This window comes from Dama dama, chromosome 20 (assembly GCF_033118175.1).
Source record: "Dama dama isolate Ldn47 chromosome 20, ASM3311817v1, whole genome shotgun sequence".
Classification (NCBI taxonomy): Eukaryota; Metazoa; Chordata; class Mammalia; order Artiodactyla; family Cervidae; genus Dama; species Dama dama.
The window spans coordinates 27,769,790-28,058,147 of NC_083700.1; the positions used below are offsets into that span (position 1 = coordinate 27,769,790).

General features: G+C 44.3%; 2 protein-coding genes, 3 long non-coding RNA genes and 1 other non-coding gene across 8 annotated transcripts; 1 reads left to right on the top strand and 5 right to left on the bottom strand.

The window, feature by feature from the left end:
* Window positions 1–11,507: 11,507 nt before the first annotated feature.
* On the bottom strand, window positions 11,508–28,449 carry LOC133040857 (uncharacterized). Its single transcript, XR_009689049.1, has 3 exons — window positions 28,405–28,449; window positions 21,199–21,274; window positions 11,508–11,645 (listed from the first exon to the last, which is right to left on the bottom strand). It is a non-coding gene; the product is annotated as an uncharacterized LOC133040857 (long non-coding RNA).
* Window positions 28,450–50,476: 22,027 nt separating this feature from the next.
* Window positions 50,477–100,177, bottom strand: LOC133040856 (uncharacterized). Of its 3 annotated transcripts, none has more exons than XR_009689048.1 (8): window positions 99,775–100,177; window positions 97,446–97,484; window positions 96,088–96,188; window positions 90,473–90,553; window positions 86,698–86,849; window positions 75,532–75,631; window positions 72,768–72,864; window positions 50,477–51,799 (listed from the first exon to the last, which is right to left on the bottom strand). It is a non-coding gene; the product is annotated as an uncharacterized LOC133040856 (long non-coding RNA). The 3 variants fall into 3 exon arrangements; XR_009689046.1 differs by having other exon boundaries at window positions 97,307–97,484; XR_009689047.1 differs by lacking the exon at window positions 50,477–51,799 and adding an exon at window positions 68,436–68,975 and having other exon boundaries at window positions 97,307–97,484.
* An 18,117-nt stretch (window positions 100,178–118,294) lies between these two features.
* On the bottom strand, window positions 118,295–149,865 carry ATP1A1 (ATPase Na+/K+ transporting subunit alpha 1). The gene is made up of 23 exons (XM_061121068.1): window positions 149,567–149,865; window positions 138,380–138,484; window positions 137,739–137,798; window positions 135,589–135,792; window positions 134,847–134,960; window positions 134,323–134,457; window positions 134,094–134,211; window positions 133,375–133,643; window positions 132,660–132,858; window positions 132,296–132,405; window positions 130,231–130,365; window positions 129,362–129,554; window positions 127,404–127,579; window positions 126,272–126,408; window positions 124,881–125,031; window positions 124,105–124,273; window positions 123,836–123,990; window positions 123,349–123,472; window positions 122,090–122,235; window positions 121,834–121,964; window positions 121,243–121,344; window positions 119,065–119,156; window positions 118,295–118,658 (listed from the first exon to the last, which is right to left on the bottom strand). The coding sequence occupies exons 1-23, from the start codon at window positions 149,576–149,578 to the stop codon at window positions 118,630–118,632; spliced, it is 3,066 nt and encodes a 1,021-aa protein (XP_060977051.1). The 5' UTR covers window positions 149,579–149,865; the 3' UTR covers window positions 118,295–118,629.
* Window positions 149,866–150,077: 212 nt separating this feature from the next.
* Window positions 150,078–159,104, top strand: LOC133040178 (uncharacterized). The gene is made up of 3 exons (XR_009688914.1): window positions 150,078–150,196; window positions 157,556–157,721; window positions 158,444–159,104. It is a non-coding gene; the product is annotated as an uncharacterized LOC133040178 (long non-coding RNA).
* Window positions 159,105–172,393: 13,289 nt separating this feature from the next.
* TRNAC-ACA (transfer RNA cysteine (anticodon ACA)) lies at window positions 172,394–172,466 on the bottom strand. Its single transcript has one exon. It is a non-coding gene; the product is annotated as a tRNA-Cys (tRNA).
* A 2,799-nt stretch (window positions 172,467–175,265) lies between these two features.
* LOC133041719 (uncharacterized) lies at window positions 175,266–175,949 on the bottom strand (the record flags this gene model as incomplete). Its single annotated transcript, XM_061122701.1, has 1 exon — window positions 175,266–175,949. A coding segment is annotated over exon 1 (684 nt), but the record flags the coding sequence as incomplete, so codon positions are not given.
* Window positions 175,950–288,358: the final 112,409 nt, after the last annotated feature.

A 288,358-nucleotide genomic window follows, 5' to 3' on the forward strand; every position in this document is an offset into this window, starting at 1 on the left:
CTCTGCCCCTGCATGTGACGGAGGGACCCAGCTGCAGTCCAATTCCACTGCACCAGCTCTGTTGGGAGCCAGGCCGGGCATGCCTCCAAAGCCATAACAATTTTCAGGGTGCAATTTTTCATCACAGTCCAAAGGGGCCCACAGAGGCCCCAGAGCAGAGGATGATAAGGTGGAATAGAAATGTGCCTTCGTGATTTGGGTCCAACTTTCTGCTGTGTCACTAGCTAGCTCTGTGTATCAGAGCAAGTCATTTAAGTTCTCTCTGTTTCAACTGCAGAAAGTCATTAGTAATTCTTCCCCTCCCTCTTCCTCTGGCCACCACTTTCCTTCAGCAAATATGAATTAGGCACCTAGGCACTAGGGATTTAGAAATGAATAGAAAAATAAAATATCTCCATGATGGCATCCTTGAACTCATCATCTGAGGAGTATGTTAAGTCAGTACATGTGGAATTCCATCCCTGAGGAAGGAGTGCTCTGCAGGAGAGGGTCATGATACTCAAGAGTAAAGTAATGCTAAAAATTCTCCAAGCCAGGCTTCAGCAATACGTGAACTGTGAACTTCCAGATGTTCAAGCTGGTTTTAGAAAAGGCAGAGGAACCAGAGATCAAATTGCCAACATCCACTGGATCATCAAAGAAGCAAGAGAGTTCCAGAAAAGCATATATTTCTGCTTTATTGACTATGCCAAAGCCTTTGACTGTGTGGATCACAATAAACTTTGGAAAATTCTGAAAGAGATGGGAATACCAGACCACCTGACCCGCCTCTTGAGAAACCTGATGCCGGTCAGGAAGCAACAGTTAGAACTGGACATGGAACAACAGACTGGTTCCAAATAGGAAAAGGAGTACGTCAAGGCTGTATATTGTCACCCTGCTGTTTAACTTCTATGCAGATTACATCATGAGAAACGCTGGGCTGGAAGAAGCACAAGCTGGAATCAAGATTGCCGGGAGAAATATCAATAACCTCAGATATGCAGATGACACCACTCTTATGGCAGAAAGTGAAGAGGAACTGAAGAGCCTCTTGATGAAATTGAAAGAAGAGAGTGAAAAAGTTGGCTTAAAGCTCAACATTCAGAAAACTAAGATCATGGCATCTGGTCCCATCCCTTCATGGGAAATAGACGGGGAAACAGTGGAAACAGTGGCTGACTTTATTTTGGGGGGCTCCAAAGTCACTGCAGATGGTGATTGCAGCCATGAAATTAAAAGACGCTTACTCCTTGGAAGGAAAGTTATGACCAACCTAGATAGCATATTAAAAAGCAGAGACATTACTTTGCCAACAAAGGTCCGTCTAGTCAAGGCTATGATTTTTCTAGTGGTCATGTATGGATGTGAGAGTTGGACTGTGAAGAAAGCTGAGCGCCGAAAAATTGATGCTTTTGAACTGTGGTGTTGGAGAAGACTCTTGAGAGTCCCTTGAACTGCAAGGACATCCAACCAGTCCATCCTAAAGGAGATCAGTCCTGGGTGTTCATTGGAAGGACTGATGCTGAAGCTGAAACTCCGATACTTTGGCCACCTCATGCGAAGAGTTGACTCACTGGAAAAGACCCTGATGCTGGGAGGGATTGGGGGCAGGAGGAGAAGGGGACGACAGAGGATGAGATGGCTGGATGGCATCACCAACGCGATGGACATGAGTTTGAGTAAACTCCGGGAGTTGGTGATGGACAGGGAGGCTTGGCATGCTGCGATTCATGGGATCACAAAGAGTCGGACACGAGTCAGTGACTGAACTGAACTGAACTGAAGAGGTAATAGGGAGCAGTGAGGACTGTGGCAAATTAGAGAATCCTTTTAGGGGGCACCAGCTCCCTAGTTTCCACCACTGGCTTCAACACTTAGAACCAGTGTTATCTGACTTTTCTAGAAATACTGGGGATCCTAATTTATAATTGTGGTGTTTAATTCCAATTAAAAAAAACACCCTCACAGACAATGGCAACAGCCAAAACTAACAACTTAATGAGACACACTAACCAGGTCCTGGAGTGAAGCTGGACTGAAGGAAAGGCAAACAAAGCTTCACAAAGGCCAACTGTTCTCAGGAGTCAGACACACCCCATGGATAAGACTCCAAAGGCACAGGAAAGGTCACAAAGGCCTGAAGGAAGCACTCAAATGGCAGCATCGTGAGAGTATGCACACACCAGCCTTCCTTAGGGAGGGTTTGGAGTAGGACAACAATCATTTAGTTTCACGTGAGTGTGTGTACTGGGACGATTACTCCAAGATGACACCAGCCCTTTACACTCCCAGCCCAGGAAGTGAGCTCCCGGGAACCTGAGGACATTTCTGAAATGACTCTTAGGGGCAGCAATACCACCAGTGTCCACTGGAGGTCTCTCTCACACCAGTGATGGTGTTGCTGTCTTTGGTTCTGCAGGAAATGGCAGTCCTGGGAGCCCTCTCCAGAACTCCATGCAAGGCCCTCTCCAGAACTCCGTGGGAGGATTGCTGTGGCTCCCTGCTTTCCACAGTGATGTGACTACCTGTTAACTATTTACAGAGGCCAAATGTGGATTTGAAAGGACTGCTTTCCTACCAGCTAGTCAGCCGGTAGCCTTCTCTGTGCACAGACAGCCCTTGAAGATATTCTCTGCACAATGAGGACTTTTTCTTTTAATTAATTGTGGCACTCGGGGTCTTTCCTTGCAGTGCACGGGCTCTCTAGTTGTGTAAAGGGCCTCCGGAGCACAGAGGTTCAGTAGTCACAGTATTTGCAGGCTTAGTTGCTCCCAGGCTTAGGCTCTGGGAACTAAATGGGATCTTAGTTCCCAGAGCAGGGATCCATCCTGTGTTCCCTGCATTTCAAGGCAGACTCTTAACCACTGGACCACCAGGAAGCCCCTGCTCATTTCACAAGACTCTTAGAAGTGCCTGTGCTGGTCAGCCCAGCTGCTTTCAATGCCTGGTATCTCTCTCTGAGGCTGCACCGGGGACCTGCTTACTGCCTCCTTCCCTGATGGAGCTGATCAAGAGGTAGACTCCAGGCTTCAGAGATTGCTCTTTCCAGAGCAGCTTTGTCTGGTCCAAAATCCCCATTAGCAGTGTGACTTTGGGTAAGCCTTAACCTTTCCAGTTCTCGGTTTCCTCATCTGTAAAATGGAACAATTACTAATCTCAAAAAATGTTTCCAGTAAGAAGTAGGAATGTGTGTGAAGTACTTTAAAAGCTGGAATACCTGTGAGTCATTTATATTAGCACTTTGAAGCAGGTCTTGGTAAATGTCTTCTATAAAAGGCCAGATAGTAACTATTTTAGGCTTTGTCAGCCTTTTGGTCTCATTGTATGCATGCATGCTCAGTTGTGTCCGACTCTTTGTGACCCTATGGACTATAGCCTGCCTGGCTCCTATGTCCATGGGATTCTCCAGGCAAGAATACTGGAGTGGGTTGCCATTGCCTTCTCCAGAGGATCTTCCCAACCCAGAGATTGAACCCATATCTCCTGCATTGGCAGGAGGATTCTTTATCACTGAGTCACCAAGAAAGTTATAGTCTGTTGCAACTGCCCGATTCTGCTATTACAGTCTGAAAGCAGACACCTAGACCAGTGTGGCTGTGTTCCTGTACAATCTCATGTCACAAAAACAGGTGGGGGCTGCATTTGGCTCAAGGGCTGTACCTTGCCCAGATTTACAGTCTGTATTTTGTGAGGCCTGTGAACTAAGAATGGTTTTTATATTTCTAAAGGGTTTTAGGGGGAAAAAAGCAGAGGCAACAGAGACCAGACTGTAGGTGTCTCAGAAAGACTAAAGTATTTGCCACCTGGCTCTTTGTAGGAGTTGACAGAGCTGAGCTCTTTAGTGTCCCGGGCTTCTCCTAGCCCAGGAGACAGCAGCTTCGTCCCTGGGGGTGGTGGGACCTGGCTGGTGCATCACAAGAAGACAGGCAGGAGCCAGGTTCTGGGGCTTTGAGTTACCCTCATGAGGGAAGCTCTGGGGCTGGAGGCGGGAGAGGAAACGAGGCCTCCTAGTTCTCTTTTCCGACGTCTGTTTCGGATGGGCTTTACGAAAGCAGATCAGCAAAGATTCCAGCAGAAGATGACCAAGTGAAGGGGCTTTCACTTCCTGAATCGTCTCTAGCGTGTGAGGCTGCGCTGTGGTCCAGGACTGCTGAGTGTCTGTGAACGGGAGCTCTGAGTCATGGGACGGCCTGGGATTGCCCCAAACTGGGGAGGTGGGCCCCTGACACAGAGACCAGACGAGGGGCCCCCTCAGGCCTGAGACCTGCCTCCAGAGCCTCAGTGCTGCTCCTCTGCTTTAGAGTCAGTCACTCAAAGGAGCGGAGGCGACAGGTACCAGGCCCAGAGAGGGCCCCTAAGGAAAAGAGACAGGGAGGAAAGCAGTGGTGTCAGTGAGACCTCGGCGCAGGGCAGCAGGGCCTTCTCTGGGGCCGGCCTGGGAGGCTGGGGCCTTGGAGGTGTGTGTGTCTGTGTGTGCGCTGGGCAGAGCAGAGAGGAGCGTGTATCACAGCTGCTGCTGGTTATGTTTTCACTCCTCTCTCCCCTCAGCTCTCCCACTAACTCCAAGACAAGATGCTGTTACCTGGCACCACTGAGTTCCCCGTTCACCAGCAGGAGCCAGTGGTTCCTCCTAGTCTCCTTGTGGCTCCAAGAACAGACCTGGTGCCAATCAGACTCCAGAGGGTCCCCTAAAGAATGGTCCTGGAGAAGACTTCATTTATTGCTTATTTTGTGACTAAAACTGATAGTGACTGCAGAAAATTCAGAAAATATAGACATGCATAAATGAGAAAATGTACAGAATGATTTTAGACTGAAAACCAACCTGATTATTTCAGGAAACAGTTTTATTTAATGGAGCACCTGGACCATAAAGAAGGCTGAGCGCCAAAGAATTGAAGCTTTGAAACTGTGGTGCTGGAGAAGATTCTTGAGAGTCCCTTGAAGAGCAATTAGATCAAACCAGTCAATCCTAAAGGAAATCATTCCTGAATATTCATTGGAAGGACTGATGCTGAAGCTTCAGTACTTTGTCCACCTGATGCAAAGAACCGACTCATTAGAAAAGACCCTGATGCTGGGAAAGATTGAAGGTAGGAGGAGAATGGGATGACAGAGGATGAGATGGTTGGATGGCATCATCAACACAATGGACATGAGTTTGAGTGAACTCTGGGAGATGGTGAAGGACAGGGAAGCCTGGCATGCTGTGGTCCATGGGGTTGCAAAGAGTCGGACGTGACTGAGAGACTAAACAACAACAAGCTATGTGCCAGGCACTGTTGTCAGTGCTGGGGATACAGTGTGAACAAAACAAAGTCCCTTTCCTCCTGGAGCTTATGTCCTGGTAGAAGAGACACTCTGCAGAGCAAAGGAAGGGACTGGAGGTTGACGGAATGGGGCACCATTTATGGTATGTGGTGGTCAGGAAAAGAGGAAGCAGTGAGGCAGACATCTGGGGGGAGAGTGTTTCAGGAAGAAGGAACAGAGTGTGGTTAGAGCCTGCCTGTATGTTCAGCGCACAAAGGCAACAGTGTAGCTGGCGCAGATGAGCAAGGGGGCAGCCAGGCAAGGATGTGTGGGGACCTGTGGGCCATGGTGAGGACACTTTATTGATTATGCCAAAGCCTTTGACTGTGTGGATCACAATAAACTTTGGAAAATTCTGAAAAAGATGGGAATAGCAGACTATCTGATCTCTCTCTTGAGAAACCCGTATGCAGGTCAGGAAGCAACAGTTAGAACTGGATATGGAACAACAGACTGGTTCCAAATAGGAAAAGGAGTACGTCAAGGCTGTATATTGTCACCCTGCTTATTTAACTTCTATGCAGAGTACATCATGAGAAACGCTGGGCTGGAAAAAGCACGAGCTGGAATCAAGATTGCCGGGAGAAATATCAATAACCTCAGATATGCAGATGACACCACCCTTACGGCAGAAAGTGAAGAGGAACTGAAGAGCCTCCTGATGAAAGTGAAAGAGGAGACTAAAAAAGCTGACTTAAAGCTCAACATTCAGAAAACTAAGATCATGGCATCTGGTCCCATCACTTCATGGGAAATAGATGGGGAAACAGTAGAAACAGTGTCAGACATTATTTTGGGGGGGCTCCAAAATCACTGCAGATGGTGATTGCAGCCATGAAATTAAAAGATGCTTACTCCTTGGAAGGAAAGTTATGACCAACCTAGATAGCATATTAAAAAGCAGAGACATTACTTTGCCAACAAAGGTCCATCTAGTCAAGGCTATGGTTTTTCCAGTAGCCATGTATAGATGTGAGAGTTGGACGGTGAAGAAAGCTGAGCACCAAAGAATTGATGTTTTGAACTGTGGTGTTGGAGAGTCCCTTGGACCGCAAGAAGATCCAACCAGTCCATCCTAAAAGAGATCAGTCTTGGGTGTTCATTGGAAGGACTGATGTTGAAGCTGAAACTCCAATACTTTGGCCACCTCATGCAAAGAGTTGACTCACTGGAAAAGACCCTGATGCTGGGAGGGCTTGGGGGCAGGATGAGAAGGGGACGACAGAGGATGAGATGGCTGGATGGCATCACTGACTCAATGGATATGGGTTTGGGTGAACTCTGGGAGTTGGTGATAGACAGGGAGGCCTGGCGTGCTGTGGTTCATGGGGTCGCAAAGAGTTGGACATGACTGTGCGACTGAACTGAACTGAAACGGAAATCCAATGTAGACTCTTGAATGAAAGAGCAACCTGACCAGCATTATGTTTAGAAAGAATTATTCCAGACACTGGGTGGAAAATAGATAGGGACTGGGACTGGGGGTTGCTGAGGGTGGGAACTGGAAAGCCAGATAGGTGATTGCCATAGTGTAGAGAGGACTTCTCTGGTGGTCCAGTGGATAAGAATCCACCTGCCAATGCAAAGGACACGGGTTTGATTCCTGGCTTGGGAAGATTGCACATGCATAGAGCAACTAAGCCTGTGTGCCACCACAGCTGAGCCCGAGTGCTGCAACTACTGAAGCCTGTGCGCCTACAGCCCTTGCTCTGCAGGGGCTTAATGGAAGCTTGTGCACTGCGACTAGTGAGTAGCCCCCACTTCTTGCAACTAGAAAAAGCCCACTCAAGGCAACAACCATAAATAAATCAATAATTTTTTTTAAAAATAAATAAAATGTATCCACCCATTCAGAGATGCTTGGGGTGTTTCCATTCTGGGTCATTAAAAAAAAAAAAATTAGCACTGAGAGGGCAAGTTTTCCTTCACCATCTTAGGGAACCTGGCTGGGTCTGAAAGTCAAACTGACAGAGACAGATCAATGAAAGACAAGCATATGCATTTTATCAGTATTTTACATGAACATGAATGTCTTCACAGGAGAATGAAGACCTGAAGTGACCAGAAAAAGAAGCTTCTAGGCCTTTTAGATAAAGAAACAATACATTTGTGAAGAGTTGACCAGCCAAGGGGATAAACAGTGAAGCACTAACAGGGTTTGTTTATACTGCCTTCTGGGCCCTAAACGTCCTGTCTCTGGTGATAAGGACGCCTTCCTTCCTCCTGGTACAAGGAGGGTCCTTTCAATGGGAGATTTATCTCCTGCTTTCAGGAGGACAAAAGAGGGTCAGGGTGTCTTTTGCACTGGCTGTTGATTAAATCCTAATTCAAAATGACCTATAAGTCACAGTGGCATATTTTGGGTGACACATTCTGCTCCTCTTTAGAGGTAACACAAAGCTGTACGAGGGGAAGAGGCTGAAGAGGGGGAGGTAGAGGGGGGCCTGAAGCCCCTCCCCACAGGCTTCTGCTCTTTCCTCCTGGTGGTCTCTGAGGCTCCACGGTGGAACCCCAGGGCACAGTTTGCAAATCACTGCACTGGAAGGTCTCTAAGGGCCCTGCCATCTCAGGGCTCCTGCGGTCTTGTGCAAGTTGGGTCTCTACCATCCAGGCTTCTGAAAGTGTGAACTTGAAAACTGGATGTGGTCAGCCCTGTGCAGGGACCATAAGGATGAGTAAAACAGTGTCTGCTCCAAGAAACCCACCAGCTGGGATGGGAGCTAGGAAGTCACACCAATGACCAAGGACACTGTAAAGGGCCAGTGGCCCCAGTCCTTGCCTTTCTTCCTTGTGCCCCTGGGCCAGTGGTTCCCAAGCTGGCTGGTCTTGAGGTTGCCTGGGGAACTTTGTATACAGACTCCCAAGGGCTCCTATAGAGCTTCTAATTCACGTGGTCCAGGTGGGGCTGGGAGTCTGTTATGTTAAAAAACTCCCTGGGGGAAACCGAGTTACTGCTGGGTTTCAGAAGTTTGGGAACCCCCTGCCCCAGTCTCCTTAGCTGGCTCCCCACACTTGAGTTAACTCTTGGACATCTTACCTCAGAACATCTCTGGGGCTTCCCAGGTGGCGCAGTGATGCAGGAGATGCAGGAGACACGAGTTCGATATCTCGGTCAGGAAGATCCCCTGGAAGAGGAAATGGCAACCCACTCCAATATTCTTGCCTGGAAAACTCCATGGACAGAGGAAGCTGGTGGCCTACAGTCCATGGGGTAGCAAAGACACGACTTAGCAACTGAGCGCACATGCAGAACATCTTTCCTGGGCTGAGCTACTGATCTGTGAAACCACTTACTGGCCTGAAATACCCCCATAACACAACCAGCACTGAAGAGAATATTCTTATTGAGCATCACAAGTCTCACTGGGGGGAAATGGTACAGGTGGGGTACAGCATGCTGAACGGGGGGGGGACCCTAAAACTCATTCCAGAACCTGAAGATAATTAGACACTGCCAAACAGAAACAGAGAAGAAGGGGAGGGTGGGGAGGGGAAGGAGAGAATGCATCGCACCTGAATGAACGGTCATTTTCTCTAAAATTATCCAGAAGAAAAAAATGTATCAGCAAAACCCAACCAAGAACCATCAATGAAAAAGATTTCTCTGAGTCAGACTTCTTTCCTGGAAGCTGTAAACTTTATCCTCCAGCAGCCATTAATCTAATATGAAGCTCCTTAAGCTTCCTAATTGTTCTTTTTCAGCATCAGCTGCTTTCCTATTAACCTTTCAATCTTTCCCATAATGCAGTTACTCCAACTCCAGCCAGACTTGGTCCAGGCACTCCAGTGGCCCAGGCCTCTCCTCCTGGCTGGGTGCCCCAGCTTTCCACTTCTCTGTGCTCTTTTCTTTCTTTCCTTCTTCCTTTCTTTCTCTTTCCTTCTTCCTTTCTTTCTCTCTTTTCTCTTTCTTTCTTTCCTCACTTTTCCTTTCTTTTTCTCTTTCTTTCTCCCTCTCTGTCACTCCCTCCCCTCCTGTGAAGCAGCATCTGGAGAAGTGTCTGACTCCTGGATCCAGGCTGACAGAGCCTAAGGAACCTATTTTGCAAACAGGGCCTGGTGCGCTGGCTCCTCTATTATTTCAGAGGAGGCTGTCAGTGGGAGACCGTAGCCACCCGGCCTGTCAGGGCTGATCAGCCTCAGGCTATTTCTGTGGCTCTTGGTATTCGAGCTTTGTTTTTCCTTTCTCCCAGAAAGAAATTATTTCTTTGGAAAAGGACCAAGCACCTCACCCAGATGCTCAAGGGACATTTGGAAACTGGCAGTCTTGGGTTCCCCCTTGTGTCCCTCGAGGGGTGGAGGCCACCTCTCGAGGCTCTAAAGCCAGCCTGTGGTCCGTCTCCGGAGCGGCCAACTCAGGAATAGCCCTCCGTGGTCTCTGCACCACCTGAGTTCCGGCCTCTCCTTCGAGCAGTGACTTGGTTTCGGAGCGTGCCCTAGACTCCTTCAGTAACGGTAGTAAGCGTGCGGTGAGGCTGGGCAAGGTCTTTTGTCCCATGGGCGATGCCTCTGGGGCACTTCCTCATCTCTTACAGTCAGGGCAGAGCCAGAGGGAACCTCAGTGTCACGACCCACACCCTCATCCCATGGGGAACAGAGGCCTTCTCTCAAGCTGGGGCTGCAGAGGGGCTGCGACTCGTGCGGGGGTTTCTCTGCACCCACCGGGAAGGGCAAGGGCAAGCCTCCCCACGGGCCCTGGGGTGACAAGCCTGGGGTCAAAGGAGTATCCCCGACTAAGACCCATGGGCCAATGCCAGCTCTTCTGCAGCCCCACTGCCAGAGGGATCCAGGTTCGGTGTTTGTTCTGGGCTTTCACCTGCTGAGGACACCTTGCCAGCACGTTCTCAGGCCTCAGGGGACCCGCCCCCGCAACAAGGGAAACAGCCCTGAGGGTGGGGGAAAGGCAGGCCCCTCCCACATCCGGGTCTTCTCTCCCGCGTGCCCACGCAGAGCCCACCCCCTGCACCCACGCCCGAGCCGCTTCTCTGGTGTGATGGGGCCTGCGAGGGCCAGCACCTCTTTTCATGAGCGGGCTCAGCCATGGTGTGAGTGCTGGGAGAGCCACGCTTTCACTGCTGGGCGCAGGGTGCCCTCCCTAGCAGCTGCAGCCTGCATGCCCGGCGTTCTTCCAGAGAGTTTCTGGAAAGTGGCGTCCGTCCAGCTCCAAGGTTGATTTGCACCTGGAGGCCCGCTGACTTCTGCCCCTTTCTTAGCAGAGGGCGACGTGTCTGCCAGGTTACTCCCATCACAGTAAACTGGAGGGCAGGTTCCGGGAAAAGGAGGTTGGACCCCCAAATCCAACGTTGCTTTCTTCACCCTGTGATCCAGCACAGCTCTGTTCACCTACAACCACACCCAGCAAGAAGGGGCTTCGCCGGCCCTGTGCTCCCAGGCGCTGGATAAAGGGACGTTGCCCGTGTGACAAAGGGATAACCCCAAATCTACACTTAGGTTTGTAAGCTTCAGTTCAGTTCAGTTCAGTCGCTCAGTCGTGTCCGACTCTTTGCGACCCCATGAATCGCAGCATGCCAGGCCTCCCTGTCCATCATCAACTCCCAGAGTCTACCCAAACCCATGTCCATCGAGTCGGTGATGCCATCCAACCATCTCATCCTTTATCCTTCCCTTCTCCTCCTGCCCCCGGTCCCTCCCAGCATCAGGGTCTTTTCCAGTGAGTCAACTCTTCGCATGAGGTGGCCAAAGCATTGGAGTTTCAGCTTCAGCATCAGTCCTTCCTATGAATACCCAGGACTGATCTTTAGGATGGACTGGTTGGATCTCCTTGCAGTCCAAGGGACTCTCAAGAGTCTGCTTCAACACCCCCACCTAAAGAGTGCTCTGGAAGGGTTCCAGGCTCTCCAAGGCATGAGGAGCTACCATTAGGCTGGGCGGTCATGCGTAGCTGTTCATAGGAAACTGTAGAAGAGGGTCTCTGGCCACGTTCAACCTAAGCCAGTCCAGGACCTCTGGGGTGAACGTTTCCCTGCACTTGTCCCAGGTGACAGGCAAATGAGACGAAAGAAAAACTTGAAACAGGAAACTGACTTAATACCCACAAAAATAAAAGAGTTCTAAATAACAAAGTACTGCTTTTTCATTCTTTATCAGCTGAGGGTATTTCAGGCAACTGAAGCTTTAGAGTTTTTCCCTTTCATTCGTTTGTCAAAAGTTCAAAATGATATCCAGAGCTATAAAATTTGTCTATTGCTCCGGGCTTGTAGATCCTCAAGAAGTAAGACTGAGTAGGTTTAATCAGACACACTTGGAGGCTGAGTCTGTCTTCTTTCTGGGAGTCATCTATCAAGGATTTGTGGTCAGCAGAGCTTCCCTGGTGGCTAAGACAGTAAAGAATCCGCCTGCAATGCAAGAGACCTGGGTTCAGTCCCTGAGTGAGGAAGATCTCCTGGAGAAGGGAAGGGCTACCCACCCCAATATTCTTGCCTGGAGAATTCCATGGCTGGAGGAGCCTGATGGGCTACAATCCAAGGGGTCACAAAGAGTCGGACACAACTTAGTGGCTAACACTTGCACTGTGTGTGTGTGTGTGTGTGTGTGTGTGTGTGTGTGTGATCAGCAGAGCCTGGCCTGGGGTCTGTGGGAGGGGGCACACAACTGGCCCAGGTGTGATCTGATGGGGCCCAGAATATCATTGGGAAGAGAAAGTATAGGAGCTTGATAAGAAGGAGGCAAAAAAAAATAGCACAGTGAGAAACTAAGCAAGTGATTCCATTCAGATAAATTAAATGCAAACTCACTACAATTGAGAGGTTTAGATTGAAGAAGGGCTTTTCAGGTGTGGTTAACCACAGAGTGAGGAAGCGAGCTCTAAGCTGGACTTGGAGGCAGAAGAGAGAAGGTAGGGGAAGATTTTCAAATCTGGGTGGAGTGGTTAGTGGTGGGGGCTATGGCGGGGTGCAGGTGTGGGGGGCGGGGTGCAGGTGTGGGGGGCAACGTATGGATAAGTGAAGTCACACACACAGTGTTTTGGGAGGAAAAGGAGCAGAAGGACAAGCGTGACCTAGAAAAGTCAGTCACTAGTCTAACAGGCCATGCCCGGAATTCTGTTACACCTTATCCCTCCTCCACCCCCTGTGTGCAGGGCTCTGCTTCTCTGCAGGCAAGCCTGTGCCCCGGGTGGTATGATAGTTTCCATAGCAACCAATTGTTCTGTCACAGAGATGGGATTCTGACTCCAGGTGGGTTCTGAACAGAACTAACAGATGAAACCACTAAGTCACAGAGATCTAGTTTTCCAGTAAGTGCCCCTGCTAATAAAGGAGAGAAAATGTACCAACTACAAGATAAATGGAACAGAGACAAGCAAATGCTACATTTTACAAAGGCATCGGCTGTTTGCTGCAAACAAGAACTCCCTAATAGGTTCAACATGAGTGATGCTGGCAGGGGTGGGGGAAGCCAGAACAGCCTCCAACGGGCTGCGGATGAAGGGTGTGGCAGGGTGGGAGATGCACAACGCCAGGTCTGAGAGGCAGAGAGGAACGCCTCAAATGTGTCATCTGAACCTTGCACATGTTGTGATTGTGAATCCTGCATGACTGAACAGGATGCCAGCATCCCTGCCTGCCTGTGTGCATTCTTCCTCAGAGGATTCATCAATGCTAGCTAGAGTTAGCCATCCAAGAACAGCCCTCACTATTTAGAAATCACTGGGAGAAGAGTCAGGTCTGAATTACAAGGTCTTTTAGAAGCAAAGCAAGCATATTACTACTCTGAAGGCATGACTCAGGCAGTGCCTTTGTGGTGGAATCAGAGTCGGGTCCAGTCTGATCTGTGACTCACAGATGACCCTGGGCAAGTCACTGCCGTGTCTGGGTCCTCATCTTGTAGACTTAGGGCCCTCCAGATACAGCTCCTCTGCTAGTCCATACTTCCAAGTCTACCTCAGAGACCTCCAGGCAGGGGCTGAACCGTGAATGTCATTTTATTTCTTTATTTATTTTTGACCATGCTGGGTCTTCAGTGCTGTTTGGGCTTTTCTCTAGTTGCAGAGACCGGGGGCTTTTCATTGAGGTTGCCTCCCCTGTTGAGGAGCACGAGCTCTAGGGTGTGCAGCTTCAATAGTTGTGGCTTGAGGGCTCAATAGTTGTGTTTCCTGGGTTCTAGGTTATAAGCTCAATAGTAGTGGCACACAGATGCCTAGCTGCTCCGCGGTTTGTGGGATCTTCCCAGACCAGGGATTGAACCCGTGTCTCCTGCACTGGCAGGCGGATTCTCTAACGCTGAGCCACCAGGGAAGGCTCTAAATTGTGAATGTAGATTGATCACCTGCATTGAGAACAGAACCAACACCATGAACTCAATTGCCATTCATTTCCACCTTCAGTTAACAGCGATTGACAACTGTCTATATAGCGATCACAGGGCCAGTTATCAGGAACCAAGGTAACAGGTGGTGGCACCTTTGGGGTCCTCCCAGCTGAGTGAGGGAGACAGACAGGTGGCATGCTCAGAGCTAGGGGTAGGTCTGGCCCCCGGGTGTGGGTGGGCAGTCCAGGGGCCAGGATAGGGCATGCGGTGGGCCACAATGCTCTCTGTGCCTGCAGCCTGGCTGGGAGGAGAGGCAGGAGGAAAGAAGGAGGGGAGGAAGCAAGTTGTGTGGAGGGGTGGTGCTGACTCTGAAGACCCAGGGACCTGGGGGTGGGAGGAGGGGTGAGAGATGGGAGCAGACAGGCCACGTGGGTGTTGGTGCTGGAGATAAACAGGTGCTCAGAGAGGAAGGATGGTTAAGTTAAGGGGAAAGGAATCAGGCAGGATCCCAGGAAGAAAGAAATGAGATCTGGGCTTTGTGCTGGCAGATCTGTCCCTAGAGGAGATTTGAGGCGTTGGTGGTGACCAGTATGGTTAGCCCTCATCATAGAGTCCTGGGAAGGTGCTTGGTGTGAGCACCCAGACTTGGAAAAGGGCCAAAGGAACAGGCAAGGCTGCCAGAATGCCTGGACCACTTTGCCGAGCCCCAGGGCCCAGTGGGCAGGGTTCCCCACACCACCCCGTGTCCCCTGCCCAGGACTGGCAGGTGGCTGAAGGCATGGGTTTAGTGCAGGACAATGGCTGTCTCCTCTGAGACCTCCAGAAGGTTGGGGAGAGGATTATAGACTGTGATGCAAAGGTGAGTCTTGGCTAAAGAGCCAGAGATAGTAGCCCTTGTCTGTGTTTTCTGTACTTCTTTACCTAAGAGAATCACAGAGACTTCCATGTTGTTGTTCAGTTGCTCAGTTTTGTCCTACTCTTTGCAACCCCATGGACTGCCTGTCCCTCACCACCTCACCATCTCCCAGATTTTGCCCAAGTTTATGTCTGTTGAATCAGGGATGCCATCCAACCATCTTATCCTCTTGACGCCTTCTCCTCCAATACTTTGGCCACTTGATGCGAACAGTCGACTCACTGGAAAAAAGACCCTGATTGGGAAAGATTGAAGGCAACAAGGAGGAGACTCCCATAGCCTCTCCTAAAAATTAACCAGGTAATCATTCAGTACCTGTTATTATTTGTTATGCTAAGCCTTCTCAGGGCTCTACAAGGCTGTTCCCCACACACTTGAGTTTACAGCACAACTGGGAGTTTACGAATGCACTTGCAAGCTTCAGTGAGCTGAACTGCAGTCCCTATGAAGGTTGAGCTTGGAGCACAGGCTGAGAGGGTCAGAGGGCAAGAGAGAATAGGGGAGAGATCTCTTGAAATTATGTGCTTAGGAACCATTCATGGGGAAAGGGCATTTGCAAGGGTCTTCAAAGGTGAAGATATGGAGCGAAAGAGGTCAGAATAAAACTGAGTTTGGAAGCAAGTGGAGAGACAAAGCTTCCAGAAGCATCTGGTCAGTGGCCAGTACCACTGGCCTTGCCTTAGAGGAGGTGTCAACGAAAACAATAGATGATCGATAATGAGAACAGAGAAGAGTTTTATTTGAGCCAAACTGAGGACTAGCCCAGAAGCCTGTTCTCCAGATTATTCTGAGAAACTGCTCTGGAGAAGCAGGGTTTTCAGAACAGTTTTATATCTTGTCAGAACAGAGAACATTAAACAAATTGGGGACACATGTCTTCAAGTTTTCAGAAAAACAGACTAGCATGTACGCACGCAGCACATACAGTATGGCCTTGGCACCTGGGAAAGGAATCTTATCATCAAAGGAAGAGGCGTATTTAATCTTTATTTCTAACATTGACATTCCTTACTTCTGGCCAGGGTGCCCTTTTCTTTAATGATTAAAGCGGAATTACCACATATGTTTGATAGGCCACAAACAAGCTATTGTAGTTAGCATAAAGTTCAAGTTAACTCATGTATAAGCCAGAATGACTTCCCTATATCTCAATATGTGAACATTTCTTTTATCGGAAGGCTGGACAGCAGTGTGGGAAGGACCCCCATTTCTGGCATTGGAAATACCGTTTAATGTCAACCTAGACCCAGGTTTGATTCCTCAGTCTGCCACTTGATAGCTGGCTGGGCCTGGCCAAACTCAAATTCCATGCTCCTAAATTTCCTGTCTGTAAAAAGTGAAAGGCAAAAATGTTTCTCTCAATGTGGGAATGGAACTAAATGTGACTACAGGCAAGGCACCCAAGCTTTTAGCAGGCCTGCAGGATCACTGATCCCTTCCTTTCCTGGCCGGCTGAGAAGCTGCATTTGAGACCGAAGAGGAGAAACATTGCAGAAATCCTCTGAATGCCCTTGTGGAAGTAAATACACAGACTGATCAGTGGGGGAAAATATGTTCTCTTGCAGCCTGTGGGGTGAGTTGACCATGCACACTTGTCTCCGGATATTTGACTTCCTGAGGCTTCCCTGAACAATACCATCTCTGTCTTGGCACCGCTGACCAGCAGTCCCATGAGAACCAGGTTCTCATCACATGTCCTTTTCCTGGAGTGAGTCACTAGAGAATTGGGCTGTAGTCATAACCTTCACCGGCTAAGAGAGGTTAAGTGGGTTGGAGGGAACAAAAATACAGACTAGTTTGGTGCTTCATGTTCCCTTCCATCAACATTTTGCCCCAGGCCTTAACCTTGCAACTCAAAAAAGTTGCATGGTATAATGAATGAGAAACTGACTGACCCCCTTGTGATCCATACACAAAAGGCTTTTCAATAGTCCGTGGTCACAAGGCTTATCTATTGCACTAAAATCTAGCCAGTTAGAAGCTGGAGTCAGGATGGGTGCTCCTGGTAAGACATCTCAGAAAGTTGGAAAAGCCATGAAAACTTTTTAGATTGGAGTATAGTTGACTTACAATGTTGTATTAGTTTCTCCTGTACAGAAAAATGACCTAGTTACGTCTACATATTTTATTCATATTCTTTTCCATTATGGTTTATTACAAGATATGACATTCCCTGTGCTACATAGTAGGACCTTGTTGTTTATCTATTTTACATATAGTGGTTTGTAAGGAAAAGCTGTTTTGATACCTTTCTAAGGAAAAAAGGTGACATTGAACAGAAGCGGGGGAAATCTAAATAGCAGATGGAACACGTAAAATTTAAACTTTGAAAATTGACTGCATGTCTTCCTTCTTGGGTTGTGTAGCATAAAGTAATTTTGAATGGCCAGCATAAAAATAAACACACAATCTCCATGTAACCCCTATGACCTCATATTTCCCCAAACTTGATGTTTCCTTGGGAATGAATGGTGCCTTTAACCTAGACAGCTCGTGCAGTGGGGCAGAAAATAGTAGCCAGGAAGCTGGGACTGTCTAAGTACTGCCTGACACTATGACCGTGTGATCTCGGGCAAGCCACCTTGCTGCTCTGGGACTGGGGTTCCTCACTGGGAAATGACAGGTTTGTCTGGATAATTGAAAGTTTCCTGTCAATGCCTCACCCCCACCCCCACCCCCACCACCCCGCGCAAAAAGCTTTGGTGTTCATGACTACGCACACTTGATCCTTAAAAAAAAATAGGAGAGATAACAGGCATCCTTACCAGTCCCACTCCATTCCCTCAGGCAACCCCTCAAACACAAGCCCAGAAGGTGCTCCTCTTTTGTGGAAGGTCTGTACCTACATTTGTAAATGCCAATGCAGTCTGAATGTTTGCCCCCCGAGTGGTGTGAATGGTCACCCTGGCTTTCTGACTTCCAGCAGGATCATAGGTCATTGTGTGAGCTGTTCATGTTCACACCCAGACCCCATGTGCTCTGCTTCCATGGAGCACTAGTCCTCCTCTGCAAATCCCATCTACAAACATTTATTGTGACTCACCGACATGGCAGGTCCTAGAGCCAGACGCCAGCAAGCATGGCCCTCAGCCCTGTTGGAGGCTCACACTGGTAGGGAATGCAGAAATGCTTTCAATCCAAGCCTGATAGACGCAGGAAATCCTGTGACAAAGCTTGGGAGGGTGGGAGTAGCTCTCGCTTGGGTAAGGCTGCCTGGAAGAAGCAGGCTTTGACCTGAGCTTTGTGAGACAGGTAAGATCTAGATAGTTTGAGTGAGAAGGGAAAAGATGCCAACAGAGGGAACAGCAGAGCCAAGACAGGGAGGCAAGAGGCTCAGTCATAGCCTGGGAGGGGTGAGCTGCCCTTTCCTGTGGAGCTTCACATGTGTGAGGGAGAATGGTTTAGAAATTCAGGCCAAGGCCTAGTCATAGGAAACCTTCAAGATTCTAAGAAATTTGGGGCAGGATCTGGGAAGCCTTGGACATTCTTGAGCAGGAATGTGTCATGCTGGGACCTGTGCTTTACAGGAAGAGTGATGTGTTGGCTGCAGGGTTTGAAGGAGAGCGACAGAGCAGGCAGAAAGAACGATGAGGGATTATTACAGTCACCCAGATTGGTGATCATGGAGGCCTGACGTGCAGTGGGAAGACCAGGACAGGCAAGGAGGGGGAAACTTTGGAAAAGAGCTGTCGAGGTAATAGAGTGGGGGTCCATGTCTGGTGGGATGTGGGGTTTGTGCCTCATGCTGAAGCAGAGAGAACATTCAGGAGGGAATACAGCCACCTGCCCAGCCTGGATTTAGGGTAGCTTATCCTGGGAGTTGTTGTCTAGAGGTACCCTGAGGTTAAGAAGTGAGCAGGTCTGGAGAAACTGATCTACAGTGGTAAAGTCTGTAGGTCACCCCCGCCCAAATATCTGTTCTTCCTTTCCTAAAAATGTTACTGTTGTTTATTTTGGTTATTTTATTTATGTTGTTTATATTGATTATTGTTTAATCACCAAGCCATGCCTGACTCTTTGGCGACCTCATGGACTATAGCCCGCTGGGCGCCTCTCTCCATGGGATTTTTCATGCAAGAACACTGGAGTGGGTTGCCATTTCTTTCTCCAGGGGGTCTTGCTGACCCAGAAATCGAACCCACGTCTCCTGCAGTGGCAGGTGGGGTCTTCACCACTGAGCCACCCGAGAATGGAACCCCTAGTTTTTAGTTAGACACGTGTCTCCTATCCCTGCTTTGAGTCAAGACCCTTTCCACTTTTCTTCCATCTAGGTGTGGTCACATGACTACATCTGACCAGTTGATTTGTAATCAGAAATGTCAGACTTCTGGTTTCCTGCAGGCTAGAAGGCAATACAACTTAAGAGGATTCAGGTCACATAGGTTAAAATCATATTTGAACCCTGCCCGTTCTGAACTTACATACTGGATGGCCAGGAACCCATTTACAGAAAATCTTCACTTGGCTAGTGTCCATTGTTTGCATCTTAAATGTTTTTACATTCAGGATGTTACCTTATCCCTTTAGTTTTACATTCTAGGGGATACCTTGTCCTCTGTTCTAACTGCAGGGACAAGTGCAGATGCATAGCCCCAAGTGGGGCTGATGTCAAAATTCAGCTGCTGGGGAGGATGGAGGATCCCAACCCTGTAAAGGACGCCTAGAGGTGAAACTGGTTTTAGTAAGGAGATGGCAAGATCAGTTCCAAGCCTGCTGAGTTGTGATTCTAATCAATGACTGATAATATTTAATATGTTTTGAGTGCTCACTCTGTGCCTGGCAAGGTTCTAAGCATTTAACTGCATCACCTCACATGTTGGGGCATGTTGACAAATACCATGTGAGGAAGCTGCTAATATTACCCTCATTCGAGATAGACTGGGAGCTAAGAGGTGAAGCCATTTGCTAAGTGTCTTCCAGTTCCCCAGTAGCAGCGCTGTCACTCAACTCCAAGTGTTTCTGTAATCATGAAGTAGTTGTTCTTGTGTGCCCGCTGAGTCGCTTCAGTTGTGTCTGACTATTTGCGACTTTGTGGACCATAGCGCGCCAGACTCCTCTGTCTATGGGATTCTCCAGACAAGAATAATGGATAGCCTCCAACTAAAAAAAAAAAAGGAATGAATGTAATAAGTAAGCAGGCTAATAATAATGTATACTAAAAATAAATACTCAGCACAAATCTTAAAAAAAAAAAAAGAATAATGGAGTGGGTTGCCATGCCTTCCTCCAGGGGATCTTCCCAACCCAGGGATCAAACTTGCTTCTCTTATGTCTCCTGCATTCGCAGGTTCTTTACCACCAGCACCACCTGGGAAGTCCCATAGTTCTTAGGGAGTTGTTTTCTTTTTTTTTTTTTAATGTCTTCCCCACAACCTCCTTCTTAGAATATATCTCTTTTCTCTGATACTGATTCCATACTTGGTATGGAATTTTATCTGAGAAAATTCCTGCTAGCAGGCTGATACATTCCCTTTCCCAGTTGACAGTATTTGAAGCTGAAACTCCAATACTTTGGCCACCTGATGTGAAGAGCTGACTCATTGGAAAAGACCCTGATGCTTGGAAAGATTGAAGGCAGGAGAAGGGGACAACAGAGGATGAGATGGTTGGATGGCATCACCGACTTGATAGACATGGGTTTGGGTGAACTCTGGGAGTTGGTGATGGACAGGGAGGCCTGGTGTGCTGCGGTTCATGGGGTCACAAAGAGTCGGACACGACTGAGCGACTGAACTGAATCGAAGCTTGACAGGCGCTTTGCAGGGGCATGTTGACAAATCCACTAGAGTGGGGTGGGGGTGGGAGATTTGTAGCATTTGCCAATTTTCATGGTGTAAATGTTCCCACCAGAACTGATTCAAGCTGCTATGGCAGCTTGTACAATTTCCGGATATTTAATTGTGGATTCTGGTGCAGCCTGCTCCAGCACACCTTTGGGGCCCAGAGGACTGTACTGTATAGCTAAAAGAGCATCCATCCTAGCTGAGAATTCTCGGAATCTACAGCCAGGCCGAGAGTGTAGACACTGGGGGGCTTCCAGGGCTCTTCCAGGTATACTTTGAGGGGGTCCTTGGCTGCTTCTCCCTAGAGGTCTGGCCCTGGGCACTCTGGGGGGTCTTACTGTGGCCCGTGGGCTCAGCAGTCCCTTGGCTCATCCGTCACTCCTCCTCTAGAGGTGTCAGCTCACCTCCTGAAAAACAGCCCCATGTGACCAGCAGGTGGCAGCATTCTCACATTCTCACAATACTCCGTGCCCAAGCAAAATGAGGAGCCTTTGTTCTGAATTCAGAGGTGGTGTCACCAAGAGAAAGGCCCAAAGGGGCAAGCTAATTGCCTGTCCTTAGCTGACCTTTGACTACAGAGCCAGTGGACAGGCTCCCACAGCTTGACATAATGAAAGTAATCTTCGAAAATGACAGAGACTGCCCAGTCTCAACACCACTGCCTGCCCATCCTAGGGGCTTAGGTTTGGCATCATGGAAGCAGGCACTGGGGTTCTTTCAGGAAGGGAGCTAAGGGCCAAGAAGAGGTTTCCAGTTCTTCCTTAGAACTGCTGCTGCCCCAAAGCCACACTGTGCTATGGCTTGTCTACTTGACTCTACTAGATGGTTAACTCCTGCTAAGGTGACCAGCTATCCCAATTTGCCTGGGACTGTCCTAGGTTCAATACTGGACGTCTCATGTCCTGGGAAGCCCTGGTCCTGGCAAACATGACAGTTGACCACCTGAACTCCTGGGCCCTGTCTTTGCCTGACACACAGTAGTTACTTCTTGTAGTGGTTGCCGCTGCGGATGAGGGTCCTGAAAGAGAAGGGCAATGTGGAAGTTGAGTGGGATCATGGAAAAGGAAGTGTTAGTAGCTCAGTCGTGTCTGCCTCTTTGTGACCCCCTGAACTGTAGCCCGCCAGTCTCCTCTGTCCATGGGATTCTCCAGGCAAGAATACTGGAGTGGGTTGCCATGCCCTCCTCCAGGGAATCCTCCTGGCCTAGGGTTCAAACCTGGGTCTCTCCAGGTTTTGCAGAGTCTCCCTGGGTATGCAGGCAGATTCTTTACCATCTGAGCCACTAAGGACACTGACCAAATCCAACAAACAAAATTTGATTTCATTTTATTAAAAAAGAACTTACTCCCTTTGCTTTTTATCAAAGGAGAGGGTTGGAATGCATGAGGGGGAAACTCCAGAACAGTCCCTTTCTTCTTCTCTCTCCCTCCCTCCCAGTTACCTCCTTCCTTCTCCTCCTCACTGCAGCACATCTTGCATCTGGCACCTGATACAGGGCCCTCCCAGAGTCCACAGCAGAGAACTCTGTGTTCCAGGGAAGGGTGGGGCCGCTGCAGGGGAGGGCGGCAGGGGCAGTGAAGCGGGCAGGCCAGAGGAGGGGTGAGGCAGGCAGAGGTTCTTACGCCCTAGAAATGGAGGAGCAACGAAAGTGGCCCAAAAGAGCCTGAGGTTCCCTGGAGCCCTCAGCTGGTCTCCTCAGCTCCAGGCAGGTCCTCCTATGGCTCAGGCCCCACTGTGATGTGGCTTATCTCCTTTGTCTCCGCTGAACCCTCTAGACAGTTCACTTCTACTCCAAGGGGCTAACTCAGGGGAGTCAGTCTCTGCAAACACAACATGCACTATGGCTTGAATCAGTGCAATCACTATGGCTGAATCACTTTGCTTAAACCAGTTAAAAGATGTGCAAATTCTTGGGTCCATTCGCAAACAACTTCTTTCAAAAATCCAACCAGCCACAGCACTTAACCCAGGACCAAAAACGAGATCAAACCAGTCAATCCAAAAGGATATCAACCCTGAATGTTCCTTGGAAGGACTGATGCTGAAGCGCCAATACTTTGGCCACTTGATGCAAAGAGCTGACTCATTGGAAAAGATTCTGATGAAGAGAAAAACTGAAGGCAAAAGAAAAAGGGGGAGGCAGAGGATGAGATGGTTTGACAGCATCACCAACTCAGTGAATGTGAATTTGAGCAAACTCTGGGAGAGAGTGAAGGACAGGCAAGCCTGGCATACTGCAGTCTATGGATGGGGTCACAAAGAGTCGGATATAACTTAGCAACTGAACAACAACATTGACAACAAACAAAGTACCCACTGCGTATTTCCAGATTCACTGATTCATGACAAGCATCAAGAAGACTGCTGATGTCTGCATCAAGGAATCTGATTAAGCTTGAACATATTCATTGGCCACTGATACGAATAGCATTATAACATCAAAGAAATTTAAAATATCTCAATATTGTTTTTAATCTTTGTCAATCTGATAGGTAGAAATTTTACAAACATATACTCCTTCTGGGAGCGTAATTCATAATAACCACAAGATAGAAACAAACCAAATGTCCATAATAGATAAATGGATAAACAAATTGTGATCTATAAATACAGTGTAATACTATCCAGCCATAAAAAGAAATACAGTACTGAAACGTGCTAAAAAATTTTTGCAAATCCTTCTTCCCTGGTCTGGACATTGGGATAAAGTAGAAACCACTCACAGTGGCCTGCCAGTTCTGCACAGATTGTTCCTTGTCAGTTCTCCAACCTTATCTTGTCCTGCTTTCCCCAGCACTCACGGTGGAGTCACCCTGGCCATCCACCAGTTCCCTAGAAATACCACACTCTGTCCTGAGTTATAGTCTTCATTCAGGCTGTTCCCATTGCCTAGATAAGAATAGCAGGTAGAGGCTTCCCTGGTGGTTCAGTGGTAAAGAATCTGCCTGCCAATGCAGGAGACATGCATTTGATCCCTGGTCTGGGAAGATCCCACATGCCATGGAGCAACTAAGCCCATGCATCACAACTACTGAGCCTGGGCCCTAGAGCCCAGGAGCTGCAACTATTGAAGCCAGGTCACCCTACAGCCCGTGCTTCACAACGAGAGAAGCTGCCACCATGAGATGCCCTCACACTGCAGAGAGTAGCCCCTGCTTGCAATAACTTGAGAAAAGCCCACACAGCAATGAAGACCCAGCATAGCCAAAAATACGTAAATAACTAAAAATTAAAAAAAAAAAAAGAATAGCAGATGGGATCTGGCTTAGAAGGAGTGGTCCTAGAAGCACTGTGAGAGGGTGAAATTGCAACTTTAATGGGAAGGATGAGAAGGGAACCTGTCATCAAACTGGGGAGCAAGGAGAGACTGCACTTTCAACATGACAGGTATTAGCTCTTCTGTCAACTTGGTGCTAAGAAATATAAATTTCTCATAGGCTTTTTGTTTTAAAATTTCTGAACAGCCCACTACTCCTGACGTCAAAATCTATTGATATTGATTGGTTGATATTTATATTCCCACGGTGGAGCCTGACTCCACCGTGACAAATTAATGCAGCATAGCCCTGTTTTAGATAAAAATTGATCTTACAGGTGAAATCCTGCCACCTCCTGTTTCCCAGCCAGACTTTGGATTTACTGGGGCCTAAATTAACCCTAGGAGCTCAATAGGGACTCTACAGACTTGATAAGTATTATTAATAGACATAATCTTTCTCCTTTAAAGAACAAAGAGCAGGAGTTTGAGTTATTTTCAGCCACAAGATAAAGGTGAATGGATATGGGCTTTATTGAAGAAATGCTGGGTTTATGACATGGAGTTGACCAGGTAAACTAAATCCTAGATAGAGTGCACAGCAACTCTGGTTATTAAGGCATGGATATCTCCAGGTCTCCAGTGCTTTGGGGGGATGGTGAAAGCCTTTGCTGGTGTCAAAGAAGAGCCTTCACTTCATCTCCAGGCTAGAGGAGTCTTAACTGTTCCATAGAGGCCATAGCAGCTGAACCCAATGGAAGGCACATGATGATTGCCCGAAAGGGCTGTAGGCACAGAGGAGATGCCCATGCCAACTCCTCACTGGTGTGTTATCGAGCCATGAAATGATCCCCATGGAAATGGGTGTGCCTATCTACGAAGCAGTCACCCTTGGGGTCCTGGGGATGGGCTGATCCCTTGGATCTGTATGGCCTTTGTTCCTTTCAAAGAGCCCGTGTCTGTAACTGCTTCCTTTCCAGGCTAGCTCCAGCCATGTTCCCCTTATCCTCCTCGGAGGAAGAAGCTGAGCATTTGGGAAGAGGTCTAGGGTCTGGGGTCTCAAGGCAGCTTCAAGGATGTAGGGTCATGGTTGCTCTCTGCTTTCATCTATTATCTAAAACTGTAGAGTTTCCAGGTTGCCCTGGGTGAGGAGTCAAATGTTAGGAAGTGAAGGAACTCTACAGGAAGGAGGAAAGGCTCCTCCACCCCACTTTGGTTCCCCTACACACTCCCACCTCCCGCCCTGGGCGATCTTATCCTGCTCCTTCCTGTCTGTGCCTGCAGAGTCCCCCGGATGGCCTCAGCCCCACCAGCACCCCACCCTGGCTGCCCTTTTCACCTCCCCTGCCACTTGCTTTCCTGTAAGAAACTCCACCCTGCCCAGAACACGGAGTTCAGTCCAGAGTTTGGGAGGCTGGGTGTGAGAGTGGAGGGCAGTCAGAGCTGGAAGCGAGGAGGAGAAAGAAGGAACTGTTTGATTTCTCCCTTGGGCGCTGTCGCTCCCACCTGTTGTCAGAGAGCCAAGGGGACAGGGTTTTTAATGAAATGACATCTTGTTGGCCATGTTTGGCGATCCTTTGTAACCACCTCCCCTTCACCTGACCTGGCCCCTGTGCTTTGATACCACCAGTGGGTGCCAGGCACGGGGGCTAGGGATTTATGCTATATTGGACTTGGCCATCAAGGAAACAGCTAACAGTTACCATGGGTATACTACAGCAGGTGGCAGAAATATGAAAGCTCCCGTCTGAGATTTGGAAACATGGTAGTTTTAGACAATGGGTCCCTTCCTCCCTAGAGGAGCCCCAGCTGCCTCTTCCCATGATGCCACCCAGGCATGTAGGGTGGTGATGGGATGTTGAGACCATGACTCCTTTTTTGATCAATGGGCTTCTCATCATGTAATCCTGCCTGTCCCCACAGGTAAAGGTCAGAAGGCCAGACAGCTTGCCATGCAAGACCTTTTCTTTCTTTCCTTCTAAAAATATTTGTTTATTTGTTTAGCTGCACCGAGTCTTAGTTGTAGCACTCAGAATCTTCCATCTTCGTTGTGGCATGTGGAATTTTTAGTTGTGGCATGTGGAATTTTTACTTGCGGCATGTGGAATCTATTCTTAGTTCCCTGACCAGGGATAGAACCTGAGCCCCCTGCATTGGGAGCACGAAGTCTTAGCCACTGGACCCCCAGGGAAGTCCCAGGACCTCTTTCCTTAAGGAAACATGGTCTGGGGCCCACGTGAAGCCCTGGGTGGGTAGGTAGGGACTCAGGACCCACTGGTGAGTCCCTGGGCCAGCTACTCTGTAAGTGGTTGTGTTGGAGTCAAGTCCATTTACCAATGGTTTTAATGTGGACAAAGAACTGAATAGATAAATCAATATTAGGTATAAAAACATATTCCAAAATGCAATTGTAAAATGCAGTTGTGAATTAGGTAATTCTTTCCTCTGCTGGAAATGTAAGCCAGGTTTCCTCTGGTATGCAAGCCAGGGTTTGTAGTGGAGCTTTGTACTGTTTTCCAATGACAGAGATACTTTAACCATTACAGGGCATCAAGAACCTGATTCTCTCTCCTCTGCCTTTAGGAAAGCTACTACATGTGACGGTCCACAGGATAGTACGTGGCGTTCTGTAAACTTGAACTACCTGGCCCGTGATATGATTGATAAGAGCAGATGCAAGGACAGGAAAGAGAATTCAGAGACCTGTTGTAACTGACAGGTGATTTCGCTAAAGGCGAGGGTGTTTACACAGAGCCAGCTCATGATTATACAGAATATGAAATTATTATAATACATCCCGATAAAAACAATCAGCAGGAGAGGAAAAAGCCTGGCTTGGCAGGACTGATTTACATTGCAAATATCTTTCCCTTTGGCAGTTTAGCCACCGTCCCTCAGCCTATCTGTGAGCTGGCCTCAAGGACTTGAGGCACAAGCATGCACAGGATGGACACCAGTTCTTGTGGGAGCATCTGGATGGCCTGGAGTGGGGGAGGGGACCAGTGAGTGTAGTCTCCTGGGGTTTGCCTCAGCTGTGGGCTTGAGGGTGGGAGGAACTGGGTCATATCCTTGCAGAGCCAGGTGAAGGCTTGGCAGAAAGGAAGCACATGACTGATGCTACTGTCCCCTTCTCAAACCTGTTTCCAGAAGGCCACCCATTGCAGAGGGGTGCTGAGACATATGACACATTTGCAGCTGCTGAAACCATTAGTTAGATGCAGGGCTGGGATTTTTTTTTTAATTTTTTTTTTAGTTTTTAAATTTATTTTTAATTGAAGGATAATTGCTTTACAATATTGTGTTGGTTTCTGCCATACATCAACATGAGTCAACCATCGGTCTACACGTGTCCCCTCCATCTTGAACCTCCCTCCCACCTTCCACCCCATCCCACCCCTTTAGGTTGTTACTGAGCCCCTGGTTTGAGTTCCCTGAGTCCTACAACAAATTACCACTGGCTGTCTATTTTTACACATGGTAGTGTATGTTTTCATGCTTCTGCTGCTGCTAAGTCGCTTCAGTCGTGTCCGACTCTGTGCGACCCCACAGACGGCAGCCCACTAGGCTCCGCCGTCCCTGGGATTCCCCAGGTAAGAACCCTGGAGTGGGTTGCCATTTCCTTCTCCAGTGCATGAAAGTGAAAAGTGAAAGTGAAGTCGCTCAGTCATGTCTGACTCTTAGCGACCCATGGACTACAGCCTACCAGGCTCCTCCGTCCATCGGATTTTTCCAGGCAAGAGTACTGGAGTGGGTTGCCATTGCCTTCTCCATAAGTTTCCATACTGCTGTCTTAATTTATCCTATTTATTTTGGCCATGCTGGGTCATTACTGCTGCATGTGGACTTTCTCTAATTGAGGTGAGTGGAGGCAGCTCTCTAGTTGTGGTTTGTGTGGGCTTCTCATTGCAGTGGCTTCTCTTGTCGTGGCTCACGGGCTCTGGAGCACAGGTTCAGTAGTTGTGGCACACAGGCTTAGTTGCCCTGTGGCATGTGGGATCTTAGTCCCCCAAGCAAAATTATTAGTCACTCAGTCATGTTGGATTCTTTGTGACCCCGTGGACTATAGCCCGCCAGGCTCCACTGTCCATGGGATTCTCCAGGCAAGAAGACCGGAGTGGGTAGCCATTCCCTTCTTCAAGGGATCTTCTCAGCAGGGATCAAACCCAGGTCTCCTGCATTGCAGGCAGATTCTTCACTGTCTGAGCCACCAGGAAAGCCCTTAGTTCCCCAAACAGGGATCAACCCACGTCCCCTACATTGGTAGGTGGAATCTATATCACTGGACCATCAGGGAAGTCCAGGGCTGTTTTGTTTTGCTCTTTTATGAAGGTTAGGTGTTTGGTGAGCCCCCGGGCCCTAGTTGCACAGCTTCTCTTTCTGCATATTTTTCTGGGGAGAAAACACATCCCCTAGTTGTCAAGCTGCCATGACTTCCCATAACACAATGTAAGCAGAACATTCTGTTCACAGCCACTCCCAGGAGATCACTCGTTTTGAACTGACTCAACCCAGGTTTCTACCAGTACGGCCCAGGGCAGGAGGACTGCTACCACTGCCCCCCACCGCACCAAAGTTCTTAGGCCTGTTTGATCCAATGTAACCCATGGAATAAAACCCCATCAGCCCCCTTCCCCCTTTCTCCCAGCCCTCCCCTCTTCTTCTCTTTCTTCCTTTTTTCTTCTCCAATTTTGCCTTCTCTCTTCCCTTCTCACTTTCTTCCTCCCTAACCACCCCTCCCCCATGCTCACTCCCACATCCCTTTCCTGTTCACCTCTCTTGTGATATTGACTTGACATATTAATCATTACAACAGCAGCTAAGAATTCCATCATGCTTCATTAATCCCGAGGAAAATACCATGTTAGCTGATGAGCCCTCTAGGGTACACTCACACATTCTTCCCAGGGTCCAGAGCACTGGAAATTTCTCACTTTCTCCTTGTCACTGAACAGGAGGCCACTGTGGGAGGTCACAGTGAGCCAAGGTGGGGGATTGGCAAGGCAAGGGTGGGAATGGGGGTGGGTTCCAGTCCATGAAGGCATTGGTCACTCATCATGGACTCTGGCAGGCCTCGGGCTGTTCAAGGACTCCTGTAGTGGAGGGTGAGTTGTAAAATCCCATCAGGGTGGCCAAGGCCAGAACAGTGTGACTTTAATAGGGTTAAAGTTTGCCCTTTTTACAGCTTTTTTTATGATAAGGTTCTTAGTCACATGAAGGGGAAAGAACTAGAGTGGATCTGTCCAAACTTAGCTGGTCAGACCTTAGGTGTGGTCATGCATGGCCTCCTGCCAGATGCCCCAGGGTGTCCTTGGTCATGCTGTGGGTCCTGCTTTCCAGCTAAAAGTTCTGCCCTGCATGTCAGAAAGCCCGTTCACCCAGCTCTAGCCATTCACCCAACTCTACTCTAGGAAAAGTGGATCCAGGCAGCGATTTCAGACTGTGAAGTATCCTCAAGACAAGCAGACTTATTCAAGAGAAGCAAAGGACTCATCCCCTAGCCAAAGGTGTTGCCTGATCTTGTGCTGTCATCCAGCCATCACCCATAGTAGCCGCAGGGGAGACAATTCCATTCCCAAAACACAGTTGGGTTTGGATGCCTTGGTTAATATCCTCCAGCTTCCCTGGTGGCTCAGACGATAAAGAATCAGCCTGCAAGGCGGGATATGCAGGTTTGATCTCCAAGGAAGATCCCCTGGAGAAGGGAATGGCAACCTACTCCATTATTCTTGCCTAGACAATTCCATGGACAGAGGAGCTTGGTAGGTTATAGTCCCTGGGGTCACAGAGAGTCAGACACGACTGAGCAACTAACACGTTCACTTTCCAGCCTAGAATGTGCTGTTGTCCTTCTCTATCTGTCCATCCTTCAAATGGCCCCTCCTTTGGGAGAACTTCTCAAACTCTAGCCTCGTTTTCTGACCTCAGGAAGAATTCATCTCTCTCCCCCACCTTCAAAGAGCTTAGGCCGTACTTCTCAGCAGCATCTGCCCCAGTGTAAGGTATTCCTTGAAACACGCCTTTGGCCCCACTGGACTGTGAGTGGTCCATGCAGGACTCACCTGGGCCTTGTTTAATTTGAGTAAGCAAGCTGGTACCAAGTAGATGTCCATAACATTTAATGAAGGTATGATTTAGCAGAAGACCCTGCCCTTTTTCTATGTAAACAGCCTAAACGCCATGTCTTCTATGTATGGATCCTCTTTGCTCACAACGAATGTTAAAAAGTGTAATTTATTTTTTTTATTTTAAAAACTGAAGTGTAGTTGATTTACAATGTTACATTGTTTCTGGTGTACTGCAAAGTGATTCAGTTGATATGTCTTTGATTCTTTTACATTGCAATTTATTACAAGATATTGAATACAGTTCCCTGTGCTATATAGTAAGTCCTTTTTGATTATCTATTTTAAATATAGTCGTTTGTATCTGCTAATCCCAAACTCCTAATTTATTCCTCCTCCACCTTCCCCTTTGGTAACCATAAATTTGTTTTCTATGTCTAAGAGTCTGTTTCTGTTTTGTGAATAAGTTCATTTGTATCATTATTTTTAGATTCCACGTATGAATGATATCATATGATATTTATCTTTCTCTGTCTGACTTCACTTAGTATGAAAATCTCTAGGTCCATCCAGGTTGCCGCAAATGGCATTATTTCATTCTTTTTTATGGCTGAGTGGTATTTCACTGTATATATGTGCCACATCTTCTTTATCCATTCATCTGTTGACAGACACTTAGATTGCTTCCGTGTCTTAGCTATTGTAGACAGTGCTGCTATAAACATTAGAGGACATGTAACTTTTCGAATTAGAGTTTCCTCCAGGTATATGCCCAGGAGTAGGACTGCTGGAAAAGTATAGTTTCTAAATTGGTGACTAGTTTGTTGAAGGCTGGGGCTCCCTGGTGGCTCAGACAGTAAAGCGTCTGCCTGCAGTGCGGGAGACCTGGGTTTGATCCCCCAGGTTGGAAAGATCCCCTGGAGAAGGCAATGGCAACCCACTCCAGTCCTCTTGCCTAGAAAACTCCACGGATGGAGGAGCCTGGTGGGCTACAGTTCATGGGGTCGCAAAGAGTCGGACATGACTGAGCGACTTCACTTTGTTGAAGGTGGAATTTGCATCAGTCCTTGAATCCATAGCATCTGCCATAATAAGTTCGTTAGTGTAAATTTGCATCAGATGGTCCTGTCTGTGTCTGTTATGCCATAATGTTGAATCACTTGCAAACACATTTCCTCAGGGTAGACAAGTCAGATTAAGCATGGTGAGTATGTACCTACTCTGTGTCCGAGCTGACAGTAGGCCCCACAGAAATGCACAGTGAGAGGTCCCTCCCTATCGGGAATAAATTCTAGGTGCTGTGGAGATGTGGCCAGGTGTTAAACGCATGTGAGTTCCTTATGTGCCTGCCAGCTGTGAGCTTCTGTGTGGGGCCGCTGAGAGGAAGTCACAGCACGTTCCCTGGAGAAGCTCCTGGCTCCGCTGGGGAGCCGAGCCATCCACAGTGGATGCGCTCCCAACACACCCAAGGCTTGACTAGGTGTGCACAGGCCCCCAGCTGCAGCCGCTAGTGTCATAGTGTGCAGATCCCCTGGGGACTTGCAGTCTGTGAGAGCGGGAGAGGGGGAACCAGTGTAGGGAAGTGGAGGCCAGCAGGAAGGAGGAGCTGGCCCATTCCTGATGCTCGGAGTCAGTGGACTTCAATGCCGCTTTGTTTTTGGAGTACCGCTGGAAGTTTTCTTTCAGGCCTGAGATGGATATGAACCATTAAGGCTGCTGTGAGTGGAGTGGATTCTGCAGTGAGGCCCTGGGAGCACTCTTTCAGGGCTCCTTAGATGAGGGGTACCCAGGCCTAGGGTGGACTTCTTGGGGTGACTTTGGACCAGAGTGGACCCTACTTAAGGCATATTCGTGCCTCAGGACCAGCCAGAATGATGCTTAACCGCACAACTGGGAGACGGAGCAGTGGGTGACACCTCCAGGGTGGCTGGTGCTGAGGGTGGGAAAGAATCACCCACACGTCAGTTCACACTCAGCGCCCCCAGCCTCAGCGCTTTAGTCCCCAGCACGAAAGCTTGTTATATGGTGGCCAGGGAGCAGGTGGTGTGGGGGCTCAGTGCAACATCTGGGAACTGCCCTTCCACAGTTGTTCCACTTGGCTTTCTCATGCATGAAACCTGAGATATTGGAGAATAGTCTGGTGAGGGGGCTTGGCCTCCCTGGGGGCCTTGGAGGGGCTGTGGATGGTCTCCTGTGTTTGCCTTGGAGCCTGGACAAAGGTGGGCTTCCCTGGTGTCAGATAAAGAATCTGCCTGCAATGCAGGAGACCTGGGTTCAATCCCTAGGTCGGGAAGATCCCCTGGAGAGGAGCTTGGCAACCCATTCCAGTATTCTTGCCTGGAGAATTCCATAGACAGAGGAGCCTGGCGGGCTACAGTCCATGGGACTGCAAAGAGTTGGACACCACTGAGTGACTAACACACTCAACATGCTGGATGAAGATGGTGATCGGGAAGGGTCCAAGGACACACGGCACCCACGTGGAGAGGGATCAGGCTGATATTCCTACAAAACACGCTAGGGATCAGGCTGACATTCCTACAAAATGTGCTCTCTGGATCCCAAGCCCTCCAGAGGGGGCAGGAGATATCCCTGAACACACCCCTCCTGGCCTTGTGTGCCCTTGGCTGCACTGGAGAGGCAGGTCGCCTTTGCCCCCGCCACTCCCCGCTCGTGAATGAGGCTCGTGACTCACATCTGCTCGGCCAGGCAGCCGCAGTTAGGGGAGTCTCATTCAAATGCCAGGCAGACGCAAATAGCACGCTCTGCTCGCCTATGAATAGCCTGCCCAGCTGTTCTGCAGGAGGCCAAGCCTCGTTCTCATCCAAAGTACATTTGTTCTTATTTATGAGCTGCATCAGACGCCATCGGAGGCCTACCTTTGGCCCTTCAAGGCCAGCTCCGTGCATGTTCTTTGTTCCCTCAAGTCTCACCAAGTGAAATATTAACTGCTGGTGGGACAGAGGGCCTGGGAGCCTCTGACGGCAGGGTTGATGCAGAAGGATACCTGGAGGGAGGGTTGTTCACTGACCTGGAATTTTCCATTCCTCTGAAGCTCACATGATCGGGGCAGTGTTTTCTGCAAGCCACAGAGCGAAGGTGGGTGCCAAGTGGCCGGTGCTTAGGCACTGGATGGTGGGTGACCACAGCTGTTTATAGCATCATGGTCACTGGTCAGACTGATCTTGCCCATGCAGGGGGTCATGGAAAGGATCAGACCCAAGAGCTGGGAGACCCAGGGTTCAGCCTTGGCTCTGCCTCTGGGACAGCTTGGGGAGTCTTGTGGGAGAGGCTAGTCGTCTCAGGGCTTCTTTTCCCTTGGATGTAAAAAGAGAGATTGGAAAGAAGCACAAAATCTCCTTTCTGACTCAGATATTTTCTGCCCTGGATGCTGAGACCCGTGAACTCCACTTAGAGTAACATATTCCATATGTAATTTTCATAACATCTTATGGACAAACTCGAACGTACTTTTTGGCCAACTCAGTATTTCTTTCTCATCTTTGAGAATGTACTAGGTCAGCCCTCCACTCCCTTTGCTTCTCTCTCCTTTCCCTTCTCTCTATCTGCCTCACTGCTGTACCTTCCCTTTATCTCACTTCCCTTATCCTTACCTTAGAGCTGAGGACATCACCTTGGAAGCTGAAACACAATCACATGTCCTCTGTGGACCCAAGTCAAGTGGACCCATGTTTCACTTTCCAGCTTTACTTCCGGGCTTCCCTGGTGGTTCAGACAGTAAAGAATCTGCCTGCAATGAAGGAGACCTGGGTTCCTAGCTATGTGACCTTGGCCAAATGATTTGTCTGGGTGTTAATTCCCCATCTATCAAAAGGGAATTGTATTAGGGTTTGGGAAAGAGTTATACACAATATCTCATGCACGAAGCCTCCTTAAATACAAGCCGTTATATGATTGGAACTTAAAAGCTGGTATACACAAATAACTCATTCTTTAGTCTCTATTTCTGCTAATAGGGATACTCTCCTCCTATTTCTGGGCTTTGAACTTGATGTCACCTTGACCTTTCTTCTGGCTTGTTCTCTGCAATTAGTATCTCTGGAAGCCTTCCTTACAGCATCCCTGGGCTTGGCAGCTGTGAGGAGAAGACCTGAAGATCCAGAGCTAAGCAAGAGGCTCAGCCTTCTGTGGAGATGGTGCTATCTTTGGGAATCACTGGAAGATTTCCTCATGCAAGTGCTATTCTGGGGGGAATTAGTTCAAGTCTTGGTTGATTAGTCAGAATTCCCTGGAAATGGGTGTGGGCTTCACTAGTGGAGGTCAAATGGATCAGACTACACTCTCTTTGGATTTGCTATTGACCTCCTTACTGTCCAGAATCTGGCCTGGTGCAGATTTACATTCCCTGGGCCCTGAAGGTTGTCATGGGCCCTGTCACACCATGTCAAGTCGTGTCTTTTAGAGTGACATGAACTTGCAACGTGTAGGGAAGGTGGGCACTTCCAGATAGCTCACATAATGCTATGGGGAAATATTTTAAAATTGCTTCCTTTGAAAGAGCTTCCCCAGCTCTGCGGGCAGGTAGAAGAATGCAAACTGGATTTCAGCACCCACTTACCTCCCACCCCCCCACCCCGGCCCTGGCCAAGAGCCTTTATGGAGGGCCCAACCTACTCAACCATAAGGGCAGACCTGACACTCAATGATTAGATTTCAAGTTCCAGGAAGGTATGGTCCCTTATCTCTTTCATCAGTGAAGCCTGAATACTTAGCCAAAGCCTGGGCACAGTGAAGATGCTCACTAAATATTGTTGAGTGTTGAATGAATGAAGGTAAGGTGACCTCTTGCTAGGGATTGTTGGTGCAACTGATGCCAACAGGGTGGGGTAGTTAAATGCAGGTGCTTTGGAATCAGATAAAACTGAGTTTGGATTTTGCTCCACCTCTTAATAGATGCATGGTTATAACTTCTCTGAGTTTCAGTTTCCCCATCTTTGAAATAAGCATGTCACACCTGTCCAAGTAGTGTGGTGGTGAGGGTTTGCCAAGATGACATATGTAAAGTACCTACATCAGTGTCTGACAAGAGGTTACGTTTTAATTGAGGCTGCCGGGAGAGCACTGGGGATGGGCATTCCCCAGGGCCCCCCAAATCTGAACGACTTTATGGCTGCCAGAGCCTGGAGCCTATCCAGTCATTCTCAGTGGGGATCTCAGATACGGATTGAGGTGGCTTGCGGTCACAATGATTGCTCACTCCTGGCACCTATCCCCACACACTTACTGAGGCTTCAAAACCCATTAGGCTCTCAAACATTCAGTACTTCAGTTTCCCAGAAAAAGCATGACTTATGTTGGCTAGATTACAAATATCTTCTACAGTTTACTGTTTCCCATTATGGTACCCCTAACTGCTCTTGCACTTGGTCTTGGAGATTGGCCACCATCATTTAGTTGATCTCATGCTATCTGCAAAGGCAAGGAAAATAATGGTCTCTCTATAGGACTTTGCCCTCCCACGAGCTCAGGGACCACAAACCTTGCCTGCTGGTGCGGAAAAGCAACCGCCCTGGCTTCTGAGGATGTTCAGCTGAGAAATACAATACAGACACATATTCACTGATGCAGCGTCTGTGCTTTTAGAGTCCACAGCACCGTCTGAAAGAGTGCGTCAATACATTTCACCCTTTAGCAGGGTTGCAAGTGGTAATTTGTACAAGGTTCTGCAAAGATACTGGAGAAAAGTTGGTGAATAAATTCAGATTAGAGGGAAAATGCAAGAAAGACTTTTTTTTATTCTTTTACTAGTGACTGCATGTGTCTATGGAGACCTGAAGAGTGTCTTGAATGTATTAAGCCAAAAGTCTGAAATTTAAAAATGTCACTGTTGGCCCATTCACACCAATTGATCTGGGACTGAAGTGACTTTTCAAGGGGGGTGGGGTGTGATGGGGTCGAGGGCTGTAAAGGGGGAGTCCATGGATTAATGGAATGAACACAGGCATGCTCAGTCACTCAGCCGTGTCCTACCCTTTGCGACCCGTGGACTGCAGCCCACCAGGCTCCTCTGTCCATGGGATTTCTCAAGCAAGAATACTGAGTGGGTTGCCATTTCTTTATCCAGGGGATTTTCCTGACACAGGGATAGAACTCACATCTCCTGCAGCTCCTGCATTTGGGAGGTGGCTTCCTTGCCACTGAGTCACCTGGACTTCTCATTGAACACAGGACTGCGGGTCAAAAACCTTATAAACCTTATTTATAAAAACTTATAAATCTGTCCCTGATTGGTCATACCTTTGGTTGATGTGACATCACCTGCCAGTGCCTCCGTTTGTCTGTTCTTTGCGAGCAACACAGGCGTGTGTGGCCATTGTCAGAGTTTATGGTTTGAGTGTATGCCCAGCCGTGGTGGGTGGGAAGCCACAAGAGATGGGACCATCTGAGCCCTGCAGTCAGCCAGGGCAGGCAGTCCATATTCTCGTTCTACAGCCTCTTTTCAGGGTTCAGGGTCCTTTTGAGGGAGGAAAACAGAAGAGAGAACTGTGGGGGAATTGGGGCCTACTCCAACACATGGCAGAGTTGTGTTGATGATTCAGCCAATGAGCATGTCTTTCGCTGCCCAGACAGGATTTCACAGGTGTTCAAGAGCTTCTTTCCTCATCACAAGGCAGTTGTGAATGAAGGGGAGAGGGGAGGAAGATAGAGCAGACTGCAGAGAGCGCACAGCCCAAGTGTGGATGTTGGGGTGAGAGGGTGTTGAGGAGAGAAAGAGAGAGACTGGGGGAGAAGCAGAGGTGAGAGGTACTGGAGGGGAAGGGAAGGAAAAGTGGAAGGGGAGGAGGACCAAGGAAGCAGAGTGAGCCTTAAGGATCAGCAGTTACTCAGCCTAGATCATAGCTGATGTCAAGCTCCTGCAGAGGAACTCTGAGTATCCCCTGAAACACAGGTCCTGGAAGACAGATCCCTGGGGCCTCTGGCAATAGGAGTAGTTACAGAATTCATGGGGGTAGCCAAAAAAAAAAAAAAAAAAAAAAGCCTCAGGAAACAAAATAAATGGCATCCCAATGCAATTTTTAAATAGACTCTGTTTTTTTAGATCAACTTTAGGTTCACAGCACAACTGAACAGAAGGTATAGAGATTTCTCCTATACGTCATGACCTCACTCATGCATAGCTTCCCCCGTAATTAATACCCCCACCAGAGTGGTATGCTTGCAATAACTGATGAGCCTACACTGAAACATCATCATCATCTAAAGTCTATGGTTTCCATTAGGGTTCGCTCTTGGTATTGTACGCTCTGTAGGTTTTGACTAATACGTAATGACATGTATCCACCATTATAGAATCATAATGAGTCGTTTCTTTGCCCTAGAAATCTGCTTCACACTCCAGGATGTCTGGCTCTAGGTGAAGGATCACACCATCGTGATTATCTGGGTTGTGAAGATCTTTTGTGTCTTCTTGCCGCCTCTTCTTAATATCTTCTGCTTCTGTTAGGTCCACCCCACTCTGTCCTGTATTGTGCCCATCTATTATTGGATATAACCAGTGTCCAGTAAATACTTTGCAGTAACTAAGGCCTATTGATTGATAGCCTGGGACAACTGAACACATGGCCCAGGCTTTATTCAAGAACTGAGATCTCCCTTTCATCTTCTCTCTCTGGCCAGGGGCGTCCATGTGGGCTGAACCCTTGAGGTATAAGAGGTGTATTTTTCACCATGTCCTGAATTGCCACTGCCTTTTATTTTAACTTTCAAAATACAACTTTGAGGAATTAAGAACTGTTACATAATTGTGGGGGCTTCCCAGGTGGCTTAGAGCTAACGAATTCACCTGCAGACCCAGGAGATGCAGGTTCAATCCCTGGGAGGGACGATCCCCTGAAAGAGGAAATGGCCACCCACTCCAGTATTCTTGCCTGGAGAATCCCATGGACAGAGGTGCCTGGCAGGCTACAGTCCATGGGGTCACAGAGAATAGGACATGACTGAGCAACTGAGCATGCATATAATTGTGGACAATATCAATACAATGATTAAGAAGCAGCTTAAAAATATGCTACTTGAATATATCCTTCCCATTTCAAACAGCTATACTGAGTAACAGGTACCTTAGTGAAGCAGTCATATAATTATTCATTAGTCAGCAAAGTTTCAAGAGTATAGATCTGATAACATAAAAATTGTGGCCTTAAGGTAGAGGGTCATGAAAGAGTAGATTCATCATTTTAAGTCCTGGGTGCTCTGTTTACCTTTTATAAATCCCTGACCAATTTTCTTATTCTCTCTGGGCATTTTCTCATCTGTAAAATAGAAATAGTGTGATGCCTGACCTGCTTACCACACCAGAGCTATTGTGAAGATCAAATGAAATCATAGAAGTGAAATATTTTTCAAGTCATATAGTGCTGCACAAATATAATAACTATTATTAACTGGAGTCACAGTCATATAAAAAATGAGATATGAATAGTAATTACATAGGATGCAGAATTGCTAGATTTCTAGGATTATGGGCATAGCAGTGAAAGTCCCCCTTCATTATCCTATGTCCTTCAACCCAGAAACTGAAGAGCATAGAAATGGGAGAAACTCCTAGGACTTAAATAGGTAAAAGCTATCTCTAATGGATATGCTTAGCCATATGTAGTTGTAAACCAAAATGATGTATGTGACTGAACAGTCTGGGAATACTCAAACAGAAATCAAGGTGATCTTGCTGTAATTTAAGGAAGATAGGCCTGAATATGATTACAAATCAGAAAGTGGGAAACTAATGGCTTATATGTCAAGTTACTGTATCAACTATGATGTGACACTGCTTCCAAGAAGGGGGTGTCTACAGGGAACCCACATCAGAATTACTTGGAGACTGTGTAAGGGTAGATGTGGGTTTGTTAAAATGCACTTTCCAGGATCCTACATCCCAGAACCATGAATCAGAATCACTGGCAGTGAGGTCAGGAAATCTACCTTTCAGATATACCCCAGGTTCCAGAACAGCTATTTTGTAGAGTCTGTTTGATAACCATCCACTTAGAGGCATCTCCTCATCTTAAGGCAAAAGCAACTTTGGAAAGATTTCAAAAGAGGAAACAAATGATATAGGGAAACTAGAACTTGTTTATAAAGGAAAATTAAAGATATATAGCATTGAACTAGATGAAGTCATGACTATGACTCCTTATAAATATTTTAAAGGAACAAATTCAAGTGGTAGAATCTAAATGTTTTATTCAGATACTAGATGGCGTAAGTAGGAGTAACGGAATGACATAGACAAAAGCACTTGGGCCAGACATCAAGGAAACCATCCGATAGTGTAAAAAAAACTGTTATAGAATCATTTCACATGGTTAAGTCAACCACAGTATCAGTCCATTCAGTGGAAAAAAACAGTTGGGCAGCATTTGAAAAAACAACCAAGAGAATGCTTACATTCTCTCTCTCTTCTTTTTAAATGGTTGTTTTGATGTCTGAAGCTTTGTTATTCCTAAGTCACAGGAATCAAGATGATTCTTAATAAATGAAAATATGACTCGTCAAAAATGTTTGGGACAGGAAGTGCCTACTGGTTCTGGCTGAGACTAGAAGGAGGGAAAGTAGAAAGTTAGAATAAAACTGCCTCGAGCTAGCATCTGCATCTTGTCTTAGACCCCCTGCTGAAAATGGTATGAGCGTCAAAGAAACTGATTTTATGCTAGGCTCTGTCTCACTTAATCTGCATAACTTGGTCAGGCAGGTGTTATTATTCTCATTTCATGGATAAGGTAAGTCAGGCTTAAAGAGTGTGATTAACTAGGAAATCAAAGCCTGGAATTTGAACTCTCATCTGTATGACTCCAAAGTCCATGCCTTTTCTCCTCCAGCAGTTTTTGGGTACAAAACACTATAATCCTCCCTAGTATTTCTTTCTGTACCTAAAGGTGACAAAATAAGCTAAAGAAGAATGACGCCTATAGACGATCAGACTCTCTTCAAGCAACCTTGATATTGGGAAGCTCTGTGAGAAATTACTGTACTTGTCTCATTTCAGATCCAGCCATCGTCCATAAAACTTGATGATTTTGAATACTGGTAAAATCAGAGTTGGGCTTCCCTGGTGGCTCAGTGGTAAAGAACCTGCCTGCCAATGCAGTAGAGGTGGGTTTGATCCCTGGTCAGGAAGATCCCCTGGAGAAGGAAATGGCAACCCACTCCAGTATTCTTGCCTGGAAAATCCCATGGACAGAGGAGCCTGGTGGGCTGCAGTCCATGAGATCAAAAAAGAGTCGGACACAACTTAGCGACTAAACAATAGCAAAACTCAGAGTTAATGGGGCAGCTAGTGGAAGGGAATGCCATTTGGGCTATCGTTCAAGCCAAGATCTCAGAAACAGAAGCAATAATGACAGAAATGTGTCCTTCCCTTGACCATCCCCCTCTTTCCTCATCTTCCTCTTCTAACTCCACTTTCAACACCAGCACCAGAACCACTACCATCACCATCACTTGTTCATGATGAAAAGTTAATGTCACCTATTTAATGTTCATGAACTTTATTCCCCATCACTCAACCCAAGGAAACCAAATCAGTGTTCTTTACTGGATACTTCTCCCTTTCACACCAGCCACACTTTGGGAGCATGAAGCAGATTCACTACACCAACAGAAAAATGAGACCAACCACAGTTCCTTACTCCCACCTCTGCAAAAGAACAAGTCATGTACCAAATCGTTATGGCTTCAGAATCCCTGTAAACAGATATAAAGGGAGCTCAGCTTTCTTCGTGCGCTCTTAGGCAGCCCTGAAGCTGCAGAATCACTGGGTTAAAGAGTGTCTGGTAAGCCACAGACATTATGGAGCCGATCTGTCTCCACACATCTGGCCCTGAGTGGGAGCTCAGAGATGTGGGCTAAGAGGGCGCCTCAGAACCTACCTTGCACGTAAACACATGACAAATATAGTTCTGCAGCAAAGGCTTTAGCCCCACTGGGACATCTCCAACTCGAGAACCTGCTGACATAAACAAGGGGAGAAGCTTGGTAGCAAGTCAGAAAGCTTGTTGTTGGAAGCTGCAGCCTGGCTTGGGCAACCATGATTCTCCACAGCTCCCTAATTGTGCCCTTGTCGGGATGGCCTGGGAAGCCCTTGAGGGGCCCCTGGGGCTTGTAACCAGCTCTGCTTAGGTCAGAGCTCCAGGTAAATAAGCCCCCTTGGGCCTGCAGATGTGTAAACAGCTCTGCACTGACATTCAAACATAAATAAACTCAGTATTCAAGCACCACCAGATCTCAGATCCAGGAGTGCAGAAGAGGGGCTGGGCCTCCATTTGTGCTCAAGGAGAGGGCCTAGAGATAGGTTGCGAAATGTTGGGTGATTTATTAGTGAGCCAAGGATGAATGATATGAAAAGAGAGGAGTCCAGTGGGGAGATGGGCGTGGAAGCAGTTCTGACATGGGGACATGGCTTAGAAAGGGAATGTATTGTCTACCGGGGTTGCTCCAGTAAAGACAAGTTTTGCTGACAAAGTAGAAAGAGCGTGAAAGAGAAAGAGATTGGAGAGGGAGAGAGAAGACAAGAGGGAAAGGGTAAGTAAGCTTCAGTAAAGAGCCAAGTGAGCCCGTCAAAGTGCCTTTCAAGGAACTTACTGTTGTAAGGGGCAAAGGGAAAAGGTTGTTCTTTGCCTGAGTCAAATTACAATAAGAAACTAAGTAGAATTAGGGTGTAATCCCCAAATACTGGGGTGTTCTGATCAATAACACAATAAAAGGTTGAAGGTGAAATCTGATGAGGAAGGCACATACTGAAAAAAATTCGGCTGTCACCGAGTCTATGTCTCCACATCTTGACATTTTAGGTAACTAACCAAGTCAGCAGAGGAAGTAGTTTAAATATGACTGATGGAAATTTCTCTATACACTGTGTCAGCTTTGTGTCTTGACTTCCCATTCTGGCATGGTTGGTGTGACACTTGTTCCTATGTCTTCCCCCAAGTGTCTCTGATGCCTTCAGTCCTGCAAGAAATTACACTAAGTCCTGTTCTTCCCACATTGTGGTTGCCCTCAAAGGGAGAGATTCTTCCTTCCTAAGTGGGATCCCCAGCTAGGATCCCTCATGTTGCTCAAAGAGATACTGACTTCTGAATGTGACCCTGCAAAATGTCTCTTTTTCCAGCTCAGCAGACTTCCTGCCCATCATTCTATTTTCTGTTCTCACTAGTCAAGCTTCTAAGCAGAAAGGAGTAACAAGCCTTCCTGGTTTCATTCAAAAACATGTAAGAGTGTGTCTGAGGACAGAATGAGACATGAGAGAAGCATGTAAAGAGCTCATAGTTCTTTAATTTCCCGCCAGCCTCATAAAAAGGTTGTGTATTTTCTGATTTTAACAGTTTCCAATTATCTGTTATTGTGCAAAGGAGGCACATTAGTGAGGTTGACAGTAAAGTGAGTTTCAAAATTTCCAAAACTATTTTTCACTAACTTCACATAAGACTGTAGCTGGGTTCCCACAGGAAAAGGAAATCCTCCAATAATCAGAGGTGAAAACTCTTCAGGTGAAGAGGTTAAGAAAGTGCCACTTCTGTGACAAACAGATTAATGTGTTATTCTAGCAGATTGTGCCTGCCTGGAATCTGGGGATGTGGGACGGAATGATACAAAGAAGAGAGTACAGGATGTGGAGTTAAGCAGGTTTGGAGCTCAGCTCTGTCTCTTGTGTAACATTACCTGTAACATTAATTTTAAATTAAGACAAATTTGGACTTTGCTGGTAGCCCAGTGGAAAAGAATACATCTGCCAATGCAGGGGACATGGGTTCGATCCCTGGTCCAGGAAGATTCCACATGCTGTGGGGCAATTAAGCCCATGGACCACAGCTAGTGAGCCCGTGCTCTGGAGCCCTCTAGCCGCAACCACTGAGCCGACGTGCTGCAACTACTGAAGCCAGCACCCCGGAGCCTGTTTTCTGTAACAAGAGAAGCCACTGCAATGGAGTAGCCCCAGCTTACCACAACTAGAGAAAGCCCACATGCACCAACAAAGACCCAGTGCAACCAAAAATAAATTTTTAATTAAATTAAAATTAAATTCTCTGTGCTTTAGTTTTCATACCCATGAAAAGGGGTATAACCCTGTTATGTAGGGTTAGTATGAGGCTGAAATGAGATAATGTTGCAAAGTACTTGGTATATAGTAGGTACGCATAAATGATGCTTAGTCTTACCTAACAACTCTCTTTCCTTTGGAGATAAGAACTAACTCGTTTTGTGCAGTACTGTGCTGTATGCTGCTTCCTAGCTACAGACCCTACATATCATGACAGCTACTATTGACTAAATACATAAAATGTGACAGTCAGGTACCTAATAACTCCACCGATGATACTTAACAACAACTCTGCCCAGTAAATGTGCATCTCCCAATTGTATAGATGAAGATGCAAGGGCCCAGATACTCAGATGACACTTTCATGGCACCTGAGCCATGCCAGGATGTGGCTCGTTTGTCTCTCAGCTACTCTTCTGGGTCATGGAGGTTTCTTGCATAACATAGATTTACAGTGGCCAAATTGAGCAAAAAATACAGGATGCCCAGTTAAATTTGAATTTCAGATAAACAACAATTTTAGTATAGATATGTCCCATGCAATATTTGAGACATAGTTACACTGGAAAGAAAATTTGTTGCCCTCTGGCCACCCTACTGAAATTCCACATTCTCCTTCTCCTGTTAGGAACAACCACACCTGGAAACACTGGTCGGTGCCAGACTACTTCTGAACAATGGTACCTCCCCTACATTCTACACTGCCGGCATGTTCTCTTCCTCCAAGTCACCGAGGTGGATTTAAAATACCATCTGTGCATTTTCCTTAGAAATGAGGCTTTCTGCCTTTCTTTCTGCTAAGACCTGTAGCTGTTTTCTTTGCTGCTGCCACTCAGAACCCCCAATTCCACCATGCTCAGATTAGCAAATATTTAATATGTTCAATTTTAAAACAGTTCCAATTCTCTTTTAATTAGATATTTAACTTAATTGGCTGCTAGTCAGTGATCTCAGAATATTTGTTTTCAGCTTGGTGAGAATGGCAGAGGGACCATTTTTACGTGTAATACCTGGCTGGTTGTCCTCATTTTCGGTGATGCCTTTCCTCTTATTGTTCCTTCTTAATGCCACAAATATTGCCTCCTCAGCAAGTAAAATATCAGGCCTAATTAGGAGATATTCTGATGAATCCCCTTCCATGTTGAAAACACCCAGAGAAATACTGAAGATAGGAGAACAGAGGGTAATTCAGGGCAGGGAATTCAGGAAATCGGATGCCCATTATAGAACCATCAAACTTGGATTTAACAATCGGGAAGCAGGTTCCTGAACTGCCTTGGGGATGTGGTAGGCTGGGGAGGAGTGTCGGGCTGGCCCTTTGGGTGTGTCAGGGGAAGGGAATATGAAGTGCTTGAGACCAGTGCCCATGAACTCACTTCCAAATAGTATCTATGATTCAGATTTGTGCCTCAGCAAAGTTAGAAATTATTATCTGGTATGGCTTTTTGCACAAACCAGCTCTTATGAAATATGAATGCCAAAGGTCAGGCCCTCAGAATCACTTTGTGTAGTTTTGTATCCCTGACTTAACTAGAACTGGCCCTTTACCAAGTGACCTCTCTGTCATAGTCCAATGTTACACAGTAAAAAAGTAGAACAGCTGAGGCTATGCTGAGGTAATATATTAATCCTACTACCTTTTGCCAAGCATGTATTATATGCCAGGAGCTCTCCATTCAACTCTGCATAGTGGATAGGGCACAACTTCCTGGGTTTGAACCCTGATTCTGCAACTTACCAGTTGGATGACCTTGGAAAAGTTACTTTATCTTTTTGTGACTCAGTGTCCTCATCTATAAAACAAGGGTGGCACATAGGAAGTACTAAGTGTCTGGAATACATATTCTTTGGCATCTGTGGGACCAGGAGGTAAATGGAAGCCTCATTTCTCTGAGAAGAGCCTGGAAGGGAAGGAGTATGTCAACCAAAGAAAAACACACACCCTAAAAGGTGCAAATTAAGTTTTATTGGGAATCTTCCTTAGGACTATAGCCCAGGAGGCAGCCTCTTGGATTGCTCTGAGGCACTGCTCTGAAGAGGTAAGGAAGGAGCCAGGATATACAGGAGTTTTTGCTGAAAACAAAACCATGTGGTTTAACATGAAAAGATTATTGCTAATCACAGAAAATGACATCTCAAGGTAATGATTTTAGCACTTTGAGTGGGAAGATGCCAGAGTCTGAATTCATTGAAATTATTCCTTAGATGTACATCTTAACTATCTAGGGCCAGTATCCAGAGCACAGAATATTTCCTGTTTTTCTCCATTCTGAATTCCCTTCATGCTATACTAAAAGGGGAGGGTAGCTGCAGTGGCCGATGGCTTGATGGTGGGGCAGCATTTGTTGTCTACTGGAATGGCAGGCCACATTCCCTTTCCACAAGTGTGACACAGAGGCAGGGAGCAGCCCAGGGGGGTGACGTCACTGACATCATGAACATCTCACCGCAGAGCTGAGAATCCAGATTAGCTCTGATCTGAGAGCCTCTTGGGTCTGCAGGTCCAGGACTCTGCTCTGAGGATGGGTCAGGAAGTCCATCCCTCCAGAACTGGCTTCTGCAGGCTCTGATGCTCCCTCTCTACCCTGTTGGGTGGGGACCTATTACTGAACCAAACTTGGATTCGCTTCACAGTATGTGGCAAAGCCAATTTACTGATAACATGTTGTGGCAAAGTCAAGTACAGTTTCTTATACTGCAGTTGCCAAGCAAGAATAGGCAGTTCATGCTCAAAAGACCTAAACTTGCTGACGGCTTTCAGGGAAGGGCTTTTAAAGGCAACATTTGCCGTGAGAGTTGCAGGCGGCATGACTTTCTTCTGATTGGTTGGTAGTAAGATAACAGAGTGATAGTTTAGGAATCTTAACCACTAACCTTCTGCTTCCAAGGAGTCTGGTATCTCCTTGTGCTTGTGGTCAGCATGCAGTCAGCATCCTCTATCTGGGTGAAGTGGAGGTCTTAGCTCCTGATGAGCAACTCAAAGACCTGTGTCAGATTATTCTGTATATCCCTTGAGGATGAACTAGAACTCTGTTTCCTTGCTGAACTATTTTCTTGATTGCTTTCCCTGTGTTTCTACATTCCCTCACTTTCCTAATTAGTAACTGCTTGGATCTACTCTTTGGAACTCAGGGAAGGTCTAGGAGACTAAAGCCCTTTTCTACAAACAAGAAATGGGGAAGATTGAGGGGCTTTTGTACCTGGGAAGGCCCTATAGGGTCCTGCTTGGTTTCAATCTCCCCCCTTTCTTTGATACTCCTTAATCTTGAGGGGAACTGGGAGCAGGACAAGAAAAAGAATAAAGTTTGGGATAGGTTAATCATAAATTCAGCAGGGGAATTCAGCTTTATGGGGATTCAGTTTCAGCCCCAGTGTTCTAACATCTCAGCACACAGGTCTCATGAGTGTGGACCCCTCATCTGCCTTCTTTGGGGAGGGACATCAGGGGAGTTTAGCTATCAGGATGGGATGCTGTCCTTCATTGCTGGGGGCCGGAGTGGGGACTGCTATGGGCTGAACTGAGAAATTTTAAGTCCAAAAGACTAGGATTGGGCAATTAGCCAAATCAAAGGGACCAAGAACAGATAAAAGATCCTGGGTACAAAATCAAGAATCTGAGAACCAGGAGATGAGAACAAACACCAAGGGGGCTGAGAGTTAAGAGAAGGTGCCTTTCTTGGCTGGTGTGGTCCGTGGATGATTCAGCTGAGCTCTCAGCAAAGAGTTGAAAGCCAGGGGTCTCCTGAGGCCAGTCCCTCAGTTCCCACACTGTACCCTGCCATCCATGGAGCCCAGTCGGGAAAGAAAGAGATATTACTACCTAGCCTTTCCAGACTCCCCTGGTGGCTTAGTGGTAAAGAATCCATCTGCAACCCCTGGTTGGAAAGATCGCCTGAAAGTGGGCATGGCAACCCACTCCAGTATTCTTGCCTGGAGAATCCCATGGACAGAAGAACCTGACAGGCTACTGTCCATACGACTGCAGAGTCAGGCACAACTGAAGTGACTGAGCATGCATCTAGGCTTTTAACATCCTGACATTAACTTCTTGAATCCTCAAGTCAGTTGTCAGCCATGTTCCAGATGTAGCAATGATGGTTTCTTTTTAGCGATGCACTGAAAATCATAATTAATCAATTCTTCTTGGGTGGTGGGGAAACACCTCATGCAACAGTGTGATGGTCTGGAGTCAGGATGAAGAGTAGGACCAGTGGAAGGTAGCGTCCATTGGCCACCTTTTTTTCAGCTTCAGACTGATTGCAAGTGCCTGGGAGAGACTCCTGACTGGCTGAATTAAGATGGGCAGATCTGAACAAGTGTCTTGACTGCTCCTTACAGTTTATCTTGTTTTGTTTTTACAATGAAACATGGCCCTCACAATTTAAAAATAGCATGGGCCTGATTCAATAGTTGAATCAGTGACAAAATGTGGACATAAAACTAGTCTTTTGAGTTTTCCAAGCAGGAGGCATATTTTGGAGTGTACTTGCCCCATTTCTGATGGATCTCACCCACCTGCTTCTGTGCTGCATTGGGAATTTGCCACTTCCTTCTATGCCCCTGGGCTTTCCAAGCCTTAAAAAAAAAAAAAATCTCAATTTGCTGCAGACTGGGCCAGAGGTGGAGGTGCCTGCCAAGGATGTCTCAGGGTTGTCTGTGACCGCCCCCCCAACTGCCCCCTACCCCCTGCCACCACCATGGGCTGCAAACTAGTCCCAGAACTGTTTTTTGTTTTGTTTCTTTGTTTGATTTTGGCCAAGCCATGGGGCATGTGGGATCTTAGTTCCCCAACTAGGGATCGAACCCCTGCCCCTTGCAGTGGAGGTGTGGGGTCTTAACCACTGGACCTCCAGGGAAGTCTCAGCACTGTTCTTTATTCTCTCTGGAGCACAGAGGGTGACCTCCAGGGCCGTCTGGGTGTCAGGCTGTTCCTGGGAAGGGATGAGGTGACAGAGGGTTGGGATTCCACTGGCCCTGCCCCAGCTGAATGCCATCAACTCAAGTGCCCAAGCGGAACAGACGGGAGCCCAGCATATGACTTGCAGCTGCGAGGCATTTGTTGTGGAAACAGAATCGCAGATGGCCGTGTGGCCCTTCCTGCTGAGTTGTTCTCTTCACACAGTTTTCACAGGGGTGAGGGTAAGAGTAACCTGTGCTATAAATAAGCTAATAAGTTCCTGGCAGCTGCTGTCCAGCTTTCTGCCTTTGTCTGGGAGTGTGGACATACTGGCTGAGATGAATGAGGAATGGCAGGGTCTCCCTGGAGGGAAGGATTGAGGTCCTTTTCTTCCAGCCCTGGGGTCTGGAGGCCCTCTCCCCTCCTCCCTTGATGCATGGAGGCACATCTGGCCTTACCCATTTTACTGGCCTTACCCATTCTCCCTAGTCACTTATTATCATTCAGATTATTAATATTGATATTGTCATGAATCATCTCCCAACTCAGAGGTAGATCACAAAGGTTTACTGACTCCTGGCAGCCCGGGACAGTTCCGGGTTTAGAAACACTCTTGCCAGCTAAATGTCTCCACTCAGGGCCCTTCCCAACCTGCCATCATGTCACCCTGAGATGCTCCCTCTTCTTTGACTTGTCTGCATTCAGAAAACTCTGGAGGGAGTCAGTGGGCCACACTGCTGGGCAGTGCCTGAAGAAACAGCAGGTCGGGGGAGAAGTTAGTATTAAGAGAGACCTCAACTACAGGCCCCATGGAAAAGAACTCAGCAGTATCCGACAAAATTCTAGATGCACTGACCCCTCAGCCCAGCAATCCCACTTCTAGGATGCTATCCCAAAGATACGTTGGTGAAAAATTTAAGATGATACTCAAGGCCATTCATTGACTCATTATTAAGAGAGTAAAAGACTGAAAATGAACCAAATGTCTGTTGATACAGAATAAACCATGGTGTGTCCTCTAAATGGAGAATTATGCAGCTGTGAAAAGGAATGAATATGATTCAGTGTACTGTTGTTGTGCAGTCCATCTCCGGGATACAATGTTAATTCAAGCTAGAAAAAAATATGCAGCATTTTCTCTTTCATCTAAGGAAAAGAGGGTATGGATATTTACACATATCTGCTTGTTTCTTTTTAACTAATGGAGGAGAGAACGGACAGGGAAGAGGAACTGAATCAGGAGTGGATTGATAGAAAACATAATAATGCTTAAACTTCAGAATTCCTTGCAAGTACAGACATTTTTAAGACCCTAAGAGAAGCACTAGCAACTGCTTACTCCTTCTCTTGAAAAGGCATAAAAATGTACATACAATTCCTTCTTCAGACAAGCTATTGTGCCTCAGATATAGGAAATGACCAAAAGTGCTTGAATGTATGCACAGAATAGAATGTGCTGATGGTAAATCAGCCCCACCATGTATCACTTTTGATCCTAGTTCTAATGGCTTGGAGAAACCAACAACCCACGTCCTCTTCCACATACCCTCTACCCAACTTTCAAATATTTGAACATAGAACTTTCTCTTTTCTGATAGTCTCAATGAGTCTTCCTCATGATAAGTCATTGGGATCTCCTTTCAATCCTGATATTTTCCTCTGAACAAGTTTCAGTTTTTCTCCAACTGGTAAGAAAGGCACACACCAAAATGGCACCATAACTTCAGAACAGTCTTCAGAATCCAAACACATAAAGATGTTATCTGAGAAAGCTAACCTTTGAGTTTATGGCCATAAAAGTTCATTTCAATGTACCTATTGCTCTCATTGGAAGGAAAGTTATGACCAACCTGGATAGCATATTAAAAAGCAGAGACATTACTTTGCCAACAAAGGTCCGTCTGGTCAAGGCTGTGGTTTTTCCAGTGGTCATGTATGGATGTGAGAGTTGGACTGTGAAGAAAGCTGAGCACCAAAAAATTGATGCTTTTGAACTATGGTGTTGGAGAAGACTCTTGAGAGTCCCTTGGACTGCAAGGAGATCCAACCAGTCCATCCTAAAGGAGATCAGTCCTGGGTGTTCATTGGAAGGACTGATGCTGAAGCTGAAACTCCAGTACTTTGTCCATCTCATGCGAAGAGTTGACTCACTGGAAAAGACCCTGATGGTGGGAGGGATTGGGGCAGGAGGAGAAGGGGATGGCAGAGGATGAGATGGCTGGATGGCATCACTGACTTGATGGACATGAGTTTTGAGTAAACTCTGGGAGTTGATGATAGACAGGGAGGCCTGGCGTGCTGCGATTCATGGGGTCGCAAAGAGTCGGACACGACTGAGTGACTGAACTGACTGACTGACTGATTGCTCTCACTCATCCATTCATTTGTTCATTCCTCTATTCATTTATTCGATAACATTTAAAAGTGAATAAAGTCTATCCCCCTGTAACTTTGGAAAACAAAAAGTTAGAGCAGCCAAATGACTGTCCTCTTGCACCCCATTTTCCTGTGACACCATTATACATATTCCAATGGCCAAACTGTGAGTCCTTCAGCAGGGCAAGAATATTAACTACCTGAGCAACTACATCCCAGTCATTATAATAAATATTTAACAAAGGGCATATCATCAACCATACAACAAGCCTCCAGGATAATTGTTGATACCACTACTTCATAAATAAGAACTTGAAGCTCAAAGGTTAACTGACAGGCCCAAGGTTACACAGCAAGAGGAGGGTCAAGTCCCAGGTTTTCAGTGAGTCCTTGGGATGGACCGACAAGGGAGGATCCTTGGCTTTGTGGAGGAAATAATTTAAGAGTGAGCCATAGTAAAGTGAAAGTATTAATAATTTATTGAGAGATATAGATTCCATAGAAAGATTGCAGTCCATCTCAGAGGCTGAGAGCAGCCCAAAATAGGGGGTAGTTTTTATGGGCTGGGTAATTTTATAAGCTAATGAGTGGTAATTTTATAAGCTAATTATTCCAACTATTTTGGGGAAGGGGAGGGCATTTCCAGGAATTGGGCCACTGCCTACTTTTTGGCCTTTAATGGTTGTCCTGGGAAGTGTCCTGTGGGTGTGCTATTTAGCATATGCTAATGTATTACAGTAAGCATATAGTGAGTCTCAGGATCTACTGCAAGTTGAATCTTCTGCCATCTTGGGTCTGATCAGTTCTAATCAGTTTGTCGTATTCTCAAGGGCTATGTCATTTTTTTAATGGTTGTGCCCTGACCCCTTCCCTCTAGTCTCAATAGGAGTGGGGCGGGGGGAGATATGGGTTAATTTTGGAAAGAGTGGATAGGGGTTTAGAAAATCTGGAACTTGGGGCTCTGTGCAGGGTGGAGGTAACTTACACAACCAGAGTAGCGTGTGGGTTTAGGGCACTTGCCAGCATGAGGGTCAAATGTGGGACCACCAGGGGTGTGTCTGTATATTGAGGTTGAGTGGGAGGGAAAGAGGCTGAAGACAACCTTAACCACTTTGCTCAAAACCAGGCTGTATTTTGTGAGCTGTAAACAAGGATTATTTGTTTTGACCTAAATAACCAGTCTCAGGGACTCCAAGACTCTGTTTTTGTTTTTGTGTTTTTATATCATTTAAGAACCTATTTTATTTGTTTGATTGAGCATGGGTATGAAATAAAATGCTAGATCTAAAATACTGCACTCTAACTAGTGGAGTAGTCCCAGAAGCATGGCTCTTGATGACCCTTGGGGCAGCCTTACTGGAACCATTTACCACAGATTGGGACTCGAACCCATGTGCTGGGACTCAAACCCAGCTGTTTGGGACTTGAACCCCTGTGGCTGACTCAAACCCAGCCAAAACCCACAGTACAGCAAGTAAGCAATCGCACAGACCTATGCAGGTCCAAAGAACTCTGCAGGCTGAGTTTCCAGAAACCAGCTCTCTTCCAAGGTTATTATCCTTGATAGTGGGTGGGCTACACAAGCAACACTGACATAATCCATGGGTTCAAGTCTCAAGAGAAAGCAGCAGAAACAAGAGGGGTCCTGTGGCATTGCAGCATAAGACTCGGACAGTGGAATTTCCATCTCCACCAATCTGTTTACCCACTTGTAAAATGGGGAAGTTTTACAGGTTAAAATGAGATGAGGGTAAGTATTCAGCCTGGATAGTAACTGGTCCATAAATGTGGCTGCTAGAATCATAATTACTCTTCTTTAGATTACTGTCCATGCAGCACTGGTCTATTTCATCCATAATGCTTTGTTTTTTCTCAACTCTCCTCCAGCAAAGCTTCTAGGGAGAGAGAGAAGAAGGGAGACACTTTAGGGTTCATCCTTTATGGCCTATGAAACTATAACACTGGTTCAGAATTAGCCATCCTCCTGCCCTTATCTTCAGAACCAACCTTCAAAGAAGATCTAGCTCCAGATCTGAAACCTGTCTCTGCCTCTAGCTTTATGACCAGTAATCTCTTTGGACAGATTACTCCCCTCTCTGACTCTTTCCTTCTTTATCTGTGCAATTCCTATCTGATAGGAGTGTTTTGAGGATTACATTTCTATCTGGCCAGAAGAAAGTGAAAGTCGCTCAGTTGTGTCTGACTCTTTGCAACCCCATGGACTTAGTTCATGGAATTCTCCAGACCAGAATACTGGAGTGGGTAGCCTTTCCCTTCTCCAGGGGATCTTCCCAACCCAGGGATAGAATCCATGTCTCCCAAATTGCAGGTGGATTCTTTACCAGCTGAGCCACAAGGGAAGCCCAAGAATACTGGAGTGGGTAGTCTATCCCTTCTCCAGTGGATCTGCCCAACCAAGGAATCGAACCAGGGTCTCCTGCATTGCAGGCAGATTCTTTACCGAGTTATGAGGGAAGCCCAATCTAGCCAGAGCATGTGCTCAATAAGCAGAATTAGTAATTAGCAGCATAATTAGAATTAAGGCTCATTTTAGGGAGCTAGAAATCTTAAGAGATAAGGAATATTATAAAGAGCAATATTGCACAGGAACCTGGAATGTTAGGTCCATGAATCAAGGCAAATTGAAAGTGGTCAAACAGGAGATGGCAAGAGTCAACGTTGACATTCTAGGAATCAGCTAACTAAAATGGACTGGAATGGGTGAATTTAACTCAGATGACCATTATATCTAGTACTGTGAGCAGGAATCCCTTAGAAGAAATGGAGTAACCATCATGGTCAACAAAAGAGTCTGAAATGCAGTACTTGGATGCAATCTCAAAAATGACAGAATAATCTCTGTTCATTTCCAAGGCAAACAATTCAATATCATGGTAATCCAAGTCTATGCCCCAACCAGTAATGCTGAAGAAGCTGAACAGTTCTATGAAGACCTACAAGACCTTTTAGAACTAACACCCAAAAAAGATGTCCTTTTCATTATAGGGGACTGGAATGCAAAAGTAGGAAGTCAAGAAACACCTGGAGTAACAGGCAAATTTGGCCTTGGAGTACAGAATGAAGCACAGCAAATGCTAATAGAGTTTTGCCAAGAGAATGCACAGGTCATAGCAAAAACGCTCTTCCAACAACACAAGAGAAGACTGTACACATGGACATCACCAGATGGTCGACACCAAAATCAGATTGATTATATTCTTTGCAGCCAAAGATGGAGAAGCTCTCTACAGTCAGCAAAAACAAGACCGGGAGCTGACTGTGACTCAGATCGTGAACTCCTTATTGCCAAATTCAGACTTAAATCGAAGAAAGTAGGGAAAACCACTAGACCATTCAGGTATGACCTAAATAAAATCCCTTATGATTATACAGTGGAAGTGAGAAATGTATTTAAGGGACTAGATCTGATAGACAGAGTGCCTGGTGAACTATGGATGGAGGTTCGTGACATTGTACAGAAGACAGGGATCAAGGCCATCCCCATGGAAAAGAAATGCAAAAAAGCAAAATGGCTGTCTGAGGAGGCTTTACAAATAGCTGTGAAAAGAAGAGAAGTGAAAAGCAAAGGAGAAAAGGAAAGATATTCCCATTTGAATGCAGAGTTCCAAAGAATAGCCAGGAGAGATAAGAAAGCCTTCCTCAGTGATCAATGCAAAGAAATAGGGGAAAACAACAGAATGGGAAAGACTAGAGATCTCTTCAAGAAAATTAGAGATACCAAGGGAACATTTCATGCAAAGATGGGCTCAATAAAGGACAGAAAAGGTAGGGACCTAACAGAAGCAGAAGATATTAAGAAGAGGTGGCAAGAATACACAGAAGAACTATATGAAAAAGATATTCATGACCCAGATAATCACAATGGTGTGATCACTCACCTAGAGCCAGACATCCTGGAATGTGACGTCAAGTGGGCCTTAGAAAGCATCACTACAAACAAAGCTAGTGGAGGTGATGGAATTCCAGTTGAGCTATTTCAAATCCTAAAAGATGATGCTGTGAAAGTGCTGCACTCAATATGCCAGCAAATTTGGAGAACTCAGCAGTGGCCACGGGACTAGAAAAGGTCAGTTTTCATCCCAATCCCAAAGAAAGGCAATGCCAAAGAATGCTCAAACTACTGCACAATTGCTCTCATCTCACACACTAGTAAAGTAATGCTCAAAATTCTCCAAGCCAGGCTTCAGCAATATGTGAACCATGAACTTCCAGATGTTCAAGCTGGTTTTAGAAAAGGCAGAGGAACCAGAGATTGAACTGCCAACATCTGCTGGATCATCGAAAAAGCAAGAGAGTTCCAGAAAACCATCTATTTCTGCTTTATTGACTATGCCAAAGCCTTTGACTGTGTGGATCACAACGAACTCTGGAAAACTTTTCAAGAAATGGGAATACCAGACCACCTGACCTGCCTCTTGAGAAACCTATATGCAGGTCAGGAAGCAGCAGTTAGAACTGGACATGGAACAACAGACTGGTTCCAAAAAGGAAAAGGAGTACATCAAGGCTGTATATTGTCACCCTGCTTATTTAACTTCTATGCAGAGTACATCATGGGAAACGCTTGGCTGGAAGAAGCACAAGCTGGAATCAAGATTGCCGGGAGAAATATCAATAACCTCAGATATGAAGATGACACCACCCTTATGGCAGAAAGTGAAGAGGAACTAAAAAGCCTCTTGATGAAAGTAAAAGAGGAGAGTGAAAAAGTTGGCTTAAAGCTCAACATTCAGAAAACTAAGATCATGGCATCTGGTCCCATCACTTCATGGGAAATAGATGGGGAAACAGTGGAAACAGTGTCTTTATTTTTATTTTAGACTTTATTTTTTTGAGCTCCAAAATCACTGCAGATGGTGATTGCAGCCATGAAATTAAAAGACGCTTACTCCTTGGAAGGAAAGTTATGACCAACCGAGACAGCGTATTAAAAAGCAGAGACATTACTTTGCCAACAAAGGTCCGTCTAGTCAAGGCTATGGTCTTTCTAGTGGTCATATATGGATGTGAGAGTTGGACTGTGAAGAAAGCTGAGCACCAAAGAATTGATGTTTTGAACCGTGGTGTTGGAGAAGACTCTTGAGAGTCCCTTGGACTGCAAGGCGATCCAACCATTCCATCCTAAAGGAGATCAGTCCTGGGTGTTCATTGGAAGGACTGATGTTGAAGCTGAAACTCCAATACTTTGGCCATCTCACAGGAAGAGCTGACTCATTGGAAAAGACGCTGATGCTTGGAGGGATTGGGGGCAGGAGGAGAAGGGGACAACAGAGGATGAGATGGCTGGATGGCATCACCAACTCAATGAATTTGAGTTTGAGTAAACTCCGGGAGTTGGTGGTGGACAGGGAGGCCTGGCGTGCTGCGATTCATGGGGTCACAAAGAGTTGGACACAACTGAGTGACTGAACTGAACTGAACTGAAGAAATACTCAGCACTCAAAAGGAGAAGAAAGAAAAGAAAAGCAGATTTCTTAATGTGTGCTAACCCTATTGTAGATCTGTAGTTGTCGGCCCGCAAATTCACTGAATCTAAGTCTTCCTTAGACTGATTTCAGGGCTTCCCTGGTGGCTCAGAGATTAAAGCATCTGCCTGCACTGTGGGAGACCTGGGTTCGATCCCTGGGTCGGGAAGATCCCCAGGAGAAGGAAATGGCAACCCACTATAAATCTTCTAGAAAAGAATTTCATGGTGTTTGAGTCTCTGGCCCATCTTGTCAGAGAAGATATAAATACCCCCATTTTAAAAAACTTTTTATTGGGATATGGTTGATTAGCAATGTTGTGATAGTTCCAGGTGAACTGCAAAAGGGCGCAGCCACACATATAAATGTATTCATTCCCCCTCACACTCCCCCCCTACCCCGATCCAGGCCACCACACAAGACTGAAGACCGTCTCGTGCACTATATGCAGTAGGTCCTTGCTGATTCTCCATTCCAAACACAATAGTGTGTACATGCCATTCCCAAACTCTCTATCCTTATCCCTTCCCCTGGCAACCCCAAGTCCGTTCTCTAAGTCAGTGAGTCTCTCTCTGCCTTGTAGTTAACTTTTTGTTTTGTATTGGGGTGTAGCTGATTCAGGACTTCCCTGATGGTGCAGACAGTAAAGAACCTGCCTGCAACGCGGGAGACCCAGTTTCAATCCCTGGATCGGAAAGATCCCCTGGAGAAGGGAATGGCTACCCACTCCAGTATTCTTGCCTGGAGAATTCCATGGATAGAGGAGACTGGTGGGCTACAGTCCAGGGGATTGCAAACAGTCAGACATGACTGAGTGACTAACACGCACACACAGCTGCTTTAACAATTTTATGATAGTTTTAGGTAAACAGCAAATGAACTCAGCCATACATATACATGTAACACCTCCATTTTAAAGACTGAGAAACTGACATTCATGAAGGTGAAGTGATTTCTGTAAGGCCTCATGTCCAGTTATCTAGAGAGTCAGGACCCTGATCCAGGTCCTGCATTGCCAACCCCAGGCCTTGCTCGGTCACTCACAGCTCTCTATTCACGCTGTCTCCTGGACCACTCCAGAGCTCCCCGACCCAAGGCATCCCCCAGCTGTTGAGATCACATCTTCCAAAGGCTCCTCTTTGGTTCCACTCTGCCCTCAGACTAACACTTTGGAAACCTCAAAGTTGACAAGTCCCAAACCTTGTGATTAGGAAAAATTAGAATCCTGCTAGGATTTTCTTGTACTAAGTCCTCAAGTTCTTCTATTCATACAAGAGGGAAATTGTCCGCTCCTGGGCACTATCTCTTGACAAAATTCCTGATGCCAATACACATCTCCTTCCTTTAACTTTTGCCCTGTGGTCTCTCTCTCTCTATTCTATTCTATTTTATAGGCAGAGCAAAACAATCTCCCAAATTGACAAGATCTCTATCTAATAAATGAGGGGAATGATTCATCACAACAGGGTTCAGAAGTGAACTGATTTTTCTGCAAGCTGAGACTCCTAAGATCCACTTAGGGAGTTATTAACTGAGCCTGTAAGTTACTGGCTTTGTAAACTGGTGTGACATGTTGGCAATACTGGAGAATCAATGCTGGCCCGAATTCAGTGGAGAAATGCAGAGCCAAGAGTGCTGGGAGGGGCTGGCCACCTAATTTCCTGGGCCCTTTGCAGAGCCTCAGGTGAGGGTCTGCAGTGGGCATGGAGCGCAGATGTGAAGTGGGGCATAGGACACTGACTTGAAGACCATTGGGAACCCAGCAGTGCACCTCTGTTCATTGTTAATCACATGCATCAGACTTCACGTACCCATGTATTATTGATTGTCTCCTTTCTGCTGGGCAACTGCTCTCCCTCTGAGCTCCCACAGCACTTTACTTGCAGCTCATCTAAAGCACCTATTTCATTCTTCCTGGTATTACGGTCAGCTTTTTATAAACTTTCACTAAGTTTTAAGTTTTTTGAGATCAGAGACTTTTGTCTTACTCATCTCTGGCCTTCGAGTCTTGGGGCTTCGTATGCATTTGCTGAATCAATGAATTAAGGAATTGATGAACCAGTCAGTTGCTTAGTGAATATTTATGGACCATATACTATAATAGGGTATTGGCAGAATAATCCCGTTTCTGGACTGGAAGCTCCGCAGCAGAGTCCACTTTATAAAGAGACTGTCCTTTGTTACTTGACTATTCCTTAAAGTAGTTGAAGCTTGTAGGCATAACTAGGAAACTGGCTGATGCAAAGTGACTATAATCTGGTAGGTGGGATTAAGTGCCTATGGTATGGTTGAAATGATAAGAGCCTACTTTTCTTTTAGCTAAATGTTTTTGAAAGTTTGGGGAGTCATTTGTGCATGGGAAGCCCCATCCTTGTTCATTCTCATTTAGAAACCAGATGATCCCCAGCTGGCCCCATGAGAGATGGCCAGTGTGTGAGGGGCTGAAGCTTGAAACAACTCTCTATCTGGAACGGGCTGCCTAGGTTGAATCAATCTTTGGTAAAGAATCCACCTGCAATGCAGGAGATGCTAGAGATGCAGGTTCAATCCCTGAGTTGGGAAGATTCCCTGGAGGAGGAAACGGCAACCCACTCCAGTATTCTTGCCTGGAAAATTCCATGAACAGAGGAGCCTGGTGGGTTACAGTCCATGGGGTTGCAAAGAGTTGGACATGACTGAGCACGCAAGCAATAAATGGTTGCCTATCAACAGCCAAAGTAGCTTGTTAAAGGCTAAAGTCCACTGCACAGATGAGTCTTTTTAAAGAATTGTGAAAATATATAGAACATAAAGTTTACCATAGTAACCATTTTTAGGTGCACAGCTCAGTGGCATTAAGCACATTTACATCATCGTGCAACATCCCCACCATCATCTCCAGAACTTTCTCACCTTCCCAAACTCAACTCTGTTCCCACGAAACACTGACTCCCATTCCCTTCCCCAGCCTCTGGCTTCCTTGGGTGGGAATTTTAGGCTATTGGAATGAACCCCCATATACACTTTTCACCTTCAGCTTGTACCACATCCTGGATGGAGTGATAGAAAACCATATCCCTTAATTCACCCTTTCTTTGCATATCCTCCCTCTCTTTCCTAACAAATCTTGGGAGAATGAAAATAGAATTTAACTATACTTGTTGATTACTGAAGTCAGAGCCTTCATGTATAGGACCCTTTGCTAGAAAATTAGTTCTGAAGCAGAAGTTTAAAATAACTATCATTACCATAAAACTCACGGAAGAGAACATAGACAAAATATTCTCAGACAATAAATTGTAGCAGTAGTTTCTTAGATAAGTCTCCAAAGACAGAAGAAATAAAAGCAAAAAAAGGGACCTAATGAAACTGAAAAGCTTTAAAAAAATTATTTATTTAGTTATTTGGCTGCATCCCAGGTCTTAATTGTGACATGTGGGATCTAGTTCCCTGACAAGGAATTGAACCTAGGCCGCCTGCATTGGGAGTGTGAGGTCTTAGCTGCTGGACCACCAGGGAAATCACAAAATAGTCCCCTGTTTTGTTTTGTTTTTAAACCACACCGCGCAGCATGCAGGATCTTAGTTCCCCAACCAGGGTTTAAACCTACCCCCACTGCAGTGAAAGTCCCGAGTCTTAACCACTGGACCACCAGGAAAATTCCTAAGAGCTTTTCACAGCAAAGGAAGTCATTAGAAAAACAATGACAACCTGCAGAATGGGAGAATATATTTGCAAACGATTTGACTGACAAGGGCTTAATTTTCAAAATATATAAACACCTCATACAGCTTAATATAAAAAAATAAATAAATAAACAATAAAAAAACTGGGCAAAAGACCTAAATAGACATTTCTTCAATGAAGACACACAGGTGGGCAACAGGCACATAAGGAGAAGCTCAGTACCACTGATTATTAAAGAAATGCAAATCAAGCCACAGTGAGGTTTCACCTCACACCAGTCAGTTCAGTTCAATCCGGTCACTCACTCGTGTTCGACTCTTTGAGACCCCATGGACTGCAGTATACCAGGCCTCCCTGTCCATCACCAACTCCCGGAATTTACTCTAACTCATGTCCATCAAGTCAGTGATGCCATCCAACCATCTCATCCTCTGTCATCCCCTTCTCCTCCCACCTTCAATCATTCCCAGCATCGGGGTATTTTCCAATGAGTCAGTTCTTCGCATCAGGTGGCCAAAGTATTGGAGTTTCAGCTTTAATATTAGTCCTTCCAATGAATATTAAGGACTGATTACCTTTAGGATGGACTGGTTGGATCTCCTTGCAGTCCAAGGGACTCTCAAGAGTCTTCTCCAACACCACAGTTCAAAAGCATCAATTCTTTGGCACTCAGCTTTCTTTATAGTCCAACTCTCACATCCATACGTAACTACTGGAAAAACCATAGCTTTGACTAGATGGATCTTTGTTGGCAAAGTAATGTCTCTGGTTTTTAATATGCTGTCTAGGTTGGTCATAACTTTCCTTCCAAGGAGCAAATGTCTTTTAATGTCATGGTTGCAGTCACCATCTGCAGTGATTTTGGAGACTAAAAAAATAAAGCCTGTCACTGATTCCACTGTTTCCCCATCTATTTTCCCTGAAGTGATGGGACCAGATGCCATGATCTTAGTTTTCTGAATGTTGAGCTTTAAGCCAACTTTTTCACTCTCCTCTTTCACTTTCATCAAGAGGCTCTTTAGTTCTTCACTTTATGCCATAAGGGTGGTATTATGTGCATATGTGAGGTTATTGATATTTCTCCCGGCAATCTTGATTCCAGCTTGTGCTTCATCCAGCCCAGCATTGCTCATGATGTACTCTGCATAGAAGTTACATAAGCAGAGTGACAATATACAGCCTTGACATACTCCTTTCCCTATTTGGAACCAATCTGTTGTTCCATGTCCAGTTCTAACTGCTGCTTCCTGACCTGCATACAGATTTCTCAAGAGGCAGGTCAGGTGGTCTAGTATTCCTATCTCTTGAAGAATTTTCCACAGTTCATTGTGGTCCACACAGTCAAAGGCTTTGGCATAGTCAATAAAGCAGAAGTAGATGTTTCTTAGAACTCTCTTGTTTTGTCGAGGATCCAATGGATGTTGACAATTTGATCTCTGGTTCCTCTGCCTTTTCTAAATCCAACTTGAACATCTGGAAGTTCACAGTTCACTTACTGTTGAAACCTAGCTTGGAGAACTTTGAGCACTACTTTGCTAGCATGTGAGATGAGTGCAATTGTGTGGTAGTTTGAGCATTCTTTGGCATTGCCTTTCTTTGGGATTGGAATGAAAACTGACCTTTTCCAGTCCTATGGCCACCAGTCAGAATGGTCATCATTAAAAAGCCTACAAATAAGAAAAAAAGTCTACAAATAATAAATGCTGAAGAGAGTGTGAAGAAAAGGGAACTCTCCTACACTGTTGGTGGGAATATAAACTGCTGCAATTATTAACGGACAACAGTATGGAGGTTCCTTAAAAAACTAAAATAGAGCTACAATCCCACTCCTGGACATATATTCAGAAAAGAAGAGAACTCTGATTTTAAAAGATATATGTATCCCCAATGTTCATTGTTGTTGTTCAGTCACTAAATCATGTCCAACTTAGAGAGCCCGCCAGGATCCTCTGTCCGTGGGATTTCCCAGAGACGAATACTGGAGTGGGTTGCCATTTCCTTCTCCAGGGGATCTTCCCTACCCAGGGATTGAACCTGGGTCTCCTGCATTGGTGATTAAATGGCAGAACCAAGATTCCATCCTAAGCCTATCAGACAAAAAGCCTCTCATTATAACCACTGTGTTACTGGGTGCTGTATCAATGGCCTTGAACTTCCAAGGATGAGCATATTCTACTTCCCTGGATGCTTAAGAGACAAACAGGCCAACTTCACAGGAATGTACTTTAGCCTTCATGCCATCAGATAGTCTTACTTGATGGCACTACGAGTTCACCTGTAGTTCCTTGGACACTCCCCATAAATACCCTGTAATGGTTAATTCAGAGGGAGGCTCAGAGCATCCTTTGTTGAGACTGTTTTATAAAATTAGGTGCTGGGTGTTATTTTTTTCTTTTTCTTTCTTTGATGGACTGAAGACCCTTAGCTACAAATGGCCTTTCAAAACTCACTTTATCCATTCACTACCAATGGTATTATGTGCTGACAGAGGTATGTGTCTTCTTGCCCATCTGGCTTTGCCTGAGCACCTGCGTTATAGATGTTGGCAGAGAACTACACAAATTCTGCCTGAAGGGACATCAGGCAGGTGTGGGCCCTCAGGGATGTCCGCTTAATGAGACCGGAGCTTCAATTAAGCTTTAAGGAATAGGTCTTCCTATATAGGAAAGGGGTCCTGCAACCTCAGGGTTGAGTCTGTTTAAAACCAGTGAGGCAGGATGCTCCAGATGTGGAAATACAGTCCCCTGAAGGAGGTGAGCGGTCTTGGAGTGCTCTTACTAGAAAGTCCTCTGACCTCCACCTGTGCACACTCCCACCAGCTTGATCAGTGGTGGTTGACATTCCTTTAAGGTAAAAGGTTTAAAATGCAATGGCTCCTTGAAAAGGCAGATTCCTCTTCACACCATGACTACTTCTCACATGTGTGTGGAACTCCACAGTGTGTAAATCATTTGCATTAGCCTATGTCATTGTGAATGCTCACAGCGATCTGTGCTCATGTCTCAGTTCTTATAAAAAGAGCAAGAGAGGGCCTTCCCTGATGGCTCAGTGATAAAGAATCTGCCTGCCAGTGCAGGAAATGTGGGTTCAATCCCTGATCTGGAAAGATCCCACATGTCTTGGAGCAGCTAAGCCCATGTACCACAACTACTGAGCCCAACTACTGAAGCCCACACGCTCTAGAGCCCATGCTCCACAACACGTGAAGCCATTGCAATGAGAAGCCTGCACGCTGCAAGTAGAGAGTAACCCCCACTCGCCACAACTAGAGAAAATCCTGCACAGCAATGAAGATCCAGCACAGCTAAACATAAATAAATAAAATTATTTTTAAGAAGAAGAGAGAGAGCAAGAGAATTAGAGTGACTTGTCCAAAGACAGTAGGTGACCGTAAGAGAACTGAGACCCAGATTTGATGGCTTTAAGTCCAGAACTCTTTCACTGTAGTGGAACTGCTTCTGACTATACACTGAGATATAAGTGGCCATTATCCCCAAAGCTAAAACTGCTAGTCGGAAGAGATATCCCCAGCCTTAGAACCTAGGTGTCTGCAAGTAGCGGATCTCCTGAAAGGATGCAGGGGAGGAGTAGGGGTAGAGAGGATGCAGGAAGGATAGGAGTATCCTAGGAGAACTCTGCCATCTTTACTTCCCTGCCAAGGAATGAGTCTGCTGTAAGCTCTGCAGTGGCCACAGACCTCCCCCTGGTCCTAAAAGCCTTTTAAAAAAATGTTGTTGTTGTTTTATGACTTGCCTGGGGTGTTTTCTCCAGCTAAGCAATAATGGAAGACAGTGACCAAATGCTAATTGGGTGATCCCATGGGAACTCTTCTGGGTGGTGATGTTTACAGGGGACAAGGTCAGAAGAGCTGCTACTGGCTGGGGGGCACTGGGAGTGCAGAGTGAGCCTCAGGGGCTGTGGAGTCTGGAGCCCCTGATGTGGGATATAGTCAGTTTTTCTCAGGCACAAGAAGCATGTGAGAATCGTTTACATTTCTTGGTCTGGTTGCTTAAAAGATTAATTGCAAAACACTATGTATTCTCAGCAGGAAAAAAGGGTAGAAAGAGTAACTGCCACTACACTGACGCTCACTTTCTCTTCATTCATCCATGGACGTTTCTCCATATAGCTCTGAGCTGGATGAGAGCACTGGGAAGGTGCGGGGTATTCTCCCATCTTGTCCTCAAGTAGCTCATAGTCTAGGTAGGGAGACAGATACGGCAATAAAGCAATGGTATCAGAGGGCTAAACACCAAAAAAGCAGGTTGAACCAGGCAGAGTGGCAACAGGAAAGGATGTTTTGACTCTAAGGGAGGATATCCACAAGGGCTTCGTGGAGGAAGTGTCATGTGAGTGGAGTTCTCATGTGAGTTTCAACATAAAAAAGCTGCACAAGTCACTACTGTAAAATTTGATGCATTTTCAGAAATTGGAATAAACCTGTGGAAGTAGCACCCAGATCAAGAAACACACAACATCCCAGAAGGCCTACTCTTGTCCCCTCACATTTGCTACCCACTGCCCCTAGCCCCCAAGAAGTAGCCAGTTTCCTGGCCCTGAAGCATAGATTTGTTTTGCCTATTTTAAGCTTTATATAAATGGAGCCATTCTATATGAACTCCTTGATGGCTGAGATGAAGTTGAAAGGATAAATAGGAATTATCAGCGGGTAGGGTAGAGAAGTGCATTGAGAGAAGAAGGGGTAGAATGCTCAAAGCAGAGATGGAATAACGTCATATATGAGAACTGTCAGCTTTCAGCTGTGCTGGATGGAGCATAACATTCAAGAGGGGGAGGAGACCTGAAAGGATACTAAAGAGGACGGCGGGGAGAGAAGGTTGTCATGGAAAACCTTCCACATCACGCAAAGGCATTGGGTTTATTTGTTTTTTAATAAGAAAGATTTCAAATATGGAGTTTTTATTTGTTCTGAGCAATGTGTGATTTCAGAGTTTATTTTTCTTTTAATATGTATTTATTTGGCTGCATTGGGTCTTAGTTGCGGCACATGGGGCCTTTAGTTACAGCATGGAAACTCTTAATTTGCAACATGTGGGACTAGTTCCCTGACCAGGGAATGAACCTGGGCCCCCTGCACTGGGAGTGAGGAGTCTTAGCCATTGGAGCACCACGGAAGTCCAGACATTGGGTTTTTAGCCTGGAAACCTAGGGTTCCCAAATTTGACTGATCATCAAGGTCATTTGGGCAACTTTCAAGGCACACAGATCCTAGGACCCACCATCAGAGATTTGATTTTTTTTTTTTTTTTTTTTTTGAGATTTGATTTTTTTAACGTTCTTCCCAAAGTGTTCTCATAATTAGCTGAGTTTGGAAATCACTTTACAGAGATTGGGAAGCCACTGAAGGATTTTAAGCAAGAGAATGGGAGGATCCAGCTGGAGTTTGAAAGATGATATAGGTTATTTAATGAGGAGGCTGTGGGGTAGACAGCCAGCTTGGACTGGGATGCAGTGCAGGGTTTGGAGTTGAGAGGACAATCTTGAGAGATAATTGTAGTTCAGCTGCTAAGTTGTTTTTGACTCTTTTATGACCCCATGGACTAAAGCCCGCCAGGCTCCTCTGTCCATGGGATTTCCCAGGCAAGAATACTGGAGTGGGTTGCCATTTTCTTCTCCAGGGGATCCTCTCAACCCTGGGATCAAACCCACATCTCCTGCATTGGCAGGAGGATTTTTTGCCTCTGAGCTACCAGGGAAACCCTGAGAGATAATGAGGAGGTAGAATGAACCAAATGTCTTGATCAATTGGCCATGGAAGGTGGTGGAGTGGGAGGACCCAAGAAAGATACCCAGGTTCCTGGCTTGTGCATGAGCAAACTTAGTAGGCAGAAAAAGTAACATCATATTTTTGTTTAATTCACTTATCCATAATAACTGCACCCCAATTTCTCAACATATCTTTGTTAAATTTGTTTATTTGGCAAATGTTTTCTAAATGTCAAATATATGTATGACACTGTTCCAATCACTGAGTCATATGTAAAAGACAGAATCAAAAAGATCCAAAATATTGAGAACAGTTAGTGTTTGAGAAAAAATATTGGCCTTTTTTTCCTTTTCAATTTACTAAATATATTCCAGGCAACAGTCATATGTCAAGTTAGATCTGAGAGGAGCACATATGAGTCAGTGATGTGGTGTGGAGGGGGGAAAGGACTAGAACCTTCCAGAGGTGGGTGATAGTGGTTATTTCAACCTTGTGTTAAAGCTTACAATACTGTTCTACTCCTTATAACAACTATGTTTACTGCATTTATTTTCTACATTTGTACAGATGAGAAAATTAATAATTCACCCTCAGTTGCACAGTGAATAAGCAATAACGCTAAGATTCAAACAGGAACATGTGTCTCACTGCAAATCAAACTGTAGGGAGAAAAATTTCCCTTGTTTTCACATGAGGAAACTGAGGCTGTGATTGGTTTGGTTTTTGGCCCAAGTTGAATAGCAAACTAATGGCAAAGCCCAGCTGAGCAGACATAGGTCTTGATCTGCAGCCCTGGCCTGTGACCACATGCAGTTCAACCACTGCAGGAAGCTCAGCCCCTCCTGAGCATGACCCAGGGTTCTGTAATCCGCCTCTGAATGTTGTATGGATGGGAGCAGGCCGAAGGTCAGGTTTAGGATCTGGCTGAGTTTTGGGTGGTGCTTTGCTGGAGAGTCATCTGCAAGCCAGGGAGAGGACAGAGTGGGTCCTGCCTGTCCTTTCTAAAAGGTTTGCCAAAATATAACCAGAGGCACAGCCTTGACCCCGGGTTTGGGGTAACCCTCTCATGAGCTGAGTTAGACTGGGGCCAGTCTAGAAATGGAGTCCACAGTTAGCACACATTTCTTTGGCCACTTCTTTAGGAAAGCAAGCGAGCTTTGCTTCGAGTTGGGAGGAAGGGAAAAAAAATCAAAGAACAACTCAGCACCCGCGTTACACTCAGAGGAAACTGCAGCCTGTTCTTCTGCAGCCTGCAGTTTGCTCCTTCCTACAGCCCTCAGAGCCCTTCCTCAGAAAGAAGTATTGTAAGTGGAGCTCTAGGACACCAAGTTTCCTGAGGAACTTATTACAGGGGTTGTTGGAACAAGTGCTAAGGAGCAAGAGACTGAATTATCCAAAACTCAGGGATTGTGGTCAGGCAGGATGGCAGGCACACAGGGCAATTTTTAATAGTCAGGGATGACATCCTGTTTTCAAAAGGGCCAGGACTCTTTATCCAAACATACCGGCTAGGGGCACCCTTACAGAGGAGCAGGAGGGAATGATGGCCTCACATGCCCCCTCCCAGGGTGCCCTTTCATGCCTCTGCCCACTTCCAGGCAAGGTCTCCTGCTGGTCACCATCACAGCAGGTCACTGAGGACACACTCCCCCCCCCCCCCCATCCTCCACTCCCACTGGCTCCTGGAAAAATGACTTCTCTCAGAGTACTCTGAACACACAGGATGCTTCAAGGGGACTTATCCTAAAGAAAATCCTATGAAATGATAATAGGATGGATGGATGTCAGGACAAACATCTACATCATCTGAACTGGACAAACACGACATTGAGCCATGGGAGTGGGGCAGCAATAACTTCCACTTTAAAATGGTTTTTGCCAAGCTCGGGGCTCTGTGATGACTTAGAGGGGTGGAATGGGAGTGAGGGATTGGAGGGAATCTCAAGAGGGACGGTATATAAGAATGCATGTGGCTGATTCACGTTGTTGTACGGCAGAAACTAACACAGCATTGTAAAGAAATGATATTCCAATTTTTAAAATTTTGAAATAAATAAAATGGTCATTGTCAAAAATGACACAGGAAAGCAAAAAGAGTGGAGGGAGAAAGAAGTAAATCCAACTAGGATCTGGCTTGTTGGCATGTTGTCTCCCTTCTCTGTACAAATCCAGGTATATATTATATAAAAGTGTTCAACATCAGGCTAATAGGAGTTTCTGAAAGAGAGAAAATTAAATCAGGGGAGAGGAGATGAAGAACATTTCTGCAAGCTAAAACACATGTCTTCAGAATGAAAGAGGCCTTGGAATGTCTGCTACAATGAATGCATAAAATCCCAGACCAATGTACTATATTGTTAAATTTCTGAACAGAAGACAAAAAAGAAGTTCCTGTATTCTTCTGGAGAGAAAAAGAGGACCATGCAAAAGATCAAGAATCAGAAAGTTATCAGACATCTCAACAGCTAGAAACTAGAATAAAATGAAGAAATGCATCAAAACATTGGAGGGAAAATTATTTTTGATCTAGGTTTCTATATCCAGCTAAACTATTAATCAAATATGAGAATGGAGTAATTCATTTTGGGACATGAATGGATTTAAAAATAACTTCACACTTTTTTTTTTTAAAGGTACTGGAGCATGCACTCTAGAAAAATAAAGAGTAAATTAAAAAGAAAAAAACTTGGTATCTAAGAACCTAGGTTATAAAGGAAGACTTAGAAAAACAGACATATTTCAGCCCTGGAGAGCACTTAGTCCAGTTGGAAAAGAACACAGAGGACTTTCCTTAAGAAATACCCAGGAAAAACAGGGAAATAGATGTGTTTGAGCATATGAAAACTATTGATGGGAATTTGGTATAATTTTTAGAGAATTTAATTAAATGAAACAAAATGGAAATAGACCAACAATTTTTTTTAAAGGCAATTAACTCCAGGGGGAAATTTTTTAACAAGAAATGTGAAAATAACCACACAGCATAGGCGTCTACTATATTCCAGTCTTAATTCTGAAAGAACATGAGTCCATGAACAATTTCTGTTTTATTCATCATTGTATTTTCAGTAGAAAATGCCTGGCACCCAAGGGAACTAAATAAATATTATTTGAATGAATGCAGAAAAGAGCTAGGTTCTAGGAAAAAGCAAAATGAAGCAGACATAGTCCCTGTTATCTAGGAGATCACAATGTGAAAACAAGTACTCATCAAGTGTTTAAGCCCAGTGTCCTACTTTATTGGATTTTGTGAGTTATGAAGAGAATGAGGCATGGGAAGAGACTCCAGTTACTTGGAACATGAACTTTAAGTAGGCTGTGACTTCTGTTGGTGGTAGAAAATGTCCTAATGTGGCCAATGCTACATGTTTGAGCCTCAGGAGAAGTACTTTGCAGGCAGAAAGCTATGGTGTGACAGCTGATTGTATTAGATTGCCTTATTCCTCTCTTCTTTCTCTCTCTTTGCTTTAGTTTTATAATATTAAAAGGTTATTATTGTATTCAGGATACATAAAGAATACTCATATTCAACAGGAAAAAAAGAAAAACAAAAAGGCCAGTGGGGAAAAATGGGCAAAAGACTTGAATAGACAATTCACTGAAGCAAATATGTTGATAGCAATTAAGTGCAGGAAAAAGTAACAAGTGTCATTAGCTATTAGGGAAATGTAAAGTAAACCACAATGAGATATAATCATTAGAATGGCTAAAATAAAAATAATAAAAACACCAACTGTGAGTAAGGATATGGAGTAACAGGAACTGTCATATACTACTGGTGAGAATGCAAAATGGCACAGCCATTCTGGAAAACAGGATAGCAATTTCCTATAAAGTTCAACATAGAATTTAGCAATTCTATTTCTGGGTATTCACCATAGAAAAATGAAAACTTGCGTTCATGCAGAAATCTGTGCATGAATATTTATAGCAACTCTATAAGCCCCCGAACTAGAAAAAAGCAAAATGCCTTTCAAAAGATTAATGTATAGACAAAATGGTACATGTAATAGCATACTCAGCAGTTAAAGAGAGGGAAAGAAAACAAGTTATTGATAGACGCAACAGCAGGTATCAATAGATGAATCCCAAAAACCTTCTGCTGAGTAAAGAAGCCAGTCTCAGAGGCTACATAGCAAAGTCTGTTTCTGGGAAGATGGCGTACTTCTTCTTATTCTTCTGAGAAGTAGCCTGGAAATTATATATAAAAGAAACACAAAAAGATTCTCTGAGAGTTGAGAGAAGGGATTTTTTCCCCATGTTAGATCTAAGCATGAGTGCTGGAGAAGCTGCACCCTAGGCATGCCAGTGGATACAAACCAAAAAAAAAAAAAAGCTCTAAGAAAAGTCTGCTGTCTCTAGCCAAATGATCATGGAAAGGGCAACCTTGTAAGAGAGAAAACTTTTAGGAATTAACTGTTCTACTTCAGACACCATGGCAAAAACTATAGCTCCCACAACAGCAAATGTCAGATGTAGAGCCTAAACTTTGATATCCAAGGGTTTGTAACAAGGTGCCCCTCCTGCTTCCCAGTGGGGTAGTGTTAGGACTCTCGGAGAGACAGGACTTTCATCACCGTCCAGTGGTAAAAGGCCACCTGCCCCCAAGGGACTTGTGGTGGCTATGTGGGGGAGCAGTAATGAAGCAATCTGAACTCTTCCGACCAAGAAGGCATCAGTGGAGGCATAGTGAGGTGCTGGAGCTCCCACCTCTGCCCAGCATTAATGAGGAACCCCTGCCCTCAAGTGTCAGCAGAGACCAAGCAGGGAATCAGGTCTTCTATACCCACTTAGCTATAAAGATGTAGTCCTCTTACCCTCTGTTTCCATGCTGGAACAGTGTCAGAGAAAGCCAGTTAAAACAGAAAGCTTCAATAAGACCCAGAGTTTCATAGCTCTACACTCCAAATGTCCATGTTTCAATAGAAAAATCACTCATTATACCAAGATCCATGGGGATTTCACACTGAATGAAGAGAGACAATAGATGCCAACACCAAGGTGACAGAACTTTTGAATTATATATCAAAGATTTTAAACCAGCTCTCATAAAAATTTATTAACATGCTTGAAACAAAGGAAAACATAAACAGTCTCAGTAAGAAATAGAAGGTATAAAGAGCCAAATGAAAATTTTAGGGCTGAAAACTACAATAACTAAAATAAAAAGCTCAACAAGAAAATGGAAGAGAAAAGGAAAGGATCAGTGAGCTTGAAGATTGAACAACAACAAATTTGTGTAATTTCTGTTGTTCTGATACTCTGTCATGTCTGACTCTTTGTGGCCCCATGGACTGCAGCTCACCAGGCTTCCCTGTCCTTCACCATCTCCCAATGTTTGCTTAAACTCATGTCCATTGAGTCAGTGATACCATCCAACCATCTCATCCTCTGTCATTCCCTTCTCCTTCAACCTTCAATCTTTCCTAGCATCAGGGTCTTTTCCAGAGTCCATTCTTCGCATCAGGTGGCCAAAGTATTGGAGTTTCAGCTTCAGCATCAGTCCCTCCAAAGAATATTCAGGATTGATTTCCTTTAGGATTGACTGGTTTGATCTCCTTGCAGTCCAAAGTACTCCCAAGAGTCTTCTCCAACACAATTCAAAAGCATCAATTCTTCAGCACTCAGCTTTCTTCATGGTCCAACTCTCACATCCATACATGACTATTGGAAAAACCATAGCTTTGACTATACAGACCTTTGTCAACAAAGTAATGTTTCTGCTTTTTAATACCCAAATTAGCATCATTCCAAATAACAAAAGGTAAAATACACTGAGAAAAAATAAACAGAATCTTGACACTAGTCAGACTACAATAAAGGATTGAACATTTGTACTACAAGAGTCCCAATGGGAGAGGAAAAAAAGAATAAGTCTGAGAAAATACCAGACATGAAACAACAGACTGGTTCCAAATTGGGGAAGGAGTACAACAAGGCTGATATTGTCACCCTGCTTATTTAACTTAAATGCAGAGTACATCATGCAAAATGTCAGGCTGGATGAAGCACAAGCTGGAATCAAGATTGCTGGGAGAAATATCGATAACCTCAGATATGTAGATGGTACCACACTTCTGGCAGAAAGCGAAGAGGAACTGAAGAGCCTCTTAATGAAAGTGAAAGAGGAGAGTGAAAAAGCTACTTAAAACTCAATATTCAAAAAACTAAGATCATGGCATCTGGCCCCATCACTTCATGGCAAATAGATGGGGAAACAATGGAAACAATGACAGACTTTCTTTTCTTGGGCTCTAAAATCACTGCAGATGGTGACTGCAGCCAGGAAATTAAAAGATGCTTGTTCCTTGGAAGAAAGGCTATGACAAACCTAGATAGCATATTAAAAAGCTGAGACATTACTTTACCAACAAAGATCCATCTAGTCAAATCTATGGTTTTTCCAGTAGTCTTGTATGGATGTGCAAGTTGGACCATAAAGAAGGCTGAGTGCTGAAGAATTGATGCTTTTGAACTGTGGTGTTGGAGAAGACTCTTGAGAGTCCCTTGGATTGCAAGGAGATCAAACCAGTCAATCCTAAAGGAAATCAGTCCTGAATATACAATGGAAGGACTGATACTGAAGCTGAAGCTCCAGATCTTTGGCAACCTGATGCAAAGAACTGACTCATTGGAAAAAAACCCTAATGCTGGGAAAGATTGATGGCAGAAGGAAAAGGGGATGACAGAGGATGAGATGGTTGGATGGCATCACAGACTCGATGAACATGAGTTTGAGCAAGCTCCAGGAGTTGGAGATGGACAGGGAAGCCTGGTGTGCTGCAGTCCATAGGGTTGCAGAGTCAGACATGACTGAGCGACTGAACTGAACTGAGAAAGTACTCAAAGAACTGACTGAAAATCCCCCAAACTTGGCAAAATATAAAACCCCACAGATTCAAGAAAGTAAGTAAATACTAAACAGGATAAAACCAAAATCACACTAGGACATAAAACTTCAAAAACCTAAAAACAGGAAAAAAAAATCTTAAAAGCACAGAGAGAAACAATCTTTTACCTCTAGGGGGAGAAGAGTTCAAATGATAGAGGATTTCTTATTAGAAACCATGGATCGAAACATGTATATTATCAAGTGTGAAACAGATCGCCAGTCCAGGTTGGATGCATGAGACAAGTGCTCAGGGCTGGTGCACTGGGATGACCCAGAGGGGTGGGATGGGGAGAGAGGTGGGAGGGGAGTTCAGGATGGGGAACACATGTAAATCCATGGCTGATTCATGTCAATGTATGGCAAAAACCACTACAATATTGTAAAGTAATTAGCCTCCAACTAATAAAAATAAATGAAAAATTTAAAAAAATAAAATTAAAAAATAATGAAACCTTAAATAAAGCTTACTCATGAAGCCAATAGTGATAAATAGGACTAGTCTGTCAAGAGACAAAACAATATACTAAAATCTATTTAAATGATATAATGGAATTTCTCTACATGGATCAGGAATTTTTGAAATATTGGACATTTTTTAAAATAAAAGAGTGGGAATCATTTCATCCAATAAAGATTAAAAAAAAGAAAAAGAAACCATGGCGGTCAGAATGAAGTGGCACAGTTTCTCAAGTGCTGGAAGATGTTAACCCAGAATATTCCTTGAATACTGTATCCAAGGAAAATATCCTTCAGGAATGGAGGGAACATGAAGATATTTTCATATGAAGTAAAACTAAGGTAATTCGTCACCAGCAGGCCTATCCTAAAAGAATGGCTAAAGGAGGTTCTTTAATAGAAGGAAACAATGAACAAAGGAATCTTGGAATATCAGGAAGAGGAAAAAAGCATGGTAAGCAATAATATGAGGGCAAAGACTCCTCTTTAGTCTTCTAAATTAGGTTATATGATTGAAGCACAAATTATAACACTTCTGATGTGGTTCTAAGTAAGTAGAGAAAATATCTAAGAAAAGTATAATTAAAGAAGGGAGGGTAAACAGATAAAAAAGGGAGTAAGGTTTTTACACTTACTTGAATTGGTAAAATTATGGCACCAGTAGACTGTGGTCTCTTAGGTTTCCTTCATTGGCGGGAGGGTTCTTTACCACTAGCACCACCTGGGAAGCCCCTAAGCACAAGAAGATACACTTGAAGACAAGATAGGTAAATAAAAATGGAAACCTAAAAAATGGTTTAGTAACCCATAGGACTGCAGGAAAAAGAAAACATAGAAATGAAAATCAGAGAGAAAAAACAGGCAACAAAAAATAAAATGGAAGACTTAAGTCCTAACATTAGTATTTACATTAAATGTAAATAGATCGACTACATCAATTAAAAGGCAGATTAGCAGAGTGAAGTAAAAAAAAAAAATCAACTACATAATGTCCATAAGACACTCACTTCAAATATAATGTAAACAGGTTGAAAGCAAAATGATGTGAAAATATTTATCATACAAACATTAAGTAATATGTAGGAGAGACTATATCAATATAGGGTAAAGTAGACTTCAGAGCAAATAAAATTACCAGAATCAGAGATGGACATTATGTTATAATTAGATTTAATTAGATTAGATATAATTATAATTACATTATAGATTAGATATACATTATAGATTATAGATTATAATATATATATAATTATATATAAATATATAAAAATATAATATAATATATATATGTTATAGATTATGTTAGATTAGATATAATTATAATTACATTATAATAAGAGGGTCAGTCTACCAAGGAGATGTGGAAATCCTAAATGGGTGTGCACCAAACAATGTGGATGCAAATTACGCAGGAACTAATAGCACTGAAAGGAGAAACGGACAAACCCATAATTATAGTTGGAGATTTCAGCACCCTTCTAACAATTGATAGAACAACTAGATATGAAATCAGAAAGGATAGAGAACTCAGCAACACCATCAAAAAACAGAACCTAATCACTGTTTATATAATACTCCACCCAATAATAGCAAAATATGTTTACTTTTCAAGTGTCCATTAAACAAAGATATCAGTAGATCTTATCCTGGTCCATAAAATAAATTTCAACACACTAAAAAGAATTGAAAAAAATACAGAATGAAAAATACAGAAAAAATACAGAAGTGAAAAAAATACACAAGGAACTCAAACTGGTAATCAGTGACAGAAAGAAAACAGGAAAATGCCCCAAAGTTGAAAACTAATTAACACAGTTCTAAATAATCCATAAATCAAAGAGAAACTCTCAAGGGAGATTTTTTAAACTATTTGAAACTAAATGTAATTAAAATATAGCACAGTAAAACAGAAACAGACTCACAGATACTGAGAACAGACTGGTGGTTACCAGTGGGGAGAGATGAGGTGGGATTAGGGATTGAGAGGTACAAAGTACTGTCATAAAATGAATGGAGAAGGTGAGATGAATTGAGAGAGTAGCGTCAGAACATAGACCTATACATTACCATAAGTAAAGTAGATACTGAGGGGGAATTTGCTACATGATGCCGGGAGCTTAACCTGTGCTCTGTAACAACTACAGGGGTGGGAGAAGGTTCAAGAGGGAGGGGACATATATATACTTATGGCCAATTCATGCTGATATATGGCAGTAGTCAACACAATATTGTAAAGCAATTATCCTCCAATTAAAAATAAATTAAAAAAAAATAAAAGGATCACTAAAAAAATGAATAGGCTACAGGGAGGTATTATACAGCACAATACAACCACTATTTTGTGGTGATGTTAAATGAGGTATAATCTTTAAAAATGCTGAGTTGCTGTTATATACCTAAAACAAAGATGATGCTGTAAATCAACTATAGTTTAGTTTTTTTAAAGCAGTGTTTACAGGGAAATTTATAACACTAATACATACATTAGAAAAGAGGGAAAGTCTCAAATCAATCATCTAAGCTTCGTGTGCTAAGTGTGTGTGTGCTAAGCTATGTGTGCTAAGTCACTTGATGTGTCCAACTCTTTTTGACCCTATGGACTATAGCCCACCAGGCTCCTCTGTCTAAGGGATTCTCCAGGCAAGAATAATGAAGTGCATTTTCATGTCTTTCTCCAGGGGATCTTCCCAACCCAGGGATTGAACCTGTGTTCAATCATGTTCTTTACCACCAGTGCCACCTGGGAAGGCCCCATCTAAGCTGAAGATGTGCTTAGCTTTTTCTAGATTTGGAAGATGTTTGGTGTAGTGCAGGGGGAAGGGCACAAAATTTGGAGTCAATCTGTTATTGGATCTTGGCTCCACTATTTCCTAAGTGTGTGGTATTGCTGATCCTCATTATTTCTGTCTGTAAAATGAGGAAACTACCCACATCATAGAGTATTTAGAGGATTTAGTTGAACAACAGAAACTACAGTTGTTGCAGGAGGGCTGTAAATCCAGAAGGATGCCAAGCTGTTGTTTTTTTTTTTTTTTTATCTATGCCCAAGTGTTTTTTGATAGAAAAAATAAATTCTACATGGAACATTTTAAAATGCATTTAAACACTATTGTAACCAACACAAATATATAATTTAAACTTAGTTTTATGCTTTCACACATTTTCAAGTATGAAGAGTCTTTATATTGGAAGTCAGTAAGACAATGTCTGGCATCTGAAGCAGCAGCTCAGGGCTTGGCCACTATTGTTGGCAGTAGCAGGAATAATAGTATGAAGTGATAATGGTAGTAGTTGCAGTCATTGTCACTCTCCTAACAGTATTTCACTTGCATTGTTTTATTTGATTCTTCACAGTGGTCTGAGAGGTACCCAGGGCAGAGATCATAAGCCTCATTTTACCTGAAGGGTTAGAGAGGGTGACTTCTTTTCCAAGATCTTGCAGTTTGAAGTTGCCATACTCGGGAATAGAACCCAGGTCTTTCGACTCTGAAAGCATGACCTAGAGAAACAGGGAAGGCAGCTGTCTTAGTCTGCAAGAGTTGCTATAACAAAACATAACACGTATTTATTTCTCACAGTTCTGGACACTCTAAGTCCAGGAACAAGGTGCTTGCAGCTTTAGTACCTGGGATGTTGTTTAGTCTGAACCCACAAGGATCCTCTGTCCATGGGATTTCCCAGGCAAGAATACTGCAGAGGGTTGCCATTTCCGTCTTCGGGGGGTCTTTTCAACCCAGGAATTGAACCTGCATCTCCTGCATTGTGGGCAAATTCTTTACTGCTGAGTCACCAGGGAAGGCCTAAGTGTCTGTAAAGGGGCTCTTTCCCTGACTTTCAGATGACCACTTTCTTACTGTGTCCTCACATAGTAGAGAGAGAAAGAGAGCTCTGGTCTCCATGTCTTCTTACAAGGGCACTAATTCCCTAATGGGGGACTCACCCTCATGACCTCATTTAAATCTAATCACTGCCCAAAGGTCCCATCTCAAATACCATCACAGAGGAAATTTTAGGACTTTAACATAAAAGTTTAGGGGAGATACAAACCTTCAGTCCATAGCAGTAGCCATATTGGTGTTTCTGGGATGTATTCCACATCCAGAGAGCATGCGCTTACAGGTGGCTGCTCCCTCGTAGACTTACAGCGTAGCTAAGCAGGACAAGCAACATCCTGGGGTGCTTTCTGTTCCCTGCGTTTGGCTTGGGTAAGTAAAGCCACTGGCTTTGGAAAGCAGTCAGGCAGGACTGGGAGTCCTGCTAAGAGTCACGTGTGTTCTCAGGAAGAGCCCCTCCCCCTCAGGCATCTCCGGCAGATGGTCCAGGCCCTGAGGCGGGGCTGCTGTAACCACCAATTTCCCAGGGCAACATTGCCCTGTTCCCAGGAAGGACACTGCTCGGGAGCGGGGTGGGGTGGGGGTGGGGGCTCTGGGCCTGAGTGTGGCTGCATCTCTGACTCCATCATGCTCAGTCCTGTCCAACTTTGTGACCCCCAAGTACTGTATTAATAGCCCTCCAGGCTCCTCTGTCCATGAGATTCTCCAGACAAGAGGATTGCAGTGGGTTGCCATTTCCTCCTCCAGGAGATCTTCCCGACCCAGAGACTGAGCCTGAGTCTCCTTCATCGCCTGCATTGCAGGTGGATTCTTTACCACTGAGCCGCCTGGGAAGCCCTGACTCTGTCCCCTCACCCTGAACACCTGGGGCTGGACTTGCTCTGGGGCCCATCCAGCTCTTGCGCTCTGAGATTCCCAGGCCTGAGGTCAGAGGCCTGCAGCTGCACAGGGAGGCCTGTAAGCAGACCCGGCGCAGGGCTGGGGTCGGCCACCCACTCTGTGCTGGAGACGACACAGAGAAGGTGCAGCCTGGGCACAGAGGGGGTCGTGGAGGGAACGCCTTCTCATTTGATCCACAGCTGATTAAGCCTCTGAAAACTCGCTCCGGGGACATGTCCGTGAAGGACGTCACGGAGGTGGGGGAAGAATGTGCCCTGTTGTCTGGGCCCAGGACACAAAGGCCTATCTGTGTGCACGTGGGCACCCCCGATCCAGGCTGGATCAGCTGCTCTTGTTTCCTCCTTCGCCATCACAATACAACTACAGAGCTACAGTCTGCCCTTCTTGCCCCCCACCCCAGGAGGGCCCGGCAATGGGATTTCTGCCCACTGGGTGCCTGCCGAGCACAGCCAGGGACACCAGTCTCCCGGCCCAGTTGGCTCCTGGCAAGTCTAGAATGTCAACAGCCTGCTTCACCCTGCCCTCATTTACTGCCCTCTCTCATCTTCTCTTTCTCTCACCCTCCCCAGCACACGTGTGAGTGGCAGATCCAGAGCGATCTGGACCCAACTGATCGCCAGGGAGCCAAGCCTGGATGCTTGAGAGAAAACCAGCTGGGCTGCGGCCAGCCGTGGCACTGGGGAATGCTTTCCTTGGGCAGCAGAGTGGCAGCTGCCCTGGTCCCCAACCCTGAGCCCTAGCAAACTAGACTGGGAGCATTCTCGCTCAGATGGAGCCCCTGGCAATGCCCAGGGAAGAGCTGGTGTAGCTTCAGAGTCAGAAGCCTGGACTGTGAACATGGGTTCCAGTGTTCTGGTTTGCACCAGCATAGGCAAGGCCCTGAACCCCTATGAGTCTTAATTTCCTCATTTATGTAGAATGAGGACCATAGTTCTTACCCTGTGGGCTGTCGAGAACATTCTATGGGTTTCAGGCAGCACTTAGCATGGAGTGGACATATTCATGAGCACTGAAACCCATACATACACTCACACATCCCAGCCACTCAAGGTCATGCATTCGCTCAATATGTATCAAGTGTCTTGTATCAGTGGTAAAGAATCTGTCTGCCAACACAGGAAACTCGGGTTTGATCCCCGAGTCAGGAAGATCCCCTGGAGAAGGAAATGGCAACCCACTCCAGTATTTTTATCTGGGAAATCCCATGGATGGAGGAACCTGGTGGGCTACAGTTCAGGGGATCACAAAAGAGTTGGACACAGCTTGGTGACCAAACAAGAAAATGTGCCAGACACTGTGCTAGGCAATTAGGGAACTAAAGGGACAAAAATCTCTGTCCTGGTAAGAATGCAATTTCTTATGGGGGGAGAACAGACAAGAAGCAATAAGGGTAATAATTAAGGAAAGTCTGCAGTTTACTAGGTGATAAGGGAGATGGGGAAGGAACAGAAGGGAGTAAGGAATCAGAAGGTATGGGTGGAGAGAAGGTTTCTGTTTTTAGCAAGTGGTGAGGAAAACCCACGCTGAGAAGGCGATGTTTATGTAAAGACTTGAAGGACGAGAGGAAGGAAGCCAGGCAGATTTCTGCAGGAAGAACTTTCTAGGCAGAGAGGACAGCTTTACAGGCCCCTGAGGTAGAGGGGCACCCGTGAATCTGCAGAGCAGGAGGCCGGTTGCGCTAGGGGGAGAGTAAGAAGAGGCAAGCATTCAGGGGGACAGTTGTATGAGCCTTTGTGTTAGTTTTCAAGGGTCATCATGCCAAAGTACCACAAGCTGAGTGGCTTCATCAACAGAAATGTATCGAGTTCTGGAAGCCGGAAGCCTGAGAGGTAGGGGTCAGCAGGGCCAAGCTCCCTCTGAAGGAGACAGAGAAGGATGCTCCAGGCCTCCCTGCTGGATTCTGGTGGTTCCCTGGCTTGTGGTAGCATCACTCCCATCTTCTTGCGGCTTTCTGCCTGTTCACGCACGTGTGTCTGGATGCCCTCTTTTCATAATGACTTCATTTTAACTTGATGACCTCTAGAAAGACCCTGTCTCCAAATCGGACCACATTCTGAGGTCCTAGGGGCTAGGACTTCAACATATCTTAAAAAAAATTATACTTATTTGTTTCACTGCATTAGGTCTTAGTTGCGGCTCACAGGATCTTTGCTCTTTACCGCAGCATGTGGTATTGTCAAATTGCAGCACGTGAGATCTAGTTTCCTGACCAGGGATCAAACCCAGGCCCCCTGCAGTGGAAGCATGGAGTTTTATCCATTGGACCACCAGAAAGTCCCAGCATATCCTTTTTGAGAGACACATATTACCAGTACCAGCCTTTCAGCCCACTGTAAAGACCTTAGCTCTTTCCTCTGAGTGATTGAAGGCCATTTGAGGGTCTTAAGTCAAGAAGGCAGGACATGCTATGACTCACATGTTACAGGGATGACCGGTTTCTCCAGGGGTTCTCTCTCTCTCTCTCTCTCTCTTTCTCTCTCATGTATAGCAGGCTGACTGCCCCATGTCCCTCCTGCCTCACAATCCTGGCTGCTGCTTCCACCCCCACCACAGGTCAAAGCCCTCCCAGCCCAAGTTCACTGGGTGCATATGGAGGAAGCAGCACCCGGGAGGAACCTGGCCCCTCCTGTGGGGCATCCTTCTTGCCCCTTTGCCGCCTGGTCATTCCCCATCACAGGGTTTCCTGAAGCTCTGTTAGTCTGTCAGTCGAGGAAAACCCTCAAGGGGGCTACAGTGCAGTGGGGAAATGTCTGAACTATTCACTAAGTACAATTTTTCCTCCAGAGTAGAGAACAATCCCCAAGAAGGGGATTGGGCTGGTCTGCACCCCTTCTGCTCACTTCACTGTGCCAGGGTCCCCTCTCTTCTCCTGGATTGAGGCCTTGAGTCCACCCTTCACCCAAGCACTGGGTGACTGACCTCACACGGTATCCTGCTAAGGAGTTAAACACAACATTCATCTTCACAGGCTGGAGCCTGAAGTTGGGGAGCTTGAACACACACACACACACACACATACACACACACTGATTTCCTCAGAAGGAACAAGAACCCTCGGGGAAAATACACCCACAGAAGGAAGAGGTGTCTTTCCCTTACTGCCATACAATCAGCAAGTCCTTTATTGTCCACAGTGGAGCTGGCACTTCACACAAGCCAGCCCATCCCTGTCAGGGGGAATCACAGGCATTGGCCTATTAATGAGTCCTTCCTTGTTCTTCTGTGTGAGTTTCTGGAGGCAACCCTGTCTTTTTCCCTCTGAGGTTGACATGTCCTGTCGGGCTGCCAGCTCCTGAGGATGGAGCCTCAGAGAGCAAAAGGCAGGAAAGCAGAGCCCAGCCCCAGGCTGGAGGCACCCCAGGCCCACCCATTGCCCCTGGGGCTTCAGTCACCTGGAGTTTGAGGGTGGGGAAGGAAGGTGTGGGACCAGTCAAGGTTCTTGCTTTATTTTCCCAGATCTCATTTAGTGGTTTTGGGAAAGGGCTAGCTTTCAAGATTCTGAGTTCATCCATTCAGGTGGTCCGATTCTTCTCATCCTTCTGAAGACTGGTCCCAGGACTCTGAAAACCCCCTTTACTGTCCTTCCATGGGTCTGTTGCTAGTATTCTCCTACCAGTAGGTACCCCTCCCAGCTGGAGTGCTCAGGGCCATATCAGAAAACAACACCATCTATATGGGCCTCCCTTGTGTGGGTCAAGCCACACAGGCCTTCTGAAATCATTCTCTGTTTTTCTGACTTGGCAGTATCCAACGAGTGGCTATTTCAGGGGTGTTCAGGGCCACTGTATTTATTAGTCAGGTCCTCTGAGAAGCAGACGGCAAGACGGGATTAAGTTGCAAGGATTATAGAAGGGATTGTAGTAAGGGATTGTACAAGGATTGTAGTAGCCTTTGTGAAATAAACAGATAGGAAGTCAGATAAGGCTGGAGGGCCATCAGACTCTGCATGCCTGACCCCCAGTGAAGGAGAGAGAGAAAGAAGATTGAGTGGAAAAGTCCTAGACAACCCCACACTAAGGACATTTCAACAAAGCCATCATTGAGTCCTCGGGCCAAGGTCGGCTTTCAGAGGAGTCTGGGTGCTCCAGGATTGGGTATCCCTTGTGGGTATCCAATGTGATCAGTCACTGCAGGGATCTGCACAGGATCTGGTGTAGATGTAGCTGGTTTTTTTTGTTTTTTTGACTGCACCAGGTCTTAGTTGCAGCACGCAGGATCTTTAGTTGTGCCCTGTGGGATCTAATACCCTGACCAGGGATCGAACCTGGGACCCCTGCATTGGGAGTGTGGAGTCTTAGCCACTGGACCACCAGGGCTTGATTTCAAATGTAGAACTGGGACCCTTGGCTAATTATGCTCTTATAGTTGGAAGTCTGCAAGCCACATTCTTAGGTCCATAGACATAGCCTCTTCAGATCTCTGCATGGCCCTTACTGTTTGGAAATGGCCAGGTCCCTCCCAGGAGCTTCACATGAGGTGTGTGTGAGTATCAAACTCAGAGGTTTCACAGAGACCAAACACATAGCACAGATGACTCTCAAAGGGCAGCCCATTGACTATTTACAGCAGAATCATCAGGAAGGTTTAAGGCACAGATCTCTGGGCTCCACTCAAACCTACCCAAATGCATCTCTGAGGGGTGGCTTAGGAGTTGGCATTTAACCAACAACACATGCCAACACATACATGTGATTCTTGTGCCTTATAAATTTTGAAAATCACTTCTGATGTGAAAAACTCAAACTTTGTGTACCAGTAGTGAATTGAATTTGGAGATAGAGTTTGGGGTGTGGTAGAAGAGAATAGCTTTGTTACCTTGCCAGGCAAAGGGGGACACAGCAGGCTCCTGCCCTTGAAAACTTTGTGTCCCACCCAGGAGGATTTGGTAAGGAGTTTTATAGCAATGGTTCAAGGGCTGGGTTGCTGATAAGATTAGGGTGTGTGCAGGGCCTGTACTTCTTTAATCTGATTTCAGGTAATCTCTTAATGAGTGGCTCTTCAGTTCAGTTTATTTCAGTCACTCAGTGTGTCGGACTCTTTGCGACCCCATGAACCACAGCACACCAGGCCTCCCTGTCCACCATCAACTCCCAGAGTTTACCCAAAGCCATGTCCATTCAGTTGGGGTTTCCATCCAACCATCTCATCCTCTGTCGTCCCCTTCTCCTCCTGCCCTCAATCTTTCCCAGCCTCAGGGTCTTTTCAAATGAGTCAGCTCTTCGCATGAGGTGGCCAAAGTATTGGAGTTTCAGCTTCAACATCAGTCCTTCCAATGAACACCCAGGACTGATCTCCTTTAGGATGGACTGATTGGATCCCCTTGCAGTCCAAGGGACTCTCAAGAGTCTTCTCCAACACCATAGTTCAAAAGCATCAATTCTTCAGCGCTCAGCTTTCTTTATAATCCAACTCTCACATCCATACATGTCTACTGGAAAAACCATAGCCTTGACTAGACGGACCTTTGTTGACAAAGTAATGTCTCTGCTTTTTAATATGCTGTCTAGGTTGGTCATAACTTTCCTTCCAAGGAGTAAACGTCTTTTAATTTCATGGCTGCAATCACCATCTGCAGTGACTTTGGAGCCCCAAAAATAAAGTCAGCCACTGTTTCCACTGTTTCCCCATCTATTTGCCATGAAGTGATGGGACCAGATGCCATGATCTTAGTTTTCTGAATGTTGAGCTTTAAGCCAATTTTTTTCACTCTCCTCTTTCACTTTCATCAAGAGGCTTTTTAGTTCCTCCTCACTTTCTGCCATAAGGGTGGTGTCATCTGCATATCTGAGGTTATCGATATTTCTCCTTACAGTCTTGATTCCAGCTTGTGCTTCCTCCAGTCCAGCATTTCTCATGATGAACTCTGCATATAAGTTAAATAAGCAGGGTGACAATATACAGCCTTGACGTACTCCTTTTCCTATTTGGAACCAGTCTGTTGTTCCATGTCCAGTTCTAATTGTTGCTTCCTGACCTTCATACAGGTTTCTCAAGAGGCAGGTCAGGTGGTCTGGTATTCCCATTTCTTGAAGAATTTTCCACAGTTTATTGTGATCCACACAGTCAAAGGCTTTGGCATAGTCAATAAACCAGAAATAGATGTTTTTCTGGAAAAATCTGGTCTTGGGCAGTCTTCTCTTATGTCTTCCATTTATTGGGGGTTTTAGTTCTGCCTGCAATGCAGGAGACCTGGATTTGATCCCTGGGTCAAGAAGATCCCTTGGAGAAGGGAATGGTTATCCACTCCTGTATTCTTGCCTGGGAAATCCAAAGGACAGAGGAGCCTGGTGGGCTACAGTGCTTGGGGTGGAAAAGAATGACTAACACTTTCACTTTCACTTTAGTGCTATAAAGAGCTCAAAAGATATTGTTATGATATATCCCTTGAGGTAGAATCAATACCTTGCCCCAAAGCTATCATTTCAAAGCTGCCCCTCCCTTGTCTCTGCATCCCCTCCCTTCCTTGATTAGCAGCTGTTTGAATCTGCCCTTTGGGACTCAGGAAAGGTCATGGAGACTAGAGTCTGTTCCCTACAAATAAGGAACAGGGGACATGGAAAAGCTTCCACGCCCAGGAGCCCCACAGGGTCCTGCTTGATTTCATTTCCTTATGCCATGAGTAGGTGACTGACTCCAGGTCCCCCATTTCTTGGTCAGTTCCAATTTTAAACGCTGAGCATTAATTCTCTGAGAATGCACCTATGTCTCAGTGTGTGGGTTAGAAGCAATGCATGAGGACCACAGACTTCTGAGCTGATGGGAGCACTGGGAGACCTGTGCTTCTGGCCTAGCCAAGCACATATACCTGGACATTACCTTTCCCCAAACATCGTACCAGGTATAGGATTTCTTTGGGCTCTAATCTTAGGACTTTCAGTTTCTTGCTTTCTCTCTATATATATTGCATAGCACTACCTCTTTTCAATCCTGGGATAGTCTCACTATAGGGATTTTGGGATTCCAAATCTCCCAGAAGATCTCTTCTAATTTCTCTGTGGGAAGGCGTGCTTTTTATCCTTCCTTTTATCACTCTTAACACACACTGCCTGCCAGGGTCCATGGGCTGGGCTTCCATGAGCTTTCCCCACCTGTCACCTGCCCTTCTTTTCTTCCATCAGCACCAGCTAGTTACTCAAGCCTCAGAGATTTCTTATCTTATCTATGCTTTATCTGCAGCACTCTTGGAGGGTCAAAGTGCATCTTGCAGACCCTGTGAGCACCTGGGAACACTCAGGCCTCCGTTACTTCCTTACCTCTGCCCTCTTCATCCTTAGACACCCTTTCTTGCCTTTGAGGTCATTCAGCATAGATGCTTGACCCTGCCCAGTTCCCAGCTTATCCCAACTCACTCATTCTTGGGGGATGAGTATTTGTAGAAGGATAAGGTGGTCCGCTCAGTTGGGTAAAGAATTCGCCTGCAATGCAGGAGATGCAGGAGACACAGGTTCAATCCCTGGACTCGATCCCTGGGTTGGTTTGATCCCACAGGAGGAGGAAATGGATACTGGGTCTCAAAGAGTCGGACACAGCTGAGCACTCATCACTCACAATCTCTAAAAACCAGTCCAATAATACCCAGTGCTGGTGATGGTACTGAAAATCCGATCACGTTGTGGCTGGCTGTGGTAGATACTGTTATAATTTCTTAGGAATATACTTTGTCAATACACATGAAGTTTGAAGAGATCATACCCTTTATACACTTTGATTTTATTTATATCCTTTGATTTGGTGATCTAACTTTTGGGAATTTAGCTAAAGAAAATAAACTTCAATAGGAAAACACTTCACATAAAGGAAAATGTACAACACAGGCATTTATAATATGGAAGAATTGAAAATAATAACTCATATTTATTAAGTACTTATTATGTACTGTCTGCCTGATAAGTCACTTCAGACATGTTTGACTCTTTGCAACCCTATGGACTGTAGCCCTCCAGACTCCTCTTTCCATAGGACTCTCCAGGTAAGAATACTGGAGTGGGTTGCCATGCCCTCCTCCAGGGGATCTTCCCCACCTAGGGACTGAACCCTGTTCTCCTGAATTGCAGGCAAATTCTTTACTGTCTGAGCTACCAGGGAAGCCCTATTTTGTACTAGGCACCATTAAATTCTTTATATTTATTATTTTTTCAAATCTTCACCATATCTCTATAATATAGGAACAATTATGATCTCATAAGAACTACAACTACCTCCATATAACTTCTGTAATTTCCTCCAGATACCTGGTAAATGAGAGGTGTTCTGTAGTTTGGACCACTGCCCGAGGCTGCCCTGTCGCTAGGGTCATTGTCTTATCTTTGGACACAGCCATTTACTGCCCCTCCTTCTTATCAGTAATTAGAATACAAGAGAGTAAGTGTCATCGCAGAGCCAGTTAATTATATGAATCACTACAAAGCAAGTTCTCCCTCTCCTCCTTATAAAGTTGGATTTATGAATCCGACAAGACTTAAATGAATTGGCTTAGCTTCATAAATGTGGAGGGGGAGCACCATTTTAGATCTAGCTGCTCATTTAAACCATTAAGGTCTTCTGGATCCTTATCCAGAAGTATAATTTAGTATAATAACTCTCTCAGATTTTGTTTTTTGTTTGTTTTTTAACTACAGATCCTCTGACACATGCTCTAAGTCTTCATTCTAGATGTTGATTAGCTTAGGGCCAGGAGAGCAGTGCCTAGAGACCCTCTCTCTGTTAGGATAATCATGCCAAAACTCTTCTGCTCCCATCTTTTTATTTATTTATTTGCTCCCATCATTTTAAAAAAAACTTAAATTACTTATAAACTCCTTATATATAAAGCCACAAACTGAGCCTTTATCAGCCATTAGCTCCAAAACATGATCTGAGTGCTGGGTTGGTTTTTTGGCAAACCCTCTATTTCCTCACCTTGAATAACAGTGATCATTCCCACATCATAGCATTAGAGAATAGGTGACCATGCCTCCTGCAATACTTGGCAGGTAGATGACTCTCAATACACATTCACTCAAGCCAGCTTCTCTTCTTTTCATTTAATCAACAGGTTGGCCTGTATGGTGATTTCTGGCTTTGAGTTATTCAATAACATTTTGGGGGGCGGGGTAGAGATAGGAAAATGATCTTTATTAGTGTATGTACTTCAAAGACAAGGAGTGTTTTACAATTCAAGTTAATAGTCCTTTTTAGGAGTAATTACTGCCCATGGGGACTTAAGACATGCTAAAATCACAATCTTTTTAGTAGTTACACTTTTTGAAAGAAAGGAGTGGGTCATTTCCTAAAGGAAGATGCTGTTGTACTCATGTAGGTAAATTCTTCTTCCAGTGGTCCTCCTCCTTTCCTGTCTTTTCGCCACTGACACCCCTGACTTGTCATGCTTATTGTGGGTAGAGTATCGAGCTGCCCTTGAAGTGGTTAGAGGGACAGGGACAAAGCAGAATCCCTAGTGACAGTGTCCTAAGGGGATGCTAGAATCACTCATTTATTCAACAAAGACCTTGGAAGTCTAGACACTCTTCTTTGTCTTAGGGATCTATCCGTGAACAAGACCAAATATACCCCTTTACTCATTAGAAGCCTAGCTTCTAGTGGGGAGAGGCTGACAACAAACACATGATAAAGAGGACAATTTCAGAGGCTCAAAAAAATGTCATGAAGAGGAGAAATGAGGCTTTGATGGATTAAACATTAATAACATGCCCAAGGTCATGCATTAGTGGGGGACAAAGCCACGATGCAACATCATCCCTGCCCCAAAATTCATGTTTCCTGACATTCTGCTCCCCAGGCTGTCCTGCATAACTCGTCCTCCCATCACAACTGAATGAGGATTAGAGCTCACCTCTGTACAGCACTTTATCCTCTTCCAAACTATTTCCAGCATGTCACCTCATTTCACCTTGGGACATTATTATTTCCAGCTTCTCCTCCGAGGCCTGCCACGAATGCAGAGGAAAATGGCAGATCCTCCAGCAGTGGAGCCAATTAAGCTTCCTGCAAATATAGAACAGTGAAATTCCCATGACATGGAGGACCATGAAAAGCATTGAGTTGGCCATGTGTAGCGTAAACCGTGGTGGACTGGAATTTAAATAGGAAAAGACCTTTCCTTTCTCCTCCTGTGACTCACAGAAATTGGATCTTATGCAGTCTCCTCTATGTTGAACAAAGGTGCAAGTGGGAAGCTTGGGTGTTCTCAGGTGCTGCGGGAACAGGAGGCATTGGCAGCCACACTCTGGTTTTCCCCTCATCTCCAGGGAATTATCCCTTGGGCTCAACAGAACAGAAACGTATTCCTTCAAGCTCCTGGTCTTAGCGATTGAAGTCAGCACGTGACCGTTCACAAGGCACATTGACATACTTGATCTTGTTTGATGCACCCCACTGAGTGGGTTCTAATATTCTTCTTAATTCCAGACTGAGGAAACTGAGGGCCAGAGAAAGGAGGGCCAGAGAAGACAACTGACTCGATGTGTTTCTGTGGGTTTGCAGGGGAGGTGGGCTTTAAGTCTTCTGATGTAAGGTCTCCTTGCTCCATGGTGCAGCCACTCACTTTGGTGAAGGCTTTGGAAGGAACTCTTTCTAAAATGCATTACAGGGACTTCCCTGGTGGTCCAGTGGTTAGGAATCCACCTTAGAAGTTTAGGAATCCCACCTTAGAAGGGGACACAGGTTTAATCCCTGCTCAGGGAACTAAGATCCCATATACCACAGAGCAACAAAGGTCCATGGGCCACAACTACTGAGCTTGTGCCCTAGAGCCTACGCTCCACAGCAAGAGAAGCTAGAGTGCTGTCCGAAGACCCAGTACGGCCAAATAAATACATAAATAATGTGTTACATACTTGCCTGCCTTTTGAAGCAGGGGATGCTAGGAGTAGGAGTGTGTGCTGTGGTGTGACATTTTCTTGATGAATAGAGTTACCTTGGTGAACCCATGCCTTTCTGCTCCACCCAGCAATATGCCTGTTGTATCAGTTTTTCTTACTCTGCCTTTCTATGTCACTGGGTCTGCTCATTGCAGTCCTTGTCTTCTCTTTGTTCTTTGAAGCTTCCAATCAGAAGTCAAGGTTTTTACAAATTGTTGTAAACAAATCCAACACAAGTATAAGTTGATACAACCCTCCTCGGGGGCAATTACCAACCCTCCTCGGGGGCAATTACGCAATGAATTAAAGAAACTTTTAAAATGTTCATAAGTTTCGGTCCTTTCTAGGCATGTATCTGAAGAAAATATTCAGGAATGTGCAAAAATATTTCCGTACAAGATTATTTATCGTTTAGCTGTTGTTCAGTCACTAAGTTGTGTCCGACTCTTTGCGACCCCATGAACTGCAGCACACCAGGCTTCCCTGTCCTTCACTATCTCCCAGAGTTTGCTCAAATTCATGTCCATTAAGTCAGTGATGACATCCAACTATCCTATCCTCTGTTGCCTTGTTCTCCTCCTGCCCTCAATCTTTCCTTACATCGGGGTCTTTTCCAATGTTCTTTGCATCATGTGGCCACAGTATTGGAGCTTCAGCATCAGTCCTTCCAGTGAATATTCAGGGTTGATTTCCTTTAGGATTGCCTGGTTTGATCTCCTTGCTGTCCAAGGGACTCTCAAGAATCTTCTTATCATGACATCATTTATTAATTTACAAATTGAAATTTGTCAATAGAAGGAACAATTGGGTATTGATTGAATAAAATATATTAAGTCCATGTGATAGAATATTATACATACAAGCCATTGAAATTGCAAAAATTTATCTCATGGCATTTTGATGTATTCTTAGTAAGTTTAGTTCGGTTCAGTCGCTCAGTCATATCCAACTCTGCGACCCCATGGACTGCAGCACACCCGGTTTCCCTGTCCATCACCAACTCCCAGAGCTCATATCCATCGAGTTGGTGATACCATCCAACGATTTCATTCTCTGTTGTTCCCTTCTCCTCCTGTCTTCAATCTTTCCCAGCATCAGCGTCTTTTCCAATGAGTCAGTTCTTCACATCAGGTGGCCAAAGTATCCGAGTTTCAGCTTCAGCATCAGTCCTTCCAATGAATATTCAGGGTTGATTTCCTTTAGGATTGACTGGTTTGATCTCCTTGCACAATATGTTAAGCAGGTTATAAAACAATATGTACATTATGATGACAATCTTTAAAAAAGTAATAAACGTAAATAGAAAAATAGCAGGAGGTTACATAGTAACATTTCGCAGGAGTTACTTCTGAGTGTAGGCTATAGACAGTTTTTATTTCTTTGGGTGTGATTTTCTTATTTTCTGCATTGAACATGCGTTGTTTTCATTCTTTTACTTTTTAACTTTTTTTTTTTGTTTTGGCCTTGCTGTGTAACACGTAGGATCTTAGTTCCCCCACCAGAGATTAAACCCTTGCCCCTGCAGTAGAAGTGCAGAATCTTAGAGCAAGTGTTGTTTTTAAAATAAAACATTTACATACTATTTCTGCCTGGAATATTAGCTACATGTTAAATATCCAGGGAGGCTCTGAGTTAGGGCCAGGCTTGTGGATATGATGTTAGCTATGAATATGATTTCATGAGGCGGAGAAAATATTTCTGCTGATTTCTGAGTCATGGACTGTGTCCTGAAGATTTCAAGAAAGCTGTTATGGAAAAAGAAATTTCATTTTCATTTTAAGTGTTTTCATTTGCATTTAAGTATTTTCATTTTACTGTGGAGAAGAGACCCCATCAAAGCATAAGACAAGAGGGAAAAAGGAGGGCGGGCATACATGTCTGTGAGTCCAGCAGTGATGAGGCAAGTTGCTGCCTGCAGGCAGCTGGGCCTTGAAGAGCAGTCAAGAAGCCAAGAGGAGATGGGAAGGGGTGAGCAGACTGCCTGGGTGGAAAGAGGTGATTGCTTCAGCTTCTCTCCTAGATACTCAAGCCGCCCGCTGTGACTCTGCTCAGACCAGCGCACCCTGGTGTGGCTGTCTTGGCTCGGAGACCATCTGTGATGAGCCTGACCTGGGTGGGCGTAGGGCACCCCCCTGGAGAGCATGGCTCGGCCTAGCACCAGCTGGGAGGGCACCTGCCCACCTGCCCACCTGCCCACTGCCCTTCACGAAGCTGGGTTTTGGCTGCCGAAGCAGTTGGCTCTGTGCTTGTACTGTTGGCTGAGGGCAGGAGCGTGGGTGGTGCCGGAGGTATGTGCGGAGGCAGAGGCTCAGATGCGGAGGCATCTGACTTCAGGAGGAGAGTTCCAGATCCCCGTGTGGCTCTTTATTATTCACAATACACTCAGATTAGGAGCAACACGCTCTTCGGAATAAGTGCATACGGGATGCATGCGCCCCAGGCCACCTCTCCGTTCCTGCCCCTCAGATACGCTTACATTGAGGCCTTCAGGCCTGTACTCCTTGCCAAGCATTGCATAGATGGGTGAGTCAGCAGAACGCAACCCCTCTTTCCTCCTGCCCCACCCCCCTGCCCTGTTCTGCAGCCCAGAGCCATCCCTGTGAAGCCCCATCTTGTCTGATGGGCTCCTGGCTGTTCCTTCTCCTGGACTGAATCAGCCAGACTGTGGGGTTTTCACTGCCCTGAGGTTCTAGAGAGTCAAGATAAAAGCCTTTGCTTTCTGAGTGAGTTGGGGAGGTGCACGCTTACCTTGCCCACACACTCCAGGTTTCTCAGTTTCCCAAGAAGGGCTGGGGCAGGCGAGCTGATGGACCTCAGGTTTACCTCAATCTAAATAAGCCAAGAAGAGAACCGTGATCAGGTTTAACTACCGGTAGTTGTTGTTAAGGGGCTTCCCTGATAGCTCAGTGGGTAAAGAATCTGCCTGCCATGCAGGAGACCCTGGTTCGACTCCTGGGTCAGGAAGATCCCCTGGAGAAGGGAAAGGCTACCCAGTCCAGTATTCTTGGGCGTCCCTTGTGGCTCAGCTGGTAAGGAACCTGCCTGCAATGTGGGAGACCTGGGTTGGGAAGGTCTCCTGGAGAAGGGAAAGGCTACCCATTCTAGTATTCTGGCCTGGAGAATTCCATGGACTGTACAGTCCACGGGGTCTCAAAGAATCGGACATGACTGAACAACTTTCACACAAGTTGTTCTGAAATTTGGTATATTTTGTAGCAACATGACAATAACTTATAAGAGAATGAGATGCTTTTATTCATTCATTTTTCAACGAATATTCAATAGGTATTAATTCATGTTAGTTGCCAGGAGAAATTAAAATGACTAAAAAGATTCAGCAATTTTACTCCTTCGTATATACCCAAGATAATTGAAAACACACGTCCATACAAAAACTTGTATGTGAGTAGGCATAGCAACATTATTATTCATCACAGCCAAAAATTGTAACAATCCAAATGTCCTACAAGTGTTGAATGCATAGGCAAAATGTAGTATATCCACAATGGAATATTACTGGGCCATAAAAAGGAACAATGTACTAATAACACAGAAAATGGATGAATCTTGAAGACATTATGCTAAGTGAAAGAATGAGACAAAATTTCTCACTTATTGTATGATTCCATTTATATACAATGCCCAGAATAGGAAAATCTCTGTAGATTTTTATAGACAGAAGGTAGATTAGCAGTTGCCTAGGCTTGAGGAGGTAATAGGAAGAGTTAGAAAGTGATGCCTAAGGGGAGGAGAACTTCTTTGAGGGGTGATAAAATGTTCTAAACTTAATTATGGTGCAGGGGTGAACGGGGTTCTGCCTCTGAGAACCCAGCTTCAGATTGTAGGGCAGGGCAAGGGGCTTTGTAGGAGCATCACTCAGTTGGCTGGCCTCTGACCTCATTGTCCACTGGTGGTCCACGGGATGGCCTGGCTCCAAGCAGGCTTGTTGCAGTGCCTGCTAGATCACAACAAACCCTTCGTCCCTGAAGACGAAGGGCGATGCATGAGGTCAGACCACACACAGGGCCATGACTTCCCTAATGGCTAGAAAACCAGGCAACCATAGGCATTTGTTCCTCCCTCCGCTTTGTCTTTGAAGCATGGGACTAGAGGCAAGGGGCATCTGGGTTGCCCATCACAATCCAGCCCCAGCCTCCCTTTTCCCATCATTGTCAATCCAAGCAGCTCGCCCTTCCTGCCAACACCCCTGTGTTTCCTGGTCTTCATCCATTTGTTCATATCGTTTCCTCTGCCCTGATGTCCTTTCCCCATCATTACCTGTTAAAATCCCACTCCTCCTTCAAGTTCTGGACCAAACACACCTCTCTCCACTGACCATGTGTTCCTACACTGTTTGCTTTCCTCCTGCGGTCCAGCGTCAGAACACATCTCCCCCTCCTCTGTGACTCCCACCCCAGCCTGCGATCCTCTGTGGCTGGGTGACAGCACCACTCCATCTGCCTGTTGTGGACAATAAGGGAAGGTGATGCCAATTTGTATCCTCCTTGGTGCTCAGTGCAAGGTCTTGCCAATAATATGCCCTCAGGAAGTGTCTGCTGGTGTTTTTCTAACTGGGTGGGCTTGCTCTGCAGAAACTCAGCATCTGGTAACTCACCAGTAACAAGTTTGAAACTCAGGGAACTGAGTTCACAGATGGAAACTGCCTGCAGAATTTTCAGCTTCCTCAGCCCATTTGTTCACTTAGGGCTATGTTTAGTGGTCACTTCTGCATCTTCGTATCTCCCTGTACCTTCCCTCAGATTAGAGAGTACATTGTGAAATGCTACAGCTTCTGCAGAGCGCCCTGGGAACAGGGTTTGTGTAGCGCTGAGTGTGCTGTAAGGACAGGCAATGGTGCTAAAGCTGAGAGATGTTCGGTTCGTTACGTTCTGTTCAGTTAAGCCATCATGATATTTCTTCTTTAGACCTTTATGCTTTTCTGCCAAACATAAAAATATTCCAGCCATTTGCATCCATATTGGTGAATTGCAGAGAGTAACACGATGAATCTTTTAGCAGAAAACTGTTGTTTTTCCTCTGTGTGATTTTCAAAGGTCTGTTGTCCTCTTGCACAGAATTTTATTATGTGTTGGTGCCAATTTGTTTTCCAGGGGAACACATCTCCAAATTTATAATGAAAGGCAAGCAAAGTGGTACTTCATGGCCTTGGCCAGACACCAAGTGATAGCTAATTTTTGCAGCAGGGAAGACAAAATAACAAGTCCCTGAATTACAATTTGGGTTTCTCCTTCTGTTCCCAAACAAAATGGTTTTAAAAAACAAACTTCTGTCTTAATCATAAGTATTAGTTAATGAAAGTACGTCTGTGACTTCAAAAGTATATTTTTGTGTTTTAGATCTTAAATGTCATCCTGGGAATGGCAAATACTCGGGGGCTGTAAACTCTAAGGCAGAGGACTCTCTGCCTCTGAACTGGAAGAGCAAATAGAAACCCAGTCAACTAATTGTTACTCTTTATTGGTGACATTAGCTGTCGTCTAGTCTTTAGCCAGTACACAGAAATGACAAGTGTTTATTTCATAGAATGATTGAGTAAGATTTATGCTTGCGATTGTATATTTGATACTTACTTGACTACTTACAGGCTCTGACATAAGGAATGTCATTTGTAACATAAACCCTATGAATCATTTTGGAATTTTATTTACTTCTAAGAACAAATGAAGATATTAATTTACTTAATTTCTTATGTCAGGATAGAAATTTTATAGAGTGTTAGGGAACACTCTCGTGTCCCACTCCCTTCCCTCTCATGGTTGTTCTTGGTTGCTCAGACCCTTCTGCACTCTCTGGAGGCTCTACCTTGCATACACATGTGCACACAGATGCACACAGACTCCTATTTATACACATAGAGCCTTCCCTGTTCTTCTCTCCCTTAACTAAGTTCCTCTCTGAAGTTTGTTCTCTGTGGAATCTGATCTCTGCTTCAGCCTTCAAGGGTACCAATGACTTGATTTGTTTCTCATCTTCCCAAGTCCCATTCCAGGTTTATTCAAATCTAAGATGTCATTGATTGCAAGATGCTCCATTAGTCTGCATGCCATTGAGGAAAAAAAAAAAAATCATACCTGCAAGACTCTAGAGATTTAATCCTGATTTTAATAAAGATGTTTACATATGGCACTAGTTGAGCCTTAGACTCAATGAATGACACATGGTAATTGAATTGTGAAGGGAGCCTTCCTGATGCAATGTCTTAATGACTCCCAGGGTGGAGTGTTAAGGCATATTTGAGGGTTGGTGGGGAGAGAGGTTGGAGTCAGTTGGTACTTCTGTTGCCACATGAATCACACCATGTAGTCAGCTCCCTGTCCCATGTATATAGTGGCTATAGGTGGGACGACCCAGTACATAACAACGAAATAAAAAATAAACCAAACCATGCTAATGAAAAAAGTAGATCTGCCTATAGGAAATCCACAGATGTTCTGCTACATAAATCTCACTGACTGCAGGAATCAAGGAAAGTCTGTCCATGAAAAGCATTCTGAGAAGGGTTCAGAATCTATTTCTCCACTTAGGCTTCAGATCTGAGTTCTCATTTTTGCTCTGCTGCTCTCCAGCCCAAAGGCCCAGTGATTTAGGTCTGTGGTTTTAAAACTTTACCCTCATTTCTGGAGCCCCTCGGGGGAGTGAAAAGAAAAGGAAACTTGGACTTCAATCTTAACAGTTCCACTTTTACCTATCTTGGATATTGGTTTTGGTTTAGTTGCTAAGTCATGTCCAATTCTTGTGACCTCGTGGACTGTAGCTTGCCAGGCTCCTCTGTCCATGGGATTTCCCAGGCAAGAATACTGGAGTGGGCTGTCATTTCCTTTTCCAGGGGATCTTTCCGATCCAGGGATTAAACCCACATCTCTTGCATTCCAGGCAGATTTTTTTTAATTTATTTTAATTGGAGGCTAATTACTTTACAATATTGTGGTGGTTTTTGCCATACATTCCCATGAATCTGCCATGGGTGTACATGTGTCCCCATCCTGAACCCCCCTCCCACCCCCCTCCCCACCCCATCCCTCTGGGTCATCCCAGTGCACCAGCCCTGAGCATCCTGTCTCATGCATCAAACCTGGACTGCTGATCTATTTCACATATGATAATATACATGTTTCAGTGCTATTCTCTCAAATCATCCCACCCTCACCTTCTCCCAGAGTCCAAAAGTCTGTTCTTTACATCTCTTTTGCTGTCTCGCATATAGGGTCATCATTACCATCTTTCTAAATTCCATATATATGCATTAATATACTGTATTGATGTTTTTCTTTCTGATTTACTTTGCTCTGTATAATAGGCTCCAGTTTCATCCACCTCATTAGAACTGATTCAAATGCATTCTTTTTAATGGCTGAGTAATATTCCATTGTGTATATGTACCACAGCTTTCTTATCCATTCGTCTGCTGATGGGTATCTAGGTTGCTTCCATGTCCTCCAGGCAGATTCTTTACCACTGAGCCACTTTACACTCTCTTCTACTGTCAAAATTCTCAGATTTAGTATTACTATTTCATTCCAAGAAGGTAGGTTATAGAGAAATACTAGAATCTCTCTCCTTGGATTATAGCAGCAAGACAAGAATGCTTTTTCTTTTCTTTTCTTTTTTTTTTTTTTTAGCTGCACAGTGCAGCACATGGGGTCATAGTTTCCTGACCAAGGATCGAACTCAGGCCCATTACATTGGAAGCTTGAAGTCTTAACCACTGGACCACCAGGGAACTCCCAGAACACTCTCTTAATCAGTTTGGGCTGCTATAACAAAGTGCCATAAAATGAGTGGCTTTGTTTCTCACAGTTTTGGAGGCTGGAAGTTCAAGGTCAGGGTACCAGCATGGTCAGGTTCTGGTGAGGCTTGCAGACTGCCATCTTGCTCAGACCCTCACATGACAGGAAGAGGATGAGAGATGTCTCTGTGGGATCTCTTTTATAAGAACACTAATCCCATTCATGAGGGCTGGGCTCTACCTTCATAACTTAAAAACCTCCCAAAGGCCCCACCGCCAAATACCATCACATTGGGGACTAGGATTTCAATATATGAAGGGAGGTGGGGGGATCTCAAACATTCAGTCTATAACAAGCACTAAGGGTAATTCATGCAAGAATTGTACCAACTGCTTTCTTCTCATTGTTCCCGCTGAGGGCTCCTTAACAGTGACCCCCTTTAGTGATCAGGGATCAGGAAAGAAGTGGAGTTGCTTAGTGTAGTAGTTTCCCATCACTGCAGTAACAAATTACTACTAATTTAATGTTTTAAACTGGGACAACTTTACAGTTTTTAGGCTGGAAATCTGACAGGCCTCACTGGGCTAAAAATAAGGTGCTGACATGGCTGCGTACCTTTCAGGGTGCTCCAGGGGAGAAACCATTTCCTTATCTTTTCCCATTTCTTCAGGCCATCTGTATTCCTTGGCTTGTGCCTCTTCCTTCATCTTCAGAGCCTGTTATGGTGACATGAGTACTTTTCATATGGTATCTTTCTGACCCGCGTCTGTAGTCATATTGTACTCTGACTCTCTTCTTCTGACCCCCTATTCCACTTTAAAGATCCTTGTGATTACATTCAGTACAATATTACTTTTCTGTTTTCAGATCACCCAATTAACGATCTGCCCAAGTATTAATTCCATCTTCAATCTTCATTCCCCTTTGCCATGTAATTAACACATTCACAGGTTCTGGGTATTAGCGCATAGCCATCTTTGGGGCTCTTATTCTGTCTACCACACCTAGAAATAGGTGTCAAAGTACAACAGGTTGTGGGAGGATCAGAAAAGAGATCACACAGAAAAAGTAACACAAAAGAAGCTACAGAGACATGAATCAGACTATTTTGATTTATGACTTATCCCCCCATATTATTGCTCACCAATGTTAATTAAAGAGAGAATTTGAGAATATCAAGTATTTCATGTGGGATTGAAGTCACAGGTTGGATTCCCCCAGATGATGGAGATTTCCATGTAGGACATTTATTAGGGAGTGCTCTTGGGATCAACACCTTTGGAAGGGAAGGGTAGGGAAGGGAAGTAAGAAAGACGGTTTGGGCAGGGAGAAAAGTTGGGCTTCAAAGCAGTTTCAGCAAAGGCCACAGCTGAGCTCCTATGGAATTTTAAGCTGTGGTGAGAGACAGTCCTGGAAAAGGGGTGACTTTGATAAGACCTCTCACTCTGTAGAGAGACTTCCTAGAAAAGACTGACAGCCTATGGCTACCTGCTAGACACTCCCAGCAGTTAGGGGATAAACCCATCAGTTCTAGAGCAGGGCATCACAAAGCCCACTACACCTAGATTAAGAACTCAAGCGTGGGGTGGGTTTCAGTGACCCAGAGGGGGCCCTCCAAGCATTGGGTATAGGGGACAGTCCAGAACATGGAGAAAGTGTGTAGAAAGAGATGTACGGATTTGCCCATCCAGGCAAAGAATTGATTCAGAGGGATGTGTCTCATTGCCTCCCAGTACCTCAATCCCTGCAAGATTACTTCCCACTCATTACTAGAAATGTCAGAATGAATGGTGGTGACACTGGCCAAAAGATTCCGGACAACAAGTAGGCTTACACAGAGTAAGCATGATGCTGTTCCGGGCGTGGCTTCTTTATCTCTCACCCCAGAAATATGCACTCTATCAGCAGAGTCAATTCAGCAGTATTGATAGGCTTTGGTGGGTGGTGCACATATAGCTGTTTGGGGGCATTACCGTAGCATCACATGTCATTACTCTCTGTTATCTTCTCATCTGTAAGAGGAAGTGTATGGTTATCTATAGTCTGTGGATTCATGAATTATTTCTAAGTGAACTCTCTTCCATCTGCCTTGTGACTCTTGGCCTCCTTTAAAACTCTCTGTAGCGGTTGGGGGTCAATATTAGTCTTACACATGGGCAAGATAGGAGGCCAGTTGCTCAGGGTCATCAGAAAAACCCTCCAAACTCCAAAGAATCTCCCTAACTTACTAATGCCTGAAGGCCCACCATTAGGGCACAGATTTTGAACACTGACTCTGATCTAAATCTAGACATTCACAAAGGATGACTACGTCTCAGTGGAAGTATATTTTAGAAATTTGCATAAAAGAAAATTAAGGATATCAGTTCAGTTCAGTCGCTCAGTCGTGTCTGACTCTTTGTGACCCCCTGGACTGTAGCATGCCGGGCTTCTCTGTCCATCACCAGCTCCCACAGCTTGCTCAAACTCATGTCCATTGAGTCAGTGATGCCATCCAACCATCTCATCCTCTGTCATCCCCTTCTCCTCCTGCCTTCAATCTTTCCCAGCATCAGGGTCTTTTCAAATGAGGCAGTTCTTCACATCAGGTGGCCAAAGTATTGGAGTTTCAGCTTCAGCATCAGTTCTTCCAATGAATGTTCAGGATTGATTTCCTTTAGGATGGACTGGTTGGGTCTCCTTGCAGTCCAAGAGACTCTCAAGAGTCTCCTCCAACACCACAGTTCAAAAGCATCACTTTTTCAGCACCCAACTTTCTTTATAGTCCAACCCTCACATCCACACATGACTACTGGAAAAACCATAGCTTTGAATAGATGGACCTTTGTTGACGAAGTAATGTCTCTGCTTTTTAATATGCTATCTAGGTTGGTCATAGCTTTTCTTCCAAGGAGCAACTGTCTTTTAATTTCATGGCTGCAGTCACCATCTGCAGTGATTCTGGAGCCCAAGAAAATAAAGTTTCTCACTGTTTCCATTGTTTTTGCATCTATTTGCCATGAAGTGATGGGACTGGATGCCATGACTTAGTTTTCTGAATGTTGAGTTTTAAGCCAACTTTTTCACTCTCCTCTTTCACTTTCACTAAGAGGCTCCTTAGTTCTTTGCTTTCTGCCATAAGGGTGGTGTCATCTGTGTATCTGAGGTTATTGATATTTCTCCCAGCAAACTCGATTCCAGCTTGTGCTTCATAGGATATAAAGTGTTTTTAAAGGATATAAGTGCTATATTCCAAGGGTCAAAACCGTCCGCAAGGCTCCCATGCAAATCCATTTGGCAATAATACTGAAAAAAACCCTTATAAACATTCATACCCTCTGACCTAGTAATTCTCCAGACACAGGAGACACAGGTTCCATCCCTGGGTTGGGAAGATCCTCTGAAGTAGCAAGTGACAACCCACTCCAGTATTCTTGCCTGGAGAATCCCAAGGACAGGGGAGCCTGGTGGGCTATAGTCCATGGGTCACAAAGAGTTGGACAGGACTGAACGACTGAGCAGGCATACAGGCATATAACCTAAGGAAAGTAATCTAAATACTGAGAGGACTTTGTACACAAAGATGTTTATCACAAAATAATTCTTAACAATGTAACTCTGGAAACCATTTGAATGATAAACATTTGGAAAATGCTCAGGTAAATACTATCATATGCACCCAATGAAAAAAATATCCTTTCATTAAAAATTATAGTTGGAAAGAGTCTGCAATAACATAACAAAAATATTTATGTTACAAAAGTGAAAACAATTCTTGTAGGTGCATTTTATCACAGCTATGTAAAAATTCATAGAAATAGAATGAACGAAAATATACGCCCATGGCAACAATGATTTGCTTGGTGGTAGAATTATACGAGCTCTTAAACTCATTTTATTGTGCTCAGTAGTTTCAAAGACTATGATGCCTGGAATGCTTCTTTGCTGCACTAAGGTTTTAAGCCTGGTGCAGAAGTAGACGGAACTCTGCCGCCGGTCGGTTTCCAGTACGTCTCCCAGAGCGCGGATGGGAGATTCTCTAGCGGCGCGACCAAGGTCAGATGGCGGCGCAGGAGCCCTGGCGGGGGACGCGAGAGCCCGGTGCGCGGAGAGCTCTCTTGGCCGAAAAAACCTTTTGCACTTCCCTCTGGTCAAGGCGGGGTGGGTTTAGAGACCTCAGGTCAGCTTCCCGCTGCCACGGCCAGGGCCCGGAGGAGCCGCCGCGAAGCTCTGGGCTCAGCGGCAGGACCCTCGGCGGCCTCCGTAGTGCGGAGCTGAATCCTTGCATCCCGAGCGCTATTCTAACTGTGCAGTTGGACCAACCTGGGCAATTCCGGTGCATCCTCAGAGCCTCATGACCTTGCTTTCTTCACCTGTAAAATGGCTTCCTACCTCATGGGCCGTATGAAGACTGAATGAGGTAATGCATGTAGAGTATTTATCGCAGCCCAAGCCCGATGTTGAAGCTGAAACTCCGATACTTTGGCCACCTGATGCGAAGAGCTGACTCATTTGAAAAGACTCTCATGCTGGGAAAGATTGAAGGCGGGAGGAGAAGGGGATGACAGAGGATGAGATGGTTGGATGGCATCACCGACTCAATGGGCATGAGTTTGGGTAAACTCCGGGAGTTGGTGATGGACAGGGAGGCTTGGCATGTCCCTGGGGTCGCAAAGAGTTGGACAGACTGAGCGACTGAAATGAACTGAACTGAAGCCCGATGTGGGCATCCAGCCTAAAGGGGAGTTTCCAAATGTACCCCTGTTAGGGACAGTGCCTGGTCAACACTCCTGGCACCAGCTAGGGACCAGTGCCTCTTCAAAGAGATCCCAAATCCCTTTACCCTCGAATAAGGATGATGCTTCTGGAGTGTTAAAAAGATTAAACGAGATTATATCATCTTGTTTATATTATGTCATCAGCCACAGGAGCTGATGCTAAAATAAATTATTCCCTCTACTGCTACAGCCACCTTACAAATGGACGTCTGCAACAGCCTCTCAGGGGATAGCTTGCTTGTAAGTTGGAGTTAATAGGTGTGTTGTGAGAATTAAGTGAGAAAATACACATACAGAACCTGCATTTAATTAGGACTTGGAGATTGGTAGTTGTTTAGTCACTCAGTCATGTTAGACTCTTGCAACCGCGCGGACTCCTCTGTCCACGGGTTTTTCCAAGATAGAATACTGTAGTGGGTTGCCATTTCCTTCCCTGGGGGATCTTCCCAACCCAGGGATTGAACCCACATCTCCCGCATTGGCTGACGGGTTCTTTACCACTGAGCCATCTGAGAAACCCTTGGAAAATGGTAGCAGTTCTTTTTTCACTACACAAGTGGCACCATTGGAAACATCCACCCTTAGCACCTGCTTCTCATGAGTTGGGGGTGGGAGTGGGGCAGAGAGAGGGCAGATGCTGCCAGAGTTGAGAGCCAGAAGGGAGCCAGCCATGCCCAGGCAGCCGGCAGTCTTGACGCTCATCAGTGTCTGCTCTCTGCCCCACCTTGCCTGCTGTTTGTATTTGCCGCGCCCATCAGTTCCCACACCTGTTCTCTGAGGCAATGAACACAAGGACAGCTTGTCCTGGTTGAGCACGGTGAGTGCAGCACACGTCAATGGCAGTAGCCCTCAAAGTCAGCAGGTGAAAGTCCCATAACCTCAAGGTTGGTTAGCTTCCCAGCAATAGTCAACTCAAGGGCCTGCCGTGGTCAGTCCCTCCTCCTGTCTGCAGTAAATCAGAATTTATAGAGTACTAGCGAAGAGAAAGGGCTACCCAGGAGGCTCAGTGATAAAGAATTCGTCTGCCAATATAGGAGAGACAAGAGACCCAGGTTCCATCCCTGGGCTAGAAAGATCCCCTGGAAAAGGAAATGGCAACCCACTCCAGTATTCTTGCCAGGATAATCCCATGGACAGAGGAGCCTGGTGGGCTACACTCGAGGAGGTTGCAAAGAGTCAGACATGACTGAGCCACTGAGCACGCATGCAGAGAAGAGAAAATTGACATCTTCATTCCATTGTTCAAAGGAAAGGCATTTCAAGTGCTCTGTCATCTCATTTAATTCTTAAATTCTTTAAATCACTCTCCCAATGTTCTGTCCATTTTACATATTGGAAAACTGAGACTCAGATTAAGAGACTTGTCAAGCGTCACAGCTAGAAAGCAGCAGAGCCAGAATATGAAATAGGCTGATCTATAAACAGTGTGCTCTTCACAACTACTCTAAATATATGCCCATATTCTCTGCTTTAAATAAAATGCTTTGTGTCTTCATTTTCTGGGGCTCTAATAAAGTCTTTTGCAGAACATGTTTTCTAGGTTCTCCTCCATCCCATGAAAGCGAGCTTCCTTCACTAACCTTTTATTCATTGTAAGCACATAATGCATTCATGCTGAATTGGTAAGCTCAGCACTATGCTTAGCAGGCTTTGGTTAGGGAATTCAGTTGCAAACTTCCTGTTGCCCACCCAAGTCCTCAGAGCAAAATTCAGCGGTGCAAGACCCCTTGGCTCTGCAGTTGCAATGACACCATGATACAGCCTCCCTGGATCCTGCCTCAGAGGCCTCTCCACCCCCTTGTTCTTGTGGATTCACTTCTCCCTTCTCACTCCAGTAACTGGGACAAAATGTCCTATGCATTCACCTTTACATGGCTCCAGATGTTAGATTTAATTTTTAAAAAATTTTGTGGCAGAAATGTGGTTGTGAGTCAGGGATGCGTACGTGCATGCTCGTTTGTGTGTGAAGCCTGTCTCTCGGCAGCAGCTAAAAATGTGAAGCAGCCAGTCTGTGCCGGGAATTGAGGACACCGTACGCTTGCATTTCTAGGTCTTCTCAAGAGTTACATAACTGCCCCCGAAGCCAGGGGGCAGGAGCAGGGCCAGCCGTGGGAGATGTTTCCAAAGAGGAATGCTGAGGAAGGACTGACCTTGAGAAGATGGGGAGCTGGCCAGGCCATGGAATGTTCCCAGCCTTGGGGCTTAAACAAAAACTGTATTCAGAGGGTGAGGGCTCTGTTGAGAACAAACCCTGTCTGTCTCCCTGCTTTGTCTTGGGGGCTTATCAAGGTGAACCTTTACCCTGTGGGGCACTGGTTATTGAATTTAGAGCCGGGCACAGCTGCCAGAACCGGGCCCTGGTAATCCTCCCAGCCATCTCTAATTAGCAGACTTTGGGGCATCCTGAGGGCCAGGCAGAGGTGAGATAAGAGCTCCAGCCTCATCTGCTCACAGTATCGTTGGGGGAGGAGGGTTGTGGGAGGGGCCACAGCTAATCAGTGAAAGCTTATTAAGGGCTCACTCTGGTCATCCTTGGGGGAGGGAGGTATCTGATTGGCTCCTTCCCCTTGGGCACCTTGTAGAAGAAACTGCCACTCTCCCTGCCCACAGTCTTACTTGTGTGCGTGCTAAGTTGTGTCCGACTCTGTGATCCCATGGACTACAGCCTGCCCAGCTCCTCTGTCCAAGGGATTCTTCAGGCAAGAATACTGCAGAGGGTCGCCAAGCCCCTCTCCAGGGGATCTTCCCAACTCGGGGATGGAACCTGCTTCTCTCAAGTCTCTTGCATTCGCAAGCAGGTTCTTTACCACTAGTACCACTTGGGAAGCCCCCTGTCTTACCTGACTAGTGCTTATTTTGCCTTCACACCTTAACTTAGAGTACTGCGCCTTAGAGCAGCATTTTTCAAGCTGTAGGTCAGGACCCATTAGTCGCTTGTCATGACACCATTCAATTTAGTAGGTCACACCCAGCATTAAAAGAAAGGGACCATCCAAGTATATCTGATGTAATAAAGATACCTGTTGTTTCAGCTACCTGTCTGAAATGAATTTATATTGGTGATTGTCGTGAAAAAGAAAGAAAATTGAAAGACTCTGGCTTAGAGGCTATATCTGGCTCAATCTAGTGTGGGCAAGAAGAATATTTCTTATTTCACTTAAGAAGAAATCCAGAAGTGGGGCAAGGCCCCAGGATACAGACTTCACTTGGATTCAGGCTCCTCTTTGCCACCAGGGACACCAAGCCTTCAGGAGGGCTTTATCCTCAGGCTGGTGGCAAGATGGCTACAGAAGCTCCGTGTCCTAGCTAGAGAACACCACAGAAAGGAGAGCCTGGCTCTCGTGACAGAATGGGCACAGGCGCTTGTAATGTCGAAAACTGACTTGGGACTAATTTCTAGACTGTACAAGAAATTCCTACAAACCAGGAAAAAAGAGAGCAACCCTAAGGGAAAAATGGGCAGGAGATATGAACATGCAGTTTATAGAAGAGGTAACACTAAAAGCTAAGAAACATATGACAAAATACTCAAAATCATTAAAGAATACAATGATTAACTATATTCTAACTATGTCAGTAAAGAAATGTATTCAAGTGAGATTTGTGTGCTTGCATGCCCGGTTGCTTCAGTCATGTCCGACTCTTTGTGACCCTGTGGACTGAAACCTGCTAGGCTCCTCTGTCCTTGGAATTTTCCAGGTAAGAATACTGGAGTGGGTCGCCATGCCCTCCTCCAGGGGATCTTCCCAACCCAGGGATTGAATTGGTATCTCCTGCGTCTCCTGCATTGCAGGTGGATTCCTCATCCACTGAGCCACCTGGGAAGCTGAGATTTTTATATCCATTAGATTGACAGAAAACTGGGGAACTCCAGTTGCTGACAGGATGTGGGGACACGGGAGCCCACACATGCTGCCGGTAGGCGTGAGGACTACTGTAGCTTTCCTGGACGGCAGGTCTTGGTCAGATTATGTAAATACAGCATTATACCATGTGACCAGCAATTCCGCTCCCAAGCAAGTTCTCACGAAGGCCACAAGAGACGGGTGAGGATGTTCACTGCAACTTTACCTGTGCTGGAGGGGAGTTGTCTACAAGCCCATGTCCATCACTGAGAGAAGGAAGAGGCCAAGTGTGGGTGCACCAGAGGCCCTGACAGCAGTTAGAAGTGATGAATCAGAGGTGCCCATGGCGACATGTGTGTATCTTAAAAACACTGTTTTTTTGGGGGAAAAAATCTACTTGGTGGTTGTGAGGTTTTTAAAAGATCACTTTCTATTGGAGATATACATAATGAAGTATTAATATTTCTGGGTGAAATGATATGATGTCCAGAATTTGCCTTAAAATACTCCTGAAGGAAAAAGTGAGCATGGAAGGTGGAAGATAGAGGAAACAAAATTGGCAAAATATTGGTAGTTGTCGAAATTGGGTCATGGCTGTGTGGAGCTTTATTATATTATCTCTACTTTTGTGTACCCTAGAGATTTTTCATAATTGAAGTTTAAAGGAACACTCAGAAAACAATACCAGCGTTATGAGAACATGCTGAAATAAAATTACACAGTACCTATAAGGCAGAAGAAAGGAATGGAAGTTGGAGAATAAAAGGAAAAAGAAAATAGAGGAAATATTTTATGTTCCATCAGGAAGGCCCTGAAAACTCAGGATTTCCCAGTGGAGCCTGGGACGTGAAAGGATAAGGCAGGGAGGGGACACGGAATGAATGTTTGCAGGCAAACAGTAGAATCTGTATGGTGCCCACATTGATTTCCTTCAGGAGCCACCTTCCAACCCACCCCTGCTAAGGCTGGGTTAGGCTCCTCCTGTGAGCTTCTGCAGCACAGGAGTTGGGTGACAGGGCCACAGGAGTGGGGAGAGTCCTATCCTGGCGCCTGCTTCAGAACATGTTAAGATCCGACTGCACAGTCTTTCTCCCGGACTGGGAGTTACAGGGCGTGGGACTGTGTGTTGTGGTTTGCGCAGCAGTGCATCCCCGGCACGTGGTGCAGAGTCCGCCACACCAGGTGCAGTCTGTAAGCTCTGCTTATTAAACAACAGTAGCCAAGGCTTGTTGAGTATTGTCTCATGTTATTCTCACAAACAACCCTGTGAAGTAGGAAATAGTACTTTCCCCATTTGGTCAAGGAAATGGAGGCTCAGAGAGGTTAAGAAATGTGTCAAAAGTCACACAGCTAAAGCTCAGCAGGGCAGGGTCCGGTCGGACCACCTGCCATTGGAACCTCGATCACTCAATCACTGTATCATACTGTCTTGAGGGACAGGGCAAGGCCACTGGTGTTATGAGGAGAAGTGAACATACCTGCAGCACTTTGAGAGCACCAGCTTGTTATTATTTAGTTGCTCAGTTGATCCCATGGACTGTAACCCGCCAGGCTCCTCTGCCCATGGGATTTCCCAGGCAAGAATACTGGAGTGGGTTGCCATTTCCTTCTCCAGGGGATCTTCCTGACCAAGGGATGGAACCTGCAGAGATACTCCTAAACCGAGAGCTAAAGGTGGTAGTAAGACTCCGGGAATACAGGTATTGTTGAGGAAGAAAGGGCCTGATCAAGGAGATGGGAAACCAAGGGAGAGAGTTTGTTGAGGACAGTGGCAGGAGGCCAGCATGTGATTGCAACTGACCCCAACAGCATCTTCTCAAAATTGCTCTGGGGCTGAGATGGTATGCTGAGCGTAGCACTCCTTGGCATGTCTCTTCTCTTCTAGGTAGGTCTTAATCAGTGCTTCTGAACTGGGGGTGGCTTTGCCCTCCAGGAGACATTTGGCAGTACCTGACTAATGGCAGCTAGTGGGCAGAGGCCAGGCATATTGTTAAACAAGCTAGAGTGCACAGGATAGCCCCCCAAACAAGAATGTGCTGACCCCAAATGTCGACAGTGCCAAGGTCGGGAAACTCTGCTCTGAACCTATCACTCACTCAATCTGTAAGAAAGTTTTGACCATTCATCCCCTCTGCTTCCTGCAGCCCCTGTCTCTCAGCCTCCAGAAGCTCTAAATACAAGGACTTGGCCAAGACAGAGTTTGTCCAGAGAAGTCTGAGGGCTGGTTTGGTCCAGGGAGCCTCACACATTGGTGGCATTTCTTTTGATGCTTCATTATAGCTCAGGAGGGATGCACCATGCTGCTGTCTCACGCTGATACTTGGTCCTAACAATGTGCTGGTTAATGTTTAACAGCTAGCTTTCTGGGAAAACAAGCCATGGTTTGCGGCATTTGACATTTTCCATGGTGTAAATATCCTAGTCTCCTCCAGTGTCAAGCTACTCATGTGAAATCACCTGGCTTGAAAAATTTCCAAAAATGGATCAATGAAATGAGCTGATAGGAGCCAGCTCTCACACACCACTGCTTAGTCCCACCTTCAACTCTTCCCTATTCTCTCTTAAGCTCTGCAAACATTGAGCTACCAGACCAGTGGCTTAACAAAATAAAAGTTTGTTTCTCACTCATACTCCAACATGGGTATTCCTGATACAGCAACTTGGGACCCAGGTTCCTGCTGTCTCGTGGCTTCCTTCCTCGAGGACAGTGGCTCTCAAACTTCAGTGTTCAGCAGAACCAGATGCAGAGCTGAAAACATGATTCCCCAGAGTTCTGACTCAGCAGGTCTAAGGTGAGGCTGGAGGATGTGCATTTTCTTACACATTCCCAGGTGATGCTGATGCTGTTGGACATGCACACATACTGAGAACCACCACTCTAGGGCAACACTTCTTCACCTTGGCTGCAAAGAGGAATCGGCAGGAGAACATTGACAACTCCCACTGGCTGGGTTCCATTTCCTGTGCTCCTGGTTTAACTGGCCCAGGAAGCAGCCTGGCCGTGGAGATCATTAAAGCTCTCGAGCTGATTTCGTTTTGTGATGAAGGATGAGAACCATTGCTTTTAGGGCCTTACTATCTCTTCCTATGGCTTCCCAGGTGCCTCAGTGGTAAAGAAATCTGCCTGCCAATACAGGAGATGCAGGTTAGATCCCTGGGTTGGGAAGATCTCCTGGAGGAGGAAATGGCAATCCACTCCAGTATTCTGGCCTGGAGAAACCCGTGGAGCCTGATGGGCTCCAGGCTGGGGGTTCACAGAGTTGAACATGACTGAGCAAATGAGCATGCACACATCTTTTCCTGTGGCTTCCCAGGTGGCCTAGTGGTAAAGAATCTGCCTGCCAGTGTAGGAGATACAGATTTGATCCCTGGTCAGCAAGATCCCATGGAGAAGGAAATGGCAATTCACTCCAGTATTCTTGCCTGGGAACTCCCATGGACAGAGGAGCCTGGAAAGCTACAACATCAGTCTCTTCCTGCATTCCACAGGTGATTCTGGAAAGAGAGTGAGGGCCTTCTCCATGGAAGGGTATATGGGCCAGGCCTGCAGGTGACCTGTAGCAGTGTAGCTGCAGCTTACAGGGCAGACTGGGAAGTGTGGTCTCACTGGGAGCTCAGGAGGAAAGGGGGCATCGTTTGCTGAAAAACTAGTGAGTTGCTGCCATAACTCGATGCTGCTTTGGAACAAGCATACCTGCAGGGATGCCCACAAGTGTGGATTCAGGAGTCTCTGTGAGCCGGTGTGAGGGTGCAGGAGTTCAAGGCTTTAGGGTGAATAAGTCTGGGTAAAAGCTACCAGTGGTAACCTGGGGTGCTTTTATGTCTCTGGAGGAAGGCATCTTGATATGGTTGAAAGATTCAAGGCTTATAGACCTGTGCTCCTTCCTAAACCACCTTTTATGAGCTACTAATCTCCCCAGCCCTCAGTTTTCCTTCTCTGTAAAGTGGGAACAATATATACCTATTTGCTTCATAGGTAGCCCACCAGGCTCCTCTGTCCATGGGATTTCCCAGGCAAGAATACTGGAGTGGGTTGCCCTTTCCTTCTCCAGGGGAACTTCTCAACCCAGGGATCGAACCTGTGATTTCTGCAACTGGCAAGCACTGGCAGGCAGATTCTTTATTGCTGAGCCACCTGGGAAGCCCCGAATCTCTCCAAGCCTCAGTTTCCCTCCTCTGTAAAGTGGGAACAATATCTACCTATCTGCATCTGCTTTGGAGGATTAAGTGAAATAAACCTAAAGCCCAAAGAGTGCTGAAGGCACGACATACATGCTCCGGGAATGTCAGTTCCCTTTCCTTTAGAAAACCGTGCCCAGCTGGCACCAGAGATCCTTCCTTAGTCGCTCAGTTGTGTCTGACTCTTTGTGACCCCGTGGACTGTAGCCCACCTGGGTCCTCTGTCCTGGGATTCTCCAGGCACCAGAGATAAAGGAACTGAAACAGGTGACCTGCCAAGACTCTGGGCTTCTCCCCGCAGCTCACGCGTATGCGATGAAACTCTGGCTGGGAGTAATTTGCTGTCTATTCTTTGGGAGAAAATACCCCATAGAACTCATTAATAGTAAAGGCTGAAACTCGATTTCTGGGACAATTTCTTTGGCAAGATATCCTTGTGTGTCTGTCATTTTGGGAAGAAATTAAAAACTTGCAACTCGTTTTGTGTGTGTTAGTCACCCAGCCATGTCCAACTCTTTTTGACCCCATGGACTGTAGACCGCCAGGCTCCTCTGTCCATGGAATTCTCCAGGCAGGAATACTGGAGTGGGTTGCCATTCCCTTCTCCAGGGGATCTTCCTGACCCAAAGATCGAACCTGGGTCTCCCAAATTGCAGGCAGATTCTTTACCATCTGAGCCATCAGGGAAGCCCCTTGCAACTAGTTTTAAAGGGAGCAATTATTTATACTACAAAAAGATTCTTTGAGTTAATGAACAACCTCTTTAAGCAATGTTGCTTTCCTGCGCACAAATTAACTACACCGGGGCAGCCTGGAATACTAGAAGGGAAGGGATCACTGCTTTCTATAGAAGGCAGAGCTGGGAAAGGCAGTGTGAGCTTCTGACCACTGAGAAGCAATCATTAACACAGAACCTGAGAATGTAAGGGACCCGCCATCCTTCCACTCACAGTTCTACAACATTCTGGGAAGTAGATCCACCACTAGCCTCACAGGAGAGGCAGCACAGAGCTGGCTTGAGGTTACAACCACCCGCCTTCACGCTGCCCAGTTATGCAAACTGCAGGTTTAGTCACCCAGCAGCTCCTGAGGGCAAACCCATTTGAGTAACTGTTGAACACTGTGTGCTTAACTTCCAAGAAACTTTCCATGATCTTATGTTTTAACACCAACTCTAACCTTTGTTTTTCATAAAAACTGCCCTTCTCCAGTTCTTGGACCCAGCATTAGCTTTCGGCCAGGATGCTGACATGTTCCTAGTGCTTGCTAAATATAGGCCAGGGACAAAGTCTTAGGAGTCTGGGCTTCGAGACAGACTTGCCCATCTCTGCCACTCCTGAGCTGTGTGACTTCAGGCAAGTCACTCCACTTCTCTGAGCCTCAGTTTCCTCATTTGTAAACTAGTTTTTTATAGGCCACTGCCTGGCCCAAGTAGCTATTTCTCTTCTGGGAACACCACGTCTGCTCTCCTAGGTTTGTCTCTAGGGGGTACTTGGAGCCCAGTTACTATGCAGATGTGCTGGTGGGCGAGTGTGGGAAGTGAGTTTCCCTTTAATGAACCCTGATGAAGAGTCAGGTACCCTTCATGTAATCTCCAGTTGCCTCCGTTTTGCAGACAGAAAGAGGTTATTTATTTGTTTTTAATTATTTATTATTTTTGGCTATACTGAGTCGTCATTGCTACGGGGGCTTTTCTCTAGTTATGGTGAGGTGGGACTGACTACTCTCTTGTTGTGGTGCCCAGGCTTCTCATTGCAGTCGCCTCTCTTGTTGCAGAGCACAGGCTCTAGGGCGCTCAGCCTTTAGTAGTTGTGGCCCATGGGCTCTGTAGTTGCATCTCCTGGGTTCTAGAGTGCAAGCTCAATAGTTGTGGCACATGGGCTTAGCTGCTCCGTGGCATGTGGCATCTTCCTGTCCCAGGGATTGAATGGGTGTCTCCTGCATTGGCAGGCACATTCTTTACTGCTAAGCCACCAGGGAAGCTCAGAAGGAGGTTTAGAGAAAGTCCAGATCTTCGTCCAGATCTCCCACTTCACAAACTGAGGAAACAGACCTCCCACACCACTGCTGAGACCGTTCCTCTCTGGGCACACAAGCTGAGAAGGGCAAGGAATAAAAAGGAAACCCAGCACCTGAAACCATCCTAGCCCAGCCAGGAGGCTCTTTGTAGCTCTGCACGCCTGGGTCTGCCTCCAGGAGGACAGAGAGCAGGAGACCCACCAGCTAGGCCTTGCCTTTGCTTTCAGCTACGTGATGTTATGGACAAGTCTCGGCCTCTTTTAATTATAACGTGTCTTGGTGTGAGTCACTTTGGTTCCATCTTATTTGAAACTCTCCAGGCTTTTAGCATCTAGAAGATGTGCTTTTTCTTTTCGGTCTGATTGGGTAGGTTCCACTGTCCTGTCTTGGAGTTCATAGATCCTTTTTTTCCTTCATCTTGTCTGCTGTTGAACTGTTCTGGTGCTCTGTTAGTTCAGTTAATGTATTCTTTAGCTCTGTGGCTTCTGTTTGGTACTTTCATATATCTCTTATATCTTCTTACTGAAGTTTTCAATGTTCTCATCCACTTTTCTCCCATTTAGGGTGTTATGATCGTTATTTTCAGTTCTTCAGATAAATCATTTATCTTTATGTCCTTAAGGACCTTTTCTGGGATTTTGTCTTGTTCTTTCATTTGGAACATATTCCCCTATTTCATTTCCCTCGACTCTCTTTTGATTTTTATGCATTAGATAAAACAGCCACCTCTCCCAGTCATGAAACAGTGACATTATGTAAGAGATGAAGTTTATTGTTCAACCTTGCCCTAGCTCTTGGTTGTCTCTCAAACCTTTATGATTGTCTTAGCAGTCTATTTTTAGTAGTTAGAGCAATGCCAAAGAACGTTCAAATTACTGTACAGTTGTGCTCATTTCACATGCTAGCAAAGTAATGCTCAAAATCCTTCAAGCTAGGTTTCAGCAGTACATGAACCAAGAACTTCCAGATGTACAAGCTGGATTTAGAAAAGGCAGGGGAGCCAGAGATCAAATACCAACATCTGTTGGATCATAGAGAAAGCAAGGGAATTCCAGAAAGACATCTGCTTCTGCTTCATTGACTACGCTAAAGCCTTTTAGTGTGTGGATCACAACAAACTGTGAAAAATTCTTAAAGAGATGGGAAGACCAGACTGTCTTACCTGTCTCCTGAGAAAACCTGAATGCAGGTCAAGAAGTAACTGTTAGAACTGGACATGGAACAACAGACTGGTTCCAAATGGGAAAAGGAGTACACTGAAGCTGTATATTGTCACCCTGCTTATTTAACTTATATGCAGAGTACATAATGCAAAATGCTGGGCCGGATGAATCACATGCTGAAATAAAGGTTGCCAGGAGCAACATCAATAACCTCAGATATGCAGATGATACTATTCTAACGGTAGAAGTTGAGAGGAACTAAAGAGCCACTTGATAAGGGTGAAAGAAGAGAGTGAAAAATCTGGCTAAAACTCAGCATTCAACAAAGATCATGGCATCTGGTCCCATCATTTCATGGCAAATAGATGGGGAAAAAGTGGAAACAGTGACAGGCTTTATTTTCTTGAGCCCCAAGATCACTAAAGATGGTGACTGTAGCCATGAAATTAAAAGACACTTGCTCCTTGAAAGAAAAGCTATGACAAACTTAGACAGTGTATTAAAAAGCAGAGACATCACTTTGTCAACATAAGTCCATATAGTTAAAGCAATGGTTTTTCCAGTAGTCATGTACAGATGTGAGAGTTGGACCATAAAGATGGCTGAACACTGAAGAATTGATGTTTTTGAACTGTGGTGCCAGAGAAGACCCTTGAGTCCCTTGGATGCAAGGAGATCAAACCAGTCAATCTTAAAGGAAATTAACCTGAATATTCATCGAAAGGACTGATGCTGAAGCTGAAGCTCCAATCCTTTGGCCACTTGATGCAAAGAGCTGACTCATTTGAAAAAATCCTTATGCTGGGTAAGACCAAAGGTAGAAGAAAAAGGGGACAACAGAGGATAAGGTGGTTGCATGGCATCACTGACTCAATGGATGTGAATTTGAGCAAACTCTGGGAGATGGTGAGGGACAGGGAAGCCTGGCGTGCTGCAGTCCATGGGGTGGTAAAGAATCGGACACAACTGAGCAACTGAACAACTACCACCACCCCATAGTTAAGGGTGTGCTAAGACCTGTCAGTGTCTCGGAGGAAAAGATCTCAGCACCTAGATTCAGACTGACTGGACCCAGACCCTCAGCAATAGATTTTAAAATATGCAAATAATAGACAGTCCAGTGGGACTGCAAACATAAGTCCTACAGGCCATTAGAGCCAGGTAATGTGAATATGTCCTCTGGGTAGCTGTTGCAATAAAAAAAATGGGGTTGCTAGATGATGAAAGTTCCTTTTTGGAAACTTCAAGTTCCAGTTGCAGTTACCTGGAACGAGGCAGAAGGAGTGCACAGAGTTGGCTTCCATAATCCCTGGAGTGCACCTTCGGAGGTGCCTAGCTGTGTGCCAGACCAGAAGGCTACCCCTCAGCCTAGAGCTTCAGGACAAGAAAGTAGGCCTCTTGCTCAGGAAGAATAGGGGTGTATTTCAATCTGCTCTTTGTGTTTTGCCTTGGGGTGGGATGGTCCATCTGTCATAGGCCTGTGGGACTCAGGGATGCAAGCCCTCCTGGCCACGACAGCCAGGTAGTGTCTCCTAGGTGCCAGACTGAAAACCTGGGTCACCAGGCATGTGCAAAAACTCCCCTCCAGGAGATGCTGATGCTCTTGAGTGCAGAGGGAGAGTACAAAGATAGCGCCCTCATTCCGAGGTCTCTGGAAAAGTTTCCGTAGAACCTTAGATGTGTGTCTGATTGGAACCCTCAGGTCTCACCTATGAAGATAGCCTATAGGCCTCTTTCATAGAAAGACCAGGCTCCTTGGAAACCATTGCCTCATGCTGTATGCCTTGGCGGGTGGGATGGGAGTGGGGGTTGGCTATTTAAAAACTCTTTCTCCTTTGGTTACAGTTTTGTGACCCTTGAGCATAAAAGCCTCGGTGGGCATTAGAGCCGGGTGATCTCAAGGTGTCCCTTGAGTGGCAGCGACAAAAATCAGGGTGTCAGAAGGGGGTACAAGCTCCTTCCTGGGAGGTCCTGACAAGCTGAGGGCAAGGGGGAGTGCTTGATGGTGTCTGACAGTAGGCTTCATCCCTGGAAAGAACCCTGCAGGCCCTAGATGTATGTTGAATTAGGTGTCTGCCCCCGGGATGATGCTGTAAGATACGCAAGTAAGCCTGTTTCATGTAAGGTCTGGGCGCCTTTCAATTGGCTCCCTTTGTGTTGGTCTCTGGGATGAGCCCAAACACGGGAACCCTTTAAGAGCTGTTCCTCCATTCACTGCAGCCTATGAGTCTTGTGGCCACAAGGCCCATTGGTTTTCAAAGCCAGAAGTCTGCGGGGGTGGGGGGTGGGGGGCGCGTGCCTCTCAGGGGCAGGTCTTAAAGTAGGGGTGCCTTTGCTCCCCAGGGAGAAACTCTGGTTTTAGACACCCCCCTGATTGTGGGTCATCGCACAGTGGGTAAAGTCTTCCAAGTGCTTTGCCTGATGTGGAGGAGTTGCTCAGCTAGTTTTTCAGAGGTTTTCGTTTTCGGAGGAAAATGTTCCATGTGTGGCTGTAGGTTCGGCACGTCTGTGGGAGGAGGTGAATTCAGGATCTTCCTACATTGTCATCTTGTGCCGGAACCCTCCCTTCTCTTTAAATAGAGTGTTGGCCACTGTGTTAAGTGCCAACTTCTCTTTTTAAGGCGCTGAACTGAGCACCAGGGATAAAACAGAAAAGAACAGACCAGCTCGGAGACCTCATGGGGCTTATAGATTCGCAGGCAAAAATAGATGTTAGGTTCATTATTACATAATTGAGTAATACATAGTGAGAACAGTGAGTTCTAGGAAGAAGCAGAGTACTAATCAACTACCTAAAAGGAGATTCTAACCTAATCGGGGAGTGGGAAGGGTTTCTCGTTAGACTATTTGAGGCCCAGGGATTTGAAAGCTCTGGAACTGAGGCAGGCCTGTCTCGGTGTCTCCGTGTACATCTCCTCCTCTCTATCTTCTTGTGTCACTTGCCATGGTCTCCCAGTCCATTTCTTGCCATCCTAATTCCATCCATGACTCATCTTTAATAATCCCTAATTTCCAGCCTCAGAGTTTTGAGAGATGGGGAGAGGCCCTAACTCGTGGATTTCTGGCAAGCCTGAGCATGGATTTCCTATGGGGACTGTCAGTTCTGATCCAAAAACAGACCCAAGATGAGGGTGAAATGTGAAAAATATGTTTTAGGCAGCAGAAAAAACAGCTGGTAACAAGCACGTGTTCATTCATTCAACAAGCACTGATGTGTCAGATGTTAAGGAGGGTGTGACCTGGTTCACTGCTCTAGGGAACTCTAGTTCCCTGGTGAGGGAATAAACCAATAAACAGAGATCTGGGGGCTACAGCAAGGTGTGAACAAGGGAAGGGCCACTGAACCTTTCCGAGAGAGCAAAGGCCTGAAAGGCACCTGGAAAGGTGAGTTGATTAGCCAGGAGCATGCAGGTTGATCCAAGGTTACGTTGGAAGGAGGATGCCAAGGGGAACTGCAGACTGACAGAAGCATGTAGAGCCCATTAGGACTGCCCAGGAATCTGGATGGCTGAGCAGAGATGGGTTTATGCGCTGAGGTCAAGGGTGAAGACAGGTCTGGTGAGAGGCAGCCAAGTAGAGCTTGGAAGATGGTGTAGAGCGATAGTTCTCAGATTTTGACAAGCATCAGAATCACCTGTAAGGCTTATAAAACAGACCACTGTTCTCTTCCCTCTCTCTCCCCATCAGTTTCTGATTCAATAGCTTGAATTAGCATGCACTTTTCTAACAAGCTCCCAGGTGATGCTGGTCTAGAGATGACCCTTTTTGAGAGCCACTGAATTAGAAGAAGGCAGAAAGTAGAGACCAGCCAGGACATCCAGATGTGAAGGGCGGTGACAGCAGAGAAAAGGATTTACAGCAGTAGCCACTGAGCTAATCTCTTTATGTGTAATCTCACATAATCCTTTTAACAACTCTGAAACACCACCCTTATTCTAGAGTAAATGAAGCACAAAGAGACTAAATTCCATGCCCACAGTCAGTTAGTGACAGGACCACTGGCTCCAGGCTGTAGAGACACAAAGCCGCTGCTCGCAGCCACCACCCGGGATCAGCAGTGGGTGGTGACTGGTGGGGTGGCAGGGCCATGGCAAGATCAGGGGGAGAAGCCTCAGGTGACTTCTAGGGTTCTGAAGTGGCCACAGGGTGACAGATGTCTTTGCCCAGAGCACGTTCATTGTGAGGGACCTCACTCAGATTCAGGTTTGGCACTGGGGTTAAGACTCCACAGTGTGGAAAGACTCCACTCTTTCTGAATAGATGTCCAGGACAAAAAATGGATTTATGGGTCTGGGGCTCAGGCTTTCCTGGTGGCTCAGAGGTAAAGAACCTGCCTGTGATGCGGGATACCTGAGTACAATCCCTGGGACGGGAAGAACCCCTGGAGAAGGAAATGGCAACCCACTCCAGTATTCTTGCCTGGAGGATTCCATGGACAGAGGAGCCTGGCAGGCTACAGTCCATGGGGTCGCAAAGAGTCGGACATGACTGAGCGACTTACACACACAGGAAGAATACAAGTGGGAAAGGGGGTGGGGACCTCCCCGAGGAAATAGCAACAGAGGGGCAGGTGGAAATGAAGGCAGAAAGGTAAGGAGAGGAAGAGGTGATGTCAGAAAGACAAGGCGGCTGGTTCCAGGAGGCATGTGATGGCGTCATAGATGCTGCAGAGGCCAAGGAAGTACCCAGGGGGTTTGACACTCAGGAGGTCAGTGGCGGCCTCAACCAGAACAATTCTGGTGGGCCAGAGTTAATGGGAGGCAGTGGAAGGAGGCAGGGGGATGACGGCAGATGAGCCAGTAGAGGGAAGAAGTGATAGGTACTCTCCTTAGAAGCCTGTCCATGAAAGGAAGGAGAGTAAGAGCTAAAGAGACAAGGAACCAGTAATGACACCAAAAAATGACTGGCAAGAGCTCAGATATTGATGTGGCCAAAGGGGCATGTCGTCAGAAGTGTCAAGAGGGCATCACCCCAGGGATGTTTGTGAGGCATTACGGGAGAGCGTGGCTGGGGGTCAGGAGGGCTCAGTTGCAGATTTGTAGGGGTAGACAGTAGCTGACGTCAGTGTTCAGGAGCCGTTTCTGTTGTTCTGGAACAAATTGTAGCTCTTACCGACAGGGCTAAAGTTAGTGGCTAAGTGTTGGGTGGGACGCGGCCTGGGCTGCCTATAGGAGGCTTGGGAAGATCTGGCGCTTTAGGAGGCCTGGCTTTGATGTCAGCTTTGCCCACCCCTGTATCTGAAGTCTCTAGATCAAATATTTGGCTATAAAACTTTTTATGCAAGGGACTGTCAAGCAGAACAAGGGCAGAGAGATTCTGGTGGAAAGAGGGCAAGAGGTTCCGGCCAGCCCTTGTGTTGCTCTGCCCCTGCCTCCCCATGCTCCTGGAAGTCCAGGCCTGCATAGAACGCGAGGAGCCCCGGCCAGAAAGCTATCCGTGGTCACCTCCAAGTCTACAGTCTCAGGCTGCTTCAAATGCCTCTAAGTCAGGGAATACCCATGACCTTTATCAGGGTATACCCATGACCATCAGGGTTATGTTCGCTCGTCAGCTATCCAGGGGTGCCAGGAAACAGATGTATGGGTATTAGAGACAGCAAGCCTCTGGAAGTCTCTGCCGGTGTAAGCATGTGGGCAGCCTCATTCCTGCCCTCAAAGCTGTATATTCTCAGGGAGGACACAGTGATCACTTGTCTGCCAGCCCTGAGAGCTCTGTTAGTTCTTAGCTTTATCCTAAGTTTCCTTATGTTGGACTGAACAAGTGGCTCTTTAACAATGACTTGCCCACAGGCATAGAGATGATCCTGGAGAAAGCGGAGAACTGATGTGTTGGTCTAGGAAGGCACAGATCACCCTGCCCTCCCAGTTCCCCAGTTGGGAGAGGCTGGGGACGATGGCCGGTTGGTACATGCGAGTCACTTATTCCTCTCCCACCTGCATAGCTTAGAAGTGAGGAGCACAAGAGGCAGGAGCAACGAATCAAGCTTTTCAGAGAAAAACCACAAACTTGAACCCAGATATCATCACCTGGCAGATAATGATCACTAGTGCCAGAGGTGAGGGCTCCCCACTTATTGGGTCTGCTTGAAGCAAGGATGGCCTTGAAGTACAGCTAGTAAACAGCACTCAGGATGGATTAAGAGTGATGGGACTTGAAGGGGTCTTTTTACACTAACTTTATGAAAGCAGAAGGTATACCTGAACTTGACCCTGCAGTGAACAAATCTTTCCACTTTTTTTCTTAAGTACATTCTGGCACATAACCACTCTCTGAAATGGAGCTATTCGATGCTAAATTAGGAACGAGTTATGTGGAAGGGAAGCACTTGGTGATGTGCACATGTATTCCAACCAGCTGTGTACAGGTAGCTTCCTACTTCTTAGATCTTGGTACAGAGACACTTGAGGCTGGAGTGGTCCTGGTGCTTGGAGACCACAGCTGCGGCTGCGCCCAGGATGAGAAGGGGTGGGGGGGCCCTCTCTGAGGGTCTGAAAATCTTTCTTCTAACAGGTATGTTCATCAAGAAACAGATGTGGAGGCAGCAGTGGAGGGTTTCAGCCATACCCCTGCAGTACAGCCCACGGGGTGAGTTCGTCTCCTCAGACTATAAAAGCACGGGCAGGAAGCTTCCCTCAATCTGTGGTTCTGAAACTTGAATGTGAATCAGCATCACCTGGAGACTTATTACACAGATTGCTGGTTAGCGTCTTGTTCCACGGCCATGGTTTCGCTGTGCTAACAAGTCCCCAGGTGACGCAGACGAGGCTGCCAGCTGGGGCGCATGCGCTGGGAAGCCGCGCTCGAGACCAATCTCGCACGGACGTCTGGACCAGAGAACTGATGAGGGCGTGAGGCGGACTCCATTATAATAGCCATCTTTATTTGTAAAAATCCAGATATAAAATGTATTCTTTCAGTCTTTCCGAGTTTTCCATTTTACAAAAACAAAAAGGCACATAAAAACCTTCCCCACGGTCGTTTCCACAGACGGATGTTTCTCGGGCAGCCCTCCCCCCACCCCCACCCCCCCCATAGAGCTACATGCTTCATTCCGGGATGGCTCGCTTCCCCACATGCTTCGGTGCTTTCCTACCAGGGTGGAATTCCGAATTCCAAGACTGAAGTACACAAAGAGGGGGTGGGTGGTGGGTGCGGAGTTGGTGGCATGATGCTCCACGGCGTGCAGGAGGGGGTCTAGTAGTACGTCTCCTTCTCCACCCAACCTGCGGGCAGCAGAGAGACAGAGGTAAGTGACTGTGAGCCTCAGGAGAACTTAGTCTACGGGGAGTGGACGGTGTTTACCCAAATTCAATACGGGACCCTCCCGATTTAATACGGGGCCCTCAACTGTATGTGTTTTTAAGAGTAATGTTTTAATTGGAAAGATAGTTTAGACTTCTGACCAAGTTTCTACCACATCCTATTCAGGTTGTATTTGGTCAGTTCTGAAACCTCAGTTGAGACCTCCATTCTTGAGGATGGGCTGTGACTGGAGTGAGTTAGCGTCCCATGGACCTGGCCAATCAGGCTGATTGTGGAGAAGCCCAGACGCTTCGAAAGAAACAGAGCAAAACCAGAACTAGGCACCCCTCCCCAGCCCCAATCTTAACTAAAAATGTCTGCACTTACCGCCAGGGCGTCGCCTGATGATGAGCTTTCGGACTTCGTCATACACAAAGATGAGGAGAGAGTAGGGGAAGGCACAGAACCACCAGGTAGGTCTGGAAGTAGAACCAGGTGACAATTTATATGTGGACACCACTCAAAGGAAGGAAGAAAATGCACATCAACAAAGGGACAGTGAAACAAATCAGCCCCAAGGGAGAAGCCGAGCACAGTCCTGGGTAGCAGCTGAGCATTCACACACAACTCATGCTAAAAACATCCCGCTTCTGCACGGTCAGAGCCTAGAGGCGCAGAAGAAAGCAGATTGCCACCTTCAGCTGGGTTTCCATGAGAACCGGTTGGTACAGTAGGTCAGCTTAGATTTTTTTTTGTTGACAATTCCAGAGCCAACAGGATATTTCTTTTAATTTCTCAAGTATTTAAGAAACTTAAGTACATTTGTCTCAAGTCCTGGCATTTGAAGATAAAAGAACTGCCAGTGTGGGTCATGACTGGTTTAATCATCCCCTGAATCTGGTCTCTGACAGGAGAGTTTAGGAGAGGCAGGAGTGTGTTGAGTCCCGGACCTGGGGAGTAAGCAGCTGAGTCCTAGCAGAGATCCGAGGCCTTTGGGGACCCAGGGCTGCTGCCACAGTCCCCAGCCTGGAGACAGGCACCCTGTGCAGCCTCTGGAGGAGGTTGACACTGACTCCCTACTTCCCAGGGCAACCACAGGAGGAAGGCCGTCCCAGGGCAGAGCTCTGCCATCTCCCCCTCTTCCTGTCTGGTGTGACCTCCGCAGCTGCTAAAAGATGACTTCACTTGACTTGGGGACCTTTGTAACTAAGCCACCTTCCACACTGGGTAGGACCCACTGGGAACAAGTTCTCTCTCAAGTCACAGCAGAAGATGCTCAGAGGCACCAGTCTGTTGTGAGACTTTTCGTTTTGGCCTTTTTAGAGAGTTCTGATCCTCTTACCCTCCTCTTCAACAATGGCCCAAGATGATGGAATTCAGCTTGGGCAAGGCTTGCCCCTGTCATGTGCCAGCTCTGTGCAGGGGGCTGGGAATACAAAGCCAGAAAAAGACACTGTGGTCCTTGCTTTGAGGATTATAATCTATGGGGTGCACAAGTGACAGCAATGGCAAAGGAGGGGTGCGGCTGCTCGGGCCCAAGAAGCCGAGGGCACATGGGGACAAGCCCCGAGGGAAGCAACCTGGAAGAACGATCAGGGCTGATGCAGTGGGAAGGGAACAGCCTCCCAAACATGAAGGCAGAGGAGGAGTGCTCAATTCACCTAAAGTAAGCCTGGATGGGTACAAGGCTAGGAAGACCGTCTGGCACAGTAATGAGACCCTGGATGCCAGTCTACCCTTATACCACCGACAGGAAGACAGGGAGACCCACAAGGTCTGGTTACTTCTGGGATGAGAACAGGGAGAAGTGGTGAGGGCAATAGGCTACTTGAGAGAGAATCCAGATGGGTTTGAACAAGGATGGGGAGACACGTTCAGATCAAGAGTCCCACTCTCTGTGGCTTAGCATATTCTAATGAGGCTACAGCTGCCTAACCTGAACCAGTTGACAGATACCACAAACACACTCAATCCTTCAGAACACTCTTGGGAGTTTGCGGCAAATTCTGCATCTGGAAATGCAATCTATCAAAGGTGTTGTCATTCACCAAGTTTACGGCCAGTCGTGTTCTGACCGAAGACAAGTGGCTGGCTTCCTCCAAGTCTCTACCTATGCATGATCTCCTGTCACTACCAGTGCTTGACTATAAAGAACTCAGATTTGCAGCTCCATCATCCTCCTCTGAGAGCAGAGGACTCAGAGGCCCCAGAGATGAGGGGCTTGCGATGTGATGCACATCACTCACTGGGTGAGCAAATCAAGATTTGGATGTGTGACCCCAAACTTCACAGCTGAGGATGCCCCCAGCTGGCCTCAAGACAACCAGGCTGTGGCGCTCAGCTCAGTTGGCTGGTGAGCAAGCCCAAGGGTCAGAGCCTGGGTGGCCCTAGCAACGCCGATTCCTGGTCTTCATCACTGAATCAGCCTTTGTTTCCCAGTCCAGAGGAATTCTTGTACCTATTACCCAACAGCTCTGGAAAAAACAGCTACTAACATGTGCCATGGGAGGAACAAGCCATGCTGGTTATTTCCAACTTTTTGCACCTAAAAGAGGAGGGACTTACTTGAGGGGATACATCCTTAGGGCGACACCCATTCCAGGACAGTAGGAAAGGAAAGCAGCAAGGGCTGTCTCTTCGAAGAGGCCAAATATTAAGATCTTGTTCCTTAAAACAAGGAGGGGAGAGAAGTTAAAAAACTGCAAATAAAAGTATATCTTCTAACACTGTTTTTTAATTTTTTTTTTTAATGTGGACCATTTTTAAAGCCTTTATTCAGTGTTACAATATTGCTTCTGCTTCATGCTTTGGTCTTTTTTGCCCATGAGGCGTGTAGCTCCCTGACCAGGGTTCGAACCCACATCCCCTGAATTGGAAGGCGGCATCTTAGCCACTGGAGTGCCAGGGGAATCCCTACTATGCTTTACATGGCAGGTCGATGTCTTCATAGGTCTTTATGTATTTGTACTTAGGAACCTGAGGTCAGATGAAAAAACCTACAAAATGACATTTTGATTCGTGAATTAGCTCCCCAAACAAGATTCTAGAACTTCTGTCGAATGTGTCAGGCGCTGGGCTTTTTATTTAGCACAGGGTTTAGACATCCATCACCAGACCCATCTTTGAGTTGAGACCCCCCGACTGTGGCCTACTCACTTCATCCCCTGCTGGAAGACGGAATTCCTCCTGGTCTTGCAGATGACCAAGTCAGCCCACTGCACCACCACGATACTGACAAAGAAGGCCGTGTGGCAGGTGAACTCCACGATCTTCCTCTGCTCATAGGTCTGAAATGCACAAGGCAGACCGATGAGCCTGGCCCTCGGCCCACGTGTGCAGAGGCCGTGAGGCCCTGTCCTCTGGTGCTAGCGGAGCTCTGTCTGGCGCTGGCAGGCGGGCAGCCCTCACTCACCCACTGCTGCCCATAGCTATCCTCCACGTCGTTGATCCAACGGTCATCCCAGGTCACTCGGATGCCCAGCAGGTGATTTGGGAGGAAGCCGTTCTCAGCCATGATCACAAAGTAAGTGAAGAAGCCCCCCAGGGCCTGGATCATACCTGAGAAGTTAAAAAGAGGCCTGGTTGAATGCCAGGGCCTGGTACAAAGCATCTGAGGGCACACTCCTCGCCCACACCTGTTCCACTTTGAGTCACTTTTTAGAGCTTAAAACAGGGACCTGGCCCTTGCTCTTAAAACACCCACCTCTATTCCTTGGTCATCTGCTTCTATCAGGACATGACCCTTAGGGGTAAAAATCCACGTCCCCATTTTTTAATTCCTGAAAAAAAATTATGACTCCTGTCCCATCTCTCAAAACTTTTACACATGGCCTTTTTGCGAGCCGCTGTGGAAATCATAAATGTGGCGCCTTCTGACCTGCTCCTCCACTTCTCCCACTTCCAGGATCCTTCTCTCCAACTATACTGCCCTCAACTTTTCGGGATGGGATTTCATCCTATACTCTGGACCATTTTCCTACTTCAAAATTAGGCCTTTCTAGCCATCAGCCAATTACTTTGTTGTCAGAAATGGTTAAATCAATCTTTGCCATATTTCCATAACGTACTTGATTGGTCTCATTTTTATCCAAGTGTTCACAGTGATGCAGTCTAGAAGAATGAGTTGCTGCTGGTAGCTTTATGAAGTTCTGCTAAAGGCATTTTCATTGTCCACCATCTAGACCACCTGTTAGCTGGTTCTGCTCCATGAGTGGAACAGAAATCAAGCACTGGGGGTGGGGAGAATGGGGGTGCAGAGTTGCCATGTGGTGGTGACCAGTCAGCCAAACCTCCAAACTCCATTGGGTGCAGAGTTAAGAGTTTGCTGAGTCCAATCACTGGTAGTACTATATTTCCCCAGAAAAGCTGCCTTCGAGTTAATACTGCAGCTCTTAGGAGCAGTGCCTGGCATTCAAAAGGCTCCATGAGTAGGGACGTTTCTCTGTTCTAATGCAGATGAGCTCGGTTGCAACTGCCTGGTCTAAAGAACTAAGGTTTCTGGGAAGATGGCAAAAGATGTCTTCTCACATGGAAGGGAATCTAAAAAAAATCCCCAGCCTTACCCTGGATCCTGGCTCATCTTAGATTTGAAAGTTACCCAACTTCTGAAGCCTCAGAAACCCTGTCTGAGGCAGACACCACCCCTACAGATACTTGAAATCTGCCGCTCACCAATCTGTCCGTAGGCCATGCTGATTAGCCGCTCATTCACGAGTTTGTCTGTCTGGGGGTTTCTGGGCTGTCTCTTCATGATGTCGCTCTCAGCCTGCTCATAAGCCAGGGAGATGGCAGGGACCTGGAAGGAGGGGCAAGAAGGGATTTTAAGTCATCAGAAACCAGCAAGCTCATGTTTTGACTCTTTTGTTCATTCTCAAATTCTTGCTCTCCCTTAAAAAAAATGTTTTTCATAACGAGATAATTACAAGTCCCCCTTCTTTTTTAAAAAAAGGGCAAAATGATACAAAAGGGAAGAGTTCTATCGGATAAATAGGTATTGACAGCTGTCTTGAAGAATGATTAACACTGAATCTTTGATGCTGAGGCTGCCACACACAGGCCAAGAAATTCTCGGTAGTGACATTTCCAAATGCTGGCCACAGGGACCCAGAGAGCACAGCGGTGAGCACTGCGATGTGTGGAAGGTGTGCCAGTCACTCACCATGTCCGTTCCCAAGTCGATGCAGAGGATGGTGACGGTCCCCAGAGGGAGTGGAATGTTTGCAATAATAAATATCAGGAAGGGGGTAATCTCAGGAATGTTACTGGTGAGGGTATAAGCAATGGATTTCTTCAAGTTATCAAAGATCAGACGACCTGTGAAAGCAAGATTGTTTTTAATGGAGAGCTTAATGAAAAGGACCGGAAATCACATGCAGAAATGGATACTGCTCAGCAGCATCTGGACCAGGTTTCATGCAGCACTCTCACCTTCCTCTACTCCAGTCACAATTGAGGCAAAGTTATCATCTAGGAGAATCATGTCAGCAGCTTGCTTAGACACGTCTGAGCCCGCAATCCCCATGGCAACCCCAATGTCTGCCTTCTTCAAAGCCGGGGAGTCATTGACACCGTCTCCAGTTACAGCCACGATGGCACCCTGCCAGGAGAAGGAGGGATGTGGGTTAGGAATTGCATGGTTGGGCGTAAGTGAGGTGCAGCCTCCATTCGCCTCTCGTTACAGACACTGCTCCTTTCCCATTGAGACTCTATCTAGACCTAGAACTATCTCAGCCAGAAATGCACACAGCTATTACCAAACAACAGAATCCAGGAGATACCCCACCTTGTTCACAAGGTCTACTTGAAGTCCTGACTCGGTGAGTGACACTCAGGAAAGCCCCGTTCCCTTATGCACCATCACCCCCAGGTCTCTCCCAGGTATGGGATGAACCTCCTGGGCATTCCCGTCTCCAGTGTGGACACCAGGACCCTGCACTGCTCTTCTGGTGTTGAGTGCTGAAGCTCTGACTCTGGGCCACAGCGAAGACCAGTACAGTAGAGTATGTGTCTTGGCTAAAGGACCATGATCCAGTCACCATCCTCTCTACGCCTGGAGCTTCTTACTGGCCCGTGTATACTGAGACGGAGAGGAGCTAGCTGGCTCAGGTTTCCAGCACTGTTGCCTTGTTTTTTTGTTTTTACTGGAACTACAATCACTGAGGTCAGCAGCGCCTGAGAGAGCCTGACCCCGGCTGTGTGCCGACCTGTCTCTGGCAGCCTTCCACAATGATGAGCTTCTGCTGCGGAGAGGTCCTGGCGAACACAATCTCTGTGTGGTACTTCAAAATGTCATCCAGCTGCTCGGAAGTCATGTCCTTCAGATCGCTTCCGTGCACCACACAGGCCCGGGCATCCCTACAATCAGGACCAAAAAAAAACAAAAAACAAATAAAGGTCACCTGTCCGTCCCTTCTTCACCGAGAACAAAAGTTCTTTCACTATGCAGTAATGCGTTGGTCGCTCAGTGATATCCGGCTCTCTGCAACCCCATCGGCTGTAGCCCACCAAGCTCCTCTGTCCATGAGATTCTCCAGGCAAGAATATTGGAGTGGGTTGCCATTTCCTCCTCCAGGGGATCTTCCCGACCCAGGGATCAAACCCAGGTCTCTGGCATTGCAGGTGAATTCTTTACCATCTGAGCCACGAGGGCAGCGTAACACCATAAAGCTGGGGGAACTGTTCCGTTAAGTAAAGGGTGTTACCTGTGCAGTGTTTTACAGGTTACAAAGCATACTCATGTATTATCTCATTCAAGATTCACGACCACCATGAGAAAGGCCTGACCCTCACCTTCCTTACCACATGTTTACAGGATGCATTGAAACAACATAACTAAGTTTTAGACAGTGGCAGAGCTGACGAAAGACCAAACCCCAAGTAGGGTTCAATGGGGGTAGCCCTAAGCCTTAACAAAACATTAAAAAAGCAGAACTAATTTGTCTCAAGTTATCTATTTCACTTGATTGCCAAAATTCTCTTTTCTGGCTTGAGTCATCGTGCCTTGCCCATTTAGTTAGTGTGGACCTGAAAATGACAAGGTGCTAGGAGCTGGGCAGTAAGGAGAAGGGGTTAACAGCATGAACTCAGAAGCCTGACTGCTGAGTGTACTGCGTGACTCGGCCTCAGCTTCCCTGCTTTGCAAGCTGGGAGCACCACCTACCTCTGTGGGTCTCTGTAGCAAATGCTTAGAACAGTAAGCACCATCTAAGTGTTGCTTACAATGATTGCTCTTATTGAAAACCCTCTCTGAGGTGTTCAGGGCTGGTGCACTGGGATGACCCTGAGGGACGGGATGGGGAGGAAGGTGGGAGGGGAGGGTCAGGATGGGGAACACATGTACACCCATGGTTGATGCATGTGAATGTATGGCAAAAACCACCACAATATTGTAAAGTAATTAGCCTCCAATTAAAATAAATTTTTTAAAAAAGGAAAAAAAAAAGAAAACCCTCCCTGGGAACAAGCTGCTTCCTGCCACTGAAGGGGCCTCCCTACCCAGAGCAGCCCTAAGGAACCCGGGCAGAACCAAGCTGAAGATGCCCAGCTACCGGTATCACACATTCAAGGCAGCAATGCTCTGACCTTCCCACCTTACCTGGGGTTCACCTGGCTCACTGGGATGTTGAGGCGGGCAGCAATGTCTTCCACAGTCTCATTACCTTCCGAGATGATGCCCACACCTTTGGCAATGGCTTTGGCAGTGATGGGATGGTCTCCGGTGACCATGATGACCTGTGGCAAAAGAGAGGACAACTGGCTGAATGCAGCTGCCAGGCGAATGACCTTGAGAAGTCTTACAAGTGGGCAAGAATAAATATCAAGGATGACTCAGCTTGCAATATCAAAGGGAAAGAAACGCAAATAGAAAACTGATAAACATGCACTAGCCCAAAACACAAACACAGTTCACAGAAGACACCCAGCAAAACCCAGATTTTGTCTTGGCACACAGTCACACAGGATAAACAGTTATCTGTTTCTTTTTACACCATCAAACAAAGACACTCAAAGTTACTAAACCCAACAACAACAAGAAAGGATGAAACTCTCATGCTGGTGTGTAAGAGGGCCCACATATTGCTGGTCAGCATCCTGAAACTGGCCCAATTTGGAGGGAAAGCAGTAAGTAGCAAGAATTTAAATCAATTACTGTTCTTTTTGACCCTATGATTACATTAAGGATACAGTCAAAGTGGTAGGAGAAGAGTTTTTACCAAGCTTTCCAGAGCAGTTATTACTCATGAGAATGAGAAATTGGAAATAAGCCAAACAGCCGGTAACAAGGCAGACTGTACAAGCCACACTGCATCCTCACACCTGAACCATCTGCAACTTAAGACAGACCCAGACTAGGACACCAAACATTCCCTTCAAAACCAACCAACTGAAAACAAGACAGGCCATTCATTGCATTATGAGTATTAATTTAGATTAAGGCAAATATTTCAAAATCTAAAACCTTACCAAGTCTTCAGTGCTATTTAATTTGCTTAGTTACATTTCTCTTAAAGGTTTTCTTTTTTTTTTAACGTTTCGATTCCTCATCTGCAGCTTACACCAACATTTTAATACCATTTGGCCTTCTCCGGGGGTAACTAAAAAGCTTTGGAGATGAGCAATCGATACTCCAGGTGAGAAACACCAGCGATCACGTGGACCCTGAGAGGCACTAAGTCGGGGGCCCAGAGCTGCTAAGAGGGGATGCCAAGGTGGGGTGGGGGCAGTACCTTGATTCCAGCACTTCGGCATTTGCCCACAGCATCTGGGACAGCAGCCCGTGGCGGGTCAATCATGGAGATGAGCCCCACGAAGCAGAGATTATCAACAGGGAAGTTCACATCGTCGGTGTCAAACTGGAAGCCTTCAGGAAACTGCTCATCTGGCAGCAGCAAGTGGCAGAAACCTGCAGGAGGGCAGGGAGTCTGTGAGGACTTCCAGCGACAGAGGCAGCTGCCGGACACCAGCTTGCTGTGCAGGTTAGTCTGGAAAGCTTTTTTAAAAATTCTACTTTTATAACCAAATGAGTTTCACTGAACGTTTATGAATGATACAGAGTCCCTGGAAACCACGCAACAGATAGAATCCAGCACCAAGCCTCAGAGGACGAGGCTCTGCTTAATGTGGAGAAATGGAAGTCTGAGCACCACAGTTTCAGTTCCAGATTGGGAAAGGAGTACATCAAGGTTGTATATTGTCACCCTGCTTATTTAACTTACATGCAGAGTACATCATGAGAAATTCCAGGCTGGATGAAGCACAAACTGGAATTAAGATTGCCGGGAGAAATGTCAATAACCTCAGATACACAGATGGCACCACCTTTATGGCAGAAAGCGAAGAGGAACTAAAGAGCCTCTTGATGAGTGTAAGAGGAAAGTGAAAAGGCTGGCTTAAAACTCAACATTCAAAAACTAAGATCATGGCATCCGGTCCCATCACTTCATGACAAATAGATGGGAAAACAATGGAAAGAGCGACAGACTTTATTTTCTTGGGCACCAAAATCACTAGATGGTGACTGAAGCCATGAAATTAAAAAGACCCTTGTTCCTTGGAAGACAGGCTATGACAAATCTAGACAGCATATTAAAAAGCAGAGACATTACTGACAAAGGTCCAGATAGTCAAGGCTATGATTTTTCCATCATGCATCGATGTGAGAGTTGGACTATAAAGAAGGCTGAGTGCCAAAGAATTGATGCTTTTGAACTGTGGTGTTGGAGAAGACTCTTGAGGGTCCCCTGGACAGCGAGGAGATCAAACCAGTCAAACCTAAAGGAAATCAGTCCTGAATATTCATTGGAAGAACTGATGCTGAAGCTGAAGCTCTAATCCTCTGGCTACCTGATGCGAAGAACTGACTCATTGGAAAAGACCCTGATGCTGGGAAAGACTGAAGGTGGGAGAAGGGGACAACAGAGGATGAGATGGTTGGATGGCATCACTTACTCGATGGACAGGAGTTTGAACAAGCTTCAGGAGTTGGTGATGGGCAGGGAAGCCTGGAGTGCTGCAGTCCATGGGGTCTCAGAGTCAGACATGACTGAGCGATTGAACAGAAGTGAACTGAGTCTTGCCCCCTCAGTTACTTGGACTTGGCACATCATGTGATTACTTGTCTCTACTCTCCTCTCTGGGGGAAAAACCAAGGCCATGGCTCTCCTCACTGTTCATCTAACCAAAGTGTATACTGCTAAGCAGCTGTGTGGGCCATGGAGCCAAGCTTCTTTGAGGATAAATGCAGATCAGACATACACTGCCCAAAGGGTTCATCATCTAGTATTACTGTTGTTAATGTAAGAATCGTGATACTTAAGACATTTCTTTCGATGTTGTGTGGAGGGTACAACATCCTTTAAAGTGGTATCAGATGCTTTGTGGTTTCATAGGAGAGACTGCTTCTACTGTGGGGTGGTGGAGGTGCAGAAACAGCAAAAAAAAAACCAAACACTTAAGAATGACCTTTCAGTTGAATAGAGACCTAAGACACGTCAAGTTAGACGTGTCTTTGGTCAAGCAGAGACCAAAGGTCTAAGTCAGAGTCAGAGGCAAACCGGCAGGATTTTGTCACCCAGTGTCTTCAGCGCTTATTGTTTTCCAAACAAAGGGGGCAAATAAAGGGAAGTTAACAAGCAGCAGAGGTTAACGCAGTAACTTGCGATTGTTTCCCGGACTATCAGCGTACCCAGTACCCGCTCTCCGAGGCCGCCCAGCTCCAGGTAGGCATTCTGAAAGGCGTCCTTCAGCTCCTCGTCCAGGGGCTGCTCCTTGCCATGGATGAGGATGGAGCTGCAGCGGTCCAGGATCCTTTCTGGAGCACCTTTCATCACCAGTAGGTGCCGCGGCTCACCTGCATTGGCGTTCTTGTGGATGGACAACTGTGAAGAATGGTAAGGATGCAAACGTTAGGCAGCTAGGCCTGACAGCCCAGAGAGGGAGATTTTTTTTTTTTTTTGGCTGCAACATGTGGCTTGTGGGATCTTAGTTCCCTGACTAGGGATTGAACCCAGGCCCTTGGCAGTGAAAGCACATCCTAACCAGTGGAGCGCTAGGTAAGTCCCTAGTAACTGTTTTGAAAGATACAAGATCCCCTATTTCTGAATTTAGTGTCTCACACCCTGTAGCACACTTTGAATGCTACGGAAGAAATGAGCGTGGCAAGGTGCTCCTGCATCTCTGACACATGTTCACGTACACAATTTTCCCAAAGAAAATTCAGAATAGGGACTGGCAGACTCATGAGCACCTGCAACCCTGCCCAGCCCTCTCCCCCATCCCCACACACACTCCAACCCACAAAGGAGAACTCGAAAGGGCCTGGACAACATGTTAGAAAGAAGAGGCTCCATTTATCCTATTAATGGTCAAATAAATTAGAATTTTCTACATGGACACAGAGTAAGATGTCAAATTCAAGCACTCATAAAGAGTGTGACTAATTCATTTTTAGAAAGCACTTAAACCTGGAAAATTCCAAAAGGGTGGATGGCTCTTTTTCCAGCCTATGTCCTTCCTTTCTGTGCCCCCTGGCAATGAGACCCCAGATCCTCAGACCTGGTACTTGTTGGTGGAGTTGAACGGGATCTCGACGATCTTGGCGTATCTCTCTCTCATCTCCTTCACAGAACCGCAGCAGACCTCAATGCACTTTAGGAGAGCAGACTCTGATGCATCACCTGCTACAGCCCGCTGTGAACAGATGTCTCCATTAGTCACCCTGAAAGCGCTTCACCCTGTAGCACTTCAGCACTACACCACTGAAACCCAGGAGAAAGCTTGGACTGTCTTTCCATCTGTCAGGAGGAGAGGGGAGGTGGGCAAGAAGAGCACCATTCTGGGGTGTGACCACCCATCACAGTCCTTATTCTCAAATTCCAAACTCTTCCTGGTCGCCTGCCCTCCTCACCCTACCCAAACTGGTGCAAGGTGTCACTGACCCTTGGGAGAGGCATGACACACTCTTCCGACCCACTCCAGCCTTTTTTTTTTTTTTTTTTTTAAAAAAAAAAAAAACCTTCCCTGGGCCTGCTGAGAAGTCTCAAAGACAGTACTATTCCCAACCACCTATTTCTAGTTATGAATCAGAAAATACAGAGTGAGAATGTAAATAGTTACAGTCCTCTTCACTGCCCTGCAATTTAAGAAGAAAACGCCCTGGGTTCTCAGGATGGAGGGCAAGTGGTCTATGTCAAGGACTAAGCAGGACTTTACATTCTAAACATAATTTAATTGTGCTGGATTATCTGGGCCTGAATGATGCAAACTGGAAGTTATTATTAGTTCCAACACTAATGTCCATCAACTACCATTTTAGTTAAAGCCCACATTTCAGGTAACTAACATTTTGTGCGCTATATACCATGACACATTTTGACATACTAAAAAATATTTTCGGCTGTACCCAACTTTCACACAGAAGAATATTTTACAACTTTGGTGCACCAGACCACAAGTGCAAAGGAGCAAATTAATGCTCCCTTATAAATATAGGAGTTCTGTTTAATAAAAAATGTGGCCAGGTTTCATAAGAAGCAGGAAGTAAGTAGGATCACTTTAATAAAGGACAATTATCAAAGCAGAATAGGGCTGTAGGCCTCTCTTTTTTTTTGATAATGTCATTAACATAACATGGCCCCAGACCCCTGAAATAACTGAGAAATAACATATCATGCTATCTTTCTGGAGCTTTGAAATGAGAAAAGGTGGGATACTTGTGAGTCCCTGTGCTCAAAGCCTAGAAAATTTCCACTCTGAGGTAAGGAAAACGATGAAGCAGACATCTCAAGCTTTATCCCAAGATGAACAACATCCCCAAATCAACATCGATTCAATGCCAAGAATCTCCTTTAAAGAATAAAGGAGCCCCATCATCACAACAGAAGTCATCTCAGTTCCATCTGAGCCATATTCTCTTGGACAACACAGTTTCTACCCAGATACACCAGAGGCAGCTTCACGGAGAGTAAGCCACCCCAAGGGCTCCACGCAGTTCCTCTCGGCCTCAAGGACCTTGTAAAGCTCATGACCTTTCTGGGACCGAGTCTTTACTGGGCCACACAGTAATATCTTAGTCATTGCAAATTTCATGCAAATTTCAGGAGGCTGAGCTTAGCTTATTTTTGCATCATTAGTAAGCAAGCTAAGAACAAATAAGATAAGAGAAATAGCTGAGCTATTTTAAGAAAATAAATGGCTTAAGGGATTGACTGGAATCTGCTGTATCCTAATATGCAAATACGATTATCGAGTCACAAAAGTAGCCCTCACTGTCCACTAGGTGAGGTGATTAGGATATAAACTCAAGAGGAGTCAAGCTGGATTTTATGAGTTAGGTGGATTGCCTGCCCCCCCCCCCCCAACTTTAGTCAGTTTTTCCCATATAGTCCCCGTTTACTGATCTTTATTGACACAGGGTACTGTTAGTACTTGGGGGTCTACAGGCAGTACAACTCAGGTTACACACAGCAAAGAGTTACACGCCATTCCAAGTGTCTTACAACAAATGACAACTTTACAACCCCCAAAAGTCACGTGCTTTTTAAAGAGAACACTCAGGAGGTGGCTCCTGTGTGGCATGTGTACAACCTGAAGGCAATCTTAACAGAACTGCTGAGCATACCTTCAGGATAGGCAGGTTATCCTGGTTAGCCTGAAACACGGCCCTGTTACAAAGACCTGCAATTCTGGAGAGAGCAAGCCAGGTGGCCGAAGTCTTGTCAAATGAAACACCTGGTGGAGGCAAAAAGCAACAAGAACAATGTGCTTAGCTTTGCACTGAAGTCCCATAAAGATGTGAAATGACACATCTCCTTTCCCCATAAACTAGTCAGGTTTCAGGCATTTTTCCAACCATGCTTGAGTTGACATGCAAAAAACAAAACAAAACAAAACCCCCAAACCAGAAACATCGAAAACCCGTGACGCTCTACCAAACGGTAAACTGCAAGCAGGGCAGGCTGAGCTGCGGGGCGGGCCGGCCTTACCGCTCTGATTCTCTGTCGTGTCCGCCTCGTGGATTTGGTTGTCGAACCACATGTGGGCCACTGTCATCCGGTTCTGGGTCAGAGTTCCAGTTTTGTCTGAGCAGATGGTGGACGTGGATCCCAAGGTCTCCACAGCCTCCAGGTTCTTCACTAAGCAGTTCTTCCTGGCCATGCGCTTGGCAGTCAGGGTCAGACACACCTAAAGCATTGGGAAGAGATTATTAATACTTCAAATGGCCAGGAGGCCGCTCTATAGGAACTCTGGCTACCCCTGCCCCCATAGAAGTCTTTCTTAAAACTAAATCTCTCTAACCTTCCTCTGAAGTCAGAAATTAAAATAATAATGGCCCATGTGTACATGGGGCTTCCTCCACCCCCTCCAAAAAGGCTATTAAGCAAAGTGAAAATAGTCAGGATTTACCATATCCTGTTTTTCCCACTCAACCCTAAGTTCTTCTCCCTTTCTGGGCTACACTGTTCTGGATCATGTGATAATTCAAGGGGGTAAAAAATGTATGCTTCTGGGTTACTATCTTCCACATAAAAATGTGCTGGGCTCTTCTCACTGTCTAACCCTACCCAGGTGGCACTGAAGAAAACCCACATATAAAAAAAAAACAAAAACACCAAGTTGGCAGCCCTCAAGGAGAGGGTAGTGGACGAGCCTCCCACTGAGGCAGGCCTTCAGAGTGGGCAAGCATCACCTTCCTCTTACCGTGACGGTGGCCAGCAGACCCTCTGGCACGTTGGCTACAATGATGCCGATGAGGAAGATGACAGCCTCCAGCCAGGTGTACTCAAGGATCAGAGAAAGGATGAAGAAAGACACGCCCAGGAACACAGCCACACCCGTGATGATGTGGATAAAATGTTCAATTTCTGCAGCGATGGGAGTCTGGCCCCCTTCCAGCCCAGAAGCCAGAGTCGCAATCCTGCCCATCACGGTTCGATCCCCGGTGTACACAACAATGCCACGTGCAGTGCCTTAGAAAAAGAGTATGGGAAACTGTACCCGATTTTATCGGTGAAGCTGCAGAATTTGCACAACTACACAGCAGGGTTGAAAAAAGAGAAGAAACACCCATAATTTTAAAGGCCACATCCTTGGTGGTATATGCTGTTTGTTTTAAACTATATGGACTCTGGCAAAGGGATTTCACTCCATTAGCAGGACCACAGCTCCAAACCTTACTTGAGCTTAGAGTTGCCAACACAAGAGGTACATGTGAGGCAGAGGGAACAGGGAAAACAGCCACGAGGTTTACTGGGTCTTCCTGCCAGCATGTCAACTGCTTCTGCCGTGTCTGACTGAGGTGGTCAGAAATGGGACCCATAAAACAAATTGTGGCCGTGGGGTTATTTTTTTTGGTGGTTGTCATTAAAACCCAAGATAAATGCCACACCGTGCTGAAGAGTGCTTCAAAATGGTCCTACCTTCAACACAGTTGGTTGAAAAAAAGGCAATGTTCCGTGTCTCCAGGGGATTTTCATTGGTGAAATCTGGAGACCTGGTCTGTGGCTCTGATTCTCCCGTGAGTGAGGAGTTATCCACCTGCCCGTGAGAAAAATCAAACGTGTCACGTGAGGAACACAAGCCTCATCTGGGGCTGTGGGACCACTCCACTCCCTCTGCCCCAAGCACGGAGGCTCTGCTTAAACCTACCTTGCAGCCATTCGCAGAAATGATTCTGAGATCAGCAGGAATTCGATCCCCTCCTTTCACTTCCACCAGATCTCCGACAACAACCTCTTCCGCGTTTATGCTCATCTTTTCACCATTTCGAATTACGAGGGCTTGCTTTTGGAAGGGGAGAAGTTTACACCAGTTCATCAGGTAAAAATGGATACCACTGGGAAGGCAGTGGTATTACAAAATTACAATACCATCTGTAATCTTAACTATCTGCATTACAACCAAGATTTAGCTTTTTATTTATACAAGTTAACAAAAGCTTGCTCAGGTTACCTAAGAAGCAGTCTTCATGCTGCCATTGTGTGGTACGCTCAGAGGGAAGACGCTCACTTTCTGGGGTATAAGAAAAACAGATCTGGTCTTGGGTGGGGGGAAAGGTGTCCCTCTCTCTCTGGTGGAGCCACTGAATACTTGGAAGGCCTTAACCTCACATCGGTGCACACTCTTGGTGCTGTCGAGTTACCAGATGGGGAAGGACAAAAAGCAGCAGGTACCTGAGGAACCATGTTTTTGAAGGACTCCATGATCTTGGAGCTTTTTGCTTCTTGATAGTAGGAGAAACAGCCGGTTATGATGACGACCGCGGACAGCACCACACCAAGATAGAGCTGGGACAGAACGAACAAGTTAGGATGGCACCGCTTTTAGTAAAGAACTGGGAACATTCAGTTAATTTTTGACTGAACAAAAAACACTTTTAAAAAAAGAGAGAGAGATCAAGGCTTCAGAAATACAAAACTCATGCCTTCATGCTTCTTCCTAGAGACAGTGTCCAAGAAAGTCAGAAATGGAGTCACACTGATACTTGGTCACTAGCTTAGGGACGTGTTGGAGATGAACCAGTTTCTCCTGCTTTGTTAAAGGTATTTTCAAAACAACTTGTGACTTGAAGAATGGCTCCCCAACATCTCTGGATGTGTGCAATGTTTCAATGTTAAAAACTATGCTCTGCCATCGAGTGGCAACAGGACCTGCATAGGGCCTGAGCAGAGCTGCCCGTTCATGGCAGCAGCGCGGGGCAGATGCCCAGCTTGGAAGAACATCTAAACACAGGGAAGGAGCCAGAGAACCTCAAGTGAAGAAGGCAGACGGATGGGCCCTGAAGGCAATCGATGCTGATGTTACTTTCCCCAGAGTTTAAAACCATCAAGTAACCAGCAGCGACTGAAAATAAATAGATGGCAGAGGGTACTTTACACATACCTAACAATCCACACTAGGAACTATGGGACTCACATTATCATTTTGAGGTTCCTCTTCTGTAGCAGCTTGGATGCCATAGGCCAAGAAGCAAAGAACTGCTCCAATCCACAGTAACATTGAGAACCCCCCAAACAGCTGTCGACAGAACTTGACCCATTCGGGGGTTGTGGGAGGGGGCGTGAGGGCGTTGGGTCCATCTCTGGCTAGGATCTCGGCAGCTCGAGCAGTTGTTAAGCCCTGAGAAACAGAGGAATATAAGTAAGACCAACTGCTCCAGGGCTCACAAGCTAACAGCTACCTGACAGCTGAGAAGGAAGCAGAGAGAAACTAAACATCCCAGGCCAGCGCAGAAGCTAGAAAATCCTGATGATCACCCTATGGTTCAGGCAAACAACAGCCCAGGTGTCCTGAGGAACCTACAACACTCAAGACTGAAATTCTTTTAAAACTGATCCATGGACAGACTGGAATCTGGTATGCTCTCTTTCTAGTTTTACGGAAGGAATTCATGCCAAACTGCATTTACCAAAAAGATATCCACCTTAACTAATTGATTCCGTTTTGCAAATTAAGAGCTTAAGAGTTTCCTGTGTATTGAATCTGTCAAGGAAGTGGAAAAAGAAAAAAACACTATTAATATCAAAGGAGGAAAGAAAAATCTGTCAGAATCCATCCTGTTACTGGGTTACCTGCCAAATGTCAGTACAGAACTTCATTCCTTGGATGGCAATTAAAACACCTGTCTGGTGGGGAAGGGGTCACACTTGTGTAATATCTGAGCTAATAACCCCAGGACACCCATCAGTTGAGAAGTATTCACTAGGGGCGTTCTCCGGTGGTCCAGTGATTAAGACGTGGGCTTTCACTGCAAGGGCCCGGGTCTGATCCCTGGTTAGGGAACTAAGAGCTTATGAGCCACTTGGGGTGGCCAAAAAATTAAGAAACTTAAAAAAAAAAAGTATTCACTGGAAGAAAAGCCCACTGTACTGAGGCCCTGCTGTTCCAAGATGCAGTGACAGCAGACAAGAGACACACGGCTCCCACGATGAGGGGAAAACGTGGTCACTTCCACAAGACATAAAACACGTTTGCCTGAAGCATGTACACATACTTTGTTCTCAAGTTATCTTTAATATCGGAATTAACGAGAGAATACGGGGAAAGGGACAAGAACACCTAAGGGGTCCACATGGACTTATTTCAGGACCCTCCTCTGCCTCAAGTTCACAACTCACTCCCTGGACAGAACACCAGCCATCTGAGCTGTCTCTGCGTATCAGGTACTGAATCCAGTACTTCCAGTTAACTGTAATTTTCACCACAGCCTTGACCCAGCCCTTTTATTAACCCCATTGTAGAAGACAACAGCCCCACAGCATGAGAAAGTGACCTAGGTTGCGGCGAACACACGTCACAGGAACCTAGTGTAAACTTCAGTGAGATAACCCACGTGAGCTGCTCAGAGGACAACTGCCTGCTGGGTCTTAGCACCAGGCCTCCTCTCAGAGCGTAAGGCCCCAGGACTGCTCAGAGCTTGTTGGTAATTTACTGAAACAACAGCTCCATCGTAGCTGGCATTCAAGCAATTCCTTGGACTTACTAGTGACTGTCCAGAAAATAACAAACTCCCCCCTGCCCCGATTGTTTACTTCTATATTTTTTTGCGGTAAAGTTAACATCAAAATCCACTAGATAACAAGGACATACAATACATATTTTACTGAAGTTTCTTTGAACTGTGTAAAAAAAAGTTCCTAATAAATGAGAGAATAAACCAAGGTTCTGATCTACCACCATGAGCTAGCTGATAAAAATACAAAAATCTGAATTCAACTAGTTGAAATTTTCAACTCAATTTAACAATGTCGAAGAATCAACGGAGCATCTGTGACCACAACAGCATGACCTCCGATCTATTCGGTTTCAAATCCTGGAGCTCCTATTTGTTGGTTGTCACTTGCTACAAGATGGGGAAAATAATGACGATTTTCAAAAAGTTTCAGGGGAAACAAAATAGTAAAACAGCATATAAGGGCCCAAGCTCTGTGCACGTCACATAGCAGACATGATATGGATGGTGGCTATCAATATTATGGAGTCGCCAAGGTGAGGCCTGTGATACCAGGGGAAAATGTGATGGGTAAGATCAGAATTCTATGTAACAAATAAAAATTAGAACATACTCGGTTCAAGTCAGTTCCATATTTGCGATGAAGTTCATCAAGGCTAAGTTTATGGTCATCCTAAGGGAAAACAAAAGGAAAAGAATTAAACATTTTATCACTAAAAAAAGAATTAAAAAAGCATCAGCGTCATTCCTCACTATCATTAGGCTCAGAACACAAGTTTGTATGTATACTCTCGCCATTGCCAATGGCTTGGTGACCACACAGCTCCTACTGAGTGGTCTTCACTAGAGAATGGTTCAAGTGGTATGATGGGGGCCTTCACAGCCTGACCAGGCAGATTCTAGACAGGCTGCATCCGTGGAGGCCTCCACCGCCTGAAGAGGTGGAAGTTCCCTACATTCAGTATGATTCAGAAACACAGAAGCAAAGGCCCATGATATCAACCGCTCCTCTGTGGACCTTTGGTTACGACAGAGTGTTGAATAACTTGTCCAACCTGCTGATAGCTTTTACAATGAAAATTTTCCATACCAACCTCATTCAGTAACATTTGCAGGACTGCTATAATCTCTTTATTTTGAAAATGAAGCAAATCTGATTGAAGAATGGCTGGGGGGAGGGGCACCACACACTCAAAGGATGTAAGATACAATTCATACTTAAGAACAGAAAGCACCCTTCCTGCTGGTACTTACCATAGAAACTTCTTTCTTCAGCTCGTCCATATCCCTCTCTTTCTTAGCCTTTTTCTTGTCGCCATGCTCTGAAACGGCTGCCGGTTCATACTTATCACGTCCAACCTATAGAGGAAGGAGGGAAAAGGTGTGATTGTGAATTAGGAACAGCATCTCAAAATTAAAGGTTGTGGAGAAAGGATTTTCAGCAATTTTAGGCAAGCATCTTGAAGAGTCATTGGGCTAATATCCATGGAAATATATGTGCTGATGATGCATACTCAACAACAGTCCAGTATTATCCAGAATACTGCCATCTCTAGCTCAAGACAGGCCATCTGCCCCCTAGGGCACTAAGACCAGTGCCCTGGGTCTTGTCAGGACTCAGAATGGCCCCTACCAGCTGCTTCTATCTGGGGTGGGGGACAGGGGAGAAGGTTGTGCTGTCAACATTTCCACACCATGGCCCTTCATCTTCCCCACTGAAAGACAAAACTATCTTCACATCACTAACTTAGAGTATAATACACTATACTTATGCACTTGTCCTCTGAATCAGACATCAAATCCTGGGCCCCACCACCTAACAGCTGTGTCTCCTTGGGCAAATCACTGATTCTGAAATTGCACTATTCTCTTCCCTAGCATGGAGATAATGATGCCCATTCCCTTAGATGTTTGAGAGGACTAAATGATATACACCTAAATGTTAATGACTTTATTATCATGTTTAATTCTTATCTTTGCAAAGAAGTCATTACATACCAGCTTTAAATATAATACCTTTAGGGCTTGCCTAAGAGTCCTAACTTTTTTTTTTTACCTTATTTAAAAAAAGAAGTCAGCCCAAGAGTCCTTCAAATTCTTTAAGTGAAAAACAAAGAAGGGAGTTCCCACCCCAATCTGCAGCCTGAGAATAAAGCCCCCAAATGAAAAGTCCCTGGAAATGTTTTGACAGAGGCAGGATATAGGAGAAGCATGTGCATTATCACACAATTCACAGGATCCACCTACGCCTCTTGAAAACTGGAACAATTTTTAGAGAAAACGTTGATTCCATAGTTTAAATTTAGATTGTTCCACCCCCCCACCTCCTGTTGAAAATGCTTGCCCTCAGCTACACAAAGCCAGAACCTAGTGCTCCGAAGGGTGGTCCCCAGAGCAGAAGACCCCTCCACTCCAGAGGCCCCCATCCCACAAACTGTTTGCAACCACCACCATCTCCTAAGAAGGGCAAAGAAAGGCGATCTTAGCAATTTTCTTACAATGGGTGCTCTGTGGTGCAATTTCTATTCACTCATGGCTCTCCCTTATTCATTTCTAATTTTCAGGAGTACACCAGCTACTAAAGCAGTAAGTAGAAACACTGTCTAGATTAAAACTATACTGTGTTGAAAATAAAAAAATCAAAACATACAGATACCTTACACCGGATATGGTTGTAAATAAATACAATAATCACTTGAATTTGAAAATACCCTCTTAAGACTCTAAAGAGATCATAACTTCAAGTTCGTGCTGCCAAGACATAAGGACATGTACAGTATTCACACTGCTCAACTTGTGTGGTTACATTTACAGTGTTCCCTGCACATTAATTTTTTCAGTGTCCTTTAGCTTCTGTATCTTATCTGTTAAGAATGAAGCAGAGCTAAAGATAGTCAACATTCTCGACATTCTCTCCACTATGGAGCAACCACACTGGTGAGAGGCTGTCTGGTAGAGCCCTGATGCCAGAGTTAAAATGGAAAATCATCACACAGCCTGGGAGCACACAGACAACACAAACCAAAAACAATGGCCACCCCCTCCGCCCTCCTCACCGCGGACCACTGGATTTCCTTGATACATTTAATGAAGACGCACACACACTGAAACTTTATATTAAACACACTCCCTAGGGAGCTCTCCAAGACTCACGTGGCCACTCTGTATTGATTTTTAAAATCCGGTCCACAAATTCTCTAAGCAAAGTTGAGTATCATTAAAAGATATTTAATTTAAATATATGAAAATCAGAGTTAAAATCCCTCTGCCTCACCATCTGTAAGGCTTTGATTATTTTCTGGCTTTCAACATTTTACACTCTGAAAGAGGGGGAGAGAGTTATCAGAGCAGCTAAGACTTGGATATGTTCCAAAGTTCTATCCCCATTTACAAAAACAGACCCCTTGCCTGAAGCTTCACAGTTCTCAATGCTTTAAGGTAGCTGGAAATAGAGGCTCCCTAATAACCCTCCCCTTTCTCCATCAATTCATGGCATACTAAGGGGCGGGGGGGAGTTTAAAACAGATTTGTGAAAGAGACAGGGGAAGTACTAACAAGAGATATTTCTTTTCCTTCAAGATTTTAATTGCTTCGCTAGGCACTGTTTGTCCAGAAGACCAGGCTGCTTATGCAATTCAGTTCTTCCCTACAAGTAAAACAATAATACTAGCTCATCTTGATGAGAACCAAACATTACTCCAGTCCCTACTAATCTCAATGACTAGTTTCAAAGCAGGAAAAAAAAAAAATGTGTGTGTGTGGAAGGGTGGAATGCAGGGTGGAACAGGGAACAACTTAAATTGGGTAGATAACATTTTATTATTTCTTTGAAAAGCATTTGGGAAAAACAAAGGTCATGGAAAGGGGAATGATAACATGGCCTCCCCAATCTACTCCCATGACCTTCCCCCTCCCCCAGGTAGAGGAGTCACTTTTTCAATTAGGAAATGCCCAGAGGCCAGGCAGGGACCACGCTCCCTGGGCAGCACCATTTTGGCACCACTGTGCTGTCCCCATAGGACAGGTACAATGGAGGCTCAAGGTTACTACTACACCCTCCTTAAAAGGGCCACTTGTGAACTTTTTCTTCCCCCTATTCTAATTTAGGAAGTGGAAGGTCACAACAAGGACAGGGGCGTGCCCAGTGTGACACAGTCTAAAATCAAGTGTCATTACTTCACCCTGTGCTTCCAGGGGATTTCATTTTCTCAAAGGTTCACTATGAGTTCTGCCACCATTTGATCTGGGTAGAGAAAAAGGGTGCTCAGGATGTGGGGAAAGAAAATTCCTAACAAGAGGAGCCAAGGCTGAAACTTGGAGTAAGGTTCACTTATTTAGTATTTAAATTGTTTCAAATTATTTAGAGGTTTCATTTTCACTTCTCAATAGATTATGTATTTCTCAGATGCTTCTTCATCTGAATTAGCTCATCTAGTTTTGAATGGTTACTGAGTGTCATCTTGACTAGCCAACTACCTTCACAACAAAATGTGATGGCAAGCCCTGGATTTTTGGCAAGAGCTTCATTCGTTTCAGTGACTTCTCCTAATAGAAGAGAACGGAGTTCACTTGCAGCTTTCCCCACAGCCCCAAGCACCAAATTCCTTTTGTTTGTTCAATTCTGTCCCAACTGCAGGCAGACAACAGTAAACATCTTCCAAAGCTTCCTGCGCAAAAGTTGCTGATTCCTCCTGCTCTAACAGCATTTTCTGCTGTCATCTATTCACGTTTGTGAATAGAGCAGAACGGGGCTGGTATGCAGCACAGGGGAGGTGCCCACCCTCAGCTCTCCAGCCCCAGGGCTGAGGCCCCAACCTTCACTTCTTTAAAAGCACAGACTGAATCCTTACAATGGGCATGACCTCTTGGGGCTGGCAAGGCGCCTTCCTCCTCTTCAGTAATTGACTATTTACAGGGGGAGGAGTGGGAAGCAGATATGACAGGTACAGAGAATTATCCCTGTGAAGGTGAAAGTCACTCAGTCATGTCCGACTCTGTGACCCCATGGACTATATAGTCCATAGAATTCTCCAGGCTATAATACTGGAGTGGGTTGCCATTTCCTTCTCCAGGGGATCTTCCTGACCCAGGGATTGGACTGGGAACTCCCGCATTGCAGGCAGATTCTTTATCAGCTGAGCCACAAAGGAAGCCAAGATCTATCCCTAAATTTTTTTTTTTTTTGCAGGTGGCTTTTTTTCCCCCCAATTGTTTTTATTAGTTGGAGGCTAATTACTTTACAATATTGTAGTGGTTTTTGCCATACATTGACATGAATCAGCCATGGATTTACATGTGTTCCCCATCCTGAATCCCCTCCCACCTCCCTCCCCATCCCATCCCTCTGGGTCATCCCAGTGCACCAGCCCCGAGCACTTGTCTCATGCATCCAACCTGGACTGGCGATCTTTTTCACACTTGATAATATACATGTTACCCCTAAAATTTTTAAAAGCACACAAAAAAGGTACAGTGAGTTTAGGAGAGAAGTTTCTATCCCAGAGGTGGGGTCACTGGAGGTCTACATAAGCTCAAGTTGCCCCGAGGCCCTCAGATACATCTCTACCAGCCCTCAGGAGGGCAGGCCTTGGAGACGTTCTCAATTGAGCTGAGTGAATATCTGACCACAGTTCCAACCCTATGAGCACAATCCCCTGTGGCCAATAGTGAGGTGAGAGGCCTTCAGACTTCAGAAGTTGCTATTGATGAAGTCTGAGGGTACCTGGGAGCAGAGACATCTATACCCTTGGGATAGGACTATGGATGGCGCTTTTAAGTCAGGCCCAGGTCATTCTAGCTCTGCCATATGCCAGCAAGACAATCCTGAACAGTGAGCCTCAGCTTCCTCCTTGCCTAAAATGGAAATAACACTTGGGGATAACTACTAAAAACTCTAGATGGCATTCCAAAGGTCTGATGAATCAAGGGGCCACCGTCAAATCCAAAAACAAAACACCTAAAACCAGCACTGTTTCTAAAACTGACAAAGCAAGCTTTGGACCATCAAGAGGGGCCCGAAGAAGGGTAAAAGTAACTGCCCCAAATGCAGCCCATTTAAAAGCTGGCCAAGAGGACTGTAGAAACGGCACCTCTGATTCCAGTTAGGCAGGGAAGTCGAAGGGATGATCTCTCTTTGATCCTGCTAGTTGCCTAGGACTACTGCCTAGAGTGGACTACATCTTTCTTTTATATATAAAGGGGCGGGTGGGGGGGAATCTTCCTGATGTATTATTGTATCATTATCAAACAGCGTATGTGAAGTACTCTGCATAGCACTGCATGAAAGTTATTATAACTTGGTTTTAATTAACATAGATCATTTGCATTCCTCATTGACTATGAAAAGTCATAACCTTAAAAAAAGAAACCTCATTTTGGGCATTTCTTAATTTTATCATCAAATGAAACAGAGAAAACAGAACATATTACCACACCAACTTCATTACAGCTCTGATCACTCCCAAATGACTAGTTAGTTTATGTACAAAGAATTTTCTCTTGCCAGGGATCTGAGGCTGGGGATGGGAGAGGGCAGGCACTACTGTGATTCTACAGCCGCTCTGCAGCCCAGAGCAGCATTTAGGGCAGTGAGGAGCAGGAGGTGACCCAAGGGACCACCCTACCTTCGCATTCCTTCGCTCCCTCACCTAAACCGCGGTGGAGCTGGGGAATACCAAGCAGGCACGCCATAGCAGTGGGTCTCTCTGTGAACTTAGCTCAGTCCCTCCAAACTTGGGCTGCAGTCCATCAGCCAGCAGAGTGCAAAGCAAACAGCTCCAGCTCTAGCCGGTGGGTTCCCTCAGCCCAAAAGGAACAAGGCTTAACCTTCCTCCCCAATCTACCTGCATGTGAAACTGAAGGAGCCTGACAGCCCACCCTACCTGCATTAGTTAGTATACACTCATGATCATTCAAAAGAAAAAAAATCTAAAGCATTTAAATAATCAATATACTTTAGATTTACTACTTCTTTAAAAATGTGCTTTTTCAGTTGTTTAAAAAAAAAAAATCTGGTTTTAAAAATGGGGTGTTACTTTCTACCTCTACACTAGGTAGCTGGGTTGTGAAGAGTTAAAATATTCTGCCTATTCCCCCCACTTGCTGCCCTCCTCACCCCTTTTCTCATTTTGTCAGACCACTCTGGCTAGTGCCACTCAAACGAAGTTGCTGGTTTGAGAGACCATGGATTAACAACTGGCACAAGCATTAAAAGCAGACTGAATTACTTTCCAAAGTCCTGATCACTCCCCTCAATTGGTAGCCTGAAGCCTAGGGTGGGAAGTAATATAGCTGTAGGGCTGAAAAGAACAAAGGCAGTGATAACCGAGAGAAATGCCCCGAGTTGAAACAAAACCAACATGGCACCATAGAAGCATCACATGGAGGATAAAGAAAAACACAAGAGGATAACACCCCAAGGGGCATGAGGCTCTGCCCTCATCATGCTGACAAACGGCAGAGATAAACTAAGTCCCCCGATCCACGAAACCTGAACACCGAAAGCAATGCAGGTCCCAAAGACCAAAGCACAAGCATCAAGGATCCACTTTTCAGATCACCAACAGAAAAAAAATCTAATAGCTGTTACTAAATAGGGTTTGAATAAAACCAGATACAGAACTAATTAACGTTCAGATATAATTCACTGTAAAGTCACAACGGAACTAAGGAATGAGGTCTACTGGCCAAAATTCCCTTGGCTCAGGACCCATGTGAAACCAGAGAGAAAAACTGCAGGGTGGGTTGGGGGGTGGAGTGGGGTGCTTCTATTCTGACAGAATCTGCTGTCTCAAACATCAGTCAAAGAAATGAAGAACTTCTTGTGGATTCCTGATGACAGATTTAAGCACAACTAAGGAGGTGACTCATAGGCAAAGGAACAGTCTCTCTTCGACTCCAGCCAAAGAATACACTTCCTCTCACACACTCGATTCATAGCAACGTGAGAAAAGTTCAAGCCTGATTTGGTTACGTCTCCTTTTCCAAAAATACATAAACGAAAATGAGTTTAAGAAAATAGTTAGTGGATTTTAAAAGTCTCTGTCCTTCACATTATCACTTACTGGACATGTAATTTCAGCGGAATCCAGAATTGGACAGCTCTGGCAGGGATGGGGAAACATTCTGCCCAATGTTGTGCTGGCCAAAAGCAGTCACTCTGATTACTGTGAGGCCATCTGATCTGACACTCATGTTTCTTCTTCTGGCCTGCTGGCTGGCAGAAGGCCCTGGGCAGCTAGGAGGAGGCACCACAGCACAAATGTTCATCCTCCCACCCCTCACAGAGGGCTGAAAAGCCCATTTTATTTCAAATGACCTTGACCAAGACTCTAAAAATGTAAAGCCTTTTACTTGAAAAGTGAAAGCAGATGAGAACTTAAAAAGCCATCATCCCAGCAGAGCCCACTGACACTTTCACTCGGCTTCCCTAGGGAGGGTAATTCATAATACTTTCTATTCTTTCCAACCCTATTTTTTTTTCCCCAGGTGAAAGAAAAACTGTTTTCTAGTTTTGAAAAGGCTTAAGACGAACTGGTGAATAGCACAAACCCATACTTGATACATGTTTGATCTCTCAATGCCAAAAGCCCAACAATAACCAACAAAGCCACTCTCACTAGCCCTGCACTCTAAACGGTACAGAGGTGAAGGCACTTGGGTGAGTACTCTAGCTAAGGGTCAGATGAGAAACTGACGCTTCAGGGCTTTAAAAACCTTTTTTTGTTTTAAGTAAACTGGTTTTTACTTTTCCACACAAACTCCTTTCAAGAAAATTATCTTTAAAGCCCCTGTCATTCTTAAATTTGGATATACTATGTGAAAGAACACAGCCTGACCAAACAGAAAGTCAGGAATCTATTCATTTGCTGCTAAAATAGCCAGGAAACAATGCTCTAAAAGGGTTCTGGGGTGGAGAATGGATCTTTGTAATGTTGAATCCACTTTTTTCTTTTTAAAATGCAATTTAAGAATAACACTTGGGCAGCAGGTGGGGGCTGGATATTTTAAGTTTTACTCTTCACCTGCCTAAACATCCTACTAGGTTTTTAAAAATTCCTCCCCCTCCTTTTGGGGGAGGGGGAGCTTGTCAGGCTCTCAATCTTCTCAGATTTATGATGCAGACCTCCCCCTTTCCTACCCTCCCACCCAAAGGTGAGTCACCAGAGTGTTACAAACTTACTGGCAGAGAAAACTACAAATTAACCAACTGTGAGTTACCCAAAGAGAATACACTCTCAGAGCAGCAGCAGGGTATGGGGGCGGGGCGGGGGTGGGGGTGGGGGCGGGGAGGTGGCAGGGGGAAAAAAAAAATCACACTCATGGACACTGAACACTTGACAGGCAAAGGGTGTGATGCAACCCCCAACCTTCTTCTCGGTCCCCAGGGCCAGTCACCAGTTCCTCCCGTAACCACTCCACTTGCTCAGGCTGGGCCCAGGCAACTTTCCATTCTGAGAACTGTCTTATGTTGTTTTCAATCTAAAGTACTGGCTTTACAGCAGCCATAGGAAATTTAGTCGCTTTCAAGTTGAGCTCCAAAAGGGCAGCTGATAGTGTTACCCTGCAACCAGGATTTCTGCTGACATGTGTATACCTTGTGTAACCTCCACCTGCACCTTTTCCCCAGCTCCTCTTTACATCCCTACCCATAAGCTATAAGCTGTGGTTTCTTTTCTAGGTAACTAACTTAATGTTCTAACAATGGAGAACTGCAGTGAAAGGCCCGGTGACATCCTTCCTCCCCACCCTGGTCTTCTGTAAACTTGAGAAAAAAGAAAGTTTCTTGCGTATCTTTGGTTTGCTAAAGAATTGTGGGTGGTAGGCTGGGCTGCGGATTTAAGCCAAGTCACTGGCAAAAGCAGCCAGTATGAAAAAAAAAAAAAAAAAAAAAAGGACAAAATCCTATTTCATCCAGGAATGATTCAGCAGGAGCTGGTTCTTTCATTTCATTCCCCAAAGCTTAGGAGATCGATTTTTTAAGGAGAACTAAAATCACCTGAAATACAGTCAAAACCTGGGCCCCCAACAGTAGTGGGAAGAGGAGGGGAAGAAATGAACAATGACCTTAAAAATTAGCTGCCAGCACAGGCTTCCTGGTTAACCAATTATCAGCAGGGCTTTAGTCACCACTCCACCCACATTTTAATCCCCATGTGGAAAAATCCCAACATTTCAGCATAAAATATCCTTCTGAACATTTGGACTATCAGAGTAAGTCACTAGGGACAAAAGCAGTTATTTTATCCCAGGAGAATTACCACCACCACCACCACCACAACACATACATACAGATACCCTCCCTAATGTTCATTTCATCAGAGTACTCAAAATACTAATGACAACCCATCAGATAAGCAGCGTACCTGCCTGTGTTAACCAGTTATAATTCCAACTTTGGGTCTGCTAGCCACTAGACATGCTATTAGAATCCATAAGACATCGAGGTTGAACCTCCACAGCCCAGGTACGCTGTTATCTTTACCACTACTGTGCAAGTGTGTGGCTACCCAAGGGACATACAGGTCTACGGACATAATTTATTCAAACATCTTTCACTAACCCAACATAACAAACACCCCAGTTTCATCTGAAAAATAACTTTATAGAGTTGTGCATATAAGTCACTGTTAAAGAGTAAGTGACTGAGTATTTAGGCTTGGACACTACAGGCTGCTCACGAATCAGGGACATCTGGTGTGTCGCGAACCAACCATTTGACCTTGAGCAAATCCCTTCACCTTCCTAGGCCAAGCTCGGGTACATATCTACGGGGCTCTACAGTCCTGCAATCAGTAATGTGTGGCTCAAGAAATCAACTATTTTTCTGAGGAAGAAGAGACCAAGAAATGAGCTTTTAACAGCCTGTGTACTGGAAAGACCTAGGGTTTGACGGTGTGTACAAGCACAGGCCACTAACCCAGTCTGCACCCCGGTTCTGTTCAGCTACTTGACCTGAGCCAGCAGCCCTCCACCTTTTGTGCTTTTAAAAGATTCAAGTTGTGCATTCCCACTTCTCCTTCCTTTCTCCACCAGGTCCAAACCTTTCAATGACCTCTTTCAGAATCCATTTAGAGTCCCCAAAGCATGAACCCTCCCTCTTCCTCCATCACTCACTCCACACGGAGGAGCCGGACAGTCAGATCCTTCACAGTCCTACTAAGCGCCGGACAGCGTGCAAGCCCTGGACACAATGGAGGGGATTCTCTCCTACCAGTACTCTCACGACCTGGTCATTTTATCCCATCAATTGATACTTCTGATCGTCATTTTGTATAAACTTTTCTCGACTGGACTCTGGCCTCGGGCCTATAGATTAACTGTCTGAGTTACGAAAATGCAGGAACCAGCCGTCGTTCTGGTATTCCCACAGTGCTCGCCTCTCCTGCCCGGGGAGGAGGAGATTCGTTCCTTCTAGAATCTCTCTTCCGTGCGTAGACACTCCTAACCTGTACTGTCCTCGCTTCCCTTCCTTTTTTCGTATTTATAGTACCCGGAGACACTGGTGGATCAGCCTGTGCTCCTTCCAGGCTCACTCTTCCAAAAAAAAAAAAAAATCAACATTCACTCTCCCCACCATCAAGATGACCACTCCTGTTGCTCAGGCTGCCCCGAGTGCATCCCGTGTTTATGGAAAGTGGCCCATCAAAGCTCTCAAAAGTATACCTTCAAGGCCATCCTAGAGCGAAGGCACACCCTTTCTGGCACCAGCCCGCCCGACCGGCTCCACACTGAAGGGAAGCCAATTTTTTTCCCCCTTTGGGGGAGGGCGGCCACCTCTGCAGGCAACTGGCTAGACCCTGGCGCCTCCAGGAGGAGCCTAGGGACCCCAAGGCCGGCCCCGCATCGCAAGCCCCCCAGGGCCCGGGCCGGAGCCGCGGCGGGAACCGCAGCCCGAGAAGGGGCCGGGCAGAGCGCCCATAGGGGAAGGGGAGGAGCACGTCTTTCCTCCCGGCGAGAAGGGCGGAGGGAGAAAGGAAGGCGAGAGACGGGAGGTGAGGGCGGGCGGAAGGAGGGAGGAAAGGAGCGGGTTGGGGATGCCGCCGGCGGCCCGCTCCTGGACAGGGCCGCCCGGCCGCCGTGCTCCCTCCTCCTCCTCCTCCCGGGCCGGCGGCTCCCGAGCGCCGCCTCCAGGAGCCCGGGACCCCGGGCGCGCTCGGCCTCGGGGGCCCGCAGACCCTCTCCAGGGTGTGCGCACCGCCCGGCGCTGCCGCGCTCCAGCCCCTCGGCGCTCCCTTCCCCCGTCCTTCCCTCATTACCGCACTCCCTCCATTTCCAAAGTGCGTCGCCTTTTAAGCCTCGCCGCTCTGCCAACCCATTCCGCGCCCCGCCGCTTCCTCCTCCGCCTCCCGCGGGCTGCGGTCGCCCTCCAGACTTCCTCCCCTTCCTCCGCCTCCCGTCCAGGGCTCCTCGCGCCCCTCCCCTGGCTCGCCCGACACTCACCCCCTTCCCCATAGCGGCGATGGTCTGCGCCCCGCGCCGGGTCCTTCCGTTCAGAAAATGAGAGAAAAAAGAAGAGAGCGGCTCCCGGCCGAGCAAGCGCGGCCGGGGGAGCGAAGAGGAAGGAGCTAGGGCTGCCGCGAGGCGGGAAGGAGGGAAGACGGCAGGCGGCTGGGGCCGATGCCTTCTGCCGCCGCCGCCGCCGCCGCCGCCGGGGCTGCTACTGCTGCTGCTGCCACGTGTCCTCCTCCTCCCGCCGCAGCTCTGAACCCCAGACCCCGCCGCAGCTCAAGCCCGCGCCTCCTCCACACTTCCTAAAATATGCAACCTGCGTCTAGCCCCGCCCACTCACGTCACCGTTACCGGAGCAACCTGATACCGACCACAGGCCTGGCTCCGCCTCCCGCCCCAACCCCACCCCCAGGCCGGGGCCGTGCCGGCTGCGACCGGCCAGGGCTCCAGGCAGCAGGGCGCCGGGGCCTGGGGCTCGCGTCCGCACGTCCCGGGAGGCCGAGACCGCGCCTCCGCGGGGCGCCCTGGCTGGCTGGGCTGCAGGGGTTCGACGGCCATGCAGCTCCTGCGTCCCTCCTCCCTCCGCCCTGCGTGACCAGCCCGCTTTGGAGAGCGCGCAAGGTCCGCAGTGGGTGCGGGGATGTCTGTGGAACTGGGCTCCCGAATCTCCGCGGACCCGGGACAGAATCGCCGCGCGGAGGGGCCTTTCTGGGCATCAGGGAGCTCCTCTGGGACTAAAGGAAGCACCAGGTTGAGGTGGGGAGTCCGGAGAGACTGTAGCCAGCGCTTGCAGGAGGGAATGCATGTCCCTGCAGACCCCAGGCCCCGCGCCTACCTGCGGATGGCCTTCCCGGCCAGGCTCTGGGGCCAGCCTCTCGGTGCTCTCACGAATGCCTCCTATGGTCTTGGGATCCCTGTTTTCTATATCCCACAGGTTCTGGGTTGGCGTTGCCAGAGGTCCCAAGCGCCCTCCGCCTCCTTTGCTTCAGCACCCCCAAATGATAATCCAGAGGGCCTGCGGTTAATTCATTCATGTTGCTCTGTGAATATAAACTGTTTGTCCTGTTTGGGGACTCACTTTAGTGGGGAAGGAACACCTGAAACCTAAGGAAATGCATATCTTTAGCAAAAGGCTCCGCGGAGGGGAAGATGTCTGAGGGCCTGTCTCCTGGCCGCTCTCACCTCAGCCTTTGGTTCTCTGAAGGATCTGGGCCGGGACTGTGGTGAGGAGCCCAGAAACCCCCCGGAGGGCCCTGGCCTGGCTTCGCTGTGTGGCTTGCCTCCCATTACAGCTTCTGCAGAGGCTGCAATGGCTGAAGGTTTCCTGCAGTTAAAAAGCAAGGTATTATTAACAATGTTTTCAGGAAGTCAGGCATGCTCTGGGAAAGCGCAGGGTTTGCAGGAGAGAGTCACTCCGTGTCTCTGGGAATTCTGACAACAAACAGGGAAAACATTAACTTCCTAAGCAAGTTAAAACTGGCCCTGTTAATTTCAACTATTAATTTAACGTGAAAAAATAAAGAGGTGAAGCCTTGAAAGAAACTGGGAAGAAGGGAAGGAAGAAAGAAAATCGAAGGGGGAAAAAACTAGCAACTGTGTTAGCAGTTAGGCCATTAGAGTAAGTCTTGTTCTTTTTAGAAGAAACCGTTTCTTTCCTCTTGCCCAAGAATGCATTGTTCAGGACTGGTGCCTCCTCCAGCGACCTTCAGGCTTGGTTAAATCAGCGCAGGCCCTGAAGAGCAGAGGAATTGTAAATTCAAATTCATGCCTGCTGGGGAAAGAACCACCAAATCCAGAACAGAGGTCCCAATGCTGCTAATTCAACAGAAGGAATTTATGAAGTGTTATCAGGGCTGTGCCTCCAAAGGTCTACAAAATGCTTTATTTTCATGCACTATATCCCCCATTACTGCTAACCTGTAGGAGGATTTTGCTTACTAAAGATCTCTCAGCTTGTTTGAGATTAATTATCCCTTGGGCCCTGCTCTGAGCGGAAAAAGCACAGCAAGAACAACAAAATGTAGAAAGCAAAAGTCTAAACGATGTAGGTTTCTCCTGCTGGTGGATCACCTTTTCCACCCTAACTAAAATTATCACTTTTAAAATTTTCATTTAACAACATAACACTGAAAGATCAGGCATTTATTTCTCTTGGCCTTTCCAGCTGTTTATTTGGCAGCTGAAGATTGCTGAAGGTCCTTTCAAGAGGACCTCAAAGTTCTAGCTATATTCCAGACTGGGGGAAAGGCATAAAAGGAAGAAGTATTAAAATCTGAAATTTACTTTTGCCTCCACATAGTACTTTTACATATAAAATCCTCCCTGGGATTCTCACAAGTCTGGAAGGCAAAGGGTGTTAGCTGCATTTTACAGAATGGGAGACGGGAGGTTTGAGGATTTTCTCAAAACAAGGCCATTCAGCTAGTGATGGTGGAGCCTGGTCTCAAAATCGCAAGATGGGAACCGTCTTCCTACTTGTAAAATTTGGTCTCTGAGCATGGCACCAGGGAGTTTTTGGTAGAAAGATACTAATTGCTTTCAATGGTGCTGTCCTCACAAATACAAAGGGTTTCCATGTGCCTCTCCTCTTTTATAACCAAGAAGACCCCAGCGAGAGCCTCTTTTGCCTATTTCTACTCTCCATCAGTCTACCGTGTGCATCATCATGAGGCAGAGAACATTTTATAAAAATGTTTGCTATAGATCAACAAACACTCCCTTACCCCTGTTTTCACCCACCTAATCCCACTTCTCAAGGTGTATCCATTCCATTTTCAAGTCATTTGATAATCCATTTTTTAATTTCAGCCCTGTTGAAAGACACATAATTTGACAAAAACATTTCAGAATATCAGACAAGTTATGTTGTTGCTACTGTTCCTCTAATGTTGATGTTTCTATAAGTGCTCAGCCAAGTGTTATATGGTCCAGGCACTTCTGGGCAGTTCTCAGGAGTGTTTTTAGGGATAAAGTTTATCATTAGGTGTTGAGGACAAAAGAGGTGAAGGGAAAAAAAATATGGTAAGGAAGCTAGAGCTGAAAACTTTTTATGGAAAAGAGTGATGAAAAGAATCCCTGCTGGATTGTACAATGGAGCCCCGAGCATGCCTATAAAATTAAGACAGAGACATTGTGGACGGAACTGAGGTGCAGAAGTCACAGGTACCTTGGGATGTGGGTGACCAAAGAGGGAAATACCATTTTGGGGGGACAGGCCTCTTTCCCCTCTTGGGAGAGCTTTCTGAATGGAACCTTGGAAAGCAAACATTCCCCTCATTTTATGTGAAGAAACTGAGGCTCAGGGAGTGATTGGAATTGGACAGTCCCTGAACATTGGCAGAACTATTGGGCATCTTTTCAAACTCCCAGAGCAGTGCTGAGGATAAAGAAACTTCCAGAAGAGAATATGGGGACAAATTCCGTCTCTCTATGCTATCTACCTCATATACTATCAGTTCTTATTAAGCATCTAGCTCGGGAAACAATTAAACTGGTGGAACCAGAGACTCAGCATTTATAGCCCCAAGGCTGCCAAATGTGGATGGCTTCGAAGAGGATTTGACACAACCACGGAGTGTTGGCCCAGTCATTGTGAATAGTCAGCAGACGTCTGAAAAACATGATGCAAGTCAGTATTTTGAGCCAAGAGTGCTAGCACTTTGAGTAAGTACTTGCTGAAATGAATAAACATGCCATTGCAATTAAGGGCTTTAGAAAAAGAGTTGGAACCTACAATAAAGTTAGCATTTTCCATTGGAAGCAAACACTTGGGAGATCAATGAGCTCGGAAACTGGAAAGATAGAAGTCTCTTTGGTCCAGCTTGCACTAGAGGTATCATGGAAACAATCTTAGGCATGCATCTTTATTTTTTACCATTTCCTTGGTACTCCAGGAAGCCACTTAGCTGCTACTGTTACCATATTTACTGCATTAAAGCCAGTTCTTCTCACAATTTCAAAGTTTCTCCTAGCCGATATCCATCCCACCACTGCAAATCTGCTTGACCCCATCTAGCAGCAGACGTATTACCCATTGTTTTAAAAGCATAGTTCTAGGGACTTCCCTGGTAGTCCAGTGGCTAAGTCTCCATGCTCCTAATGCAGAGGGCCTGGGTTTGATCCCTGGTTAGGGAACTAGATCCCACATACCTCAACTAAAGATCCCGCAAGCCACAACTAAGACATGGCACAGCCAAATGAATAAATAAATAATTTTTGTTGTTGTTAAAGCACAGTTCTAGGCAGACCACTGACCATCAGAAATCTGTCAGCCAAAGAATTCTGACCCCTGAAACTTTCCCTCCCTGATTCCACTTTCCACTCACCTCTTTTCCCTATAAAAACTCTTTAGTATGCTTGCAAACATATTTTCTTCTGTTAATGATTTTTGAAGCCCTCAGGTTTTGCCTCTGGAAATTTAGAAAAGTCAACATTTACTTGGTACCTGTCCTGGAGGCTGTTATCAGTCATGCAGAATCAAGTTCTCAGGTTTTTCCTCAGCATTCCTTTATTACAAACACTTTATAATAAAGTGTTTGTTGCTCAGTCATGTCCAACTCTTTGCAACCCCATGGACTGTAGCCCGCCAGGCTCCTCTGTCCATGGAATCCTCCAGGCAAGAGTTCTGGAGTGGGTTGCCATTCCCTTCTCTAGGGGATCTTCCCGACCTAGGGATCAAACCCCGGTCTCCTGCATTGCAGGCAGATTCTTTACCATCTGAGCTACCTGGGAAGCCCTCCTTTATTACGACTGCCACTTAAACAATGTGCTCTTATTAATAGCAGTCTTTGTAAAGAAAACAACGATAAAGGACTCTTTAGTTGTCCCCCACAAGTGTTTTACACTGTGTTCTCAAATTCAGAGTCAGGCTCGGTCTTCTTTTCTAGCACTTTCCAACATACTGCTACTCCCCTCACCCCAGGGATTATTATTGTGATAATAGTATCAAAACATTATTAAATGTTACAATATCCTGGCATGTAAAAATGCATATTTTGTTCTCTACAAATCAACCACCATGGGGCATTGCAAACAAAAATTAGATGGCAACAAACAAAGGGTCTGGAACTAAAAGTATTCTACTGCCAGAGTCCTATCTGCACCCAGGCAGCAGAGACATGGTTTCAAGCAGGCTTACAAGCCACCACGGGCAAGCTGGAGGCAGAGAAGAGGAAGCAGGAGAAACCTGTCATGGAACCCCACCTGTTCTCAGGGGAATACAGCCATGAGCATTGAGGAAATGAGTGCTGCCACTGGGGTGGATAGATCTGCTATTCTTGGCCTTTAAATCTTCCATGGAAAAACAATTGAGAAAGTTCTGTGAAGGCTGGTTCCACTGAGAACAGCACTCTTCCTTAGATCCCTTTGCACTAAAATGAGGTTTCAGGGACTTTGCAGATTTTCCCCTCACTGAAGTGAGAAATCACCATAATAGGAGAGAATACAGAATCATCAAAAAGTGGTTTGGTCCATTTACAAAAGTCTGGGAGTTTTTGAAGAAAGTATCCCCAAAGTAGGTCAGGTACAAAAATAGTAACCAGCTCAATTCATTTTTAACAGCTTAGGTTTTACTCTGGAGGCTGCCATGTGGTTGATGGGTAACCTCTACATGTGGACTCTTACTGATAAGCCCCCTAGAGAAGTTCTCTCTCTTTCATCCCTTCTCCCACCCCTACCTCTGGCACTCTCCATTGTTTAACAGAAGTAAGAGCTAGCTCATGCCAAAACAAACAAACAAAAATTAAATTAAAAAACCCAAGCAAACAAACAAACCCCAAAACCCAAAATAGCCATTACTGGGGATCTACTCTGAGCCTAACATCATGCTTGATGCTGGCATATGACGACAACTAAGACACATTTTCTACCCTCAAATAGTTCACCATCTGGCATAAAGTAAGACAGGCAAAGAGATATTAGTAACACAGTGAGATGTGCTGTGTCTATGTAGCATATCATGGGGACATGAAGGAAGAAGTGGTCAATTCTGCCTGTGGAGCTGAAAGGGCTTCCCTGGCTGGATCTTGAAAGATAGATGGGAGTTCATGAAGTGAAGCCTCTTATGGGTGCGTGTGTGTGTGTGTGTGTGTGTGCGTGCGCGTGCATGCACGCGTGTCTGCTTATGTACTGTGGGGTGGCTGTAAGCAAAAGCAGCCACATGAGTAAGACCCTTGGCACCTAAATAAACTTAATCTGTTGCAGAGGACTGGCCAGGAGTTTAAAATCACTAGAGCATAGGTTGTGTGTGTGTGACAGAGAGAAAGAACTCAGAAGGAGATAAGCCTGGAGAGGTGAGCAGGGTCGATTGTGGAGGACTTGGATACCATTCTAAGGGCTTGGACTTTATCCTGTAGGCCATAGGGAGACACTGCAGGGTTTTAAGCAGGGAGGTGTCATGATCAGATTTATGCTTTGGAAAGATTTCTGTGGTAGTATTTGCTTGCTCCTTGGAAGAAAAGCTATGAGAAAGATAGACAGCATATTAAAAAACACAGACATCATTTTGCTGACAAAGGTTCATAAAAAAAAACCATAGTCAAAGCTATGGTTTTTCCAGTAGTCATGTACAGATGCGAGAGTTGGACCACAAAGAAGGCTGAGTGCTGAAGAACAGATGCTTTTAAATTGTGGTCCTAGAGAAGACTCTTGAGAGTCCCTTGGACAGCAAGGAGATCAAACCAGTCAGTCCTAAAGGAAATCATACCTGAATATTCATTGTAAGGACTGATGTTGAAGCTGAAGCTCCAGTACCTTGGCAACGTCATGTGAAGAGCTGACTCATTGGAAAAGACCCTGATTCTGGGAAAGATTGAAGGCAGGAGGAGAAGTGGACGACAGAGGATGAGATGTTTGGATGGCATCACCAATTCAATGGACATGAGTTTGAGCAAACTCCAGGAGATAGTGAAAGACAGGGAAGCCTGGCATGTTGCAGTCCATGGGGTCATAAAGAGTCAGACACAACTTAGCAACTGAACAACAACAACAACAACTAGAGCCATGGGATAAGCTTTCATAATCAGTGCATTTACCAAAGCTCTTCTGGTCATATTATTGGATTCAGAATTTCAGTATATCCATGTTTAGCTCTTGAGATGGCATGTTAATTTTTTTCTTCCTTTTTTGTGTATTTACATGCATGTCTTGTTCCCCGTCATGATCCTGATTATCCACTCCTTCCCCCAAACAGAGGCTTTCAAGTTGCTAGATATGGTGGAAAATTGGGATTTGGACATAATTTTAGCCATCTGTTAGGATACAAATCCCTGACCTTAAAAGGTGGCTCAATTTGAGTCTTCCTTCCTCGAATGTAACTTTTGAGCCTATTTTATCTGTAACCATACCACCAGGGCTGCTGCTGTGAGAATCAATTGACATGCTACTCTTAGGGAAATATTGCCTGTCACATTGTAACTGTTCAAACAGTGTAAGGAATGATCTTGTTGATTTCAAATTCCTACTCAGCCTGCAAGAAACAAGGCTCAAAGAAGGATGAAGACATCCACAAAAATTTGTCTAGAGAAGGGATTAAGAACAGAACCTGCTTTGTGCTGGTTTTCCTCTTGCCCAAGCAACCTCCCGAATCCAACAGCGGGCCTGTCTAGGTATATGAAGCCAGCTTGTAGCAGAAACCACAGTACAGAATGCAGGAGCTAGGTGAGAAAGGGTTGGGTAACACTCCACCTGTCTGAACTGGTCTAGTTATCACCAAACTGCAGGTGAGGACTAGGGAAATAAACCCTGCAGTGAAAGACAGCAGCACTGGCCCCACTGAGAAATTGTCACCTTCAGAATAAGAAGCTTGACTATCCATGTTCTGGAATGCAGGGGCTGATACAGGGTAACCTCTCTGGTTGGGAGGGGGGGGCGGTGGTCAGGGCGTGTGGGCAGAGGATGGGAAGGGGGAGAGAGAGAGCATTGTGTCCAAGTGTAACTTAAAACCATTACAGGTTTTTCTTTTTTTTTTTTTCTTTTTTACAGCCTCCCGCCCCCTTCACACACAGAGAGAAAGAGAGAGAGGAAGAGAAAGAGAGGAAGGAAGATACCACCTGCTAATGCAGTCTCTAATTGGCAAGCCAGAGTTCTTTCTCTTCCTAAGAATGACCCAAGAGAATGCTGGGTTTCAGGACCATCACTCCCATTCCTGGTAAAAGTCTGCCAGGCACGGTGCTGCAGGCTAGAGCTGCAGGGAGCTTAGGGTGGGGGAGTGAGGGGGTAGGCAGAGGGCGTGTCGGGGGTGGTGGGGGTAAGAATCCACTTCCCTGTCATGCCTTTAAACTCATCAACCAGAAGTGCTCAAACTCAATGTATTCTCTTCCCACTTTGGTTTTTTTCATAATGGGAAAAAAAAGGTGATGTTCAAGTTTTGAATTAAGAAACAGCTGCCATCTGGGTAATTGAATTCTGCTTAAAGCAGGCCACCTGGTTTTCATCAGCAGCTCCTGGCAGGTATGGAAGTGTCAGCCGAGGTCTTGCATTGACTTCTAAATGCAGGCTCGCGGTCCGTGCACAGTGCAGAAACCTTAATTTCTGAGTAGCGAAAGTGGTGTTCTATCAGGTTACCTCAAGGCATGGTAGATTTCTCAGACTGCAGACATTTAGAATTAAAGCAGTTGTGTTGGTCTCAGCCATTCCTGGTCACATGCTGCCTTAAAAAAAAAAAACACAAAAACTGAAAAGCTGGTTTTCTTTGGCTCCCTGTTTGGACATCCATGTCATAGAAATATGTGTGAGTGAAATCACCTTGCTTTCTTAGAGGTTTCGGGAGGCTGAGTGTTTCCAGTTCCTTGGATGGTGAAAAGGGTGGGCAGCCTGGGAGGAATATCAGGTGTCTATGGGCCGGATGCCATGCTCTGCCTTTCTTAGCAGGCTTCTCAGTTGCCATCCCTGTGCCTCAAAGGGAGGCACCATCAAGCAGCATGAATGGGGTTGCAGTCCTGTTTCCTGACCTGAGACGCCCACACACCAGGAAAAGTCAGTACCTTTTATGCAACTCGTCACCCCGCCTCCTGTTTACAAGCACAGCAGAGCTGGTGTCAAGCAGGAGGGTTGGCGAGGACAGGGATATAAAAAGAAACAGAATGCTGGGAACTTGGGTGGTCTTGAGTAAGTCCTTACACTTTTCTTCAAGCCTGTTTCCCTGAATCTGAAATGTGTGTAACAGAACTGAGTACAATTAGGAGCCGTGTTCAGGCAACATGGGATACTAGAGTTGGGAGTAGAGCTCTGCACTGGACAGAAATCTTGCTCACAGGCAGTTATGTTTTACAAGGGGCACTGAGCTTATGGAATGAGACTTCTACACCACAGATAACCTGGTCTGCTCTCCTCCTTTACAGAGGAATCAAGTCTGCATATGCTTTTCCTAGTATGAACGACCACCTGCTTAATGTCAAAATGAAACCCCAGTCACTCATCTTTCCAGCACACCATGCTGTTTCTTTTGCTTTAGGACCACTTGAAAACATCTACGTAAGGACAGAGCTGTTTTGCTTCCAAACCAAAAACTGAGGGTTATCCAAAACATGTAATTTAAAGAGTCAGCTTTTTGAAAATAGAATTTTCCATGATGCACTGGGTACTCACATAGGTTCATCTTAAAAATCTTGACCTCTTTTCACGTCAAGGGAGCTATATCTGAATGCACACACAGACAAAGATACACATAGACAAAACACATACTATTATTTTGAATTTGAGAGAATTCAAGGAAGACTTGGATGGTGTCAGTGTAAAGTTCAATTAAAATCTCTTGCAGGGGTCCCAGGCTTTGGACAAGGCTCCTTCACTTCTTTCCTGGGAAGCCCGTTCTCTGTTCAGGGACCGTCTCCTGGACTTGGCATCACCCCTGTATGGGGTTTCCTCAAGCTGCTAGGTGACAATGTGCAGCTTCAGTCCATGGCCATCTTGGCTCCAACATCCTCGAATTTCTCTTCCTTCTGCCAGCTGATGGAGGAGCATTTGAAAAAGAGCATAGAGGGCAGTAGCATGGGGGCCGGGACTGGAAGCAGAGCTGGGGCAAGGCTTGGGCGGATAACAGGGCCAGGGGAGGGGGGAGTCTGAGGCAGTTGGAGTAGCCTCCAGTTGCCTGGTCCAACTCCCAGCAAGCTCTCTTCTGCTCCCTTGGCCTGGCTCAGATCTCGTTTCTTAATCCAATAAAGGGGCACTTGCCTAAATTTGAAAAGGTGCCATAAAATTATTTTATCCACCATATCCTGTCCAGAAGCAGTTAAGTTCCAATTTCCTCTTCAAAACTAATTTCTGTCTGATACGGCTCTTTCAGTATTGATCTACAATCAGTAATATATTATGGCCTCTGAAGCATTACTGTCTCATTACTCTCCTCTTTCTTGCCAAATGGACAGTGTCTCAAATCTCCTCGTTCCTTCGCCCACTCTTGTTTCTCTCTCTGCTGCCACAACATCCATCTATCCACAGCCATGCCTTAACACAGAGCAGCCTCTCCTGGCTCCTCTGAAAATTCTAATCAGAAAAACTCCATCTGCCCAAATCTGGATCATGTTTAATGTACAGAAAAGCAGATCCCCACACTTTGGAATAGTGGTGGTGGGCGGTGTAGTACTGATTCTAGATCCTTCTGCTGGGGGGCTGGGAGGACCCATAAGCCCCAGTGCCCTCAAGGTAAGAGCTTCTCGGTTAGTGGCAAAGTTCCTACGTTTTTCAACACAGGGATCAGAGATTTCTTTGGTAACCTCATTTTCCTTTTTAAGGCTGCCCCTCTTACCATAAATCATACCCCGCTGGTAATAAAATGTTGCCTTTTGCGGGGAGAACTACATTATGCTTTTCCCTAGGTGTTGCCTACAGCCTCTAAAAACATTAAGAAAACAAGTCTGGTGAAATATTGAACATTTTCACCCTAAAGTTGGAAATGAGTGATTGTTACCCATTGCCACCACTTCTACCACCATTAACAGAAGTCCTGAGACCAGCTGCTCAGCCCATGCTTCTAGCAACTGCCGCCTCCTTCCTACAACTCAGCTGTGGTCCACACCCTCCTGTTTCTCCATCACTAGTGGACTGCATGTTTCTATGGCAGCCAGACCTCCAAAGAAGTCTGAATCTCTATTCCCTTTCAGGGGATTCTTTTAAGTTTACATGCATCTGGGCTTCCCCTGTGGTCCAGTGGTTAAGAATCAGCCTGCCGCCAGAAAGATAAAGAACATTACAGCATACTAACACATATATATGGAATTTAGAAAGATGGTAACGACAACCCTATATGCAAAACAGAAAAAGAGACACAGAAGTACAGAACAGACTTTTGAACTCTGTGGGAGAAGATGAGGGTGGGATGTTTTGAAAGAACAGCATGTATATTATCTATGGTGAAACAGATCACCAGCCCAGGTGGGATGCATGAGACAAGTGCTCGGGCCTGGTGCACTGGGAAGACCCAGAGGAATCGGGTGGAGAGGGAGGTGGGAGGGGGGATTGGGATGGGGAATACATGTAACTCCATGGCTGATTCATATCAATGTATGACAAAACCCACTGAAAAAATAAATAAATAAATAAAAGAAAAAAAAAAAGAATCAGCCTGCCAATGCAGGGGACTCAAGCTCAATCTCTGGTCCAGGATGACACGGGGTGACTAAACCTGTACACAACTGCTGAGCCCATGTGCCACAACTGCTGAAGCCTATGCACCCTAGAGCATATGCTCTTCAACAAAAGAAGCCACTGCAATGAGAAGTCCACACACCACAGCTAGAGAGTGAGCCACTACTTGCCGCAGCTAGAGAAAGCTTGCACGCAGCAACAGAGACCCAGCCCAGCCAAAAATAAACAAATAAATAAAAAGTAAAAAGTTTCCAAGTATCTTCACACTTTCTATTCCTCTGCCCCAGAGGTCGTAGGTCCTTTCTACAGTAGCTCCTTCTGTACCCCCTAGAGGCATATCCAAGATTCTGAATGTTCACCTTTTTACTAGTTGTAAAAAAATTTTTATATTAGAATTTTTCCATTCAAAGTCTGGTCTGGTTTTTATCTCTCCATTGAACCCTGACTGATACCAGACCTAAATAAATGCAAGAATAAATAATGTTCATGGACTGGGAAGACTCACTATTGCAAAGAAGTCATTCTCTCTAAACTGAGCTATAGATTTAAGAAAACAGGCCTCTCCTAAGTGGCATTAGATAACTATAAAATATCCAAAAATAGTTGATTGTTGCTGCAGTATGTTTCTGGAAACCATGTGGAAAATTCTAAATCTAATTTTACCCATGGGATCTGTGTTTTAATTGGATGTTGCTTTTTTAAAGTATTTTTATTTAATTTTATTTTTTTTATTAGCCACACAGTGTGCCTGAGGGATCTTAGTTCTCCAACCAGGGATCAAACCCATGCCCCCTGCAATGGAAACAGAGTCTCAACAACTGGACCACCAAGGAAGTCCTGGATGTTACATTCTTGACCAAAGACTTGGCCTCAGATAAATCAGAGATGCTAAATATGTCATAGAAGCAAAGATTCAGATGTTAAATTAGTTGCTCTCAACCCTGGCTGAGCATTAGAACTAGCAAACAAAATTAAAAAAAATAAGCAAATCAGTGCCTGGGTCTCACTGGTAACAAGTTAAAGCCAAATATATATATAGACATTTAAAAAAAATGTATTTATGACTGTACTGGGTCTTCATTATTGACCTTTCTCTAGTTGTGGACGCAGGCTTCTCATTGCAGTGGCTTCACTTGTTGCATAGCATGGGCCCCAGGGCTTGGGCTTCAGTAGTTGCAGCACTCAGGCTCTAGAGTATGTGGGGCTTCATTCCTTACGGTGAGTGGGCTCAGTAGTTGTGGCTCATAGGCTTAGTTGCCCCTGGGCATGTGGAATCTTCCTTGATCAGGGATAGAACCTGTTTCCCCTGCATTGATAGGTGGATTCTTAACCACTGGACCACCAGGTAAGTCCAAAGCCAAGTCTTCATAGGTGAGGTCAGGTAATTATTATTATTTTTTAATCAAGAGCTATGACAAAAAGAAAGAAACAGCTGTCATTTGGGACTTAAAAAAAATTAAAAGAAACAAGAACCACTTGAAAAGCAAATCATAAGATTTATTGCTTCTCCAAGTGGAAATTTAGAGATCCCACAGGGGTGAATGAGTCTTCTCACATGGTAATAAGACAATGCATATTGCATCTACTGTCTGAATGTGAACTAGTGCCCTCAAGGTACAATGTCCTAAGGCAGATGGTTGATGAGTTAATGAGTATTATATCTCTGTATGAGGAATTTGCCTTGGAGCCTCTGGAAAAGAATTTTTACAGTACCTGTTCTTAAGAGGTGTTCAAGGTAAAAAGAGTGCAATGATTCTAAAATTAGACAAGTAATTTAAAACATGGAACAGTGGCCTTTGCTGATGATAGCATTTGTATCTAAGGTGATTGCAACCAGAAGATCCAGTTATTTGGAAATTGTGGTAATCCAGAGATACATTTAAGGATTTTTCCCTTCCCTTGGCAAAAGGCTGGTGATGGCTGTGACGCAGGGAGGTAGAGCCTTGCCTTGGCCTCAGGGTCTCCTCCAGGTGCAGTGAGGAAGCTGGTCCCTGAGAGAACAGCCGCCAAGAGGCTCCAAGGAGAGACCAGCCCTGGAGCTTATACAACTCCAAGAGGTTGGCTTCTCTTTTAGATTCCAATTCTCTGTCATGAGTTATGAGATTAGAAGCAGGCACTTCATGACACCTCGCAGTTTATCCATTTTAAAATAGAAAAGTTATATCTATTCCCTATCTACCTCTAAAGATACTTTAGAGACAAATTAAATTCTATTGAAAAGCTATCTGAGCATTTTAATATTTTTTCTGATTATAAGAGTGACATTTATTGAGCTGAATATGGAAATTACAGAGATAGTTATATAATCAAGAAGATAAAACTCAACCATAGTATCACTTATAACTTCACAATCATTTTAAACAAAACACAAATGAAGAACATTCTCTGTATGCAGTTTTCTATCCTTTTTTTTTATAGATTTCATAATGAACATTACCATTTTATCTTAAAGTTTCCTTAAAAAATACTATTTAATGGCTATATAATATTCCACTTTATGGCATGATTTGTTTATTCATGGTGAAATATACAATATGAATATTTTTAAAATATAAGGAAAAGTTAATAATCCAAGAAATTTTGGTTACTATTATTTATAACAGTATATTTCAAGATTTAAAAAATATACGTGGAGAAGGAAATGGCAACTCACTCTTATATTCTTGCTTGGGAAATCCCATGGACAGAGGAGCCTGGCAGGCTACAGTCCATGAAGTTGCAAAGAGTAGGACACGACTGAGCAACTAATACTTTCACTTTAAAAAATACAAAATATACAGATAACAATTGGAAACAATCTCAGAATCATGGAAAACAAGATTTAAAAAATACAATCGAGAACAATTTTATTTTTAAAGGTCATCTCACTCACAAAGGACACAGAGAACATGCAATAATTGCCTCTAACTACATTTCCATTGACTTATGAGTGGTAATTTTATCTTTAATACCCCCTACTCGTTTGACTTAAGGTTTCAGTGTTATCATTTCATTAAAAAAAAAATTGTGATTTAATTAGAAATCTGCCACCTTTCCAGTCCTATCCTCTTCATTCTTTCTCTTGAAAAATAAAGTGAGATGGGTAGGAGCAAAGGAAAAACAGAACAACTGATTATTATTTTATATTAACCCTCCTCCCTCCCCAATGTTACCCACCATATGCAATGAATAAAAAAGCTGGGAAAACCCAAGAGGATAAGGAAATATTCAAAGTTTCTTTTAAGAACTTTGTAACTTGTTGCATTACTCATTTATTCAAGACCATTGCCATGGGCTCTATATTTCAGATTACTTAGTTTATCTGAAAGATAAACTCAGGAATGTGTGGATTCACTGGAACGAAGGGGTTAAGTCAGGGCAGCCCCAACCACTGTGTTCATCCTTCTTAACACTGGAATTCCAGGCAGATCAATTCAAAGTGCTCCTTGAGATAGCACTTAAGTGAGTAGTTGCTTATTATAGCAAGTTCCATCTAGCAACTCCACTTCCGCCACAAAGGTCAGCTGATGCCCAAGTGTGATGCGAGGAAACAAGAAGGATCTGTCGCTCCTTTTCTGATAGATCTGGGCTCCCTTCATTCACTCAAAAAGTGTTCATTGAGAGTCCACTCTGCGCATAGCACTGGTCTAAGCACACACACGAGATAGACCAAGTCCCGGTTGTTGTGTGGTTTCTAGCCTAACGGAAAAGATAAACAATAGCAAAGCAAAAGAGGGATTCTTATTCATTTCAACTCTGCTTTAAATACATGTAACATCACCTTGGTAGCTCAGGCAGTAAAAAAATCTGCCTACAATGCAAGAGACCCCAGTTCAATTCCTGGGTTGGGAAGATCCCCCAGAGAAGGGATAGGCTACCTACCCCAGTATTCATTGGCTTCTCTGGCGGCTCAGATGGTAAAGAATCTGCCTGAAATGTGAGAGACCTGGGTTCGATCCCTGGGTTGGGAAGATTCTCTGGAGGAGGGCACGGCAACCCACTCCAATATTCTTACTTGGAGAATCCCCATGGACAGAGGAGCCTGGAGGGCTACAGTCCATGGGGTCACAAAGAACTGGACATGACTGAGTGACTAAACACAGCACACACAGCACAACTACAGGTATTTGAGATTCTGCTCAAGCTATCTCTTTGCAGAAGAGTATCTCATCACCCACAGCAGCTTCCTCCTAGACTCCAAAGACCAGATGTTCAGAGTTAATGTTTCCTGGACTGTTTTTGAAATCCCAGGGCCAGTGGTGGTCTTCATGGCGTGGGAGCTTCTCCTTTTAGCCACAGATTTTAAAAGCTTTGATGAAAGCATTTGGTTTCTGGAGATATGATTATAAATTGTCTTTGATGTCCTTGTCTGGCATAAATGTGGTAGGAATTGTTAATCACTGGTAAAGTTTTTAGAGTTTGTAATTCTTTCCTGTCATGGCTCTTCTTTCAGTTACAGCTGATTTAAGTATTTTTGCCTTTAGATTCAAAGAATAGATATTGTCTCTACATATTCTATGCAAGCTACATCTATTTCCTCTTTGAATTTTTGTAATAACTTCATTAGTCATGTGCTAGGAATGAGAAGGAAGAGACTGAGAGGGATTAAGGACTAGTTCAAAGTCAGAGAGAGAGGAAGGACTACAGTGAAGCTTTTGGATTCCAATCCCAGTGTGCCCCTGAGACTGAAAATGTGTCCTTCTGTCTATATGCATATACATTCAGTTTAGTTCAGTCGCTCAGTCGTGTCTGACTCTTTGCGACCCCATGAATCGCAGCACACCAGGCCTCCCTGTCCATCACCAACTCCCGGAGTTTACTCAAACTCATGTCCATCAAGTCGGTGATGCCATCCAGCCACCTCATCCTTTGTCGTCCCCTTCTCCTCCTGCCCCCAGTCCCTCCCAGCATCAGGGTCTTTCCCAATGAGTCAACTCTGCGCATGAGGTGGCCAAAGTATTGGAGTTTCAGCTTCAGCATCAGTCCTTCCAATGAACACCCAGGACTGATCTCCTTTAGGATGGACTGGTTGGATCTCCTTGCAGTCCAAGGGACTCTCAAGAGTCTTCTCCAACACCACAGTTCAAGAGAATCAATTCTTCGGCACTCAGCTTTCTTCCCAGTCCAACTCTCACATCCATACATGACCACTGGAAAAACCATAGCCTTGACTAGATGGACCTTTGTTGGCAAAGTAATGTCTCTGCTTTCTAGGTTGGTCATAACTTTCCTTCCAAGGAGTAAGCGTCTTCTAATTTCATGGCTGCAATCACCATCTGCAGTGATTTTGGAGCTCAAAAAAATAAAGTCTGACACTGCTTCACTGTTTCCCTATCTATTTGCCATGAAGTGATGGGACCAGATGCCATGATCTTAGTTTTCTGAATGTTGAGCTTTAAGCCAACTTTTTCACTCTCCTCTTTCACTTTTATCAAGAGGCTCTTTAGTTCCTCTTCACTTTTTGCCATAAGGGTGGTGTCATCTGCTTATCTGAGGTTATTGATATTTCTCCTGGCAATCTTGATTCCAGCTTGTGCTTCTTCCAGCCCAGTGTTTCTCATGAGGTACTCTGCATATAAGTTAAATAAGCAGGGTGACAATATACAGCCTTGACATACTCCTTTTCCTATTTGAACCAGTCCATTGTTCCATGTCCAATTCTAACTGTTACTTCCTGACCTGGATAGCACTGAGCTAAATCTTGAGGAAAGTAATGTGAAATATAATGAGCAAGTAGCTATCTCAGTGATGATTATGATCTCACTGGAGCCACGAGTTACCAATGAAGCAGCAGGTTGAAAGTGAAAGTGCTTGTTGCTCAGTCGTGTCTGACTCTTTGCGACCCCATGGACTGTAGACTTCTAGGCTCTTCTGTCCATGGGATTTCCCAGGCAAGAATACTGGAGTGGATTGCCATTCCCTTCTCCAGCGGATCTTCCCAAACCAGGGATTGAACCCAGGTCTCTGACACATTGCAGGCAGATTTTTTAACATCTGAGCCACCCCTCAGCTATTGGCTGCATCTCCTCAAATACAACTTTGAAGAGACCACAGGAGTATAAATAGAAAATACAATATTAATTTATAAAATTATGTCTATGATATAATCTATAAAAGCAAAAAGAGTATTCAGTAGTACCCTAATAAAGAATTTAAAGGACCTAATTGGAAAAAAATTGAGCTGTATTAAAGGTCCAAGTGTTTCGGAGGCAACCTGAGGGTCTATCGTGAAGAATACAGGTAAGTATACTTTGTATGTGCATTTGATAGAATAGTGTACAACAGACAGTAGTGTTATATTGGATTTCCATGTAATACATGGATATATCTCAAAAATATGTTGGAAGATTAAAGTGAGAACTAAAATAAGATTTATAGCACAATATGGGGACTTCCCCAGTAGTCCAGTGGCTGAGGCTTCACCTTCCAATGCAGGGGGTATTTTGATCCCTGGTCCAGGAGGTAAGATCCCACATGCCTCACAGCCAAAAAGTCAAAACATTAAACAGAAGCAATATTATAAAATTTCAATAAAGACTTTAAGAATAGTCCACATTCTTTTTTTTCTTTAAAAAAAGATTCATAGTATGCTATTATTTATGTAATTTAAAGATATAGACATATAAACAGCGTTTTATGCATACACATTAATCTAAACATACATATGCAGGTTGGACTGGAAGGGCATACACTAAATGCACGGAGTGGATACTGGAGAAGGGAAGGAGATGAGAAATGAAGAAGAGCATGAAACACAGAAAATAAAGCAAAAATAATCTGTGGAGGATAAACTTTGGACTTAGGAGAGCGAGGAATTCAGTTCTGCATAGGAAGTGCAGAGAAGTCAAAGATTAGAGTGGTTTGGGAAGACCCAAAAGACTTTTCAAAAAAAAGGTGGGATGTGAATGAATCATGGGTAAAGTAATTAGTGCATAAAGTGACAATGAATTACTTACAGTGTTTCAAAAAAAAAAAAAAATTCTCTCTAGGAGTGAAATCAGAAAGACTCAAAATATAATAGAATACCCTATATATGAAATGCTTGCATGTCAGTGACATTGTATACCTTTCTTTTCTCATCAATCTTATTTTTAAAAACATAAATTCATTAAAAGTGGCTGTTACTGTGAAGCAAAGGTGAACGTCAGTGCTTACTCTTAACAGCTTTTCATATATTAGAGATATTTCCCTGTATTGATTATAAAAAACAAAAATGTAGACTTTTATTAATCTCCTATATTAGTTTTATTTTGGGGGTACTTATTTTTTTAAACAAATTTCATGCACTGTAACTGAGTCTTTGTATTGCTTATGGAAGGTTCTGAAAAGATAAAAATGTAATGATTTGTTAAATTCTCCTTTTAGATATTTTGAGATAAAAAATGAAATTGCCAGGTAGGTAAAGTAAGATGACAGACTTAAGATAAATTATTTTTACACATGGCAACATTGGATCTACCATGACAAGGTAAAATTCAATATAACGATAAATGTTAGCTCTAGCATTTAAACTCAATAAAATCAATTAGTCAAATAGAGAGTGGGAAAGATCTAGCTCTACCGTAATCAATGAGAATAGGATCTGGGGTATTTCATTAACCGCAGGCTTTCTCTAAGGCTATAATATGATGTGTCTTCTACACAAGTTACCCAACATTTTGCCTACGTTAGTCAAAGTGCAACTGGTAAGCCGTAGGCATCAACACTTACTGTACTTTATGCTGGTCAGATATTATCTGGATGATTATGTCCAATGCTAGATACCAAAATCTTTTTAAAGATTTGTTTTGCTGTAAAGATAATACATACTGAAAAAAAGATTTACAATATCCAGTAATCACACGAGAAGACTCCATATCATTAGTCATTAAGAAATGCAAATCAAAGTAATTATGAAATACTACTTCAAACCATTAGAATGGGTATAATAAAAATGATGGACAATTACAAGTGTTGTTAAGAATGCAGAGAAAATTAAACATTTATAAATTGCTGGTGAAAGTGTAAAAAGGTATACTTACTTTGAGAAAACATTTTGACAGTTTCTTAAAATAGACTTATATAACCCAGCAATTTGACTCTTAAGAGTTTATCCATGAGAAATAAAAATATCTTTTCACACAAAAAATCATTTACAAAGATACACATAGCAACAGTACTCAAAAAATGGAAACAAACTAATGTCCATCAACTGATGAATGGATTTTTTTTTATAAAAAGGCAACTATGTGAGATGATGAATGTATTAATTAACCTGTGACCATCATTTTGTAAACTATATATGTATATTAAATCATCATATTGTACACCTTAAATATATATTATTTTATTTGCCAAGTATACCTCATTAAACCTGAAATATTAATTTAAAGAACTTGTGAACAGGTAAATAGTTCAGTATCTACCCATACAATGAAGTACTATTTGGAAATAAAAAAGAAAGTCAAAGTACCAGTACCAGTACATGCTACATACATAAATGAACCTCAAAAACATGTTCAGTGAAAGAAGATACACACAGAATACTATATATTGTATGATTTCACTTACATGAGAAGTCCAAAAATGAAAATATGTAAAGACAGAAAGTAGATTGGTGTTTGCACAGAGTGGGAGGGGGAAATTGGGAGTTGCTATAAATGGGCTCAAGATTTCTTTTTAGGATGATGGAAATGTTCTAAAGTTAGATTGTGATAGTTTACAGTTCTGTCAATAGGCTAAAATGCATTGAAGTATATACTTGAAATGAGTGAACTTTATGGTATATAATTACATCTCAGTAAGTTCACTGAAAAAGACAAAAAACATACAAACTCTAGGGACATAAAACATAAGAAAATAAAATAAAAAACAATAAGAAATAAAACATAAACAAAAATCTACCAAATTCCATCATCTAGAATGACCACGATCAACGCTTGGGGAATATCATTCTAAACATCTATGCACACTGACAACTAGAGGAAGAGAGTGTTAGGCAATGGGAGAAAAATAATTTTGCACATGGAACCATAAAAATTTTTGGTTAAATTTAAATAGGATATTGTTTGAATTTAATGGAATTAGTGCAAGTCAGAAATAAAAAGATAGAAAAAAAGGGCAATGGATATGCATGTGTCCCATAAGAGGAATCCTGAGTCACTAATAACAATATGAGGAGATAAATGTTCAACCTGACCAGCGATCAGAGAAGAATCAGATGTATAGAGCATCACTGAGATGTTACATCATATCATCAGACTGGCAAAAACTCTAAAGTCTGACAGTACCAAGTGCTGATAAGCATGGTTTGAAACAAATTCAACAGATTTCTAAAGAGCACACCATCCAACAAAACACAGAATACATATTCTTCCCAGGAGCACATGGGATATTTTCCATGATAACCATATGCTAAGCCATAAGGCAAGCCATAATAAATGTAGAAGGACTGACATTATACAAAGTACGTGCTCTATCCACAATAGGATGAAATTAGAAAGCAGTAAACCGCAATTTGGGAAATTCTTAAATATGTGGAAATTAAACAACAAACTCCTAAATAAACACAAGGTCAAATGTGGGGAGGGAGGTGGGCTGGGGGTTCGAGATGAAGGGGGACACATGTATACCCATGGCCGATTCATGCTGATGTATGGCAAAAACCATCACAATACTGTAAAATAATTTTCCTCCACTTAAAGTAAATAAATTAAAAAAAAAAAAAAAGAAGTTACCAAGGAATTTAAAAATACTTTGAGGTGAATGAAAATAAAACACAACATACCAAAACTTAAGGATGTAACTATGGTAGTATTTAGAGGGTAATTAATAAATGTAAAAAAGAAGATCTCAAATCAATACCCTATATTGCTGCTGCTGTTGTTCAGTTGCTAAGTTGTGTCTGACTCTTTGCGACCTCAGAGACTGTAGCCCTCCAGGCGCCTCTGTCCATGGGATTTCCCAGGCAAGAATACTGGAGTGGGTTGCTATTTCCCTCTCCAGGGGATCTTCTGGATCCAGGAATCAAACCCATGTTTCCTGCATTGGCAGGAAATTTCTTACCACTGAGCCACAAGGGAAGTTCTATCTTTTCACCTTGGAAACTAGAAAAAGAAGAGAAACCCAAACCAAAAGGAAACAGAAGGGGAAAAAAAAAAAAAAAAAAAAGGAAACAGAGAAAAGAAATAAAAAGATAGAGTGGAAAATAATAAAATAGAAAAGTATTACAGAAAATAAAACAAAAAAAAATTTTTTTTTTAAAGAGCAAGAAAATTAGGAAACTTTAGTTTGACTGTTCAAGGCAGGGAAAAGAGAGAAGACTTAAATTACTAAAATGAGAATGAAATGAAAGAGGGAAAATCATTACCAACCTTACAGAAATATAAAGAATTAGAAAGAAATACAATGAACAACTGTATATCAAACAGTTAGATAATCTAAATGAGATGCACAAATTTTCAGAAAGACACAAATAACCAAAACTAACTCATAAAGAATTAGAAAAGCTGAATAGACCTATAGCAAGAGGTTGAATTAGTTCAAAAATAAAACAAAACACAACAAAAATACCCTACAATACAACACAACTGAAAAACCCCAACAGCAACTTAAAGGAAAACCCTGGCCTAAATTAGCTTCAACGGCAAATTACACCAAGGGTTTAAAGAATACTTAACATGAATCATTTATACAGTCTTTCCAAAAGTAGAGGAGAAAGAAACACTTTCAACTCATTCTATGAGGGTCAGTATTTCACTGATATGGAAACCAAAGACAATACGAGAAAGAGAGAAAAAGAAAGAAGAGAAGGGAGGAAATAGCAGATCAGTACATCTTATAAATATAAAAGTAAAAGTCATCAATACAATAATAGCAAACCAAACCCAACAACTTAAAAGGGATCATTCCTAAGTGGGATCTATCCCAGGAAGGTAAGCTTGATTTAACACATGAAAACAAATTAATTCATAGACTACATGAATAGAATAAAGGACACAAGCTATATGATCATCTCAATAGATGCTGAAAAAGCATTTGACATAATCCAACACATGTCATGGCAAAAACGGAATAGAAGTAGTATTTAGTATTTCAACCTGAAAAAGATATCTATGCAACACTCATAGCTAACATTATAAAGTGAAGTGAAGTGAAGTCTCTCAGTCATATCTGACTTTTGCAACCTCATGGACTGTAGCCCACCAGGCTCCTCAGTCCATGGTATTTTCCAGGCATGAATACTGGAGTGGGTTGCTGTTTCCTTCTCCAGGGGATCTTCCTGACCCAGGGATCGAACCCGGGTCTCCTGCATTGTAGGCAGACGCTTTACCGTCTGAGCTACCAGGGAAGGCCAGCTAACATTATGCTTAATGGCAAAAGATGAAAACTTTCTCTAAGATCAAGAGCAAGACAAGGATGTTTATTCTTATCACTTCTCTTCAACATGAAGTTTTAAGCAAGGGTAGTTAGACAAGAAAAGGAAATAAAAAGTATTCACATTGGAAGGAAGAAATAATACCCTATTTACCAATGTTGTAATAGTGTGTATAGAAAACCCAAGGAACCCACAAAAATACTATAGAACTAATAAATGATATTGCAGGTATAACTCTGATATATATATATACATATGCAAATTGTATGTCTATATTGAATTGTATTTCTATACAGTAACAATGATCAATGTAAAAAATAAAATTAAGAAAATAATTCCACTTACTATAGCATCAAAAAGGATAAAATACTTAGGAATAGATTTAACGAAAGGGGTATAGATTTAAATAGATAGAAAGACATCCTGGGTTCATTGATTGGAAGACTTTTTACTTTTAAGATGGCAATATTCCCAAAATTGATCTACAGATTCATCACAGTCCTAAGATCTCAGATGCCCTTGTGGTTTTTTTGTTTTGCTTTGATTTTCATTTTTGAAGATATGAACAGGGCATCCCTGGTGGTTCAGTGGTAAAGAATTCACCTGCCAGTACAAAAGACGCAGATTCTATCCCTGGTCTGGAAGATCCCACATGCGGTGGAGCAAATAAGCCTGTGTGTCGCAACTACTGAGACTGTGCTTTAGAGCTCAGGAGCCACAACTACTGAGCCCACATGCCACAAGTACTGAGGCCCCAAGCCCTAGAGCCCCTGCTCCGCAGCAAGAGAAGCCACTGCAACGAGAGGCCCGCCAACTAGAGAGCAGCCCTCACTTACTGCAACTAGAGAAAAGCCTGCATAGCCACAAAGACCCAGCACAGCCAAAAGTAAACAAATAAATAACACTTTTTAAAAGATATGAACAAAAAAAAAATAAATAAAAGATATGAACAAATGAATTCCAAACTTCATATGGAAATACAAGGGCTAGTCAATGAGCATGGCCAAAGTGATCTTGAAAAAAACAGACTTGTAGCACTTACACTTCTCCATTTCAAAACTTCTTACAGAGCTACCGTAATTAACACAATGTGACATTGGCAAAAGAACAGATGAATAGACCAGTGGAATAGAACTGAAAGTCTAGTCTCCACATTTCCAGTCCACTGATTTTCATCATGAGTGCCAGGACAATTGAGTGGGGGAAATGTTAGTCTTTTTAAGAAATGGTACTAGGACAACTGATTATCAATATGCTATCTATCTATCTATCTATATATAGATATATATATAAAGTTAGACCATTATCTTACACCATAGACAAAAAGTAACTCAAAATGAGTTATAGATCTAATTGTGAGAAGTATATGTAAATTTTTATAGCCTTGAATTAGACAATCATCTCTCTTTACAACTCCAAAAGAATAAACAACAAATGAAAAAAATAAGTTGAATTTCACCAAAATTAAACACTTCGTTGCTTCAAAGGGGGCAATCAACAAAGTGAAGAGATAACTCATAGAATGGGAAAAAAATACTTGCAAATCACTTACTTGATAAGGGATCTATATCTAGAAGATATAAAGAAGTCTTAAAATTCAATAATATAAAGACAAATGTTCCAATTAAACATGTGCAAAGGATTTGAACAGACAATTCTTCAAAAAGATATACAAATGGTCAATAAGTATATGGAAAGATTCTCAACATCACTTTTCATTCAGTTCAGTTCAGTCGCTCAGTCGTGTCTGACTCTTTGCGACCCCAGGAATCGCAGCACACCAGGCCTCCCTGTCCATCACCAACTCCCGGAGTTTACTCAAACTCATGTCCATCAAGTCGGTGATGCCATCCAGCCACCTCATCCTTTGTCGTCCCCTTCTCCTCCTGCCCCCAGTCCCTCCCAGCATCAGGGTCTTTCCCAATGAGTCAACTCTGCGCATGAGGTGGCCAAAGTATTGGAGTTTCAGCTTCAGCATCAGTCCTTCCAATGAACACCCAGGACTGATCTCCTTTAGGATGGACTGGTTGGATCTCCTTGCAGTCCAAGGGACTCTCAAGAGTCTTCTCCAACACCACAGTGAAAAAGAATCAATTCTTCGGCACTCAGCTTTCTTCCCAGTCCAACTCTCACATCCATACATGACCACTGGAAAAACCATAGCCTTGACTAGATGGACCTTTGTTGGCAAAGTAATGTCTCTGCTTTTTCATATGCTATCTAAGTTGGTCATAACTTTCCTTCCAAGGAGTAAGCGTCTTTTAATTTCATGGCTGCAATCACCATCTGCAGTGATTTTGGAGCTCAAAAAAATAAAGTCTAAAATAAAAATAAAGACACTTTCAACTGTTTCCCTATCTATTTGCCATGAAGTGATGGGACCAGATGCCATGATCTTAGTTTTCTGAATGTTGAGCTTTAAGCCAACTTTTTCACTCTCCTCTTTCACTTTCATCAAGAGGCTCTTTAGTTCCTCTTCACTTTTTGCCATAAGGGTGGTGTCATCTGCATATGTGAGGTTATTGATATTTCTCCCGGCAATCTTGATTCCAGCTTGTGCTTCTTCCAGCCCAGCGTTTCTCATGATGTACTCTGCATATAAGTTAAGTAAGCAGGGTGACAATATACAGCCTTGTACTCCTTTTCCGATTTGGAACCAGTCTGTTGTTCCATGTCCAGTTCTAATTGTTGCTTTCTGACCTGCATACAGGTTTCTCAGGAGCAGGTCAGGTGGTCTGGTATTCCCATTTCTTGAAGAATTTTCCACAGTTTATTGTGATCCACACAGTCAAAGACTTTGGCATAGTCAATAAAGCAGAAATAGATGGTTTTCTGGAACTCTCTTGCTTTTTTGATGATCCAGTGGATGTTGGCAATTTGATCTCTGGTTCCTCTGCTTTTTCTAAAACCAGCTTGAACATCTGGAAGTTCACAGTTCACGTATTGCTGAAGCCTGGCTTGGAGAATTTTGAGCATTACTTTACTAGCGTGTGAGATGAGCACAATTGTGTGGTAGTTTGGGCATTCTTTGGGATTGCCTTTCTTTGGGATTGGAATGAAAACTGACCTTTTCCAGTCCTGTGGCCACTGCTGAGTTTTCCAAATTTGCTGGCATATTGAGTGCAGCACTTTCACAACATCATCTTTCAGGATTTGAAATAGCTCAACTGGAATTCCATCACCTCCACTAGCTTTGTTCATAGTGATGCTTTCTAAGGCCCACTTGACTTCACATTCCAGGATGTGTGGCTCTAGGTGAGTGATCACCCCATCGTGATTATCTGGGTCGTGAAGATCTTTTTTGTACAGTTCTTCTGTGTATTCTTGCCACCTCTTCTTAATATCTTCTGCTTCTGTTAGGTCGATACCATTTCTGTCCTTTATCGAGCCCATCTTTGCATGAAATGTTCCCTTGGTATCTCTAATTTTCTTGAAGAGATCTCTAGTCTTTCCCATTCTGTTGTTTTCCTCTATTTCTTTGCATTGATCGCTGAAGAAGACTTTCTTATATCTCCTTGCTATTCTTTGGAACTCTACGTTCAAATGGGAATATCTTTCCTTTTCTCCTTTGCTTTTGGCTTCGCTTCTTTTCACAGCTATTTGTAAGGCCTCCTCAGACAACCATTTTGCCTTTTTGCATTTCTTTTCTACGGGGATGGTCTTGACCCCTGTCTCCTGTACAATGCCACGAACCTCCATCCATAGTTCGTCAGGCACTCTGTCTATCAGATCTAGTCCCTTAAATGTATTTCTCACTTCCACTGTATAGTCAAAGGGATTTGATTTAGGTCATAAGGAAATGCAAATCAAAGCCACAAGATATCACTTCATACCCACTATTGATTCCTGTAATAAAAAGGTCATAAAAAAATAATCGCTGGTGAGAATGGGGAGAAAGCAGAATCCTCACACACTGCTGATTGGAATATAACTTTGGAAAACAGTTGGTCAGTTCCTCAAAAAGATAAACATAAAGTTACCATGTGACTCCCCCAGCACTTTCACTCCTAGATATATTCTCTCCCCAAATTAAAACATAGCCACACAAAAACTTGTACACAGATGTTCATGACTTCTTTATTCAGAATATCCAAAAGTAGAAACAGCCCAAATGTTCATAGACTGATGAATGAATAAATTAAATATGTGACTGATCTATCACGGAATATTATTTGGCAATAAAAAGAAATGCAGCACTAATACATGCTAACAACATAGGTAAACCTTGAAAACATTATGTTAAGTGAGAGAAACCATTCAAAAAAGAACACATTTTATCTGAGCTAATTTATGTGAAAAGTCCAGAATAGGCAAATCTATAGTTTTTCCGGTAGTCATGTACAGACGTGAGAATTGGACTATAGAGAGTGCTGAGCGCTGAAGAACTGAACTGTGGTGCTAGAGAAGACTCTTGAGAGTCCCTTGGACTGCAAGGAGCTCAAACCAGTCAATCCTAAAGGAAATCAGCCCTGGATATTCACTGGAGGGACTGTTGCTGAAGCTGAAGCTCCAATATTTTGGCTACCCGATGCAAAGAGCTGACTCACTGGAAAAGACTCTGATGCTGGAAAAGGTTGAGGGCAGGAGGAGAAGGGGGCGACAGATGATGAGATGGTTGGATGGCATCACTGACTCACTGGACATGAGTCTGAGTAAACACCAGGAGATAGTGAAGGACAGGGAAGCCTGGCATGCTGCAGTCCATGGGGTTGCAAAGAGTCAGACTTACTTAGCCACTGAACAACAACAAAATAGAGACTGAAAATAGATTAGTGGTTGTTTAGGACTAGGGGTGGGCTGGAAGGATTAGGGAGTACTGATGAGAGATTGTTAAGGATACAGTGTTTCCTTTCAGGGTGATGAAAATATTTTAAAATTGATGGTGGTGATGGTTGCAAAACTCTGTGAATATACTAAAAACTATTGAATTGCACACTTTTTTCCCACTAAAATAAAACTTTTACTTAAAAAAAAAGTAGAACCAAAAGGTAGACGTCAAAAACTTATGTTATTTCACTTTGAGAAAGAACTTTCCAGTAATTAGATATACCTGAAAATGAAATGGGCTGTCTTTGAGTTGCCAAGCTCTCTGTGGGTAACCAATAAGTATTCAAATGGTAGCTCTTAATTATCAGTGTAAATTCTCAACCCTTCGTTTCCAGATGTACGTGCTCCTGGAGCTGGCTATACCACCCTTCACCCAAAGAAGACCCTTACCCAAAAATGGTGTTACCAGGGTGTCTTCAGCTTCACCCAAATATCTAGAAACTCAGCCTACTGGAGAATTCTAAGAAACTGTATAGACCATACTGCAGAGTCATCCCAACTGAAGGCTGAAGAAGTTGGGTTATTGATCTACCAACTTCCTTTCCATCACTTGTTGAGGGCTGCTCTGGGGCATTAACTCTTGGCAATTCCAGCTTGTCCTGTATATGGGCCAAATCTATTTCTGAAGCCAGAACAGGCAGGGAGTTGCAGATGTTCATATAAATAGCCTTTGGGTAGAGAGTGAATGTCAGGGGCCAGCATCTGCTGCAACACCCAGTGTCTAACTATAGCCCAGATGTCTGTTCTGGGGCACCAGACCTATACAGGCAACTAGTCACTAGCTTTCCCCACCTATATCCATGAGCAGGGAGATAGGACTCCAGTGGGGAGTAAACTAGCCCTGGCCTCCACGTATTACTCTCCAAAGGCATCTCAAATTCAACCTGCCCAACATGAGATTCATTGCTGCCTCTTCCAATCCATTCCTCTTTTTGTATTCCTGTCTATGTAGATGGCCACTCAAGTTCTCAACCCAGAGACCTTCCTTGACTTTTATATATCCCCAACATCCAATCATACCATACTTGCCAGAGCCACCTTCTACCTTTCTGGACTTTTCTCAGTCAGCTATGTTTTAAAATACATTATTTATTTAAATGGGCACGCAACTAAACTAGAAAGGGGCCTTGATGATTTTCTTGGTGGCTTTCAAGATGAATGTCTGTGGTACAGTGATTGTATTTGTTGCCTTCGTCTTTCTGCCCAGCAAGTCTGGAAGCCCTTTGAGTGCAGGCACCACACCTCATGTTTTTCTAACTTCCAGACTGAGACAGGGCCCCGATTCCAGTAACCCATGTGTGTGCGGGTCTGCTCACAACATTAGGTACTGCAGGCACAGGGGCCTGGACTCACAAACCTTTTGGAGGCCCTTTAATTTTTTAAAATCAGAAGGAAGATGAACAGAACATAGTAAAAATAGTGTATAGTAATGAATCCAGCCTGGATTATATTTGCCTTTAGACCCACACAGTTGTGAAATACAATTGTTAATATGTTTTGGTTCATTTTGTGGTTAAAGGGGCCCAGAATGACAAGAATGGCTGGAGCCCATGAGGGGGATATTTCAGTCTGGGTCTTTAGGTCAACATCACCTTCTCAGCATGAAGCTGAAGTTTCTGGGCCTGTTGGGGGCTGCGCTACTGTTGTCCCTTTTTATTTATGCTTGAAAGAATAGCTCAGTGAACTGTGTATTCTGCCTTATCCTACCTCCCTTTAAGACTCCAGGACAAAAATAGCCCCAAAGCCTTTTGGACTGGTTGAACTGAAGATAAGTTTAAATTTAAGAGGCTCTTAGCTTCAAACATGGGAGATAAGATGAAAAAAAATCCAGACAGTCTACTTTAGTTCTATCCCAATCAAACTTTTATTTCAAAGAACTATTTAAAGGACCTGACATATGTGAAACACAAAACTCTTTTTTTAAACCTTCAGGGATATGACAAAGAGCCTGAAATGAGACCTTCTTCCCACAGCCTCAGATACCCTGTGAGTGCCAAGGTATGGGCTATGAACCCAGGGAGGGCAGCTCTGTTTTGCCTGCCCTCAGGCCATCTGGTATACAAATTGTGTGTTTCCTGGACTCCCTGCAAGTTGCAAGCTGCAAGCATTTGCCTGCAAATCAGGTTGAAATGAACAAAGGCAGCCTCGAAGGGGGATGTCTCAGAGGGCATTGCAGGCCAAGGGATGTGTGTAATGTGGGGTGGGTAAGGATGGAGTGGAGCAGGTTGGGGAGGCAGAAAGTTGTTGCTAGGCAACCAGCCCTCATGCCTTTGTAAATGTGGATATATTTTGTTTGAAGCAGCAGCTGGCCGCCACCACCTTCTTTTCTCTCCCTCCTCCTATTTATACCCAGAATGTAGACCTGATCTAGAACTCTCTGAGAGGTCCTGGGAAGATGGAGTAGGGAGCTGACTGAGGCTTTAGAAGACAGGTGCACATGAAAAGGCAAATGATTTTACAGCTCAGGATAGATCTGGATGTTGATACATATGAACCAGGATCTTAGGCAAGTGTACTTAATCTCTCTGACACTCAGATGCCTCTGTTGGAAACCTAGAGACACAACTCTCTGGCAGGAATGTTGTGAAGATTAGAAACAGTGCATGCAGAGGACCCAGCCCAGGACTTGGCACATAGTAGATGCTCAGTAATCGACAGTGAGTGTGAAGAGCATGGGTTCAGTCACCAGACTGCCACGTCCCAGCTCTGCCACTTATTAGCTATGTGACCTCGGGCATAAACTTAAACTTCAGTACCTTCACTTTTTTTTTTCATCTGTAAAATAGGGGATAATGATAGTACTTACAGGGTTGTTTTGAAATGCATTAATAATGCAAAGTGTTTAGAACAGTGCCTGATCCACAGTAAGCACTCAGTACATGCCAACGATGAATTGTAGCACCATATATACCATGTCTGAGTGCACCTGCAGACCAGGTGCTAGGGAAGCGAACTTGTAGGAGCTCCTTTTTAAGAGGATTTTGATTGCGGCCAGTGGTGACTGAAGAGAAGGTTGTTACTCTGGTACCTTGAGAGCTGCCAAAAATAAAAGTTGCTCAGTCATGTCTGACTCTTTGCAAGCCCATGGACTGTAGCCTGCCAGGCTCCTCTGTCCATGGGATTCTCCAGGCAAGAATACTGGAATGGTTGCCATTTCCTTCTCCAGGGGATCTTCCCAACACAGGGATCGAACCCAGCTGTCCTGAACTGCAGGAGGATTCTTTACTGCCTGAGTCACCAGGGAAGCCCCTTGAGAGAGGTATATGTGTTAATTAAGCAAGGATTTTAGCAGAGTCCAGACTCTGATAAACTGCATAACTTTGGGAAAATTACTTAAGCTATTTTAGCTATAAGAGACTATTTTGTAAAATGGGTATAATCAGGATCCCTGTCCCATCTGGTGGTTATGAGGATTAAACTAGGTGACTTGTCAGGTGCTCAGCATAAATGCCTGGCCCAGAGTAAGTAGTCAAAATCTGGCAGCTGATATCATTTCTAGAAAGAGAGAGAGAAGAAAGAGAGCAGCATGGGGCCTGTGTCCAATCCAACAGAGTCACGACAGGAAAGAGCTGCAGAAAAAAGCTGAAGATGCTGTTTTTGCAGAGCTCTGTCTTTGAGGGGGTGAGATGGATGAGCTAAGGCACCAACAAAGCCACTTTGGCCTCCAGGCAACCAACAGTGACTCAGGCTAGGAGAGGTGTTCTTTTATCTTCACTGTGGGCCATCACAACTGACCATTTGGGGACTGTGAGGGTTGGTGGTGGTGGTTTAGTCTCTAAAGTCATGTCAGACTCTTGTGACCCCATGGACTGTAGCTCGCCAGGCTCTTCTGTCCATGGGACTTCTCAGACAAGAATACTGGAGTGGTTGCCATTCCTTCTCCAGGGGATCTTCCCGACCCAGGGACTGAACCTGCATCTCATGCATTTCAGGAGGATTTTTCTACTGCTGAGACACCAGTGTTGAGACCTTGGGTGTTAAGAGGCAGCATTCTTAGTACAGACATTGGAGTTCTCAGTGAGAGGGGTTTCAGGAATGGAGGTGAAGCTCCCAAGAAGGAAAACCTCAGAAGTTATGTGATAATGGGGGCCATATAAGCAGATGGGGATCAGACTGGTGAACTTTCTTATAATGATGACTACTATTAGCACCCCATCTGGTAGATACAACCAGATGTTTTTCCAAAGAATGCATACAGATGGTCAATAGGTACATGAAAAATGCTCAGCATCACTAATCACCAGGGAAATACACATCAAAATCACAATGAGATATTACTTCACACCTTTTAGTATCTAGTGTTAGTCGTCCAGTTGTGTCTGTCTCTTTGCAAGCCCATGGACTGTAGCCCACCAGACTCCTCTGTCCGTGGGATCCTCCAGGCAAGAATACTAGAGTAGCCATGCCCTCCTCCAGGGCATCTTTCCAACCCAGGGATTGAACTCAGGTCTCCTGCACTACAGGCAGATTCTTTACTTCCTGAGCTACCAGCGTTAGTATGGCTGCTATAAAAAAGATAATATATAACAAGTGTTGGAGAGGATGTGGAGAGAAAAGGGAATCCTTGTATACTGTTGGTGGGAATGTAAATTGGTGTGACCATTCTGGAAAATGGTATGGAAGTTCCTCAAAAAATTAAAAATAGAACTACCATATCATTCAGTAATTCCATTTTTGAGTATTTAATCTGAAGAAAATGAAAACACTAACTTGAAAAGATACATGTGCCCTCATGTTTACTGTAGCATTGTTTAAAACAGCCAAGATATGGAAACAACCTTAGTGTTCATAGATGGATGACTGGATGAAGGAAATGTGAATATATATATATAGAGAGAGAGAATAAATATATATCACACACATACACACACAATGAAATATTATTCAGCTGTAAAAAAGAATGAAGTCTTGCCATTTGTGACAATATGGATGAGCTTTGAGGACAAATACTAAGTGAACTCAGTCAGGAAGAGAAAGACAAGTACTGTATGATTTCACTTACATATAGAATCTAATAAATAAATAAACATACCAAGCTTATAGATGCAGAGAGCAGCACACCAAGCTTATAGATGCAGAGAACAGACGGTGGATGAAGGGATCAAAGGGTACAAACTACCGGTTACATGATAAGTAAGTTGTGGGGGTGTAATGTACAATATGGTGATGTTAATAATAATGCATTGCATATTTGAAAGTTGCTAAGAAAGTAGGTCTCTAAGAAAATGTGGTGTGAAAGCATTCAGTGATTGTTCTCCTGAGTCTAGCTCCTTTTTATTTCTTTTTCTTTTCTTTTTTTTTTAATAGGGGAATTACTGCTTTATAAATCTGTGTTGGTTTCTGCCACACAACAGTGTGAATCAGCTGTTAAGTATACATCCTTTTTATTTCTTGACTCAGCTTCGTGGCATGATCCTGCCTCTGGGTTTCAATAGCACCTTGTACGTTGGCACCAGCCAGACGACTCTTGACTGCAAAACCCAGATAGCCCTTGAACTCTCATGAACAATCTCAAACTATCTTGAACAATAAGGAAACTGGCTCATGTAGTTTAGAAGTCTAAAGGTAAGGTAGGTTTCAGGATCAGCTGTAGCCAATCTGGGCATGATACTCTCTACAGGAAGAGAAATGGGGCTACTTCCGATGGCATTCCCTGAAGAGTGAGATTGTCCCAGAAGGCCCCGCCCAAACCTCTCTTTACAGCTCATTTTCCCAAAGTGGTCATATACCTATCCTAAAGCCAACTGTTTGCCAGGTGAGTGAGCTTACCTTTAGATCAAAGATTCTCAGCTAGGGGTGATTTTGCTCCCCACTCACCCATGGCCAGGACATTTAGTAATATCTGGAGATATGTTTATTTGTCACTGCTGGAGGGTCAAAGGAGTGTGTGTCACTGGCATATACTGGGCAGAGGCCAGGGATGCTGCTAAACACCCTATAAAGCACAGGGCATTCTCCCACAATAATGATCCAGGCTAAAATGTTAATAGTGCCAAAATCAAGAAACCCTGTTTTAGACTAATCAGCCTGCACTTGGAGCTTGGAGTGCAGGTAGCAGCCATGAAGGCAGGGATGGATGAGCAGTGGCCACCTAAACAAACTGAGACTCACTTGGGGAAAAGAAGGGGAAAATGGGTCCTGAGTCAACAACCAACCAGCTATACTGCAACTTTGCTCCTAGGAGCACTTATCTCATGGTGTGGCTGTTCTTTATTTATCCTGTGTTAGTTTCCTATTGCTAGATAACAAATTGGCAAACACTTAGCATTGTAAAGCAACACAGGTTTATTACCTCACAGTTTCTGCAGGTCAGAAGTCTGTACATAGTGGCCTGGATGCTCTGCTCAAGGTCTCACTGGGCTGAAATCCAAGTGTTGATTAAGGCTGCAGGTCTCCTCTGGGGTCCTCTTCCAAGCTCATCCTTGTGGTTGAATTCATCTCCTAGAGGTTATAATATTCTGTTTCCTTGCTGGCTTGTTAGCTGGGGGCCATTCATAGCATTTAGTGGTCACACACACTCCTTACCACATGGCCAGCAAAGGTGCATCAGATCCTTCCCATGCCCTGACTTAAACTCTCCCACCAGTCATCAAAAACTCTCTGCTTTTAAAGTGCTCATGTGATTAGATCAGGTCCATTCAGATAATTTCTCTTTCTCAAGTTCAACTGATCTGGAACCTTGACTACATTGACCAAATCCCATCACATCATCACCTATATTAGTGTTTGGACGACTAATTGGGAAAATGTTAAGTGTATCCTAAGAAGCATCTTTATGTTCCTGGCTTTTAGCAGGGTACCGGGCAAACAATTTTTTTTCCCAATAAACATTGCTTGAATAACTAAAGAAAAGAATAAGACAAACTCATTTCCTTTGGTGGGGGATAGAATTACTAGATTGGTCACTCAGGGGCATGTTATGAAGGGAACTGCACAATCTCGGAATTAGAAGATACATGTGGTCATACAGGAATCTGTCCATCACTCCAGGAATCCATGTATTCACAGTGTGGGGTTCATCAGATCAGTTCTCCCTGGTTCTGAGCTCTGTATTACTTTTACAATGCAGACTAATTTTCTGCATCGCCTCTTGGGCAGAACTGGCAAGCTGCTGACTCATATTGAACTGCAGCTCACTTAAAGCTTTCCTGCATTAACTGGTATTGTGCCAGGTCTCATTGTTGTACTTGGGCAGATTTTATGCCACTTCCTTCCCACTCATTCTTCTGCTGTGGGTTCCGGCCCATTATTTCAATCTTTAGGAGACCTTTGGGAAATTCTGATTTTATAATTTGCCTCCTTGACTCTCCTGACATGATAATACTTGAAAATACAATGAGTCCATTTTCTTTGCCTTTGTCCAAATAGTTTATAAGAATGTTGAATGAGACTTTCAAAACCCTGAGGCATGTTATTGCTTTCAAGTTGACGACACTGATTTAATCAACGTCTTGCATAAAGGTTGCTCAACCTATGATGAATCAACTTTTTTTTTTCCTGGCTGAGCGGCATGTGAGATCTTAGTTCCCTATACAGGGTACAGGACCAGGGATTGAACTGGTGCTCCCTACAGTGGGAGCACGGACTCTTAACCATTGGACCATCAGGGAAGCCCCCTGAATCAACTCTATTTCTCTATCATATCTAAAAGGCTATTATGAAAGACTTAAATGTTTGGTTAAACCTAAACTATTCAGTATACATTCACATATACCCCTAGGAAATATAATAGACATCTTTTGCAAGCAGGTACATCCACGTATTAGAAAATTCTTTTCCAAATTCTCAGTTATGCTGTGCCTTGAAGTACTTCGTATTGTTCTTGTGTAGAGACATAGACATACTGTAACCTCCACACTTTATCAATTGCCTGCTAATATTTTCTCAGTAGCAGTTGAGTTTCATTGATTTATATTGATTTATCAATATAAGCTGGCAAGCATTTCCACTTCCTTGTCTCCATGGCTAATGGAAATTTCCACTTGGGAGAAGAAGCGACTGTTCTGACTTGTAAAGATGAAAGTTTGGGCCGAAGAGTGGGAGCAAATGATGTGACCACCAGGTGAAGGGATTCTCTTTGAGCCACCTGGTTATTTCTCATGTTTTTCTCTTCGACCAATTATTTACATTTGTAGCTTTCCCAACTCTTCTTAATGATCACACTTTGAAAACGTGAAAGTGTTCGCCGCTCAGTCGTGTCTGATCCCTTCGACGATAGCACCAGGCTCCTCTGTCCATGGAACTCTCCAGGTAAGAATACCAGAGTGGGTAGCCATTCCCTTCTCCAGGGCATCTTCCTGACCCAGGGATCGAACCCAGGTCTCCTGCATTGCAGGGAGATTCTTTACTGTCTGAGCCATGAGGGAAGCCCAATTATCACACTTTGTTAGTTACTCTGTTATGTCTGACTCTTTGCAATCCCATGGACTGTAGCTCACTAGGTTCTTCTGTCTATGGAATTCTCCAGCAAGAATACTGAAGTGGGTTGCCATTCCCTTCTCCAGTGGATCTTCCAGGCAAGAATACTGGAGTGGATTGCCATTTGTTTCTCCAGGGTCTCTTCCAGACCAGGGATTGAACCCAGGTCTCCTGCATTACAGACAGATTCTTTACTGCCTGAGCCACCAGGGAAGCCCATCACACTTTAAGGGAATCAAATTCTCTTGTTCACAGGAAAAGGTTGGGTCTCTGTGAATGGGAGTTTCCTATTACTCTATAGGGTTCTCTTTCAATGCAAGATTGGATGCTCCAGGACCCCTGAATTCACCAGTAATGGTATAGAGAAAGAGTTGTACTTTATAATCTCTTAGAAGGTCTATGAACTTAGGAAGGAGAGACAGTGGGAAAAATTTAACTGTGTAGTGAGACCTCAAGAGAGCCCTCAGTGACCCCTGACTTCTGGTATCCACATTCTTGTGTATTCTCCCACCATATTTGTATGAAGGTAAGTCTGTGTGACCAGTGGACTATAGCAGAAGCAACAGTATGTCACTTCTAAGATGAGGTTATAAAAGTCATTGCAGTTTCCATCTTGGTCACTAAAATCTTTGGCCAAGCCCTTGAGGGAAAGTCAGCTGCCAGCTGTGAGCAGACTACAAAGAAGACTGTGTGATGGAGAATGGCGTCTCTGACCATAGCCAGTGGGGAAACAAGTTCTCTTGCTGACAGCCACGTGAGGGACTTGTGAGTGGATCCTCCATTCCTGATCAAGCCTTCAGATGACGATATTTTCATGAGAAACCCTGACTGGAAGCACCCAGCCAAGAATCTCTTGGGTTCCTGATCCCCAGAAACTACATCAGATAATACATTTTGTTGTTTTGAGATAATTCATTATACAGCAGTAGAAAACTTATACACTAGGAGATGCTGAATATGTTGTTTGGGTTTCCTTAGGGAAAGTGAATAAAATGCTAAATTCCCAGAAAACAGTAAAAGACTAGTTAATTTCTTAGGTCAGCACTCTAGAGAATATTGCTATGACTTATATAGATAGGCCTTTTACCATTTTTTAAAATGTCAATAATGATAATTGTCCTTTGTTAAACCACACACACATATTCACACAGGAAGTAAAAAGCACAAGTACCTATTCTATTCTTATCTTATTCCTCAGAAGCAACTGCTGATATCAGTTAGGTTTTTATCTTTCTAAATCTTTCCCGTCAATTATAATCACAGACATATACAATTACAAAACCCAGTTTGTGTGTATTGTGTGTGTATTTGACAAATGTCTTTATCATTTAACATTCATATCACATATTCTTTGACAACGATGATTTAATCAACATGCTTCGCATAAGGGTTGCTCAATCAACCCTTCGCATAAGGGTTGATTTGATAACAAATCAACTTTTGTTTTTTGGCTGTATTGCATGTGAGATCTTAGTTTCCCGACCAAGGGGAACAAACATTTTATCGTTTAACATTTATATCATATGTTCTTTCAACGCCAATAGACTTGGCTCCAATATAATTGTTCTAAAAGGTTATATTATATTCTGTGCCATGCTATGCTTAGTCGCTCAGCTGTGTGCAACTCTCTGTGACCCCATGGACTATAGCCTTCCAGGTTCCTCTGTCCATGGGGATTCTCCAGGAAAGAATACTGGAATGGGTTGCCATGCCCTCCACCAGGGGATCTTCCCAACCCAGGGATCAAACCCAGGTCTCCCACACTGCAGGCAGATTCTTTACCATCTGAGCCACCAGGGAAGCACAAGAATACTGGAGTGGATAGACTATTCCTTCTCCAGGGGGTATCCCTTCTCCCTTCTTCCTGACCCAGGAATTGAACTGGGGTCTCCTGCATTGCAGGCAGATTCTTTACCAGCTGAGCTACCCAGGAAGCCCCATATTATATTCCAATAGTGTGGTATTCTATACTTTATTTAAGTAACAGTTCATCACTAATTATTTATATTGTTTATTAATGTATTTATTTGCCATTACACACAAGGCCATGATAAAACATCTTTGAGCACTAGTACAAATATCTGTAGGATAAAATTTCAGAAGTGGAATTGAGGATTAAAAGGTATACAGATCTAAAGGTTTGGTAGATGATACCTAATTGTTTTTTATAAAGTGAAGTGAAAGTTGCTCGGTCATGTCCAGCTGTTTGTGACCCCATGGACTATAGCCCATGGAATTCTCCAGGCCAGAATACTGGAGTGGATAGCCTTTCCCCTCTCCAAGGTATCTTCCCAACCCAGGGATAGAACCCAGGTCTCCCACATTGAAGGCAGATTTTTTACCAGCTGAGCCACCAGGAAGCCCCAAGAATAGTAAAGTGGGTAGCCTATCCCTTCTCCAGAGGATTTTCCCAACCCAGGAATCAAACCAGGGTCTCCTGCATTGCAGGCAGATTCTTTACCAACTGAGCTATTAGGGAAGCTCATAAATTTTCTTTTTCTTTCTTTTATAAATGTTGTCCTTATTTCTTTCCCCACTAACATATTTTTGTATCCTAACACTAGATAGTAATGATTTCAACACTTTCTGCTAATTTGATGGGCAAAAGTTTGCAGCTTATTTAAATTTGCATATTCCTGATTTTTTATAAGAAATCTACAATTGTTTGAATTATTTTCTTATAGACGGTGTGTCATCTTTCTGGCTGCTTTCAATAGTTTTTTTCATCTTGGTTTTTAGCAGTTTGATTATGATATGTCTAGCCATGGATTTTTTGTGTTTTTCCCATTTGGAGTTCTCTGAGATTCTTGAATCTGTAGGTTTTTGTCTTCTGCCAAATATGGGAAGTTGTCCGTCATTATTTTTTCTATTATTTTTTTTCTGCCTTGTATTTTTTTCTCTTCTTCTGAGACTTGAATGACACAAATATTAAGACATCTTGGTATAATCTCACTGGTTCCTGAGGCTGTTAAAAAAAATCTTTTTCTATGTTGTTCAGATTGAATCATTTCAACTGGTTTATCCAGGTTTTAGAATTTCAGCTATTATATGTTTTCATTCTAAAATTGTCATTTGAATCTTATTTATTCTTTTGGTTTCCCTGCCAACACTTTCTCTTTCCAGTCAAGAGTGCTGTCCCTTGCTCTGTGGAATATTTCATAATACTTGTTTTAAAGTCTTTGTCAGAAAATTCCAACATCTGCATCACCTTAGCACTGGCATCTGCTGATTGTCTATTTTCATGTGAGCTGAGATTTCCTGGTTCTTCATACACTGAGGGTGAATGTAGAATGAAGTCTCTCTTAGAGATAGCTGCATCCTAATTTCCAGAACCTGTAAATATTTACATGACAAAAGGGATTAACACTGCAGATGCAACAAAAGTGCTTCTCAGACTCAAACCTTGAGATGGGGAGATTATGTGAAGTGAAGTGAAGTTGCTCAGTCGTGTCCGACTCTTTGCGACCCCATGGACTGTAGCCTACTGGGCTCCTCCGTCCATGGGATTTTCCAGGCAAGAGTACTAGAGTGGGGGAGATTATACTGGTGGGATAAATATAATCATGAGCACCTTTAAAAGCAGAGAATGTTTCCTGGTTTTGATCGGAAAGGGAGGTGACACCAGAAGAAGGATCAGAGAGATGGGATATGTTGCTTGCTTTGAAGATGGAGGAAGGTCCATGAGCCAAGGAATGAGAGGTGTCCCTCAGAGTTTGAAAATGCAAGGAAATAATTCTCCCCAAGAGTATCCAAAAGGTGTCAGCCCTCCCCATATCTGGATTTTAACCCTGTAAGACTGAATTTGGACTTCTGACCTACAGAACTTAAAAAACAGCAACAAATACCAGCTGTACTATTTTAAGCCACTAGGTTTGTGGTCACTTGTTGTAGCAGCAGTAGAAAACTAATACCCTGAGTAATGTGGGATCGTATCGTGGATGTTTTGAATGTTATATTTTGGGAGCCTGGGTTTTATTTCCATCTTATGTAAATGATGGTATTTATATTTTAGCAGGCAATCAACCCGGATGGCGTCAGGCTGAAAACTTGTCAAGGCTTTTGTAAGTTGTAGTTTCAATGCCAGGTGTGTTTTCAGAGCCTTTGCAGCCACTTAGGTCTTCTCCGTGTGTGTGCCACTGGGGGGCCATTCTGGGACTTGAGTGATGGTCCACCCCTTAGTCCAGTTCTCGATGTCTTTGGTGTCCTTTATGGGAAAGATCCACACCCACACAGCACAGGATTGAACCCAGGAGTCTGTGAACAGCTTTAAGGACCCGAGTTCCCCCTTTTTTTGTAATCTCCCTAGAACTTCCCAGCACTCTGTCACACCCTCCTCCCCTATCCCCATCCTCTGGACAGAAAGCGGGTGCTCTATCTATCCTGCTGTGCTGCACCCTGCCTGTGACTGCGCCCACAGGAGGGGCCAGGTGGTGGGAGAAGTGAGAAAGGATGGGGGGTCCCCTCCCTCTCTTGGGAAACAGCTCCTGCAGACAGAGAGAAAGGGTGCTCTTGGGCCCCGCTGTTGCCACTCCCACTACTGCTGCTCTGAGCGCCTTGAGGGGTTGGGGCTGGAAGAATAAAGGAAGCAAAGGAATGAACAGGGGATTTCCCCACTGTCTCTGCGTGTTAATTGCACCTGAAGCCAGAACAAGAGGGAGATCTTTCTAGTCCACACCTGTTACTCATTTCCGGATTCGGGGTTGCCTCCCATCCAGACCAGGGACCCAGAGGACACGTGGGACTCTCACCGCTGATTCAGAGGCATATCGAATTCTGGTCTTCCTCCCCAACCCCGTGCTACCATTTACACTTTGGAGTCCTCAGAGAGGCTGGTCCATGTGTTGTGTTTAGGTTTTATGGCTGCATTCATGTGTTTACTCCATTTCATCCAGAACTGGATCCCGGACTCTTCTCTTGGTGTCTGTGGACACTTAGGTTTTCCCTCAGGGGTTCTGGGTACAGGACAGCACCCTGTTTCCTTGATGCTCTTCAATAGGAACAGGTCACAGCAGACAAAAACCAATCATGGTGAAGCAACATTCTTTAAAGCACCGCTTACCTGTTCTTGCCTCCTCTGTGTTCTAGGACTTTCATCAAAAGACACACAGAGAAGTCAGACTCAGTCTCGAGGTTCATCTATAAAGAAGTCCAGAGAGACAGCTTAATGCAGTGTTTTACAGGCACAAAAGGATCTGTTGAGAATGACTGAATCCTATCAAATAAGAACCACATCTTTCATTACATCTTAACATTTTAGCATGTTTCCTGCTACAAACTATTGCCATTCTAACAAACTAATTTATTCTCACTGAAGATCTGGTGGAAATCTTTTCAATGGTGTGGCTCAGAGAATGAATGTGATTTCATGCTCTTGCCACTGATGTAGGAGGCTTTCTTTATACTAGTGTCCCTGTGGTCCTTTGGGAAAGTTCTAAGTCTCTTGGTGTGTTTGAAGCTCATCTATTGTATTGCAAGGGAAGTGTTTAATCTTTATACTCTAAGAAATGCTGGCACTTACTTTACATATAAGCTTTTCCCTTGTTTGCGTAATAGTGCAGCTTGGTTTCCTAACTTGAGCAATTGACCAGCTGCCTCTGTGTTCTGCTCTTTTGTTTGTGATTGGACTGTGGCAAAGTAATGAGTCTTTAAACTCCTTTTAGTAGGAAAAATAGTTTCTGAACTAAAAACAGATGACTCCCATTGGGCCAGGATACTTCTGTACTTCCAGTAAACATTCCTTCTCATCATTTCTCATCCAATTACTATGTAGGCCAGTGCTGATCAAACATTAATATACATATGAATCATCTGAGGACTTTGTTCAAATAGGGATTCAGATTTTATCGTTTTGGGATGGGGATTGAGATCTTGCATTTCTAATATCTTCACCTGAGATATTGATGTTCCGGGGTCTGCTGACTTTCGTAGCCATGTAGCAATGTGGGACTACCCGAGAGAATTCATCAGGAGAATGTCACATGTGGCTTGGTGAAGGCCATTGTCTCAGGTTGCGTTTCCTGAGAAGCCTGGCCAAGATGGAGATGCATGCTGGAGCGTATTAGGAAGTGCTCTGGAGATTTCCACATGTGCAAGAGGAAGAGGGGAGGCTGGGCAGTGAAGCAGTCTCAATGAAAGGCTGTTCAACCCTAGAATTCTGAAGCAGGGATGCTCTCTAGAGTTGAGGTGAAGGGACCAGGCCTATATATGCAACTCTGACCAGCCACTGGGTGCAGGCTGCCCCAGGAGGGGGGTGTCATCTTGAATGAGGTGACTCTGCAGCTGAAGCCCATCCTGTATAGGACTAGCCCCTCAGGCTGTTAGCACACTGCACTTCCAGCAGCCGAAGGACCAGCTTGGTTCCGTGTCATGTTACACATCCTGGACTCTGCTCTCCACTTCCTTTTAAGATGAGCTAGCTTTCAGTTCAGTTCAGTTCAGTCGCTCAGTCGTGTCCGACTCTTTGTGACCCCATGGATTGCAGCACGCCAGGCCTCCCTGTCCATCACCAGCTCCCGGAGTCTACTCAAACTCATGTCCAGTGAGTTGGTGATGCCATCCAAACATCTCATCCTCTGTCATCCCCTTCTCCTCCCGCCTTCAGTCTTTCCCAGCATCAGTGTCTTTTCTAATGAGTCAGTTCTTCGCATCAGGTGGCCAAAGGATTGGAGTTTCAGCTTCAGCATCAGTCCTCCCAATGAATATTCAGGACAGATTTCCTTTCGGATGGACTGGTTGGATCTCCTTGCAGTCCAAGGGACTCTCAAGAGTCTTCTCCAACACCACAGTTCAGCTAGCTTACAGCCCTCCTTTTCATTTTCATGTTGATTTAAACACCCTCAGACATAATCCCTCCTTAGTACCCTGGCCTGAAAAGTCAACAACAGTTGTCAATGAGCATCAGTTGAAGCCTCTAGGCGGGCAGTTTGCATTTTTAGGAATTTCTAGACTAGATTTTTTTTCAGTCCTGGAAGGATTCCATTTAACATTCTTCATAGATTCCTACTAAATCAGAAGTTCTGATGGCCATAAGAAAATCTCTGTCTGCAGTAGAATTGGGACTTGAGACATGAAAAGAATTCCCTTTCTTGCAGGAAACAAAGACATTGAAGTATCTGTAGGCTGAATCGAAAAGAGAAGGGTTAGGTCTGGAAAAACCCATTTGTAGATGAATGAATCAGGAAGACCAAAACCAGGATGTTTAATGATTGAATCCTGTGCCCCACTGATTGTGTAATGCAAACTTTAACCCCTGCTAAATATAGTTTATACCCTGAGAATCCTTCACACTCTAGTAAAAATAGCTGCACACTCAAATGGCTCATGGGCTTGGTGATGACAGGAAAAAGGGCAGGAATACTGGGTGAGTGGAGGAGAAGGGCCACAGATCCCTGGGAGGAGTCCCCGCCCTATCTTGCCCTTTGAGACAGTTCAGGCAAACAGTAATGGCAGAGAGTTGCCCAACAAGAACGGCAGTGGGAGGCAGGAGAAGGCAGCTGGATGGTGGACTGGCAGTTCCTTAGCAAGGGGCTTCAGTAAAACCCACCACTGCTGCCACATACCATGTTAATGCCAGTTTCCCCCATCTGAGCTGAGCTGTGATGTCTGCCGGACAAAGCTTCCTGTATGAGGCAGATTCCTGCAGCTGAAGCACTGGGAAACCCAGTCACTGGGTGGGGAAAAGGAGGGTACCAAAAGCAATGGATAATGGCAAAGAACCCCAAACCAGACTGTTGGCCAGGGCCCGGGCAGAAGTTCTACTCAAAGACAGGCATAAGAGTAAGGCACAAGAGGTGGCTTCCTTGGCTGGAGGGGGCTTGACTGTGCCATCACTAAATGTAGGCAGATGCCAAACAGTGGTCTGGGGCAGGGTTGCCTGAAGAAGATCAAGTGTCCAGAGGTGAGGGCTCTGGAATTTTGTCTGTTTTCTCTTTTACTTCCTGCAGCTTTTGAGGTACACATGGAATAAAAAGCCAAGCCTGGAGTACAAATTTTGCTTTTGGACAAGACACTGATTGCTACTATTTACATATTTTAGTTCCACGCCCTGGCTCACGCGGCACCCGAATTTTTCATATGCTGTGTGTTCACAGATGAGAATGAAAATGGTATGTGATGCCCCTGGGTGGGGCCATGTGGAACTATTTGCACATTCATGAGGCATCGTACAAAGGCTGGACTGGCAGAGAACCACCTCATGTAGGTAGAGGTAGCACAGTGTGTCTGACAGAGAGGAGCCGTGTCTCTGCCCCTAGCCAATCTCCTCCTGCCTTCACCTGATCTCCTATGAAGTGTAAAGCTTCTCCTTCTAGTGTAAAGCTACAGCTTACAAGCAGAAAACCTATGTAAGTGCAAGGCCCATCCATGGAAGTGGCCCAACCGGAACCAAGTGATGAAAATCATTGACTGGACAGCCCTGCTTCCTGGGGGATTAAGTGTGTCCAGCTCTTGATTTACCTGGATATTTATTCCAGAAAAAAAATTGGGGTGGGGTGGGTGAAGAGAGCAGAATGCAGAGAAGAATTCAGATATACTGATTTGTGCCAAACACCATTCAAAATGTCAGGCTCCTCTAGTGACCCTCATGCCTGTTCTCTTTCATTGGCTGACTTCAGGCTACTTCTTTGCTATCACCATTAAAATGTAGAAAAGGAAGAGGAGTCAAATTTATTGAGAAACTACTCTTTGCTTTATATACTATTCCAATTTAATGCTTATAGCCACTCGATGGGATAGGAATTTTTGTTTTTTTAAAAATATACATATGGTGTATACATATATACATATATATACACATATATATATGTATATATATATATATATATTTAATATATGCAGCTTCCCAGTGGTGCTGTGGGTAAAAAATTTGCCTGCCAATGCAGGAGCCACAAACATGGGTTCGATCCCTGAGTCAGGAAGATCACCTCCAGGAGGGCATGGCAACCCATTCCAATATTCTTGCCTGGAGAATCCCATGGAGAGAGGAACCTGGCAGGCTAGAGTCCATAGGGTTGCAAAGAATCAGACATGACTGAAGTGACTTAGCACATATGCAAGCATAAGGGGAATTCAGAGAAAATAGGTATATGTGCCAGGGTTGGGGATTTTTAGCCCAGCTCTCTCTGACACCAAGATTTTGCCCTGCAGTGGTTCTCAAGCCCATCATCACCCAAGGAATCTTGGGAAAGCCAGTGCCTGGGCCCCAGCTCCGGTCAAATAAATCAGAATCTCTGGAGGGATAGCCCAACATTGGTACTTCAGAAAATCTCTCTGAGTGATTGTGGTAAGTCTGGGGTTGAGAATCACTAGGCCACACCCTACTGCCCACTTCTCATTCCAGTAAAACCCATGTGTTCTGCCCTTTCTCCCACTGTCTTTGGCTTTTCAGAAAGACCGGTATCTAACTGGTCCACAGAGGCCCAACTGATGAAGGAGACATCTGAAACATTGAGGATTGTTCCTTTCATAACAAATACATGCAGGGCATAAACCGATGCGGGCTTTCCTTGTTTGCTGCATATACTGTGTCTGATGAACACTATTTGAATTGCAAAAACAGCAATGTAAGCAAAACAGCAACTCTGGGAGATGTTTATTGGCTGCTTTGCTGTTACTACAGGAAGTGGTAAGAAAAGCACTACATAAGCATGGAAGTTCTCATTTCTGTCTGCTTACTGCTTACTGTGCGATATGAGGAACTTTCTCTCACCCACCTAGACTTCAGACTTTTTACTTGTAGAAAGAATGTGGCTGTAGGATCTGATAATATCTGACATTCCTTCTACTATCTACCATGTAGATCATGTTATTGCAACTTTTTTAAAACCTGGCAATATCTATCTATAAAACGCCTGTCATTTAATCAGTGAGTTTATCTTAAGCACATGTTTATTTCCTTATTAAAAAAAAAACTATGAGAACATGAAAGGTTGTTTTTTAAAAATATACTCGGTCAAGCTCTTGCCCCCCCACCACCTTTTTAAGAACAATCAGTCAATTTAGAGAATCTAATGCTTATGCTTAGATATTAATTATAGGTTTCTTCAGTGACATGCGTGACCTTGACTTTTAATTATTCAGGAGTGGCAATTACAGAACCTAAAGCGGGCTGTTGACACAAGATGCTTGGAAATAAGGTAACCCTTTTCTCTTTTTCCTAAATCAGAATGCATTAATTAGTTTTTAATGTAAGTATTAAGGACACATTTGTTCTAGAGAAGGTTAATTTAGTTCAATGTGTAATCCTGTAATTTAAACATTGTTCATACTTGCTGCTAATGAATATTTGAGGGAGCCCCAGGAGGCTCTTATTGGTTTGCGGCTTATACAATGCAGAGACCAAGGCACCCACCCATAGTTCCTGGGATGGGAACTGCTGATTTACTAAAGGGAATATTTTTAGAGGCCTTCCAAGGCCAATGTGGAGCAGAAGGTCCACTCTGACATTTAGCTGAAACATGTTAGGCTCTGTGCAAATCTAGCCACTCTGCTCATTGAGCCTAATCCAAGCCAACATTCGGTGATATTGATCAATTCCATCTTTCCCAACTGAGCACAGAGGAGTGTGGGGATCCCGAGAGGTGTCCTACAGGCAGCCTCAGAAGGGCCTGGAGGAGCCAAGCAGGCAAGGGAACCACAATGACCAGCTGCTGCTGTTGCCTGAACTGATGGGTTTGTATATAGTGGCCAGTGTAGGTTTTCTTTGAAGGAAATATCACGTGCAAACAAACAAACACAACTCTTTGAACACCACCAAAGTGAATTCTTACTTAATCCAGTCCATCAGGATTGAATCTCATCTAGTCCTGAGAACAGCAGCTCCCCTTCCACCTCCATAGCAGGTGGTCAGGGACCTGTAAGAGCAAGTCTCCTCTGTAAAGATGTATTTACTTTGCAAGATAACACGGTAAAGAAGCCTTGCTGTTTGGCTCAGGCTCTGAATTTCAGCCTCTGATCGGCAGATGAGTGGTCCTGCCCACCCTGGGAGCTTCAGAGGGAAGTTCAGAATGTGGGGCCCAGACTTCCCTGGAGCTCCCATCCTTCCTGTCCCCCAATCCTCCTTGGAGCCAGCCTGGTTATGGCCTTTTCTCCCTTGTCTTTCGTTATGGGACACTGCCTTGGAACATGGTCTCTTTGCACCCAGAGCTCAAGCCTGAACGTTCCTAGGAGTCATCAGAAACAGTAAGAAAGCCCTCCAGAAAGTTCACAGGTGCCCCTCGTGAGAATAGGATGTTCCAGCCCGGGGTGCTTAAGAGCCTGGACGCCTTGGTTCCTGGCCTGCACAGGTGTACACTGTGTGCGCGACGGGAGGTTTCTGTCCTGAGGAAGCTTTTGGCCCATTACAGTTCTAACAGTCTGCTGGTTTTAGATTTGCTTCTCCCCACACCACCCTGCCTCGAGCTATAATAAAGATAGGTCTGCAGAGATCAGATTTCCATCCGTACACTGTGTTTTCGTTCCTTCTGACTAAACATTTCCTATGTTTTCCCAGCCTGTGACAATCCTATCAAAGCCCCAGTTCCCTTCCTGAACTTCTGGCCCAGTCACTGTGAAATCAGGATGAGGGTTCCATTCTTTTGAGAGTTTGGCCACAGGTTTTCTTCGTAAGAAATGTCTTTGAGGATGACAGCAGCAGCAGGCTACTTAACTGGGATTTCCCAGGTGGCTCAGTGGTAAAGAATCCACCTGCCAATGCAGGAGAGGCAGGTTCAATCCCTGAATCAGGAAGATCCCCTGGAGTAGGAAATGACAACCCACTCCAGAATTATTGCCTAGAAAATCCCAGGGACAGAGGAGCCTGGAGGGCTACAGTCCGTGGGGCTGAGTGACTGAGCGCACACACAGGCTTCATAATCACTGGGGGGAAGATCGAGGCCCGCTGTGCAGATGGGCCTCATTTTTTTTTGTGTGTGTGTAATGAATTTCTGAAAATGATCTCAAACTTAAATTCACTCTTTAGTGGGGGAAAGAGAAAAATACACTTGAAATTGCCCCGAATTTATCTGATAGGCTTGGACTTTTGTGAGCACTGAATTGTGGGAGGAGGAGACAAGGATACATGCAAATACCCTTGAATGTGGTCCAATTGTACCTCCTACCTAAGAAGAGCATTTCCTTCTGCCTGAGAATTTTTGCAGTTGCCCCTCTGCTGTTTAGTCCTACCTCAAAAGAGCCTGGACTCGCTTCTAGTTTTCTTCCTGGGCTGGTGAGACCGGCTTTTGCTCGTGTTCCCCATGGGTGAGGCTGTTCAGAAGCCCATGGCAGGAAAGGTGAAGTGCTCAGGGCTGGGCTGATGCAGGATCCTACTGGTTTGTAGTGGTTTGGCCAGCCCTGCAGGATAGCTCTGACTGGGTGAAATACGATTCTTGTTGGTGTCTTGTTTGTCTTACGGAAGAGTAAGTGAATAGTATTTATTTTTGTGATGACTCAGTTCACAGTGTCTTTCTCCCAGCTGGTGATGTCTGAACTCTGACCCTTGTATGGATCTCACTTGTGCAAAGATTCCTGAAGAAGAGATCTATCTCTAGAGGATGACCAATTAGAGCAGTTGTACCTGGACTCACTTCTCTGGGGAGTGTGGCACCTCAGTGATGAGGAGGGTGGAGCCGTGCTGGCGATCCCATTCACCTTCTATTATCAGCTTGTGCCTTCCCTTCTAACTCTCTGTAGGATCCCTACAGACCACGCTGGGGATGTTTTCTCACATTGCTTCTTCCACCTAAGTCCTGTGTGGGCTGCTTTGTGTACAAGCTTTGTGACCAAGGTTGACGTCAACATCCATTTAAGACAGAGTTTGCTTTTATATAGATAATACGAGAATAGGAAACATAGGCTCTGCTGACAGTCATTAATGTTAACTTGTGGTCCTTTAATGATGGCTCGTAAACAGTGCTGCACTCCAGAATTCAGTCCTCAAGTCTTGTCTCATGTTATTACTCTTTGGGCTATTTCATCTGTTCTTTATTATTATGATTTCATCTATTCTTGTGGATCTAATTTCCACTTAAATGGAGATCTTCTAAACCTATGTTTAGATTCATATATCTAACTACCCCTTAGTATGGTACCTTGAATTTAATATATCCAAAATGTAACTCATTATCTTGTTCTTCCAGCCATCTTTTTCTTCTGTGGTACTTCTCCTGGTGGCTTGCATCTCCATCACCTACACATAAACTAAAGGAAGAAACTTAATCATCAGCCTGGACCCATTTGTCCTTCCCTATGCAATCCCCCCGTCATGTCATTGCCTGCTTTAAACAACCTCACTGGTTTTCCATTTCCTTCAGAAGAGAGCTGGACCTGTAGATGAGCACAGAATGCCCTTGTTCCCTGTTTATGTATGTGTGATCCATGAACTTGCTTTAGCCAAGTGTAACTTTTGGCAGCTTTCTGGGTTAGCTATTTTTCGCACACTGTTTTTGTTTTTTTTTAAGGCCTGAAACACCCCTCACTCCCTTCTTTGCCAACAACTTGCTTTGCTTCTTCAAAGCTGCTCTCCAGAAATCTCCATCTTCAGAAATCTTTCCCTACACAATGATACTTCATTATGGGAATGAATTGATAGTTATTAAATTTCTGTGAGGGTCTTAGTATTTTTGGAAAAGATATGAGATTTACATATCTTTTTCTAATCCTTTCAATGGCCTGGCAAAGAAGGTATTATTGCCCTGGATTAATAATCAAGAAACTGGGCTCACAAAGGTAAAGAAAGCTGGAAGCAAGTTAACAATGCAAATTCTCAGGTTTCATTCTTGGCCTACTGATCAGAATCTCTAGAAGTGGGACCCAACCTGCGTTTTAATGGATTCTTCAGATAATTCTTCTGGACAACCAAGTTTGAGAAGTACTCCAGAGCTTGAAGAAATCACAGGGTCCATGAAGAAAGCAATTCTGAAGGAATTGGCCCAGAAGAAAGCACATTTCTCTCAAGTGCTCGAAAACCAATTTAATGTTGTTCAAAGATAGTAAAGATACTATTTAAGATGGAAACTAATTAGGAAATGAACTAAAATGCAGGGGTTATGTAGGCACATGCAAGCTAAAATTCAACATACTGCTGAGTTTTAGGAAAATTCTCTTCAAGACCAGGAAAAGTGAAAGTGAAAGTGAAGTTGCTCAGTTGTGTCCGACTCTGCAAACACATGGACTGTAGCCCACCAGGCTCCTCCATCCGTGGGATTTTCCAGGTAAGAATACTGGAGTAGATTGCCATTTACTTCACCAGGGGATCTTCAAGACCAGGACTGTAGACTAAATATGACCTTGTTTGGCAAAAATCTGGACTTTGTAAAGGGTGCTCTGGAAATAGAATAAATTGAAGGTTGATTGTCTATCACCCTTTTTAAATTCACCCACATCTCCTGCTGGGCTAAACTGTGTCCTATTCTGCAACTTTAGACTGTCAGTAGGCATGGCTAGAGGTTAGGATGACAGTTCAACAATACTTATTTTTAAGGAATCTCTTGAACTTGAAGGTCTCTCAGGCCCCAAAGCATGCATGTTTCTCTGAAGGTGAAATTTCAGGCCAATAAGGAATATTTGGGGAGTAGGAATCCTCAACTTAAAAAGATGATTGCCAAATGGGTCAACAATAGGTCAATGGATGCTGGTTATGACCAAGAAGTGACCCAGAGTCTATTAAAGACTGTTTATGGTGAATTTTTAATTACTACCACTGCTGCTAGTAAAATAAAATAAACTGTCATCTACTAAATATCACTTTACAAATAAGGATACTGAAATGTAGAGAGCTAAAGTAATTTATTTTGACTTATATTCAGGGGGCAGTGAAGGGGTCTTGCATAGTATACAGAATAAAATAAGATGGAGAAAATCTTCCCCCCGCACTAACCTCTAACAACTAGAGTCAGATTCAGATTAAAATTTGACATCTCCATCAATCATGACTGAAAGCCACTAGTCACTGGAGTAATAGCAGTACCTATATTATGTCAGAAACATGAATTGCAGATAATTTCATATCATACTACAGTTGTGAATATCTCAAATCTCTTCTATGCTCATCATTATGTCAAAATGTTGATACTTATTGAACTTGCTTCTGGATCTTTGTTACTTACTGTATTTACTGTAAAGAGGCAAAAATATTACTGTAAGAAATTAATTTTTAAGTATTCTGATAACCTAATACAATTTCAATTATGTTTTAGTAAAACTTTGTTTCCTCTATAATTTTATAATTTTATTTTATACTTTAGAAAGGTTCATACTTGGAAACAGCCTATAGGCTTTGCTAGACAAGAGGGGATTCATGATACAGAAAGAAGGAAAGGAAGAAAGAAAGCAGGAGCATGGAGGGTGGGAGGGAAGGAGGAAGGAAAGAAGGAAGGAAGGAAGAGAGAAAAGGAAAGGAACAAAATGAAAAGAAAGGAAGAACCCCATGGGTGTTGAAGCTGGAATTCAAATCCAGCTTCAGCTGATTCCGACGCCCATCTTCTTTTCATGCCACCTCCTACCCTGGTCCAGTTTGGTCCAAGGCTAGCAGGAGATTGATGTTACCCTCTGGTAACACTCACAGCCAAAGCCAACACAGAACTAGTTAGGCCATCAGACACAAAGGGAAGCAGCTGGGAAGGAGTGACTGCTGGCTTTAGTCATACTCTGGGTGAATCCTGCAACTGCATCCAAAAGACTTTGGTGGTTTGACCATAAAGCTATGAACTCCTTTTTTTTTTTTTTTTTTAATTACCTCCAACAGAAGAATTTGCAAAATCATTGGCAGCATTTGTAATATTTATTGAGTGCCAATAATATGTTGGTTTCTATCTTGACGTCTTAGAAATTCAGTAAATATTTATATAGCATTGCAATGCATAGGTAGTGGGAATAAAGGAAGAAGAAGATAAGGTTTCTGCTTCAGATGGACACAATCCAATAGGGCAAAATACAGGCAAACTCTGTATGGTAGCTGGGGAATAAACCAAGGTGCCTATGGAAGTTAGGGATGGGAGAGGAGGACAGGGTGGGCTGGGGGAGCCTAAGGAAGAGAAGGGATTGGCTAGGAACATGAGAGTTAGGCAGGGCAGGTGGATTTTGACGGTAGTGAAGGACTCTATAGGCTATATAGAAAAAGGTAGAGTGTCTTTGGTTCAGTATATAAAGGTCAAACTCTTTACAGTGACTTACAAATTCCTGGGCAGCCTGGAGCCCCATGACTCTCCCAGTTCTGCTTTCTCCACTGTGCTCACCTTAGTTTAGCTGCACTTGCTTCCTTGCTGTTCGTTGCACAGACCCCCAGGCCTGCTCCTGCTTCAGTGCCTTTGTATTTGCCATTCCTTCTGCCTAAAACACTTTCCCCCTTAAATACATAAATAGGCTTCCCTGGTGGCTCAGTGGTAAGGGATTCACCTGCCAGTGCAGGAGACATGAGTTTGATTGCTAGGTCAGGAAGATCCTCTGAAGGAGGGCATGGCAATTCACTCCAGTATGCCTACCTGGAGAATCCCCATGGACAGAAGCCTGGAGGGCTACAGTCCATGGGCTTGCAAAGAGTTGGACACTACTGAGCCACTGAAAAAACAACAATAAAAAGTAAATAAAACATTCTCCCCCTGGATATCCTGGAGGCCGATCCCCTCATCTTCTTTATGTATTTGGGCAGATGTCACCTTTGAAGTGTGGAGAAGGAAATGGCTACCCACTCCAGTATTCTTGCCTGGAGAATTCCATGGACAGAGGAGCCTGACTCTTTGGGGTCACAAAGAGTCAGACATGACTCAAGGACTAACACACACACATTCCTCTGAAGTAAAGCTTTTTTGACCATCCTATTTAAAATTTTAAACCCCTTCCCCACCCTGGCGTACCACCCCACTTCCTGCCTTAGTTTCCTCTAGAACACAGATTATCACGACCTAATGTATTGGTAGTTCATACACCTGTCCGCTAACTAGAATTACCTGGAAGATTTGTTAAACTGCTTCAGCTGGCCTCTGTGTCAGTAGGTCTGGGGTGGGGCCTGAGAATATGCATTCTTAACACGTTCCCAGGTGATACTGACATTGCTGGTCTGGGAATCTCATCATTTGAGAGCCAATGCATTATTAAGTTTAGTGGTTTGTTGCCTGTCTCCATAAGAATGTAAACTGTTGTGGCAGGGATTTTTGTCTGTTTCATTCCTTGCTATAAATCCAGTGCTGTAACAGTGGCTGGAATATCCAGACATATTTGTTGAGTAGAGAGTGTTTGTGGCTGAAGTGCAGGGTTTGTAGGGATATTGGGAGGTGTGCAGTGGGAGTACCTTTAAAAGAGAACGTTCAGGCCACATTCTTGATAAATTGTTATAATAATAATACATTATAACCATGAATACCACCGGAATCCTGATTCTGGGAGATCCCAAGATTCCAGATTCTCCCCGAGTCAAGATTCTGGCAATATTCATATCCTATGGAATATCCCTGTGAAATCAAGATTGCCAGGAGAAATATCAATAACCTCAGATACACAGATGACACCACCCTTATGGCAGAAAGTGAAGAAGAACAAAAGGGCCTCTTGATTAAAGTGAAAGAGAAGAGTGAAAAAGTTGGCTTAAAACTCAACATTCAGAAAACTAAGATCATGGCATCCAGTCCCATCACTTCATGGCAAATAGATGGGGAAACAATGGAAACAGTGAGAAACTTTATTTTCTTGGGCTCCAGAATCACTGAAGATGGTGACTGCAGCCATGAAATTAAAAGACCCTTGCTCCTTAGAAGAAAGGCTATGACCAGACTAGACAGTATATTAAAAAGCAGAGGCATTGCTTTGCCAACAAAGGTCCGTCTAGTCAAAGCTATGGTTTTTCCAGTAGTCATGTATGGATATGAGAGTTAGACTATAAAGAAAGCTGAGCACCAAAAAATTGACACTTTGGACTGTGCTGTTGGAGAAGACTCTTGAGAGTCCCTTGGACTGCAAGGAGATCCAACCAGCCAATCCTAAAGGAAATCAGTCCCGAATATTCATTGGAAGGATTGATGCTGAAGGTGAAACTCCAATCCTTTGGCCACCTGATGTAAAGAACTGACTCATTGGAAAAGACCCTGATGCTGGAAAAGATTGAAGGCGGGAGAAGGGGATGACAGAGGATGAGATGATTGGATGGCATCACTGACTTGATGGACATGAGTTTTGCAAGCTTTGAGAGTTGGTGATGGACAGGGAAGCCTGGTGTGCTACAGTCCATGGGGTTGCCAAGAGTCAGACACGACTGAGAGACTGAAGTGAACTGAACTGAACCGTGACTACAATAGTGTAAAAAGACTGACTGCCATTTGTTGTTTCCCATGTGCCAGGATATTTAACTGGCTTTCAGGGAAGTTTGAGTGACTATAATCTGCTTAAGATCACTTAGTATATCTAGAAAATGGTTTATTTAGGATTTTAACTTGTGTTTGACTCCAACAGGATGGTCTTGAACACTAGGCTAAAAGTCATCTAACGGTTGATTTTTATTATTTATCTATGGCTGTGCTAGGTCCGCGTTGCTGTGTGGGCTCTCTCTAGTTGTGGTGAGCGGGGGCTACTGTTTGTTGAGGTGCTCAGGCTCTAGAGTACGGGCTCAGTAATTGTGACACATGGGGGTTTTTTTTGCCTCACAGCATGTGGAATCTTCCTGGACCAGGCATTGAACCTATTCCCCTGCATTGGCAGGTAGGTTTTTAATCACTGAACCACCAGGGAAGTCCTGATGATTGATTTTTAATTTTGCAATAATTTTAGGTCTACAGAAGAGTTGCAAATACGGCTTACAGAGCCCCCATATACCCTTCACCCAGCTTCCTCTAATGTTAGCATCTGATGGAACCATGTTCCATTTATCAAAACTAGGAAAAGTTGGTACAATACTATTCACCTAACCACAAGCTTTATTTGGATTTCACCTATTTTTTTCCATTCTAATGTCCTCATCTGTTCTAGGATCTAATCCAAGATACCATTGTCTAACAAGCTTTAAAAACCCACCATGGGTAAATTTGAATGTGGACAGTGTGAGGTGCCAAAGATGATACAAAGATGACCAAAATGCAGGGCAGTGCTCATGATGCATATGATAGGAGAAAAGACACAGGAGTAAGGAATTTCACTAGATGATGTCTGTTGGGACTGAGGACAGCTCAGGGAGCTTTAAAGGCCAACAAAAGGTAAACCATTAGTCTAATCCTGGGATCTGGGAAGGCTTCTCGGGAGAGTTGGGCAGGAATAGTGTGAGCAGGTATTGCAGGTCACTAAGAATCAGCAGAGGCAAAGGCCAGGAGGTGACAGCAATTGAAAGGAAGCAACAGGGAAAGCCTGGTTGAGAACCACTAAGAACTGGGACATGACTTTGTGGTGCTGGGGGACTAATGAAGTGTTAAGTCCCAGGATGTCGGCATAGTAAGGGACAAGTTTGAACTGGAATCTTTCAGCAAGAGAGTGTAGGTCAAATGTTTATCTCTTGATAATTTACCTAATTGGTTCTATAGTGTCTTAAGTATCATTTTATAATAAATGGGAGGCAGTATAACACAATGATGAGTAACAGGGGCTCTGGAAAGAAACCATCTGGGATGGAATTTCATTGCCTCTGCCACTTTTACTTACTGAACTTGGAAAGTTTTTTACTTTTCTGTACCTATTTTTCCTATCTGTAAAATGGTGATCATATGAGTGTTCATGTCATATGAATTGTGTTGAGATGACTGTAAGTCACTTAGTCAGTGCCTGTGTGCAATAAATAGCCAATGAATATCAGCTATTGCTATACATGTGTGCATCTATTTCACAACTTGCTTGTATTTCTTAGAAGCCAAGATATCTGAATAATAGTTTCAAATAGCTTTTAGGCACACAGTCTCAATACACCTTCAGCATAATTTACTGTGCCCATTTTATAGATGAGGAAGGCAGAGCACAGCAAAATTAACTGACTGAGATCATCTTTCAATCAAGAAGAGCAAGTTTTTGGTCTAAATTTCCAGATTCTTTATACTGCTACTGGAACAGTGGCCAAGTTGCATTAATACTGAGGGACAGTTAGAAAAATAATTAACTGAATGCTCTTAGAGTCCTGACTAGTCTTTACCTGCAGGTTTATCACATAAAATATTTGATGAGTCTGCCTTCCAGTATTCAGGAGAATCCTGTGGACAGAGGAACCTGGTGGGCTATAGTCCATGGGGTTGCAAAGAGTCGGACACGGCTGGAGGGACTCAGCATGGCACAGCACAGGAAGAGTCCTTACAAAGCAATGTGTGAGTAAATAATAAAATCAAGATGTTCTCCACTAAAACTCAAAGCCAGAATCACCAATTGGATACTCCAATTCTCACATTACACTGGGATTTTATTTCTGTGCATGGGGGCTAAAATTTTGATTGGAGACACTTTAAGTGTCTCTGGTGGGCTGATGGAGTCATGGAGGACAGCGATTGGACAATTAGGCCAGACACAACCCAGATGGTCCTGACAGCAGCAGGCCTCAGCTCACTGATAGGCTGAGGCCCAGAGCCGAGTCACATATCACCCACATGTGGAAAATGTGCTCAGAACATTTGTTTCTGTGGTTTCAAGTATAAATACAAGCCTACATACATATATAGACAACCAATCATCTGACTCACTCCAAAGTGGCCTGTTCCCGCACCAGGGAGGTGTCCTACCATCCAGGCTGCCCTCTGAGAGAGATCAGCCCCTGTCAGAAACACTGCTCTCACCTGGGCGGGCCTGCTTAAGGGGGATGGAGCTCCCATTTCCCTGACAGCGGGGCTGTGCAGCCTTTATGACGAAGCAGCTGGTCATCAATATTTGAAGAGAGGGAGGCCCCTGAAAAGGTACGCTGAGATGCACAGTTGCAGGAAGTATCCAAGTCCCCTTCGTGTGGCCTCTCTAACTCTGCTCAGAAAAAACTGCCTAATCTCAGGAACCTAGTGGAGGTCAGGTCAGGGAGTGGGAGCCAATGCCAGCCAGCCACCCTGCGCACAAACGTGTTATCTTGTTCTCCAGACTCTGAGCTATCTGATGGTTGAGGGCTGCTCAGCCAGAACATTTAGCTCTGCATGGAGGTTTGGCAAGGGGTTCTGGACAATTTTGTACTAACCTTCAGGGACTGTCTAGTCTTGATCGCCTTTCCTCCAATATTTAAAATGAATCCCAGGAACTCTACTCAATATCCTGTAATAACCTATAATGGAAAAGACTCAGAAAAGAACATACACACACCCACGCACACACACACATATAAGGACTTTGCTGACGGCACAGCGGGTTAAGAATCTGCTTGGAATGCAGGAGACCCAACTTCGATCCCTGGGTTGGAAAGATCCCCTAGAGGAGGAAATGGCAACTCACTCTAGTACTCTTGCCTGGAGAATCCCAGGGACAGGAGAAACGTGGTGGGCTACAGTCCAAAGGATTGCAAAGAGTCGGATGTGACTGAGCACATACATATAGATCTATCTATATAAAACTGAATCCCTTTGCTGAACATCTGTAACTAACACAACATTGTAAATCAACTTTATTTCAATAAAAACTGAAAAAATAAAATCAATTCTGTATCTGTCCCCAGCTGTGGATAAATATCTTCACATTGCCTGGGCATTGTGTTGCTCACTGTCATGAAATCCTAGAGCTTTTGGCTAATATAAGTCATTAACCAGAGTGTCTGCCTCTCCATCTTAGATGTTTGCTACTACACATTGACCTTCATAGGGGGAGTGGGCATCAAAGGAGCCATATTCCAGTTGTTTCTGCTTCTAGTCAACTAAAATCAATAGAAAAGTGATTTAGCCTTTTTCCAACTCAGTTTCCAAATCTGTTAAATGGAGATAATTATCCCTGCTCTGTGTACCCTCTAAGAATTTGGTGGTGATAAAACAGGATCACATATATAAGGACAGCTTTAAAAATGTAGAAAGTATATAGAAATAAAGGTAGTGGTAGAGTTTTAACAATAAAACTTAATTGCTTTGAATCCCACTTACGCAGAATTTGTGGCTATATAGAAGTTTGCCTTTGCCCTGTTATGAAAAAAAGGATGCATTAAATAATTAAACGATGCAAATAATACATGAGGGATATGTAACCTACTTACAAGAATGATCAGGTTTCACAAACTTCACAGCAATCATTAGCAAATTAAAAATTAATGAGCCATTTCTCTGTGTTCTCCAAGGCAAGTCATGGAATACCTTGCGTGGCAAACCGCTCTGAGTTTTAACACCAGTTTATCCACTTACTTCATTGATAAATCTGAGAAAGTCATTTAAACATTAATCTTGGGTCTCAGTTTTTCCATCTGTAAAATGGGAGAGGATGACTTCCCTCACAAATCTGTTGGGAGAATTAAGTAGGATGATGAATGTAAAATCCTTTACATAGCACTTGACAGATAGAGCTCCCTCAACTGAGCTACTTCCTGGCACGGTAAAAAAAACAGGTATCAAAATTGCTGCAATAAAAACATCCAAAGTGACTACTGATAATCCTTGGATCTTCTTTTCTTCTCATTCCTTTTGACTTTCACCTCTTATTTGCTATTTAATCCTAGTAGTTTCAACTGAAAATAATACTTGAACCTGTACTTGGACCTGTACCTTGTTCTCGGGCTACCAGTAATCTTGACAGTAATGATTCACACATTATTCCTGACAACACCATGTCACAGGCCAGGAGAGATTAGTTACTTTTCTGCATTACCAGTGTGTAAAATACAGCCAGGAGGGCCATCCAGATGCACTCAGTTGGGGAGATTAAACCCTAAAGGCATTGTTTACCATTGGAATTTTTCTTTCTCAGGAGAATTATGAAAGATACACTGTTGTTTTGAATTTCAAACCGCAGTTATCCATGTAATTAAAGAACCCATGAGTCTGTAGGAAAAAGTGGAAGCTGATCCAGTGACTGCCAGATCGAAGGACGTATCTATTACAGTTCTAACTGGGATATAGGTAAGAGAATGTTCTTGAACTTCACACAGGCTGATCCAAAATTGAGCTTTCAGATTAAATTTAAAAGGAATAGTTTTAGAATTCGAGCTAGAAAATGAGATGCATGCTAAACAGATTTTTCCCTCATTACTACAAAAATACTAACACCAAGTCCAAAATCCACCAATACCATCACCATCCTTTCCCTGCACCCCCATCCCAATCTGTTATTTTTTTTTTAATTTGAATGTCAGTGGTTCTATTTTGATTAGCAGCACCATCTTCATTAGGACATAAATGAAATGGTTTTTGTGCTTATAGAAACACAAAAGTTGCCAAGACGTGTCTGAGGATGTTTGCTACAGCTTGTTTGCAAGAGAAAAAAAGTGTCCTTGTGACTGATATCCAGTGACAAGGGGTTTATTTGAATAAATGGAACACTCTAATCTGACTAAAAAGAACAGATAAGTTTTTATATACTGATATGAGAAATGTGGACAGTACACCAATAACATATGAACAGAAAGTTGCGGAATATTTAGAATATAATCTCATTATGGAAAAAAACAAAAACAAAACAACAAAGAAAGCAAAAGCAAAACAAAGTATCTGCAGTGGAAACGCCTAGAAGGAAGAATACCAATGTGTTATTAGTGGTTATTGAGTTTTGCTGTGGAGAGGGTCACAGGGGACTTTGACTTTTCTCTTGAAACATTCCTATATAATTATGAGGTTTTGGATTCAAAAACACTTTTTTTTAACAGTGAGTCAGCTTTTATTTCTATAGTCAAAAAATATGTGAAGAGTTTTAGGGACTCCCCTGGCAATCCACTGGTTAAGACACTGAACTTCCAGTGCAGGGAGCATGGGTTTGATCCCTGGCTGGGGAAGTAAGATCCCACATGCTGAGTGGTGCAGCCAAAAAAAATTAAATAAATAAGATTTCAAAAAAAATATGTAAAGATTTTAAAAATTTACCATCACCTGGGTCCATACCCAAGAGGACAGGCTAAGCTATTAAGTGATGTTGTGAATGTGAGTCTCTATATTCTATGACCTTTGCCCTGTGATTATTTGCACAGCTCGGTATGGTTTTTCTAATCACTGGCTTTTTAAGAAGGTTGCCCTCCTCTAACACACCACTGCTCTGGCTGTGGTGCCACAGCTGCTCTTGCTGAGGCTGTGCTCCTCCTCTGCTCACGTCCTCTGTCCGCTCAGAAAGATCCAGTCAGGATCTTGCAGTTACCAGGCTCTTTCTCATCTACAAAGCTTCTGCATCATGTCTATGGGCTTCCTAGGTGGTTCAGTGGGTAAAGAATCCACCTGTAAGGCAGGAGATACAAGAGGCTTGGGTTTGATCCCTGGGTCAGGAAGACCCCCTGAAGAAGGGCATGGCAACCCACTCCACTATTCTTGTCTGGAGAATTCCATGGACAGAGGAGCCTGGCGGGCTACAGTCCATGGGGTCTCAAAGAGTCGGGCACAACTGAGTGACTGAGCACACATCACCAAGTGAGCACGTCAAGTGGAATTAAAAAGCAAGGTTAAGTGAGAAGAAATCCCTGTTACATATTCAGATTAAACACTTCCTTTACCTTATTCTATAACATTTCTTCTGCATCTGCCTCTTGTCAAACACTATGCTAGGTGGGGCATGGTCTCTGCTCAGGGCACACAGAGCATCCTGATAGAGACAGATAGGCAGAGACAGTGACAACACAAGATGACAACTGTATTGCTGTGTTCTCAGTATCCAAATGTGTGTCTGCATTAGGTCCTGGGGATACAAAGATAAGTAAGACAGGGTCCCTGACCTAGAGCTCTACAGGCTAAGCAGTGCTATCCAGCAGAAATATAATGCAAGCCATAGAGGCGATTTCAACTCTCTTAGGAGTTCCATTAAAAAGTAAAAAGAAGCAGGTAAAATTAATTTTAATCAGCCATTTAACTCAATTTATCTAGCATATTGTCATTTCAACATGTAATCCATATAAAAATTATTGGTATTCTACATTATTTTTTTCCATACTGAACATTTCACACACGGTATGTAGCTTACAGATTCAGCCCAGACCCAGTTTAAGTGCTCACTAGCCACACATGGTTGGTGGCTACCATACTGAGACAGGGCAGATGGAAGGAAAAGATGAGCTCATCAACAGATCATTCCACCGTGTATCAAAAGCTCCCCAAGGTTGTCCTAGGATGTTGTGGGGGATCAACCTCACTCCTAGGGTGGGATGTGTAGGGGGAAAGATAATGGTCAGGAAAGGCTTCTTGGAGGAAGCAGCATATGAACAAACGTGGCCAGAAGCATCATGGGAAGGCCATGTCCAGAAGGTGGAACAGATAGCCTGAAGATGGGTTCAGTGGCTTTAAATAGTGCGGTGTGAGCAGGGCTCATCACTAGTCTGGTGATTACAGCTTAGCAAGTGAAACTGAAAAACCTTTGAAAAGAAAGCAAAACCTTTAGCGAAGAGGAATGAGGTAGAAAGGAAGGACAGAAGGACCAGCAGAAAGGGAAGATTTTCTTCTCAAAGGGGAAGTCTTCATGAGATGTGAAAGATGAAGAGCATCGTACCAGGGCAAGGCCCAGTTAGTGGAAGGCAGGCTGGATCTGGGGGCTTCCCAGGTGGTACAGTGGTAAAGAATCTGCCTGCCAATGCAGAAGACACAACAGACATGAGTTCAATCCCTGGGTCAGTAAGATCCCCTGGAGTTGGAAGCTGGCATCTCACTCCAATATTCTTGCTTGGAAAATTCCATGCACAGAGGAGCCTGGTGAGCAACAGTCCATGGGGTCTCAGTCAGACACGACTGAGCATGCACGTACACGTAGGCTGGATTTTGGTCACTGCTCAGCCCCTCATCCAGGCCCTTTGTACAGTGTGTGGACTGTACAACCACCCATGGCAACCCTCTACTGTTTTCTGGTTCTGCAGCCTCTCTAGCTGATCTGTTTTTGCCATGTTTACTTGAAAATAAGCACACTGCAGCTGGTTGGAGGATGTGACACTGATCTTTTTTTTAAGGGTTTGTCCAGAAACATAAACTCCTACCCGTGTCTGAGCCTTGCTGCTTGCCACGCAAGGCCCAGGACATGGACAGTCTGTGTCTTCTAGGGGCTTATCTGCCCAAATGCAAATGTGAAACTGGCACTGGGCCACTGAAAGGGCACCTGTACCTGCAGATCTGGAGCGTGAACACCACGCATGCTTAGCACATGTCCAGGCCTTGGCTATCTCAGCAGGACACTTAGTCACCGTGCGACCTTGGACAAGTCACCTTGCCTCTCTGGGCTACCTCTCCTCTATGAAAGCAGGGGCTGGGGCAGATGACAAAGCTCATAGGTGTTGTGATTAGGAATCTGCACCAAACTGGAGCAAATCTGCTCTCAGCAAACTATGCCCCAGCCTGTCCCCACCCCAAACCTCATCCTCAGCCCCCAGTGACACTCACAAACCCAAACACTTTGTCCCCCCAACCTCTCCCGTGCAACCTGCTGGCTGAAACCCAGGAAAATCTGGTTTCAGATATGCAATGTCCTTATGCAACAGTCTCTCCTCCAGTTTACACTGCTGGTGCTTTAAGAGACACAATATTGGCACAATGGATTAGGCTCGAAATGATTCCTGGGAACCAAACGGACCAGTTTGGTTAGAAGCCTAAGGCACCTTCTCTAAGGGCCTGGCTGCTCCCCCTCCGCTGGGATGCAATGGATGGGAAGTCAGGAGTCAGGTTAGGTCACAGGATAAGTCTGAACTAGCTGAAGCTGCCTGGGACAGCTCTAGCGTATCCATGCCTTGGCTCAGCTCACTGGGGCTTTAATAATGCAATAATAACCGGCTTCTGAAGCACACAAAGGCTTTTGGAAAGCTGGAGATAAAAGCGACTTTGTTCTGTTCTTGCCCAGTACAGTAGACATCCATAGGTGTTCCCACAGAAACTGGTCACTTGGCTGTTACTGCGGTTGATTTCCGCCCCCTCCCCCCTTTGGCTAACTGAGAAGCTATAGATAACTTAGAAGGAAAATGGCATCCAGAACAGGCATTTGAAAAAGAAAGCAGATGAGAGCAGAGCGTATTGGAAAGCTGGGTGTGCTTTCTGCTGCGCTCTTCTTTTCCCTGAGACTGTTGGCCCCTGCAGGAGGCTACATCCCCTTCACCACAAAGTCACTGTGGGCCCAGAGTGAGGCTTGATGCAGTCAGGGCGTGGGCGGCTGCTGAGACAAAGCCATTTCTCCTCCGTGCTCTGCATTTGGGCTGAGTTGTGCCTGCTGCAGGGGGAGACAGCCCTGCACCTCTCTCTCCCTGCCACTGCGCCCCTGCCTGCCCCCATTTTCCTATCCTTTCTCCTCCCTCCTACTACCTCTCCCCCCAGCCCCAACACACACACAGATAGTATCTATAGCTGGCTTCTTCACCCTCCACTGTCTTTTCACTTTACTGTCACACAGAGTCCAAACCAAGAGCTGGGCTGCAGATGGAATTCACCCAGGCTGCCCTTTAGATTAAATAAGAAACAGAAGCCCAGGGAGCAGAGTGCTGGGGCTAAGGAAAGACAGCTGGTGCCATTTTGGAAACTACTAATCTATATGCTTATTGCTGTGTGTGTGTGTAATAGCAATCGCTTTGTATATAAGCTCAGTTGTCATTTCGAGGAAGGTGGGTCCCGTGAAATGTAATGGGCCACAGTTTATTTATCGAAGCTGTGTGGTGGGCTTCGTTGTGCAAATTTGTTTTATGTGCTATGCAAATTTGGGAATGGAGCTAGAGTGTGCAGAATGACCTTGTATAATAGAGCAGGAGGAATCTGAACGATAAAGAGGATCCTGGAGGTTAGACAGGGGGATGGGCTGAAAAAGGGATCCCTGGTGGTTGTCCAGCAAGGGATGGCTTTTCAGAACATCATGTCTGATTGTGTCTTCTTTTTAATTGTTCGCTGTGGGGTGTGCAGTGTATATTTCCTCAGAAAAACTATCAGGAGGTTTTCTGCTGTTCATTATGGGATGTGAACGGATTTGGGGTAGAGGGGCGCATTTAAAGAGCAGCTGAGATCTGAGTTCATGTTGATGTGGTGTGAAACAGACAGCTGCTGCAAAAGCCTGGTTGAGAGGATGAGAAGACAGCTAACATCTGGGTTCTACATGGAAGTCCATAGAAGCCCAGCAGTCCTTGCCATAATGGGCCCATTTAGAGCTGTGCATACATGGGTTTGCACACAGAGGTTACATTCCCTGATTTTATGGGAGTTCTATGGATCTATAAGATCAGTAGACCTTATGGATCTATTGCCAGTTCGTTAGGAAGAGATGCAGCATTTTTCACAGCTTGGGCCAGGCCCGAGCACTTTGACTCTTTTTCTTTTTTTTTTTTTTGACTCTTTTTCTTAGCTTCTAGGCTGTCTGAGTGGACTCCTCCCTCAGGCCATCCTAATGGGCAGTGCTGCTTCCTTGCCACTGACTGCTTTTCTGTTCTGCTCTCAGGCACATGTTGCCCATACATGCTCAATATATCATGGTAGGACTGGGACATGCATGCTGCAATGTTGGCAAATGGAATGTCTTCAAAGATCTTCGCAATTTTTCAAACACCATACCGATGGTATCTTTTTCGTGTTCCCAACGTCTGAAGTTTCCTAATGCCTATGGTATCAAGTGTAGAGCCCCTATTATTTCAAATTGTGTACTTTCTACCCTAACCTACATTCATGCATTCATTCATTTGGCAAATACCAGTTTCACTTATTTAAAATTGAAGGTGTTCTAGTCACTTATCTCCCACCTTAAAAAAAAAAAAAAATCCCTTTCCAGTCTTCCCTGAGTAGTCCATGAGAAATTCAGTCTTTGTGTGCCATCCATACTGAGCTGGGCTCCTGGAATTCTCTTCTCCTCCACTTTGCTTGATTGAATCTATTTCAGTTTAGCACTCAGGTTGCAAAGAACAGCATTCAAAAAAATCACCAGGGCAAAAAGGTTAAGGAGTGAATGTAAGGCTACACAAAGATTTGGACTGCAGGCGACAAGACTTTTAAGTTCCAACGTGGTTTCAGCCTATCCACCTCTCTTGTCTCAGTGGCAGGGTCTTTCTTTTCCTTTGCCATTGCCACTTACCTTGAGTTCTGGCTCCTTTACTGACAGCTGGGTCTGTCTGCTCCTATTTTCTATTTCCTCATAATTTTGGCTTACACATGACTTTGACTAGCTCTGAACTCTCCAGCCCCAACTTTACCTGAAGCTAGTACCTAAGGAAAGTCTTTTAGCAATTGCCTTTGTTGTCATATCTCCCATTTTGATTTCCCAATTTCAGATTCCAGAAGGGAATCTAACTGACATAGCTTATCTTTCTATACTAGACCGAGCTATAGATCTCAGATTGCTCAAGAAAGAACCATCCATGCATTAGCTTTCTCCAGTCAGGTCAGTCAACCTCAGCTGTTAGCCAAGTCCAGCTCTATCAGTGGGAATTGGAGCTGGGATGCTTCCACATGCATACTTTTAGATGTGAGCTGGTACACCTCTGTTTCAATGACCTTAAAGCCCAGCTCAGGTCACATCCCCTCTGTATTTCTCTTCCCAATAACTTACCCACTTATTTGGTACTTACAATATTGTATTTTTAGTTATTCCTGACTCTGCATTTGTCCTTTGTCACTCAAATGATAAATAGCTTAAGGTTGGAGACACTTAAAACAGAGGCCTAAGAACCTTACAATCAAGGCTAAATGACCGCCCAACCTGAATTCTTCATAGCATTATGATTTCAAATATTCTCTACTGCTATCCCTGGAAATCACTGAAACATTTAAAGAATTTCAAATATTTATCATTTACATCTGTTTCTCAAAATACCTCATATCTGGAGGGGTCATGAAAATTCCATGTCCCGATTTTTGAAGTTGAAAATATGGGTACAGTGTTCATAAGAGATAGAGGACTTCTCTAAAGATGGTAACAGAGGGCAACTGGCATATTGGAAAGAGATTACAGAAGGAAAATAAGTTGGACTTGATGACCTTGCCAAAGGGTAAAAGGAAGGGTGGTCTCTATTATTAGCGACATACATGTTTTGGGCTTGGGTGATTGGGTGAAAAATGGGAAGAAGTTTGGACGTGATCCATATTTTATATACCATTAACATTAAATCAGTAAATATTTATTTAATATCCATTCTCTGCCAGGACATGGTTTTTCCAGTAGTCATATATGAATGTGAGAGTTGGACCATAAAGAAGGCTGAGCAGTGAAGAATTGATGCTTTTAACTGTGGTGCTGGAGAAGACTCTTGAGAGTCCCTTGGACTGCAAGGAGATCAAACCAGTCAATCCTAAAGGAAATCAGTCCTGAATATCCGTTGGAAGGACTGATGCTGAAGCTGAAGCTCCAATACTTTGGCCACCTGATGCAAAGAGCCAACCCTTTGGAAAAGATCCTGATGCTGGGAAAGATGGAGGGCAGGAGGAAAAGGGGATGACAGAGGATGAGATGGTTGAATGGCATCACAGATTCAATGGACATGGGTTTGAGCAACTCCGGGAGATAGTGAAGGGGAGGGAAGCCTGGCATGCTGTAGTCCATGGGTTTGCAAAGAGCTGGACTTGACTGAGTGATTAAACAACAACTCTGCCAGGCACTGGGCCAGGATGGGTGACACCAAGGTGAATAAGACACAGTTCTGGCCATCAGAGTGTTCTGTCCAGAGAAGGAGATAACTGTGGAAATAAAAGTTACAATACAGTGTGGTCAATACTATAATGAAAAGAGACCTATGCAAGATATAGTGGTAGACTAAGACTTCTTGGAAGGTCATAAAAATTTTAACAGGGGAGATACTTGAGAAGGGTCACAAAGGATGACAAGATGATTAGGGAGGGCATTCTTGCTATCAGAAACATCATTTGAAATGTCATGGATACGTTCCGAGGAGTGATAGGAAATGAAGCAAAAGTCAGTTCCTGGGGAAACTTACAAGGCTCACGAGTTCACATTTTGTTGTATAGGGGAAAGAAGTCATTGAAGAGTTTTAGCATGGTAGGAAGGAGAGCAGATTTGAGGTTATGAAAAGATCACTCAGGCAGTACTGTACAGTGTAAATTTTATGGGGATGAGGCAGGGGGCCAGAAGAGTGGCTATGAGATTACTGCCACTGTGCATAAGAGAGACCAGGAATGCTTCAACTTAGGGACTTGCAGTAGAGATGGAGAGAAGTGAAAACTGGAAAGACATTGCAGAAATAGGATGCATAAAACCTGGTGACTTGCTGGATGGAGGGGATGGGGAAGAAGGAGGAGTCTTGGGTAACTGGGCCAGTGTTATGATAATAACAAGGCCTAAAAATACAGAAGTTGGTTTTGGACACACTGATCATCTCTACTAGACTGCTGTTTCCTTCAGAACAGGAACTATGTCTTATTCACTGTCACATTACCTGTACAATACGTGGAATTTCTGGTGATTAGAGAATATTGAGTCTATGAGTTTGGAACATCTAAGGGTATCCAGCTAGATACATTCAGTACTTAGCTTTGAAATTCAAGAGATAGATCTAAGTTAGAGCAGACACATTTGGGACTCACCTTATGTAGTGATGGGTGGGCTCATCCAGGGAGATGAGAAAGGGAGGCGGAAAGGAGGCTGAGACAGAATGTTGGGTCAGAGCAATAGTTGAGGGGCAGGTTGAAGAAAGGGAACCATTAGCAAAACCAGGAACATGGAATCATGGACGCCAAGGTGAAAAGAGTATATCCAAAGCCTGGGAGAGGTCAACTGTGTAAATGGCCATCAAGAGCTTAAATCTCCCATCTTGTATCAATTCATTCATTCCAGTTAACTGGTTTGGTTTTGGCCTTAGAATCATCAACTGCTTTCCCATCAGAGCAGGTCCTTTCAGACACACTCCCTGGTCCATAGCCTCTGTTTTCTCATCCAAAGAGCCACAGTGGTAAGAGACTGAACCTGTCTCACTTTCCCCATGTTGTGATGGTTAAGTGAGTTGTGTCAGCAACTCTCGAAAACTTTTGGTTTCAGGCCCCTTTGTACTCTTAACATTTATCAAGAACCCAAAGAAGCCTTTGTTTAAATGTATTATATCTATCAATATTTATCATATTATAAATTAATACTGGGAAATTTAAAAACTTAACTCATTTAAAATTACTAATAATAAACCATTATATGACAAAATAAAGGACATATTTTATGAGATATCACTATATTATCAAAAGCAACTTAGAGAGAAGGATAGCATGGTTTTGCAGTTTTGTAAATCTCTTTAATGCCCGACTTCATAGACACAGTAAATTCTTGTACCTGCTTCTCCATTCTATCTGGTATGATATCACATGCTATGTAACCTCCATAAATTTCTACTGCACTCATGTGGAAGGATAAAAGCTAAGAAAGGCAAATAACATCTTGGTATTATTATGAAACTAATTTTGTCTTTGAGAATCCCTGAAAGCATTTCAAGAAAACTCAGGGGTCCTCAGACCATATTTTGAGAATCACTGATGTGTGTGAATGAATGTGGAAGTTAGAAACTCCATATAAAGGTGTTCTGATCACCCTGAAAATCTATACTCTGGAACTCAGAAAGGGATTGCTTGGGACTTTCCTGATGGTCTGGTGGTTAAGAATCCACCTTCCACAGCAAAAGATGTGGGTTTGATCCCTGATCAGGAACTATGATCCCATGTGTCACAGGGCAACTAAGCCCACTCACCATAACCACTGACCTTGCTCACCTCAACTAGAGAGCCTGCATGCACCAACAAAGATCCCACACGCTGCAGCTAAGACCTGACACAGCCATAAATACACGCAGACACACATAAAAAGGAAAGGGAGCTCTTTCACTGGGCTATGATTTGTCTGCAGAGAAGCATTTGTGTGAGTAACGTTGCTCCCAGCAGGTACTCAGGCCATGTTAGAGAAAGAGTTTCCAGCCCAGACTTTTACTTTCTCCTTCCTGAGAATTAAATGAAAAAAATGTAAATGAGAATATGCTATAAAAATGAAGGGTGTTAATTCAAACTAGGTTGTTTTAAGTTAAGATCTTGGTGTCCTCAGGCCAACCATGAAGAAAAAGTAAATAAAAAACACACATACATATATGTATGTAAATGTGTTTACGTCTATGTATTTCTTTCTCTCTCTTCTTCTCTTTCTCAACCCATGTCCCTCTCCCCTATCTCTCTGTCTTCTTTCAGAGAAAGGGAGAGAGAGAGAGAGTGAGCAGGAAAGGAAATGTTTCATGCTAGAAAATATCTATTTAACACAAAATAAGGCATTAATGAAGACACAGGCGAGCCAAAAATCCACAAGGCATACTGAAAAACACAACAAAATGACAAATGAAATCCTAGTTTATCAGTAATTACTTGAATGTGAATGGACTAAAACTCCAATAAAAGAGCAGAGGTTGGAAAAATGGATAGAAAACCTCAATCCAACTATATGCTATCAACAAAAGACACACTTTACATTCAAAGACACAAATAGCTTGAAAGTGAAAGGATGGAAAAAGATATAACACACTAACAGTATCTAAAAAGAGTTGGAATAGTTGTATATCAGGCAAATAGACTTTAAGGCAAAAAGTGTTACTAGAGACAAACAAGTACATTTTATAATAATGTAAACTACCGTGGAAATTAATGAAAAATAGAATTTAAGAAGCATTAGAAAAAAAATCAATGAAATGAAATGTTTGGTTCTTTGAAGGCCAATAAAACTGACAAAACTTTAGCTAGACTGACCAAGAAAAAAATACTCAAATTACTAAAATCCTGAATAAAAAGGCATCACTACCAATCTTACAGAATACAAAGGATGAAAAGGGAATACTATAAACACTTGTATGCCAACAAATTAGATAACACAGAGAAAATGAACAACTTCCTAGAAAGTTTCAAATTATTTAAACTGAAGCATAAAGAGATGATCTAAATAGATATTAAATTATTAATTAAAAAAAACTTCCCACACAAACAAAAGCTGAGGTCTAGATGACTTCATTGGTCAATTCTAACAAATCTTTGAAGAAGAATTAGCACAAATTGATTCACAAACTGTCCCCCCAAAAAATAGAAAATGAGGGAATACTTCATAACTCATTCAACGAAGCTATTACTACAACTTATATTGAAACCAGACAGGCATTGCAGGAAAAGAAATCTATAGCCAATGTCCCTTAAATATAGATGGAAAAGTGAGCCAGCAACATAAAAAGTATAAAATGTACTGTATCAAGCAGGATTTATCCCAAGAACACAAAAGTGGCTTAACATATGAAAATCAATTAGTATACTACAACATTCCATAGAATAAAAGACAAAAGCTACAGAATTACCTCAATAGATGCAGAAAAAGCATGTGACAAAATCTAACGTACTTTCATGACAAAAATACTCAACAAACTAAGAACAGAAGGGAATGTTTTCAATCTACGAAAGGCCTTCTATGAGAAATCCACAGGAAATATACTTAAGGATGAAATACTGAAAATTTTCCCTAAGATTAGGAAAAAGGCAAGTGCTCCTGCCAATTCTATTGAACATTGTAGTGGAGGTGCTAGCCAGGAAAATTAAGCAAGCTAGCAAAAAAAAAAAAAAAAAAAGAAGGGATTCAGACAGAAAATAAAAATATCCTCTCTTGCAGATGGCATGATCATATATCTAAAAAATCCTAAAGAATCCAATCTAATAAAAATCATTAGAACTAATGTGTTCAACAAAGTTGCAGGATATAAGATACAAAATCAATTGTATTTCTAAACATTAGCAATAAATGGCCTAAAAATGAAATTAAGAAAGTGTGAAGAAAAAACACATTCTTTCTGTGTGTCTCCTTTATTCCCACACTGTCACCACACTACTCCTGACATTTCAAGTCACCAAACATGTGTGAGGGGCTTCCCCACACCAAACAATTTTGGGACACCGGCTGGGTATCCTTCAATTTAACTCAATTCTGACACTATAGAGATAGTATCAGGTTACACAGGTTAAAGGTTTAGACATTAATCTTCCCCCTCCTCCAGATGCCAGCTGTTTGTCCTGGTTGTTATCTGTGCTTCTGACCAACTGGTTATAGGTCCAAGGTTACCATAACCTTTTCCTTGGGTTAGATTAATTTGCCAGAATGGCTCACAGAAGCCAGGAAAACATTTTACTTACTAGAGTTTCCTGCTTATTATAAAAGAATACAACTTAGGAACAGCTAAGTGGAAGAGATGCCTAGGGCAAGGTATGTGGGAAAGGGTGCGGAGCTTTCATACCTTTTCTGAGGTTACCACTCTCCCAGAACCTTCACATGTTCACCAACTCAGATGCTCTCTAACCACATCTTTTGGGGATTTTGTGGAGTCTTCATTACAGAGGCATGTTGATTAAATCATTGACCTTCGAAAACTAATTCAACCTCCAGTTCCTCTTCCTCCTTCGAAGATGTTCTGGATAGTGGTGATGGTTGAAAACTTTGTGAATATGCTACAAACCAATGAATTGTACATTTCAAAAGGGTGAATTTCATGGTATATGACATATCTCAATTAAGCAGTTATTTCAAGATAGGCTAGATTTTTGCTTTTATCATTAATATTATCTTCTGTTTCCTTCCAAGCTATTGACTGGTCTTAATGCCAAAATTTACACAGTCCCCAGGAGTCTAGAAGTTTGCTTTCAAAGAGCCTCAGTCTCCTCTCTAATTTGGACTGTGGATGGAAACACCAGTGGAGGCGGAAATAGCTCTAGGAAAAGGGTCAGAAGATGGAATTTAAATCATGCTTCTGTCTTTTACTTGCTCATTGACCTTGGGCAAGTTACCTTGCTTCTCTGAGCCTCTCTCCTATTCTGAGAATACAAATGACCCTGACCCTACACATCTCCCAGGGTTATAAGTGTCAGCAGATCTCCTGTAAATAAGAATGTTTACTAAACTATTAGCACCATACAAATATTAGTTTCTGTGACTGGGATCTCCATGCTTAATGTCAGTATGGACAGGTTGTGAGGGGAGACCCAGGCGACTTTAATCACAGCCCTAAGGAAGGACGGTAGAATCCAAAGTCTTATTATAATTGTTGCCTTCGGCTGTCTGGGAACAATGATGACATTCTCCAGTGCCCAAGAGATTATGGTTATTATCACAAGTGTTTATTTAGATGACCTTCTTTTTAAGGATTTTCACTTGCCCAATATACTGGTTTGTTCTTGTGCTTTTGTTTATTTTGGTGTTTATAGGCATCATTTATTAAAGTACAGCATTCTTGAGCTTTGGTCAAATGTTGATAGGGCACAGCAGAGACTTTAATATCTGCCTGATCTTTGTTTAAATTCCAGTTTTACCACTTCTTGCTGTGAGACCTTGGGCAAATGACATTGCACAATATCTCTGAACTTTGGTCTCTTTATCTGTAAAATAGAGATTTTGAACTTCATAGGTTATTGTCCAGACAGAGTAATCAAGGTCAACTCCTCACCCAAGGGAAGAGGTTGGGAAGGCTCTCTTTGGGCAAACTGAAAGGAAGAGGCTCTGATAGTTATCAATTGCCTACTCTGTGCTGGGTAGTTTTCCATAAGCTCCATCACTTGATCCCCATGACCCTGAAATACAGGTATTAATTCATATTTACATGTGAAAAAACAGAGGCTCAAAGAGATTAAATAGTACTCTAAAGTAATACAGAGTGGGGAATCCAGATTTGACAGATTCCCAAGTCTGGGGTCTTTCTCTCACTGTGTGTGACCCCCAACCCACAGGCCTTGGGGTCTTACTTCTCCTTGCCTTCCATCTTGTCTTCCTTTGACTCCAAAAACACATGCTTGCCCTCTGCCTAGTGACTCCATCTGTCCTATTTCTCTCCTCCTCATTCCTCTACCTTCAGCTCCAGCCAATGTCTGGATGCATGTCTCCAGGTTCAAGTGTTTCAGGTAGAGTCTGGATTCCATTTGATGGAACGCTACGGAGGTGACTCAGGGACTGGACACAGGGTTGGACCAGATGAACAAAGATCTCTTCAACTTTATTCATCTTTCAAGGGTCAGCTCAAATGTCACCTGTAGCCCTCTCCGAATTAGCCTTTCTTTACTTTGCTCTTTGTACTGAATCCAGACCTCTGTTATATATTTACCACTATATTGAAACTATTTACTTATTTGTCTGTTGGTCTTCCAGGCTCAGTAGACTGTATAGTCTCAATTAAGAATTATTTAATAAAGGGCTTTTTAACATTTTTTGTGCCATCTACACTTTGGCAGTTGATAAAGCTCATAAACCTCTTCTTAGTTTATAAGTACATAAAATAAATGCATAGGATTGCCAAGGAAACCAACTATATTAAAATATAACAATCAAAATTTTAGTAAGCCAAATTTAGCTATAATAACATATTGCTTATTTATTAGAACATTAAATAACAAGATCTAGTGGTGGGTCTAATGACTACCATGATTTTGATGTGTGATAAGCATAAATAATGCCCCAAGATCCACAACAAAACTTAATAAATATTTAATACCTGTGATTTATATTATGACAAAGTCATAGCTGTGGCAAATAAAAGTATGTTTGTTCCTTGTTGTTGTTTAGTTGCCAAATCATGTTTGACTCTTTTGCAACCCCATGGACTGTAGCTCACCAGGCTCCTCTGCCCATGGGATTTTCCAGGCAAGAATACTGGAGTGAGTTTCCCTTTCTTCCTCCAGGGATCTTCTTGACCCAGGGGTCGAAACTGTGTCTCCATTGGTAGGCAGATTCTTTACCACTGAGACACCTGGGAAGTCCAGTTTATTCCTTACACTTATAAATAAAGATAATGTTAAATTTCAATTTCAGGTATTAAAAATAAAGATGTATTTTAAAAAACCATCCAAATGAATAATCCTTGAATCCTATCCAAAGATTCCAGATTGACTCCCTGATTTAACAAATCATCTGAAAATCTAAGGTGTTTATGATTACTGTGTATAAAATAAATAAGGTATAAGAATATATCATACAGCACAAGAAATATAGGCAATATTTTATACTAATTTTATATGGAATATAACCTATAAGCTGGATTTAGAAAAGGCAGAAGAACCAGAGATCAAATTGTCGACATCCATTGGCTCATAAAAAAAAGCAAGAGAATTCCAGAAAAACATCTACTCATGCTTCACTGACTATGCTAAAGCCTTTGACTGTGGGGATCACAACAAACTGGAAAACTCTTCAACAGATGGGAATACCAGACCACCTTACCTGCCTCCTGAGAAACCTGTATGCAGGTCAAGAAGCAACAGTTAGAACAGGACATAGAACAACAGACTGGTTCAAAATTGAGAAAGGTGTATGACAAGGCTGTAGACTGTCACCCTGCTTATTTAACTTATGTGCAGAGTACATCATGTAAAATGCCGGGCTGGATGAGGCACAAGCTGGAATCAAGATTGCCAGGAGAAATATCAATAACCTCAGATATGCATACAACATCACCCTTAAGGCAGAAAGGGAAGAGGAACTAAAGAGCCTCTAGATGAAAGTGAAAGAGGAGAGGGAAAAGCTGGCTTAAAACTCAACATTCAGAAAACTAAGATCATGGCATCTGGTCCCATCACATCATGGCAAATAGATGGGGAAAGAATGGAAACAATGACAGACTTTTTTTTCTTGGGCTCCAAAATCACTGCAGATGGTGACTGCAGCCATGAAATTAGAAGATTCTTGCCCCTTGGAAGAAAGGCTATGGCAAACCTAGATAGCATATTAAAAAGCAGAGACATTACTTTGCCAACAAAGGTCTGTCTAGTCAAAGCTATGGTTTTTCCAGTAGTCATGTATGGATGTGAGAGTTAGACCATAAAGAAGGCTGAGCGCTGAAGAACTAATGCTTTTGAACTGTGGTGTTGGAGGAGGAGCCAAGATGGTGGAGGAATAGGACGGGGAGACCACTTTCTCCCCTACAAATTCATCGAAAGAACATTTGAACGCTGAGCAAACTTCACAAAACAACTTCTGACCACTAGCAGAAGACATCAGGCACCCAGAAAAGCAGCCCATCATCTTCGAAAGGAGGTAGGACAAAATACAAACTCTGGTGTTGGAGAAGACTCTTGAGAGTCCCTTGGACTGCAAGGAAATCAAACCAGTCCATCCTAAAGGAATTCAGTCCTGAATATTCATTGGAAGGACTCATGCTGAAGCTGAGCTCAAATACTGAGGCCACCTGATATGAAGAGCTGACTCATTAGAAAAGACCCCGATGCTGGGAAAGATGGAAGACAGGAGGAGAAGTGGGTGACAGAGGATGAGACAGCTGGATGGCATCACTGACTCAATGGATATGAGTTTGAGCAAGCTCCAGAAGATGGTGAAGGCCAGGGAAGCCTGGGGTGCTGCAGTCCATGGGGTCACAAAGAGTCAGACATGACTGAGTGAACAACAACAAACCTATAAAAATATTGAAACAATATGTTGTATACCTGAAACTAACATAATATTGTAAATCAACCATACTTCACTTTTTTTAAAAAAAGGACTAACTTCCCTTTCCTGTACTTCTGTGATACTTGTGATTATACTTAGTACTTTGAATTGCAAATATTGATATTTGTTTATGTGTCTTTCTTGCCCACTGGACTGTAAACACCTTGAGGGAGAAGAACTATCTTATTTACCTTTATTTCCTAGAAGAGTGCTTGGCGTAAGGTAGGTCCTCAATAAATAGTGGAGAATGAGTTGTAAGATTTATCTTATTATTCAATGATAAAATGTTCAGCACTGCAACAGTTTTTCTTTGCCCACCTACAGCCTACCCATTCTTCAAGGTGCATCTTTCCTTTAAGATGCTCCTGACTACTCTTGCCCTCACCACTCTCTCTTCTAAGAGTGTGCCTGCCATGCTGGGACTCTCCTTGGCACTGAATTAAGAGCCAGTGTATTTGTTCCCCCAGGTCTTCTATGTTTATATAAATATTTGCTAATCATGTATCTGATAAGGGGCTTGTATCCAGAATACATTAAAAAATTTATAAGCCAATAAATAAAAGACAAATAGCTCATTTAAAAATGGCCAAAGCATCTGAATAGAAACATATTCTATTTCTATCTTCTATTCTATTTTCTCCTCTGTCTTCTTCACTGAAGAAGAAACATAAATGGTCAACAAAGCACATGAAAAGATCCTTAGTATCATTCCAGTCATCAGGGAAATGAAATGCAAAATCACAACGATATATTGCTTTACACTCACTAGATTGGCCTCTGGTGGCTCAGACAGTAAAGAATCTGCCTGCAATGCAGAAGACTTGAGTTCCACTCCTGGATCGGGAAGATCCTCTGGAGAAGGGAATGTCTACCCACTCCAGTATTCTTGTCTGGAGAATTTCATGGACAGCAGAGCCTGGTGGGCTACAATCCATGGGGTCCCAAAGAATAGGACACAACTGAGTGACTGAGCATACACAGACAGGCTATAATGAAAAAGATAATAAGTGTTGCAGATGATATGGAGAAATTGAAACTCATACTGCTGAGGGGAATGCAAAATGGTACCCTAGTTTTGGAAAACAGTCTGGTAGTTCTTCAGAAGTTTAAACATAATTACTGTAAGACCTTGCAATTCACCCAAGAGAAATGGAAACATGTATCCACACAAAAATCTGTACATGAATGTTCACAGCAGCTTTATTCATAATAGTCAAAAAGTGGAAACAATTCAAGTGTCAATCAACTGATAAATGGATAAATAAAATATGGCCTACTAATACAAAGGTATACTATTCAGTAATATAAAGGAATGAAGTAATGATAGATGGTACAACATGGATAAATCTTGAAAATACTAAGCTAAGTGAAAAAAGGAGGTCAGAAAAACCATAAATTGGATGGTCCCATTTGTATAAAACATCTCGAACAGGCAAATCTATAGAGGCAGAAAGTAGATCACTGGCTAAGGCCAAGGGGGTTGAAAAGAAATGGGCAGTGACTGCTAATGGATACCAGGTTTCTTTCTGGAGTGATGAGAACTTTCTAAAATTGACTGTGGTGATGACTACATAACTCTATGATGATACTACAGACCATTGAATTATGTAATTTAAATGTGTGAATTGTATTGTAAATGAGTTATTTCCCAATAGTACTGTTACATATACTTTTAAAAAACCAAATAAAGGGAGAGAGAGCATAATTTATTCCACAAATAGAAAGGTGTTTGGCAAGACTGGATTTCTGGCTCTCCTTGCCTCTGGCATGGGAGAGACATTTGAAGCTGGAGAGTTAAGCAGGAGCCAGGTCTCAAATGACCTTCCCGAACATGTTCAAGAGTTTTGATAGATTTGAATCTGCAGGTATTGCAAAGGTTTGCACAGGGTTTCAATAGATGGATGAGGGACATCCCTTGTGGTTCCCAGGGTTAATACTCCATGCTCCTGATACAGGGGACTCAGATTTGATCCCAGGTTAGGGAACTAGATCTCACACACCACAATGAAGACAGAAGATCCCTTGTACTGCAGCTGAGACCCAGGGAAGCCAAATAAATAAATATTTTTGAAAAAAGTTAGAAGGGTGAAATAATCAGATTCACAGTTGAGAAAGATGCCTAAGGATATAAGTGAAGACAGATCTGGGGAAAGTCTTGGAGGCAAGCAGACATGTTGGGGGCTGTGGGCATGCAGTTGAGAGGTGATAGTGGGAAGGATCAGGGGAGAGCAGAAGGGATCAGAGGAGAGGGGAAGAAGAATCAACCAGACTTGAGTTTGACTGAAGGGGATAAGGGGAGTAGGGGGAGCAAAGGCTGAGTTTTCCCTGTGTGTGTGTGTGTGTGTGTGTGTGCCCGGTCAGCAGCTCAGTCATGTTTGACTGTCTGTGACCCCACAGACTGCAGCCCTCTAGGTGTCTCTGTCCATGGATTCCAGGCAAGAATACTGGAGTGGGTTGCCATTTCCTAATCCAGAGGATCTTCCCAACCCAGGGATCAAGCCTGCATCTCTCGCTTCTCCTGTGTTGGCAGGCAATTTTTACCACTGCACCACCTGGGAAGCCCGTGTTTTAGCTAGGAGTAGAAAAAAGCATTCAGTTTCAGGTGTAGTCTAGGTAAGCTAATGTGCCTAGACTCATCTGCCTCTGTGGTCCACACAGATCTGGAGCTCAGGAGAAAGAGGTGAGGATGGTTTAGAACCTCTTGTTGGGGAAAGACTGAGAATTTAATCTGAAGCAGAGAGTTTGGGAAACCAAGCCCTGTGTTCTTCTAGGCAGGATCCTGAAATGCTAATCTCAAGTGACTAAATGCTGGGAGGTTCTCTACTCCATGGTTCATTTACAGAGACATCCATTCCATGACTGTGCTCTGCTTGTGAAAATTCAGCAAGCTACATAATATGTGCTTTTTATGTATATTATACTACCACAAACAATTTTATTAATAGGAAAGAAAGACAGATTTTTGAAATTGGACTAAGATGCTTTCTGCTAACAAAGCCTGTCAACTTCCTACACAGACTCTAAAAGGTATAAACATGGTTTATAACTAAGAAAATTAATTCTGACTACCACTTGAATACTTTGACACAATTGTGCAATTCATTTGCTTCCCAAAGACTGGTAGTAGGAGTGGTCTGTCCATGTATATAGGCAGTAAGGAAGACATTATTGTAGGGAATTTAAAACAGTAATAAAAGGAACTAAGAGTCAGTTTGCTTTTTCATTATTACCATGCACCAGCAATTCTAAACAATACCAGTGATGAAATATCTCTTCCCTCCCCTAGTAAATGATATCCTAATCTAGGTTTGAAACAATTGCTGTGGCTACTGCTGAGCTGGTCTGGACCTTTCCCACTGCCCTGCCCTTACGTTGTAAGCCAATGATAGAAATGGAAGCTATGATTTTGTAGGTGTGTACAATGTATCAGAGACTGGACCTAGTTCTTTTTTGTATATGAATCTTATTGAAACATCCCAACTGAGTGGGTTAGATGTTATCATTGGTATTTTACAGATTGCAAAACTGTTGTTGTTTCTTCCCTGAGTCATGGCCAACTCTTTTGTGATCCCATGGACTGCAGCCCTCCAGGCTTCTCTGTCCGTGGGATTGGAAGGCCAAGCAATCAAGTGACTTGCCCACATTCACTCAGTTAGTAAAGAGAAGAGTGAGGCTGTCAGTCTAAGCCTTCTGTCTCAAAGTCCATTTCACTATAAGGCTTCCCTGTCCTTTGGTACAAACAAGTACGTGGAGGACCTTTGAGATGTATTTGCTGAATGAGTGAAGGGTAAGTGGGTGACTTATCACTATTTTAATTAATTCAAGGAGGAGATTCTATATAACTTCTAACCTAAGTTGATTTAGATAAGAAAATTCTCCATGTGCCTCTTAGGTTCAATTTTTAAGGATAAATTCTTTAGAAAGCATATTTACCATTTTTCTGCTTGTTGTTTATATATGCATCATCTAGATCTCACCATTATTTTAAGTAGGTTTCATTATTTTCATTTTACAGACCAGGAAACTCCCACCTGAGCACTCAAGTGATTAAGCAGTAGACATGCAGACAATCACAGTGGAAGGATTAGCTCAGTGGTTAGTTCCCTGATGGCTCAGATGGTAAAAAAAATCTGCCTGCAATGTAGGAGACCCAAGGTTGATCCCTGGGTTGGGAAGATCACCTGGAGAAGGGTATGGGAACCCACTCCAGCATTCTTGCCTGGAGAATTCCACAGACAGAGGAGCCTGGCGGGCTACAGTCTGTGGGGTCACAAAGAGTCAGACATGACTAAGTGACTAACACTTTGTAAGAACAAAGTCTTGGGGGTCTGCAAGACCAGTGTTGACGATACCTCTTGCTAACAATGTGACCCAAATAATGTTTGCAGCATTTCTGGGTCTCAGTTTACCACCCACCAAATTGGAATTACAATAGTATTGACTGTAGAGTTTACAAATGCAAATGCTCGCAGGAGCCAGGGGTAGAAATTTGTGCATTTTTGCTTAATGAGAGCCTTGGCACCTGTCTGGGATGCTCCTGGTTGGGGGGGGGGGGTTGGTTCTGGATTGAACTCCAATCTAGGCTCAAGCTCACCTATTCCCTCAGATCAATATTTCCGGAGCATCCATACTGTTCTAGCATGGCTCTAAGTTCTGGAAATGCAAAAGTGAATAATGTTCAAGCCCTTTCTGCTCTTGAGCGAGGCTGACACAGAAATAATCAATGAAAACACAGTGTTGTTTCAAGGCGCCTTCAAGTTCTGGGACTCTCATCACAGCAATTGTAAGGCTGAAGAGGCTGCTGGCAGCTCTGTAAGCACATCTGCCTTTCAGGAGGATGGCACCAAAACCATTTCAACCAGGTGAGGAGCGCCTGCTTCAGTAAAGCCTGGAGGAAGTGTATTTTACAGTACTCTGCAATTCATTAGTCATTTACAGACACTCAGGTCTGGGAGTTAGGTCATTTAGTCAGTCAACAAACCCATGGCACAGAGTTGCCCATCCTCATCATTATCAGCTATGACCGCTTGGTTCCGGATGGAGCATAGGCAGCACTAGATGGGGAGCCAGTCCTGTCCTCTGGAGGTTTACAGCCTAAGACAGACAAACTACTCTGGACAGACACCTCAGGGAGGGAGTGTTAGTTGCTCAGTCGTGTCCAGCTCTTTGTGACCCCATTGACTGTAGTCCGCCAGGCTTCTCTGTCCATGGGATTCTCCAGGGAAGAATACTGGAGTGGGTAGCCATTCTCTTCTCCAGGGGATTGTCCCGACTCAGGAACTGAACTCAGATCTCCTGCACTGCAGGCGGATTCTTTACCATCGGGAAAGCTGCAGACCACCTCAAGACCACCATAATAATATCAATCAAGCAGCACACCCCTGGGTCTCTTGGCTGACTGTGCTGTATTTCTCACACCCGCTGGATCCCTCTCCATCTTTTTCCTGCTGAGACCTCACCTCTGTTCTCAGTCACTCTTGTTTCTGGAGAGCACAAGCCAGAAACCCTCTCACCCAGTGTTCTGAATGGACTTGTGCATGTCAACCTGCTAATCTTTGGGTGCCCCTAAATGAATACTTCTGGAGATCAGTCCTGGGTGTTCATTGGAAGGACTGATGCTGAAGCTGAAACTCCAATACTTTGGCCACCTCATGCGAAGAGTTGACTCATTGGAAAAGACCCTGATGCTGGGAGGGATTGGGGGCAGGAGGAGAAGGGGACGACAGAGGATGAGATGGCTGGATAGCATCACCGACTCGATGGACATGAGTTTGAGTAAACTCTGGGAGTTGGTGATGAACAGGGAGGCCTGGCGTGCTGCGATTCATGGGGTCGCAAAGAGTTGGAAATGACTGAGCAACTGAACTGAACTGAAATGAAATGAAATGAATACTTCAGGCTATTAGTGAACAGGCATCCCCTTTCACGTTTATTTCTGTATTTCTACCAGCTGCTTTTTTGTATGTGTTCTTAGTTGTTTGAGGGGGACTTTTGTGTTTATTTGCATGGATGGGAGCATATTAGTAAAGAGAATGAGTCAATGTGATTAAGACCTGTCTTGTTCTAGAAAGTACTTTGGTGGTTTATTTGCATAATAAAAAACAAAGTTGTATGAGTTATGAGTAGAGAGAAAGAAATAAGAAAATAGGAGGGTAGAAGGCTGGGGTTTACTGGATCAGGAGTCAGGCAAAAGAAAGCCTGCATTCCATGATGACCTCTCACTTTCCAGGTGAATAAATGTGTGTGAATATAAACATGTAGACTTCAAGCTAGGGGTATTACAGATACTTCAACATCCATTTCCCACCCTCCCAAAGTTTATCAAGTTCTCAGTCCAGTCCCCCTGTAGCCTTGCTTGGGTGGGACAGGAAGGTGGAGAGATGTCCCCTCTGGCCCTTCTTAGCAATTTTGTGATTGCCGTCCCCACTCCATCAACTATCTTTTTTTAAATTGGTTTGACTTTTTTCTCAGATGATGATATTTGGGGAGTGGAGCTTGAAAGGAATAAGGAAAACACAACCTCTCCTGTTACCTGTCCAGGAGAGCCTAAGGGAAGAGGAAGAATTTCTGAAGGTGATGAGAATGGCCAAGGGCAGGAAGCAGAGAGGCCGGGTGACCTGGGAGAAGAGTTGGAGGTGAGCATAGAACAGGAGGTGAGCAGGGAACAGAAAGGACCCAGCCAATGGGGGCAGATGAGAGCGTGAGAGTAAAAGACCACCAGGGTGCAGTCTGGGTGCCAGCGGAGAGACTAAGGTACTAATTAAGAGACTAATTATCTCCCATAATTTGACTTTAGGTAGGGGGACACCAAAAAATTGCAGGGCTGAAAGTGTGTTATCCAGAGACAAGAACTCCATTCCACAAGAAATGAGGCCGTTGCCAGGACCAAGGCAGTGACAGGGTGGGTCCAGCTGAGCAGAGCGAGCCTTCAGATTCACTAGTGTGGATACTCCTCTGCACCTGGAGGGACTCTGAGCCCTGGAACTGAAGAGGCCAGCCCTGATGTCCTAGGCATGGTGTCATCTGCAGAAAGGCTCTGTTAATTCCTTGAGGCTTTTGCACAAAATACTGTAGGCGGCCTCTGTGAAAGCCTGCAATCCCATCCGCTATCATCAACTAAGCCCTCTAGGCTTGTTTACAGGCCTCCCACTTCCTGAAGAAAAGCCATCTTCTTGTTTAAGGCTACTCATGCCTTTGCCCTGGTCTATTTTGAGACAGTTCAATGGGTAACTAAGAGCAAGGACAGTCACAGGCAAGGAATTAAGGAGACACAGGAGATGTGGGTTTAATCCCTGAGTCAGGAAGATCGCCTGGAGAAGGAAATGGCAACCCACTCCAGTATTCTTGCCTGGGAAATCCCATGAACAGGGGAGTCTGGCACAGTCCAAAGAGTCGCAGAGTTGGACATGACTGAGCACACACACACACACACACACATACACACATGCACACACACACAGAGGACTTGGAGACTTCTTCCAGAACACCTAGGACGCATTAAGAGATCCTACCAGAAAAAATAATAATACCACCCACAGCACAGAAAGGCCATACTTGCAGTAGATGAGAAAACACTTCCCTCTGTGGAGACTCAACCACCAGCTGGTAAACAGGGCCAAGGTCAGTCTCCCTGTGACCAGGTAGTTCCCATGGGTTCCTTGGTCCTTGTTAGTCTTCTTTCTTGTTTTTCAGACCTTGGGCAAATATCACCTGCTTTTTTTTTTATTGCATTGCAGAGAAACAAGGGCTTATTTTTCAATTAACAGGGAATTTGGAGCCTAGAATCACCTGTTTAGGGCCTCCCAGTGGTGCTAGTGGTAAAGAATCTGCTGCAATGCAGGAGTTGCAGGAGACACAGGTTTGATCCCTGCGTTGGGTAGATCCCCTGGAGGAGGGCATGGCAACTCACTCTAGTATTCGTGTCTACATTGAGGAACCTGGCAGGCTACAGTCCATGGGGTCACAAAGAGTCGAACAAGACTGAAGTGACTTCGCATGCACACGTGTACACAGGTTACCTGTTTGGGCTAGGTCACTGTCCTATTGAGCTAGGATATCTCAACATTTGATTGCTTCAGGGGAGACAGTATGGCTCACGTGAAGATGGAAGACTACAGAAAGAAGATGCTGAGTTCGTGCCTGAGTGTGGAATGTGGAACTGCTCCAGACTCCCTCCCTCAAAGCTCTTCCCACTCCCATCAACCGCTAAGCCTGCTGAAGCTTTAAGGATTTTTCCTCAGACAATTTGAAATTGGTCTATGGATGTTTATGGGAGCATTTGGGACATATGTTGTGCTTTCTGGAAGGATATAGAAACACGTTTGAGTTTCCAATGGGACACTCCAAATTTGTGGCTGTTTGGTCATGTGCTTGGTGGCAGGTGGTGGTCTAGTTATCAGCTGATAATTGATGTTTGTGGTTGAAGGTCCAATGGATGTGGTCCAGAAGACAATGTTGTGTGTGTGTGTGTGTGTGTGTGTGTGTGTGTGTGTTCGGTTGCTTCATCGTGTCTGACTCTTTGTGACCCCATGGACTGAAGCTCACCATTCTCCTGGCAAGCATCCTGGAGTGGTTCATACACTAGAAGAGTCGGAGGGAGAGGGAGGCTGGAGGGGGCGGGAGGTGTGAGGGGCTCCAAGAGGGAGGGAACATATGTATACCTATGGCCTACTCATATCGATATAAGGCAAAAACCATCACAATATTGTAAAGTAATTATCATAAAATTAAACATAAAATATAAAATTTTAAAAAAAGAATACAGGAGAAGTTTGACATTCCCTTTTCCAGGCGATCTTCCCAGCCCAGGGATCGAACCCACATCTCTGGCATCGCAGACAGTTTTTTTTTACCACTGAGCCACTGGGGAAGCCTTAGGAGAAAACCTTAGAGACAGAAAATTCTCAGTGTTTCTCTCTGTAGAGAGGTGGCAATTAACTCCCAGGAGAGGGGATGATAGTATCCTGAATCCTAAAATATAAGAAAATAAATACATGAAGAAATGCAAGTCTGGATTGTATTTCTTCATTTCCCTTTTTAATAAACCTCTGTTTGTCAGAACAAACTGAAGATTCTCAGACCCTAGAGGTTCCTATAATTGAATTCTACATGGTAGAGATGAGTGGTTCTTAATGAGAGCTGGGATTTGAGGGTTAGGGGTCGGAGCTCGATGCATGTGAATGAGAGCTGGGGTTACTCCCCAGGTGCCATTCTCACATGTGAAAATGCACTGGCCAGCATAGTCCCAATGAGTTCTGGAAATTGCCATATTTTTCCCTACATGAGTGAAAAAAAATGGATGAACTGGCATGTTGCAACCAGGCCTGTGGGGTAATTTACAAAGTCTCAGAATCAGGGAAGCTATCCATATGGGTATTTTTAGTCCTCAGTTACAACATGTTTCTGACTCAGTCTCTTTCTACTGTGGATTTTCTCCTGCCAGTGATTATTTTGTTTCTGGCTTAACCTGGGGAATTGGAGGGCTTAGAGACTTCTTCTAGGACACATTAAGAGATCCTACCAGAAAAAAATAATACCACCCACAGCACAAAGCAGCCATACCTGCAGTAGATGAGAAAACACTTCCCTCTTTGGGGACTCGATCACCAGCTGGTGAAGAGGGTCAAGGTCAGTCACTCTGTGACCAGGTAGCTCCTGTGGGTTCCTGTCACCTCAGGTAGCTTGGCCCTGAGTCAAGGAAGTTTTTCGCAATTGGTCATCAGAGGAATATGTGAGAAAATATGGATGGATCATTATTTTTCACCATTGGAAGAACACCCGAAAGTCTAATCTTGCCTATTCATACATCATCTTAAATATCACCACATGAACATTGTCTGACGAGTAGCTTTTTACCAGTTTAAATGTTAACAATCATCTCTGAACTTGCCCTTCCCCTCCTGCAGAGAGCTCACAAGTGGCAGAAGAATCTTCTGACTGCCAACTCCCTCTTCACAGTGTCCAAATGGTCAGAGCTGAACCTCTCTCACCAAAGGCTCCTAGATGCTCCTCACAACTAGGTAGCACGTATTCAGTAGCTATGTGAGCCGGTCCCTGTGCTCTCCATGCAGTGTGTGATTTATTCCTTCATCATAAATGCCTAGTATTATCGCTGTTTTACAAACGAGGCATAGGAAACACAGAGAAGGCAAATAACGTGCCTAAGGTCTCATGGCTTGGATATAGTGGAACCAGGATTCAAAGCCAGATCTGCCCCGTTCTGAAGTCTACACCCATGTCCTCTATACTAGGTCTTCCCCAGTGGCTCAGCGGTATATAATCCACCTGCAGTGCAGGAGATGCAGGAGACACGGGTTCGATTCCTGGGTTGGGAAGATCCCCTGGATGAGGAAATAGCAACCCACTCCAGTATTGTTGCCTGGGAAATCCCATGGCCAGAGGAGCCTGGCGGGCTGTGGTCCATGTGATCACACAGTCAGACATGACTGAGTGACTTAGCATGAACACATCCTCTATACCTCTACATTCTAAACTAAGGTCTTTGGCACCAACACAGAAAATACTTCACTCATTCATTAAATATTTGTTGAGTATCTGCTGTGATAGAGGTAATATTCTAGATCAGGGATATTAAAAATTTTCTATAAGAGGCCAGACAGTAAATATTCTAGGCTTCATGGGCTATGTGGTCAGTCACAATGATTCATCTCTGCCTTTGCAATACAGCAGCAGCTGAAGACAGTATATAGTGAATAAGCACGGTTTACTTCAATGACTTTGTTTATAAAAGCAGCCTGTGGCCAGATTTAGGCCGTGAACTGTGCCCCTGCTCTAGGCACTGGGGTTATAGTACTGGGGTAAAAACGCACAAAAATGGCTGGGAAACCCAGGTTTACAGCAATTACACTCTTTTCCTTTGCCTCACATGTATGAGCAGAATGTTCTTTTTGGGCCTCAGTTGGTGAACCCACAAAGCTAAACTAAACTTGTCTCCTTCTGTTCCTGCCACTGGGCCCCAGAAAGTACTGTATTGACTTCCAAGATTTCTGTTGGAACCAATAGGCCCCCAGAGCCACACAAAGTGGCTTAAGACTCTCCTTTCACTCTGAGGCCCAGGCCTCAGCCACAGAGCAAGAGCTCCCTGGTTCCTGCCACCTGCACCTCTGGAAAGTTAAATTGTCATCTATCCCTCTGTCTGGTCAAGTGGCTCAGCAGCCCTTCAGTTTGAATAACAACCACAAAATAAATATCACTGCGAACTCTTAGCAAAGTTTCTTTAGCTCAGTAGAATGTGGAATCCACATTCTGGGCAATATTGTAAAGTTGTAAAGGAGGCTCCTTTCCCTTCCTGTGAAAATGACAATTTCCATATAGAGAATGAATCTAGCTTAAGGGGTTAAGGTAAACAGGCCTGCATGGTGGGTCAGCTGTCCATCCAACCTCAGGAGATGCTGTAATAGGAATCAGGTAAACAGCTGAGTTAGGGGTTGCTGGGGGGAAGTTACAATTTGGTTGGAAAGCAAACCTGCCTTCCAGGTGAGGGAAGAGAAAACGCTGCTTAGACCAGTAGCAGATTAGTTGAATCAGTTCATGTGGTAATTATCCATTCTTTCTAAGCCACCTATAATAATCTCCAGTTGAGTCAGTAAATCTTAGTAAAGTATTAGGGTTCTCAAGTCAGACCACCATGGGTTTTTATCTTGGCCCTGTTGTTTACTTGCTATATGCCTTGGGCCAGTTATCTTAATCCATCAGCGTCTGTTTTATTCTATATAAATGGGGATAATAATACCTACCTCCCCAGAACTGAGTTAAGGATATAACATACATAAGAGTATTGTTAGTATTATTTACAATGCTTGTTCCAAAATATTAACCCAATTGCTTAACATGTAATAAGCCTTCAACAAACGTCATGAGATTAATTAGAAACTGGGTGAAATGCTAGGAATTGCTTATGAAATCTCTGATGAGAGATGAAAGATGTGTGTGCTGAATTTCCTTCTTTCAGTAAATTTGTTTTCTCTCTGGGTAACCTCTAGTGTTTCTAGAAGTTCAAAGTCTAAGAAAACAGGCGAAATTGAGATTTCAATAGAGAATGTTCATGAAGAAGGAATCTCAGTTATGTACCTAGTTAACCTGCAGAGAGAGGGACTGCTTGCTTAAGGTCATGTGTCGGGTTAGTGGCAGAGCAAGGACTGGGTACTATCCTACCTGAATCTCTCTAGGGCACATGTTTTCACTGTTGTTTTATGCCATCCCTCATCTGAGTTCCTGAGCCATGTTATTGAAACCACTGAGGCTGCTAGTGCCAAAGCTACAGTGACCTCTGTGCTTTAGAGGTCAGGGCCAGATCAGCTGGAAGGGAGCTGGGTTAGGATGGGAAATAGTAAGAAAGTGGTTAAGAAGGTCTGCAACTCACCCTGCCTACTTCCCATACCTTATCCTTGGTCTGCTAGCCTCTCACAGCACCTGCTTCTAAGTACAAATGTCAGAGGAACTTACAAACATGGCTTATCTAACCCATAAACCATATACTTTCCCTTCAAGGGAGAACTAAGCCTCATGAAATTGCCAGAAAAATTCAGTTTAAGGCAGCCATGAAATTTTCATTGACTCCATCAAGAAGACTGAGTGCTGAAGAATAGATGCTTTCAGATTGCGGTTCTGGAGAAGACTTTTGAGAGTCCCTGGGACAGCAAGGAGATCAAGCCAGTCAATCCTAAAGGAAATCAACCCTGAATATTCATTGGAAGAACCGATGCTGAAGCTGAAGTTCCAATGCTTTGGCTGCCTGATGCAAGGAGCCAACTCATTGGAAAAGACCCGGATGCTGGGAAAGATTGACGGCAAAAGGATAAGGGGGCAGCAGAGGATGAGATACTTAGATAAAATCACTGACTCAAAGGACATGAGTTTGAGCAAACTCCAGGAGATAGTGAAGGACAGGGAAGCCTGGTGTGGTGCAGTCCATGGGGGTGCAAAGAGTCAGACATGACTTAGCAACTGAACAACTGTTTTTGCATCTTTGACTTTAAAACTTTTGACCCTATCCACTCCCTCAGATGGTCATCTTACCCAGGTACCCAGAGATTTTTTGCAGTAGCATTTTATAGTTCTCATGGCATCTTCTATCCCTCACTCTTCAACATTTCCAACCAAGCAGGGGTTTGATCACTAAGTAGGGAAAAGTCTTGATATGAAGACCTACAGACTCTTGACTCTGTTCAGTTCAGTTCAGTCGCTCAGTTGTGTCTGACTCTTTGCGGCCCCATGGACTGCAGCACACCAGGCCTCCCTGTCCATCACCAACTCCCAGAGATTACTCTGTAATGGGCAGTAATTTTTTCCTCACTACTTTCATCTGCCACTCTCCATTGCTCCCCATTGCTTGCATCACCTCCTAAACCATCTCCCACCCTCCACCCTCCTGTCTGTGGAAAAGTTATTTTCTGTGAAACTGGTTCCTAGTGCCAAAAAGATTTGGGACTGCTTCCTTAAAGAACAGGGAGAGTGGAGGGAAAAGAGGGGAAGGTAGGGAGTGAGGGGGGCACATGGCAGGAGCAAGGCCCTGGGAAGAGAGTCTGAGGAGACTGAGAGACAGGTAGAGCAGATCCTGGAGAGCCTAGGCAGCTACTAAAAGACAAAATGCAGATTCAGTTCTTTATATTTTAAAATAAAATAAATATATGTGTTTTATTTATTTAATTTATTTTTAAAAGTAAATTCAAAATGGATAAAAGACCTAAATGTAAGGCCAGACACTATAAAACTCTTAGAGGAAAACATAAGCAGAACATACTCTGACATAAATCACAGCAATATCTTCCTTGATCCACCTCCTAGAGTAATGAAAGTAAAAGCAAAAATAAACAAATGTGACCTAATTAAACTTCTGCACAACAAAGGAAATCATAAACAAAACAAAAGACAACCCACAAAATGGGAGAAAACATTTGCACATAAATCGACTGACAAATGATTAATCTCCACAATATATAAATAGCTCATGCAGTTCTATATAAAAAAAAACAAACAACTCAATTGAAAAATGGGCAGAAGACCTAAATAGACATTTCTCCAAAGAAGAAGACATACAGATGGCCAAAAAGCACATGAAAAGATGCTCAACATCACTAATTACTAGAGAAACATAAATCAAGACTACAGTGAGATACCATCTCACACTGGTTAGAAAGACCATCATCAAAAACTATAAATGATAAATGATGGAGAAGGTGTGGAAAAAAGGAAACCCTCCTACACTGTTGGTGGGTATGTAAACCGGTACAACCAGTATGGAGAACAGCATGAAGGTGCCTTAAAAAGCTAAAAATAGAACTACCATATGATCAGCTATCCCACTCCTGAACATATATCTGAAGAAAACCATACTTTGAAAAGATATATGCACCTTAATGTTCATTGCAGCATCATTTATAATACCCAAGACATGGGAGCAACATAAAGATCCATCAACAGAGGAATGGATAAAGAAGATGTGGTACATGTATCAATAGAACACTACTTAGCCATAAAAAGAATGAAATAATTCCATTTGCAGTAACCTAGATGGACCTGTGGCTTCCCTGAATAGCTCAGTTGGTAAAGAATCCACCTGCAATGCGGGAGACCTGGGTTCAATCCCTGGGTTGGGAAGATCGACTGGAGAAGGGAAAGGCTACCCACTCCAGTATTCTGGCCTGGAGAATTCCACAGACTGTATAGTCCATGGGGTTGCAAAGAGTCAGACATGACTGAGTGACTTTCACTTTCACTTTCAGATGGACCTAGGGGCTTCCCAGGTGGCTCAGTGGTAAAGAATCTGCCTGCCAATGCAGGAGATACAAGAGATGCAGGTTCAATCCCTGGGTCAGGAAGATCCCCTGGAGGAGGAAATGGCAATCTGTTCCAGTATTCTTGCCTGGAGAATCCCATGGACAGGGGAGCCTGGTGGGCTACAGTCCATGGAGTCACAGAGTTGGACACGACTGAGCACACACATGGATGGATCTAGAGATTATCATACTAAGTGAAGTAAGTCAGACAGAGAAAGATAAATATCAGATGACATCATTCATATGTGGAATCTTGGTTTTTAGAAAATGATATAAATGAACTTATTTACAAAACAGTAACAGACCTATAAATATCTAAAACAAACTTATGGCTCCTACAGGCCTTGAAGTACGAAGCAGTCATGTTGTGAGGTCCCTGTGGCCTCTAGAAGTTAAGAGCTGCCCACAAGAAAACTGGGACTTTATTCTTGTAACTGCAAGAAACCGAGTTTTGTCTACGATCATGTGAACTTAGAGGAGGACCTTAAACTCCAGAAAGGAACTGACTAACAAACTTAATTTCAGCCTTATGAGGGCCTGAGCAGTTGGCATAGCTCTGCTTTTCCCTGGACTACTGAGCCACTGGAAACTGAGAATCTTCAAAGAGATCAAGCCTTGAGCCTTTGGAGTGGGAACACTGACTCCAAGACCCTAGACTACCAGAGAGCCAGAGAGCTAACCCTAGGGAGTATCAAATAGTGAGAACTCACACTAAGGAAACCACTTGAATACAAGACCTGGCATCACTCAACCACCAGTAGCACCCTAGTGCAGGATGCCTCATCTAAATAACAAACAAAACAAAAATATAAACCCAATCATCAGCAGACAGGATTACCACCTCACTCAGCCTTGCCCATCAGAAGAAAAACAAACAAGCAAACGAAAAACTCTGCACAAATCTCACCCTATAAGAAGCTTACACAAACCACTGGACCAAACTTAGGAGGGCAGAAACAAAAAGGAAGAAAGAATTCAACCTTGAAGCCTGGAAAAAGGATACCTCAAACACAATAAGTTTAAAAAAAAATGATATAATGAAAAGGCAGAGAAATACTGTACAAATGAAGGGACAAATTAGAAACATAGAAGTCCAAATAAATGAAGAGGAAATAAGCAAACTACCTGAAAATGAATTCAGAATAATGATAGTAAAGATGATCAAAAACCTTGAAAACAAAATGGAGAAAATGCAAGAATCAATTAACAAAGGCCTAGAAGAATTAAAGAATAAACACACAGAGACAAACAACACAATTACTGAAATTAAAAATATGCTGGAAGGAATCAACAGCAGAATATCTGAAGCAGAACAAATCAGTGAGCTGGAAGATAAAATGGTGGAAATAACTTCTGAAGCGCAGAATAAAGTAAAAAGAATGTAGAGAACTGAGGATAGTCTCAGAGACCTCTGGGACAATATCAAATGCACCAACATTCAAATTATAGGAGTTCCAGAAGAAGAAGAGAAAAAGAAAGGGTATGAGAAAATTTTTGAAGAGATTATAGTTGAAAATTTCCCCAACATGGAAAAGGAAATAGTCAATCAAGTCCAAGAGTCACAAAGAGTCCCATACAGGATAAGCCCAAGGAGAAACACAGCAAAAAACATATTAATCAAACTAACAAAGACTAAACACAAAGAAAGAATATTAAAAGCAGTAAGGGAGAAGCAATAAGCAAGACACAAGGGAAACCCCATATACTTAACAACTGATCTTTCAGAGAAACTCTGCAGGCCAGAAGGGAATGGCAGGATATATTTAAAGTACTGAAAAGGAAAAATCTACAACCAAGATTACTGTACCTGGAAAGCATCTCATTCAAAATTGATGGAGAAATAAAAAACTTTTCAGACAAACAAAAGCTAGGAGAATTCAGTACCACCAAACCAACTTTACAACAAATGTGAAAGGGATTTACATAGTCAAGAAATACAAGAGAAGGAAAAAGATCTACAAAACCAACCCCCAAAAATTAAGAAAATGACAATAGGACCATATATATCAATAATTACTTTAAATGTAAATGGCGTAAATGCTCCAACCAAAAGACACAGGCTGGCTGAATGGATACAAAAACAAGACCCATATACATATCCTCTACAAGAAATCCACTTCAGACCTAAAGACACATATAGACTGAAAGTGAGAGGATGGAAAAATGTATTCCATGCAAATGGGAAGCAAAAGAAAGCTGGAGTAGCAATTCTCATATCAGACAAAATAGACCTTAAAATAAAGATTATAAGAGATAAGGAAGGACACTACATAATGATCAAAGGCTCAGTCCAAGAGGAAGACATAACAATTGTAATTATCTATTCACCCAACATAGGAGCACCTCAATACATAAAACACTAACAGACATAAAAAGAGAAATTGACAGTAACACAATGATAGTGGAAGACTTTTAACACCCCACTCACACCAATGGACAGATCATCAAAACAGAAAATTAATAAGGAAACACATGTCTTAAATGATACATTAGATGAGATGGATCTCATTGATATCTTCAGGACATTCCATTCAAATGCAGAAGAATACACCTGTTTCTCAAGTGCACATGGAAAATTCTCCAGAATAGACCACATCTTGGGTCACAAATCAAACCTCAGTAAATTTAAGAAAGTTGAAAGTGTATCGAGACTCTTCTCCAACCACAACACTATGAGTTCAGTTTGGTTCAGTTCAGTCGCTCAGTTGTGTCTGACGCTGTGACCCCATGGACTGTAGCATACAAGTCTTCCCTGTCCATCACCAATTTCCGGAGCTTACTCAAATTCATATCCATCAAGTCAGTGATGCCATCCAACCATCTCTTCCTCTGTCATCTCATTTTCCTCCCACCTTTGATCTTTCCCAGCATCAGCGTCTTTTCCAATGAGTCAGTTCTTCACATCAGGTGGCCAAAGTATTGGAGTTTCAGCTTCAGCATCAGTCCTTCCAATGAATATTCAGGACTGATTTCCTTTAGGATGGACTGGCTGCATCTCCTTGCAGTCCAAGGGACTCTCAAGAGTCTTCTCCAACACCACAGTTCAAAAGCATCAACTCTTTAGTGCTCAGCCTTCTTTATGGTCCAATTCTCACATCCATACATGACCACTGGAAAAATCATAGTTTGACTAAATGGACATTTGTTGGCAAAGCAATGTCTCTGCTTTTTAATATGTTGTCTAGTCAAAACTTTTCTTCCAAGGAGCAAGTGTCTTTTAATTTCATGACTGCAGTCACCATCTGCAGTGATTTTGGAGTGCAAAAAAATAAAGTCTGTCACTGTGTCCATTGTTTCTCCATCTATTTGCCATGAAGTAATGGGACCAGATGCCATGATCTTAGTTTTCTGAATGTTGAATTTTAAGCCAACTTTTTCACTCCCCTCTTTCACTTTCATCAAGAGGCTCTTTAGTTCTTTGCTTTCTGCCATAGGGTGGTGTCATCTGCATATCTGAGGTTATTGATATTTCTCCTGGCAATCTTGATTCCAGCTTATGCTTCTTCCAGTCCAGCATTTCTCATGATGTACTCTGCATATAAGTTAAATAAGCAGGGTGACAATATACAGCCTTGACATACTCCTTTCCCTATTTGGAACCAGTCTCTTGTTCCATGTCCAGTTCTAACTGTTTCTTCTTGACCTATATACAGATTTCTTGGGAGGGAGTCAGGTGGTCTGTCATTCCCATCTTTTGAAGAATATTCCAGTTTGTTGTGATCCACACAGTCAAAGGCTTTGGTGTAGTCAATAAAGCAGAAGTATATGTTTTTCTGGAATTCTCACTTTTAAATGATCCAACAGATGTTGACAATTTGATCTCTGGTTCCTCTGCCTTTTCTAAATCCAGCTTGAACATCTGGAAGTTTACGGTTTGATTTGCTTTGTTTTGTACTCCAAGGCCAAATCTGCCTGTTACTCCAGGTAGCTCTTGACTTCCTACTTTTGCATTCCAGTCCCCTATAATGAAAAGGACATCTTTTTTGGGTGTTAGTTCTAGAAGGTCTTGTAGGTCTTCATAGAACCATTCAACTTCAACTTCTTCGGCATTACTGGTCGGGGCATAGATTTGGGTTACTGTGATATTGAACGGTTTGCCTTGGAAACAAACACAGATCATTCTGTAGTTTTTGAGATTGCATCCAAATACTGCATTTCAGACTCTTGTTGACTGTGATGGCTACTCCATTTCTTCCAAGGGATTCTTGCCCACAGTAGTAGATATAATGGTCATCTGAATTAAATTCACCCATTCCAGGCCATTTTAGCTTGCTGATTCCTAAAATGTTGATGTTCACTCTTGCCATCTCCTGTTTGACCCCTTCCAATTTGCCTTGATTCATGAACCTAACATTCCAGGTTCCTATGCAATATTGCTCTTTACAGCATCAGACTTTACTTCCATCACCGGTCACATCCACATCTGGGTGTTGTTTTGGCTTTGGCTCCATCTCTTCTTTCTTTCTGCAGTTATGTCTCCACTGATTTCCAGTAGCATACTGGGCACTTACCGACCTGGGGAGTTCATCTTTCAGTGTCCTATCTTTTTGCCTTTTCATACTGCTCATGGGGTTCTCAAGGCAAGAACACTGAAGTGGTTTGCCATTCCCTTCTCCAGTGGACCACATTTTGTCAGAACTCTTCACCATGACCCATCTGTCTTGGGTGGCCCTACATGGCATGTCTTATAGTTTTATAGAGTTAGACAAGGCTGTGGTCCATGTGATCAAATTGGCTAGTTTTCTGTAACTGTGGTTTTGCTTCTCTCTGCCCTCTGATGGAGAAGGATAAGAGGCTTATGGAAGCTTCCTGATAGGAGAGACTGACCGAAGGGGAAACTGGGTCTTGTTCTCATGGGTGGGGCCATGCTCAGTAAATCTTTAATCCAATTTTCTGTTGATCGGGCTGTGTTCCTTCCATGTTGTTTGGCCTGAGGTCAAACTATGGTGGAGGTGAAGAAGATAATGGTGACCTCCTTCAGAAGGTCCCATGCATGCACTGCTGCCCTCAGTGCCCCCAGCCCTGCAGCAGGCCACCATCAACCCACGCCTCTGCTGGAGACTCCTGGACACTCACGGGCAAGTCTGGGTCAGTCTCTTGTGGGGTCACTGCTCCTTTCTCCTGGGTCCTGGTGCACACAAGGTTTTGTTTCTGCCCTCCAAAAGTCTGTTTCCCCAGTCCTGTGTAAGCTCTATGGTGTGATTAATGGTGACCTCCTCCAAGAGGGCTTATGCCATACCCAGGTCTACTGCACCCAGAGCCCTACCCCTGCAGCAGTCCACTGCTGACCTGTACCTCTGCATGAGACACTCAAACACAGTTCTGGCTCAGTCTCTGTGGGGTCTCTGGGTTCTGGTGTGCACAAGGTTTGCTTGAGCCCTCCGAGTGTCTCTGGAGCATACGGGGTTTGATTCTAAATGTGATTTTGTCCCTCCTACCATCTTGCTGGGGCTTCTCCTTTGCCCTTGGACGTGGGGCATCTTTTTTTGGTGGGATCCAACATTCTCCTGTCAATGGTTGTTCAGCAGTGAGTTGTAATGTGGGAGTTCTCACAGAAGAAGATGAGCGCACATCCTTCTCTGCCATCTTGGAGTCATTAAAAATAAATAAATAAAAATTTTAAAAAATGAGATACTATGATACTAGATATCAATTATAAGAAAAAAGCTGTAAGAAACACAAGCACATGGAGAGTAAACAATTTGTTTCTAAATAACCAACAGGTTACTAAAGAAATCAAAAGGGAAATAAAAAACTTTCTAGAAACAAGTGACAATAAAAACAGAACTCAAAATCTATGGAATGCAGCAAAAGTAGTTCTAAGAGTGAAGTTTATAGCAATACAATCTTACCTCAAGAAACAAACAAAAAAAAAAACACTGAATAGACAATCTAACTTTACACCTAAAGCAACTGGAAAAAGAAGAACAAAACCCCCCAAAATTAGTAGAAAGAAATAAATCATAAAGATCAGAACAGATATAAATGGAAAAGAATGAAAGAAACAATAGTAAAAATTAATGAAACTAAAAGCTGGTTGTTTGAGAAAATAAACAAAATTGACAAGCCTTTAGCCAGACTCATCAAGAAAAAAAGAGAGAAGAATCAAATCAACAAAATTTGAAATAACAAAGGAGAGGTTACAACAGACAATGCAGAAATACAAAGGATTATGAGAGACTATTATGAACTACTATATGGCAATAAAATGGATAACCTGGAAGAAATGGACAGATTCTTTGAAAAGTTCAATCTTCCAAGACTGAACCAAGAAGAAATAGAACTTATGAACAACCCAATTACAAGCACTGAAATTGACACTGTGATCAAAAATCTCCCAAAAGCAAAGGCCCAGGACCAGATGGCTTCACAAGAGAATTCTATCAAACATTTAGAGAAGAGCTAATGCCTATCCTAAAACTCTTTTAAAAAATTGCAGAGGAAGGAACACTTCCAAACTCATTCTACAAGGCCACTGTCACCCTGATAGCAAAACCAGACAAAGACAACACAAAAAAAGAAAACTACACGCCAATATCACTGATGAACATAGATGCAAAAATCCTCAAAATTTTAGCAAACAGAATTCAGCAACACATCAAAAAGCTCATACACTGTGATCAGGTTGGGTTTATTCCAGGGATGCAAGGATTCTTCAATACACACAAATCAATCAATGTGATACACCATATTAACAAACTGAAAGATAAAAACCATATGATAATCTCAATAGATGCAGAAAAAAACCTTTGACAAAATTCAGCACCCATTTATGGTTGCTGCTGCTACTTGCTAAGTCGCTTCAGTCGTGTCCGACTCTGTGCGACCCCATAGATGGCAGCCCACCAGGCTCCCCCGTCCCTGGGATTCTCCAGGCAAGAACACTGGAGTGGGTTGCCATTTCCTTCTCCAATGCATGAAAGTGAAAAGTGGAAGTGAAGTCGCTGAGTTGTGCTCTTAGCGACCCCATGGACTGTAGCCTACCAGGCTCCACCGTCCGTGGGATTTTCCAGGTGAGAGTACTGGAGTGGGGTGCCATTGCCTTCTCCTCCTTTTATGGTTAAAACTCTTCAAAAAATGGGCATAGAAGGAACCTACCTCAACACAATAAAGGCCATATATCTTAAAACTACAGCAAACATTATTCTCAATGGTGAAAAACTGAAAGCATTCCCCCTAAGATCAGTAACAAGACAAGGGTGTCCACTTTCCCCACTATTATTTAACATAGTTCCGGAAGTCCTAGCTACAGCAATCAGGGAAGAAAAAGAAATAAAAGGAATCCAGATCAGAAAAGAAGAAGTAAAGCTCTCACTGTTTGCAGATGGCATGATACTGTACATGGAAAACCCTAAAGATAGTATCAGAAAATTACTAGAGCTAATCAGTGAATTTAGCAAAGTTGCAGGATACAAAATCAATACACAGAAATCACTTGCATTTCTATATACTAACAATGAAAAATCAGAAAGAGAAATTAAGGAATCAATCCCATTTACCATTGCAACAAAAATAATTAAAAATCTAGGAATAAACTTACCTAAGGAGACAAAAGAACTGTACACAGAAAATCATAAGACACTAATGAAAAAAATAAAAGATGACATAAACACAAGGAGAGATATTTCATGTCCCTGGGTAGGAAGATCAATATTGTGAAAATGACTGTACTTCTAAATGCAATCTACAGATTCAACGTGATCTCTATCAAATTACCAATGACATTTTTCACAGAACTAGAACAAAAAATTTCACAATTCATATGGAAACACAGAAGACCCCAAATAGGCAAAGCAGTCTTGAGACAGAAGAATGGAGCTGGAAGAATCAACCTTCTTGACTTCAGATTATACTGCAAAGCTACAGTCATCAAGACAATATGGTACTGGCACTAAAACAGAAATACAAAGCAATGGAACAAGATAGAAAACTGAGAAATAAACCCATGCACCTATGGGTACCTTATATTTGACAAGGAGGCAAGAATATGCAATGGGGCAAAGATAGCCTCTTAAATAATTGGTGCTGGGAAAACTGAACAGCTGCATGTAAATCAATGAAATTAGAATACTTCCTAACATCACACACAAATATAAACTAAAAATGGATTAAAGACCTAAATGTAAGACCAGAAACTATAAAACTCTAGAGGAAAACATAGGCAGAACACCTGATGACATAAATCAAAGCAAAGTCTCCTATGACCCACCTCCTAGAATAATGGAAATAGAAACAAAAGTAAAGAAGTGGGACCTGATTAAACTTAAAAGCTTTTGTACAGCAAAGGAAATTATAGGCAAGGTGAAAAGACAACCTTCAGAATGGGAGAAAATAGTATCAATGAAACAATTGACAAAGGATAAATTTCCAAAATAAACAAGCAGCTTATACAACTCAATATCAGAAAAACAAACAACCCCATCAAAAAGTGGGAAAAAGACCTAAACAGACATTCTCCAAAGAAGACATACAGATGGCTAACAAACACATGAAAAGATGCTCAACAATGCTCATTATTAGAGAAATGCAAATCAAACTACAATGAGATATCAGCTCACACCGGTCAGAATGGCCATCATCAAAAAGTCTACAAACAATAAATGCTGGAGAGGGTGTGGAAAAAAGGGAATGCTCTTGCACTGTTGGTGGGAATGTAAATTGATACAGCCACTATGGAAGATGGTATGGAAATTCCTTAAAAAACTAGGAATAAAACCACCATATGACCTAGCAATTCCACTCCTAGGCATATACCCTGAGGAAACCAAAATTGAAAAAGACACAAGTATGCCATTGTTCATTGCAGCACTATTTACAGCAGCTAGAACATGGAGCAACCTAGATGTCCATCAACATGTGAATGGATAAAGAAATTGTGGTACATATACACAATGGAATATTCAGTTCAGTTCAGTTCAGTTCAGTCGCTCAGTCGTGTCCGACTCTGCGACCCCATGAATCGCATTACTCAGCCACAAAAAGGAATGCCTTTGAGTCAGTTCTAATGAGGTGGATGAACCTAGAACCTATTATGCAGAGTGAAGTAAGTCACAAAGAGAAAGATAAATATTGTATTCTAATGCATATATACAGAATCTAGAAAAATGGTACTGAAGAATTTACTTACAGGGCAGCAATGGAGAAACAGACATAGAGATAGACTTGTGGACATGGGGAGAGGGGAGGAGAGGGTGAGATGTATGGAAAGAGTAACATGGAAACTCACATTACCATATGTAAAACAGATAGCCAAGGGGAATTTGCTGTATGGCTCAGGAAACTCAGACAGGGGCTCTGTATCCACCTAGAGGGGTGGGATGGAGTGGGAGATATGAGGGAAGTTCAAAAGGGAGGGGATATATGTATTCCTACTCCTTGGAAGGAAAGTTATGACCAACCTAGATAGCATATTAAAAAGCAGAGACATTACTTTGCCAACAGAGGTCCGTCTGGTCAAGGTTATGGTTTTTCCAGTGGTCATGTATGGATGTGAGAGTTGGTCTGTGAAGAAAGCTGAGTGCCAAAAAATTGATGCTTTTGAACTGTGGTGTTGCAGAAGACTCTTGAGAGTCCCTTGGACTGCAAGGAGATCCAACCAGTCCATCCTAAAGGAAATCAACTCTGAATATTCACTGGAAGGACTGATGCTGAAGCTGAAACTCCAATACTTTGGCCACCTGATGCGAAGAACTGACTCATTGGAAAAGACCCTGATGCTGGGAGGGATTGGGGGCAGGAGGAGAAGGGGACGACAGAGAATGAGATGGCTGGATGGCATCACTGACTCAATGGACATGGGTTTGAGTACACTCCGGGAGTTGGTGATGGACAGGGAGGCCTGGCGTGCTGTGATTCATGGGGTCACAAGGAGTCCGACACGACTGCGCAACTGAACTGACTGAGGCTGATTCAGGTTGAGGTTTGACAGAAAACAACAAAATTACGTAAAGCAATTATCCTTCAATAAAAAAATAAATTAAAAAAAAACAAACAAAAAACTTATGGTTACCAAAGGCAAAACAGCACAGGAGAAGGGATAAATCAGGAGCTTGAGATGAACATACACAAACTACTGTATATAAGAAAAATAACCAATAAGAACATACTGTATAGCACAGGGGACTCTGAGATATAGCATAGGGAATATTCTGAGATAACCTATATGAGAAAAGAATCTGAAAAAGAATGAATATATATGTGTGCATAACTGAATCACTTTGCTGTATACCTGAAACTAATACAACATTATAAATCAACATTCCAAAAAATTAAAAATTATAAGCAAAATTCTTTCTGCCTACCTCTCTATCCTTGGTTGTTCACCACAAATAAATTTATAAACAGCTTCCAAAGCATCTTTTCAAAAGAAAATGCTTATACTAGAATATTTGAATATTTATGCATGCATATTCTTTCTTGTTTACACCAGTGATCATGTGCAGTGCTTACTGTTCTGCAACTTGATGTTTTTAAGTGTTTTTTTTTTTTTCACCTTATATAGTAGAAATGTTGAACCAGAAGGTACAGATGTATGACACTGATTTTAACAGCTGCAGAATTCTCCAATCATTTATTTAAAGCCTCCATATTGCTGGACATTTTGGTTGTTTTCAGTTTCTATTACAAACATTGCTATAATGAACATTTTGGTTTGTATGTTCATTAAACAAATATCTGTCAAGCATCTCTGTAGGCCTGGCATTGTTGTGAAACCTAGCATACAGTAGTGACATATATTATTGTTCTTTTGTGAGGATATTAATAGAGTGAACAAAAGAATTGTTGGACTAAAGAAATGTGCATTTTTAGTTTTGTCAAATATTTCCAAAATGCCTGCTGACACGGCTCAAGGAATCTATACTCCCTCCAAGAGTATAAGTAAATGATTAGTTTCCCCCAATCAGTTTGCCAATCTGATAGGTAAAAAATGCCCTCTCATTGCTGCCTAACTGACATAATAATGAGTGAAATTTGGCATCTTTTCTTGCGTATTGACACTTGTATTTCTTTTTCTGTGAACGGCATGTTCCTGTCTATTGGGCATTATTCAACTGAACTGTGATCTTCCTACAGTTCTGTGCTTGTTCCTTATAAATTAAAGAAATGAGTCCACTGTCATACATGTTGCAAACTTCTTTTCCAGGTAATCTTTTGACTTTTGATTTTGTATAAGGTATTTTTGCAATGCTTCCTGGTGGAGATAAGCTTCAAGTCAAGTCTTGAAGGATGAGTAATAACAATGAGTAACTGTAGTGATTCTTAAGTGCTGAGCACATTTCTAAATGCTTGATATTAACTCATTAAATTTTACAACAAACCTAAGAGGTGAAACTATCATCTGTCCCATTGTAAGAGGGAGAAACAGAGGCACAGATTGGTTAAATCACTTGTCCAGGGCCTCACAGCTGTAGCAAACCATGCATGAGATTCAAAGCTGTGAAGAACTATTTGCCAGGTAGCTTAGGAGAGTCAGCAAAGGCATGGGGTGTGAAACAACACAAAATATCAGGGGAATTTCAAGATAGGCATCAAGATAGGCTGTTTCTGAGGGATGGAAGGGAAATGAAGGTGGAGAGGGATACCAGCCAGATGTATATGCCTTTGCAAGGGGCAGGTTAGTCTGGTGTTCCCAACAGGGGCGTTGTGTCCTTGCAGGCAGGGTCTGTGTCTAAACACCATGTTGTTAGCACCATGTGGAACATGTCCAGGCAGCTGGGGAAAATGGAAATGCCTGTCACTGCGCCTGTGTGAGGCCTGTGTGATGCAAGACATTTTACAGCCTTAGCTCATGACTTGGTAAGCCTGTGTAGGTTACAGATTTCACTCCTGGGAGTCTCAGCCATGAATGGCCACAGTCGTGCTCCTGGGCAGATGGGGTCTCGGTTCTGTGGCCACTGGCAGCAAATGCTTCTCTAGTCCCACCTTTGCATAGCACGTTTCAGGAGTGTTTCCGTGTTCTCAGGGGACTCAGAGGCTAACAGAACCAAGTGCCCAAAGGTCATACTGCCCCCTCCAAACACAGATATAAGTAATTTTGGATGATCTGTCCCCTGTCATTAAAATATTTGTGCCCCTCTTCTGTGGAGGTGATACTAAGCCCTGTGTGATGGATGAAAGGTTCTAGAATAACCAAATGTGTGTTCAGTTCTGTTCTAACAATCCTTCGCCTCCAACTTGTCTGTGCTTGGCAACCTTCCCATAAGGCTTCTCCATGTTAAGGAAGGAGCTGTAGAAATACTGGTTTCAGAAGTGGCAGAGTGAGGCAGAAAGAGTCTTGGATAAAGAGCCTAAAAATATAGTTTTACAATATCCTTGGGTCTCGGGGATGGCAGAAGCCTGCTGTTCCCCATCTTGCGTCAGTGGCACAATTGCTAATCAATCACACACTTTTCTACAGAAGCTAGATGTAGCCTGACTCCTCAAAATGGTGGCCCTGGGTAGCATTCCCCTTAATCACACTTGCCTCTTGAAATGAAATATATTTGTCATCCCCAACCTACTGGTTTAAAGCAGAGTTCTGGGGTGAGACACACTTGAGTTTAAATTCTGTTTGTGTGATCCTGAGCAACTTAGCCTCTCTAAGCTGCTTTCCATTGTCACGACCAGGACAATCTTCAGAGAGTGCGTGGGAAGTCAGATAGGGATAGTGTGTCTTGAAAGCACCTTGAAAACGCAAAGTCCAGTTCCAGTGTCAAATCTGAGCAGTCATTTAGAATCTCTGAACTGCTCCCAGTTCCCTTTCCTGAAAAATTCGAGGAAAGGACTAGGCCATCTCCAAAGTCCCTTCCAGCTCTTTCAGTGGGACTGGGCTGTTTCACTGATTCATTCAGTGGCTTTTCCCTAAGTGCTCCTTTGGTCCAGGGAGGCTCTGTTTTTGGCTCTGGGGTGAAGACTCTGTTCTCTAGGAGCTTTCATTCTAGCCGGGAGATAAGCAGTAAACAAATTGCGTAATGCCAGCAGGTGGAAGGGCATGGAGGAAAGCAGAAGACAAAACAAAACCCAGAAACTGGAGAGAGGGTGAGGAGCAGGTTCCTGGGCAGTAGGTTATGGGATGAGAAGTAGCCTGTCAGGAGACAGCCCAAGAGAATTGGGCCTGGGAGGCTAGGAGGCGGGTCCAGTCCTCTGCCCTGTCAGAGCACTCGGGGTGATAAGAAGATTGTCTGACTGCCAGCCCTCTTCCCACAGTCTGGCAGGGAGCTGGGGCCTCTTCTTCTGAGAGAGACTTGGGTGGACTAGTCAGACTTCCAATCCATTTATGTGACATATCTTTGGGCTTCTCTGGTGGGTTCAGATGATAAAGAATCTGCCTGTGATGTGGGAGACCTGGGTTTGATCCCTGGATCGGGAAAAGCCCCTGGAATTGAGAATGGATACTTGCTCCATGGACAGAGGAGGCTGGCTGGCTACAGTCCATGGGGTCTTGGCAGGGAAATCCTCAGTCCAAATGTCAAAATTCACATAAAGGGAGAGAGGACTGGAGCTGTGGTCCCATTAAGAATCTCAAGGAAGTGAGGCAAACACCTCAGGGCACGGTTGACAACTGGCCAACAGTGGGAGACCGCAGAGCCCTCTCTGCGAGGCAGCTGTCATGAGCCTTCAGAGGGGCCGATGCAGGCGCCTGCCAGGAAAGAATTGACAACCTGACAGGAGAGATGACAGGAGAGCCTGAAAATGGCACCAAGATCACAGAACCAAAGCGAGGGTGAAAAAGAGAAAGCACGGGATCCTCAGCCGAACCAACGAGGAAGCTGAGGGGGTCGAAGAAGGACAAAGCACAGACGTGGAAGTGGATTTGACCCAGGAACCAGGGAGGGAGGGAAACCAGCATTAACAGGTTCATGAGAGTGTTCTGTATTTTATCTTTACCGAGCATTTATCATGTTCCAGGAGCTATTCTAGTCTCTTGGTTTGTTATCTCATTTAATATCTATGTTAAGCTCTATGAGATTAATATCCCCATTTTACAGACTGGAAAATTAAGGCATGGGTGCATTAAGCAGCTTGTCCAGGGCATCTGAACTGATAAATAGTGAGCTGAAAGTGAAGTCGCTTAGTTGTATCCAACTCTTTGTGACCCCATGGACAGTAGCCTGCACCAGGCTCCTCCATCCATGGGATTTTCTAGGCAAGAGTACTGGAGTGGGTTGCCATTTCTTTCTCCAGGGAATCTTCCCGACCCAGGGTTCAAACCCAGGTCTCCCGCATTGTAGACAGACGCTTAACTGTCTGAGCCAATAGTGAACTAGTGCTCAAGAAATATTAGTTGAATGGATAAATGGATGTGAAACTAACCACTTTTCCTCTTGAGATATTGCAATGGAGTACTAGCTCCTTGGACTATGGTTCATCAGTAGTTCACTACAGTATATGACAAAGTCTCTCGTAAACTCTTGTAGAAAAGGCAGAAAACTGAAGAAGGAGTGATAGTTGGTGGGATTTGTTAACAGGACAGGAAGTCCATAGGAAGGCCTCTGGTGGCATTTGCTATCCGTGCCTCTGTTTTGACAAGTGCATCTTTAACTTCTGACTTGGTTAAATGCAGGCTTGTCAAATTTGAAGAGGACCCAATCTGGGAGAGAGAAGTGAGATGTAGAATGACAGAATGAAAATCCCCAGTCATGTCTGGGACAATAAATAAACTGGGTGAACTTTACCAAGGACAAAGAAAAGCCTTGCCCCCAGGCTGCAAAAATTATGTGTCCTGTTACAACTGGGGCAGACTCAGCAGAAGCATAGATGAAGAATGGAATGAGGAATGGAACTTAGGATGGAAGAGGATTCCAAATTTATGTTGTCAGTGGCTCCTTAAGATTTGCATATAGTCTGAGGTTCTGCTCACAGAGGTGTCGGAGCCAGAGACGAGGTGCCATAGTACTTCACATCAGTCAGACCCCATTTGAAGCAGGTTGGACCCATTTGGATCCCATTTCAAGCACATATTAAGACACTCAGCATGCCCAGAAAAGGGCACCTAAGTGACATCTCTACAAACTATTTGACATTCACAATGGAAGAAGGCACTAGGGATGCTTCCCCGATAAGACTCAGGTCTTAGAGGTTATATCATAGCTGTATAGTTATTTGAAGAGCTGAAGAGCTTAGCCAAATAACTCCAAGAGGCCAAAGTACAATCGAGGAATAAAAATCACAGGGTGGCAAGCCTTCAGACTGCAGAGGTTTACCACAATGATTTGGTCCAGTTAGTTTCACATCCATTTATCCATTCAACTATCTAATATTTCTTGAGCACTAGCTCACTATTATCAGTTCAGATGCCCCGGGAAAGCCCCTTAATACACCCCGTGCCTTGAAACACCTGAGTTACTTAGTATCTTTTAACTTTAATTTCCTCCTCTATAAAGTGGAGTTAACAATAGGAAATCATTTCCCAGGAATTATGAAAAGAAATGGAAAAATGACTGTAAAGTACATACCTAGTGCCTGGCACACAGGAACCACTGACAGTGTTAGTATTTATTTTACTATATAATGACTTACTTAAAGCTGACTGACAGTGGAACAGATTACTATCAAAGGCAGTGAGCAAGCTTCCTCTCACAGATCATTTCTAAGTGTTTACAGAGGTGGTGTGGAAGGGATTCCATCACTGGGTTGGGGACTGGAATCAGTGAGGTCCACTGTCTCCCTTTTTCCACTTTTATTTTAAGGAACCACCTCACCTCACTATCCATCTCAGTTCATAGAATTTTGGTGAGTCTGGTTCCCTCTTGAGAGTCACTGACTTGGCCAGTGTATTCCCTTCCCTGGGTGGGGTGATCTGTTTCTCTCCCCACAGGACATGCCTGTGACTCATACCAGTCCAATAAACAACTTCAGAATGGTGCTGAAGCTACTGTGACAAAGAGGGTTTCTCTCTCCCAGATTGCTACTTTTCTTTTTTTTTTCTTTTTTACTTTTGGCCACACCATGCGACGGGCAGGCTCTTCGTTTTCTGACTGGGGATCGAACTCATGTCCACTGCAGTGGAAGGTGAAATCTTAACCACTGGACTGCAAGGGAAGTCCTGGGTTGCTAATCTTAAACCTGAAGCTCTTAGGGGCATTATTAAGAAAGAAGTCAAGAGAAAGGAAAGTGAATTTGAGAGAGAGAGAGAGAGAGAAACAAATTCCTAATAACACTCTTTTAGCAACTAGACCTAGTTCTTCCTGAAATACTCCTAGACATTTCAGTTACCTGAATCAATAAATTCTTTTCCTTTAAGTCAATTTGACCCTGAGATAAATAGCCAAGCCTCCATCCTGTTCTCTTTAGGAAGAGAGAAACCTACTGAAAGCTGGGGGTAGGGGGGAATGACAAATTCCTTTGGGCAATTTCAGTCAAAATAATAGCCCACACAAGTGACTGCAACTACCTGGGAGATCCCACGTGAGAACCACCCAGCTGAGAGCCCAGGGACCACCCCCAGAACCGTGAGTGATCATATAAGTTGTTAGAGTAGCTGCAATAAGTAACTGAAGCACACGGAACAAGGGCACCTCAAAGCCTGGAGCCCAGCGTGAACTCTCACTTTGTTTCTCGGCTACTCTGAGGCTCTAGCTGAGATAGTGATACTATAAATGCAGCCTTTATAACGCTTTTGTCCACCTTTTCCTTATCAGTGGGTTAGGATGACAGCCCTTCTTAAATTCCACAGAATTTCTTTTATTTTTCCCTCTCATCCAATCCACCTCCCTCTTATCCACCCAGTCTGTGCACACACACATTCAATACTGCGTGTAGTAATAAGGGGATCCTGTTCCAATGTCAGGTTGATCCCTTTCACCTTATCTCAGGGGTTAATTAAATCGGGGGAACCCTTTTGTTCCTAGGAGTAGCTGTTACTACTGAGTAGATAATATCTATAGAACTAAAATGCATGTGCTAATGACTTCGGAATCCTGCAATAAGCATTTCTTCTGTGGACACTCACTCATGTTTGCTAAGATACCTGCACAAGGATATTAATTGGAGCGTTTTTGGAACTGGGGGAGGAAAAGAACACATTGCCCATCCACAGGGACTGGCTGAGTAAATTATGGTACATCCAAATAATGGGATCTGTGAAGTCAGACTCAAAAGAGAGAAAAATCTGTGTTGATCTGGAAAGAGCATTGGGATATCCTATGAAGCAGAAACAACACTCTTACCATGTAGCATAACCCGAGTGGGCACCACCCACATTGTGTGTTCCGGGCTCCACAAAGTACAATGGGGCTGGTGACCCACAGCGTTGTGTAATCCTCAGGCTATTTTGGAGTGTTAATAATATTTAAGCACAAACCGGTATATAGTATATGCATCAACTTTTTTCCTCCTGGAGAAAAACAAAATAAACTCTTATAAGGGGTGCCCTTGGGAGAGGGTTAAGTAAGGGGATAGGAGATTTCACTTTTCATTTTGCACTTTTTGTATTATATATTATCTAATCAAGTGCCTGTTTCCTTAACATCTGTGAATATTACCTCATGGTGGAGAAGAGGGGATTATGTGGGCCATATATGTATTATTCTTTATCCCTCTTTGAACTTATTTTTCCAACCCTAACATGTGGCTTTTTTTTTTTTTAAGCCACTAAGTGCTACCAAACGGCAAGCATAATTTTTGAAGATTATTCAAGGGATCCATTTTTCTCATGCAGAGTATTTATATCTTGCGTTGCAACATTCCCTCCTATGAGATGCTTGTTTCTACTTGTGAAGGAAGCCCTGAAATTCTTGGGCAAGCATGTACTTCTGTCCCCCAGGCAGTTACTGGAAGGTGGGGCGGGGGTAGCAGATGGGTGATAGCTCCTCCCCGCCGCCCAACCAGCCTTGGTCAGTCCCTACCAGGTGGCCCATGCCATCAGCCTTCAGAGTCCTCAGTGCGGCTTCCTGCATGCCAGCTCCCAGGGCTTGCTTTGAAGAAGAGGGAGTTGAGTCAGCAGATTTGCCCGATGTGAGGCTGGCCCCACACCAGCACGATGCTCTGCCTGGCTTCAACCATCCAACTCCAGCAATAGCTGGCAAGATGGGGTCAGAACTGTCACTTAGGTTCTGGAAGTGAGCTCATCTCTGTTGGCTGCCCTGGGGGGACAGATGCCTGGCCAAGGGGAGCTAGCCCGGAGGAGGGGCTGCCTCCTCACCAGGGAGCGAGAGCGCACTGGGGAAAGCCGGAGGAGCCCCGACCCTCTCATCTGACACTGTCTTCTGAGCAAAAGCAGCTCCTGACATGGTCCCTCTGTGACCTAGTGGACAGTGACATCTTACTGCACATATCTCTGCAACACACTCTGTTCCATTTCCTCTGTCTCTTCTTGGCTGGAGTCCTCAACTATCAAAAGCCAAATGACTAGAAGAATTAAACAGTAATTGAGGTTAAAGCTGTGAAATGGGAGACTTCCTCGCTGCCAGCCCTGAACCACTGTCTTTCTTGAGCAGCATCTCCTAATGGTCAGTCAGGCTGAAGGCCCTCCTCTCTCAAACCTTCTCCACCTGCTCAAGCCCCACTCCTCACACATTTACTCTGCATCCAGGCTCTTCATGAATCAATGGAAGAACTGGCTGGAATGATTACTCTTCATTCTGGGTTTTATAAGCTCTGTTTGACTTCGTGTTCCTCCTGCCTGAGGAAAACTCTATCTTATCCCAATTTTCACAGTTTGACCTTTGGAGTAGCCAGATGGTCCCTGTGGCATTTTGTCGCTTTCCATGGTTTCACTTGCCTTGAATTTGAGCTGTTCTTTTTCAGAGGCAGAAAACTGTTTTTACTTGCTTCAAGCAGAAAGCCCCATAGACTTCAAATATTGGGAGTCCCCTTGATGTGAAGAATAATTTGCTGCTGTTGTTGTGTAGTCTAAGTCGTGTCTGACTCTTTGAGTCCCCGGAGACTACAGCCCACCAGGCTCCTCTGTCCATGGGATTTCCCAGGCAAGAATACTGGAGTGGGTTGCCATTTCTTTCTCCAGGGGATCTTCCCAATCTGGGGATCAAACCTGTGTCTCCTGCATTGGCAGGTGGATTCCTAACCACTGAGCCACCTGGGAAGCTATGAAGCACAATAAGCAACAACAAAATTCAAGAGTCAGTTTTATAGTAGCTCCTGCCCAGGGTCTCTCAACTTCAGAAGGGGTGAGTTCCCCTTGTCAAGAGGCTACAGACGCTGTACTATTGGGTATGTGAGGTGGGACAATTACCAACTGATACTGGTCAGGTCCAATGAGAAACAGCATAAGAACTGTGATCTTACATATTCCTCCCAAGAATTCTGAGCAGAAGCATTTTCCCCCTTTTCTTCCTAGAGGAAGGAACTGAAGTTCAGAGTCATTTGGTGATTTGCCAGGGTCACATAGCTTAAAGAGAGTCCCAGACTATCTCCTGCAAAACCCCAATGCCTCTTCCTGGATGAATGAGGTGACACCACAGACTAAAGATATAAACAACTCCTTAGTGGATTTGCAGATTGAGTGTTCAGATAGACCCAACTTGCCACTCCCATGGGTGCAAAACGAGTATGACCCAGCCTTCTGGTTCACTCACAATGGAGGCGCTGTGCCAACATGGCAAAGAGGTGGTGAGTCTCTACCTGCTGTAAATAGCATCCCTGCCCTGAAATTAAGTCCCATGGAAGCTTATCAAATAAGATTGAAAGAAAAACTGAAGGAAGCTGCAAAGTCCCTTTCCAAGGATTTGAAATTCAGGGCTTTAAGCCAAAGGCCACTTGTTCCCACTTTAAGCCACTTGTTCCCTGTGTTGGCAGACCTAATTGGTAGAAGACCATTGTCCTTTGAGGCTATGTGGGCCCTAGTCCCACAGTCTTTCTCTACTCATAACAACATGGCTAAAGGACTGCACGGGGTTACTGTCCCCTTGAAACACCTTCCTGTGGGTAATGATAGCAGCAGTTGCCATTTAGAAAAGCATCTGGCAGGCTTGGCTTTTGACCCCATGGTTTCCATGACAAAACTAGAATGCAGTCTCCTGAGGTCCAACTCACCCAAAACATTACCAAAGTCAATTTTCAAATAGAGTTGACTCTCAATTATTCATAGACAAAAGGTTCAATCTTTACATTCTCTTACTCCTCCTCACCCTTTTCCCCCTTCTCTGTTCCAGCTGCCTTTTGGCTCTCCTCATTAATACACCCACCAGAGCGGGAATAGGCAGAGGGCTGGAGATCAGCCAGTGTTAGGGCCTGTTAGCCATCACAGTGGAGGGTTTGTTCAAAGAACAGGTTGAGTGCAATGTATATTTCAAGTTTTCCTGCTAAATTCATTCCCCTTTATGGACAGGAGACAACAGTCTGGATTTCTTTGAGCTCCTCTGCTAAGTCTTACCAGGAAAAGAAATAGAAAAACTAAAGTCCACAACCCCAAAGCCAGGTCCCAGGTGGCAACTAGACAAGTTGAGAAGGCAGGCAAGCCCTGTGCAGCCCCATCTTACAGGCCTAGGAAACATGTGTGTGTTTACTCAGACTCTTAAGAGGACTGTCTCTTGCGGTGGATAGGAGGAAAATGGGTTTTGGGATAAAGGAAACACTCAAGAGCTTTCCTTTCTTATGTGGTTGGAGTTTGAGTTTTCCAAATCAAATAAATGAGCAAATAAAATATGAAAACTATTTTTAAAAATTCTAATTCAGGGAATGCCCTGGAGGTCCAGTGATTAGGGCTTTGAGCTGCCACTGCAGGGGGCCCAGGTTTGGTCCCTGCTCCTTGGAGGGAAAGCCCTGACAAACCTAGATAGTATATTAAAAAGCAGAGGCATCATTTTGTTGGCAAAGGTCCACTTTGTCAACAAGGTCCAACAAAACTATGGTTTTTCCAGTAGTCACGTATGGATGTGAGAGGTGGACCATAAAGAAGGCTGAGTGCCAAAGAATTGATACTTTTGAATTGTGCTGGAGAAGACTCTTGAGAGTCCCTTGGACTGCAAGGAGATCAAACCAGTCAATTACAAAGGAAATCAACCCTGAATATTCATTGGAAGGACTGATGCTGAAGCTGAAGCTCCAATACTTTGGCCACCTGCTGTGAAGAGCTGACTCATTGGCAAAGACCCTGAGGTTGAGGAAGATTGATGGCAGAAGGAGAAGGGGGTGACAGAGGATGAGATGGTTGGATGGCATCACTGATTCAATTGATATGAGTTTGAGCAAACTCAAGGAGATAGTGAAGGACAGGGAAGCCTGGCATGCTGCAGCCCATGCAAAGAGGTGGACACAACTTAATGACTAAACAATGGGGAACTAAGATTCTGTAAACTTCATGGTGTTACAAAGAGATAAATAAATAGAAAGTTAAAAATAAATTAAAAATTCTAGTTCACACACTGTAGCAGTTATCACTTCTTTCCTGACAAACAAGATGACTTTCCAGGTTTAGGATATATTTCCCCCAAATAATACCATAATTTCTTCTTATTTTTTATAATAAATCTTTACTTATATTGATGCATAAGTGTCTGTTTCTATGTTAATTGATATATATGAAAATATACTTTTTAATCTTTACAACTCCATTGACGTAGATCAGTTCAGTTCAGTTGCTCAGTTGTGTCTGACTCTTTTCGACCCCATGGACTGTAGCACACCAGGCTTCCCTGTCCATCACCAACTCCCAGAGCTTGCTCAAACTCATGTCCATCAAGTCAGTGATGCCATCCAACCATCTCATCCTCTGTCGTCCCCTTCTTCTCCTGCCTTTAGTTTTCCCCAGTATCAGGGTCTTTTCCAATGAGTCAGTTCTTTGCATCAGGTGGCCAAATTATTGGAGCTTTAGCTTCAGCATCAGTCCTTCCAATGAATACTCAGAATTGATTTCCTTCAGGATTGACTGGTTTGATCTCCTTGCAGTCCAAGGGACTCTGAATAGTCTTCTCCAACACCACAGTTCAAAAGCATCAATTCTTTGGCACTCAGCTTTCTTTATAATCCAACTCACGCATCCATACAGGACTACTGGAAAACCATAACTTTGACTAAATGGACCTTTGTTGGCAAAGCAATGTCTCTGCTTTTTGATGTGCTGTCTAGGTTTGTCATAGCTTTTCTTCCAAGGAGCAAGCGTCTTTTGGTTTCATGACTACAGTCACCATCGGCAGTGATTTTGCAGCCCAAGAAAATAAAGTCTGTCACTGTTTCCATGAGGTAGAAACTGCTGTTATTCCTGTTGCAACAAAAGAGACTTAGGGAAATGAAGTCACTTGCACCAGATTACTCAGCAATGAAGGGGCCAAGTGGACAGTATCACACAATCAACAGACCTCACAGCTCTTGACCCACCAGGTGTTCCACCTTTTCTGCAGTGTGGTCCATGTTACATGTTTTAGCCTCTTCTCTTGACCAGAACTAAAACAACCAAAATCCCAGTTATATAACTGGGGACCTCCAGGCCCCTTGTCTTCTCCATGTAGCCTCCTGATTTTCAAATATCTAGCCTGAGAGCTCCTTGGCTCTGCTAGATCTTCTACCCCATTTAGCAGTGGACTGTGCACATCCTGGGATTCTTATATTTATTGTTTCTGTATTGTTAGGTCTTACATTCCTATTCAGCTTTTTCTGTGTGTATATCATCTCCCTGGAGTAAAAGTCTCACAGGAAGGGATGGTGCAATGTGTCATACATGCTGTAATTTGTCACGGTTCTTACCATGATACTAGGCAGAGAGTAAGCCCATAGCACCTATTTTATGATTATTTAGTTGATGGATTCAAAGTAGAAACCATTCATGTATCTCTCATGGCACAAGTGGTAAAGAACCCACCTGCCAGTGCAGGAGATGTAAGGGACGTGTGTTTGATCCCCGGGTTGGGAAGATCCCCTGGAGGAGAGCATGGTAATGCACTCCATTATTCTTGCCTGGAGAATTCCATGGACAGAGGAGCATGGTGGTCTACAGTCCAGGGGGGTCACAAAAAGTCAGAAATGACTGAAGCAACTTAGCAGGCAGGCACACATACATGGTGCTTAACACATCGCTAGGCATACAGTAGTAAGATGGCCAAATGGTGTTTCAGTGGGGGTGGGGGGGTTCCGAGGAGCTCAGGGTTTTGTTTTTGTTTTTTTTTTTTTTTTGTCTCACCACAGAAAGGATTCAGTGAGAGGCATAGTGATAGATAAGAAGTGATTTATTAGAAAAAGACACTTACGAGGCTAACAAGTGGGTAGGCAGAAGGGCACTGCCCTGAGAACTTAGTAGGCTAGAGTTTTATAATCAAAGGGAAAGTGGGGAGGGGGAAAAGATCACTTTCTTTTTCATTCTTGAGTAGACATCATGCTACCATCATTAGCTCTCCTTCAGGTTGGGCAGGGTTTTTGGTCTCTATGTGGCCAAGTCAGGGCTGTCAAGGCACTATGGAAAAGTTATTTCAGGTCTCAGTACAATGAGTGCCTTTCATTTTGAAATGTCACGTTCCATAAATTATTGCTTTTATGTATGCAGAGAGCATGTTCTAGGGATCAGTAACACTGAATTCACTGACCAGGATGTTGGTCTTATCCCACAGGTCTTTTACTATTTAGGGATATGTCTCATGCTTTTGTTGCCCAGCAAGCCTGCTTGGTTTTATAGTTAAGCAAACCTGCTTTTTTTTAAAATTAATTCATTCATTTGGCTGTTCCTGGTCTTAGTTTTGGCACACTTGATCTTCGACCTTCATTGCAGCATGTGGGATTTTTAGTTGCGGCATTCAAACTCTTAACTGCAACATGTGGGATCTAGTTCCCTGACCAGGGATCAAATTGGGACCCCCTGCATTGGGAGCTCAAAGTCTTAGCCACTGGACCACAGGTAAGTCGCACAAACCTGCTTTCTTGAGTAATCATTAATTTACAGGGGTCTCCCATATTTTTTTCTACTTCAATCTCCTAGTAGGATTAACTCTTTAATTGTCTATTTTATCCCACTTTGTCCTTATCAATAATGTGGACAAAAAATGTCACCTGCAATATTAATAAAGAAAGGATATTTCAGCTACCAAGCCATCTGTTACCATAGCTGCCCCCAACTGTACACCCTGAGGGGATTCAGGGTAGAGAAAAATAGGATACTGACTCTAGACAGTAAAGGTGCATCAGTTCAGTTCAGTTGCTCACTCGTGTCTACCTCTGAGACCCCATGGACTGCAGCATGCCAGGCTTCCCTGTCCATCACCAACTCCCGGAGCTTCCTCAAACTCATGTCCATCAAGTTGGTGACGCCATCCAATCCTCTCATCCTCTGTTGTCCCCTTCTCCACCTGCCTTCAATCTTCCCCAGCATCAGGAATAATTTCAATGAACCCAGACTCTTGCTTCTTCCCCTACAAAAAAAAGCACTAAATTAATTAACATGAGATGTCTGGTTTTCTTTAATTAACAACAATCTTTTGATGGTCTGACTACCTGTTTGGGTTTTTTTTTTTTTTTTTTTGGCAAAAACTCCTATACATATCCTGGCTCCTCCCTTACATTTTTGGAACAGTCCTTCAGAGCTATCTGAGAAACCTGCCTTCCAAGCTTAAGTTCTCAGAATGTCTGCTGAATAAAACATGACTTTTCAACCTTGACTTTAAGGTTGTGCATTTTTTTTTTGTCAATAAACAGCTTATACTCAGCACGAATTTTTTTAAATCAATTTTTATTGGTTGACTGTTCTCATGTCAGACTACTCAGGAAAAAGAAAGAATGAGCTTAACAGTTACCGATCTTCTACTCTGTGGTTTACATGTGTTATCTAATTTAAACTTTGCAATAACTTTGTGAAATAAATACTGTAATGCTAGGGGTCACAAGTGGACCCCAGGCAGCAGGGTGAGGAGACCTCAGGCACCTGAGGAGGTTGGCCTGGGATAATCGAGGACCCCTCTTAAGGACACCCAGGGGGAGTCATGTGGTGGGCAAGAAGTGTCTGGGGTCAGACAGGCCAGGTCCTAGGACCAACGGAGAATTTGGGCTGGGTACCTCAGTCAGCAGGCCCCAGAAGCAGCCGTGGGGAGTTTCTGTCCCTGACTTTGGACCTAGTTCTGACACCAGCCCTACCCGTGGCTAGCCTCTGTCTTTGGGTGATTGTTAGAAACACTCCGGCCCAATATTTTCCAATTGTTCCTGCACCTGACCTGGTTCCAGTGGGATAAATCTGTATCAGACCAGAGAGAAGGCTCCCTAGGAACCCGTGGGAATGTGAGGGAGTAGGCCACATAAAGGACAGTAGGATTAAAAAGTTTGACAAAGGAAACATTCCTTTTCATGGGACGATGCCCTGAAAGCTGGTTGTGAAGCATTTGTGGAGTGGTATTTGTATGGCCCGGGAACATGAGAATTTGTATTTACCTAAACGTCTACAAACTATTCAAGCACATGTGTCTTGTGGGAGGCTGCCCTAGGGTTCCCAGTCCATCCTGCCAGGCCTCTGCATGCCAACTCAGTACATGCCTGCTCCCATTTCAAGTCCTGAAATGTCCATTTCAGGTCTTAACAGGAAGGCTGATGGGTGAGACAGACTTCTACCAGTGGGAAGGAGGGCTAAAGACAGTGCCTTACCCCAAGCCGCACCCTACCCCACCCCACCCCACTCCAGGGTACATGCCCTTGCACATGAACAATTTCCATTCTCCCCAGAAGACATGGTGCCTGAGCTGCAAGAGAGGGGTCACCAGACTGGACCCTGCAGGTCCTGAGACAGAAAAGAAGGGGGCTGGGCACAGCCATTATAAGAATGACACAATCATTAAGAACAGGATACCACAAAAATGGGTTAGAACCTACTAGATTCAAGATGGCGGAAAGCTCAACTTCCAGTGGACCTTGAACCTCAATTATGCGCTCACTTTAATCTACTAGCACATGCTATATGACACACCCCAGGTGTGGGACAGCTCCTATGCCAGACACAAAAGGCCAAAAAGTGAGTGGTGCCCTAATTCCCAGAAATCCTTGCCCTTTCCCCAAGATAGTTAGAATATTCCTCCCCACCATTAGACTGTGAAATTACCCAGTCCATAAATACTAACCACCCCACACCCTGGGACCTCTCACCTTATGAGATGGACCAACTTCTGTCTATGGAATGTGTATCTTCCTGAACAAATCTGTTCTTACTCTATTTTAGCTCACTCTTGAATTCCTTCCTAAGCAAAGCCAAGGACTCTCACTTGGTGGCCCATCCCAGGGACCTACCCCACACCTAGGATATGACCATCCTCTCATGCCTCATTTTTCCTACAACAGTCCGTACCATTTTTCAAGGGTCTGGCTTTGGCATCTTCCCTTGTTCACGAGTGCCTGCATATGGTGCGTGCTAAGTCTCTTCAGTAGTGTCTGACTGTTGGCGACCCTATGAACTGTAGCCCACCAGGCTTTTCTGTCCATGAGATTTCCCAGGCAAGAATACTGGAGTGGGTTGCTATTTCCTCCTCCAGGGGAATCTTCCCAACCCAGGGATCAAATCTGAGTCTCTTATATCTCCTGCATTGGCAGGTAGATTCTTTACCACTAATGCCATCTGGGCTGCATATAGTAGGTGCTTGACAGATATTTGTCTAATAAGTTAGTTAACATTTCAGCTATGCCCATTAACCTGTCCCTCTCTGCAGTGCTGCAACTGGCCTGGTGATTTCATAAGTTCTGCAGGCCAGGTGGAGGATGGGAGAGGAGGCTTGGAGGTGTGACGCTCCTCAGTTCTCAGAACAAGACAGGGATTGGTTCTCATAGTCTTCCTTCCCTCCAGATGTGGAAACAAGGCCCAGGGAGGTAAGGGGACCACACAATCAGATCTACATGCCTCCACATGTCATGTCCCTTCCTGTTAATTACTCCTGGTGTTTTGCCAAAGCCTACCTCCTTTGCCTGGCACCCAAGGCCTGTCCAGATCCTCCCCTGGCTTAACTCTCCAATCTCAGTTCTCCTTGTGCTCCACACTCTCTATTCCTGTTGTCCACTACATTTAGTACTTCTAGTACTTCATGGTTCCTCTAACTCTGTCACCCTTCTCTTTTCTCCCCTCTTCATTTGAAAGTGAAAAGTGAAAGCGAAGTCACTCAGTTGCATTTGACTCTTTGCAAACCCATGGATTATACAGTCCATGGAATTCTCCAGGCCAGAATACTGGAGTGGGTAGCCTCTCCCTTCTCCAGGGGATCTTCCCAACCCAGGGATCGAACCCAGGTCTCCCACATGGCAGGCAGATTCTTTACCAGCTGAGCCACAAGGGAAGCCCAAGAATACTGGAGTGGGTACCCTATCCTTTCTCCAGCTGATCTTCCTGACCCAGGAATCGAACTGATGTCTCCTATATTGCAGGCAGATTCTTTACCAACTGAGCTATCAGGGAAGTGCTCTTCATTTGAGAAACTTCTCAATTTGGATTCTACGGCCATCACCTCCTCTACAGTCTTCCTGGGCTACCTCTAGGAGGCTTAGAGGCAATCTGTTCTTGAGTCTCAGAGTGGTTTTCTCTATCGTGTACTTAGCTGCAATGGTGCTGTGTTTGGGATACCTGGCTTTCTCCCTCTCTGTTCTGAGAGATCTTTGAGAGAGAAAGGATCTCATCTTTCACCCCTACTACCTGCCTGCCACATAGCAGAAGCTCAAGGAATGTTGAATGACAATAGCTACTAGTTTCTCCATGGCTCAGGGGGTAAAGAATCTGCTGCAAAGTAGGAGACTCAGGTTTGCTCTCTGGGTTGGGAAGATACCCTGGAAGAGGAAATAGCAACCCACTCTAGTATTCTTGCCTGAAAAATTGCATGGACAGAGGAGCCTGGCAGGCTGCAGTCCACGGGGTCACAAAGAGTTGGACATGACTGAGAGACTAAGCACACCTTCAAACCAAGCACTTTAAGAAAGCTGTTTTCCATCTCTTCACTCACCAACTACCACGCTAGGAAGGAGACTATTGTGATGTTGGTTATTTTTAAACTATTTATTGTTATAATCACCTTGACCATCCCATTTGATAAGGGAGAACAAGCCAGAGGGGCTGGAAGGGAAATGACCACATAGGCCACACCTCGATAACCTCCACCTGCCAGCCACAGCCTCTTCCCTCTTCCCAGAGCCACTCTCCTCTCCCACACTCAGGCCAAGCTCCTTGCCTTCTCAGGAATGTTCCCCTTCTTCACAGTCTTTTAAAACTGTAGCTGTCTCTCCAGACACAGTCACATTTTCCATGATACTTTCTATGCCCTCTGGCCCAAACAGCCCGCTCCTGACCTCCCACAGCATCAACAGCAGCGTATAACACATTCTTTGATTTCTCTCTTATTTTTGTCATAACATCACATTCTTTGTAACATAATGGATGCTATGTGCTCCTCCAGGCAAGGTCTGAGTCCTCCATGTTTTTCTGTCTTCCCTCCTGTGTGCCCAGCAGACTGTTAGGGGCTCAAGAAGTGCTCAGTACATACATACTGATACTGGGAACAAAACACCCAGAAGACTCATTGGATCTTCAGAGCTGACTGATGCTATTTGACATCATCATAACAGTCACACTGGCTGGGGCTCACTACATTGCTAGAAGCATGTGTTCTCATCTCGGGGTGCACAGAGAGCAGAGCAGGTTGGTGGGTATTTGAGTGTAATGTGAGGTTTTTGTCTGCAGATCTCTAAGTAACTGAACTCCTTTTTCCCCTACTCTTCCTTTAATTTCTTTTCCTGACCCCTGGAGAGAGGATTTGGTTCAATGTGAAAAAGTTAAGAAGGTTGAGTCACACTAGAAAGACACACATAATATACCAAAAAGTGGACTTTCCCGGTGGTCCAGCGTTTAGGAAACTGCCTGCCAGAGCAAGGAACTTGGTTTGATTCCTGGTTTGGAAAGCTTCCACATGCCTCAGAGGAACTAAGCCCGTCCATCACAACTACTGAGCCCATGTGCTCTAGAGCCTGTGCCCTGTAACAAGAGAAGTCACCACGATGAGATGTGCACACACCACAACTAGAGAGTATTCCCCACTTGCCATAACCAGAGAAAGCCAGACTGCAGCAGTGAAGACCCAGCACAATCAAATATAAACAAAGTAATAAAAATGCAGAAAAGTGCCTTTGGCCAGAGGCCTGTGTATCAGCTGGAGAATGGGATCATGTGCGTCACCTCCATCTTTCTGGGGACCTTCTCATGATGGCCGAGTAACCCGACAGACCCCTCCTTTCAGTCTGTTTGAATGAGCCCATTGGAAGGCCAGGGGATGGGAGCTGAGAGATCACCTACTATGGATGTGACAGGAGAAGGTCAATTTCTCCTCAGATTTCACTCTTCTTACATGAAAAATGAAATGATGAAATAATAATGTCTAGCTTACCTAACTCATAGGGAGCTGTTATATAAATGAGAAAAGTATGTGAGAGGACTCTGTGGACAATAAATCATTACATTGACTCATTGGATAAGTATTTATTGAACACTTACCATGCACCGAACACTGAACTTAGTCAATGGGGATACGACAGAGGGCATTGGACCAACACTAGCACTTCCTGTTCTCCTGAAACACACTGTCCTGGGGAAATGGCTTTCATTAGATGATCACACTATTGGATGAAGGATTATATTATTCAACAAGACATTAGGAAAGGAATGGGATTCCACGAGGCAGCAAAGGGGCAAAGAAAGTGATCATATGACATGTACTATAGCTATTATTGTAATGTAGACAGAAGTTCTCAAATTCTGAATTGAGAGAGTCACCCAGGAAGCCTGTTTAGCATGTAACTCCCTGGGCCACATCCCAGAGAGTCTGGTTTAATAGGTTTAGAATCCCTTCTGGGGATATTTACATTTTTAGCATGCTCCTGTACTTCACTTCTCTAAGTGTTTCTCATACAAATGTCTTTGGGAAAATTTTAAAAGAGTGACAGTATGATGCCTTCGGTGGAGACTGATACCTAAGGAGGTCTGCAAGGACATTCAGGTATTTCTAACCTGACTCCACTCCGGGCCATTGTGGAAGCTTGTTTGGTAAACCAACAGGTTTTCCTCTTTGTGTGAGCTAGTTTGAGTTGGGTTTCTGTCACTTAAAAATACCACCTCCTGACTAATTTATGTTCCTTCTGATCTCTGCAGGCTTCTCTCATGATCTCTGCTAACTGTGTGCTGAACACACAGTCTACATGGGTGAAGTTAAGATTCATTGTTGGAAGCAACATTTAGCATCATTATACATTCTCAGCCCCAACCCCTCTTTACAGTGCCTCACATTCAACTCCAGGGTTTTTGTGAGCACTGTGATGCATACAAATACACAAAACAGAATATCAGTAACCAATCTCAAAATACTAATTTCTGACCAAACAAGATGGCTACTCATGCTTATGACTAGATACAAATCATTTTGGTTACATAATTACCCTACATCACCATGTTCAGGTTCTGGACAGGCTATCATTGGAAGGACTGATGCTGAAGCTGAAACTCCAATACTTTGGCCACCTCATGCGAAGAGCTGACTCATTGGAAAAGACCCTGATGCTGGGAGGGATTGGGGGCAGGAGGAGAAGGGGTCGACAGAGGATGAGATGGCTGGATGGCATCACCGACTCGATGGGCATGAACTTGAGTAAACTCCGGGAGTTGGTGATGGACAGGGAGGCCTGGCGTGCTGCGATTCATGGGGTTGCAAAGAGTCAGACACGACTGAGCGACTGAACTGAACTGAAGTGATCCAGATTTGAAACCTGTCTCTGCTATTCCTCTCTGTTGACTCTGGGGTGGTGGACTAAGTCACTTCACTTTTCTGAGCCTTAGTTTCTTCAACTATAAAACAAGTATAATGAATAAGCCTGGTCTCATAGGTTTATTGTGAGGGTTAAATGCACTATTGTATGTAAAGAATTTAGAACAGAGACTAGTATCCAATTAGGGCTCAATAAATATTAGTTAAAATCATATGGATTTAAATGGGCTTGCAGTAGCAATCCCTGCTTAGGGTTTTCCCAGCCTAATGACCTCTTACCCACATTAGTAAATCTTGTTTGTAATTGCACTTCCCTTTCCCCTGGTAATGAATATTATTTGCCACCTACATCTACTATTTACTCCTGTCTCTGAGAACTTAGGCCTCCTTAATTTCCCCCTTTGCTGCCAAAGGAGTGCCCCTCCTCTTCATGAACCCCCGAGTGTCTCTGAGATCCCGTCCCATAACCTCAAGGCTCCACTTTGAGCCTCTCTCACTGTGTCTGTCTCCTCCATGGTGTTGGGGGCACCCAGAGACCACAGAGAAGCCCCAGCTACACCCGTGCCCCTGTGCCTAGCACACACCATTATGACCACAACAGCTATGTGCCAAGTGCTGGCTAATGACATGACTCAGCTTTGACTCAACCCCCTGAACTTTGGTTCTTTCACTTGCCCATTGAGGATAATAATACCTACTTAATTGGAGCACTGGAAAAATTGAAGGCAATGATACATGCAAAGCCCAGATTAGTGATCAACTAGCATTTACTACTGTAATTATTTACCACCACCATAGGTTGAGAAAATAAAACAAATGAAAGGTCTGCATTTTCATACACATGTGCCAACAAAGCTGACCGTGGACCACCAGCCCTAATTTGGAATGATGGAGGCTGCATTTCAGTGCCTGCATTGGTTGAAAGAACCCTGTTACTAGCTACTACCATCACTACCATTTTGCTCTATAACTTTCTCTCTTCTCCCCTCTCCTCCCCTCCCCTCCCTCTCATAAAATACTCTGAGTGAAAGAATGTTGCCTACCATGTCAGTAAACAAAGAATGTTGCAGCCATCAAGTCTTCACATTACAGCCTCCCCGACAGTGAGCCCAGAGGGAACTCAGGATAGAAACGGATGTTCACCACTGAGCCTCAAGCCACCGCAGCCACTCCCCAGAGGTGCACCCGGAAAAGACTCAGGATGGGGAAACACAGGATACTGACCTCAGATAGCTGAGGTGCCTATCAAAGGAATGATTTCAACAAGCCCAGACCTTTTCATCTTCCCATAGATAGAAGAGTACTAAATTCATTAACTTGAGATGTCTGGTTTTCTTTAATTAATAGTACTCTTTCCAAGTTCCAACTACCTTGTCTTTTCTGACAAAACTCCCCTATATCCTAGTTCTTCCCTTACCTCTTTGGAGCAGTCCTTTGGAGATATCTGAGAGTCTGTGCCCCAAGGCTTACATTCACAGTTTTGTCTACCAAATAAAACATAATTCTCAACTTTTAGGTTGTGCATTTGTTCAGCTGACAACACATAACGTTAAAATCACCTTCTTACCCATTTTGGAGTGCATATTTTAGTTGTGTTAAGTATATAAACATTGTTGTGCAACCAATTTGCAAAACTTTTCATCTTGCAAAATTAAACTCTATACTGTTTAAATGACTCTCCATTCTCCCCTCTCTAACTCCTGGGAGTCACTATTTTACTTTCTGTCCCTAGGAATTTGACTACCCTAGGTATCTCACATAAGGGGAAATCACATAATGTTTGTCTTTTCATGACTAGCTCATTCACTTAGCATAATGTCCTCAATTTTTATCCATGCTGTTGCACGTGTCAGAATTTTTTTTCTTTTTATGGTTGAATAATACTGTGTTGTATACATAGACCACATTTCATTTATCCATTTATCTGTCAATGGACACTGACTGCTTCCACCTTTTGGCTATTGTGACTAACGTTGACATGAATATGAATGTACAAAAATCTCAAGACCCTGATTTTAATTCTTTTGGGCATATACCCAGAAGTGGAATAGCTGGATCATAAGATAATTCTATTTAAAGATTTTTGAGGAACTGCATTTCTGTTTTCCATGGCAGCTGCACCATTTCACATTTGCATCAACCATATACAAGGGTTCTCCACATCCTTGTCAATACTTGTTGTTTTCTACTTTTTAAAATAATAGCCCTGACAATGGGTGAGAGGTGCTCCATCCATCCCTCGCTTTTAACCTTGGCTTTACAGGGGTTCTCTGAACAAGGATGGGCTTCAGAAGCTGATTTTCCAAACTCTGCTCCAGGGGAATGGACCGAGTCTTGACAGAGGAGCCTAAGCCCTATACCCAGACCTGTAATTCATTTACTCTTCAGAATTACCCTAATTATTAGTAATTTCATTTCACAGGTGGGTAAACAGGTCTGAATGATCAAGCAGTCTGCCTGAGAGCACATAGCTGAAGAACTGGCATTTGAACTGGGCCTCCCAGGTGGTGCAGTGGTAAAGAATCTGCCTGCCAATGCAGGAGACACAAGAGATATGGGTTTGATCCCTGGGTTGGGAAGATACCCTGGAAATCCTGGCGGGCTACAGTCCATGGGGTTGCAAAGAGTCGGACAAGACTGAGCATTAGCACATACTTCACACCACATAGGTGTGTAAGAATTGTCATGTGTCAACATCGGCACTGTACTCTCAGAGTCCAAGGTGAGAACACGCCCTCCCTGATTCTCTTGAAGCAATACAGCCCTGTGGTTCTGCTCAGCTGCTTTCCACCCGCACCCCCAGCTGTTCCGGTGCCTGCTGGGCTGGATGAGTAGGAAACAAAGCAGGTTGCATTTATTATTTAACCAAGCTCCCCAGGGCACCTGTTATGACATTGGGTGCTGTTTATAATTGCAATAAAATGCGCAGTCCCCAGCATTAGAGGATTTACAAGAATTTCCTTAAATTCCAAACCTCAGAGTGAGGGAGGGGCAGGTGTCAGCCAGCTGGGGTTCTTTGAGTGGGACCTGCTTGCAGAGAAATATGATGCATTGGGCTTGCCTTTGCCTGACCTCTGTGCAAACAGCAGCAGTTTAAAGCCTTCTCCCCTTGCGGTGACTGGGCGGGGTCACTCAGCTACACCGTGTTCTGTACAGAGGGACCAAGTAGGAGGTAAGGCAGGATAGGCTGCCCCAGATCCCAGCTGGATAGAACTGGTCCCACCTGACCTATACTTGAAGAGTCAGTCAGCTTGTTCTACCTGAACGTCTTTGTCCCGGACACACATATCTTAACTGCACCCTCACGGATTACTGATCAATCAAGGCACAGCCTTAGTAGACACGGTGAGAACTTGCAAAGGTGAATACACCGTGCATTCTGACATTTGCCTCCCAGCAGCAGCTTAACCCTGCTTGACTGTCTCTAGGGCTGTTATGCTGTCCACTTATTTCAGAAGTGACCGTCATACTGTGACCAGGTCACAGAGGGGCCAGAATTCAGCCCAGGGAGAGTGGTGCCCTCAGAGAAGAAGGGGAGAAGGTCTAAGAGGAGCTTGCAAGCTCAGCTCTCAGGAGCCATGTGGAATGAGAAGGAAAACAGTGAGGGGAAGGCCTGGAGCCTTGACTGGAAGGAAGCTCACTGGAGGTCTTGAAGCCACAGGATGCTTTCTTGGTAAGGTCCACAGCTGATTTGGTTTGGACAAAAACTGCACAGATATCACAGCCCGTGAGCTAGAAAATGAGAGAGGGAAATGCAAACTTCTGTTGGAGACATAGAGGAGCTTGTTGTGAGCTTCTATACAAGAGAAACAAGAACACAGAACACATGGTGAGTTACATAGGGGGGACTGGCCATGGTTTCAATTTATCAATAAAATATCTATTAAAATCTACTTTGCGTAGGGCTAATGGGAGTTTTTAATGTGAATGCAACCCTGAAGATGTATGCTTTTAAAAGATCACATCTTCATGTTTAGAGGCTATATGTGCATATTTGAATGGTTGAAAGCTCAGACCCTGGTCTCAGAGAGCTTGAGTTCAAGTCCAGCTTCACATGTACACTGTGAGTTTGTACGAATGGCTTACTTCCTATAGTTCTGTTTTTAATCTGTAAAAAGGGGTACAGTGGTCCTCACTGCAGAGCACCAGACACACTTATATGCCACACTGCTTGGCCCAGAGTGAGCACTCAATAGAAGTTGGTGATTATTACTGGATTTCAAACCAGCATTAATAAAAAAGCAGAGTAGCACCTACTGTGTGCAAGGCAATGGGTTAAGTTATATGTATGAATTCATAATAGTTAATCTTTATGACTATTACCCAGGCAGCTATTATCCCTGTGTTACAACTGAGGAAGGGCAGACACGGCATCCCAGGTGGAGGGCTTGCCCTTCCATCCATCAGACCAAAGCCAGCTGCTGGCAAATGAGTGATGCACACATCCCTTTGAATTGGGTCTAGACTTACCGGAGGAAGTATAGTAAGATTCATCACTGAGAATTCATCACCCCTAGGCTGGTTCAATGGGATGGAGTTGGATCTCTTTAACTCCAATGACTTCCTCTTTCTTGTCATCAGAACTGCACCAAGGTGCCTGAATCTCCCTAGACATGCTTTTTGCTGCATCCACAGTGGCTCCCCAGAATGCCCAGCAGCCCTGAGGTTCTATGGAATTAACGTGGAGGGAAAGGAGGTTGAGGCAGGGACATGGAGTGAGAACAACCACTTCATGGAAGGATTAGCTAAGTGAATCAAAGGAAGAAAGAAAAGGACACCCATCTTGTTCTAAACGCGTTCTCACCCAAGCTCAGGTGTCTTCACATTCAGCTCCTGTTCAGATCTAGCGATTCAGTAGGACCTTAGTCCCGGAAAGGACTGAGGGACTGGCTGGCCCAGCCACACTCTTTTACTGATGGCTCAGAAAGGCAAGTAACATAACCGCGGTGACATTGCTAGCTGGTGACAAAATTCAGACTAAAACCTTGGTTTCCTCATTCCCGGTGCAATGTTATTTCCAGCCTCCTCATATGGCTCTCAAATTGCTCATTCTCCAGACCTCTCCCGTAAGACTTTGTCCCTGGCCCCAGAGCAGCAGGCCCTTTGGATAGCAGCTGAAACTTCAGGGAGAAGCAGGAGAGGGTGCCTGTCCTGAGGGTTTATTTCCTTCATTGCGATGGGACCAATCAGAATCAGAGCATTAGTGTGTAGAGTGTGCCTCAGTGCTGTCTAAACCAGCACTGAATACTAACCAGGGTGCTTAGATGGAGCTAAAAATAACTGGCTAATCACCACCAGGAAGAATTAACAAGGACTCAGAAGAAAGGAAAATGTCTTAATATTCCATCTCGCTCCAGCTGGGCTCCGGCTGAGGCCAGTCTCCTTCTGCTGCCACAGGGCAGGTAATTAGGCAGCACAAAAGCTCCAACACTCATGGGCTCTGGGAAGGGGCCTGCCGCAGCCGGCAGGAGGGTAAACGGAACAGGACTACTCAGGGTGAGGTAAATCAGAAAACAGTGAACCACAGAAGAAATGTGATGCAACAGGAGGCAGGTTTTGAAGGGTAAAACAGCTGTGGCATTTTATACCCCTTTTTCTTGGGAGAAAGTAAAATCCCTAATTAAAAGGGAAGCATCATTTTATTCTGCTCTGTAAACCCTCTGACAGTCTTCCCTTCCCCAAAGTGCCTAGCTCTGAAAGCATCAATGAAGTCCATGCCCTGGGGACTGTGTTGAAATGAGGTCTTCCTGGCAGTTACCCTCTTTGGACAAGGACCAAGGTGGACCCACAATAAACTGTGCACTGGCTTGGAGCAGAGCATATGAATAAAACCATAAAAGGCAAGATTTAAAATGATTCCTTCAAATAACCTGAAAGAGTGGGAATGGGGAACATTTATTGCAACTTGGAAGTGATCAGTTCATGAGAAATAAAAAGAGAAATAGCATTTTGTAGAGGGCAGGGTAATATTCAAAGAGCTTACTTTATCTGAAACATATAATGGGTTTAAATAAATAAAAATTGATTTAAAAAATTCATGAATGACAGGTACACTATTAAAAAGCAACTGCCAGTGAGGAGCTGTTTGGGGGCACATCAGAGCCATTTGATTTAATGTCATAGCCAGAGTCCTTACTGATGTTTCCCCCAGCCTGTGCGTGCGTGTGGCAAGGGCAGATGCTGTGTCTGCTGGGTGTAAGAATAAGACACAGTGTGATATAAGGGAAGAATGTGGATTAAAAGAAAAAAAGAAATGCGGACTTTGAATGCAGAAGGTGGGGTCAGGTCCTGCCTCACCAATTTCTAGCTGGATCATAGCTTAGCTTGATTTAGCTTGGCTCTCCAGGTCTTTCTTCTCTCACCTGCAGAGAAGGATGATAGGAATATCAATTTCCCTGCAGGGAGAATCAAACCACCTGACCCAAGTGAAAACACTTCATTCATTCTAATGCTCAGTACAAATATTAATGACTTAGGCAATGAAAAGAGATAGATGTGAACTGGCCAGGTTTGGCCAATCTTTCTGATGCACAGATCAAGGAAGCATTTAACTGCTCAGTGCCTGTACCCCCTTCCTTTCACAGTCCTCCCTGACTAGGTGGCTGTCAGCATTCCTATACTTTTTAAAAATAATTTTATTTATTTATTTATTTTTGGCTGTGCTGGGACTTCGTTGTTACTCGGGCTTTTCTCTAGTTGCAGAGAGCAGGAGCTACTCTCTAGTTGCAGTGTGAAGGCTTCTTGTTGCAGTGGTTTCTTTTGCAGAGCACAGGCTCTAGGGTGCATAGGCTTCAGTAGTTGTGGCTCCTGGGCTCTAGAGCACAGGCTCAGTAGTTGTGGTGCGCGGGCTTAGCTGCTCTGCGGCATGTGGGATCTTCCCAGATCAGGGATTGAACCCATGTCTCCTGCAATGGTAGACGGATTCTTTACCACTGAGCCACGAGGGAAGCCCAGCATTTGCCTTCCTCTGCTGTTTATTCCAGCCCTGGGGCTCTAGTGGCTAGGCGCACCACTGCCATGCCATGGAGGAAGGGGGCTATTGCTGAGATGCAAGTCAGCAGAGTTCTGGAAGTCTCTGAGTTACTTTCCCACAGTCTGAGAAAGGTCCCATCCTGCTGCCTGAGTCACACTGTCCTCCCCAGGGAGGAGAGAGTGACCACGATGGAGACAGAAAGGCTTTGGAGGGCCCTGCCTGGAGCACGAGGGAAGGGCAGACCTAGAATTTTTTTTAAATCTACTAGTCTGAAGTTGTTCCAGCTCCAGACTAGTAGATTGGGCAGGGGGGAGGGGGGCAGAGAGGGCAGTCTTTATCTGACAATATTCAAAATTCCTAAAGAGCATGATGGCATTGAAAGAGAAGAGAGCAGAAATCAAAACACTAAAACGGCAGCTCTGTCACTTACTTGGTGTAGGAGACCATCAAATGACTGAATGACTCTGAGCTTCATCTGATAAAGAGCAAAAGGAGGACTTCCCGGGTGGTCCAGCCATTGGGAATCTGCCTGCCAATGCAGGGGACATGGGTTAAACTCTTGCACAGGAAGATTCCACATGTCACAGGGCAACTAGGCCCATGTGCCACAACTACTGAGCCTGCGTGCTACAACTATTGAAGCCTGTGCGCCATATTTTATTTTATTAATAAAATAGCTTGAGTTAGCATAACATTTGTTCTTTTTTTGGTCAAGGTTATTAAAGTATAAATTAGTGCATAAATGTGCCTTTTCTAGTGAAGTTATAGAGCAGTTCCACCACCTCCATCATTTCCTTAAGCTTCTTTGTGGTCAACTGCTCTTCCCACTCTGAGCCTTTCTATTCCTATAACTTTACTTATTCCAGAATATCATATAAATTGAATAATACAGCATGAAGCCTTTTGAGTCTGGCTTCTTTCACCTAGCATAATGCATTGAGATTCATCAAAATTATTTCATATATTCATTAGTTCATTCCTTTCCATTGCTGAGTAAGTAGTATTTCATTGTACAGATATATCATGGCTCCTTTATCCATTTGGATTATTTCCATGAATAAACTACTATCAACATTTTTTTATAACAGGTTTTTAATGTGAGCATACATTTTTATTCCTCTTGGTCAAATACCTAGGAGTGGAACTGCTAGATCATATGGCAAGTGCTTGTCTAACTTTATAAAAAACTGACAGGTTTTTCAGTGTCTGCAGAACTTTGCATTCTAGCATAATGCTTTAAAAAAAACTTTAAAAAATAATCCAAAGCCTTCATGTGTCCAATTTCATTATCCAAATAGCTCTGTGAGAAAGGGCAGGTAAAATATTGCTGCCCTCCTGTAATAGATGGGGATGTGAGGCCTAAAAAGGAAAAATGATTGGTTAAAGTTTGCTATAGAGGAGGCTGCTATGTCCCCAGTATGTATCTTCTCCCCTTCTTCCTTGTAGTAGAGACTTGTGCCTGCTGCTGAGTTTTGACTGAGCTCAGGGTACCCATCAAGAAACTACCTTTTCTTCGGAAAAATATCCCATGCTTTTGGATTAGAAGAATTATTACTGTTAAAATGACCATAGTACCTAAAGCAATCTGCAGATTTAATGCAATCCCTATCAAATTATCTGTGACATTTTTTTGCAGAACTAGAATAGATAATCCTAACATTTATATGGAACCATAAGAGACACAAAGCAATTCTGAAGAAAAAAGAATAAAGCAAGAGGCATAAACTCCCAGACTTCAGACAATACTACCAAAGCTACAATAATCAAAACAGCATAGTATCGGAACAAAAACATATACAAGTATCAATGGAACAGGCTGGAGAGCCCATAAATAAACTCACATACCTATAATCAATACTCTTCAAAAAAAGGAGGTAAGAATATATAACAGGGAAAAACAGTCTCTTGAGAAAGTGGTACTGGGAAAATTGGACAGCTGCATGTAAGTCAATGAAGTTAGGATATACCCTCACACCATACACAAAAATAAACTGAAAATGGCTTAAACATAAGGCATGACACCATAAAACTCCTAGAAGAAATCATAGGCAAAATATTCTCTGACATAAATTATAACAATACTCTCAAGGCATAGAAATAAAAACAAGAATAAACAAATGAGAATTAATCAAACTTATAAGCTTTTGCACAGCAAAGGAAAGCATAAACAAAATGAAAAGACAACCTACAGAATGGGAGAAAGTATTTGCAAATGATGTGACCAACAAGGGCTTAAACACCAAAACATGTGAGCAGCTCATACAACTCAACAGCAACAAACAAACAACCCCATGGGCAGAAGACCTCAATAAACCTTTCTCCAAAGAAGACATATTGATGGTCAATAGGCACATGAAAAGATCCTCAGCATTGCTAATTATTAAAGAAATGCAAATCAAAACTATAATGAGGTGCCACCTCATACTAGTCAAATGGCCATCATTAAATTGTCTACAAATAACAAATGCTGGAAAGGTGTAGAGAAAAGGGAGCCCTCCTACCCTGTTAGTAGAATGTAAATTGGTACAGCCACTATGGAAAACAGTATGAAGATTCTGCAAAAAACTAAAAATAGAATTACCATATGATCCAGCAATCTCATTCCTGGGCATATATCTGTACAAAACTATAATTTAAAAAGATGCATGCACCTCTATGTTCATGGCAGGACTATTCACCATAGCAAAGATGTGGAAGCAACTTACATGTCCATACATAGATGAATGGATAAAGAAGATATGATACATATATACAGTGGAATACTACTCAGCCATAGAAAAGAATGAAATAAGGCCATTTGGAGCAATATGGATAGAACTAGAGATTGCCATACTAAGTAAAGTAAGTCAGAAAGAGAAAGACAAATACCATATGATATCACTTATATGTGGACTCTAAAATATAATACAAATAAACCTATCTATGAAACAGAAGTAGACTCCAGACATAGAGAACAAACTTGTGGTTGCCAAAGAGGAATGAGGATGTCAGAGGGATGGACTGGGAGATTGGGATTAGCAGATGCAAACTATTATAAGTAACGGATTAACAGCAAGATTCTACCATAGAGCACAGGGAGTTTTATTCAATATCTTGAGATAAACCATAATGGAAAAATATATTTAAAATTATATATATATATATGTGTGTGTGTGTATATATAATTGAATCACTTTGCTGTACAGTGGAAATTAACACATTGCAAATCAACTACAATTCCATATTAAAAAATATAAAAAGAAACTACATTTCCCAGCTTCCATGGCATTAGGAGACCATGTGACTGGATTTGGCCAGTGGGAATTGAGTGGGAGTGATATATGCCAAGTCTAATTCACTTCCTAAAAACTGGATTTGCTAACTTTCTATATCCTCTTTTCCCTGGCCTGCTGACTGGATAATGGGTATGGCAGCAACTCACTTGGACTTGAAGATGAAGGCAGTACAATATGGCAGAAACCTGGGTCCTTGATCGACATCATGGGACAGAACTGTCCCAACAGACAGGGCCGTCCAGATTGCTGTGTGTTTCTTTCTTACCCCACTGTCACTCTAGGGCCTCTTTGGTACCGTAGCTTAACACTGACCTGAGCTAATCTAGTCTCACACACCAGATATGTGGGAGTATAGTATAACCAGTTCATCCTGCTTCCTCAATCTCATGCAGAAGGTTATTTATAAAAATTCAGCTTTGCTGAAATCTAGATATACCATCTTTATATCAATCCTTTGATCAACAGTTTGATAACTGCTATCAAAGGAAAAAGTGAGTCTAGGGAGTGGTTTAATGTATTCTCCATGAAGCCTCATCATCATCCAATGATCATCTCTTCTCATCTTCCACATCCCATGTGTTAGGCCCACAGGACGATGGTGAGAAGGTTTATCTTATTCACGGAGAACTGCATGTGAAGGGGCAGCAGGACCTGCAGTTGCTAGACATGAGGATGGTTCCTAAAAGATCTGAGGCACTTGGACTTCACGGATTAAGCAGAGGCAGAAGATCCTTACAGGGGACTGAGGAGATAAAAATGCAGTGTGCAGAAGTGGCTTGTGGAAGCTGTGCGGTGAGAAGATGGGAGAGGAGGGGTCAGGAGTAGGAGGCCCTCTCAGGGAGAGATGGTGACAAGGCAGGACTGAGAGTTCAGAACTCACAGGAAGAGTTTGGGTGGCACTGGTCATCATACGAGGAGAAAAAGAGCCACTGATGAAGGGAGAGAGGGCGGAGGTGGACTTGGGTTACATACTATGAGACTTCAAAGAATTTCTCAGCATGGGGAGAGCTCTTTGGAACTATGTGTAAGGATCCCCTGTGTGTGTGTGTGTGTGTGTGTGTGTGTACTGGCTCAATAGATCTGAGCAGACAGAAACCCATGAAGTACGTATTTGAAAACTGCACTCAGTTTATAATAGAATTAATCCAACTTGAGGGAAAGTTGTGAAGAAGATGCACACATACACAGCTGGTGGGAGACACTCAGAAGGAGGCCCCGGCATGTGGAACTGGATGAGAATTTACAATGAGGCAGGGCAGTAGCAAGGGCCAGAGAGAGGGAAGGGTGGGGCGGTCCCTGTCGAGGGGAGTGAGCTTCTTTCTCCACGGTGGCCCCCTCAGTCATCACCGTTGTCTCTAGTGTGACCTCCTGGGTAAGCTGTTATTGATGGCACCGGGTAGGGAGGACACAGTAAGGGGATGAGGAGGCAGTGACAGGGGCTGCTAGGGGAGCTGAGGAAAGGTGGGAAATGAGCTGCCTTGATCAGCTCTCTTTCAACCCCAATGCCAAGGTTTCCACTATCCCCAAGGCTCCCAATTCCCATCCTTGCCATGTCTCCTTCCCTGAGACCCTGGAGCCTACCAACTTCCCACGCCACCTTCATATCCATTCACGCTGGCATCCCACTTTTCCCAGCATCCAAGGCTGAGGGTCCTTCCTGCCTCCAGGCCAACCTGCCTCCAGGCTCTTCAGCTCCCACTTCCCATCATCTGGATGCTCCTTCCCAATCACACCTCCTCTCTTACTGGTATTTTCACTCTTACCCTCCTTTCTTGTCCCCCTCACCTGCCTCCGTCTATGAAGATAATCATTTTTTTCCCCTACTCCCAGACTTCTGCTGCTCCCCAGACCCCCTTCCCTGTCTCCTGCCCTCCTCACTGGAGCTCATGGCGACACTGCCTCTTCATTCCTTCCTGTCCCATGTACGCTGCAAAACACTGCCTCCAGCAGCAGGCAGACACAACACGTTCCCAGGGCACGATGGAGCCAAAGGCTTGTGAAGGAAAAAAGTAACAGTAAGAGACTATACAGGGACTTCTCTGATGGGACAGTGGATAAAAATCCACCTGCCAATGCAGGAGACATGGGTTTAATCCTCAGTCCAGGAACACCCACATGCCTCAGAGCAACTAAGCCTGTGTTCCACAATTACTGAAGCCTGTGTGCTTAGAGCTTGTGCTCCACAACAAAATTCACCACAATGAGAAGCCCATGCAACTAGAGAGTAGCCCCCACTCGCCACAACTAGAGAAAGCCCGTAAGCATCAATGAAGATGCAGCACAGCCAAAAATAAATAAATACATTTTTTTTTAAAAAAGAATATACATATGGGTGCATGCCTATTTAGGTAGACCTATGTATACAAAAGGAGATGGCAATGGCACCCCACTCCAATACTCTTGCCTGGAAAATCCCATGGATGGAGGAGCCTGGTGGGCTGCAGTCCATGGGGTCGCTAAGAGTCGGACACGACTGAGCAACTTCACTTTCACTTTTCACTTTCATGCATTGGAGAAGGAAATGGCAACCAGCTCCAGTGTTCTTGCCTGGAGAATCCAGGGACTGCGGAGCCTGGTGGGCTGCCGTCTATGGGGTCGCACAGAGTCAGACACGACTGAAGTGACTTAGCAGCAGCAGCAGCATGTATACTAAAACATAGATATTTAAGCTGATGGTATCTTAGGAAAAAACAAAATTCTCTTGGCCTTTATTATAAGTCAGCACTGATTAGATTTTAACATATATGTGGGGAGGACAACACAATCTTTTTAATGCTTAAGCCCTCTAACCATCTTACTCTTGCCCTGGAAACCAGGACTTTACCCTGATCATCCGTGTGCCATTAAAGACACTGCCTCCCAGAGACTTGGAATGACTCAACACACTGTCTTGCTTACTCAACATTCCAAAGAACCACCAAATAATGATGACTTTTTAAAAAACCAGTTATATCTCATATCTATTGCTTTTTTCCCCTACCCTCCTCATCCACACCCGCATCCTTTCTGAAATGGAGAATCACAGACACCTGCAAAACACACTCGGCCTGCAGTCTAGCCGCTTGTGGGGCCATCCTTCACTTTGCAACCAATGAATGTCTTGCAATTTCCCCACTTGAAACCATTCACGCATCCCCCAGCTTGTACACAATAGACTAAGCCCTTAACCTGGCTTCAAGGGCCTTTGAGACCCTTTCTCCTAGTACTTCATCAGACTCATCTCCTGCACATCCCTTGTAACTAACTGCTCCAGGGGGGCTCCTCTCTTACGCCACAGTTTTCAGGCTCCATGCCTGTGTTTATGTCGCTGCCTCTTTCTGGAAATTCCATCCCATCTTTCTTCACCTGGTATCACTTTCTCCTGGAAACTTTCCCTTAACTCCCAGGATAGTCATCCACTCTGGACACTCAAGATCTGTGCACATCTCTATCTTATAACTTACATAGTGTACGCAAGGGGCTTCCCTCATAGCTCGGTCAGTAAAGAATTTGCCTGTGATGCAGGAGACTCAGGTTCAATTCCTGGGTTGGGAAGATCCCCTGGAGAAGGAAATGGCAACCCTCTCCAGTATTCTCGCCTGGAGAATCCCCTGGGCAGAGGACCCTGACAGGCTACAGTCCATGGGGTCGCAAGAGTCGGACACAACTTAGCGACAAAACCACCACCAGTGTACACAAAGAATTTGTTTACATATCTTCCCAAATAAACTCTTAACATCTTATTCATCTTTGTAACCTCAGCCCTTAGTTCAGGACCTTATGAATGTTATTGTTGTTGTTGTTGTTTAGTTGCTAAGTCATGTCTGACTCTTTTGTGACCCCATGGACTGTAGCCTGCCAGGCTCCTCTGTTCCTGGGATTTCCTAGGCATTAATACTGGAGTCAATTGCCATTTCCTTTGCCAGGGGACCTTCCCGACCCAGGGATCAAACACTCGTCTCCTGCATTGTAGGCAGGTTCTTTACCACTGAGCCACATGGGAAGCCCCTTATATATAGTAGGTGCTTAATAACAACTGAGATAAATGGAAGTTGAACTGAACAGGAATTCATATTTGTGTGTGAAAAGGCAGATCTTGGAATCTGTGTGGTGGGGGAGGGTGACTTGGGGTCCAGAGACTGTGAGCTGAGAAGGATAAAGGAGATGCAAATATGATTCAAAGGCATGTCACAAGGAAAATGTGTGTGTGTGTGTGTGTGTGTGTGTGTGTGTGGGTGGGTGCGTGGGTGGGTGGGTGGCTGTGCATGTGTGTGTATGTGCATGTGTGCAAGCTTAAAAGAAAGAGACAAAGATTATAAGTACAAAGTAAGAATAAGTGGAGAGAAAAGGGGAGGGAGGAGGACTTCCCTGGTGGTCCAGTGGTTAAGAATCCACCTGCCAATGCAGGGGACCTGGGTTTGATTCCTGGTCTGGAAGATCCCACATATCGCGGAGCAACTAAGCCTGTGCGCCACAACTACCGAGCCCCATGCGCCCAGAGCCTGTGCCCTGCAGCGAGCGAAGCCACCGCAATAAAAAGCCTGCCAGCTGCATCTAGAGAGGAGCCCCTTCTTGCCACACTAGAGAAAGCCCGCGTGCAGCAGCAAAGACCTAGCACAGTCAAAAATAAACAAACAAATAAGATTTTAAGATAAGAAAAAAAAAGGGAGGGAGGAGACAGCTAGAAGGAGTGAGGGCTGGGGAGAATCCCATAGATTGGACCTTTCCATTGTCACAGAAGGCACACGATTAGCCATAAGAGAAGCAGTGGCTATGATGTCCATGTTTGGCTTTGCCTGGGGCTGGAGCTGGCTTGGGAGATAACTTGTATCTATAGACTCCAGAGATTTTGTATTTCTTTCTTGAGTTCAGGGTTACTTTTTCCACCTCTCTGAGCCTTTCTGGCTACAGAGGACTTTTATTGCCTTGATAAAATAAAACACTAGCTGTTCTTAAACGTGTCATTCTATTCAGGGAACACAGCGTCCCTATTTACTTTGTAAGGCGCTTTCCTTCCCCAGAGAAATAAGCTTTGGCCGTGAGTCCGAGGGCCTCTGGGAGGTGTCATTTGCTAAAGGCATTCAAATCAATACTCCCCCACCCCAGAGCAGAATCAGGCCTGAGGCTGGAAAGAGCTCTTCATGTCCAAGAATCTGAAGAGTCCCACTTCTCCCAAGTGGCATCTTGAGGAGCTGATGCAGAAAAAAAAACAAAAATAGGTGGAACGACAGCTCTGGCCCAGGATTTGCAGTTGGCACTTGTGAGGAGAGAGAGTCTCTTTTAACGTTGCTCTTCAGCAGCAGAAGTGGGAGGCTGAGCTCTGCCCTCTGAACCTGGTTTCAGGTTTGGGTCTGCCCAGCCCAGCTTGTCGCTATTCAGTTGCTCAATCATGTCTGACTCTTTGTGACCTCATGGACTGCAGCACACCAGCTTCCCTGTCCTTAACTATCTCTTGGAGTTTGCTCTAATTCATGTCCATTGAGTTGGTGATGTCATCTAATCATCTCATCCTCTATTGCCCTCTTTTCTGCCTGCCCTCCATCTTTCCCAGCATCAGGCTCCTTTCCAGTGAGTCAGTTCTTTGCATCAGTTCGCCAAAGTATTGGAGCTTCAGCTTTAGCATCAGTCCTTCTAATGAATATTCAGGGTGGACTTCCTTCAGGATTGACTTGTTGGATCTCCTTACTGTCCAAGGGACTCTCAAGAAGAGTCTTCTCCAACACCACAGTTCAAAAGCACCAATTCTTTGGCTCTCAGTCTTCTTTATGGTCCAAGTCTTACATCCGTACATGACTACTTGAAAAACCATAGCTTCGACTAGATGAAACTTTGTCTGCAAAGTAATGCCTCTGCTTTTGAATATGCTGTCTAGGTTTGTCATAGCTTTTCTTCCAAGGAGCAAGCGTCTTAATTTCATGGCCCAGCCTAGATCCAGGCTTATAGGAGCAGCTTATAGGTGCCAGGCTGGACCACTAGCGGAGCCCTGGCAGCCAAGTCAATGCCCTCCTGCTCATGTCTGCTTACTCTAGTGAGCATGCTTTTGAGGACCTGCTCTGTGTGGGCACCACACTGGGTATCAGAACATCAACATGCCGAAGACTCATCCTTGCCCTTGAGAGGGTTACAGCATGGTGGAGGAGTCAGGTCATCAGTAGTTTCTGCACAAAGTGGTAAGTGTTCCTTGGGAAAGAAACTCAAGATGCTTCAAGGGGAGGAACAACTTTTAAAATAGTGTCAGCACAATACTGCAAGCCCAAGGGACGTGCATGAACTGAGACCCAGAGGAGATAAGTGACAGAAAGAAGTGGGGGCTGCCAGAAGGAGAGATGTAAGGAGGAGATGCAGGAGGTGGGGCATCCCAGGAGGATGATTATGACTCCTCAACCACACAGTTTCTTTTCTTCTTGCCTTCCTTTCCTACTCTGACCTTTTGGTCAAAAGATATAAATTGGAGGACTTCCCTGGTGGTCCCGTGGTTAGTCTACTTGCTAATGCAGGGGCCACAGATTCAATCTGGGAAGATTCCATATGCTGCAGGACAGCTGAGCCCGTGTGCCACAACTACTGAAGTCCATGTGCTTTAGAGCCTGTTCTCTGCAACAGGAGAAACCACTGGAATGAGAAGCCCAAGCATAACTAGAGAGTAACCCCTGCTTGCCACAACTAGAGAAAGCCTGCACGCAACAACAAAGACCCAGAGTAGCCACAAACAAATAGATAAATAAATACAATAGCACTTAATAATTATTAAAAGGCATACAGATCTGAAGGGTGAGGGAGGGATAGGAGGAAAGAATTCTTCCCCAGGCCTTGCTGTCCAAGTCCCTGGCCACCACCCAGCAGGGCCTTTCTCACTGAGGACAGTGCCCTCTGGGAGCTCCAAGGGCTAGCTGATATGCTCTAGGGTGTGAAGACCTGAGCCAGAGCAGAGCCGGAGACAGAGGGCCGGCCAAGGCGCACAGCCCCACGGAAGGCCGGGAGGGCATTCTTATTTCCTTCTCGACTTCCAGCCAACCGAGGCAGTACACAATTATTTACTTTCCCTTCCTTGATGACTGCTTCTCAAACATACTGGTTGTTTTATATCCTCTGGGCGTAGCAGCGTTGGAACATTCTGTCTTGGGAGGCCGTTCCTTCTTGGAAAGCATTCAGAAGGAGCTGCCCTTTCTGGCTTAGGGTGAAGGCAACCTCAGATAGACGCTGTTGCAGTCGAGTGCTTTCCGGCCGCTGCTGCCTATGGAAGAAGGCTGAACCACTGGGAATCGGCAAGGAATCTGCAGTCACTGATTCTGAGAGGGCAGCCAAAGACCTGATAGAACCGGTTATTTTAGATAGAGCTGTTATCTGTCAGTTCTTACTGAAAGACAGTTTCAGTCCATCAGAGCTCTTCATGCAGTTGTCTCAAGGCACAGATAGATTGCCTTCATAAAATGAGATAAATTACACTGCAGGGCTTGCTGCCTGTCCTTTCTCTTCCTTCTGGGTGTGACGGTAGGACTTCCAAGGTCCTGGAGGAGGGGACTCAATTCCAGGCAGTGAGCCTTACAACCCAGCAGTGGTTCCCTCCAATTTGCAGAATAAAATTCAGTTC

Bases quoted from the DNA above. Each gene is read 5' to 3' on its own strand.
- ATP1A1 (XM_061121068.1), bottom strand. The intron at 129,555-130,230 runs GTCTGAGGATCT...CATTCTTCACAG, and splicing joins ACTCCACCAACAAGTACCAG to TTGTCCATCCACAAGAACGC. The intron at 122,236-123,348 runs GTGAGCGGCAGA...TTAACTTCTCAG, and splicing joins CATGGCCTACGGACAGATTG to GTATGATCCAGGCCCTGGGG.